This window comes from Parasteatoda tepidariorum, chromosome 2 (genome assembly GCF_043381705.1).
Source record: "Parasteatoda tepidariorum isolate YZ-2023 chromosome 2, CAS_Ptep_4.0, whole genome shotgun sequence".
Classification (NCBI taxonomy): Eukaryota; Metazoa; Arthropoda; class Arachnida; order Araneae; family Theridiidae; genus Parasteatoda; species Parasteatoda tepidariorum.
The window spans coordinates 24,646,665-24,876,743 of record NC_092205.1 but is presented as its reverse complement, the minus strand read 5'-3'; the positions used below and the strand labels follow the sequence as shown (position 1 = coordinate 24,876,743).

The 230,079-nt window shown below is 28.6% G+C and overlaps 10 protein-coding genes across 18 annotated transcripts; 5 read left to right on the top strand and 5 right to left on the bottom strand.

The window, feature by feature from the left end:
- The first annotated feature begins 19,458 nt into the window (after positions 1-19,458).
- On the top strand, positions 19,459-67,013 carry LOC107447872 (uncharacterized). Its single transcript, XM_016062907.4, has 4 exons — positions 19,459-20,762; positions 63,012-63,176; positions 64,526-64,712; positions 66,400-67,013. Exons 1-4 carry the CDS (start codon positions 19,592-19,594, stop codon positions 66,653-66,655), a joined length of 1,779 nt encoding a protein of 592 aa, XP_015918393.1. The 5' UTR covers positions 19,459-19,591; the 3' UTR covers positions 66,656-67,013.
- Positions 67,014-92,989: 25,976 nt separating this feature from the next.
- Positions 92,990-135,471, top strand: LOC107447858 (lysophosphatidylserine lipase ABHD12-like). 2 transcript variants are annotated; one of them, XM_016062889.3, is made up of 4 exons: positions 92,990-93,542; positions 120,313-120,545; positions 129,330-129,601; positions 133,181-135,471. In XM_016062889.3, exons 1-4 carry the CDS (start codon positions 93,428-93,430, stop codon positions 133,815-133,817), a joined length of 1,257 nt encoding a protein of 418 aa, XP_015918375.2. In that variant the 5' UTR covers positions 92,990-93,427; the 3' UTR covers positions 133,818-135,471. The 2 variants fall into 2 exon arrangements, with proteins under 2 accessions (XP_015918375.2, XP_071033422.1); XM_071177321.1 differs by lacking the exon at positions 92,990-93,542 and adding an exon at positions 111,142-111,449.
- Positions 135,472-143,525: 8,054 nt separating this feature from the next.
- On the bottom strand, positions 143,526-149,318 carry LOC107447867 (lysophosphatidylserine lipase ABHD12). The gene is made up of 2 exons (XM_016062902.3): positions 149,216-149,318; positions 143,526-146,979 (listed from the first exon to the last, which is right to left on the bottom strand). The coding sequence occupies exon 2, from the start codon at positions 146,954-146,956 to the stop codon at positions 145,883-145,885; it is 1,074 nt and encodes a 357-aa protein (XP_015918388.2). The 5' UTR covers positions 146,957-146,979; positions 149,216-149,318; the 3' UTR covers positions 143,526-145,882.
- A 183-nt stretch (positions 149,319-149,501) lies between these two features.
- LOC107447868 (28 kDa heat- and acid-stable phosphoprotein) lies at positions 149,502-162,764 on the top strand. The gene is made up of 6 exons (XM_016062903.3): positions 149,502-149,947; positions 151,198-151,304; positions 153,856-153,984; positions 160,863-160,990; positions 161,233-161,384; positions 162,452-162,764. The coding sequence occupies exons 1-6, from the start codon at positions 149,938-149,940 to the stop codon at positions 162,514-162,516; spliced, it is 591 nt and encodes a 196-aa protein (XP_015918389.1). The 5' UTR covers positions 149,502-149,937; the 3' UTR covers positions 162,517-162,764.
- Positions 162,765-169,172: 6,408 nt separating this feature from the next.
- LOC107447866 (histone H3.3A) lies at positions 169,173-177,582 on the bottom strand. 6 transcript variants are annotated; one of them, XM_071177328.1, is made up of 4 exons: positions 177,107-177,233; positions 172,098-172,167; positions 170,420-170,717; positions 169,173-170,336 (listed from the first exon to the last, which is right to left on the bottom strand). In XM_071177328.1, the coding sequence occupies exons 3-4, from the start codon at positions 170,699-170,701 to the stop codon at positions 170,208-170,210; spliced, it is 411 nt and encodes a 136-aa protein (XP_071033429.1). In that variant the 5' UTR covers positions 170,702-170,717; positions 172,098-172,167; positions 177,107-177,233; the 3' UTR covers positions 169,173-170,207. The 6 variants fall into 6 exon arrangements, with proteins under 6 accessions (XP_071033429.1, XP_015918384.1, XP_015918385.1 ...); XM_016062898.4 differs by lacking the exon at positions 172,098-172,167 and having other exon boundaries at positions 177,107-177,582; XM_016062899.4 differs by lacking the exons at positions 172,098-172,167; positions 177,107-177,233 and adding an exon at positions 172,235-172,410.
- Positions 175,639-176,806, bottom strand: LOC107447865 (proton-coupled zinc antiporter SLC30A8-like). Its single transcript, XM_016062896.4, has one exon. The coding sequence runs from the start codon at positions 176,754-176,756 to the stop codon at positions 175,758-175,760; it is 999 nt and encodes a 332-aa protein (XP_015918382.2). The 5' UTR covers positions 176,757-176,806; the 3' UTR covers positions 175,639-175,757.
- An 80-nt stretch (positions 177,583-177,662) lies between the features above and the next one.
- LOC107447850 (ankyrin repeat-containing protein DDB_G0279043-like) lies at positions 177,663-178,629 on the top strand. The gene has a single exon (XM_043046199.2). It carries the CDS (start codon positions 177,663-177,665, stop codon positions 178,488-178,490), a length of 828 nt encoding a protein of 275 aa, XP_042902133.2. The 3' UTR covers positions 178,491-178,629.
- Positions 178,630-181,057: 2,428 nt separating this feature from the next.
- Positions 181,058-198,309, bottom strand: LOC107447874 (18S rRNA aminocarboxypropyltransferase). 2 transcript variants are annotated; one of them, XM_043046205.2, is made up of 6 exons: positions 198,119-198,309; positions 190,624-190,772; positions 189,409-189,619; positions 188,007-188,200; positions 184,323-184,496; positions 181,058-181,231 (listed from the first exon to the last, which is right to left on the bottom strand). In XM_043046205.2, exons 2-6 carry the CDS (start codon positions 190,766-190,768, stop codon positions 181,167-181,169), a joined length of 789 nt encoding a protein of 262 aa, XP_042902139.1. In that variant the 5' UTR covers positions 190,769-190,772; positions 198,119-198,309; the 3' UTR covers positions 181,058-181,166. The 2 variants fall into 2 exon arrangements, with proteins under 2 accessions (XP_042902139.1, XP_042902138.1); XM_043046204.2 differs by lacking the exon at positions 188,007-188,200 and adding an exon at positions 186,420-186,613 and having other exon boundaries at positions 198,119-198,278.
- On the bottom strand, positions 196,980-198,112 carry LOC107447873 (beta-1,4-galactosyltransferase 7-like). The gene has a single exon (XM_016062908.4). The coding sequence runs from the start codon at positions 198,007-198,009 to the stop codon at positions 197,125-197,127; it is 885 nt and encodes a 294-aa protein (XP_015918394.1). The 5' UTR covers positions 198,010-198,112; the 3' UTR covers positions 196,980-197,124.
- Positions 198,310-198,539: 230 nt separating the features above from the next.
- On the top strand, positions 198,540-220,982 carry LOC107447876 (uncharacterized). 2 transcript variants are annotated; one of them, XM_043046202.2, is made up of 18 exons: positions 198,540-198,756; positions 200,808-200,918; positions 203,660-203,744; positions 203,844-203,895; positions 205,157-205,264; positions 206,297-206,345; positions 206,596-206,654; positions 207,164-207,199; positions 207,298-207,350; positions 209,459-209,519; positions 209,663-209,791; positions 210,359-210,498; positions 211,723-211,768; positions 212,665-212,730; positions 213,173-213,232; positions 214,043-214,125; positions 215,152-215,218; positions 218,434-220,982. In XM_043046202.2, the coding sequence occupies exons 1-18, from the start codon at positions 198,720-198,722 to the stop codon at positions 218,491-218,493; spliced, it is 1,302 nt and encodes a 433-aa protein (XP_042902136.1). In that variant the 5' UTR covers positions 198,540-198,719; the 3' UTR covers positions 218,494-220,982. The 2 variants fall into 2 exon arrangements, with proteins under 2 accessions (XP_042902136.1, XP_071033428.1); XM_071177327.1 differs by having other exon boundaries at positions 212,665-212,734; positions 213,177-213,232; positions 218,434-218,643.
- Positions 220,983-230,079: the final 9,097 nt, after the last annotated feature.

Here is a 230,079-nt window from a genome sequence, read left to right as displayed (position 1 = left end):
TTTTTTTCTATTAGTAAACATTTAACCTACCTTGCAAATTTATTTATAAATAATTTCAAAAGATTTACTTTTGACAATGTTAATTTCCTTCACTTAGTTATCATAGTAGTATCATGAAAACTATGAAGCTATTTGTAGTATAAATATTTCTTGTAATTAATCTCACTATCAATTTCACTGTTTTCTTTGCTGGTTTGTTGCTGTATTGTTGACGTGAAGTGTTTACATAGTTATCAATCGAACCAATCATAATGGTATTATCAATATAAACTGCAATATCGGCAGTATGTCGGTATTGCAGATAAAGTTCGATAAACAAATTTGTAAATTAAAATCCATATTAATAAAAATGTTAAAAAAAATATGCAAGAAAATTTTAGCATATATTTTGAAAGAGGGGAGGAGAGGGGAAAGGAGGGGAGAGCCCAAAAATGGCTATGCCTAGGGCCTACGAAAGGTATAATCCGGCTCTGCTTTTGGACCAGGGGTTTCCAACTTACCTGAGGCCGGGGGCCACAATTAAAAACACAAATCAAATGGCGGGCCGCAACTTTATCAAAATTTTTTGTAGGACTCTTTTATGTTTGAAGAAACATTAAATATTACTGTTAGATTTTTATGAAGTTGTACAAAACAAAAGTATTGAATTACAAATTACAAAAAGGAGTAGATTTTTTAAAATATTTAATTGTTATTAATAATATTTTAAAAAATATTAAATAAATAATTAAAATTCGGGCTACAATAACTTTAATGTACACCTAACAATTAATGTGCAACACATATCTAATTGTTAAGATATAAAACTTTAAAAAGGTTGTTATTAAAACCTAGATAGTAACACACAGAGTATTCAATGAGAAAATTGAGGTTTGTCTGCTGCAACCACCAAAGAATAGATATTTACATTTTAAATTTACAGCAATAAATAATTTCGTCCAAAATCAGTGGTTTCAAAGAGTTAAATCGGAGAATTTCTTCTGATACGCACACGCTAATTTATATTCACAAAATATAAAAAAATTAAATAAAAAAGAGCAACATACACAATTATTTTTGTATTTGAATAAATATTTTCTTGGGTGCAAAACCTGAGAAATAAATTTCTTTGTACCGTTGGTATGTTAAATTTCACAGAAACGTAGAAATTACGTTTTTATTAACTTGAAAAGTATTTTAAACCCATACAGAGTTTTGTACAAAAATTGTCAGCAAAAACTGACAACTAATTTGTTTTAGTTCGCGGGCCACAAAAAAAGGCCTCGCGGGCCGGATGCGGCCAGTTGGAAACTCCTGTTTTGGGCGGATGATTTCAGCGTATGAAGGACAATACACAGTCATTTATTTTTATATATTTAGAAAAACTAAATTTTTTAATTGAAACATATGTTTAGTTCCGAATTTTATTTAAGGCAAATATAATTCTGAACAAACATATCATACAACAGCTTCCTATTTTGATAAACATTCAAAATGTTAAAAAATACTTTTCTTGGCTCTTCCTCCACTGAAAAAGAATTTTTCTTAAGACTGCATACATTTTAAGATAAATTTTTTATTATTAATTTGAAAGTGTATGTTGCGTTCAAAATTATGATTGGGTACTTACATTTAATAACATGGTTGTGAATGTAGGGCTGCAAGTTTGTCGCGGGAAAAAAAAAAACCGAAATTCGCAGGAGATTTCGAAAATTAGACAGATTCTAACCATAAAAAAAATTTCTATATAAATGATGCAAACGACAGAAATTGCGCAATATTAATATTTTTATTTAAATGAACAGAATTTTGGTACAAAGTCTTGTACATTGTCAGATTATTCTCATTTATGCTTCGTCTTTCATCACTTAATACATTTTTATACTTCCTAGAAAACGATCTTCCTGCGTTCACAAACATAGAATTGCAACTTTCAGATAGATTTCCGAATCTCGATCAATTTTCCTTCATCAACACGCAATTCCTTGACCGTTGCTTTTTTAGAAATAATTGCTGTGAACCTCAAACATTCTACATTCAAACTACCAATTACAAAAGCCTTATCTCCCTCTCTTCTAAGAAACTGACCCCTATTTAAGAAATCACAACAAGCCGCGCAGGAAAAATTTTCTTGATATTTAGAAAGGCAGTAGAAAATTCATTGCCCAGTGCAATAGCCTGTGTAACAATTTTTATGTCAAAGATGTGATTTATAACATTTTCCTTCTTTCGTGATTCCAATTTCTTTTGTACTCTTACTGACTTCCGGAAGGTAATCCTATCAGTCTATTACCCTACCGTAGAAAGACCACCTTACTTGACAAGATTGTGATTATCTCTTATCCCTGAACTATTTTCTTGTCATTTTGCTATTGAGATTCACTCTCCTAAATATCTAATCAATTTTACATGTTCAATTTAAGGCTCCAGGAAAGTAAAAAATTCTGTTAAATAAAAATAATAAATTAAAAACGGGAAAAAAAATCAAATATTAAGCAATTTTCGTGCAAATCAAAACATATTAAGAGATTCGAGGATTTTAGAAAAAACGAGGACAATTTCGCGGAAATTAAGAATGAAAATGCTGATTGAAATTGTATGAATTGACTCCTTTGATTTTTATGAATGAAATTCAATCGTATAATCGATAAAAATTCAAAATTTGCATTAACTAATTAAGTTTTAAAATAAACTTGGCGAATGTGCAGAATTTAGTATTTAAATTTTTTTCTATCATAAATATTTCAGGAATAGATAAGTAGATGGCGCTTCATGTTGAAGCGAAATAAGTAAAAGGCATGAGGAAGGTAATGGCGCCATCTAGTTTGTAAAAATACTGTAGTTTATTTAAATTTTATAACAATATCACAAATCATAATAACTTTTATAAACTTTTTTTAAATATTTAAGCAGTTCTAAAAAGTACATAACATGTTGTTTCAAAAATAAAAGAGCATGAAAAGCATAATAAAATATTTTCCTCATCNAGCCGCCTAGGAAAAATTAACTGGATATGTAGAAAGGCAGTAGAAATTTCATTGCCCAGTGCAATAGCATGTATAACAATTTTTCTGTCAAAGATTTGACTTATAACATTTTCCTTCTTTTGTGATTCCAATTTCTTTTGTACTCTTACAGACTTCCGGAAGGTAATCCTTTATACCCTCTCGTAGAAAGACCATCTTACTTGACAAGATTGTGATTATCTCTTATCTCTGAACTCTTTTCATGTCATTTTGCTATTGAGATTCACTCTCCTAAATATCTAATCAATTTTACATGTTCAATTTAAGGCTTCAGGAAAGTAAAAAATTCTGTTAAATAAAAATAATAAATTAAAAACGGGGGGGGGGGAATCAAATTTTAAGCAATTTTCGCGCAAATCAAAACATATTAAGAGATTCGAGGATTTTAGAGAAAACGAGGACAATTTCGCGGAAATTTGCGTTACGACAGACCTGCAGTCCTATAGGGTAGACGGAAAAAAAGGTCCCTGGAAAAAAAGGTACGGAAAAAAGGGTCCCTGGAAAAAAAGGTCCCGGAAAAGAAGGTCGCGGTAAAAAAAGATACCTCCATAGGGAAAAATCTGTAGGGATATTTCCCCTCTCGCTTTCTGAGCAGCATGAATGCTTCTCGCTGTTGCAATGAATATTCTTTTTATCTGTAATAATTCAGAATAGATCATTGAGGTAAGGAGAAGGGTAAGGGCGGGGGACTTATGGACTGGTTGTATTACGCTTTTTTTTTTAAATTTTAATTCATTTCTTTATTCTTCTTTGATTATTTTTTAAAGCGGGAGGATACTATTTAAATTTTTCAATAATGTTTCACTTTTTTTTGTAATTTTTTTAAGTGAAAAATGTGTTATTTTCTGTTTTAAATTATATTTTGTGAAGAAGCTGCTAATGTGAGGCTTAAAGTAGCCAATCGGGGAAGTTGGGAGGATTTATGTGTTGGATGTTTATTCGTGATTGGAGGTGAAAGTATTGGTCCTTTTTNAAAAAAAAAAAAAAAAAAAAAAAAAAAGAAACGTGCACGGAACAGCAAAAAGAGCTTTAATCTAATCTTCTCATTTCAAATATTTTCCCCTACAGAATTTTTCCTACAGGTACCTTTTCTACCGGGAACTTTTTTTTCGTACCTTTTTTTCCAGGTACCTTTTTTTCCTAGAATCCCCTATAGCATGGTATATTAATGTTGTTGCAGCTTCAAAGCTAGGGTTTATTATCATTTTCCAAACTTTTAAGTTCGATGATTAGACTGCAGTAAAAAACTGCATATGTATACAACCCATGAAGCTATTAACAATACCTAGCTGTTGTATTTTTATTAAAATAAACTGAAAGCGTATTTTTGCAATGAATAGTAACATTTGGTATTACCTGAGAATCAAATCTTTTTTCTAAACTGTATAATTAAACTCTTTAATAAATTTGATATTCTAATGTAAACAAGAATAGTTACAACTTCCCATACTAGAAAGAGAAGAAAAAAAAGTAGTTTTTTTATTATTTTTTTTTTATTAGGGAGAGGAACTAGAAGGATAAACAATTCTTAAAAGCTGAGAAAAATATTGTTTTGAAAAAATAAATACTTGTCTCATTTGTAAGCAAATTTGCTACTCTATTAAAAGTGCATAAAATATTTTTTATTTCCTAATAGTTTGAAGTTAATTTACTTTGTTTATTTTCATAGTGAAGCAGTTGGAAAACACGCATTATCCCTGCAGGCTGTTGCCACAGTACCCCGATTCTACACTGTAGGGAAAAAATTGTACAGGACCAGACATACCGCAATGCCTGTCCTGCCACATTCTATTGATGAAATTCATCTAACAGAAAAATGGTAAAACACGACATGTGGCTGAAAATTCCTTTTCATTGATGATGGTGAAGGCAAAGAAAGATTTCTGTTAAGCAATAATATCTAAATATATTGTAGAATTAAACAAAAATTATCTGACCACAATATTTTTTTATAAATATGCTCAGTAAGTTCTTATAACTTTCGCTTTTTACTTTGCCTACACAAGATTTTTAAACAGTTTCTTCTATCCCTTGCTGATTTGACAAGAATATAATTTTAAATTTTATTTCATATTCTTGAAGTTTTTCATATTCTAGTATTATTATAATTTTACATTAATGTCTCAATTAACCATGCATGTGATGAAAAATAAAAACTTAACAAACCATTATCGAGGAAGGCGAGATTCAAAATACTATAAGAACTTTCTTGATTGCCGAAAGGTGAAGGGTAAAAAGTGAAGAAACTGCCTAAAAGCAAATAAACTGGATTTTGATCCTTTTAATTCTTTCCTCCTAAATTCTCAAATTCTGATAACGTTCTTCCCCCCCCCTCCTCTGATTCAATATCAATTTGCGTCCTTCAAAGCATTACTCTGATTTTTTTCTTTTCTTTTTTTTTCCACGATTAAGAATGAAAATGCTGATTGAAATTGTATGGATTGACTCCTTTGATTTTTATGAATGAAATTCAATCGTATAATCGTATTAATAGTATGTAATCTTACATAATTAATAGTATATAATAGTATAAAGTATATACTTAATAGTATATAATTAATAGTATATAAATCTAGTTTGTAAAAATACTGTAGTTTATTTAAATTTTATAACAATATCACAAATCATAATAACTTTTATAAAAAAATTTTAAATATTTAAGCAGTTCTAAAAAGTACATAACATGTTATTTCAAAAATAAAAGAGCATGAAAAGCATAATAAAATATTTTCCTCATCATGCGAAACACCAGATACGGTATGTTCACAGTTTTCCGGGAAAAGCACTTAAAATATGTTTTTGCACTGACACTATATTTAATTTCAATTATTTAAATAAAAATTGATAAAAAAAAATTTGCTAGTAAATTACCTTAGCAAAAATAACTCACAATGAATTTTATAGCTCAAAACATTAATATTTTAGCAGTGTAGAGGAACTAGTTTAGCATGGAACAATTAATAAAGCTTAAATAAAAATATGCCAGTTACATAGATTTTTAGCTTTTACTTTTCTTAATTTTTTCCTTTATTTATGTTTACCTCATATTTATTTTCGTTTTTTTACATTATATTTATATTTGTTTATTATTTGTTATTTATCTTTGCTGCATTTTTAATTTAATATTGATTAAAAAAACTACTTTTAAAATCTTATAATCTTTTGCATGCTTAAATTGCAAAAAGTATAAAAGATATGTTCAATAAATTTTACTGTACAAATATGTTTTACTGTATTTACTGTAAAATACATTTTACTTGCTTTTTTTATAAAGAAAAATTTTTCTTTTATTCTGCCATCTGGTGTTTCATATATTCAACGCAAAAAAAAACAACAAATAAAAAAAATTATAAATTTTTTTTTTTTTTTAATGAAAAAAATTACGTTACATAAATATTTTATAAGAATTAAATGCTTAATATCTTTTTACTTATATTTTTCTAATAACATTATACTAAATCGCTAAAATTTATCAAAAAATATATACCTTATATTATTTACAACATCCCTATTTTATTTAAGTAGGTGTTTTAGTTCTGATGCAAGGAATATTCCATGAAAATAAAATATGATAACAATAGAAAGATTTATTTCTTTTATTTTTTTCATGTTTTCGCTTTGTTGTTGGTCTGTATGTTTACATGGAATCAATTTGATATCATTTCAAATGGGAGTTGTTTACAATTAGTATTGGTTATTATCAACATTCCGTCAAAAAAATAAATAAATAATAAATAGATAAATAAACTAAAATAAAATACATGCATACATTTTTTATACGGGTTGAATAGGCCTTCAAACAGACATTAATTTAAAATATTTTAAACTGGCAGTAATTCAAATTAAATAAAATAATTTTATTTATAAGAGATTTTTTCCGTTTCATTTATTTTTCTTCTTTTGATTTTTAAGATTTTTTCTTTTAATTATAATTTATTAATTTTTTCTTAATTATTTCCGTCTCCAATTCTTAATTATTTCATAGTTTCTGAGCACAAACAGGCCAGGGTTCAGTTTTTTTTTTTTTTTTTTTTTTTTTTTTTTTTGCACTTTTTCAAGTTTTCATAATAAATTCCTCCAAAATTAGTAAATAAATAAATAAAATAAAATTTAAAAAAAAGAAAGAAATCATTGGCTAGTGACGTACAAAACATAACAAATATCGAATGCAGACCAAAACATTAAAAAAATTCTTCAAAATGTTTTTAAAAAATTCTTGTAAAAATCAATTGAATAATTCATTTAAACACAATATTCCACAATTTATTACAGAAATAACAGAAGTAATAAAACAAATTATTTCTGCTGAAGACGCTAGCAAGGGGGGGGGGATAAAATAAGCGTCCCCTCTATGCCAGGAGAAAAAAAAAAGCTCCTACTCAATCTCATTACATAAAATGTCCCTCCCAAAGAAATGCCGAGGTCTATTATTGTACGAAAACCTAACTGCATCTGAAAAAAAAATTTCACCTGCTAAAAATTTAACTATAAAACCAGCAGATGTAGAGTTGATACTTGATTCATACTATTGGATGCATTATAGGAGGTAAAAGTGAGATATGAGAAATAGAAAAATTAATCATTACATTCGCATAGTATTCAATATCAAATGTGACAAAAATTCCTTATATTATAAGACAACAAGAACAATAGGAATTATTTCAACCAAAAATATAAACCAAAAAGTAAATAAATGAATAAATTTTTAAAAAAATGAGAGACATAAAAAAAAAATCTCGTTAATGCGTTTTGACTCTATCTAAGTTAAAAATAAATTTATAAATAAATAAACGCCAAATGAACAAATTACAATAAATCTTCCTCCCCCAAGAAATGTAGAGATTAATTAAGATGCAAAAATCAATAAATAAAAAACAACCTCTTCTTATAAATTAAACTAGTATATGGCCAGATATTACTGCAGTTTGCATCGCAGAACGGGAAAAGAAAAAAGGTGTAAAAAGATTCATAACAAAATCATTTAAAATATTATAAAATTCATTAAATTATTATCTTATTTGAAAAAAGAAAAAAGTCATTATCAAAGAGGACAAAATGAGTAAAACAAGTTATTTATACCGAAGTATAAAGAAAGAAAACTTAGAAATTCTCCTCTGAGTATAAAATAAAAGCAAGGTTACCCGACGTGTTGCAACGAGATTTCTATCCCAAAATTTAAAAAAAGGAAGAAAAAAACTCTAAATAAAGAAAACCAGTAAGGCTTCTTCAAAATTAAATTATAAAATCAAATATATATTACTATGGTATGCATTGTAGAATGAAAAGAAAAAGAAAGAAAAAAAAAACGAAGTGAGACAAAATTCAGATCAAAATTATTTAAATCATTATTTAATTCATATAAATTATCCGATTTGGAAAAAGAAAAAAATCATTATCTATGTATAATGGAAGAAAACTTTAAAATCCTCTGAGCATCTCATCTCTGCAGAAAGTAAAGAAGGAGGGAAAAAAAAAGGCAATAAACGAATGGACGTGTTGCAACACGATTTCCATCCCAATGAAAGGCAGAAAACTATGTATTATGCCGAGGGGGGAAAAAATAAGAAGAAAAAAAATCAGTAAAGCTTCTCATTCAAAATTAAACTATAAAACCAGATTGTTACGGCGGGGTATACGATGCACACTATAAAGCCATGCATCGCAGAATGTCCATTTATAAGTTGAAAAACCATACTCTGCTGGTGCACACGTGTTCAATTTCAGATACTCAAAAGATCTCAACTCAATGGATACAACATTGAACTTTTACCTCTCAACCACCTGGATTACCCCCGCCCCTCGCCAAAAAAAATATTATAATGACGTTGGGAGCCAGAGAGGGCATTATGACTCATACCAAATATGTTTGTGAGAATAGAACGGACAAAAGGAATAAAATAAGAATTTTTTTTCTTCCGCTACATTGGTTTCGTCTACTTTTGGCGCCTACTTAGCAATGAATAGGACAGTCTAGATTATTTTATATTTATTTATTTTGTCAAACGATTTGAAATGGTGTTTAATCAAATATACATATTTATAATTTGCTTTATAAAAGTTTAAGAGTCTTACGATTAAGGCTAGGCCATAATTTTGAACTGTATACCGTAAGGACTTGATTATCGCTTAAGGCACACCATTTCTGGGGAGCCTCAGAAATAAGTAAAAAGTTTGCAATATTACTTTTTTTTAATGCAGGAAAGAATTAGTTTTTCTCCAAAGAGGAATTTTTTTATCTCAAATTTTCTTTAGATTGTGATAAGCCAAACTCGTGTAAACATTGCACTTATCAAGTTTGAAAGTGCAGCTGAATTTTAATTGGTGCAATATTTACTCCAACTGCTTAAGCAAATGCAACGAGAATGCATATTCGCAAAGTCTCTTATAAATGATTAGTGTCAACAAGAACTAAAAGCTTGTGTTTAACAAATATGTAAAGCTGTAGAAGGAAGGCCAGAATCTTTAAAATAATTCAGCTAATCAGTGACTTTTAGCAAAAATCACTGATTTCACTTGTTTATGGTCACCAAACTATTTTTATTTTCTAACAAAATTTTATATTTTGCTTTAATATTTAGATACGTAAACGTTATCTTAGAAAAATAATCTTCAATTGTCTGTTTTCAAAATTTTCTAGAATGTTTTTCTCTTGAATCATACAGTTCAATAGATTCGTTTTATTGTTAGGTGTACTGTTCAGAAATTTAATTTCAAAATATTTTGCTAGGGGCCCCGAAAAATTTTGTGGGCCTGAATTTTTTCTGATCTATCCCTGTATACCGAAAAGAATTATCTGGTCCTTAGAATTAATATAATTATACATTCCAAAATGCAGCTTCAGGACTAAGACTCTTTTTATATAAGTATACAGATTGTGATTGCTGAAATCTATTTAATCACCAACAAGTCAAATCGAAGTGCCTACAGTTCTTAATAATAGTAATATTAAAATGCAATTTATTGACTTTTTGAATAAGAAGTCAAGAAATGCCATAAGAAGTTACGAATGAAATGTTTATGCTGTATTTTTTGATATTTAAATGTAGAGATTTAAAAAAATTAAATAAAAGCGAGAGAGACCTGTATTCTAACGAGATAAGGACAGGTTAGTTGGTTTTATTTTTGTTTCATATTTTAATTAATTTTAAGTTAAGATATCTATATCAGAAAAGTATTTGCAACCAATAACATACTAGAGAGTTTCATACCGCATATGGCTGCAATGCAATATTCACGAAATTTTTCTTTCTTTCTGTAACTGCAACCATCCACTTCTGTATCAAATTTAATATACAAGTCGCACAGAAAAAAATGGACCAACCTGAGTAACTTTTGATCTAATGATCATACTTCACGTTTTAGGACTCAATCTTAACGCTTAATGGTTTTGAGGGGTGACCTCAAATATGCTAGTTAATAACACGCAATTAAAAAAAAATCGACTATTCTTAAATGAAATAATAAATAATTAAGTTTTCATGAGAAGACGAAATATGCAAAAAGTAAAATTAACATTAAGGGTACCAAACCATATTTCCCAGATTGCGTTCGAATCCATCGAAAAAAAGGCATGCTTATTCAGAGAAAGAGCATTTTTCTGCCTGTTTTAGTAACTTTATTGATTGCATTAATTAATTAGCATATTTGAAGTCAACTCCTCGAACCATTAACATTGCGTCCTAGAACGCAAAGATCCGAGTATTAGATCACAAGTTATTCAAAGTGGTCCATTTATTTTATTTATTTATTAATTTTTTTTTCCGCATTAAGGCATGTTGCTTTCACTAGCTGTTACTACTGCAACTTACCCCAGATCTTTCGAGAGTGAGTAAATATGTTTTTTGGTTTTAAGTTAGACAATAGACAAAAAAACATAGTAATAGACTTAGAAAACAATGTTCTTAAAAATTTCCATTATATTTTATTAGTTCAATAATTGTCACGATTCCTAAGCAACTTTATTTTAAATAACAAACATTATTGCAAAACCTGTTTATAAAAATAAATCGTTAACATTTTTAACAGCTCAGAAGTTTAAAAAGAAAAACTAATAAAAAAGTTCCGAAAAGAACACGTTTTGATCTTTCGCTTAGACCTCTACATTCCACTCGAAATCAGACGATAACCACTAGAGACAAAACCCTATCGTTCTTCTCTTGTATCTTCCATTTAACAAAACACAGAAGACATCAGAACACAAAAAGAACAATCTTTAAAATGGGAAAGAAAATAAATTTTCTGACATAATGACCGCCGTTTGTAGAAAAATGCATTTATAGAACAAGATAACAGAGACTTTTCCTGCGCCTGACATTACAGCTCAGCGGGAATTACGCTGAAAAATCGCCTCTTTGCTCTGCGCCAATCTTCTAAGTAGTTTCTCTTCTAAACAACTCTGCCATTTTTGGCGTAAATGAAAAATAAAAAAGATAAAAATAAAGCACAAAATAACAAAAATGAGAAGCTTTTGTTGGTCCTTTCATTTCAGGTACACGATTTTCACCTCAAAGGATAAATGAGAAAAATGTAGAATTTTTACTTTGTCTATTGTCTTTTAGAAATGTAAAAAAAGTAGCCGTCCGTTTTCATAGTGTCGCCATCCGTTTTGAGAGTTAGAGAGTTGTTCGTACGTGATGAATGGATTTAAATTTTTAGTGCTTTTAAGCGTCACTTTTTTTCAGATGGTTGTCACATTCTGCGAAAATATTCATTTTTTTATAGTTTTGAATTAGTGCTAAATTTATCAGATACTGAATTTAGAAGCGTTAAAAGCAGTGAATAATTCGCAATGAGATGCGATCGTGTATTTTGTTTTCCTGTTGTTATTTAAATTTTTTTTTTTAAAAGAAAAAATGAATAACTATTGCTTTGTTATTTATAAAGCCAAAAGTTTTTTATTAAAATTTTGTTCATAAAATACGTGCGTTAAATTACGTTTTGTATTTCTGCTTTTTCTTAATAAACAATAGAATTTTGTTTATAGAAGAATTTTTGAATTTTGGGGTTATTTCTACAGAATTTATCTCGAATCCCAGAAAGATATTGATTTTAATACTAAGTAAATGTTTTTGTGTAATTAAAGTAAAACGCATTTAATTCAAAATTATGTTTTTATTATTACACTTAAATAAATAAGTTCTAAAAAATACAGTCGCACAAAATTTGAAGTAAAAAGCATAAAAGTGTTGCAAAACTTTTCCTTCTTTTTTTGAATTGATGAAATAAGTTAACGTACTCAAGTAGATTTCAACATGATTACAAAACTAAAATTTGTGATACATAAATCGTTGTTTTCCACAGTTATTTTAAAATTCTATAATTCATAACCATAATATTAATTTATTTTTATCCACTGTTATTAAAGTTGCTGATGACTGCACGGTAATAGTGTCATTACAAATCTTTCCAAAAACGGACAGTTTAAATCATATTCTTTCATCCTAAAGAAAATGATGACTCCAATTTTCACGACTATTTTTCTCAAGCATATTTTTTCCCTCTATTATAATTTTACTAAAACTTTCACAAAGAAAAAAGTTATTTTGCGGTGAAGGATTTTAAAACGGCAAAAGATCTTTTCACTTTAAATCTGAGGAGGAATTATTATAGAGTAGCAGACGATAAAAGAGAATTCTTGCCACGGTGAAAGCGATAAATATGAAAAGGCTATTATGGGATCGATTTCAATTTCCTTTTCACCTACCAGGTAAAGGACGACAGAGGGAAGGAGAGAGGGGAGGGGGTGAAGGAGGAGATAGCATGTGACAAGAGGAAACATGAATGAAATTGCTTCGTAATAACCAACCTAACATCCTGTCCATCAGCAAGGATTAACTTTTTTCTCTCCCTTCTATGGTAGAACATCATCATTATTTCTTGCATTTGCTAAGTTTCTTAACTTTTATTTTTTGTTATGCGTGGTGAAAAAAACAATCAGAAATCAATGCGTCTATTTTTTATAAATACGCATTAGAATTTTTTTTTCATGAAAATAAGTATTCGAAACTGTATTTTTCTTTCATTGATAAATTATATATCCTTATAAATAGGCAAGCTTCATGAACTTGATGATGCTAAAAAGGAAAGATATTCAAAATAATACTGGGAGATGGTGAAAAAAAGTTTCGGAGTAAAATACAGAAGGAAAAAAAAAACAAATAAAAGGCACTAGCGCCAGAGAACGAGCACCTAAAGAAAGAGCACAGGAAAGAAAAAGAAAAAACTCATACACTATTATTTAAATGTAAGGACGGTTTAATGGTTATATTTATTCGAATGAAATTAGATATTTTTTTAGAAAAAATTAAATTAATATACTTGGAATAAAGTTTACGAAAATCAACCATTCATTCTATTTTACTACTCCTGTGCAGTTGTAAAATTGTTCTTAAGTTCACTAATTACATTAGTTGCATTGTGATACATTAATATAAATCTAAAATATCTCTTATTAGTTTTTTTATGCACTAAATTGAAACGCTACATCATTTTTGTAAAGATTTTTAATTCATCAAAAATTTTAAGTCCTGAGAGACTACTATTAATTGATAAACTATTTGTAACAATGCTCAGCATCATCATAGTTGACCAGACAGTCCAATGTGAGCCAATGTCTTCCTCTGAAGATTTCTCTATGACAACTTCCGATTTATCTTTGATCTCCAATTCTTTTCATTAATTGCAAAAAAATCAGACTCTTCTGAGTCAGTCCACCTCACACGCGGCCTTCCCCTCTTTCTTGTTCTAGTGTTTCTAAAAAGCAGTGAATGGCAATCAAATCAATATTGTATTGTTCCACCTGTTCTAACAGCAAATACAAAGCCTTGGCTTTATAGAGAGACGGAACGTTCCAGCTTCTAAGTCTCATATCCAAATTTCGTTTTCCAAATCGTTTCCATGAAGTCATCCATGAAGCAATTTCCATGAAGTCAGAAAATGAATAAAAATAAAATAATACAAATAAATAAAGTAATAAAAATAAATACAGTAGAGTCCCGATTATCCGAGTTAATGTGGACCTCGACTTACTCGGATAGCTGAAAAACTCGGTTAAAACGAAGAGTACAAAAATGAAAGAAAAAGAGTAAGTATAAATTTAATATATTTAAGAAATACAACATTTATACGAGTATTCCACATACAATTCATATTAAAATGAAAAAGCTTACTTAAAAACATATAAAAAACATACTTTACTAGAATTAAATAGTTTTTAGTTAAAAAAAGTCCTTAATCTTTTTTTTGTTTTACATAATTTTGGTGCTTTTCTGCAGCAATGTTTCGCCATTTTTTAGGAATAACAGGAAGGCTGGTGTCACCTCTTTTTGTTGTTCTATATATTCAATAGCATTTTCGATAGCTCTTAGTTCATCTGTATGAGAGATTTTTATATGTTGATTTTAATCATCACTGTCTTCATCATCTTCGCTAGATTCATTTTCATTATTGACGATATTAACGATAATTTCATCNGTTGTTTTCTGCAGAATATAAACGTGTTACGTGTATAAACGTGAAATAGAATCCATTGTAAGGCAGCATCCGTAATGACGATACTGCTAACGTTAGTGAATCCGATGCAGGTGATGCTTTGGAGTAATTATTTATAACTTAATGGTATGTTTTAAGTTTTCGCAGCTTTATATTTTTTGGAAAATTCTAAAATAAGTTATTTTAACTTTTCTGATTCTTTTTTCTTTTTCTGAACGTAATTTAAGTAATTCGTTCTTAAATAATAATAAAAACAAGTGTTCACTTTATTCCCGCCGTATAAGTCGACCCCTGATTTTCGTAAGATTTTGGGGTTTGAAAAGTCGACTTATACACCAGAATATGCTGAAAAAAATTTCTCCATTTCAAGTCCAATTACAAATTCTTGAATTGTTCTATTATTACACTAAAGACGACTGTCTTGGTTTTATATTTTATTATTACATACAAATATTATTTTATTAAAAAAATGAATATTCATAATTAAATAATATTTGTGGCCATATTTAATTTAGTATATGAAAGTGGTACGTATATTATTTAAAATACCACTTTTGGTAAGTTATTCCTTTCTTTTATACTTTATTACTTTCTTTTACTCTTTTATCTTTCTGTAAATGCACTTTAAATAAAGCGCAGCTTTGTCGCTATGTCCAAATTTTTAAAATTTTACAAAAGGATATTTTTGACAGAAATAAATTACTTGCTTTTCTGCAAATGAAATAAATAACTAATGAATAACGTTTTATTACTTGTGGTACTGATGAAATAAAAGCAAAAACAAATAAAATAAAAAAATAATTTTGCTACGGCTATTTAATTTTGGGAAGAGTGAAAATAATACTTTATTTAAAGTATCATCAATAAATAATGTTGTAAAGTCCAACTTTTTTATATTGCATAGAAGAATATTATTGCTTCAAATAATTAAGGATATAAACCTATAAAATATATTTTTTAAAATTAGCATTGATAAAGCTGGGCAAATTTTATAATTTATTACTTTATTTCTGTTTAACATTAACAGAATTAATTAAACAGAAATCAATATTATAGCCGTAATAATAAGTATGCTTTTGTTTCATAATTCATTATTGCAAAGTTGAAGCAAAGAAATGAAGTATCATTTTCGTGAAGGTGTTTTTTTTTTCTTCTTTTTTCCCCCCTTCTATTTTTAAAGGAAGAAGGATGACTGATTTTAAGGGGGCCTCCTCTTCTCACACGTTTTGAAGGCATACGAAGGTATTATGAAGGTATTAAATACGCGAGACCACGTATTATTATTCCCCCCCCCCAAAAAAAAAGTTTGTCAACTCAGAGTTTAATGCCCATTACGTCGTTACAGCGTAGGTTTTGGTTTCAAAATTCATCACTGCAAACTTGAATTATTATTTTTCAAAAACGTATTTCTCCTTCAACTTTTTTTGTGGGGGGGGGGTGATTTTTAAGGGGCCCCTTGGTCTCAAAGGTTTAGTAACTCAGAATTTTATGCACATGCATTAGGCTGAACATGCAGCTCCCTATAGTTATTTAAATTATGACACACTTACATAGCTTCAGACTTATTCATATAAGTAAATATTTTATTCATAATCCCAAAAATAAACCAAATTCCGACAAAAAAAAATTTTAAATTAAATAATTTTTTTTCAAATGGTTTTTTAGTTCAAAAAAGGCTTAGGGTTCAAGGTCCCCGCCTTCAAGGAAAATCCATTTTCAAGGATCACATTTTCAGGTCTTTGAGGACCGACCCTGATCCACCACTGCAAGAAGCTATTGATAAAGATCGACAGTAACTTTTGCGGACTTCCTGAGATTTGAATTCAGTAGATGTAACATTCTGTTAAGAGTAATTTAATGCTATTTAAGCCTTTCTTGAAGTCAAATTAAAATATTAAATTAAACTGAATGAAATTTAACTTAAAGAATACTGGTTGTGCTGTTTCATAAAGAAGAAAAATAAATGAAAAGTAATTTTACTCGTTGACAAGACTTATAGCATTTCAAATAGAGAACAGTTTTTATCGCTCTTTATTAAGTTTTTATTTTTAGAATTTTCAATATAAATGTTCAAATTTATATCTGCTAAAATATAATCTCTCTCTGAATCTTTCTTTCTTTTTTTATTTTTTATTACTACTTTTGATTAACATCTACACAAGCGTGAATTAATAACATAAAGATCTCGGGGAGGGGTATATTTTTTACGACAGTTAAATAGTCAATATTTAAGGAAGCATAAAAAAGTAAAAAAAAAATATTTAAGTTTGCAGAAACTTTCGGACAAATTCAAATTTTGATGCAAAATTCGAGAAACTTCGCACTTTGAAAATGTCTAGTTTTGACTTCGTAGTGGTAAAAATATTGAACTAAAACAATGTTTTTCTCTTTAAAATTTTTATGAGACGTTTCAAAAAATATAAAGCAATGCAATACTTGTTCTACGTTCATTTAAGTTTGACAAATATGTTTTATATCCTAAAATAACAAAAAAAAAGGAAAATATATTGTCTCCAAAACATTTTCATTTTGTATCGAAACTTTAATGAATATAACAACTTTCATCTCATTATATTACTAAATATCAGAACTACATTGGATTATTAATTTTTTTTTAATATTTTGAAATGTAAACGAGCGTCTTTGTCTTTATACTCTATTCTTTTTATACTAAGAGAAGCTTCTTTCAACGTCTACTGATGTTATTGGTGCGTACTTGAAAAGGACGGTCACACTTACTGACAATTCTTCCTCAATTTGAAAAGATGTTGCTTCACCTGTTAATATCCTAGAGATTTTCTTCATTGTTTGGAAGCCAGTGTAATAATAAAAAATTATAGAAAATAATAAAAATTAGAAAAAATTATCAAAAATTCAAAAAAGTGCTTTAAAATGCAAAATACGCCTCAAAATTTAAAGAAAAATGCCCTATAAATCTAAAAAAATGCTCTAAAGGACAAAAAATGTCCAAAAATCCAAAAAAATGTAAATGTCATCAAAATCCGGGCCTTAATGATAAGAAAATAAAACTTACGAAAGTAAGAAATATCCGGGCTCTTCCTATCATCGTCAAGCGTCAAATTATACTAGACACGTGACAAATTGTACATTAATATGTAATTGCAATATCTTTCTTTTTAAAAAATGTGGAATTTGGAATTCTTTGAATGGAAGTAAAGACGATTCATTTGTGAGACTCACCTTAGGAGAATGAAATAGAATCCATTGCAAGGCAGCATCCGTAATGACGATACTGCTAACGTTAGCGAATCCGATGCAGGTGATGCTTTGGAGCAATTATTTATAACTTTATGGTATGTTTTTAAGTTTTCGCAGCTTTATATTTTTTGGAAAATTCTAAAATAAGTTATTTTAACTTTTCTGACTCTTTTTTCTTTTTCTGAACGTAATTTAAGTAATTCGTTCTTAAATAATAATAAAAACAAATGTTTCACTTTATTCCCGCCGTATAAGTCGACCCCTGATTTTCGTAAGATTTTGGGGTTTGAAAAGTCGACTTATACACCAGAATATGCTGAAAAAAATTTCTCCATTTCAAGTCCAATTACAAATTCTTGAATTGTTCTATTATTACACTAAAGACGACTGTCTTGGTTCTATATTTTATTATTACATACAAATATTATTTTATTAAAAAAATGAATATTCATAATTAAATAATATTTGCTGCAATATTTAATTTAGTATATGAAAGTGGTACGTATATAATTTAAAATACCACTTTTGGTAAGTTATTCCTTTCTTTTATACTTTATTACTTTCTTTTACTCTTTTATATTTCCGTAAATGCACTTAAATAAAGCGCAGCTTAGTCGCTATGTCCAAATTTTTAAGATTTTACAAAAGGATATTTTTGATAGAAATAAATTACTTGCTTTTCTACAAATGAAATAAATAAATAATGAATAACGTTTTATTACTTGTGGTACTGATGAAATAAAAGCAAAAACAAATAAAATAAAAAAATAATTTTGCTACGGCTATTTAATTTTGGGAAGAGTGAAAATAATACTTTATTTAAAGTATCATCAATAAATAATGTTGTAAAGTCCAACTTTTTTATATTGCATAGAAGAATATTATTGCTTCAAATAATTAAGGATATAAACCTATAAAATATATAATAATAAAATATATAAATATTTGAATAGTTTAAATAAAAGTAATTAAATACACTTTTTATATTTGGCTCTTACTATTTAATTTTAAGAAGTATTTAAGTGGTATTTAGTGTAAAGTGCCGTTTTACAATGTATAAATTATTTATCGTTTACAATAGATACGATTTCTTACGTGCATTAAATAAGTAAATAAACTAATAAAATAAATTATGAAATAAATGTACTATAAAAGTTAACAAACAAATTAATTATATTATTTTTTAGAAAGAAATTATTAAATAAAGTTAATTAAAATAATTCATTTCAATAGTTTTGCTGATTTAATTTTAAGAATTATGAAAGCGGTACTCAGTGTAAGAAACCGTTGGTAAATACAAATAAATTAAAAAGCATTGGACAATTTTTTAGGTTTATAGAATAATATTTCTGATTGAAATAAATAAGTAAGTAAATTAAGACAATTCTTAAATAAACAAATAAATTAAATGAAATAAATAATTCAGTAAATAAATAAAATGCGTAAGTAAATATATAGACAACATAAATATATGAAAATAATTATGACAAATAAATAAATACTTCAAAAAATAATTATTTGCATTTTTAAATTTCAATGAAATAAAAAAAAATGTATAATGACGAATTTTTTTTCAATAAATGAATAGAAACAACTTCAAAATTTAATTTTTATTTTCCGTACCAGGAAAGTATACTTTTTTTTCTCTGCAAACACGATTTGCTATCTTTATAATTCCTCAACAGATGGCAGTAGTATAAATCTAGCTTGGATCCCCCTCTCCCTCACCCGTAATGGAAGGAAGAAAACACAACCGTCAACTCTCTGCAGCCAAAACTATTTACGCAGACGCGAGTTGCATATTAGAGGGTGAGGATTGCGGAAGTGCTCCTTGGTGATGCTTAACGATCGATTCTTCTCAGTTTGTTACTATAAAGATGGCGGAGTTTAACCGCTCTCTCAGTATTCCTGTCGAAATTCGCAATCGACCACGAAGTCACGTCACATGCCCCAGGTGTAGAGTGGATCCTAGTCACATATCTCGTCAAATCTGGGAAAATTCGACTCGACCCCAACAACAGTTCGAATTCGGTAGTAACAACAACATCCCCGAATCGAGGAATAACTCCAACGGATACCCGGACTTGTGCAGGAGATCTAATCGTTCATACACATCTCCAGCTTCTGTTCACCACTATCAAAATGTCCGGCCGTTGGTCAATGTCCCGACCGGACATTTAAATTCTGCTAGTAATGTGGGTTCAATGCGATATTCCAGTGATACCCATTCTACTCGGTCTGCTGGCGATACATGGAGAATTAGGGGTATTTTGGAAAACCATCCCCCCGATGTGACTCGTCGTGCTGAGTCAAGCTTAGGTCGCTTACCTGATGTCACTCATCATACGCAAACGAACCTTAGTATACAACATGCCCGAACACGTTCTGTGCCTGTTGGTGGAGTATATGATTCGCGTGTACCATCTAACAGTTCGTATGATATTCATCATCAGCATCAAACGCAGGCTGTATCTCGTAGTTCTACTCAAGGTATCATCTGTGCTAGAACCCATCAAGATGGATTATCACATTCTCCGATGTCCTCATCAGCTACCATAAACAGTAGACAGCATGAGGCTCTAAGGACTCAACAGCAACGGTTAGATTCCTCAAACATAGCCACACCACAACAGTGGAAGAGAGAACATACATCGACCATCAGCAGTTCCACTAGTCCTTGGGTAACCAGAAACGCCCACATCGGGAGACAAACCACCACAGATACCCCTAGCAGTAGTACCCAAAACCCCAGCAACAGCCTGACTTGGTCTAACTCTCAACAAACCAACAATAATTGTTGGAGACCTAGTACTGTGACTTCACCGTCACAGAATGTGTTGACACAGTGTCCACTGCCAGATTTGGTTACACCACGTCGACAAGCTAGGAAGCAATGCTGTGGTCTTCTGGCGACACATAGTGTGGCTATTCGATGGCTTGTTGTGGTGATTGCTTGTTTAGGACTTATGTGCTCTGTTGTTGGAACAATTGTAGGTGTAGTCAAAGCTACTGGAAGAGAACATCTTACTGTTGCACTTCTCCTCATTGGTAAGTTCATATTTTAAATTTTTAATAGTTATTGGTTTTTATCTTCTGATAGTGACAGATCTTGACGCCTCTGCAAAAATGATGAGTCATATCAATTCCTGAACTTCGTGCACAATAATTTAGTTTCTTAAATACATATATATTTAAGGGTATGCAGTCTACATTTTAGATCCTTCCTTGTTCTGTAAAAATTTTAATTTTTAGGCCGTTGACTTTTATTTATTACTATTCTTCGAAAAAAGTTGTTTACTATTCTTTTGAAAAACAAACGGACATTATTGGTATAAATGGATTGCATTTTATTAAAGAAAAGTGCTAACTTTATTATTTAAATCCAAAAAGATGATTTTTTACTTCTTGAAAGTGAAAAGTAAACACTATGTTACGACATAGTAAGGGTGGCGCTGGCGTATCTTATACATGGGGGCATGAAGTGACTTTGCACACAAATATTTTAATAAATTTTGTATGTTTGTGATTTATATCATATAACGATGAAAGTTCACATTACCCGTGATCACAATATATTAAATTAATGATTTCAAACGTAGATGAAATGTTATTTACTTATCATTTTAGTTAAATGGTCTTAAAAGTGAGATTTAATTACTGATTTTGGTAGGTTATGGGTTTGAAATATTTTTATAGTTTTTGTGTAGGAATTTGTGGATGGGAATTATTATTTAATAAAGGTTGGATTTCTAATTAATAATAGAACTTTCCCATTTATATTTTGTGAAGATATTCTTCTATTGTATGGTTTAATTTTTTTCACAAATCCTTAAGTCAACTAAGTTATTTTGTTATTGATATTTATTTAATTTATTCATAAGAATTTTCAGCCCGTATTCTTAGTTTACTATAAGAATCACAAAAAAGAAAGAAAACACCAACTCTTAGTATTTTTGTTTTGCATGCTCAATCAATTTTTTTTTAAAAAAAAGAAGAAACTATTTTGTTTTTCATAGAAAAAGAATTATTTTATTTCAATTATTCACTGCTAAGGTGCTTTAATAATCATGTTTAAGTTTTTGAAATTTAAATATGTCAAGTTTTATTATACCACTTTTTTTTATTTACTTAAATTCAAAAAGAAGAAAAAAAAATTTATTATGTATTTCTTCTACATTTTATACATTTTATTTCTTCTACATTAAAGCTATTACATAAATTACAACTTGAAATTTGCAACGTAGCTTTTTTATTTATTTATTTTATTTTAAATTTTACTATACTTCAAATTTATAATTAACAGAATAGTGAATAAATGTTGATATTTTTAAGATTATTATTCACATTTACGTATACTGTTATATGCGATTTTTTTTTTTTTTTTTACTTTCTTACATTTTACATTTAAATTTATTTTAATTATTTTTCAGTGTCAATATTTTTGGGATTTGTGTTAAATAATAAAACAATGTAGATTGTAACGATTGATGTGCGATCATCAAAAATAAATAGAAAATCAATAATTTCATGCATACATTGCATTTCCTTAGTAAGTTGATACACTTCCTCTCTAAAATGTAGACACTTCATCTGCATATTATAACCCCGTCTTCTTTCCCCCCCTTTGCATGGTTAATCAAAGGAAGGTATAGGTGTGCAGATGTAAAATAAGGGTTACATCTGCCCCGGTCACCTGGCACGCATGCGTCGCGCGCGCCGCGTGTCATGCCCGTCACGCCCCTTGCATGCGCCATATGCAGGATATCCCTTCTACACCGTCGACAGCTGATTTTGTTCTAACTACTTTAATTTAACCTCCGTCCGGGTGGAACATTCGGGTTGAATTACGATTAGGTTCGAAACCCAGGGAAATAATAATAGGCTTCGAAACCTGTAATGAAGCTCTTTTCTTTTGTTACCAGAAAACGATCTGACCCTTTAATTAATGAGCAAAATGAACTCAGTTGTTAAAAGAAGTGAAGTGAAATAACCTTCACCTTTTGTTTATAGAATTCCTCCTATAAATAGGAACTGTCAGCTTTTTGAAGTACTACACTAGCCTTGAAGTTGATGCAATCTATCATATTATTAAATCACATTACAATTAAAGGTTAATTCATGTAAATAAGAATAATGATGGATTATTCGATTATGCAATATTAGTGTAGAATGAAATTCCTTTAGTTGTAGTACAGAAAGTTTAGTTGTATAAAAAATAAGAAAATTTTTTCTTAGATTGTGTGTTATCTTTTGGTTACTAAAACAAGTGAAGCATTTATTGGCTTAGTTGTATGCTTTGTCAATTCAAAGAATGTTTTTAACGACAAATTTAAATTTAATGATTCATAAATAGTTCTAAACAACATTAATGTGCAGTGTGCACTAAAGTGAAGAAAATATTTAAAAAAGATAGTGAAGTCTATAGTTTACTTACTATTTAATACATATTTTTATATAATTATTTGTAGATAACAAAATGTCTCTTTTTTTTATGTTCTATCAATTTTTGTATTTTTAATAGAATTTAAAAGTATTTATATGCATAATTGTAAGAACTAGGTAGCATAAAATTTTAAATATCTTTTTTTTTTTTAAATATATATATATAAACTTAAACATAGTACTTTGTACTTTTGATTGGCTAATTTTAAATAAAGCAAAGGTGAAGAAAATAATTTTTTTTTTTTAAACTCAGACCATTTCACAAAAAATTAAGTTAATATTTCTTATTGTTTTAATTTTCTTAACAATTAATTGGTTTTATTCTTTTTTTTAGATGAATTAGATAAAATTAGTTAATATATCAAATTTAATACTTGCGTAAAAAAACTGTCTTATGCTTTTTAAACTACTTATATTTTACTGCAAACATTATAACGTGTTACATGCTTTTCTAAATTTTAGTTTCAAATACACTGAGATGTGTTATTTCAATTACAAGTATTAATTTAGATCCTTCTAGCTTATGCTTTTCAATTATCATTCAGGTAATTCAAATTCGATATTTAATAAAAATCTCGATACGAACCGCTTTTTAATTATTATATATGTAACTTAGTAAAATTTATTAGATTACTTACATTTTATTTAGATATAGAACTTTTATTTTTGGTGCCAAACTCGTTATAAATACTCCCAACTTTCAGATTTAGTAAAATACATTTTAGTAAGATATGGAACTACTATTTTTGATTTTAATTCGTTATAAATACTCTCAACTTTCGCAACTAAAAGAACGGAACTGACTTTCTCATTACACTAAAAAAGGAAGACAACAATAATTATCCCAATTGCTGCGTGGACGTGAGAGGGTTTCTTATTAACCATTAAATTGCTGGCAGAGTCCTGGCAAGGGGTGTGAGGGGGGTGATAAAGCGTTTTATAGAAGATTCATATCGTTCCAACGCTTATGATGAAACGGGCAGTTTTTGAACTCCTTCCCCGCCGCTGCACATCTCAACTCTTCTCATTTAGTTTTTGGCCTTACGCCCACTTACTTGATGGTCGCCTTGAGATATATATATATGTATAAAAAGAATCATTATCCCAGTCGAAGAAGTGACTGTATGAATATCAAATTAAGGTTGAAAGCTTCTCCACTCCGCTTCCTTTACAGGAAATGGAATGAAAGACTGGACTTGTTGTCTTAGTGATTTTTCTTTGTCTGCCAAAAAGAACGATTTAAATATGAAGAATGTAGTAGCATCTATTCTGAATTCATTGCCCCAGAGATTTCCGGAAATACAATCCTTTTAAGAGGATCGTTTGCTTTGATAATTATTCATAGCAGACGATCAATGTAAAAAAAAAAATCTTGTGTAGTATTACTGTTTTTTGCAGCAGACAATAGATATTATTTTCTATAGTAAATCATTTGTGTAGCTTTAAATAAAGAATCAATTTGCTCTTAGCAAGAATTAAATTAAAAATAAAAGCCATAAATTATGTTAGTGTTTTCACTTTAAAAATTAGTAGAAAGTATGAAAAGTATTTATGTTTAGGAAGTTAAAAACTTCGATCTGCTAGAGCCATGTGTTGTAGTGGAAATGATTACTACTCCGATAAAAGCTGGTAAAAAAAGAAGATAAATTGTTCTTTTTTGAATTAAAATTGTGAATGATAAACTTTGAATATTCGTGTCCGTTATTTTCGATTTCAACGATAAACGTAAAAATCAAAATGTACTAAATAAGACGCACAAAAATAGGCAAGTTTTTGTTCGTTTACTTTATAACCCTTTGAGGAAGACAGTTCTCTTCTCTCTATTGTAATGCTTATTTCTAAGTTTCAAACTGTCTTGTATCCATTTTAAACCGAGCAAAAAGGAGACACTGTAAAACTTGGACCAATTTGGGCATGTAATATATATTACCTTACATATTGCGGTATATATCGATTTTGCATTCTTTGTAAAAATTTAATTGTTTTCTTATAACAGTGCTAAAAAGGAACATATATCTTATAATAACAGTACTGCCACCAGTAGCGATTTAATTTATATAGCAATTTCATATCACCTTAGTAAAATTTTCAAACATACTCAGCTCTATGAAAATAATTTCTATGCATTTGTACAAATTTGACAAAAACGATTTCCTGTTTGCTCGAGAACAGATCTGGTCACACACACAACCAAGCTGTTGTTGCTATTCTCAGGACATAAAAAGGTCACATCAAAGAATAAAAGTTAAAAACGAACTTTCGCGCCAAAAATTCACCTCTTCTTATTCCTTTTGTGAGCAACAGTTTCGCGCCAAAAATTGCCCCAGGGATTAAAAAAAAAAATTGGAGGGTGGTTTGGGCGCGAAATGGAATCCATGGGAAAAAATAGGAATTCGAAGTGGGCGATGTTAGCTGTGGGGGCCAAATACAGGTAGAAAGCTTCACGATTCGCAGTACGGAATGGGAGGACCCTTGAACTATAAAATTTGGTTATTTATTTTTTTCCCCCTCGTGTTCATTCAAGATTTTCGCTGGCAAAATATTTTAGAGAAACTTGTTCTAGCTTGTCGGCACAAAAAGGACAAAGGATACTTTTTTTCTTCGAAAGATTAAATGTGCGGATGTTGTAATCACGACTTTTGCTGCAAGTGCATTAATGTTTGTTAAATGTCGAAAATGTTTTTATTTTTCTTTACAATTTTAAGGAATACAAAGTAATTACAATAAACCTAAAATTGATACACATAGATTGAAGAAAATGATTACTCATCATTTTGTCCTAACCATCGATTACGATGCTCTTGCTTCATTTTAGGGCACATTTTTTTTTCCAAAAATTTAAAATTTTTAATTAAATTTATTTTGTATTCATTTAGTAGATAATTTTTTTAGTATCCTCGATGTGAATCAAAATTTATAATTATTAGTTAAGTTTTAAATATTATAATTTCTATGTTAATTACAACTTACGTTACAATTTTAAGTATTTAAATTCAAAGGAAATTAGTATGGGTAACATTAATGAACTTTGATTAAAAAGGAATGAGTGTATGTTTATTAATATTTTTATTCATTTATCACTTCACTGGGAGCATTTTAATTTTTATCTAAACACAATTCAAATTGATTATTTATTTTCAATAGGGTTTAAATTATTTTTTCAGTTGTAAAGAGTTTTTAAAGATATCAAAATAAGCGTAATTAAAATTTAATGGTTTTAAAAAACTAGCTACTCTTTTATTCTGGATTTATTAAAATTAATTTTATATTGGTTTGTTACGAACTGCATGTTTAAATTTACTAACTCTTTTTGATTTTCGAATACTTTCTTTATCTGGTAGAGGAAATGAATTAGATATCTTTATCTTCAACTGTATGTTTTTTAACCATTTAATTAAGTAATGTTTTTACACCTATCTTTATTTGAATGACTCCAACACTTTATTTGTAAGCACCCATATCCAGCGAAAATTCCATCCAAAATGATTATTGCCAATTAGTATTTAATTTATTTGTTTGTACACATTCGATCATTAATTTTAATGATTAACTTTAATATAATTTTACTTATTATCAACTATAATATGTTTTCGCTTAATTTTTTCTATTTTAATTTGCTAGTTTTTAAGAAATTGCTAATTGTATTTGCAAAATGTATATTATGCATTGAAACTATTTCATGGCCGAAAATTTTTTTTTGAAATTATAATCTTATGCTAAACCGGCGTGACTGATATTTAATCAATTAAATTGATTTATTTATCTTTTAATTTTGTATTAAAATAATAATTTTTTTTTCCTCTTTTTTTTTTAAAAAGGAGTACGCTAGTTATAGGAAACTAGTGGCTATTACTTTTTTGATGAATGTGATGGTCAGTAATTTGTCAGGGGTCTGTCCAGACATTTTGTGAAAGGTCCGTTTTTCGTGAAATTGTGAAAAAATTACTCACATTCTTTCAACCAGGGTCCGCTTTTATGAATTTGTGCAAATAGGGTCCGTTATTGCAAAAAAAAACTTTTTCAAGGAGTTTTTAAATTGTAAAGACATACAAGATTATGCTCAACACTGTAAAATTATAATTAAAAAAATTAAATTTTAAAAAATAAACAACAATTGCTGCTTCTAAATTAGAGATGCAACATACAAATATTTGGTATTTAGCCTATACTGCTGAACGCAGAATATTCATTTCGGACGAATAATGGAAGAATCGTCTGCGGAAGACAAAACTTCATTCGTTTACATCCATCTTTCGTGTTTTCTGCCCTGGGAAGGGTTTATTCGATTAACAAAACAATAATGAAGATAAACAAATTTGAGAAGGGTCCAATTAACAGAAAAATCATTTTGTGAAGGGTCCGTTTTTAAGTTAAAATATTTTGTGAAGGGTCCGTTTTTATGAAAAGATATTTTGTGAAGGGTCCGTTAACGGACCCTAATTTCTTCTAAACAGACCCCTGTTTGTAGTTATTTTTATAATGAAAAATAAAGAATAACATTTCTAATTATAAGTAAGAATATTTAAGTGTATGAGAAATTCTCAAAGCTCAATGCTTGAGTTGCTTTTCCCATAGGCGTATGTTATTTTTTCGTCAGCTTTTTTCCCAACGAAGGAACGCTTCATTTCGCTTCGACCGGAAATGACCATGCGTTAAATTTTCGTCGCCAACCTATGTTTTTTACGGATTTTACAAAAGTACTTCACACCCCTCTCCCCTTACAAGTTAAAATATGCGAATCATAAAATCTCACCCCCCTTAAGGTATTATTTAATATTTAAACGATATCAAATGCGTATTTGAAAGAAAAAAAATAATAATATGGACATAGGTCGAAATTTGCGTTAGAAAAAACAAAACAGATATGGCTAAAATACGCGATGCGCGTTTGTAAAAGTGGACAGAGCTCAAAATGCTAGTTGTTTATAGTTAATTGGACATAGCTGAAAAAAGCGCATGGGAAAAAATTGATATGGTCTTTTTCTTAATCGTGCATTTTAAACTACGCTCAAAATAAAAATTTTGAAATTTTTAAAAAAAAATTTAATTATCTTTTTTGATTTGTTCGAAACATGTCCTTGGTTAATGATAAGTGATTTTTCACATTGAAAATTATTTTCTAATTTATCTGGGTCTATGATGCTTACAAATAATGAGATTTTGTAAAATTGTTTCAGTTTAATCAAAAGTTGCGTTAATGATATTTTTTATTTCATATTTAACGACCGTTTTAAATAGTTTCCATTAATTTTAAACGATCGTAATGATTTGAACTGAATAAATGTATTTGATTAATTAATAAGATGGATTTTGAATAAATTATTACTTTTTTTTTCGCTATGAATTAGAAGAATAATTTTTATTCGGTGTTTATTTTAGTTTTTTGTTAGAAAGAAAAATTTCAAATAGATATAAATATTTGTCGGGATTGTTTTTCTTTTTTATTATTTAACACACTTAAGAATTGCGGATTATATTAATTTTAAGGCAATCTTGTTAAAAAAAAAAAAAACTTTTTTTCTTTTCTTATTTAATAAGTACTTAACTTTTGACCTTATATAAGAAAAAAATTTATATTATTACTATATTTTTTCGAATGGTTATTAAATTTTTTTTTCTTCTCTTCAATTATTTTGATTTTTCGCCTACGTATAATAGTTTTTTTAATTCTTTTCATATGCACCTACGCAGTTAATATCTAAAATCAAATTATTTAATTTAAAAGGAATTAATTGTACTCATAACCAAATTTCAAATGTTTTTAAAAGAGCAAAACTTTTTAATAGTTATAACTGTTTTTGTTGTAAGTTTTTACATCGTTCTATCACAATTAGAATTTAAAAATCGTCAAAGTTTACAGAAACATTTCGAATTTTTAACTCATGATTAAAATAGAAAAACGAATTAAGCTGGAATTAAGTTGTTTTTCTGGTAAAACCTAGCTTTCACCAAGGCTTTGCTGTAAAACGTGGGAGTTACCAAACCTTTTTGGTAAAAGCCTAAATTTTACCTGTAAAATATAGTATTTACCAAATTTCTTAGGATAACTTAGGATTGATTCTACCTGTTTATCTTCTTATAAAATATTAACACAATTTAATTAATTTGTTTTTAGTATGTATAAATTTAATAATCAAATTGTGGTTTTTTTCTTCTTTAATTTTTTTATTAAAATATACTGACGATATAATTTCACCTTTGCTTACACTTGAGAATTAGTTCTTAACATGAAATTGTTCTATTTATTTGGTTTCTATGAATAGAGTCGAAATATTTCAAAGAAATCTTGAGAGCCATGTGTGCTGTCGAGAAAAAAAAAAAAGTCTCGGTAAAAATGGTCCATAGAAGTCACCCCCTCCCCGTTGAGATACCTTTTTACCAGTACCTTTTTTTTTTTGCAGATACCTTTTTTTACCGGACTTTTTTCCCAAGGATTCTTTTTACCGGTACCTTTCCCGGACCCTTTTTTACGGGGACCTTCTTTACCGTCTACCGTTGCACACTTGTGAGGCGCAAGAATTTTAGGGTATCAAATTTTCTTATAATATCTTAACTTCAAAGTTTTAAGTTAATTCCATTGTAGTAAGCCATCAAGTTCTAAATCATTTAAAATTCTAAATTTTTTTTTTTTGTTTAGTAGGAAGTTTCTTTCCTGGAATTTAAATTAGAATAAAATTTTCGCAATGAGCTGAGAGACATGAGAATTTAATCCTTACTCCTATTTCTTGGAAAACGCTATCAAGTTCTTTCCTTTGTCTTACTCTTTATTTGAATAATTAAATTCACTCGGACTCAGTAATTCTTTTCAAAATGTCAGAATTTAATGACTTGTGACACGTATGTTGTGAATTTATTCTTAATTTGCTAAACATGGAAAATTAAAATTAAGAAATGCTGTTAGGGAAGAAGAAAAAAGCTTTTTAACGTGGCATCAAATGTGAATTATTTTTATTCATTTGAATTTGAAAAACACGGGACTTTAATTTCTGTTTGGATGTATTGAAATTATCTATTGATAATTAGGAAATGTGATTATAAAATGTCAAATACATTCTTCTCATCTATATTATTAATGGAAATTTAATACATTTTTTTAAATAAATGTGTACTATTTTATCTTCACAATAATAATCAAGCATTCAAAATGGTTGATATTCTCCATTTTTTTGTTTTAATTGTTATTGTTTTTTAATTGTTTTAAAATAAATCATGTTTTTCGAATTATAATTTCATGTTTGAGTTTTTATTTATTTATTCAGCAGTTGTTTCTTTATTACTTAATAATTTTTTTGTAAGCTGGCAACTTTTATGTTCCTTTTTATTTTATTTTTTTTTAAATTTTGTTTTGTTATTAATGTTGATTGTAAAATAAATTTTTATGCCAAAAGATAAGGAAAAGATAAACTGCTATCGAGTTTGAAATAAAATTATATCAAACTCATTTTTCTACATTAACTAATTTATTATAATTTTTAACTAATCTACGTTAACTAATTTTTCACCGATTACTTTTGTTAAAATTGTTTCTCTGAGCATCTTAATGTTTTTTACTGTACGTTTCAGATCTTGTAAAGGTAATTTTTATCACAGATTGCATCATGTTATAACGTTCTCTTTCTTGAATCAAATTTAATACATGGATAAGCATTATATAATGATTTCATTTATATTCTTATTCGCACGAAAAAGAAACAAAACTTCCATTGTTTCTTCTTAAACCGATGCACCTGAATAAAATATTGCTTCCTGGTGGATTTAGCTTAATTCGTTTAATTATTTGATGCACCAGTCGGGGGAAAGTCGTTTTATACGAACCCAAAATTCGCCTCAATACACCTGTGTGCAAGGTTAATATTCTACTACTAATTAGAAAAATTGTTTTCTTCTTCGGAATTGAATAGAATTTACGACGTAAGACTAACATGCCTCATCCGTTTTTACGACTACCGCTAACTTCTAACTCATGTGAAATGGCGGCCAATGAAAATTTGGAATCCACCAGCAACGCGTAAATCAGAATTAGTTGTTCAGAATTCGAAAGAGGGCAAAACAATGGGTCAAGGAAGAATTCATTCCAATTGGACCGTTGAATTTACCCTTCACGATTTTGTAAAATCTTCTAAGATTCGGTAGGAATGTTATGACTTTGAAGTGCTAAAGCATTATAAATCTGCACGCGTCGACTTCTACCCTACCCCACCTTATAAATAATAACTCGTTCCATAATTTTCATGAGAGAAAAAAAGGTGATATTTTCTTCTGCGAATAATGTCAGTTTCACACGGGAGAAATTCGAAATTCTAATTCAGTTCTCGAAGAGAATGTTTCGTATTTACGCATTGTTGATTTTAAGAAAAAAAAGCTTGAAATTAATTTCGGGAATTATTGTCCGAAATAACAGGTTTTTCTTGTTTTTGTTTGTTGAAACTAATCGGAACAATGCTATCAGATTAACCCATGTATGCTGTAGAAATCAGTTAAAAGAGATTTTTGTCGGTGTTACAAAATTGGTAATCCGATTATCCTTCTAAACATTGACCTTTTAACCCAAGGCATATTTAATACATTATGCATAACGCGTACCAAAATAAATTAAAATGAGAAAATATTAAAGAATTTTCATTAAATTGAGAATAAGAGTATTAACTTTGAAAATGAAGTAACTTTTATTAAAGTGCAGAACAGTGTTTTTTCTAAGCGTTTTTAAAAGGGCGGCCCGCCCTATCTGCTCTGACATCCTTATAAATGGGCCCTCTTTGCCTTTTCGTAAAAATAAGCCGCCATAGCTTAAAAACACAAAATAAATAAATGAATTACTCACTGCTTAAATAATAATTACACAATCATAAAATCATCTTTGTTAATTGGTTTAATTCTGATTACTATTACAAATGTTATCTGATTACTATTACAAATGTTATCTGATTATATTACACTTTGTTAGAATTATTCTCAACTGTTTAATTTTTATGAGTTTCTCTTTTTTCTTCAGGGGTTACATTAATGAGTTTTTTAAGTGATTTTAAGTTCTGAAATTATTATTTTTTTAATAAATACCCTTTCTTTTTCTTCTTTTAATAAGAAAAAAAAGCACAGTTGAATTTTTATTTTTTCATAATTTTCAGTTTAAATTCTAGAAAAAAACTTTCAAATGATTAGGTTTGATAAAATAAATAAAATAGAATAAAAATCGTTGATCAATTAAACATGATTTTTTGTTTACTTGAAAAAAGTTTATGCTCAGAGATATTCTTTTAGCGTGCCTTAAATTATTTTTTATAAACTATGACTTTTTCTCTTTTTTTGATAATGCATCAAAACTACTTTTTGAAATAGTTAAATATAAGAAGGTAATTTAAAAATTGCTGAGGATCGAATTCAGTTATTACATAATATTACGCAATTTGAAAATTTTTTTATATTGTTAATTGAGTACCTACCCTTTTTATTCACTAGGAGAACTCAGGCTGAATATTTTTTTTTCAAACTTGATTGTACGCTTAATTTATAAAGAAATCACACTGTGTTTTGTCGATTTAGTGATAAAATTACTGTTGAACGAATAATTTTTTTTTCTTTCGAAAATAAGAAATGTTATTAAACTGAAAAAATCGTCAATTAGTTGAAGAAAAAAGTTCGCGGGATAAATAGCAGATTTAATTAGATTTTTTTTAAATATAACTTATTTATAAAATCAAGACAGCAATTGCATAAATTTTTAACCGCTAAAAACAATGTCGTGGCATAAAAGTTATGCCATGTTACTTAATAGACGGCCCCAAATTAACGGCACTTAAATTGAGTGTTTTGAATTATTTTATTTTTCATTTTAAGCACTGTACTAAGAATAATAAACAGTTTAATTCCAGAGATATTTTAAAAATGCAACCGACGTGGTACTAAAAACAATGCGAAAATAACATTTTTTTTTTATGGAGCGTTCCGTGATGATGAAAATCGTCTGCCCATCGCAGAGCATTAGCCTGCGTAACGCTGTCATAAATTGCATACGGATTCCTCTTCGTACAATAGGTAGAAAGCTCAAGCTGATGACAAGACTGGTATTCATTAAATCTTCTTTTATTTCTTTTTATCAACAAAGGTTGAGAATAGTTGTGTCCAGTGGACCGTGAAGGACACTCTACCTATCTCGTGATGCCACTAGATGAAATTCCATCTTCATTGTTAAAACGATTCTCGTATAAAAGATTTCTTCAGATTCATTATCGTCTGAAAAAAAGAAAAAATTTAATGAAACATGTCATGATAGCGATGATGGAACACATATGTCAAGTTTTTTAGAAAATTCTTCTCTACTCACTTTTCAATCAAATTATTTAGTAAAAAAATTACGAAAGTAATACGCTTTTCTCTCTAATGATACACTACTCATAAATCCTTGGGCGTGGTGTTCTACCATCTTCGATTTGATGGGACGCTATCATGGATTCTAGACACCTCCAATATTAAACTGTCAAAATCGTGCTAAAATATGAGTTGCGACTGTTTAAAAAATATCTTGAAAGACTATACTTTATATCTTAGATTATATAATATTATAAACATCAAACTTAAAATTAGATTTGCTAATTTATGTTTGTATTATATAAAGTAAATTACCTGTATACAAAATTTACATAAATATGTTCTAGATCGATTGTGTTATTTAAATTTGTGAAATTATTAATAGTACGCGTTATCCATAATTTTAAAATTCAAAACATTTCATGCTTTAGTAAATTATAAGTGGAAAATAATTAGTTTTGTCATTGATTTTTATTACTAATTGTTTAAAATTGCAACTTTCCTATCGAATATTTTTCCGATGAAAATATTGCGTGTTTATATCAAATTGACTGCAGTTTATTTTTGTATTAGAAGTTGACGCTGAGTGTTCCGTAATGACCGCCATTAATATATATCTATTGAATTCTCTTCAATTTTAAGGACAACGTATGCGAATTGCGCATCGCAAATTATTACTAAGATGAATAGAAAACAAAAACACTTTTAAAATCTGACAAATCTTTATGAGGATCCTGTTTGAACAAAACCCGTTTGACTGCCAGACGAAACAAGATTTGTAAGACAAACTTTAAAAACAGCGCCAGTTTTCAACTGACAACCAACCGGATTTTAAAGATTTGTTCACCTGGTAGGGAGATTTGTCATATTTTTAAAATATTCTGTTTTTATTTTGCATCAAAATATTAATTTGCAGCGTCCATTCTGCCTACATTTTTGTGGGTAGTTTAACTAGGATTCAAACAATTCTATTCAGAGTGATATTTCTGGAACACACTGTATACGTTTTATAATATAGAGTTTTAGTTTTTAATGTTAGACATAACTCTTTTTCTAGCTATTAATTTATCTCTTTCTCCACTAAAATAACACACTATTAATCAATAAAGTATTAAAATCATTATTATCGTGGCACTAGTTTATTAAGGGGTGGAAAATATTATTTAATTTACTACAAGTTTCTTGTTTAAAAAATTTTTGATTTTGCGAGCAATGAAGTTCTTTTAATAAAGCTTGTATGAATAAAAAATTCTTATTGTGTGATTTCTAATTTTTTTTAAATATTTTTTTTGTGTGTGTTAAAACAAACCTTCTTCTTCTTTGTCAGCGCAACAGCCCCTTGCAGGCCTTTTCTGCCTCAACAGCTGACAAACGCCAGCGCCTCCTATCCATGGCAGAGTTAAAACAAACCACAATTCCAAAAATTCACTTAAATGATGCCCTATTTCTATTGTTCACCTATCAACAGAGAAGGCAAAAAAAAGGATTACCATTTGACTAGGCGGAGGCTTTTATAATCTATTGTATAGCCATTTGAAAGCAATAGTTCTCACTGCTCCTCCCTACTTGGAGCATGATTTTATGGTCATTTGTAGTTCCATTGACCCCTGATAGAAATTCGTGACTATCCCTAAATGACCCTATTTTGTTGTTATTGTGAACCCCTTTGGTCAAGTTGAGCTTCAAAGACCCCCCACTGCCCCATTGTACAAAAATTTCTAGGGATTGGAAAATATGGGGAAATTTACAAAACACCTGGAATTCCAGAATTTTTTGCTTTGATTTCTTTCTTTTTTTTCTCATTTTATTAATGTTATTTTTTTGTATTCTTCATTGTTATTTAATTGTTTATATACATCTTCACGTTCTTCATTATTGTTATATTTAAATTCTCACTTCTTTATTATTTACATTCTTCATAACATACGTCAAATCAAGTTAACTTTATTTTAAAATACTGAATTGAAGAAGAAATTTTAAAACTTGTTGATAAACTGTTGATTGCTCGGTAGTTAGACTTCCTTTGTAATTTATTTATTTATTAACTTTAAGTTTTATTTATAATGACTAAGTTAATTTTAAAGATATGGAAATGTAACTTTCTGTTCTATTTATTATTATCATTACAAGTTTTGTATTTCATAAAATACTTGAAACACAATCGTCCATTAAAACACAATATAAATTAAATAATGTAGAATGTATTTTTTAAACCCATATTAATTAATTATATGTCCATAAGATTAATAGCACATTGGGAGTCAAATTTTAAATGTAACATCTGATAACTTTCATTGTATTATTTGTTAGAAAAAAATTATGATATTTTAAAGAGAATATTATAAATTTTAATTTCCTTCAAAATAAATTCATTGGAGTTTTTTGATTCTAATCTATCTAATTTTTTCACAAACTTCTTANTTAGGAATAATTTTGTATCAAAAATGTGTTTTTGTCCTCTCATCTTGGAAAATATAGGTTTTTGCCACTTTTTGCCACTTTGCTTGGCAAAAACCTGTTTTTGCCAGGACGGTTTTTACCGGTATTTACCATGGTTTTTTCCACCTGCGGCAAAATCTTGCCAACTCTGATTTATAATGACTTAGTTAATTTTGAAGATATGGAAATGTAACTTTCTGTTCTATTTATTATTATTATTATTATTGTTATTATCATTACAAGTTTTGTATTTCATAAAATACTTGAAACACAATCGTCCATTAAAACACAATATAAATTAAATAATGTAGAATGTATTTTTTAAACCCATATTAATTAATTATATGTCCATAAGATTAATAGCACATTGGGAGTCAAATTTTAAATGTAACATCTGATAACTTTCATTGTATTATTTGTTAGAAAAAAATTATGATATTTTAAAGAGAATATTATAAATTTTAATTTCCTTCAAAATAAATTCATTGGAGTTTTTTGATTCTAATCTATCTAATATTTTCACAAACTTCTTATTTTTTATGATGGTTAGTGATTGTTTAAATTTTATGATTTTAATTAATAATACTTTTAATTTTTAAAAACTATTTTGAAGTTATTTTTTTGAAGGTGCGAAGAATTAAATTTATATTTGGTTCTAGTTGGTTGCTTCAAAATAAATAAATAATTTAAATATTTGATCATATTTATTTTAATTTTCTGGCTTTCAAAATAAAATTNTCCTCCCCCCCCCCCCCCCCCAAAAAAAAAGTCGATTTGATTTTCGACGTTATATTCAAATATGTTTTTACGTTTAAAAATGGAATTGCTTGATTAAAAACAGTGCATTTTCCTTTTTAAATGTAAATTCAAGAAACGCATCGATTTTAAAGAAAAATTTTCGCAGTGTAGAGTTAAATAACATCTGGCAGAAAGAAGATTACGAAATTTTCTCCAAAATGTTTTCTGCACTGTCAAGATGGCTTCGTACCCATCAAATCGCTTCTGAGAAAAAGTTCCAAAGAGATATTTCATTTTATGAATATTTAATTCAAGATGTCAAAAGACTCTTCAACAAAATTAGAAAATATGGCTCAAGCTCTGACATTCTAGCTGTCACCCATTCACTGCAGTTGTCGTATAGTAAAAGAAAAAAGAAGGAAAAAAAAGTGAACATCTCCTTTTGGGAATTTGTTTACTGTTGCCAAACAGAGAAAGAGAAAAAAAATGCCAACAACCCATTTACTGGGAATGCTTCAGTTGCAAGAGGGGGAAAGCCAAGTTATAGGTTACCACGGTAACAGAGGATTTGTAGGCGAGAAGGGGTCATCAGACATTTTGGTTTCCATGACAACGTTCGACGACGTCAAACGTCGACCCTATATGACAGCTGTTTTTTCGTTCTCGGATTTTTATGTAGGATACAAACAATCCACGCCACTTTACTAAACATTGGAAACAAAACTTTTAATTCATATGGAATAAATTCTTTGCCTATTGTTGTTACTGAAACTATTATGTTAATTTTTGAATAATCACGTCTAAAAGATTAGAGTAAAATAAATCCTAAGTAAAGGAATAATCAAATATATAGTAACATATTTTTTTCCGGTTTTTAATTTTTTTTCCCATCCCTTTTCATTAATCTTTATTATGTTTTTATTCCCTGTTTTATCTTTATTTTCAACTTATTTTATGAATTCTATATAGTTGCAGCTTATGCGCTGTAAATAAAACTTATTATTTCTATTCTTCGTTATTCTCTTTCCTTTTTGTCTTTATTGCATATTGATTTATTTTTTAACTGCAAGCATGAGCGAGATGCTGTTGCTACGAAATGCTATTAAAATAAATATTAGCTGGAAAAAAATTTTAAAACTGTAAACAATATTAAATTTTTCAAAATACTTATTTTTAATTTTTTTCTTTTTTTTTCTATCGAGCAGAGAGTGAAAAAGATTCATTAATTTTGATGGAAATCCCGTTACTGTTGAATTTCGTATTAATATCTCTTTCATTAACGCGATTGACATTAGTGTTAAAATCTGTTTTCGTTTCATTATATTATATGAATATAAGTTTGCCATCAATGCTGTCTACAAATGTATGTAGCAAAAACAAAAAATTAATTAACTTTACTTTTAATTTTATATTAGATTTTCGAAGTGTAAAGAAGTTTTATTATTGAATTTTTTTCAAAGATTTTATTATTTTGGTTCTAATCCTATATTTAAAATTGTAATTAGTAGTTGGCTCCAAATTTGTTACTTTTATATGAAATTGGCATCAAATTTCGTTATATTTATGTTAAGTTGGCACTCTACTGCATTATATATTCTGCTGCATTATATATTGTTACTACCATAAGTTTTACTATGGTTGTTCTTCTAAGGCCTTGTTGCCGTCTGAAATAATGCTTTTTTGCGAACAACATGCCATTGTGTGTTTGCCCCAGCTAACAAATGAATGAAGTTTTGTGTCTCTTTTGTCGACGCCTTTTTACCCTATTAATAAAAATGGCGCAACAAAATATCAACATGAAGACGAGTCACAATTTTGTAAAAATGCTACTTCACATCTGCATTGTTAGGGACTGTTTATAAGAATCTAAATAATATTTTATCTGTCAGGAAAAATCTCGTCAGAGCGGTGATTATTTTCTTAAAAATCTATTTTTTATATATTAACTATTCTTCCATTTTAAAGTCGAGGCAATTCTTTAGAGCAAAATCGAATTAATTGTTTTAAACTTTATCTCGAGTTAAAATAGAACTTTAATTTTGAGTTATTTTTTTCGAACTTTTCTTGACAAAACAAGGTTCGAATAACAACCTTAAACAATTACTAATACAGTCATTAATATATTATTAAAGCTCTAGTTTGTAGTTAAGAAAGCGCTTCGGTCCAGACTTGTAAACAGGGTAAACACTAAAAGCGATGACGTGGAAATTCTATCAAGAAAGGAGCAAAAAAAGAAAAACCAAAAGTAAAAACCGAAAATAGTAAAATGGAAGCAAACAGCAAAGAGAAAAAAAATGATGAAGCCGCTTCTCAATGAAAGAGAACCAGTATGCCTTGGCCACTAGACGTGGGAATAGCAGAAGACTCCCGCAGGGATCTTCTTATCCCCTCTGCATACCTTCGATTCACCCTTGACCCCCCTCTCTTTCGGAATCTTTCGCCACCACCCTCTTCCTCCAAGCACCGTTTTTCCATTCACTTCAACAGGTTTTGTTGTACAAAAGAAGAGGTGGGGGGAAGAAATTATATGCTTACAATTTTTGTAATTTTAGCATTGCTCCTCCCACCGGTGATAGTCTATTTTTCCTGTTGCCATAGAGCACTTGTAACAAATATAATTATCGTCCCATAATTGTAGGGTACCTATTTTGCGGGAAAATAGTCTCCACCACAATATCCTTTTGGAATTTTTTTTTATGTATGTATTCTTTCCGCTGAGTCTTCTCAATTATTTTTGTACCTAATCGCAATCTGTGCTTTATTCTAGTATTGATTTACGATTCAACTATCTTTTGCATTTTACTAACATTCGGTAATATATTTTTTTCCAATTAAAAAGAAAATTAATTATCGTTTGGTGAAAAAGGGCAGAAAAAATTTTTGCTTTCAACTCACTTTCATTTCCTTTTTCCTCTCTCAAATATTCCAAATGTGACAGTTATGTATAGGTAATGATAAGTAATTAAGCTTTTCGCTCAATTGTCATTTTAGCTTATGCTTCTTTCTTTGTTAACTCTTTTATCAGTAATTGGAACATTAATTACAACTGACTTAAAGGAAAAGAAAAAATAAATGATTCTTAATTTTTTTTATGTAATGCAGTAACTTAAATTAAATGAAATTTTTCAGTACTACTTAAATAAAAATTTTCTTCGATTCTTCCAATTTACATTCTCAAATCTATCAATTCTTATCTAAATAATAATAATAATTAAAGTAAAAGAAAACTATTTTAAGGGACTTTATTTTGAAGGAATTATATGAAAATGATAGCGATATTAAAAGCTGATTATAATTTATGTCATCCTATTTTCAGTTAGTTATATTATTCTTAATATTTAGTTTAAGAAATACGTGATTCGTAATTTTTCTTCTTCTATACCTATTCTATAATATTTGCCATAGCTTAATGAAATGTAACTTTTCAATTCAACATGAGTGAAAATTTTCATCTTTGATTTCCCCTATTTGGATTTTGCAATCTTGTACGAATAATTATTATCTAAAATTACGGTTAATTATAATAAAGCTCCTTTTGCAGGAATTTTGTTCTTTTTATTTTTCTTTGATATAGTTTCAATTCTTTTTCCCAGTTAGGACTTTTTTTATTCAGTTTTATTTTTAAATTTATTTGATTGTTGTATTGTCTATTATTTTAAAAACTATATTTTTTCAATCATTTTTAACTGTATTAATTATATAATCACGCCACTAATTCAATATTCATTTAGTTATACATTTAGTTTTACATTTTTTAATTAGTTACTAGGATTATATTTGGAGAAATTAGGTTTTGTTTACAGGTCTTTCACAAAATTTCTTATCGTAAAATTTCGTCCCTAACAAAATACTTTATTTTAAAAACGGATCTTTCACGAAATTATTCTTTCGATGAAACAGCATGAAAAATTTTGTTATTTTTTATAAAATTAAAAAAACTAGATCCCTTTTCACAAATTTGCAAAATTATGAGTAGACCTTGTCCAAAAACTCCTAGTTACGTTACTGTTAATTGGAATTACCCCTAGTTTATATATATTGGCTACAATGCAAAATGCTTATCGATGTTTAATTTAAATACGAGACATTAACGCCGAGATTATATTTAAATTGACAAGAAATAATACCAATTGAAAATAATCTGTTTTTCATTTCGTTTAATAGTTATGTTTTCTTAAGTAAAAAACAAACTAATTTCAATTCAGTTGATCACTATTGGTCATTATTAACATAAAAGTAGGAACTGCGTTGATACTAATATCGATAGATGCATAATTAATTATGCTTATAAACTTAGATAATTTAATTTTATTTATTTCTTTTTTGATAACTATCTCTTTTAATCTAAACAATGTTTCGATTTTCATAACTTCGTATTGTCCTGATTTATGAGGCGTTGCTTTTTATTTTATAAATTTGTTGATGTGCCCCGATCATGAAAACAGCAAAACTACATCTCTGCTAGGTCAGAGCGCTTGGCCTGCTGGGAGCAAGTTATGTCAGTTGCTTGCTTGAATCCCCAGTTTTCGTTTCTACGAAATCCAGTTTGCTCCCCATGTGAAGCGGCCAGAGTTCAAAAAGAGTTTTTATCTAATTTTTTTTATTGTTTTTGAATGGACTGTATGGGGGCGCGCCTTCGTGTGAAAGGGGCCCCGCCCTCCCATGAATAATAACATTTCTTTAATCCCAATTACCGCCTTCTCATTAACTGTAACTGCAATTTCAACTTTTATTACTTCTCTCCGTAAATGTGGGAAATCTCAGCGGTGTTATTATTTCCTTATTTGCATGATGGATTTGATGAGAAAGAATCAGAACACTTTTAGAAAACTAAATAAACTAAAATAATCGAAAATTTCAAATTATTTTCAGTAATTAATATTGTTAAAAAAATATAAATAAATCTTTTTTAATGCTAAATCTATTATCTTTTATTGCTAAAAATATAAACCATAATCTAAGAGAGTTTAAATTATTGATTTTAGTATATACTATTTGAAAATGTACGCAAATCGTTTTCTTTGTAATAATGCTTAAAATATTGTTAATAATTTTGATTGCTATGTAACTTTAATTCCAATTGACTTTATTTATTTAGCATCAAATAGAAGCGTTTTAATTTGTTATTAATAATTATGATATCCTAGAGAGCGGTGTTGAAATAATTGTGTAAATATTGCATCGTGGTTTTAACTGATAATAATAATAATAATAATTTTTTTCGAATTATTTTTTATTTATTTTGATGGATTAAATATTGTACATTAATAATGCATTTAATGTACAATATTAATTTGATTATCCATTGTTTTAGGGAAAATTTTATTTAATTGTTTACCTGGTAGGTGTTTTTAATAAATTTTGTAATTTTACATTTTTCGTAAAGGAAAATAACTACTATTTATTGTATATAAAATAATTGGTTCATAATAAATCTATTTACATACATGTTAAAATAAATAAAAACAAAATATGAAATAAATTAAAACATGATGCATAAAAAATAGTAAATATAAAATAAAATGTAATAAAAATAATAACATTGTTTCATTTCCAATAAAATTTTTAAAAAAGTGTAATATTCTACTCATATTAGCACATGACAAATACTAACTAGGCTGGCGAGGACATGAAACACACTGACAGCTCAGCGAAACAGCTTTGCTCTGAGTGTTTTTGTTTCATACCCTTTAATTAATCTGTGTTCATATATGCAGCTGTATGCTTAAATTTCTTTCAGAATTTAAAAACTGTTTGCGAACGATGTCTTAAATAAAATCTAAATATTATTTCACCATTGGCCTGTTTTAATATATTCACAAACAACACATTTTTAAAGTCACAATAATTCGTGTATTAAAACTATTATTCGAATTTGTTATGCATTTGTAATACTTTTTTTACGCAAACGATCGTTTTCTCTAACATTTGGTGTATAAATTACCTAATGGCACCTACAGGAGAAAAAAAGAATTAGTGTTTTTTGTTCCTTCAATTTGTGGCGGTAGATGGTTTATTCATGAAAATTCGATGGCGGATCCTTTTCTCTCTCCCCCCCCCCTCTTAGATTGGCCTACCAGGGATGCTTGATGTTTATGGGTAGTAAAAAGAATTTTATGTTGGCCGCAGCACTTTTTGAAAAGGAAGAAAAGAAAAAAAAAAGTCTTAGCCAACAGTAGATCATTAGCGCTACAACCTCTCAACTGTGGCATTCTATTATCTTTTTTTTTCCGTCTCTAATTTTTTTTAAGCTATCCCTATTCTTTTTGTTATTGTCTTTTTTTGGAAGCTTATTATATGGAAGAGACAGCGGAGGCTTTTGTGGGAAAAACCGTAGTGGAGAGGGGGAGGGAATAAAGGGGTGAAAGTAAATAAATAAATAAATAATAGTTCCGCAGTTTGTCAGTTACATACTGTCATTTAGAAAGTATGAAAGATAGACTTTGTTAAGGGTATTTTAAAAGCCTATGAAAAGAATCACGTTTTCTTTAAAAGCTATCGTTTTTTTAGTCCGTTTTTTTTACGAGCGATAAAAATTAAAACTGCCGCTTGTCATTTGAAAAAATACGGACTAGAAATTGGAAGACGGTAAAAAAAATTGAATTAGTAGCGGGTAAATTGTGCTATGAATGAGGTATTTAAAAAGGCCTCTTTTTTTTCATCTTCAATTTTTTGTTAAAGAAATTCTCTTCTTTGATAATTCATTAATATCAAAATATTTTTCTTTCACTTCAACAAAAGCTAATTCATAAAAGTTTTTTTTTTAAAAATTGTATGATACATCAGTATTTTTAAATCGTTATAAATTTATTCTAAATGACAGCAGGTCTTCTTTTTTTTTATATTTTTTAACGATCGAACTTTTATTACATTTAGTGTTTTTTAGAAATATATTTGCTTGGTTTCCTAATTTAAATGTTTTTGCCTGTGAAAAAGCCCCTTTTTACTTTCATCTTGATAATTCTAAAAAAATAAAGTAAAATAAATAAATTGTTTTTTTTTCAATGAAGTTTTTTTCAAAAGAAAAAAAAAAGATTTAATGGCAATAAAAGAAAAAGAAATATTTCTTTGGATTTTTACTTAGTGAATTAATAAAAATACTGAACTATATTTTTTCAAAGGCTCAAAATCTTATTTTATTTATTAAGCAATTTATTTATTTATTAATTTTTTTATGAAATAGCAAATCATCTTCGAAAAATTGAATTTCCCTCTAAATTATAAACTGAAAATGACAGATGCTATCTTAAATTTCTTTAGTCTTGTTTGAAAAAAAAAAGAGGGAATATTTTATTCATCCATTTTTTAAAATAAAATTATGATGAATTAATTCAATTTTTGAAACTGATTATTAATTATAATTAATACTTTGGTATGGTTATTAATTTGTTTATATTGCTGTACTAGTGCTGCACTGCATTTATCATTTGCATGAAACGGATACTAAATTTTTTTTATTTTTCACTGATAATGCTTAAAAAATATTAATAAATTTTTTTTATTTAAAGAAAAGAAAGTTTTTCCATATATTTTGAATCATAGCTTATAAACTATATGCTAACGCCAAGTTATTTATCATGAGGCCGTCTATTGTTATAATCTATTGTTCATTAATTTATTTTTAATGCTTTCTTTATGACTGTGAGATATAGATTCAAGGTCATCTGCTACCGACCTTAAAATTGGGACACAATGAAACCCGAAAAAAAATTTCTTTGTTGAATTATGGATTATTTTTTAAAGAACGAATTTTTATATACTCGACAAAAAATTTTAAAGTATTGATGCATAAGCTAAGAAAAAATAAAAATACTTCTAATTTTATCAATCACCATTTATTTAAAATGCATGTATTTTAATTTCATAACTTTACAAAAAGCTGATAAATTTAAATGCTTCGTTTTCTGAAATGATGACTTTTTTTAAATTAATTTAAATTTCATTGCTCCCAAATCGTTAATGATGCCTATCGTATATCTATTTATAAATGCATATATATAAAAAAAAAAATGATATTTTCTTAATGTTGTTGTCACTAAAATATTGACTAAACTAAGTGTAGTGGAAATATAGCATCCACATCAGTTATACTTTATTCACTAATTTTTAATTGATATTGTTTTTAGTTTTTATTAATTGGTTTTTTGTTTAATAGTTTTGATGTATTTGAATGGTTTATTATTTTATTTGTAATGGTCTATCAAAATTAATTCATATCTTTGTTCGTCTCTTAAAAATATTATAAACAAAAGAGATTTTTCAAAAATAATTTATTAATTTTTGGGGGGGTAGGGCTAAATATCTCACTAATTTTTACAATTTTATTCCTGTAGATATATTTGGTCAACAACTAAGTTATATCATACTTGATACCGCATATCTTTAGTAGTTTATCATATTTAACTCAGTTTTTCTAGTTAAATATGATAAACTTATCATATTTGAGCCATTAGTTATTTTATAAAATTTGATCCAATATTCTTCAAATGACGTAACATATTTCCTCGATTTTTGCTCTAGTTATTTATCACGTTTGATCTATTCTATAGTATTTTGTTCTATAGTATTTTATATTATATTTGATTCAGTATTTCTCTATTATGTCAAGCACTTTTTTTTTCAAGCTAGATTTTAAAAAATTATGAAATCAAGCTATCAATTCATATTTAACTAAATGAAAAGAAGCTTTTCAAATTTAAAACAAATATGTATATTAAATGTAAAAAATTTGTAAACTTTATTTTTAATTAAAATGTAATTTTTAAATTGAAAATAAAGGTGTATTATTTTATGGTTACGTTACTTATAATGTTGTAGTTCTGAGGAAGAAAGATGTTGCTTTGACTGCTCTAAGAAAAAAAATTTTGGTCAAAACCAGAATATGGTAAACGTTATCTTGTTCCTGGCCCTATGGGAACACCAAAAGCTCGGTAATTTTTGCCGAAGCGCTATGGTTATGAATTTGGTAAAATTAACAATAAAATATGGTTTATAATTTACGTTAATTTGGTAAAAGTGGTAATTATCATGATAGCTTAGAGCACGGCATAAAAACCTTTTTTCCGGTTAAATTTGCTTTTTAGTTATGTATTTAAAACCAAAATTTCCAGTATACCATATGAATGAAGAAATTACCAAATGAATGGTTTAAATACCGTTTTGATTTTGACGCTTTTTTCTGCAACCAAAACTGTTTTTATTATACAGTATAGTAATTTTACAACAATTTTTTTAGTATGTAAATAAAAGTCTTTTGACGTAATATTACGATTACTTTTTTAGTTATTACATTTTGTGGCACATTTTTTATAATTCTCTTGCCCGAAGAAATTTACTCACAAAGGCAGTTGTAATCAATTTCTTGCGGTACATTTACGTTTTCAACTTAATATGTCTTATCCATTCTCTTTTTATCTTTCCCAGAGTTTAAGATGTTAATAATGTTTAACGCTTCAGAACTTTAGAAAGATCATAAAAAAATCGTTTTTTCTTTCCGGCCTGTCAAATCCTTTTTGACGATAAATTTTATCGCCCACTAAAACTACTGTTTTTATAACGATGCCAGATTCTAGTAGTTAAATACAGAGACTTAAGAAAAAGACGGCTTAATATTTATGGTCAGATTACCGTTCCTCTTTATTTCTTTAAATTTATTTTTCCGTTAGAGGCAAATCTTTATTTATTTATCACGCTGACAAACTTACAAAATCAATATTAGTTTTTCTTTTGTGTTAGTTTTTATTATTCCTCAGCTTTTTTTTCTTCTGTCTTTTCGACGACATAGTTTATGAGTTTTGTGTATTCAAGTGTATTTTTTCTCATTTAATTTTTCGTTCAATTTTGTTACTTTTTATGACATGACATTTCTTAAGTTTTATTCTTTGGATTGTAATTTTATAAATCGCTTGCGTTTTTGAAAGCGATTTGTTTTCGTGCCTATTTTAACCACGTGCCAGAGAAATTCATAAATAAACTGTCACGAGTAAGCTATAAAAATGTATCTTATATAGCTCTAAGCTAGTATTATTTTCACAAAAATTGTGTTAAGGTTAGAAAATAATGTATAAAATTTATTATGTGTATTTCGATGTAATTATTAAGTTATAAATAATCAACAACTACAACTTTTACCTTCTTCCCACTTACGAAAACGAAAAGCACTGTTGGCTGTAAAAAATTAGTTTAAAAAAAAATTTTTTTTGATTAATTTTTTCGTTTTGATAAGTTAAGGCTGCTTTTCGAAAGATCCGTCGCCTCATAAAATGATGTTTTTTTTTTTTTTTTTTTTTTTTTTTTTTTTTTTTTTTTNTTTTTTTTTTTTTTTTTTTTTTTTTTTTTTTTTTTTTTTTTTTTTGCGAATAACTTGTATTTATCATAACTGTTGCGCATTTGTAATAGTTATTCACGACTGTTAGATCAAGTTTAGTCCATCTATAGTTAGCACTCTCTATGCTTATTCTGAAAATGACTTGAAACGACATTAGGAAGAAGAGCCACAGTTTTAACAAAATGAAAAACTTTTGTGATCTAATTTTTCAACATTTTAAAACTTACTCCAATGCTATATTACTTAGGCTCATAAAAATGTGCAAATACTGAGAATAAGGCAGTGATCTTCATTCAGATGGGCAAATATCGCCAAGTTGACTATTTTTAAAAATTTTTTAAAGGTTTTTAAAATATTTGAGTCCATTTTAAAAGCCAAATAATTCTTCAAAATGAGATGGTATTAAAGATTATATGTTTCACGTTTAAGGCACTTAACTGCTTTTCTATTTTTCTTGGGAAAAGATCTTCAAAAATCCTTGTTAAATCTTAAAAGATTAATTAAAAAATAAAATAAATATTGTAAAATTTTTATTGTTTTGAGTAACAAAATTCTAAAGTTCCTGCTTCACTTTACATTTTCAATTTTTTGAAGGAAAAAAATATATATATTTGCTGAATACGTACTCCCAACTAATAATTGAAAGTATCCTAAAGAATGAATCTTATAATTTTTTTTTGTTATACCGCATTTTGCGAAATTTCCTGCGATTCTTTAAAAATGTTTTTTACGCTAACTTTATATATTTTCTGTAATTTTCTCATTCTGAAACCAAAGAGAAATAGAGAAAATTTTTCTTTCTATCAATATTATTTATTTTTTCAAAAAAATGATTGAATATAAAAATACATCTTGATTTATGAGTGACACTTCGTAATATTATTTGTATGCTTTACTTAATTAATCAATTAATACCACTCAATGAATAATTTAAATTTTTTACTACAAAGCATTTGTTTGACACCTGTATGCATTGAAAAAAAAAATTTCTCTTACAGTAAATCTTAACACTAATAAATCCAAATATTTTTTTAGCCGTTGAAAAATAAATAATTTATTTAGAAGAATTTATTTATTTATTTAGATAGCTATTTATATTTGTTTCACGGAGTTATTCGATTTGACGAGAAAGGCAGTCATTTGTCAAAACTCTAATTTGTTTTTGTTTTTTTTTACAGACAAATATTTACTGAGCAAACATCTTCAATAAGATTTTTATTTTATATTTCTCTTTTTTTATTCCTAAAGATTCAAAATATTTGTTGCTATTTTTATTTTCTAAATTTTGTTAAATATGTGTCGAAATGCTTAGAAAAAAGGAACATAAATAATATTTAGTTTTCATTTACGACTTTCAACTATTTGAATTGATTTCTCAGGTAACTCATGATTTAATTTATTCAAAATTGCTATTTATTGTTGTGCTTAATTCATTTAAAACGGATGTTTAAAGTAAAGTTTTGTACTTGTATTTATTAATTTCAAAATTTGATAATTACATTTAAAAATTGTCAATATGTAAAGTAATAAACAATGAAAAAATATTAGATTATATTAATATTAATTATATTAGAATTACAAATTATTTGCATAGGTTCTTTTGTATATAGAAAGTAGTAATGACATAAAATTGCATGCAAATTATTTTATTATAAATTATTTATTTCAGTCGAATTATTTTTTATATGAAAATGTCTATGATAAAAATATTTAGATAATGCTAAGAATTAAAATTTAAATAAAATATTTTTAAAGTATTACGTTAAGTAATATCACGGAAAACTACTCGTGAGCCATTGTTTACAATGGCTCTTTTAACTCCTTTTGAAAAAAAGCCATTGGAATTTTTTTTTTTTNTCATCTGAGCTGCAAGTTTTTATCTGAATTAAAAGAAACTTAATTATTCTTATATTTAATAATAACGATATTATTCCGTCTTAATTCAAAAACAAAATACAATGAACTATGCATAAGTATAAAGTTAATGAATAATATTTTAGAAGTAAAAAATAGAAATAAAAAAAATACTCATTTATTCACACTTAGTTTTTTTCAATGAAATTAAAATAGAGTAAGCTTGTAAACTCTTCCTCTTGGAAAAATTATTTTATTATTTTTTTCCTGTATTTAAATTTCTTACATAATTTTTAAATAAATTTTTGATTCATGCACTTTGATTTGGATCGTAAGATTGGGAGCTGCACGTGAACCATTCGGGAACGGTATTTATCCCTCGGGCTACAAGTTGTGCCCAATTCACAATACTTATCAAATTCCGATTTTTTTCTTCTCTTATATTCGAATGTAGTTTTCAGTCATAAATGTTATTTTGTTTATTGCACCAGAGGATGAGAAAAATCTGTTTTCGTTGTTATTTGTAGGATACTTTTTGACATCAAGGGTAAAATGTCACTAACATGTCTGTTTCATTCAAGAAAATATTATATCTGCTTGGTGGGAGTGGGCAAATCGAGAGTATTACGTACACGTCGAATAAAAAAAAATTCCAAAATCCCTAAATTTGGGCCTCTATACTTATCTTTAGAAGACATCACCCCTCATTCAAACCAAAGAATGTTTTATACCCGTCGGCTCTCAGCGAAAGTAGTCTGAATAAAGTGCCCCCCTTTTTTTCGCTTTTATCCCCCCCCCTTGCACAGCATCTACAAAGGCTGAAGCCGAGGAATTCTTCGAATTCGTTATATCTCGCTTTTTTTGTAACTCGGTCTCTATGCTGTCTACAAAAATCACACACAGGCGGGTGGTCTATTACTAAAGGGGGGAGGAGTCCACTTGGAATTGTCCCTTTGTTGTCCCCTTATTTACGAGCCCCCTCTCCCCCCTTTTTTTATATATATTTTCAGCTGGGACTAGGCACCCAAATTTGATCGGGTCATTGGTTACTATGTTTACCAATTTTTTGTGGGATTTTTTTTCTGTGACAGCCTAGCTTATAGCTCCTTTCGCCCGAACAAAGATAAATGGTATCTTCAAGGAATTAACGTTTTCAATAACGGCCTAATCTTCTTAAATCCCTTTTCATTTTATCGTTTGGAAAAAAGAAAATAAGAAAAATAAATCTCGACTTTTTTATTATAAAATTTAGACTTTAGAGTCATAGCTTATTGGCTTATAAATTCTTGGAAGGTTTTGAATAAATTCCGTAAAAATATGCATTTATCTTTTTTTTCTTTCTCCCTAAGATGTTTGATAATGTAGAAAAGGGTTAACTCGTTCATTTTTTTTAATATTAAAAACAAAAAAAGAATGATTTTATAAATTCTGCTTTAGTTAATTATTTTTTATTTTATAATTTTCCCCCATATTTATTTATTAATAGCTATTTCATACGAGCTGGCTTATGTTAAATAACAATATAAAGTACTCGTTAAAAAAAATAATGTTCATCGAAACAATAATCGATGTTGCAGAAAGTTGAAACAGCGGCATTTATTAAGAAATAATCTTCATCAACATTTTCCTCATTGATTACATTATTATTCTAACAAGCATTATTCTCTAAAGGGAAAGTAATTTTGAAGTTTCAGCAAGCGAAAAGATATAATATAATGATTAAAAACAAACAAATAAAATCGCATTTAAGTAATATTTAGAGTTTTTTTTTCTTTCTTTTCTTTTCTGTGTGAATAGATGGGAAAACTTTCCACAATACAGATAAAGTATTTTAAATTTTCGCTGACTTCTCAGAAAATACATTTTATTCAGCTCTTTTTCCTTATATTTTAATGCCCGCTTTAATGTATTTCCCCAAAGGTTGCATTAAAAATTTCTTGCTTGCTGAGCGAAAAGAATATATTCGATTTACATATTATTACGTTTGTGCAAGCTATTATTCGAGGTCTCTATGGAAATTTATACAATTGTTAAAATTTATTTATCCGCATTCTTTAAAAAAAAAAAATCAAATGAATTATGTGTACTATGTTAGATATTTTATTTCAGAAAAAGAAATTTCTTTCTCTTTTTATTGTTGGGTAAATTTTAAGAACTTTTTGATTATATATTTTATTTATAGAATTTAGAGCAAGAACGTATCTTTATTATCATTTCACTCCGTTTACATTATTATTTTTAAAGAAAGCGTGCATAAATCTCTTTTTAAAAAAGTTTTTATTTGCTTTTACTTTAATTTATCCTGTTTAAAATCACTTTAAAAAGGGGGGAGGGTGGAAACGATTTTTAAATTCAAAAATCTTATTTTTCGGCATAGATAATTGGAATTTTATCAACATTTCCCTTTTTTTCGTTTTATTGTGGCTCTTTCTTTAAAACTACTTATCGATTCTCATTTCATTAAATTTCAGGGTATAATTATTGCATATAATTTTTATGTTCTCTAGTTCTTATTTGACTTCCAACTTTTCATTATACACGCCTATTTTATTTAAAGAGAATATTTTATATTTTATTTTATAACCGTTGTTGAACAGCCGACCCAATTTTGCTTTTACGACTATTAATGTTCAACTCCGTAGCCTTGTAATTTTGAGCCCAATCCAGAAGACAAGAGAACTCCTGGATCGAATATTGGAAGAAATTTGTATTCGTGGAGGACATTTTTATGAAGCTAAACCGTATTTGCGTTACATGGAGAGGAAAACCTCCCACGGTTAGCCTGATGGCAAGGGGACTNATTTCACGTCAGCACTGTGCTCAATGCAGGCAGGATACAGAATTCGTATCGACTGGGATTCGAACCCGGTTCGCCTCTTTGGAAGGCGAACGCTCTATCCCCTGAGCCATCGTGGCTCTTAAATAGAATATGATGTGGTTTTGAAAAAGTTAGTTAATTATAATAACAACCATAAAAATTTATAATTTTTAATAGATTAGATAGATAGATAGATAAAAATTTATGATTAAGATAATTATTAAACAATTTAACAAATTATCATACATCCAAATTTCATTTTCTATAAAATAAGAATTCAGTTGATATTATTCGTGATTTTTTTAACTTTAGATTGGTGTTCTCAACTTGTTTATTTAAAGAATCTTTAACAATACGTTTCAACAAATGTGACCCCCCCCCGTTCTTTTAGAATATTTCCAATCCTTATATCAATTCGTGTCAATACAAATCTTTATTCCACGCGGTTTGTCATTGAGTTAAAAATTTCATTCTGTTGCGAAGAAAAACTGAGCATTTCGTGTATGGGATTTTAGAAACCATATACGTATATTTTCTTATCGTCTGCCGCAAATTTTTTTAATTACATTTAGAGGAAAAAAAGCTGCTTAGTGAGGGTGTTCTTAGTCACGTGAACACAGGTGTACCTCATCTATGCGGGGCGTGTTAAGCCACGAATTATCCTTCGGGAAACTCAGAAGGAAAGAGTTTAGAGATGATGATCGTCAGTTTTTCGAACTCCCCTTTTCTATTCCATCTCAACTCTTTCTGGCATTAATAACTCTCTTTTAAAAAGATCCGGTCTGTTCCCAGGCGCTTTTACCTGTTCACCCACACTCCAACCGCCCCCTTACCTACGGTGAAGGCCGGTTATCACGATCTTCTAAACCCGTCCTCCCTCGCCTGATTTTATAGCTTTTCACTTCCGACCCCTTCTCTACGTGACCTGCTGGAATTCTGATAGAAGAGTTCTAGGAAGATGTTAGAAGAGAAGGGGAAGGGGGAGTACTGCCTCATGCAGCCCCTACTAAAAAAAACAATGGATATTAAAGTGTTTTTTTTTAAATATCGTCTGCTTGTAGAAACTAGGTTGATGTATTTCAGATCACGAATTTCAGGGCTGGATTACTGTAAGAACGCATGCATGATTTAATTTGTATCTCAGCGAAAACTCTTAGAAAAGCCAGGGGTCTACTTTATTTTAGTGAAATTTAGTTCCGTTAACAGACGGTTCACAAATTATTTTACCTTAAAACTCACCCTTTACAAAAAAGAAAAGAAAAAAAATTGTACATTGTTGTCTTATATTTGATCCACTAAAAAGAGAGAGCTTGAAAAAATGTAAAAATTAAACATGTTTCTTATTTATCTGCTATTTAAAGAAGACTTAAATTTTATCATGCTAAAAAAAGACTGCTTAAAAGCCTGCAGCTTCGAGTTGCAAACTTCATTATGTGAAGACTAAGAGGAACGAACTCATTGATAAATAACAGTTTTAAATAGATCTTAAGTTTTCACGCTTCCAAATTATTTTATATCATTATAACAAAATTTTATATTATCTATAGAGAAACTCAGAGATTTAAAAATCGAACGTTTAAAATTCATAACAAATATTCTGCGTAACTGATGAGGGATAACACCGAAATAATTTCAATTTGTGGGTTACTAAATTTTGACTAATCGATAATGAGTTCTACCCGATAGTTATTACATAGTACTGTGAAAAAGCTCTTCTTTTCCACGCGCAAAATCATTTTTTATGTGCATATTTTAAAGCTTGTTAAAAAGAAAATAGCACCCCATTTCACTAAATTCGTTTTTTTTTAACTAATAGTGAACATGAAACTGCAATTTTGAGTACACCATTAAGCTTTTTTATTAATATTTTACTCATTATACGTATTTATTTTTTTTTAATTTCATGTCCTCTCAATTTGTCTTCATAAATTTCTTTAATTAATCCCTAAGGTGGCTTCATTAGCTGCATTCGTTAAGTAAAACTAAAAATTACACTCAAATAATTTCAATTTTATCCCATAATTTAAATACATCAACACTCGTTAATAACATTTCGTATTACATGTTCTTTATTGTCGTAATTTTATTTGCTGAAAGAAATTAGCGTTTATCATCAATTAAATCGTTACTTATTTAGTACCAAAAATATGTTCTCATAGCAGTAAATGACGTTTTTAATTACACTTCTCGTAACCTTAATTACCGTGTTGACAGCTAATTTGTTATCTGAATTCTTGAGAAAGATTCTTATTTGAACGTAAAGTAAGAAAAAAGAAATCGCAGCTTCTATTATTGTTTTCAAACTACTATTAGCAAAGTAAATTAAAAGAGATGTTGTACTCACGGTATTCAGGTAATTGTATTGTTCAGTAAAACATGCTCTATTAAGATAGATCGAACTGTAAAACTATTTTTATGGTTTCAGTAGAATTAATTAATCGTGTGTTCTAGAACTTTTATTATTTTTAATTAATTTTGAAAACTCAAAAGTAGAAAAGAAGTGCTTTTATATTTGATCTGAAATCATTATTAATGTATATCAATGCCAAGAATAGTCTTTTTACAGCAACTTAGCTAACGGACAATACCGTTACAATGCTCTTAAATGTCTATTGCATACAATAAAATTGCTGGAGCCTTAGAAATGCATGGAAAATTTACGCTCCAACTCCGATCCCAGCTCCAGAAATAACGTAGCTTCGATACTGTTCAAACTCCAGTCTCCAATAAAACAAATTCTTTTTACCGGCCACAAATTGTTCTTTTTATGAATATTTTTTAAAAATTTTTATTAGGATTTTTTTTAAATCAAAAACTTTTAATGGTTTTTTAAGTTAGGTAAGTTAATAGTTCATCAAAATAAATAATTATGTTATTTTTTGGTAATGAATGCTTTAAGCTATCATATCTGACTGAAAATTTAAATAATTCCATTGTTCTGCTATCTTTTTTTTAACAATAGGTCAAACAATGTTGCGAAGTCACAACCTTTTCGTTGCGTTCTTAGGACTAATTTAATTTTCTTTATAAAGGAGGAAAACTCAATTCAGCTACAGAAAATGAGAAAAACCATGTCTCTTCAGTTAGAGATAAAATTTTCTGTAAAATACATTACAGGATAATGTAACATGGATCCATTTCGTGACACTCATTTCATGAAAACGCAAACGATATCGTCTTCGCTGCCATTCTCAATCTTGAAATTTTTCCTCTCTCGTTCCATTTAGGTAACAGAGAACAAATGCTGTACTGTTCTATTGTTCGTGTCCAATTAATCCTTTCTTCCGTAAATAAAAGAGCTCTTTGTTTCCCTTTATCTATTCCTTTCCCACCGCCCCCGAACTCATGGTTTCTTGAGGTAGGAAAAAAAGAGTTGTAAGCATGGAATCACACGAAGAAGGCTATTCGATCTGCACAAAGGAAGAGCTTGCCTGTTACGGATTAATTCGAAGCGGAATGAATAGGCATTACGGTTGAAGGAAAATGGTGGAATGCATGAAAGTAAAAATATAAAATCTATGGAAGATTAGGATATTGATTTTTTTTTTTATGTATGTTCTAGAATTCTATCGTTTTCAATGTTATTGTCTGCTCAACGCTACACAAATCTATCTACTAGGAACGTTTAAGGGAATATTTTTTGAGTTATACTGAATGTATGTTTGAATAGCCATTGTTGCATAACTACTGAGAATTTTTTTAAACCGGTTTGAATTAGTTTATGAATTGTGTCTAAAAATATATTTGCTGTAAATAAAATAAAAAAATTCATTTGGAAATTAAAAACTGACGCCCATGTTCAAGTATTTATACATAGTTTAAAAATACTAATTGTTTTAAGGTTAAAGTGAAGTTCTAATGGCAAATTCCAAAAACCTAACAAGAAGTTAACACAGTTTATTAGATAGTGCATCTAAATAGATCTGATAATAATTTTATTTTAAATTCATTTTGAAAATCCCGGGAATCATGGATTTTTCAAATAATTCCTGATGTAAACAGAGGAAATTACAAATTTCAAATTAAAATTTAATAGTCTATTAATCAAGTCAAAAACTGTTTCAATTAAAAAGAATGTAAAAGTATATTTTTCACTCAGGATTCCCCCCATGAATAAATTTTTTAAAAGCATTTTTGAACTCCTTATTGGTAAATGAAAAGAAGTGATAATATGAAGCGTATTATCCCTTTCTTTAATATTACCATTTTAATGTTTGAGAAGAAATCTAGGAATTTTTATTTGGATCCCGATCTTTCAGAAGTTAATGGTAAGGAAATGCTATCTGATATATTATGGGCCATAGTAGGGAAAAATTTTGATCTGTTACCGGATCCTTTACAAGAAAATTTTATCTTAGAAACGATACCCTCAGAATTTTTTTTTCATTTTAAAACTGAACCTTTCACAAAATTTTTCTTTTCAAAAACGAAGGCGATGACGTAATTCAATATTTTATAACTACAACTTCTTAAAGATTGGTTTCACAAAATATGATTTTATTTTTACCCATTCACAAAAACAGGATCATAACTGTAACAAATCGATTCTACGCTAATTCTAGATTCATAAAATTAGAGAAGTTTTTTTCGCCAATTGAACTAAAACTGGATATTTTTGAAAATGCCTGGACTTGCCACTTGTTTTTATAATTTTCCACACATTAACTTAAACAGGGCCATTTGCAAAACGTTTAGACATGACACTTGTTTTTATGATTTTTCACAAATAAACTCTGCATGACCATTCGCAAAACGTCTGGACAGGGCCACTTGCTTTTGCGATTTGACACAAATTATCTAAAACAAAGTCTTCTGTAATCTATGATTCAATTAATTATTCTAATTTTCAATGAAAGATGTTGAAGTATCGTTTCGTAATATCATTTGTATCATACCTTAAAATATTATTTGGGCTGCATCGTTTTATACTTCTTTTTGATATGATGATAATTTTTTTTCTTATCCATCTTAAGTTTCATTAAGACCAAAGTTATGTATTTTTTATGGCTCTATACCTTTTTAAACCACGTGTTTCGCATTTGCCACACCCTAACGGATTTTAACTTGGCGATAATATAGTTTGGATATGTTCTAGTATCTCTATCTAAATGTTAGCTGGATGAAACTTCTTTAACAAATCGGCGCGTTTATGGCCTCTTATGAATGATCATTTTTATTCGTGATATCACGTTCATCATCATCATCATGATATTGTATAACATCATTCCCTCCCACAGATTGCCCATAGCCTTTTAGGAAGAGATGGAAGAATATGTTTCCATTCTTACTTCCGCGTTTGTTACCAAACCCATAAGATAACATAACACGATTCGTATTATCTCGATCAGTGAGAGGTTATGGCATTTGAAAATGCTTTGCAGCAAAATATACTCATAATTTTATATCTAAGTTGTAATTTGGATCTGAACTTGTTTACGGATTTGTTTGTTCTTCGTATTTGTATCTCTTTTGAGTTTTCATTTATGCTGATTTGCGCGTAAAGGTTTATACAATAAATATTAGATATTCGTGTGATAAGAAAGAATATTGCGTGAAAGTATACAGGGCAAAGAAGGGGTCAATGGTTAGACAAGGAAACAGTTCTGATCAGTTATACTATACAGCTTTAAATCAATCAATCAATCATAAAGCATTTACTAAAAATAGGACAATGATTTCATTCTTTAATATCCATTGGTCCATCCGCATAACTTGCAAATTTAGTGGAATGCAATGTTTGAAATGCAAATTTAGTACTCATTCCTTATGTTATTCGGATATCAAACATTCGCATCTTTTGCATATAAGTATTTATCATTGGTGAATAGTTTTAAATAAGCAACATTCGCATTTTTTGCATATAGAATAATCATTGCAATAGTCTTAGAATAAGCAGCATTCGCTGTTCTTGTACAAGAATTAATCAATGGAATAATTTTAAATTAAGCAGAACTCGCCTTTCTCGCCCCAAGGGACTAATCACGGAAATAAGTTTAAACATTCGCATATCTCGAATAAAGACCATGGAATAGTTTAGTCGTAGTTCTTGCATAAGGATTAATCATTGGAATAGTTTTAAAATAAGAAAAACTGATCATATTAAGGTTACCGTTTTCAGTTTTAAAATTAAAATTAAAACAAGGTTAACACAACAAAAGGTTAAGTATTTTGCATTATTTTAATAAAACAACTTAAAGTATTAATACAAAAGTAGTAGCTGTTTATGTAATTGGTTATTAAGATAACAATAAAAGAAATATGTTTTTTAAATTCTCAAAAAATTAAAGTACTTATATTTAAAAAAAGTATCTTTTTTTTAAATTCTTTACTTCTTCATTATTTGCATACTTTATTTGTTTATTTAGCTTATTTTGTTTGTGTATCTACATCGAAGTGCAATTATTTTTTTAAACCTATCGTTTTTTTAAATGTCATTTGTTTCTCAAGCCGAAAATTTTTTCGCTACAATCAATAATGGAAGCATTGTTTGCGAAATTGTTTTTTTCCGCCTTGCGGCATTTCTTGATTTAATATTATCTTTTTAATTAAAAACAGTATTTACATTGGCTTCAAACATATCTTCCGCTTCTAATTTAATCGAAGAATATTACTTGTTGCATATTTTTCAGACAAGTTTGCGTTTCATTAAATTTTAATTTAGAATTCTTTCGTTTTATTTTTTTAAAATTAAATATGGAAGTTTAATATTAAACTACCATAAAAATCGAAACTACGCTGAACCATAATATCGTGATAGTTTGCCACAACTTTAAACAGGTGCAGCAACTAGCATAAGCAATCATACAATTATCGATTCTGCGGTGAACTATTATATCGTATTATTAGTTTGTTTCAACCTTATTAAGTACCCATGTTTCATTTTTTTTTTTTTTTAATGTTCAACCATAGTATTGTGCAATCAAGTTTAAAATGATCTAGTTTGCACTATTCTACGGTTCAAATGAGCAACACATTAAGGTTACAACCTTTTTGAACAATATTGTGATTCGTTTCCAACAGTGTAAATTTAAAGGAATTTTATTTCATATTCACTAGAGGCCTGTTTCGATCACAAAATTTATTTTCATAAAAACGGACCCTTCACAAAATATTTTATCTTTTAATCGGACTCTTCACAAATTTGTTTATTTTCATTATTGTTTTGTTAATCGAATGAACCCTTCCCNGGGGGGGGGGGGGGAGAAAGACGGTTCGAGACAAACTAAGTTTCTCTAAGTTTAAATTCCAAATGAAGTATTCTAAGAAAATACTTCTACTTTTACAAACATTGTGTTCGCATTCTTATTAATATTAAATAATATTTTTTTTTGTAAATAAAGAATTGATCAATTTATATTTATTCATAAAATTAATTAATAGAATATTATGTAAATAAAAATTAATTTTTGGCAATATTTTAAATAAAATATTATAAATTTAAGAATTGTTTAAGTTTACTTAATGCGTAACACAATAAAAGTGATACATTACTAAGTTGTGTTATTTAAAATATATCAATTGAAATAATTAAAAATGTGAGTGATTTTGTTTCCATTATTCATCCGAAATTAATGTTCTGTGTCGAGCAGTATAGGCTAAATACCAAATATTTGTATGTTGCTTCTCTAATTTAATAGCAGCAATTGTTGAGCAGAATCTTGTATCTATTTACAATTTAAAAACTTCTTGGAAAGGTTTTTAGCAATTTTTGCAATGACAGGGCCCTATTTGCACAAATTCACAAAAGCAGGACCCTGGTTGAACGAATGTGACGTAACTCTTATTTTATATTCACAAATTATGAATAGTTTTTTCACAATTTTACTAAAACAGAACCTTTCGCAAATTGTCTGGACAGACCCCTGATAATTACATACAATATTAATTTTATTCTAATTAAAAAAAATAAATCAAACTCTACGCATTTTAATTTTTTTCTTTCGTGATAAAATACTACCCCCAATGAGTAACGTATTATAAGTAAAATATAATTTTTTTTACATACAATATGCCATAACTACATTGTTGCTAAACCGGTATGACTTCATGATAATAATAAGGAAGAAACACGAACCTACCTTGACGTAACCGAATGGCTGAAATTGTATGAAACTGCGGATCACGTAATAATAAAAAAAAAATGTAATCATTTCCCCTTCCCACCATCATCGATCCGTTACGGTCGCAGCGAAGGTTGCACAACAATCGTTTGCGAATCTCTTTTGTGCCCTGGACTTAATTCCACGAAGTCGTTATGACCCCTTCCTTTTTAAATAAAGAATGGAACACCATTTGAAAATTCGCGCCACTCACTTTCGTCAATTGTCTCTTTTACAACTCATTGCGTCATAAATTCTGGTTGCTTATTGAAACCATGGAACAATTTGCAATCAAATTTATATTGTCTGCAATTTTCAGGAACTGTATCGAAATTGTTAATAAGTTCAACGTTTTGTTTGATTAAATAACACTATGAATAAGTCATTATTTTGTATTTATTAAATTGTTATCGAAATTATTATATGGTTGTAGAATAAATTTTGATAATTTTCATCTTTCGAAAACGATAATAATGATGTAATAATTAATTGGCATTCACATCAGCGTATTATAAAAATGTATTGGATCTACTAAGTTACAATGGACTTAATTATAATTTTTTCGTAATTTTGCCATAATTTTTTTTATTGACGAAATTTAAATAAAAAACATTTAGCTTGCCTATAATCAAATTTATATATTTAGTTGACGAGTTAGTTATAAAATTAACTATAATCATATTTAAGTATTAATTTTCGGGCAATGCTTAAAATTTGATAAATTTGTAATACATTATTTGATATTCTTGTGTTTTTAACGTAGTTTTTTTATTATCTTTCTATTTATTTTTCTTTATCGGAAGATTAAAATGATATGTGTAACTGGCCATTATAAATCAATGTTTTTAGCTTTCTCCTATTTCTTAACAACACTATAAAAAAATTCTGGATTAAATTATGGTCAAAAATACCGACACTTAGGCTGTCGGTACTTTTTACCGTAAAATCCATTTTTAATGGAACATGTTACGGAACAAAAACATTCACATACTGTAATTTTAAAATAATAATTACCTTAAAATCACTAAATCACTCTTAATTAAATAAATATTACTGTAAAAATTACGATGTAATATTCCACGCTAAAATTAGGTTTTACGAATGATGCACCGAAAGTGCCAGTACTTTATTGCGCAATTTGATCCGGAATTTTTTATAGTGTAAATAATGTGACTAATTAGTGTCTTATAATTAAACATTTGATTTCTGGCTTTGGTTTATTAAAAAGAGAAAAAATTTACTAAAGTATTACTTATAGTAAAATAAAATTACAGTATTACTTATATTAACTTCCCCCCCCCCTTTTTTTTTTTTTATAAATACTAAATTTGGTAATTCTATTGCATTAAATTAACCGAAACTAGGATTTTATAAAATTGTAATCTAAACACCATAAAAGTAAACAAATAAATAAAAAGCTGTTTTCCATAAGCAAAAATTTATTTAATTTCAACCTTTCAAAATATGTGTTAGTATGTTTAATCTGAATGGAAATAAAGTTTGAGAAAACTAAATAATGTATCGTTTGCATGCAACTCTCAGAGAGAGCTAACGATTTTCGTCCAAAATTATTTAATGATATTTATATCGTTAGCGTTTTAGGAGATAATGTTTTGAAAGCATAAATTTGTAACATATTATTTGACTAGATAACATTGTTTATCCTAAAGATCCAATAAAGCTATTATGCAGTTCTATGCATTTATTTTCTTACGGGCGTGGTTTTTTTCAATCCATATTTTTTTCGTGATTGAGTCCATAAAGGCGTAGGAGCTGTAGGTGATTAGTTTTCACGCCAGTTATTTTCTATTCATTCTTTCCAGGGATTTTATAGCATAATTGATATAGGGTGGTTCAAAGAAATGATTACTTCGAACAGAATCGTGCATTTCCTAAACTCAATTCAGTGACAGTTTTTTTTATTAATGCAAAATAAAATAGAATGCAAAAATGAATTTTATTTTTTTTATTTTTTAACGAACAACCTTGATTTTCCTTAACCTTTCAAGGAAAAATAAGCTACGGTATTTCCACCATTGTTTTGTGATAGAATTTTCCCGTAATTTAAATATTTGATGTAACTCGTTTGTTCATGTAAGTTTATAAACATTAAATGCCTTTTTAAATTGAATGAAAAACCCGAGCAATTTATTGTAATAGATGCTATCTTGTTCAATAACTTTCTTTTCATGTAAAATGGAACTCCCTCAGTTATGAATAGTTCCCTTTCTTCTGAGGAAAAAAAAAGTAGAATATCTATATATTTCATTCATGTGTTCATGCATAGGCTATATCACATTTATTTGCATACAAAATAACTGTACCAGCGTATGACCCTTTGGCGAGAAAACCGTTCGAGAGAAAGGAATAAAATTTTATATTAGAGTATTTAAGTTATTATAGTTATATTAGAGTTATTAGAGTATATTATATTAGAGTAGAGTATTAATTTTATATTAGAGTAACGATTTTTCGCGATTATAGTTACGGTAGAAATAATTATTAAATAAAAACACTTGCGTTTTTAATTGCACAATTGGGTATAATATAAAAAAAACACAACTACTTCCACTTAGTAGGAATAACATTTACCATGACGCAATGCTAAATTCTATGCCACTATCCACATAAATCAATTATTAATCAAAAATCGAATATCAATTACTTTTCGTTATAATGCAATAAAATCTGGCATGCAGCTATTTAAACGATCAAACACTTCGTTTGTTTATTTGTGGCTTGAAGTTAGGCTCGCAGAAAATGCCGTTCATGGGTTAAATTTAGCAGGAATAACACAACCTGTGACGTAGGCTATAGTATACCCAATTGAAAGTTATCCCGAGAGCAAAAAAAAAAACTTAAAATACAGTTGGAACAATAGTTTTAATACGAAAAACGGTGGAGTTAGGGGGAAATTAAGAAAACAATATTCAATAAATTTTCGCCATATTAGCGATTCAGCTTCATTGACAGCCTGGGAAATTGATACACCTTGACAGGAGGTTATAGGTTGGCCAGGTTTTTTTTAAAATCATTCTCTATCTGAAATATAAAAAGGAATTTTAAAAAATCATTATTTCTAGAACTCACAACCTGTTTTATTTTCTGATATACTTTATTATAAGACATTTTATCTGATATACTTTAATTTGAGCCATATTTCTATAAACCATTTAATAAAAGCATTATTGATCCTTTTATTTATATGTACTTTATTTTATTTTTTTTAAAAATCGCAGACATTGTTTTTAATTTTTCATAATCTTCCATTTCAGGTCTTGGCATCGTACTAGTGTCGATGAGTGGGGTGGCATGGCGTCTCACATCCAGGGATTCCCCTTCATGTAGAGCTATGTTCGGTCTCAGAAGGACGAGGCATGAGCCACACAGAAGGTTCGTGCCGCGTGTACCTCATTACGGGAGGCCGCATCCTTTTAGTGGTAAGTTTATTGTTATTATACCACTAGGTACACTATTTAAATACCTACAATATTTAAAGAGGGAAAAAAATGTATAGAAAGTGCTTGACTGACGATTCTGCTCATATGCATGATGTTCCGTACTCTCTGCCCTTAATATATTTTTAGAATCTTTGCCTAAAACGAAGTTAAGAATTGCATCCAAATTAGCGCGATTAATAGTTTACGTAATGAAGAACAGTATTATCCACACCATACATTACACATCACACTACAGTTGACAACACACAGAGAGAAACATCCATGCCCTCAGACGGATTCGAACCTGCAACCATTAGCTTCGCAGTCAGGCACGCTAACAGCCTGGCATTGTTATAAGCTAAAATACGTATTACGCGTAGATAAGGTAGATGAGATCCCGTCACATTATGGCTAAACACACCTTAATCCTTCAATTCTCTGGGTTTTAATGGGTATATTTTGTTTAATTTTTTTTAATATATGAGTTACCAGATATTAGTTTTTAACTTGGCATCAAACGTGGCAAGCTTTCTGTATATTTGTGTCACATGAGCACACATAAAACATTAACTCTATCTGTCAATCTATTCGTAGACAAACAGCTGTTCAGAGTTGACGATTCAATCGATTAAAAACGTGGCCGTGATCAAAAGTATTGTCTTGAAAAATTGATACAAGTGGATAACAAGTTAATAGAATAAGTTAACAGATGTACATAAAGAAGAACCATTTGGTAAATAATTTTTAAATGTAATCAAAACTTAAATTTAAACTTGTGTAATTTAGGTGTAAATAGAATAAAAATTGAAAATATTCAGCGTTCCTTCGAAGGCTTTGAAAATATTCAGCGTTCCTTTGAAGGCTTTGTAGTCATATGAAATAAAAAGTTTTAGCCATATGCTATTTTTGTAACTGTTGAGGGTTTGTAACAGTTATTCATGGCTGTTAGGTTAAGTTTAGTTCAATTTTTATTCCTTCTTTTTTTTCTTCTTTAAATACCAATTCAATCTAAGCGTAAAATTATCAGTTTAAAAGATGTGCAGTTAAAATTATAATACATACGGTTTAAAGTTGATACATGGAAATCTTTTAAAGTTGATGCATAAAATTGATTATAAAAATCTTTAAAAAATACTTTTTTTTCTTCTTTTTCATGAACAAAAACAGTTTTCTGTGCAATCGTCACAATAATTTTTTTTTTTCACAACCATGTTTCCGTGTGTATTACGTATTTATTTTATTTTCATACCGTAAATTTCGTAGGAAATTTTTTAATGTTGTTATGTTGCTTTTGTTTACATCTTGAATTTATCATTAATGTATGTTTGTTTTTCCTTAATTTTTTATAGCAATGTTGTATCCAGACATAACGCTGCGACCTCCTCCGCCTTCCTACCAAGCGTCCATGCAAGAATACCGGTTGCGTCTGCTATTGATGGACAGGCAGACACCCCCTATAACTCATCCCCCACCACCTACACAAGCACCCCCACCTCCTCCGCCCATGTACAGGGGACCAGCTACTGTCTATCCAAGGTAATATTTTGCTCTAATTTATTTCCTGCATTAATTTGTTGCAATAAATAATCATGACATAATGGAAACCTTTTACACCTATTTTCTGAAGTGGATGTAAAATTCGGGATTTAATATTTTATTTTTCATTTATCAAATATGATTTAAAATCATTTTCATCACACTGTGAAATGTACCGGAACTCTAGATGCCTGTGTACTTTTTGCCGTAAAATCCATTTTTACCGCAATATGTTGTTGTGCAAAGAAAAAGAAAAAAAAATCTGATATACCGTTATTTTTACAGTAATAATTACCGTAAAGTCACTGAACCACTCTAATTAAATAAATATTGCTGTAAAAATTACGGATAAATCTAATATTTTTCACTTATTTTCTGCATCAATGTAATTCACTTAATGCTGCGTCAATGGCTTATACCGAAATTCGACAAAAATTCTTTTCAGTGCACCACCCCCTATGAGTTAAATAATTCAATCATTTCTATAATAGGTCTGAAAACCACCAGCTGATGTTTTTAAATGTTCGTGAAATTAAAAGGAAAAAAAAACTGGGGACTTCAGGGGCTCATCAATTATCAAACATATAAAGTTATTATTTTTTTTAAAATTTGAGGTGCTAAATTTTTAATTTTGTTTTTTATTTTAAGCCCACTTTAATGAATTATCTTGCCCCCCCCCATTACCAAATCCTCCAATCATGGAGGGTAAAGTCTTCTAATTACAATGATCATCATATCTCTATTAAAATAAGAAAGAAAATTGCAGCAATCTCTTAGGGCTCAGTGGCGCAAAATTAAAAAGTTGCGCCCCTTTAAATACCTATATGTCGACATTTTATATTGCATTGGTTATCACTCTCATTTAGTAGTTACGTGCCAGTCGAGTCATCTAATTTATTGTATATAGTGAATTTTTGCAGCAGAGTGTATAATTTTCTTCATGTGATTTTGTGCATGCGCCGAGTATAAAAACTAAAAACTGTTTTTACAATTTTGGCTCTAAATAAAATCTAATAGCAATATTACAGATAAATCATATTACTTTATTTCCCTGCCGTTCTTTTCTCTTCTTATACTCTGATTTTGCAGGTTAAATTTATAAAACTAAATGAATGAAAGTGGTATGTAACAAAAATAATGAACAATTCACATACGTATTATTTTGTTACGCTATTTTTCTGCCACCCCACCATAACTAATTTGTTTTTAAGGATTTTCGCTTCCACTACCTTACGTTTTCTTACATGCCCTCTTTATCAATATTGCTAGAAGTGAATTATTTCATTATAATCATTTTTATATATATATATAAACTTTTTTTTTTCTTATGTTTTCTCATTGTAACTGCAGAAATATTCAATAAAATGTAACNTATATATATAAACTTTTTTTTTTATATATAGTTTACCAAAAATATTCTGTTAAAATAGTAGTTTACCAAAATCTATAACACTAGTTTGCCAAAAAATATTCTGTTCTGTTATAATATACATATTTAGACTAAAGTAGTGGGGGGAAAAGGTGAGAAGAAAAAGTTCAAATTCTTAATCTAAAACCCTTCATTTTACAATAGTAATCGTTGTATAAAACAACCTTACAATTTCATTTAAGAAAATTAGTTCTTAATTCCTCGTTTAAAATTTTTTACCCCTTTCAATTAATCCATTGTTTTTATTTCCATATCTAGATTCCCGGTGAGTGTTGGAATTTCCGACTACAGTCGACCTCCTAGCTATCGTTCTAGACCTAGTTCAGCTGGTCAACCCAGTCCAGTAGGGCCAGAAGAAGTTGATATAATCAATAATCCCACTACATCTAGCTCACACCTTCCTAGTGACGTCATTTCAACTCGCTCTTCTTCTTCCCCGGCTGCACCACAAAATCGCTCAGCGCCATCTATTGCCACAGCTAGTAACCACGTTGAAGTGGTCGCTCAAGTCTAACGACAGATGGCACCACTATATATATTATACATAAAACACTTTTTCCAGTGACTGAAGATATTTGAGAATTCCATTTTGTAAATACTGAAAAAAAGAAGTATGATTGAAATTGTTAATATGGAGAATAATTATATATTTTCGCCATTTTCGATCCTGATGAAACTATTGTAAATAATTTAAAACTTTATGCACAATGTGTTCGATAAACTAGTTAAATTTCATCATCATTAGAATGTAAACAATGACTGCAACATTTATTCCATTTAAATGTGTTAAGTCATCTGCGATATAAGATATCACATTCATTCATTTCATTTACAGTTCAACTAGTTTATCAGAATATATATATAAAAGAAAATATGTTATTCAAGATTATTAATACCAAACATGATTATTGCTCATCCTGTAAATAAAATAATTCACTTCTTTTTAAAATTAGGTTTATTCAAGTCAAAAGTTTATTAAGCTTATTTTGCTTATAAATAAAAAAAAGTTATTTTTTATTTATCTTCAACAAATTTTGACAAAAAAATTATTTTTACAATTTTTTGCGAATTATTTTCAGTTTTATTTAGGAATAATTTTATGCATTTATAGTAATTAATTTTCCTATCAAATTTTAATTAAGATTTATTTATATTAAAAGAAAATGTGATATAATAATCTTGGCGTTTATTCAGCCAATAAAGCATATCTTTTGGGGTTGATCTTAACATTTTTTCTTTAAACAATGAAATTCATCATTAATAATCATTATAAAAATTTTAATAAGTTTAACAAATTTTATATGTGATTCCTTTCCTAAAATAGTGGCAAATCCTAATAATTTTGCAAACCTAATTATTTTTTAATCAGTTTTTTACTCTGGATTTTTGAGATACCTATATATAAATAATGAATATCCATTACATGTAACAAAAATTTATTGTTTTTTATTACATATACTTCAGTGAATGCATTAGAACTAAAAAGATAATAAATTTATGAACTTACATTATTTATTAAATTCAGTGAAGTGCTTGCTATCCTTAATTTATGAAGTGCTTGAATTTTATGCTATAGGACAAACATATTTTGCAATATTTATTAAAATAACTGAAAATGGTTACTATCATTAACTTTAAGTAGTGATTTAAAAAACTATGTCCGGCAATACGAATCATTCTGATTTATATGATGTTTAACATATAAACTTGATATTTAATTGNTTAACATTTTCTCTTTAAACAATGAAATTCATCATTAATAATCATTATAAAAATTTTAATAAGTTTAACAAATTTTATATGTGATTCCTTTCCTAAAAGTGGCAAATCCTAATAATTTGCAAACCTAATTATTTTTTAATCAGTTTTTTACTCTAGATTTTTGAGATACCTATATATAAATAATGAATATTCATTATATGTAACAAAAATTTATTATTTTTTATAACATACTTCAGTGAATGAATTAGAACTAAAAAGATAATAAATTTATGAACTTACATTATTTATTAAATTCACTGAAATGCTGGCTATCCTTAATTTATGATGTGCTTGAATTTTATGCTATAGGACAAACATAGGTGAGACATTTGCAATATTTATTAAAATAACTGAAAATGGTTACTATCATTAACTTTAAATAGTGATTTAAAAAACTATGTCCGGCAATACGAATCATTCTGATTTATATAATGTTTAACATATAAACTTGATATTTAATTGCCTTAATTTTTTTTTTTTTTTTTTTAATTTTTACAGCTCAGATAAGTTTGTTAAGTTGATAAAAATTAGAAGTTGATAAAGATTAACCCCTTTCAAAATCTATTATCATGGTTAATATATGGGAAACAGTTTCTATTGTAGTCAACTAAATTTTGAGGAATGATACATTTTGATAGCATAATGTCTAATGAATAATAATGAAAATTACTTTTGTAATTAATTTTTCAACTGCATTTACATTTTATAAAAATAAGTATCTTGTTAAAACTTTTTAATTTTTTATACTTGAAGGACTTCAAAATTTGCAGTTTTTTGTATTTCTTTTGAAATTTATCAAATTGCCATATCCTCTTTCATGTGCTGATACTTCATTTTTCTTTTTTTCCTTACCTGTGAATATTTTTGTACAGAACATAGATAAATTGTGCCATATTATGTAATTACGTGTTGATATTGCATTTGAATAAAATTCAAGTAGATTTAATATTTGTCATTCTTTTTGTGTCATTTGTTTTGTGCAAAAATATGAATAATTAGATTAAATATTTTTTTAAAAAAGCACACTTTTTAATATAATTGAAGTTGTCAAGGCTTTTGTCCAATTATGAAAAAGTTGTTGAAATCAATAAATAATTTTCAATTTATTTATGAACTTAAGGCAGAATAGGGGTAAATTTTAAAATATAAAAAAATTAGACCACGAACGCTTTTCATTTTTACAAAGCTGTGACTTTTCTTAATATTGATATTTCCCTCATATTCGTAATTAATGAAAAAAATCGTAATCATTAAAAGAAAAAATTATGAATCATTCATAATTTTATCCATTTTTAGCGCTTGCTCAAGGTATGCGAAACTCAACCTAACAATCATGAATAACAAAAATTTTAAAAATAGTATAAAATATGCATATAATAAAAACTTTGTATATTTTGAAAAAAAAGCTCACTATATGCAGAGATCTAAAAATAGCATAAAACACATTAACATAATTTTAAACACATACACATTTTCGTATGGATATATATATATACATAAGTATATATATATATAATATACAACAAAAAATTTACTTGAAAACGAGAACACCCTATTAACTTAAGATTTATTTATTTAATCAATAAAATTTCTTGATGTTTCGTAATTGTTCCTCATAAATTTCGCAAATTAACTTTTTATTTGAACAAATTTAAAAGAAATAATGTAAAAACATTGTTGTAAAAATGCTGTCTTTGATATGTATTTTGTCAACAAAATTTTTTAAACAATGAATTTAGAATTCGTAATGAGGGAAAAAACAAAATAAGTTTTTTTTCCTGCTAATAACAATTCTTAATGGATATCCGGATTGTAAAAATAAAAATCGGACCTCCCTGAATAACGATTTATCTAATGATCGGATGTTCACGATGTCGGAGTCAATTTAAAGGTTCGAGGAGGTGACCTCAAATATGCAAATTAATTAGTGCAGACGATATTTTAAATTACGAAATCAGACAAAAACGCACTTTTTTTCGACGGAATCGGATTTCTTACCCTGAAAATCTGGGGAATATAATCCCAATAGTTTGGTCAGGAGAGCTGCCAAAGTTTTGATGATGTTAGTTTTACTTTTTGCGTATTTCACCATATCTCGAGAACTTTTTAAGCAAATTGAAAAAAAATTTTTTGCACACAATTATAAAATTCGTTTGTCTAAATATATTGCAAAATTATATGTTTATCATTTCATTTATAAATAGTCGGAAATACTTTTGAATTGTTTTTTTTTTTTTTTGCATCATTTTAAAGAATAGAATACATTTAAAAGAAAAGGCAAAACATAAAATAGTTCTAGGACTTAATTATATAATAAAGAAGATCCTTAAATGTGAAGACCTGATCATTAGATCAAACGTTATTCAGAGTGGTCCGATTAATTTTTTGCGCTCTGAACACATTAAAAAAAATACAGAAATCGGAGGAAAAAAAAGTTCCAAAATTATGAGCTTGTGGATGAGAAGATCGAAACAAAAGCGTTTCACTTCAAAAGATTAATCTGCGGGTGATGTAATAATGTATTTTTTAAGTGATAAAATGGTAGCTTAAATGTTGATTGCAAATTTTAAATATTTCTGCATCAGGAAATGATTGAAACTTCAATTGTCCTTTCCAATTTATAATCCTTTTAAACGAAATGTAACAAAAAAAATTCATTTATTAATAATTTATTTTTAAACGAAACACCTCGTAATATGTTATGCAATAATAAAATGCAATATTAGTTCGCTTAATTCTACTAGTGACAAGAACTAAGTTACAAAATGCTATTCTTTATTTTTCCTGGGAAAAAAAAATGAACAGAGTTTTTAAACCGAAAATTAAAAAGTGTGACTGCGATGTTTCAACAAAGAAATTTAATCTTGAAAAATCAAAAATTACGGCAGAGCCGTTTTCTTACTCTTTTTTTTAAATTGTATTTTTATTAACTTGCTTTTGTGGTAAGAGTGAAAAAAAATAAAAAAGGGTTTCGCTTTATTAGATTCGAATAAATAACATTTGATATTTTATATGGAATTTTTCTTTAAACATTAAAGAAATAAAAAGATGCGATTTTTTTGGTTTGAATCTAAAATTCAAAACTACACATTTTGTCCATCTGTCGTTGAACAGCCGACTCAATTTTGGGTTTACGACTACTAAAGTTCAACTCTAAGCCTTGTAATTTTGAAACAAATCCAGAAGACAAGGAAACTCCACAGATTTATTGATTTGTTATGGAAATATGGAGGACTTGGCGACTCGACAGATTTAACGTGCATCTGTCACCATTTANTTTTGAGTCAGATTGTTTTTCGTTCATTGTTTTACAACCACTCTGAAAATCCATATTCGGAAAGAGTGAAAGTTGGCAGGTATGGATTTTTCTTGAAACATTAAAGAAATAAAAAGATGCGATTTTTTTTGGTTTGAATCTAAAATTCAAAACTACACATTTTATCTTATCTGTCGTTGAACAGACGACTCAATTTTTAGTTTACGACTACTAAAGTTCAACTCCGTAGCCTTGTAGTTTTGAAACAAATCCAGAAGACAAGGAAACTCCAGTACCCCCAGATTTATTGATTTGTTCTGGGAATATGCAGGACTTGGCGACTCGACAGATTTAACGTGCATCAGTCACCATTTAGTACACGGGGAGTCTTCGCCCTGCGGGGATAGAACCCACGAACTCTTGTACATGGGCCCAGTGCCCTACCAACCAGGCTATCCCGGCCTTAAAACTATACATTTGTCAGATTTTAGATTTTTTTCAAAAAATTAATTTAACCTGGTGAAATCCGTGATAATGATAAAGAAAAAATTTCTTATAACGTTAACTACACAAAAAAACGAAGATATTTTTTAAAAAAATCGTCAATTTTGGCGACATTTTTCCACCTAGAGGAAAATTATCAAAACCACTGCATTATTTTCAGTTTTTGCAAATTTTTATGAACCCAGGCAATGCAGCATTGGAGAAAGTTTTTAAATATTAAAAAATTAGACCACAAACGCTTTTCATTTTCACAAAACTGTGGCATTTCTCCATATAATGTTTTGCGCAGGCTAAACTTGACCTAGCAGTTATGAGTAACAGTTGTAAACTCACAGCAGTTACAAAAATAGCATATTATTCGCAAAAAAGCATCATTTCATATTACGACGCAGTCTTCGAAAAACAGCCTTTACTACTACCTTTCTGAAACTGCCGATGACAGAGTTGTATTGGTATAATTTTGCCATCAGAAATCTTAAACACCTCACGCTTTATATTATCTCAAATTCTGAAAGAACGATGGCCTTGTATTTTACACGGATCGAAAAATACTGACAAATTGAGTAAATATCCAGCATCCGTTTATTTGTCCGTTAATAATCTCCGTTTATTAACTTTTGACAGTTTAGTTCAATCGAAAGAAGAGAGATTTCTTAAGAGGGACTCTACCCTAGCTCTTTTGGATTTTAGGTCAAATTTCTGTTCTGTGTTTTCATGTATTTTTTTGTAAATATTTGCCAAATTTTAGATAATATAGTAATATTTTACTGCGCAATATATGTTTTAAAAAAAAGAAGCGATGAAAATAAAGGGGTCGCTTTAAAAAGAGAATCAGAAAATTTATATCTCAAATTAGGTGACAGACTTACATTTTACAAGTATCAAAAGATACTACCCAATAGAGTAAGAGTCCATCATCTGTTTATTAGTAAAAATTAAACTAAATAGGATTAAAGACATATTTAGAATTATTTAACCCTTTGTCAATTGAGTTCAGTCGGGAGAGGAAGGATCTCTTAACCTGATGTCAATTCATATTACAATTGTTTACTAAATTGCATATGCAAAATTTAACACCAATAGAAATTTCGACAGGACCGCTTGTTGACTTGAACTAATCGACACGAAATAAATAAATAAAGAAAGAAAACGGGGAAAAAAGAATGAAATAAAATTTTGAAAACTATGTTTTTTACGTATGCTAAAAATGATTAAACAATTAATTTTTATCAGAATTAAACTTTTGCTTATCCGCTTAATCTGACAAGTGTCAAATAAGCTCCAGAAGTTCGCTGACCTCAAGAAAATCCGCAACAAAGAGGGGATCTGAGGTAAGATTCACCTTAGAAAGTCCAGGCTGAACACGAAATTTTTTGCTAGTAGGGAAGATCTTTCTGCCTCCCTTTAAAGTTAGGCTGTTTAAGGCTGTTTTTCGAAGGATCGTCATAATATGAAATTATGCTTTTTTTACGAATAATATGTTATTTTTATAACTGTTGTGAGTTTGCAACTGTTACTCAGGATGACTGTTCGATCAAATTTAACCTAACTAAGGATGGCCACTGTCAATGCTTATTTTGAAAATGGCGCAGGACGTCAATATGGAAAAAGCCACTGTTTTGGGAAAATGAGAAGTGTTTGTAGTCTTTTTTTTTTTTAATATTTAAAGACTTACTCCAATGCTGCATTACCTGGGCTCATAAAAACGCGAGGGAAAAAAAACAGGAGAAGGCAATGATTTTTATAATTTTCCTCTAGGTCGAAAAATGTCTCTGAATTGACGATTTTTCAAAATATTTACTAACTTTTAAAATATTTAAGTTATTTGTTTGTTCTAAAGCCCAGATAATTCTTCGCGGCGAGATTAGATATATAGTTTAAAATCATGGCATTGATTTCAGTGTAAGGCACTTAAACTATGGCTTTTTTACTTTCCTTGGTGACTGAGCTTACAGCGTTAAAGATGGCCACTTGCAAATCTGGCCAAAGCACTCTGGGTTCCTCGTTCGCATTTATTGTTCACCAGGGTACCTACCAGGGTATGTCCTGTGATACCAGTGGTGTGTACTCCATAATAGACGTAGCTTAGATCTTTCAATGGAACAGAATTTCCTATAAGTAAGTGAGAGCTAGTGGCCAGGGCCGGATTAAGCGAACGCGGGGGTCTAGGCTATTCAAATTTTTGGGGGCTTTAGATTAATTTTTTTCTCTCCTATTTTGTTATTTATTCAAATATAAAAGTATTTACATATCTTTTCATTTAAGAAAGCATATTTAAAATAAAAATAAATAATAATAAATTAAATTTTACTTTATTTAATTAAATTAGAACTAAAAAAATAATCATAACATTTTGAAAAATTTGAAAAATCATTGTTTTTCTTAATTTTTTAAAATTTATTTTTGAAAAATCTTATTAAGGGAGCCCCAGGACATGGCCTCGTCTGGCCTATTGCGTAATCCAGCCCTGCCAGTGGCTGATTTAACTTAATCGAGGTATTATCACAATCAACTTTCATCAGCGCCGAAAAATTCCTATTAAGCTTTTCAAAATTAACGTATACTTTTGGTTTCCGTTTACGTCGTATTAATCCTTTCAAAATTAAGCCTTACGTTTTACTTTTAACAAAAATAAAAGAATTTTTACTTTTTCAGACAACTTGAAAAATATAGTTTTAAAAGTTTTATTTTATATATTAGTAAAGACATCGTATTTACGTTATATCGAATAAAAGTTAATATCTACAGTTTAGTTCTCTTTTCTATAATAAACTACAAATGGCATATTTTAACAATCCCCTTGCTCCCAAAGAGAGTTAAAAATTTAGCCGAGAACAAAGTCACGTGATACTTTATTTTTATAAACAATCTTTAAGACGACGTGTTTAAGTTAGAAAAGAAAGTTTTTGAAGCTAAAATTTTCGATTTCTATCGTTAAAGCGCAATGGAGACGAAATTCCAGAGATGAAATCTTTTCAAACGAAACGAAAGTTTATTTGGAATGCTTCTTGTCTTTTTATTTCTTTTCCTCGGGGAATAAAACTCTTCATTTAAATCCTATTTGAATAAATTTAAATCAATTTTTCGTAACAAAGTGAATAAACAGAAATTTTTAAAGTAAATCAAGATATTTTATAATGAGTGAAAACAAATATTATGTTTCTGTATTTTTATCATCATGATTACTTAGAGAAAAGGCTTATTTTTATTATATTACTTAAATTTTTTTTAAACTTCATGTAAACTTTATGTTTTTTTAAACTTCATTACATTATATATGTTTATTTATTATTATATTTTTTTTTTGTTTAACAATATAAAACAGTAAAATGAAACAGAAATTTCAAAAAGTACGTGTTTTAAGAATAGTACGTGAGAGAATTCTTTTCACTTACTCGTCAACACTAAAATGAAAATTGTAGGACGCATTACATTCGATGGTGATTGATTCGATTCAGATTCATTTTCGGTGATGGTAGAAGTTCATAATGAAAAGATGCACTCATTTTAATTCAGACCGAAACTAAATAATATTTTTTGGTCTACTTGAAGAGATTTACAGCCGGCAACATCCATTTTTTTAAATTGTTTTTTTTTTTTTTTTNTTTTTTTTTGTTTTTTTTTTACATCAAGTCAAGCAAGAACTTATAAAATTAAGATCTCGAGAAAGATAAAAAAAAAATTCTACAACAATAGGATAAGACAATTTGTACAACAATTTATTCATAATTTAAAACAAAAAAAGGTGGAAAAAATGCTTGAAAAAGCACTTTGAATTGAAATAGCAGTAAAAAAAATTGGCATATCGTAAAAAAAATAAATCTCGCGTTAAGCACATAAATGAAAATGGCTCGTTCAGTACATCAAATTCTTCAACATCAGCTCCTCAGTTGCATTTCATCAGACTGCCAGAAGGCCCACGGGGTAAATTTTACAACAAATTTAGCAGTGGATAATTCTCAAACTAATAATCGAATCTTTTTTTTTATGCATACAAAATCGTTCCCTTTGTACATATTCTACCTATCTTCGTGTATTTTACCTTTGAGTAACTACAACTTTTAGATGACGAATACAAAGGAAACTAAAAGATCCAAACAATGTGTAAAACGTGCGAAAATTCTAAATGGAACGATGATGTCGCGATTTATTCGTTCCATTCGAAGTTGAGACGAAAATTGTCCCTTTACAGTTAGAGGATGAGGACTTGCTTAGTTCCCCGATCAAAGCGGTGATTTCGTATTGGGCAATATAAATAAGTTTAGCTTAAAAAATAAATTTTAAATTGTAATTTATAAGCCAAAAATTAAAATGAATGCCAACATAAAATTTAACATTAAAATATTACTTTATTTTTTTAATTGTTAGGCATAATTTTTAAAATTCTTTCTTTTTTTCGAGGATTATCAGTGTTTTAGCCATTATTAAGAATAGTCGTTTAATATTAATAATAATCGTATTAATGAGTATAATACCAAGGCAGAAATTTTTCCCGTTGCTCGGCTGAGACTTCTCCGGCATTCCCAACGCTGAGTTTTATTCTTAAGGTTAATTGCCCGGTATTCCCTACACTGATGTTTTATAAAGATTAATTGTCACTGCCAAGTAGTCCTAACATTGATATTTCATTAAGATTGATTGTTAGTGTCATTGCCTGGTATTTCGTGCTCTGATGTTTTTTAAAGTTAATTACCATTGCTCGGTATCATCTGCAGTGATGTTTTATTAAGATTAATTGCCACTGCATGGTATTTTCTACACTGATGTTTTTTTTTATTTTATTAATTTTTTGAAAGTTAATTGTACCGTACTGTATTCCTTACACTGATGTTTTTATGGTGACTGTCCGGTATTACCAACATTGATATTTTTGTTAAGATTGATCACCACTGACCGGTATTTCCTATACTGATTTTTTTGCGATAAATTACCGAAACTCAATATTATTTGAACGGGTGTTATCTTACTATACCCTAATCCGTTGTTATAATGATTATAAGAAAATAAACCCATTAAAGTGAAGCTTGTGTTTAAAAAATATTGATTCCTTAAATAAGAGAATGTTATTTTTTTTTTAGATCATCAGCTTAGTACCGTTTTTGCAAAGAGAAGACTGCTTGCTTACAAGTCAAATATGGTTAGCTTAAGACTCACCCCTTAAAACAGGACAAAGCAACGAAATTGAATCCTCTGCGCCTGAACTGGGACACTTACTTAATAACTACTCAAATGGGAATGACTCAAACAGTGTTATATAAAATATAGCACTCATATATTTTCAATTTTTTTAAGGTCGACTCAACTTCCTGTCTCATCTTTTGACCAAAGATAAGTAATATATCACTTATATATTCTTTGTTTTGACGAGGCCCGTATCTCTTCCAAGTCATATCGAATGATGAAAACTTATTATTCTGAAACGAAATAAAAGCATTGCTATTATTTAAAAAATCGTCTGCAGATTCTCAACAGAATTTTATGGAATAAAAAGAACTGTAGTTCAAAAGTTATAAAGGCACAACATTTTGCCTCTCTTAACTCTTAATTTTTCTCAGGCATATGGGTCTCATATGTGGACACATATATTTTTGCTAATTTAATTGCTGTATGTTATTCAGATTAACATATGTGTTGTAATTTGCATGTTAGCCTTCATTTGGAGACTCAACAGTTCTTGGATACCACACCAGGTGGCAGAGCATTCAATGTAATTAAAAGAACACGATCTATTGGAAAGTGTACGGAGGATTCACGAAAGAAGTAAAAATCCGATAATTTGCTTATTTATTTGAGAATTTTCTTTTTTGGATGTCACATTACTGGTAAGGTTGGTATTATTTAATATATTTTTATACCTTATAAATGACGCTTCAATATTCAGTTTTTCCCTGATTTAAATTATAATGTTAAAATATACCTCAATAGCATTTGTCTTCACTTGGAGATAAGGATACCAATTTCTCACTACACACGATAAAAATTTCCAAAAATAAATTTTTATACCACAATATGAGATTGTAGCCTACCTAAATATTTGTTATAACTCAAATGAAAGTTTCACGCATGCGAGGGTTAATTGCATAACAATTATATATAATAAGACGTATATGTAAAGTTTGGAATTAAAATTTACCATACACTTTTCTTAGAGAATGTCTGTAGTAGGAATTTTCTGCATAACATAAGGCTATAATAGTGTTGAAGTAGGAGCTTATATTTCACGGCAAATAAAAGGATTCAAACAATGTTTATAAAACGTGCAAAGGGGCTAAAAGAGAATAATCACATATTTTTCTCACTTTTAAAGGTCACGTCAATTCAACTACGTGCCTCGTCTTTTGACATTCCAAATCATATCGAATGATGGAATAAGCATATTGTTCTGAAAGAAAAAAAAAACGTTGTAATAAAAATCGTCTGCAAAGAAAAAATCTCCATCAGCACGTGACTTGGCATTCTTTTTGCGCTTGGGTGGAGATCCGTGTATTGTGTACTTAACGTGTTTCGGTGTTTGGTCGTTCGAAAAAGCTTCCGCGTTGGGTGATGATCCGCGCTGTGATAATGATTCGGCTTTTGCATCCGAAAGAATTTTCTTTTTCTTGTTGCCTGTAACTGTAATCGAATGTGCAATCAAAAACAATCACCGATCACTTACGGCAATGACCTTTGAGTTTTCTCTTTATTTTCAGGATACTGTTTAAAGTCTTTTCTAATTAATTCACGCTTCATTCCTGAATTAATCACAATAGGAGTTAAGCGGTCGGTGAAGTGGTGGCTGCTGTTGTTGCGAAGTTTCATTGTTGTCGCTACAAGATCTTAAACTTTATTTAAATTAATTTGAATTTTTACGAACGACAGACAAGAGACCCTCTTTCGAATGATCTAAAATAATATGTTACAATAATTTAATGACATGCGAAATGTTAAAATTAAAAATGAAAATAATAGAGAAAACGTCTGGAATTTAGTTGCTAATATAGAGCAAACTTACAAACTTTTATTATCGGTCAGTGGTCAATGGTAGCATTTGTAATATGGAACATTTTTGAAAGCATGAGATCAATTTTTCAAAAATTAAAAATTCTGAATTATTAAAAGAATTATAAATATTAAAGTAAAGCATTGCTCAAAATATAGTACATATTACAGAGTTCATTACAAAAATAAGGAAAATTTTTCCTGATCTGTCCTAGTAGGTTTATGTAAAATTTAAGTACTGTATATAACGTTTTCAACTAATAGAACTTAGTCTTTGAAATTATATGAGCCAATGACGTTAACATAAAATTTATACTTATAAACAAACATTAAAAATGTGAAGCTTAAAAGAAAGTACACTTATATATATATAAATATATAACAATACAAGTTAAATAAATTCGGTTAGTTTTTTTTAGTTACTTTTTAATGATTGCCTAAAAAATAATCCATGTTTAGCATTTTTTGAAAGAAGTAGAATATTTCTTTATGTTATGAACATGATACAAATTCCATTAAAGTTATACCATACGTTATTCATAAGTCATGAAAATTTCTCAAAGGTTACTGGTATGGAATTTCGTACCATTCTCATAGTTTTAGAATTTAATTAAAAATTCCAACCAATCAGTGTAACTCTAATTTTATTTTCACATATAAAGGCATTTAAGCAGAAAAAATTAATCTTAAGACATTATTTAGTTGATAAATTGTACCAAATATTGTCTGCGTTAAGTGAAAACATACAAACAGAAAAAGTCATCTTAAAAAATTATTTTTTAAGAGATAAATTATATTACATATTGTCCTCACTTTGTAAAGGAAAAAAAAAAAAAATCTTAATCTTAAAGCATTATTTGTCTAGTAATAAATTGTACCAATATTTAATAATATTTGGTACAATTATTAATATTAATTGATATTAGGCTGAATCAAATAAAAAAGTAATCAGAATTTGGTCATCAAAAAATTGGTTAGATGAAACTTAACAATGTAATACATGACATACTTTTTGTATTATTTTTAATATTTTATATGATAGTGAAATAATAACTACGTAACATGCGTAGCACATTATTTTTAAATGTAATATGTTACGCATGTAATATGTTACATGCGTATGTTACGCGTGTTTGCCTTGACTTAGTAGATTTGAGCCATAATTACAGGTCTTTTATACATGTATAAATTATTTATATATCGTTGTAGTCAAAATAATGTTAAATCAAATATATTAAACCAAAAGTGAAATCTTATAATTTAAATTTTACTATAACTTTAAATATTGGATTAAGATCTGTCGCCAAAAGCTGGCGAGGTACTTATTTGTCATAGGGCATACATGTCCTGGCGACTGCTTTTCTTACACGAACATTGGTTCCAGTAACTGATGTTGTTGTCGTTGACGTAGGCCATTAATGCAATGGGGGTGCGTTTTTTTCTTGTTTTCCAGTGGTGCCATCTATGGCCAGTAATTCGACTTCTGCCCCGCTCATACGTCACATCCGTTTATAGGGCGGATACATTCATACATCCATTCATTCTTACACAGATCTTAATTTTGACTTGAACCAGAGAACGATCAATCTCCAATCCAATGCTCCCAGAGGTATAATTTGTTATGGTATGGTTGCTTGTATTCGATGATGGACTTTGTGACTTGACAGATTTAACGTGCACCAGTCACCATTTACTGCACGGGGAATCTTCGCCCGGTTGGATTCGAACTCCCGTTGTTACGAACATGAATCCAGCCCCCTACCAACCAGGCTGTCCCAGACCCCAGTAACTGATTTGTACAAGTTTTAATACCGTGATGGAAGGTTAAAAAATATCAATATTTAACGACACGTATCGTGATATTTTTTTGAAATTAACTAATTTACATTATTTTCACTTTCATCACTATTTTTGTTATCCAATTTATCAACATCTGCGATGATATCGTATTTAATGTTTATCATGCTGTATAATATTCGTGATATTATCTTTTTTTTATAAGTTATTTTATGAATAATGATTGTTAAATTATCGTATTCGATAATTATAGTTATCAATAACGATCAAGATGTTATCGTATTCGATATGTATGTTATCGTTAATAATCGCGATAGAATCGGATTTTGTACACTTATGTGTATATTATTTAATGACATATATAAAGCAAAATCTGGCATACCACCAAATTAACTTCATGGTCCCCCATAACCGTTACGTACCGTGGGACAACTTAGAAAGTAGGACATAACAAATATAATGTGATGATGTAAATTTGAGATCTCAATAGCAAAATCTCGGTCGAATTTTTTTAAACGTAATATCCAAATTATTCATATTAAATTCTATTATATGATTTCCAATTGTTTCTTAGAAAACTGAAGTATGCTTCACCACTTCTTTCAATTGCACTTAATGTTGGCAAATGTGTCAACCCTTTTCTATCCAATCGTTTTCACTTGATCGTTAACTCTGGAAGATGACCATTACATGCTTTTGATTTCCTGAGTAATTTTCAAAATTGCTTATCTTAATGGAAAATACCAGATGGCGAAGAAGTTTCTTTTTCTTATAACTTTCCTCCAACATTAAATCTGGTTTTGAAGTAGAAAGTTTTCATTTTGCGTTTATTTCTTCTGTACATTATCTGAAATATCGTTCCAGAGGCTAAATACTCACAAAACATAGAGTGGTTTAGTAAAGAGTATTCTTAATGTTTCTTTTTTTCTATTGAAAAGTTTATTGTAGCGGTACCCAAATGGTGTTCCGCGGTACGCTAGGTTTCAGGGGTTCCTTTAATAAGGAATTAAAAGTAAAATTATTTAAATTTTTTTTTTTGAAACCTTTAATTATGTTTAGATCTAATCAATAATCCATTATATACGAAATTATTTCGGTTGCTTTTACGAGATTATTTAAACTGAAATGGCCATGTATTATAACTTTTTAGTGGCGTTTTACTTAAAATAATTTCAAATATTTTTTTAAAAAATATATACAATGAATGACAATATTTTAAAATATATGTAATTTTTTTTAATTACAATGTATTTAATGAGTTATGAAAAGGACATTGAAGAAATAGAGAAAAAAAAAACAATGGAAATAAAATTATGGCCATCGAAGCCGACGTCTTCAGGGGGTACCAGCTCCGGAAGCCATAGAGCAAAACCTTTTCTATTGAGAGAGCCAGACAAATGTCAAAATTAGCTCTCTCAGTACCCCGAAGGTTTTACTAAAGTCCAGGAAGAAATGCAAGAAATACATAAAGTCAAATCGAAAGAGAAATATCAAACAAAATCTTGAGAATATAATACAAAAATGAAAATACAAAAATTCACAGTAAACTGAACAACAGCAATTTCATGAAACTAACTAAATGTAAAAGAAACATTTGAAATAAAAGAAAACAACGCCTTCTATTAAAATGCGCAGTAGGAAGAAATAAAAGGATAGGAAAGGTGAAGATTGCGTAATAAATTAATATAATGCTTTACTGGAGCTGCTCAGTCAAGACTTCAATTTCGTCCTGTTAAAAGAAATAATAAACTAATATTCCTCTATCTTCTTCAATCTTTACTTATGAAAAGAACATGTATTTGTAAAAAAATGCATTATTATTTCTTTTGTTTATCGAATCGAAGTTAATAACTAAATTTGTTCCAAAGGAAATATATTTAAAAAAACATTTTCAATGTTTATAAAAGTTTTTTTTAGTTCTTAAGTGAACGATAATTAAATAATTTAAAATTAAGTAGTATTATATAATTAATTTTTCACAATTGTCTTAGTATACTTAATTTATGAAGTTTGGGGTTCCCCCAAAAGAAGTACGACCATTCGGGGTTCCATAGGCGAAAAAAATTTGGGAACTATTGTCTCATTGTATAATTAGTTAGAGGTAAAACTTCCTGATCACTACCGTTCACCATACCCCATGATTGCTACCCAGTAATATTTGTTTTTTAAATCTTGAACCCCCCAAAAAAAGTTTGTCAAAGTCAAATTATTCACTTAAAATATATAATTACTTATAACTGTAAAATTGTTAATAAGAGTTTTTAATGGCTTTAAGAACCATGAAGCCGAGTTCGCCAACACTCGTAAGAACGAGTCCTGATAGCCAGATTCTGGTTTATATATTTGGCCACCGACCACCGATGATAAATACCAATGATGATCGTGTTATTTTTGTATTTGATACACAGGTGTATCAAATACAAAGATAACGCGATCATTATTAATAACTATAATTACTGAAAACAATAATATCACGATCATTCTCGATAACATAGCATAACAAAAAGATAATATCGCGAAGATAGATCATGACTACAATGAAGGAATACTTTGTGAGTGTTGATAAACTTTGTAATCAAAATTTAAAAAATGTAAATACTTTTAAATTATGGGCAAGATAATATTTTAAAGAGTAACAATGACTTTAAAACTTTTATCAATTTTATTTTAATGATAACAGAAGAAACTGAATCTTCAAGTAGGAAAACTTGGTCATCCTTTCTATTACATTTTCGCTGATAATAAATCACGTGATAAGTGTCTTTTCATTGACTATATGTGATGATGGCATTATGTTTTATATAATATAGTTTAAAAAATGTCAAACTCACTCTCTTTATAAACCTCGAAAATATAAAAATTGCTGTGATAATTCGTCATTTTTAATTACTCCATGGAAGATGTAATAATACCTAAAATTATAGAAACCGCAAAAATAAAAATCGAACACCTAGAAGAACTTTTTAGGTAATGATCGGATTTTTACGTACTAAGACTCTAATTAATTAGTGCTGACGATATATTAACAAAGCAGACAAAAAAAACGTACCTTTTTGAGTATACATATCTTCCTTTTGGCGGATTTGGGACCCTGAAAATATGAGAGTTGTTGTAATTTGAGAAATATGATTTAGTGACGAAATTTTCGGCCCTTTAATATTAATTTTACTTTTTCCGTATTTTGCTATATCTTTAATATAAGGAATGCATTCTGTTTTTCAAGAATTTCGAATATATATCATTTTTAAGGAATTGGTTGGAATTGGTAATAGAAATAAAAATTTGAAAATACGTATTTTCTCAGACAGTGAAATATGCAAAAGAGGAAATAAAGCATTAATGGGCCCAGATTTTCAAACGCTCTTCTACCATAACTATTAGCAATACTTAATCGGGGCTATATTTTTCAGATATTGAAAAATACAAAGCCAAATCTAGTGAAAAAAAAAGTATACTTATTCGTCTGCACTAATTAACTAGCATCAGGGCCGGATTAACCTATAGGCACACTAGGCACGTGCCTAGGGCCTACGAAATTCAGGGGCCTACGAAAAACTTGGGAGAAAAAAATTTGTTGACAAAAATAATTTAGCTCAGGGGTTTCCAACTTACATGAGGCCGGGGGCCACAATTAAACACACAAATCAAATGGCGGGCCGCAACTTTATCAAAATTTTTTGTAGGACTCTTTTATGTTTGATGAAACATTAAATATTACTGTCAGAGTTTTACCAAGTTGTATAAAACAAAAGTATTGAATTACAAATTAAAATAAGTAGATTTTTAAAAATATTTAATTGTTATTAATAATAATTTTAAAGAAATAAATAAATAATAAAAATTCGGGCTACAATAACTTTATTGTGCACCTATGTATTAAACAATTAATATGCAACAGATATCTAATTGTTAAGGTATTAAAACTTACATAGTAGCACACAAAATATTCAATGAGAAAATTGAGGTTTGTCTGCTGCAACCACCANCTGGGAAATTCAGACATCCGGGATAGCGATGGTCCCGAGCATCCCAGATAATTGGTTCTCTACTGTATAAATATTTCTTGTAATTAATCTCACTATCAATTTCACTGTTTTCTTTGCTGGTTTGTTGTTGTATTGTTGACGTGAAGTGTTTACATAGTTATCGATCGAACTAATCATAATGGTATTATCGATATCAACTGCAATATCGGCAGTATGTCGGTATTGCAGATAAAGTTCGATAAACAAATTTGTAAATTAAAATCCATATTAATAAAAATGTAAAAACAAATATGCAAGAAAATTTTAGCATATATTTTGAAAAGAGGGGGGAGGGGAGGTCCCGAAAACGGCTATGCCTAGGGCCTACGAAAGGTATAATCCGGCTCTGACTAGCATGGATAGGCACTAGAATCATTAAGATTTAGTCTTAGTTGTGAAAATCTGATCATTAGCTCAAAAGTTATTCGATCAAAAGGTTTATTACTATTTTTTTTTATTTTGTGCATATTTCGTGGCAAAATAGATCAGAAACATCACGTCTAAGTTTTCTTTTCTTTTTATTTAAGAATGATGTTTTGCAAATTTTCATTAATTTATGGGGATCAAGTACTGAAAGATTTTGTACGCAATTATGTGTATTTATTTTTCAATAAGCTAATATTCCAATAATTCGGAAATTTCAGGGTTTTTACAAGTTAAAAAAGTTTGAATAAGTGAGTGAAAACGAGCATGTTCAATGAAATTTTGATTCCTTCTCAGTGACTTTATTAGTCAAGGAAATTTTAGAGAGGAATACAAATTAAGAGTGGATTAAATGTGTTTTTAATGTGTTCTTAATTTCAGAGTCGGCACAAGTCGTGCTACTCATTACACTTTTCCATCACCTAATTAATCATCAGCTGTGTGAAAAATTCTCACGATTGGATATTTATCTGAGTTCTGCTTAATCAACCAATGACGTAACAAATGCTCACTGAGGTGAAAAAAATCATAAGAATTAACTTGTATTCGATCATTTGGGAAAAATTTTTTCAATAAAGAGAAAACAATCTTAGTGACTGACAGTGGCAATCACTTACGTTTAATTAATTGAAATTTATTTCTACAAAATTATTTGAAACCTGAATACCTCGAGAAGTCGTCAATCTTATCATATGTCTATTCTAAAAATATTTTTTTCTTTTGTAAATATGGTAAAATATGCCTTTTTGAAAAATTGTAACACAATTGCAATTTTACACAATTATTTTGAGCAAGAAAATTAACACCTTATCATGGTATTGAAATCTATGCGTCTCTGTGAAAAACAGTAATTGTATATTTATGTTTGGTTAAAAATATACAAACTTACTTTATACTATTAGTTTGAGTCAAATTGACAACTTATTGTAGTTTGGAATTCAAACAGAATTCCCATATTGTATTGACATCATCTTTTTCAATATGGGAAAATATGTTTTTGTGAAAAACAGTAATAGTGTATTTTCGTTTCCATAAAACTACTCGATTTTATCTCTATACAATTATTTTGACTGAGGAAATTAACATCTTATCAAAGTATAGTTTGTCTACGGTAAGAACTCCCCTTGACACAAAGTCTGGGGCCGTCTGCTGCTATGGAAACAAGAATAGAGCATTTCAGGGAGGGAAGCTTCTCTTCACTATAGGGCTAACACATTAGACCGAAGAAAAATATTCCCTTTTTCTCGCTGACCCGAGACGAAACCTATCCTAAGCAATTACTCCACAACCCTACTTGAAATCGTTATACCTCGTTACCATAGTCACCGCCATGAGTCCAGACGAATGGCTAGAGGAGTTCTTACTTCAGACAAACTATACTCAATTCGATTCAGAAAAGGGAAAGGGTATTTTTGTCAAAAACGGAATAGTATATTTTCGTTTAAGTATAAATCATTTTTTATACAAATATTTTGAGTCAGAAAATTAACATCGTATCGGAGTATTCTTAAACCATTTTTTTTAGTATGGGGAACTGTGTCTTTGTAAAAAAGCTTGTATTTTTAAATAGTATATTTTTGCTTTAATAAAATTTCTCGAGTTTACTATTGTACAATTATTTTGAGTCAGAAAATTAACATTTTATCGAATTATTAGTATTAAGTTCTATTCAGAAAAGGTAAAACGTATTTTTGTCAAAAACGGAATAGTATGTTTTCGTTTAGGTAAAAATTTATTTTTATACAAATATTTTAGAGTCGGAAAATTAACATCTTATCAGAGTTTTAAGTATTAAAATCTTATTTCTTAGTAAGGGAAGATGTGCTTGTGAAAAACTATGGCGATTAAAAATATTTACGTTTAAATGACTGAAATATTTTTTTTTCTTTGAAAGAAATACCCACGAGTTTAAATAATAAAAACGTCATAGATTCCACGTTTACTGGGAGATTTTCCCATATGTACAAAGAAGTATCAAATTCTTACTTAAACGTCTCGCTTGCTTCTTAAAAAATATGAATAAATTATACAAAAAATATAAAAAATCTAATATTAATGCGGTCATATTTTTTAAGTGCTGGTAAAATTTAAAAATTTCACTAGAAATTTAAAAATTTCACTAGAAATTTAAATTTTGGAGGAAGCTAGAATTTAATAACTAACAATGAAATGACAATATTGTTTAGATCCGAATAAAGAAAAACATTTTACTTGATATGTCATGTTTTTTAAGTATTTTAGGATGACGTATAACGACCATACAGATGGAAAACAGTGATCAAACTTAATTTTGATTACAAGGAGTTGACAAAAGTCATAAGATATAGCAAAGTCAAGAAGGCAGATGGCAGTAGTATCGCGTGCAAAAATGCTGAGTAATAGTGTACTGGCAGGCCTTTTATTTGTGTTCAAGTTATTCATCTGAGAATATTTCCGATGTAATCATGACAGCAAGATGAGTATTTATCAGACTCGGCAGTTGGAGCTTGACGCATGGGACATTCCATTTTAGAAATTGTGAGGGAATTCGACATTCCTTGATCTATAGCGTCAAGAGTGTGCCAAGAATATCAAATTTCAGGCATATCATGGGCAACGTTGTGGCCAACCATGGACAACGTTGTGGCCAACCACCTATACTTAGTGACTGAGACCGCCGACTTGTGCATAGAATTGTCTGTGTTATCGGACAAGTAACATTGCCTGAAATAACCGCAAACATTAGTGTGGGACGTAAAATGGACGTGTTCGTTAAGATGGTGGAGCCAAATTGGACTGGAATGGGATATGGTAGCAGAAGACCAACTTGAGTGCTTCTACTAACAGCATGACATCACGTCCAGCGTCTCTCCTGGATTCCTGACCATAGTTGCTGGACCCTGGATGACTAGAAAACTGTAGCTTGGTCAGATGAGTCACGATTTTAGCTGGTCAGAGCTGATGAGAGATTTCGAGGTTTTTACAGACTCCACAAAGTTATGGATCCAAGTTGAGAACTAAGCACTGTGCAATCTAGTGGTGATTTCATAATAGTGTGGACTGCTTTTTCGTGGCATGGACTATGGTCCGATTGTACCGATCATTGACTAAAAAAGTTATGTTCAGTTACTTGGAAATCACTTGCAGTCATTGCATGGGTTTCATGTATCGAAACTAAGATAGAATTTTATGGATGTCAATGCACCATGTCCCCTGCCTTTATAGTTCGCGACTGATTTGAAGAACATTTTGGAGAATTCTAGCGAATAATTTGGCCACCTAGATCACCTGACATGAATGTCATATCGATCCTTTATGGGATTTAATCGAGAGGTCAGTAATCTTGCACAAACTCCAGCACATTTTCGCAATTATGGATATCTATTGAGGCTGTAAGGCTGAATATTCCTGCAAGAGACTTCTAACTACTTGTTGAGTACGTCGAGTCGCTATTTAGAGCTAAAGGAGGTCCGGCAAGATATTAAGAGGTGTTCCCAGACTGTTGTCATCGCAGTGAATTCATAAGGTGATTTTTTTTAAAAATTTTCTCCTAATTTTTAGCATTAAATTTAATTTTTTAACTCCTAATTTAAAACATTTTCGTGCATGTTTCTTTCGAGCATTAAGTCTCCATACTATTAGGAAGGTGTTTTTTTCAATTATTTAAAAACAATCTATATTTATTATAAATTGTAATTAAAACAGTTTAGCCTTCAATAAGGACTAAAACAATTTAAATTAATATTTAAAAACGAAAATTAGGATGGTGTCTCCCTAATTTTAGTTACATTTAAAAGAATACTTTCGTAACTTGTCTATACATCAAATAGATATTTTCACTTCGCGTATTATTTTATAAGGATCTAACATCTTGGATTTGGCCTAACTTCAGGTCCAACTTTCAGAAATGAAACGTCACGACAACCGATATTTCTTCCGTATTAAATACGTAAGGGTGCTTTTGTTGTGACTTACTGATGAACCATATTTTTGATCGTTATGTGTAACCTGAAAAAATAAGAACCTAATTGTTTATTTTTGTTTTTGGCAAACTTAAGACGAAAAATATGCATACGGTAGGATAACTTTAAAGTTTATATTCTTTTAAGAAAACTTTCTTTTAAGAAAACTTTCTCAAATTAAAGTGATAGCTAAAACGAAAAATAATTCAATAGTTTTCGTAAGAAATCAGCTATCACTTTTTCTCTTCATTGTTTTATTTTTGCGCAGCTTATACAAGCGGTTCTAAATTTTTTTTTTGTTACGGAACCCTGAATGATNTTGAGCAAGAAAATTAACACCTTATCATGGTATTGAAATCTATGCGTCTCTGTGAAAAACAGTAATTGTATATTTATGTTTGGTTAAAAATATACAAACTTACTTTATACTATTAGTTTGAGTCAAATTGACAACTTATTGTAGTTTGGAATTCAAACAGAATTCCCATATTGTATTGACATCATCTTTTTCAATATGGGAAAATATGTTTTTGTGAAAAACAGTAATAGTGTATTTTCGTTTCCATAAAACTACTCGATTTTATCTCTATACAATTATTTTGACTGAGGAAATTAACATCTTATCAAAGTATAGTTTGTCTACGGTAAGAACTCCCCTTGACACAAAGTCTGGGGCCGTCTGCTGCTATGGAAACAAGAATAGAGCATTTCAGGGAGGGAAGCTTCTCTTCACTATAGGGCTAACACATTAGACCGAAGAAAAATATTCCCTTTTTCTCGCTGACCCGAGCCGAAACCTATCCTAAGCAATTACTCCACAACCCTACTTGAAATGGTTATACCTCGTTACCATAGTCACCGCCATGAGTCCAGACGAATGGCTAGGGGAGTTCTTAGTTCAGACAAACTATACTAAATTCGATTCAGAAAAGGGTCGTTGTAAAAAAACTTGTCTTTTTAAATAGTATTTTTTTTTTAAATAAAATTTCTGGAGTTAACTATTGTACAAATATTTTGAGTCAGAAAATTAACATTTTACCGAAGTATTAAATTCTATTCAGAAAAGGTAAAACGCATTTTTGTCAAAAACAGAATAGTATATTTTCGTTTAAGTAAAAATTTATTTTCATACAAATATTTTGAGTCAGAAAATTAACATCGTATCGGAGTATTCTAAAACCACCTTTTTCAGTATGGGGAAATATGTCTTTGTAAAAAAACTTCTTTTTAAATGGTATATTTTTTTTAAGTAAAATTTCTCGAGTTAACTATTGTACAAATATTTTGAGTCAAAAAATTAACATTTTACCGAAGTATTAAATTCTTTTCAAAAAAGGTAAACGCATTTTTGTCAAAAACAGAATAGTATATTTTCGTTTAGGTAAAAATGTATTTTTAGGCAAATATTTTGACCCTGAATATTAACATCGTATCAGAGTTCTAAATTCTAAAATTTAAATTCTAAATTTCCCAGTAAAGGAAGATGTGTTTGTAAAAAACTATGGCAATTAAAAATTTTTACGTTTAAATGATTGAAGTATTTTTTTTTTTTAAAGCAATACCCACTTGTTTAAATAATTAAACCGTCATATATTCCACGTTTGTAGGGAGATTTTTACAAAATGTACAAAGCTGTGTCAAATTTTTGCTTTAACGTCTCACTTGCGTTTTAAAAAAATGTGAATAAATTATACAAAAATATGCAAAATCTGATATTAATGTGGTCATATTTTTCAAGTGCTGGTGAAATTTAAAATATTCACTAGACACTAGAAATTTAAATTTTGGAGAAAGCTAGAACTTAGTTACTAACTATGAAATGACAATATTGTTTAGATCCGAATAAAGAAAAACATTTTTACTTGATATGTCATGTTTTTTAAGTATTTTAGAATGACGTATAACGACCATACAGATGGAAAACAGTGATCAAACTTAATTTTGATTACAATGAGTTGACAAAAGTCATAAAATATAGCCAAAGTCAAAGAGGCAGATGGCAGTAGTATAGCGTACAAAATGTATGTATGGGTAGTAGTGCACTGTAAGGCCTTTTATTTGTGTTCAAGTTATTAATCTGAGAATATTTCTGATGTAATTATGACCACAAGATGAGAATTTATCAGACTCGGTAGTTGGAGCTAGACGCATGGGGCATTCCAGTTCAGAAATTGTGATTGAACTCAACATTCCTTGATCTACTGAGTCAAGAGTGTGCCGAGAATGTAAAATTTCTGGCATATCCTCCAATCACGGACAACGTAGTGATCTACCGCCTGCACTTAGTCACTGAGACAGCCGACGCGTGCATAGAATTAACAGTGTTATCGGACAAGTAACATTGCGTGAAATAACAGCAAGCATCAACGTGAGAGGACATGTTCATTAGGACAATGAGGCGAAATTTCGTTGCAACGGTATATGGTAGCAGATGATCAATTTGAGTATCTCCACTAACAGCGTGGTATCATGTCCAGCGCTTCTCCTGAATCATAATGGCTGGACCTGGACGACTGGATAACTTTAGCTTGTTCAGATGAATCACGATTCCAGTGGGTCATAGCTGAAAGGGAGAATACGAGGGTTGCGCAAACTCCACGAAGCCACGAACTGAAGTTGACAACAAAGTCTAGTGTTGGCTTCATAATAGCGTAGGCTGCTTTTTCATTCAGTGACTGGTCTTATGATCCGATAGCACGGATCATTGATTAGAAAAAGTTATGTTCAGCTACTTGGAAACCACTTGTAGCCGTCCAATGGATTTCATGTATTGAAACTAGGATAGAATTTTATGGATGACAATGCACCTTATCACTTGCCTTAATTGTTCGTGACTGGTTTAAAGAACATTCTGGAGAATTCTAGCGAATGATTTGGCCACCTAGATCACCCGCCATGAATGTCAACTTGTAACATATTTCACAAAGCCCAAGGGTCCCCGCGGAACACCATTTTGGAACCGCTATCTCACAACTGGATACATGTAAATGACGTCCACGTAGGCATCGGTCGATTGAGAAGCCATTCAGGTTCGATATACAAGCGTGACGTCGCCTACAAGCATCCAATCAAATCTTTTTTAAATCACGTGGTTACACGCAGTCACTTCACTTCTTCACGAGTTGTAAGTATCCAATTTTACCTATAATTTTAAATTAATATAATTTTGTTTCCTATTTTCACCATAGATTATTGCCGTTCACGGTAGTAGTTAAATGAAATCCGCTTGCAAAAAGGAAAAAAAAAAAAAAAAAAAAAAAAAAAAAAAAAANAAAATGAAAAAAAAAAAACATATAAATATAAAGTCAAAAAAAAATTTGGACTTTGTTTCAAGTTACCGAAATCCTTTTGATCTCAAAAATACATTTTACCGTATTTGAACGAAAAAATAGAGTTATCTGAAATCGAAAAAAAAGTAGCAGAGAGATCCTCTAAATAAGATGTATGTTTCGCCGGAAGGAGACGGAGTAACACTTTCGACTTTTTGAAAAGTTCATTTCTCAAATGTAGGTCGCCATTTCGTCTTGGGTTATACCCCAGTTAAAAAACGACAAAAATTCTATCGAATCTTTTTCTCCGACAGAATACTACTTTCATTACTTCCGCGCGGTTGGATGTCACTTCATTTGACACACAACACAACACGTGAGCAACAATGAATTCCATTCCTTATTTAAAGAAATATTCCAAAATAATTGGCTTATTTCATTAATATCTTCTAGAATTCTTACAAGAATGTAAACTATATCTTTTCTTAGGAATTTAAAGGTGTTTCTGCTACAAGTTAAAGACGAAGAAACCGTCGAATTTAGCCAATTAGTTTGCCATTATTGAACATGACTTTAGAATTATGAGAAAATGACAAAAGTTCGTTTCAGTAGTACGAATTTTAAGAATATCTTGGCTGAACTTATAAAAATAATGTAGTTCTACGAAAAATAAATTGTAATTTTGTGAAAAAATTTAGGTAAAAATTTGTTGAATGGCTTATCTAATTTACATTCTTTTTACTGAATCTTATTTTGTTTGTGGCGATATTGTATAGAACCCATTAACGGAGTATTTAAAAAAAAATTATGATAGAAGAGATGAGAACTTCTAGTCATCAGCAAAACAACAAAAGTACAAATTTCGAGAATTAATTTGCACTTTTAGAATATCATGATTTTTAATCCGTATGATAGTTCTCGAATCCAATTGTGTTGTCAACTTCCGGGCTTGACGAAATGGAAATTCATTCGTAACGGTTCTTGAAACAAACTGTGTTGTTAGCTTCTGGACTTGACGAAATGGAAATTCATTCGTAACGGTTCTTGAAACAAACTGTGTTGTTAACTTCTGGATTTGATGAAATGGAAATTGATGAGTTATAGTTCTCGAATTCAACTCTGTAATTAACTCCTGGACTTAGCGAAATGGTATAAGCAAAAGAATTTGTTTGAAAACTCTTCAATTAACAAATGAGTTCATTAGTTTGATACTCTCCTATTTTTAATCTAGTACTTGATGTGAATGTGTGGCTTCTTTAAACCATGATCATCAATTGATTGGAGACAAGTATTGCTTTTTATCTGAAAGCAATTTCCATCGATTGATTAAAAATGTGTAGCAAGTGTTTGTCCTCGAGTGCTCTTTGCACGGAAACTTTTTTCGAACAAAATGGGAACAAAAAATTTAAACCATTTTTTTACATCAAACTGGAATACTTCCTCTCATGTAAGTACTTTTTCAATGCATTTGCTTTTATCTAATTAACTTCTTTGCACTCCTCTCTCTTTAAACATTAATTAAATGAATACAAACACTAAAAATTTTTTAAATATTAAATTTAATTTTAACTCGCTTTTATAGTATAATAAAGTGGTAACTGAACTAACGGTGGTTACAAAAGTGATTACTAACATCATCATTAATATTTATCTGGGCGCCTGAGGCCAATAGCGGCTCTTTTCTCATTCATCTTGTAACTAGTTACATTTAATTCGAATATTTTGTATTCTAAATAAAGTTCCATTGCTACAAAAGTGAGTAGCCTCTGTCTTGAGTTGATGTTTGCTTTCATGGTTTCAAATGCGAAAATTTTATTAAATCTTGGAGTATCACAATGTAAGTCATTTTTCAAAGAATTTGATATTAAGTTTATGATGGTCAATATGATGATTTAAAATAATTAATGTCGAAATCGCGATGTATATTCTTCTTTCGAAACCATCTTGCTCGTGCCATTTCATTTTGACATCTTTTGAGTTTTTCCAGGAGTGGTGAAGAGATATTGCACCAGATGCTAACCTCAAAATGTGATTAATTGTTGAAATGTAAAGCAATCGTTTAAGTATGAATTTCATGCAGAATTTTGAAGGAGAATTTGTAGTCTAGCATGTGTTTTGATTTATATAGTAAGGTAAAAAATTTTTAAAATTCAAAGTGGTGATTCGTGATGTTCCCGCAGAGGAAATATAGGGAGTGTTAACAAATCTCTTTCCATAAAGGAAGAGCTTATTGGAAGAAAGAGGTATGTGACAATTTCAAAGTAACTATAATCTGGGTAAAAAGTTATTATTATTATTGATTATTTTATTATAGATTATTTTATTATGGATTATTTTATTGTAGATTATTTTATTATAAGATTTATTAAAAATTTATTATTATAGATACCGTGCAATTTTATTATATATTTATTTGAGAGTGAGGCTTATAATTCTTTACCTTACTTTATTTACCACTACTTAATTTGAAATAAAAATTATGCAAGCATACTCAGAACTAAGATTTGTTAGGTTAAAGTTAAAATCACAGCAAAATCAATATCAATCAAAGTCAAATGAAAGCAAATTAATTATCAATCTTAAACATACCCATATTGTTGCTTTATGTTATTTTCCCGAATATGTCGCTTATTTGCTTCTTCCATAAGCTCTTCACATATTGGTTAACTACAGAGGGCTTATGAGAATTATCCACGTAATAAAGCAATGTGTCATATAACAACTGTCAGTGTTTTCTAAATTTACGAGATTTAAAATTGATATTAAGAAACTAATCCTGTGTTTTCATTTAGGCACTTGTGGCTACATGAGTCTCAAAATTATATTTGTGCACACAAGTTTTATATGAGTAAAGAGTGGTAATTTGAGAAAATAAGCAGCATTTAGATGGTAACTGGTAGCTATTTCAGAGTGAAAATTAACTGCAGAAATATTAAGTCTATTGTATAAATAGTTTTATTATTTATAGATCTTGATAGTAATCTCATTATGTGGTTATCGAATTCATTGTCAGTAATGAAAAATGCTTTTTTAAACAACTTTAAAACTTGGTTTAATACTATACATTGGTTCAATCACTTCATATGTTTGGAATACGTACGCGAGTCCTGGTAATGAAAATGGTTTTAAAATTTTTCGAAATCAATAACTAAAACATTCATTTCGGGACTGTTAGAAGAGAATATTCCACAAAAATTTGGCAGTTTAGAACTTGTTATGTACCTACATTATGATATCTATGAATTAGTTTAAGAAGTGAATATGGGTCGTTACTCTTCAATGCACTTGAAAGAAACCAAAACAATTAGAACGTCTCAATAGTCTTCGTTCTTTCTTGGTACACTTGCACTCGGAAGTAAATATCTCTAGGCAAACTCCCACTCCATGTTATGTAATTAAGATTAGGCTTAGCAGAGTTGCAATTTGTTAACTTAACAAGATTTATAATGTATAGTGTTACTACTTATAGTATCCACATAAAGTATTATTAAAATTGATTAATTATTAACTTATACGTTGTTAAGCAAAACTTTTGCTAGTAATAGCAGCATTTATGTTTTAATGAATTCATAATGGATTCTTAATTTAGAAAATTAATAATAAAAATAGTTGTTTTACCTATCATTACAAATCAATAATTCAAACATATGTATCTATTAATTACATAAGTTAGGCAATTATGATCTTAATAAATGTTAGTGAAATAGCTTAATTTTTAGAAAATGTTTCCTACTAGAATCATTATTTTACTGCCTGTAACTAAAATCTTGACCACACTATGGATTTCGCAAAAAGGGATTATCAAAACAAAAAGAAACGAAAAAATGAAGAAAAAAAAGGGAAAAAAAAAACGGGTAAAAGATTAAAAAGAAATGAAAAGTTGTAGTTGATATTTAATATAATTTAAACGTATCTTTGTGAAAGGCAGTACAATCTTCTATACTTACGCTTAAGAGAAATAATAAAAATTTATTTCTTTATCATTATTTAAAACCAGAATACCCAAAGAAGTCATCAGTCTTTTCATTGGAGTATTCTAGTCAAAAACTATTTTTTAAAATACTGTAAAATATGCCTTTTGTGAAAAATAGTAATATTATATTTTCGTTTAAGTTATATTGTATTTTCGTCGACATCACACTATTATTTTGAGTCAGAAAATTAACACCTTATTATCGGTATTGACGTCGAAAATCATCTTTCTCAATAAGAAAAAATGTGTCTTTGTGAAAAACAGTAATTGTATATTTTCGATTGGTTAAAGTTAAGTAAACTTAAAATCATTTTCATTTAATATAACTATAAAGTGGAAAAGTTTGCAACAAAAGCATTTTAATATAAGCATTTTTCTAAGAGATATAAACTTATTCTTAATAATTTACATTTGATCTACCTCTCTACCTGTAATTATTATTACAAGTGCCTTTTCTATGGAAGTAGTAATATATATATNTGAAAAAATACTGTTCTTTATGATCTAACCTCATTCTTTTTTACACGCAAGCTATTATAACTAACAAAAAAAATTATACAGGAAAAAGTTTAAACAAATTACAAAAATTATAATAATAAATAATTTAAAAAAAATTGAACATACGCATTAATCTTGAATATTTTAATTATGCTCAAAGAGGGAGAAAAGAATAGCAAACCATCTAAAAAAAAAAAAAAAAAAAAAAATCCAGTGATACTTATTAATATCTGTATCAAAGATTTCACAATTTTAAAATTTCGGAGCAAAAATAGTGAAAAAAAAAGTGAGTTTCTCAATTTGTTTTGAAAAATAAGAAAAAATCTTGTAAAGAAAAACACACTGTTCATTTTGAAGGAAATGATCTGAATAAATCAATCGGGAAAAATAAAACTAAACTCAGAATTCTAGTCTGAACGTTTCGTTCGTTGATGTGCTTCTAAGTGCAAAAATATTAACATCGTAAAAAAAATAAAAGAAAAATGAAAGAAGGGAAAGAAACGCATCAGCAATAGATCTAAAAAAATAATAATTAGAAATCTAATTAATAATTTGGAAATCGGGCTTTGTAATTTGTTTACAATTGTACCCATTTAGCTTCAAGCTGCAATTCGTATTTTTAGTACCTATGGTGTACTCGAAATCAGACCACACAATTTCTTTATTTTATTATATGTATAGATTAAAAATTTAATAAACTGTAATCATTGCAAATATCAACTGAAAACTATGATGACATTTAAAATTGAAAGAAATTTCAGGGAGTGACTCAAGCGTTTTTTAATTCTTCCGTTTCATTTCAATCTATAAAAGCATTTAAATGTATCTTGATTAGAAATAATAAGTTTTCTGAAAAATGAAGAAACAAAATCAATTCTTTTTTTATATTTTTTATTACAGCCATTTAGTTTTTTCTTTTTAAACGACAGGTAATGAAAATGTGATTTTCTTCACATTAAGAAAAATTTATTCCGTCCAAATAAACACATTAAGTGCAATTAATGTACGTAATGCTTGGACGATTTCTTAAAAGTTCTAAGTACCAACTGAAAAAAAAAATAGTTAGCCAATTCGTTTTTTTATGTTCAAAACTTTAACGTTGCATATTTGGATTATTTTTTTGATTCGTTAATAGTGCCTTTATCACGAAAAAAAAAATCCCTTTTTATCGTTTGAAAGTAAAATGAGTAAATTTATTTTATGATTATAATTTATTCAATTTTTATGTTTTTCATTCGAAAAGTACGTCTTAGAGTCTTTTTAGTTTTTGTACATTAACTTAAGCTTAAAAATTTCATAAAAGCAGATAAAGAAATGAATAAAAAAAATGATAAATACATAAATAACGCTCTATTAATTCGTTTGCTTATCTTTGAAAGTAAAAATGTAACAGGGAAATGTTTCTGAAATTATTAGAAACACATGATTTTTTTTCTAAAGACTACATTTCAGTAATTTTAATGTTTACTCCAATGTAAAGTGCGCAAAAAAAAAAAAAAAGACAAACTACGAAACACCTTGAATAATATTTGATTTAATAATCTGAAACATGCTAACTAATTAGATAAATAATCCCAAGAAATTGAAGTCGTGAGATATTACTTGATTAAAAACTTCGTTCGCTTCAAAAATATACAGAATAGAAATAACAGTCGACATGTGTCAAGCCCTCGAAAACATATGCCCATTTCCAAGAGTAGCCAGACGGTAAAGAGAAGAAACAAAAGTGATTTGAAATATAAAACGTAAAGTTTCATATGGAAAAAGAAAGGTGAGAATCAAAACTAGAAAAGCCAGAGTAGCCGAGAGAGAAAAAATGAAAAACAGAACAAGAAAAACTGCAGGCCGAGAGGGGCAAATCAGTGTGGCATGCATTTCCATACGTTACGAAGAGTTGGGGAGGAACTAATGTCGTTATTCTACTGTGTTTTTTTTGCCCAAGATTCCAACAATGTGCAGAAGTTGATGATATTTCATATTCTTAATAGTGGACACATATATGGCGTTCCTTAAGTCTAAATATTAAAGCGCGTCTTATTTGTCCGATGTGGGTGCACTCACAAGGAATGTGGTAAAGCCTCCAACGATTAGCGAAGACATTAGCTCCTTACCATCTCTCCATAGCGTGCAGAAATGTATTTTACTCTGATTTGCCCCTCTCGGTCACTTTTTTTTTCTTGTTCTGTTTTCCGCCTTTTTTCTCTCTCAGCAAGTGTGGTTTTTTTAGTTTTGATTCTCCCCTTTCTTTTTCCATTTCTCGAAAATGGGCTCCTGTTTTTGAGCGCTTGGAACATGTCAACTGCTATTTCTATTTGCATAGTGTTGAAGCGAATGAAGTTTGTAATCAAGTAATGGTAATTAATTAGAGCAGACGGTCGACAGAATCTGTGAAATATGGTCACATTAGTTTGATCGGGATGGCGGTCGGATCCTTTTAAACTTTTGCTTACGGCGCTTAGTGTGATGAAGCCCACCATTCTAATCCCCCTGTTATACCAGCCGTAAACAAAAAGTTAATATTGTAATTTTACTTTTTGCGTATATCGCCATCTGTCGAGTACTCTTGAAGCGAATCGAAACGTTTTTGCTCATAGAAATTCGTTCATCCGAAGGTAATTCCAAGCAAAAAGTAATTTTTAATAATTATTTATTATTTTTCATATTTTGTAATGATCAAAAAAATTTTGAATTGTGAGGTATAGAAATTTTTAATATTTTAAAGTTTGTAATTTTATATGACGAAATACAAAATTTGGAGAAAATCGGTAGAATAGATTTTATAAAATTCAAATTTTAGATATACTTTTTAAAAATTTGATGGCATGGAAACTATTCCCCGATTGCGCACAAATTTTAATATTTTTTTTTAAATCATGCAATTATTTTTTTTATACCTTACAATTCAAAATTTTTTCGACTATTGTTAAATAAAATAATAAATAATTCTTTTTCTTTCTTTTTTTTTACATAGAATTATTCTAGGACAAACGAGTAATATGATTTGTTAGCAAAAAACATTTTTCGATTCACTTCAAAACATCTTGATATATGACGAAATTCGCATACCATTTAAGATGTCCACAATTTCGACCGTTTTTTTGACCAAACTATTGGAACATAATTTCAAGATTGACCGATATTTTACCTCCGATATTTTAAGGGTCAAGAATCTAAATTCGACGAAAAAAAAGGTATACTTATACAAGAAAAATACGTTTTTGTGTCTTATTTAAATATCGTCTGAACTGACTAACGAACCTNTTTTATTTGGGGGGGGGGCACGCTATTTCTACATGAAATGTCTTCTTTTTTACACCCTACCACTACGTGCCACTTACCCTAAAAAAGCAAGAAAAAATATTGAACATGAAATTTTTTCTTTGTGACATACTTAAAATGACAAAATACCAATTTTAAATTTTTCCCGATTTTTTCAATTTACGAACTTTGATTAAATTTTTTTCTTTTTCCTTTTTATACTAAAATATAATCTTATAGTATGAAATCTCTATAAATACATTTTAGGGAGACATTATAATAATATTATATTTATGTAAAAATCGTTTTACCTGAATAAATGGCTCAGATTTATCTGAGTATATCAGAAAGAGTATGTCACATTTAAAGTATGTCACAAAGAAAAAATTTCATGTTCACGATTTTTTCTAAGCTTTTTAGGGTGTAAAAAAGAAGAAAATTCATGTAGAAATAGTGCGCCCCCCCTCGAAAAAAAAAATTTTTTTTTAGCCGCCTAATTGGCGATTAGTAAAGACATTATCTCCTCACCATCTCTCCAGAGCGTGCGGAAATGCATTTTTCTCTGATTTGCCCCTCTCGGCCACTGTTTTTTTTTCTTTCTTTTTTTCCTTGCTTTCCATGTTTTCTATCTTTTTTCTCTCTCGGCCTGTGTGGCTTTTCTAGTTTTGATTCTCACCTTTCTTTTTCCATTTTTCGTTGGTAAAATTGCGTTTTTTTTTAAAATTTCAAATCACTTTTGTTTTTTTTTTCGTCTGGAAAGTCTTGAAAATGGGCTCCTATTTTTAAGCGCTTGAAACATGTCAACTACTATTTCCGTTTGTATATTTTTGTAGCGTTTGTTTTAAATCAAGTAGTGGTAAAATTAATTAGAGCAGACGGTAGCCGGCATCTGGGAAGAATGGTCACATTAGTTTGGTCGACACGGTGGCCGGATCCCCTTAATATTGAAATTTTATTTTTTGCGTATATCATCATCTCGAGTACTTTTGAAGTGAATCGAAACTTTTTTACACATAAAAATTCGTTCATCCGTAGGTAATTCCAAGAGAAAAGTAATTTTTAATAATTATTTATCATTTTTCATATTTTGTTATATTCTTAATTTTTTTTCCATATTCTCAGACGTAATTATTTTTCATATCAAAAAAATTTTGAATTGTGAGGTATAGAAATTTTTTAATATTTTAAAGTTATATAAAGTTACTATATAATATTTTATATAACAATTCCCAAAATTTGGAGAAAACCGGTCAAATAGATTTTATAAAATTGAAATTTTAGATATACTTTTTAAAAATTTATACTTTTTAAAAATTTTGATAGCATGGAAACTATTCTCCAATTGCGCACAAAAAAAATTTTTTTTTAAAATCATGCAAAATTTTTTTTTATACCTTACAATTCAAAATTTTTTCGACTATTGTTAAATAAAATAATAAATAATTCTTTTTCTTTCTTTTTTTTTACATAGAATTATTCTAGGACAAACGAGTAATATGATTTGTTAGCAAAAAACATTTTTCGATTCACTTCAAAACATCTTGATATATGACGAAATTCGCATACCATTTAAGATGTCCACAATTTCGACCGTTTTTTTGACCAAACTATTGGAACATAATTTCAAGATTGACCGATATTTTACCTCCGATATTTTAAGGGTCAAGAATCTAAATTCGACGAAAAAAAAGGTATACTTATACAAGAAAAATACGTTTTTGTGTCTTATTTAAATATCGTCTGAACTGACTAACGAACCTATTTCAAATTTGGCCCTCGAACTATTAGGATTGAGTCCTGGTATGTGAAAACCGATCATTAGATTAAAAATTATCCGGAATGTTTCATTTTTTTTCTCATAGTTCATTTAGTTTTAAATTTTATAAGCACCTATAACAATGCAAGACTGGCAGGTATTGCGCTATATATTTTGCAAACGTTCTATTATTTTTTTTTATGTTAGATTAATATAGGGAAGTGGGGGCTAATGCAGTTAATTTTTATAAATTTGCTGCAAAAAGTTTACTAGTCAATATTTTGAACACATAGCATAAATTTTTTAAATTTAAATTTGATTACTTCTCTCCATTTTAATGATAAGATAATTTAGATATAAATTACAAAATTACTTTAATTTACAAAAAATTAAATTACAAAATTTAAATTTTTTTTTTTACAAAACATTAAATTTTTTTTTAAACATAATTAGCATAACTACAATACATAATTAAATAGTATATTACCAAATTAGCTTCATATCATGGAATTGTGAGGACATTTCATGGGGACAAGTAATAAAAGCAATAATATTTCCTATTGTTACTCATAAAACAGCAAAATATATCAAAATGGAGCTCCTTTTAACCTTAAGATACTGTCTTAATAAGGTTTATTTTAATTAATGATAAAGCTTAATGTATACATTTCTTAATATATGCACTATACATTCTTGATTTTTCCTAAATATACACAAAGCAGTATCAAATGTTATGTTGATGATTTGGTTTCTGATTTAATTAAAATAACTTCCAATGATTTTAACACACTGCGACTTATAAAAATTTACACAAAAGAAAAATAATTTAAATCTATAGAACCTGATAAAAGCGCGGGGAAGGTTTTAAGCGTTGAAACCATGAATTAACTTATTTTATTCATTTTGAGCTTATACATGAATACAAAGACAAATTCATATCTAGACTCAGGGTTCGTACTGAAAAAGAGAAAGAAAATAAAAAATTTAATTTTAAACCTAAAATAAAAAATTAATATCCGTCAATTCAGGCATTTACAGCGCGATTTTGTTGGCCTCTCTTTCAGGGGCGCCATATTAGGTGGGCCAACGTCGCTCCCACAGTGAGGACAGATAGTACAGGGAAGGAAAGAACATCCATGTCTTGCCCCAGATTCGAACCCAGAACCTTTCTGATGTAAGGACAGTTCCCTGCCCCCTACGCAGGCCGGTCGGCAAATAAAAAATCTTAGAAAATTTAAAAAAGTGATAGCAAAATTAAGAATATAATTTTTTTTTTAATAAGTTGTGTTCAGCACAATGTCATCGAGCACTTGAGGACAAACATGTTAAAAATGTGACAGTGCCTTCACTCGTTAAGGCTAATTTTGATGAAAATAATGGAAAAAGATTTTTGATGAAAACTTTTGATATCCTCTAATTAAAATGGCTTAGGAATCGCAAGAACAAATATAAAAGATATAGTTTGAATTTTATCTACATGGGTAAACGATTTTGAATTGCTCTAATAATAGTTAGCTAAATCTCTAAGGTTATAGCTGCAAGGTGACCAATGATTTTCGAACAATTTAACGAGAAAGAAAAAAAAAGTACTGAGGGCTCATTAGTGGACTCATTATAAGAAAAGGGGGAAAATGATGACCTTATCCTTTTTGTTCGATTTAGAACTTTCTTATCTTTGCGTTCGAACTCCACCCTGGAGGAAATGATCGCTCCGATGAATAATGGATCAAATTACAATCAAAGAGGTGTGACAGTTACAGTTAGCGAAGCACGTCATTCACTAAATCCGGCAACTTGATCGAATGCTTTCTAAAGTGATGTTTCCTCTTGCTACTATGTAACTATAGGGTACGTATGGGGAATATCCGGATTTCCATTTCAAAATTATCCAAGCTGAAAGATGTCGAAAAGATTTATTTCATATTTAATTGATTTTAAACTTCATTATATCATATATTTGTTGTTTATGTTAAAGACTTTTATTGAAAGCTGATTAGTAAATTATTCATAATTCTGTCTGAAGAGTCCTCATCCCCCGCCATTTTGGATTTTAGGGTAAATTTTTGATTTGCGTTTATTTGATTTCTGCCTTCTTTTTTTTCATATTTAATTTTGTTTCTTACTTTTCTTTTCTTTTTTTCGTTGGCAACTTTAAGTTTTATATTTCAAATCACTTTTTCTTCTTAGACAAGTCGTGAGGGGGCCTCCCTGTCCGAGCGGTATCGCCCGTCAAACGCAGTGTGAAGCGTGGAGGTGGCGGGTTCGAATCCCGTCGTAACCCTGGATGTATTCTTTGTGATATTCCTCTAAATTGTTCTACCTGTCTTTCTACATGACAAAGGCTTATAAGCCTAAGTCCCGCAGTGGACTGATCGTTAAACACGGTTCCCAGCAGATCACCGAATTCGAGCATCACTGGCTGCGGTCAGTGCGCGGGTGGGTGACCACTTGGATTAGTCTGCGTAGGGACCGAGGGTGTGCGGTATCAGTCCTCGTTAAACTGTTCTACCGTAAAGTGCTCAACTTCGCGTGCAGGTCGGCTACTGAAGCGGGGGTGCCGTCCCCTCTGCAGAGGATCAAAATTGTGATGCATGTCTTCAGATCATCCTCAGAGATGTTTCCCAGACCATCGTCAATAGCCCATTGTGCAGCTCTAATGCGATGTAAATGAACTACAACTACAACTTATAAGCCTAAATTGAGCAAATAGGCCTACAAATGTATGTAATTTCACTAAAGCAAGTCGTGAGAATGGGCGCCTATTTTTGAGTGCTAGAAACATGTTGACTTTTATTTCCATCTGTATATTTTTGAAGCCAATGAATTTTTTTTTTTAATTTTTTTTTTATAAATCAAGTAATATTTTACCGTTTCGTGAGATTATTTATTTAATAGATATTTATCTGCTTTTAGATTTTGAAAAATTTAATTTGTTATAGCCAACCAATTATAGTCAATAAAAACCAATTTGGCTGACGTTGAAAATTTATTTTCAGCTTAAATTGTGCAAAAATAAATATATTTATTAAATAGCTAAAAACAAACAACTGGGTAATACGAAACTATTTTGCGAAAAATGCTGATTGCAGCAAGGCATAATTTTCTCAGGAATTAAAATAAAGTATCTAAAATACCACACACCTTATTTCTCAAATTGTGATTTAATGATGCTCTTGTAATTTCTATGTTTCGAAAGGTACGGTCAAATATATTAGAAATATCCAACATCACTTCATTTGTGAATCATTTAAAATTTTCTCTCCTCATTTCTACACCTTCGTTAAAAAGGCCTCTTCTTCTCTTTTTAAACAAAAATTATTGATTATGTCCGTTTAAATATCATTTTTTTTTCATTGTCTATGCAAATATTATAATCGATAACTGACACTTAGCCGGAAAAGAGAAAAACTTACCAACTTTTACTTTCGCAGTTAATTATTTTCTAAACGTCAAATGGAATATAAACGCAAGCAAAAATATTAATTTTTATTTTGTCAGTGCTTAAACATACATTCTGTTAGGCCCCTGAGTCAAGCATAGAGTTCGTATGGTCCTTGAAACATTTATAAAATTGTGTTACTATTCCAAATAAAGAATTACAATTTTCTTTTTTTAACTTTCATTTTAAATTTAAAATTCTACGCTATATGTATAATATATAAGGATTTCAAAATATTAGCCAGTAAATTATTAGTTAGTAAATTTTTTTCCATAGAAGAAAGACTATTTTACGGTAGTTTGTTTCAGGATTTTATTATTTGAACCCAATTCTAAATCATTATGAGGCGCGTCTACCGAAAATTACTGAAATCGAATAAAAAATACTGATTTTTGGATCGAGTTTGGATATATGTTTTTCTTCAAGATCATCAATCAAAGAAAAAATCATTCACCAATACTTTCACTAAAACACTGTTTTATTCGCAAAATGTACTATTTTATCGTATTTAGCGAGGTGGCGAATGTGATGATCAAAATTATATTTTTTTTAAAATTAAATTATAAAAAATTTGTCTATACAAAAAAATAAATCAATAAGCTCACATTTGAAATATCAAAATTGAATTATTCGAGAACTCAGTAAAACTTTACTTGTTGTAGTTCATTTACGTCGCACTAGAGCTGCACAATGGGCTATTGGCGACGGTCTGGGAAACATCCCTGAAGATGATCCGAAGACATGCCATCACAATTTTGATCCTCTGCAGAATCGATGGCACCCCCGCTTCGGTAGCCCGACGACCTGCACGCGAAGTCGAGCACTTTACAGTAGAACAGTTTTACGAGGACCAATACCGCACACCCTCGGTCCCTACGCAGACTAATCCAAGTGGTCACCCACCCACACACTGACCGCAAACAGTGATGCTTGACTTCGGTGATCTGCTCGGAACCGTGTCGTAACGATCACCCCACTGCGGGACCAGTAAAACTTTGCAGTTATGCTACATATTTGTTAAACCTTTTATTTTACAATGTTTTCTGTCAATGTTAATATTGATCTTTTTTTCCTTTGTAATTGCTGCACTATATTCTGACTATAGATTTACAAATGAGATTCAATTTAGCTCTACGTTACTTTCAAACATTTTAACTATATTGTTTCAGTATAAAATAGGACTCCGTTATTTTGAAAAGCAGAGTACCAATAGTTTTGCAAAGTTAAAGACTCGATTGCAAAGATAAAGATTGTTGTTTCATACAAATGTAGAATAACACACAGTTTTATATGAAAACTAATTTCTGTTTCACAGAAATGCTAATTTAAATATACTGCAATGTAGTACCAAATTAACAAAACCAATCACTGCAAGAAATTTCTCGGAAAAATAGTTAAATAACAATTTATTTAATTGTTATTTTACCATATTCAAATAAAATAGTCAAATAACCGTGAATAAGATGGTATTCAAACTGTTAACAGCGAGAAAAACGGTTTATTCACTACTTTCACCTAATATGGTTAAACAACCAGAATTTTATCGTGCTAACTATGTACACCTAATGAAACTCCTTAGTTCCTTGCAACTGCGTACATATTAAAATCGAGAGGGCTAATCTGTTAGTCACATGATCGATAGAACTGGGGTTCGAGTCCTAGCGTTGACACTACAATATTTTCTTTAACACACGAAGAGGGAGTTTTTAGTGTCCTGTACTCCCAAATTTGTGACCTTCAGTCTCCAATGCCGATCACCTAACAAAAAGCATAGCTTTTTTGTCCAGTTAAATGTATTTTTTAGGGTTTTGAAGCCATGCTAGTTGTAGATGGTTAAAAAACAATGGTTTTGTATTCATGATAAGTCCTACAAGTAAAAAATGTTCTTTACCGTAAACTTTACGGTTAATCGGAGGGACAGAACACTGCCTGTTATTTTGCCATAATTTTAGAATGAAAATTCTACCACTGATGCGGGTAATGTTACACAAATAGTAGGGCAATATTGTTTTTCCAAAATTAAGAATCGATTGTTTAAAAAATTGAATTACACAATTTCACTGCTTTTCTCAATAGCCTATTATTGCATTTCTTTCGATCTTTTCTGAAAAAGTAGCACCTTTTGCGGAAGTATTCTTCTCCATAAAAATTAAAACATTTTAATTTCCTGTTCGATGATACTTCGGGAAAGTGCCGTAAGATAACGTTATTTGGTTCCTCTTCCTTGAAAATTAAAGTTTGTTCCACTTTGATAGAATTCGAATTAAATTAACCCTTCATCTTCATGACCTTTGAGGATGGGCTGCATATAATCATTTACGAAATATTCCTCATCTATTCCTTAAGTAAATTAATATAAATTTTAAAATCACATCTTCTTCCTTATCTTTGAAAGTATACATGTATCATACCTAACAGCTTTTGCCCTATTTAAAGATTAATTTTCTGAAATAGTAAAAATGTGAGGTGCAAAAATATTTTTATATTTTGTCAGAGACCACTACACACCATTGTCTAACTATCCTGTGTATATGTATATATTCAAAACGAAGATAAAACAAAGGAAAAAATTTCTTTTTTGCGGATATAATCGTGTGAGCTGATGAAAAGATTACATCTTTTATTTTTCGGATTTTTAAAAAAATTTCATCCTTTTTTTTCTTCTTTCCAGTTGTTTGTTATTTTTTTTCATTATTATTTTTCTTTCCCCCCTTTTTTCATATGTCTATAATTTTCCTTTGTTTGATCTTCATTTTGTACTTATCTAAGGGGCCGTTCAAAAAGTACGTACACAAAAATGGAGAAATTTTAAACCCCTCCCCCCCCTTCGTACATTACCGTACATAAGGTCTTACTCCCCCCCCCTTAGAGTACGTACATTTTATTAGTCTACCCCCTTTTTCATAAAAATTAAAATAATTATGTTTTAAATAAAATTAAATATTTACTTAAGGAGTGTGTAGGATGAAGTCAAATTTAAATTTGGTGTATGTTTATAAAGTACGTACTTTGTATAATACCTCCCCCCCTCCCCATCGTACAAAACCGTACATAATAGCAAATCCCCTCCCCCCCCTTCGGGATGTACGTACTTTTTGAACGGCCCCTNTTTCACTGCATAATCGAAATTATGAATCATATATTTTAAAAGCAAAATACGAGCAGAACCCATCATGTATAATTTAGAAAACTACATAATATATGATTCTGAAAACTTCATGCCTGGAGGCATGCTACCAAAAAGAAAAAAAAATGAATAAATAATAAATAAATAAATACATTGAGGGCTACGAAAATTTCCAATTAATTTAAGGTTTCAGACTAGTTTCGATAACTTGTTTTTAAACATTAATATCAAATTTTCAAAAACTTTTTTTTTTTTAATTATGTGTAAAAACTCAGCAAAATCTAGCAAAACGATTATCATTATATCTCATTACATTCTTTTTATATGGCCATTTTTAGGTAAAAATAAGGACTTTTTTTTGTTGAATATACGCTGAACACTGTAAAATATTTCTTTTGCCTGAAACAAACAATCCTTTGAGGATTTCATTTATTAGGCTATCAACAATGTTTTGAATTATTATCTTAATAGCAAGTGCATATACTACTGAGATAGGAATCAATGCAAAAAAACATGCACAAAAAATGAATTTCTTTTTTTTTCTTACAGTCTGCAGTTCAAAATATGTGTGCTATAATCATAAACACTCACGAAAAATTGTAGACAATTATTTTAAAAGCAGCAGGAGATATCGTGTGGTGTAAAATATGAAAAAAATATAAAATTTGAAGAAAAACAACCTTTTTTTGACATTTTAACAAATTTAAAGACTTAAAACCAATAGTCTATCCTCTGTTATCACCCTTGCACAAAAACATTTTTAGAACAGAAGAAGAAGTTTTTAGAAAATATTTTTAGGAACAAAAATATTTTTAGAAAGAGTACAGGAATTTTAAATTTATAATAAACTCAATTTCGATAATTTTGTTCAAAATCATGTTTTTGCATTAGTTAGATACCTTAAAATGATTTACCATGTTTCTAATATAAATACTTTTAATACCCACAGCAATATAAATAAGGCGACATTGATCAGTTAATGTAAATAATACATACAAGAACTAATTGAAATTTAATGTAACGTCGAAATAACACTCTAAAAATCTCTTGTCAACAAATGTTATTAACTTTATTTGGCTTAATCTTATTTACACAGTGGACCTTATTTACTTTAAGCCAATTTATTATGTCATTATTTGAAAAGGGAGGTTGAATAAGATGTTAAATGAATTAATTGTCTTATTAAAACTCATTGTTTACTTCTTCCGACATTTTGACATGTAATTACGATGTCTAAAATGAAAACATAACAATTTCAATTTGTTCATTTATTACGTAGGTCAATAGGTTTTGTAAACGGCTTTAGTAAAGTAAAAAATAATAATAAATAAATAAAACTGACGTAAAAAAGGTTTGATTATTTTACGTGTTAAAATAATTAAATCTAAATGGCATATTCAATGGTTTTATTTAAATTTCTATATTGTTCATAAGATATAGGGTAAACCAACCAGTGAAGGAACACTACCCACGGTAAAGAATTATTTTTTGCATTTACGGTTTTGAAACCGTTTATAACACGTATGGTTAAAAACAATGAGTACAAAACTTTACGGTTTTTCATGCATTTAGAAATAGTATGAAAACAATAGATTTTTGAGATAAGCAGCTTTGTGGTGCTGCCATCTATGCGTAAATGAGAGTATTTTTATAGTCTNCATAATTTGCAATTAGTAACAAATATGTTGACACTGTCATTTAACTGAAATTACGAATTTTGAAATTAATATGATTTTTTAAAAGGCAAGCGAAGCTTAAGTGTTCCTTCACTGGTTAGTTTACCCTATAATGTTTTAACTTTTTTAAATTAAATTAGCTAAACCGAGAATTTAATCTTATTGGTGACATTCTGTTAAAATTCGTTTGAGAACTATTAAAATTTTTTCTGTATATAAATCATCGTATGAGCTTTATGAAAAATGAGAAAATACGATTATTTGGTATTTTGATGTTTCATTAGAAAAAAAAATCTCAAATTTTTAATAAGTTTTTACCCCTTGTCTACACAACTGTAACTATTAATGAAAATGGGAATAAATATGCTATTTAAATTTGAAGCTTAATTCACATGACATTTTAAAATTTGCAAGATGGTTAAAATAAGAAACTAACGAACTACATCTTATCTTGAATACTCCCCCCCCTTTTTTTTTTCCTTTTTGTTGTTCATAGTAGTTTCATGGTAAGAGTAACAAAAACTACATTTTTTGCTACCACTTTTTAAGAATAAAGTTTTAAGTTAAAACAAAGTAAAATTTCTGCAATTTAAATGAAAATTCTAAAAGTGTTGATATTTTCTTTAAAATTTTCTAACTGTTAATTTTAAATTCAATTTGCTCTAGGGACATTTCACAGTGTGACTTTCACATTAAAAAAACATCAATTATTGACTGAAAGATTCTTAATTGCGAGTTATGGAAAGAGTAAATTTTATTATTACATACAAACTGTAAATTCATTTCAAATGAATGTCATTTTATGCACGCAATAAATAATAAAATGAAGTAAATATTTCAAAGAAGCGAAATTTTTAAAAAAAATTGTAAGTAATAAATAAATATGAAGTATTTGAGATTTGCTTTGCCTTCAATTTGCTCTTTGAAATTTTCGCAAACTGACTTTGTTAATATCGTTTTAGAAATACGAATTATCGTTTGAAATATTTATTAACTGTAATGTATGGAAAACGATAATTTAATCATTTCATTTTCGTAATAAGTAGTAAAATGAAATGAGTTTTACAAACAAGTTAAAATTCCTTTTTAATTGAAAAATATGAAACGCTAGAGGTTTATCTTGATTCAATTTGCTTTTCGAACTTTTCACAGCATGACTTATGCAATATTCTTTAGAAATATCAATTACCGTTTGAAAATTTCATTAACCGTAATCTATGGAAAGAGTACAGGAGTTCTCAATGATTTCACTTGTATTCGAATAGGGTTAATGCCAATTAAATGAGAACGAAAGGGCCACTGGGTCTGCAGGATACCGCTGAACTTGGAAGCAGACAAATGATTGACAACTAGTTTTTTTCCCTCTCTTTTTACGAATTATATGTAAAAATCCCTATACATTACTATTGCGTCAGTGGCTATTTAGAATAAACAGGTTTCGCATTAAAGTAGGGCAGCCACGCTTCTTTCCGAAGAAAATAAATAAACTAATTATTAAAAAAGTTCACCCAAAAAGTTTTTTTCTTTCATCTTTTCTTTTAGTTTCTGTTGCCATTTATGAATGTTTCTTAAAATCTATATCAGGTAGTTTTTGAAGTTATGCCTTAAGAAATAGTCTGCATCTATGGTAAGATCGTTTTCGTTGTTTGCAAACTCGTAATGCATTCTGTTTTAAAAGTGATCATATAATAATGAATAATAAATGGAGCAAATAAACGAAGCAAAGTTGAATCTAATAATAACATTTGCGTTTAAAATGAGGTAGAATAAACAAGTTATGTTTAGTTTATTTATTTTTTTCTTTTTTAAATCGATATGCTTATGGTCGATACTTTAATTGCGTATTTTTATTCTTATCGCCTTTAGTTTTGTTTATAATCTATTTGTTTTATTTAGCAAGGGAGTAAGTTTTGCAATCAAAATGGCAATTTTTCTTATTTAGGAGAGCAGACAATCTCGTTTATTGCTAGTACTACTTAATTTAAATACCGTGATTAAAGAGGAAATTTTCCATAAATGACTTGTAATTGCTAAAAATCGTCTTTGTTTGCGGGAGATGGATATGGATGTAATAGTTTTTTTCTCTCCATATTTGTGTCTACAAACAATTCTAATACTAAAAGAATTGTTTTACTATTTAAATCTAATTTACGAAACAAATATCTATCTAACTAAATAAAAAAAAAAACTACTAAAAATACTATAATCATGCATTAAAATTTAAACTTTGTTACCATTCGAAGAAATTTTCCCACAAAACGTATTAAGTTCTGCAGAGTATTACTGCAATGTACTTACTACTTATTGCAATATATACAGACGTTGGATAAAAATATGAAAACACTTCTAACTAAAAAAAAATTCTTCTAACAGCAAATGTCTTGGAAGGTTTTACATAGCAAAACTGTTGGCATAATTTGAAAGATCATGCTTTAGAAGTTTTTAGAAACGGTGTCATTTTTACCCATACAAAATTCAGATCGATCGAAGTAAGGAGACCATCAATTTTGAAATCGATATTTATATTAGATTGCTTTTTTAAATTATAATGGTATAAGGTAAGGGAAAAAACTTTTAACTTCCTACGCTCATTTTGGTCGATGCAAATTTTGCATGGGTAAAAAGGAAACAATTTCTAAAAGTTTCAATCATGATCTTTTAAACTGTGCAAACATCACTTTTTCTACGTAAAATCTTCAAAACATTTACTGTTGAAAGATGAGTGTCTTTTTTAGAGTTACACTGTTAGAATTTTCATGTTGAAATTACGGTAAATTAACCTGCAGCAGTCTGTCCATCCGATTAACCATAAAGTTTATAGTTAGGAACATTTTTTACCTTTAAGGTATTGAAACTGTCTACATCTGGTACGGTTAAAAACCGTGGAAACCAAATTATACGGTTTTGTAACCATTTATGACCAGCATAGTTTCTAATTATTAGTTCAGGGTCATCGATTGAAGAGTGCAGAACAGTGGAAATTCTTAGTGTATTGAAGGAATGAACGAAATATTGTAGTATGAACGCTGGGATTCGAATTCCTATTCAGCCGGTTGCAAGATTAACCGATTATCGTGCTCAACTACAGTAAGTACCAATATGTGCTCGAAAAAAAATGACTTCATATGGTGGGCCTAGTTGGCTCGGTTAGAATTCTGGTTGTTTAACCGTATTAGGATAAAACAATCAATAAACGTTTTTTCTCATACTCAACAGTTTGAATATCATCTTAATAATGGTTATTGATTTATGGTTACTGTTTTGGTTGAATATGGTGAAATAACTATAAAATAAATTGCTATGTACGCATTTTTGCCGAAACATTTCTAACAGTGTAGTATAGAATTGTTTAGTGCTAACAACAAAAACAATTGTTTTACCATTGTTTACTATTTTGAAAAAATAGTCCTTTAAATCAGGGTTCGTTGATTTAAATCAGCTTGATTTAAATCACGATTTAAATCATGATTTAAATCAAATGATTTTTTAAAAAAATCATTGACTTAAATCAACTAATTTTTTTTATCCATATACAGTACAGAACCCGTTATCCGGAAATCAGAAAACCGGAAAACCAAAAAACCGGAANATTAAACATTTTTAATTTTTTTTAATCATAAATTAAAGTTCATACAGTGTATTTGAATAAAAATAAAAAAAACCTGATTTAAATCAAAAAAATCCGATTTAAATCAAAAAAATCTGATTCTTTTGATTTTTTTTAAAAAAATCAAAAAAATCACGAACCCTGCTATAAATGTGAGTGACCGTGGTAGCTGCATGACTAAATCAATAAACGTGCATGTGTCCTGTCCTTTTATTTCTGTATTTTGTACTGTTTACAGAATCTTTAATACTCTTAGCGATGATATGTCTGAATAAATTATTATCTCAAAATACTTTCTGGAATTGGATGCCAGAACTAATTTAACAGTTGTGTCAGCATAATCTACCTCTTTTGAAACTTTTGCAAAATCTCTGAAATATTCATTTAGATGTTTCTACAACGTGTTTGCGAAAATTTCACGATCCGAACTTGTTTTTTATACATACATATATATATAAATATTCTTCCATTTCACGCCGCGATGACTCTACTTTTAGAACATTCGCCATTTTGATGCGTGAACTTTAGTGAAGACTTCTGAAGTAATTCCTTAAAAGGATTTGTCGGCTTTCTTAAAAATGGAAATCACATTTGCTTCCCTGGAAATTGAAACGGAGCGTAACATTCTGAGACAGAATAACTTGTAATAACTTTACATTCCAGGAAACGCTCATTTACTCTAACTATTAAGCCTATTAGCTTCAGTTTCGAAACCGTAAGTCGAAATAGTAATTTCATATGTTTGAGTGATACTAAAATAGAAATAAACAGATTTATACGGAATATTTCAAGATACTAAAAGTGTTCAGATTTAAAATAAGGGTACAGTTAAATTAAAGCATGAAGCAATCGAAGTTATTCCTGCTTATTGAAAAAAACTTTTTTTGATGGGGATGATCACCATTACTTGATCGTGTTGAAAATAATTTTTGTATGAAAGACTGCCGTAACTTGACTATATTGAAAATAACTGTAACGTGAATAATTCGTATAACTTGATATTATCATACCCTCCAACGGGCCGTGATTTATCATGAGTGGCCCGGCCTTAGGCCCCCCCACATACCTGGGGCTCTAAATAATACAAATGTTTAAGAATTGTCTATGAGAATTATGAGTTAAAAAAGAAATGCACACACATTTGTTACTATATCATAATTTACTTATATTATAAAAAGTTTAAAAGCATTTTGAACGTGTACATTTTGGACCATTGGGGCCCGCCACAGTTCTCTGCCTTAAGCATCCGGATTTCTAAAACAAGCCCTGTCTACCTAACACTACCGAACTTTCGTAATTTCAGAAAATAACTTTCCTAGCTGTAGGAAAGATAATGTATTGATATTTTAATAGATTAGAATTAAAAAAATTTCGTTCACCTCAATATATAAATAATTTAAAATGATGAATAAAAGGTTGAATAGATGAAGGATTATTTTATTAGGTTTTAATAAAAGTTTAATAAAAATGATTTATTTGTTTTAAAAAATTTCTGGTTTAGGTCACTTTCAGGAAAAAAATATATCGCAACTATCTCAAATGTAGGTGGGTCTGTAGTATTGAAAATTATTTTTGCAAGAATGATTGCCCTTCGCTAGATTGCATTGAAAATAGTTTTTATTTGAATGATTTCTACAACACAATAGTATTATATTAATTCTTGCCATAACTTGATTGCCTTAAAAATAACTTTTACCAGAAAAACTTGATAATACTGAAAATGGCTTTCGCGTGAATGATTTCCATGCGCTTGATTGCATTGAAAATAGTTTTTACAGGCATGATTCGTAACTTGATAGTATTAAAACAATTTTTACACGAATAGTTGCGTTACTTCATAGTATTGAAAATAGTTTTTACATGAATTATTACCATTACTTGATAGCATTGAAAACAGTTTTTTGCATGAATGATTCCTTAAAGTTGATAGTATAAATCAGTTTCGAAAGGTTTTGTTGTAACTTTATACTAAAAGCAAATCTTACATAAATGATTAGTTAATGACTATTTGTAAATAAAAGTGATTTGCGTAAATTTTATCTTCAATAAACTTTACTCTATGAAATACAAAAATTTTATTTTAGAGCTGTTATTCCATTATAAAAATTATGAGACTTGGGAAATAAGATAGTGATTATGTACGCATTTTATTTTCTAAATCATGCGGGAGGGAATAAAATTATTTTGTTGCTATTTTACCTAGTTTATGAATTTAATATTTCATAGTTTGTCATCACATTTATGTTTAAGTGCTTTAAATGTTTCAAGATATTATAATAAAGTAGATAAATAAAATTTAAAAAAATATTATTACGAGAAGTATACCATCCTTTTCCTATTCTCTTCTATAGTAAATTTCATTATATATCATTAAATTCATATAACTATTTAAAGTTATGAAATTCCATTAAAATAAAACAATCGAACTGAAGATAATTATACAAACAAAAAAGATATTTTATATAATATGGTTTTCTAGATCTGGATCGATTCAAATATATCGAATACAATTTTACGACTGAGATCCCATTTCAATCTTTGTTTTAATCAATATACAGTAGAGCCTCGATTATCAGAAGCAAATAGATCCGAACCTGCTTCGTATAATCGAAATATTCGAATAATGGAAGCAACGCAATTTTTTTAAAAATCTGTTTTCATTAACAACTTTGAAAGTCGAGTCTTTTTTTAAAAATAATAATGCATCATGGTATTTAATTTTGACGTTATTTAATAAAAGCTTTTTCTTTTAGAACTACTTTGCTGTATTTCCTCAGATTGAAGTACTCCATCGCTTTTTTTTAAAAATCCATTTGTACAATTAGCAAAAAAAGGAGGACACGATTGATAATTTTTCACGTACCAAGACTCAATCTTTATGGATCAAGAGCCTAACTTTAAATAAGCTAATTAATTAATGCGAAAGATAATTTAAGCTATGAAATAAGACGCTAAAACGTAGTTTTTCTGAATAAACATACTTCTTTTCTCGCCGGTTTTGGATTAATTAATAACTTAGCCCAAAATATAATGGGGTAGGAGCAATTTAGAAAAAAATTAGTCCTCATAATATGGGCAGGAAGGGCAGTTGGATAGTTTAGAATTCTAAATGTTACTATTCAATTTTTCGCCGTATCTCGAGAACTTTTTAAGCGAATCTAAAATGTTTGGTATGCAATAATAAAATTCGTTTATCCAAAGATAATTCTTGAAATTTGCTTTTAAAAATTATGATATTACTTTTGTATTTAATATGGTAATAGTCGGAAAGACTTTGAATTGTAAGGTATATAAATTTTTGCATCATTTTAAAATATATAACAAAATTCAAAATTTGAACAAAATCGGTCGAATAGTTCTCGAGAAATCAAATTTTGAAAGTCCGACTTTAAAAATGGATTACATAAAAAGTTGCATTGGCTGGCAATAGTTTTATATAGATTTTTTTAAATAAAATTTAAAAGAAAATAATTTTGAGTACAGCACAGCCTCAACGATATTTATTTAATACCACAAAATAATCCTACATCAGAAATCATAGCTATACTTCAAATCGTAAAATTTAATATAGACGGCTATATTATTTTCCTGAATTTATTATAGTGTTTTATTGCATATCAGTAAATATTACATTTATTACTTTGATATTCATGATTTGCGTAACTAAATTCCAATGATATAATTTTGTTAATGTTCAACCTAAAAGTATTTTTTTTAAATAACTGAATACGAAAAAGTAATTAGAATTTTTATTTTTCCTTCCCATAAAAACTCTAATAAAGTATTTTCGAAATTTTTTATGGAAAGTTATTACTTTCTTTTTAATCAGTTCGTACCTTAAATGTCAAAAGGTTGATTACATATGTATTTAATCAAACTATTTTGACCTTTTCGGAAAGATATTTTAAAAGAGAATATTGATTTCTTAATGACTTTGCTTCGTTAGCTATGGAATATAAAATTAATGAATCTCAATAAGTAGTGTATAGTATAGTAATATTCAATCATAGTCACATACGAATAAATTTTTTTTTTGTAGAATTTGCTTTAATTGTTTTACCAACGTTTCAAATTTTTTTATCAGAAAAGAAAGAAAACTGTTTTCTACTGAAAAATAAATAAATAAATAAAACACTACATTTATGGCTAAGTTTTCACGTATGATTGAATTTTCATGCTCGAACTTGCAATCCTATAATGGATTGCGGAATAGTTTTTAATTTAATTAATTGGTGCAGACGGTAACTTATTGGTTTTTAATCTCTTAATGTAAATTTTAGTCCCTTAATGTTGATTTTAGTCCCTTAATGTTAATTTTTGTCCCTTAATGTTGATTTTAGTCCCTTAAGGTTGATTTTAGTCCCTTAATGTTAATTTTTGTCCCTTAATGTTGATTTTAGTCCCTTAAGGTTGATTTTTGTCCCTTAATGTTGATTTTAGTCCCTTAATATTAATTTTAGTCCCTTAATGTTGATTTTAGTCCCTTAATGTTAATTTTTGTCCCTTAATGTTGATTTTAGTCCCTTAATATAGATTTTAGTCCCTCAATGTTATTTTTAATGTTTCCCTTANGATTTTAGTCCCTTAATGTTGATTTTAGTCCCTTAATGTTAATTTTTGTCCCTTAATGTTGATTTTAGTCCCTTGAGGTTGATTTTAGTCCCTTATTGTTGATTTTAGTCCCTTAATGTTGATTTCAGTCCCTTAATATTAATTTTTGTCCCTTAATGTTGATTTTAGTCCCTTAATGTTAATTTTTGTCCCTTAATGTTGATATTTATCCCTTAATGTAGATTTTAGTCCCTCAATGTTATTTTTAATGTTTCCCTTAATGCATTTTGCTATACCTCTAAAACTAGTTACAGGAAATTAAAGCTTTTTGCTCATAAAAAATTCATTTATCCAAAAAAAAAAAAAAATTTTTTTATAATTATTTATTACAAGTCGCCTTTAGTGACCAGCTTGGCCACCTTCTAAAAATTATCTTGTACAACACATAAGTTTTAATGTCAATCCCTTCCTTAATATATTTATCGAGCCATAACTCTTGTTCAAAATGTAGAGAAAACATAGAAAGAAATATAATAAAGATTTATAAAAAAAGAAGAAGAAAAATAAATAAAAATAATAATTGTTAAATTTCTTTTTATTATCATTTAAAAAAATTGAAAAGCAGAAAACAAAATAAGGAAAAGATATACTCTCGTCATCATGAAAAAGGTTTCGTGGAAAACCTTTCATTTGGAACTAACTCGCATTTGCATTACATGGGGAGAAAAACCACGAAAACCCCCCACGGATAGCCTGATGGCAAGGGGACTCAAATCCATGATCCGTCTACCATTGAGAATATTCTATGTCAGCACTGTGGTCAGTGCGAGCCGGGTGCGGAATTCATATCAACCAGCCATCATTTGGATTCGAATCCGGGTCATCTCATTGGGAGGCGAGCATTCTATTCCCTGAGCTACATCTCACTATCATAAGTCAATCAAAAAATCTCCACGGTTATAATAGTTGTAGCAATAGGATCTTCTTATTTTGAGACACCACATTAATGTTTATGAATCTGAAAATTTATATTTCCTATTCCTTTAAGAAATCGTACGTATTTTCTTGAAATAACAATGTTTAAAAAGCTGGTCACACAAGAACAGTTTAGTGGAAGAAGCAAGTAAGTGGCATTTTTAGGATGTAAATCAATCAATAAGTAATATTCTAAAGAATACTTAGCAATCGAGGATATTTATAAATCAACATTGAGTGGCGGTATCAATATGGATATGTTTAATTGACAGAATTGTTTTTGTTTATATGAATGGCATATTCAAATAACGCGATCTGACCAATGTTTAAACTATTACTGCTTAAGTTCCCACTTAGGGTATTCTCCACGATGCTTAGCTTGGTTTTCGGGTCATTTTTCTGTAAAAAAATTAGTTTTGATATTTTTTTGTTTTGGTACTTAGGTCGTTTTCTATTTCTAGTCCTCAGTTATTTCACTGTAAATATTACTTTTATATTCGCAGTACTACAAATGATGTTATACTTGAAGGGAAAGAGTTCTTTGAAATTTGGGCTAGGGGGAATGGGTAAAGCGAAGGATAACTACATACATTTTGTTTAAAATGAAAATACTAAAAAGCAGCAGATTAACCTTTTTTTCCTTTTATTTGTTTGTCTTTCATTAAAATAAGTATACAATCAATCATTATTATTGTTAACCTAAAAATATCATTAAAGCACATAGCCAAAGCTTAAAAACAAAATTAGAAGTTTTGGACAATAATGTAGTGCTTTCTTTCTGAGTATATGTTTATGTAATATAGTGTGGCAAGAGAAAGAAGGAATAGGAGGTATGGTGAAGTGGGAAAATGATTGACAAAGTGGAGGGGACAATTTAGAAACAAAATTAATTTCAGATTTGAAATCTTCACATCCGAATCACAATTCTAATTTTACAGAAGGGAATAAAACTGAATCGATAAGTATCAGCTTGAGAGCTTTTTTTTACTACACAAAATATACTATACCAAGTAGTTATAAATGAATATTTTATAACCTAGCTATGTATCCACGTCAGCTGAACTTAATATTGCAAAAATCTCAGTTTTTAATATAAAGGTGAAATGACTGACTTTCGGATTCATCGATTCAATTAGTTTTTCATAATTTTAGATCCATTTAAAAGTAAATATGCTAAATATTATGATAGTCAGTACTAGCTTGTTTCTGCATGATAAATTCTAAAAATAAAATAAATACGCCTCCACATTTTTTATTATTATAAAAGGAATGTTTCTTAAATGAGGACATTGGCGTCTTAAGCCAACACTTCTTTATGGAACCATTTCTTTCAATGAGTTGGTTGTCACTTTTTCAGGGATGCTGGAATCACCTTTCTTCATGATGGGTCAAGCATTCTCGAAGAGGTTGTTGGATGCAGATATTTTTTCTCACAAGAGGAATTGGAGAATCTTCAGTCAACCCTGGGTGGTCAGAACTCTCTTCACTTTACTGTTCGTATTCTACTTAGGCGTCCCAGCCTGGTTCTATTTCTGTCCTTGGTTTAGAAGAACAGCTGTCTATCTGCACTTTGCTGACTGGCCATTCCAGGTATCGCTTTTATAACAATTACTTATGTATAGTGCGACTTTCAGAAGAACTCCTCCAGACGCCAGTTTCGCTTCGTGGCGGGTACTATGGTTACGAGGAAAAGTCACTTCGAACAGGAGTGAGGGGTGAATAGTATTGTCTTAATCTTGGCATAGGTCGGCGTGAGTAAACTAATCGAATCCTTCATTCTTCCATTGCACCCCCATTAGAAATGTGCTCTCGCTTGTTACCATAGCAGCAGACAGTCCCAGACTTTCAGTTTGGAGGAGTTCTCCTCAAAGCCGCACTATAAAACATAATACTGTAACTGTTTATGAATAGTGGCAGTCAGAAATATTTTTCTTAAAATCAAGCTGGAAACGAAATGCTTTCATTATAAGTTCTTTTTGTCCTCTATTTCCGATCTTTTTAAACCCCGCATTCTGTTCGTTTTTTAATTGATTTTTAAATCATAAGTCATTTTTTGGACATTCCGCTTTACAGTTAAGCGAATTTATTTGGGGTATAGAGTATCATACTTACCAATTTCTTTGTTCTTCGAAAAAGTTTTTTTTTCATTGGTAGTAAAATAACTATGGAAGCAATATTGTTGGCGAATACTTAATTCTTTTTTCGCCATCTTTTAAAACATTATAAGATAAGTATGAGGTGTTCTTCGTGTATGTTGAAACTATTTAAATGTAATGGTAGTTAAAAGTACATTTAATCAAATTTGTTAAAACAAGGAATCAAGCATGAATGCAAAAAAAGTTGCTACCACATTAAATATAAGAATAAAATCTTTCACAAAATCCGAAAGAGTTGTCAAGCTTGAATACTAAAATGAGTAATCAGACCTCAATATAACGAACTCATCAGAACTGATAACGTTAATCATTAAGTTGGTGTTATACATAATACTGTGAAATTTATTAACTTAGCTTATGGAACAGCCTAAAATTGTACACTTTTCATTCAGCGACTGAAATTACAGTGAGTTTTGAATGTTACTAGTTCATTTTACTTGGACACTCAGAAATCCTACTTTTTAAACACACTTTTTCCGAAATTGTCTCATAAAATAAAGAGCATCACAAAAGTTGACTCCATATCTTATCTCCGAACTTATCATAAACTTATTCAAAGATATCAAAATATTTGGAGAAAAAAATCCGTTAAAATTTTTTTTATTTTATCGGAAGAGTTCCAAAGAATTTTTCTTCTATTGTTGAAATAATACGTTAATCCGGGTTATTATTCGTTAAATGGGGTTTTTGCTTTTATTTTAATCGGAAAAATTTGTCAAATCGTGAAATTTGTTAATTAGAAGTTCTTTGAATCGGAGTGTAACTGTATATAATTTATGAGATTCATAATTAGCAGATTACTTTTCATCTCAAATTAAAAATGACTGCACCTGAAGATCATTTTTTTAGCACATTTTTTTAGCAAGCCTAAAATATTACTGAGAGGAGAAACTGGAAAATCGTTTTTAGTAGCTAAACTTATTTTACCGATCTGCAGATATCTTAGCAAAGGTAAAGTAATGACTTTCGATAATTCCAAATAATGTTCTTTAATTAACTGGAATTTTTTTTAAAAAAAAAAAGAATCCAAAGAAATAAGAAAAAAATTAATAAATAAATTCTTAGTTTCTGAAAACTCCTGTTGCTTGTTAATATATACAATAGTTATAGACTCTATAGGAATTTGTCCCATTTTAAATTTCCTAATTCCATTCATTTGAAATGCACGAAAAAATGTAATTGTTTTAACAAAATGTTTTTGCGTTGTTGCGCACATGATAGATTACACCGAATTTTTACAATAATAAGTCTCTGAGAGACGTGGTGGCTCAGGAATTTGAGTGCTCGCCTTCCAATGAGGTGAACCATGTACGAATCCCAGGGATGGCTGATCAATACCAATTTCGCCACCGGCTCACACTGACCACAGTGTTGACGTAAAATATCCTCAGCTGTAAACAGATCATGGGTTAGAGTCCCCTTGTTGTCAGGCTAACCATGGGAGGTCTTCATGTTTTTCTTCACCATGTAACGCAAACGCAGGTTAGTTCCATCAAAAAGTCTTCCACGAAGGCAAATGTATTCCAATACTTGAGCCTGGAATTCCCTTGTCTTCTGGATTGGGTTCAAAATTACAAGGCTACGAAGTTGGACGTTGGTAGTTGTAAACCCTAAATTGGCTCGGCTATTCAACGATGGTTATAAAAATAATAGTCTCTATCTGATTGTGTTAGAGCCGCCGACAAATTAGAATTTATGAAGATTGCGCTGCAGATTGACTTTGTAAATTATGCTACCGTGGTTAGGTTTAAAAGCGTGCCTTTAATAATAATAATAATTATAATAATAAAATAACAATGTAAGTATGTAATTGTCAATTCTTAATTTGCTTTTGTGGAATAAACAGAAAGGTAACAGATAAGATTTAAGTTGATTAAGCATATAATCATTGGTTGATTTTCCCCAGTGAAAATAATCAAATGAGTTTTATTTGATAACATTATACCCGAGAGAGATTTGGATTTCTGATTACGCCATTTGATAAATTTTTATCTTTATAGATATTAAGCAACTCTTTCTCAAATAATAAATTAATGAACATTTCTAATAGTTTTTAAAATCTAATAATCAACGTTAAAAGAACTTATAAAATTTTAGACTTAATAATCTTCAGAGAATCCTAGTATTAGACTTAAAATTATCTAAATTTTAAAAACATGTCTTTTTTTTCACGACCGATTAAGATTTCTGAACCCCAAATAGGGGGTACCAGCAATCAGGGAAATATGGTCCCAATAGTTTGGTCAGGAGAGCGCTCCAAAGTTTGAAACCCTAATAATGTTAATTTTACCCTTTTTGTGTATTTCACTTAATCTCGAGAACTTTTTAAGAAAATTGAAAATTTTTTACAGACAATTATAAAATTCGTTTATCCAAAGATTATTCCATGCAGAAAAAAATACTTTTAGTAAATATTTAAAAAATTTTTTAATGATTTTATTTAATAATGGTTGAAAAATTTTAAATCGCAATGTAGTTTTTTTTTTGCATAATTTTGAAGAACACAATTTTACATGGCAAAATACAAAATTTGAGCAATATCGGTTAAATAAGTCTCCTGAGAAATCGAACTTTATATGACTTCTTTGATCAAAACGGTCATTAGATCAAAAGTCATTCAGGGTGGTCCTTTTTTTTTTGCTTACTATTATCGAAATCAACTTAGTCCAAGTCTTCGTATTCACTTTCAATATTAAACAGGAAAAAAAATTCTGTAAAAAGTTGCTAATTTTAATCTGTTTTAATAAAATTTTGAATTTTATTACTCACCATTTATTGAATCCAAAACTTATTTAGGATGGTCAGTTTTTTTTCTTCCTTTGGTTCGCTGTCCGCGGAGCAGACACACCACATCTTAATATAAGATAATGCCAGTTGTAATAATAGCATTTTACTAATACTTATTATTACAGATGGACAACTGCAATAATAGATGGACAACTGCAATAATAGATGGATAACTGCAATAATAGCAGTATATAGTAAATCAGCGTAAGAGAAAATGCAGACATTAAGTTCATGCTTATTGTTTAGCTGTAAGAAAGTTATAAATATTAAGGGTGGAATACTCGCGAGTTGAAGATCACCCATCTTCAAGAAAACGAAGATTGATTTTGCTTTAAACATAAATAATTTGAAGTCCTAATGGTAGTTACAATTGACTACTTAAAGATATTATAAATAAATAAAAATGAATTGAGTTTCTACATCTTTTTACATTTTTAGTCGCGTGGCATCTCTAATCAACAAGAATTTGTAAAAAAAAAAAAAAAAATTAATAATAATTTTTTTTCAAATTATAATTAACATTTGACTTTTCCTAAGAATACTAAGTGCTAAGGCATGTGTAATTTTATAATAATATTGAAAGGTAATTTAAAATGCAAAAAAATTCGAAGCTGAAAAGACATGAGTTGAAGAAAGCGTTTTTGCAACAAAGGAACCTGAAAAAATGCGTAGTAGAATGGGAATGACGTGAAGAACGTGTCAAAGATGACCTTTAAGGAAAAATTTCCTTTCAATATCACATTACAATGAAGGACAAAAAAAATTAAAAAATGGAAGTTTATATCTGACTTTTTTCAGCATTACACATACAGCAACAAAAAATTATATTTGTGAAAAATAATTATTACTACTTTTTTATTTAAAATATATAATTCAATCAAATTATTTTTTTTAGTTATAGCACTGAGTGCCACGAATGACCAAAAATCTAATAGAAACTCAATTCATTCTTCTTTATTTATAATATCTTTAATTACTTAATCGTAACTACCACTATGACTTATATATCAAATTATTCATATTTTAGACTTGCGGCGACTGAACTTAACTTAATCGTAACCGCGACAGTTACGATCAGTAACTATCTCTGTCATTTTCACACGAAGAAAAAGCATAACCGCCATTGTAGACGCACTGCTCTTATTTTATATTTCTCCTTTTGTACTTTATAATTAAATATTAAAATAACTACTAATTAAAATGTAAGCTCCGTCTATTCATCTCCTGGACACAACCAACCACCACAGACTAAAACATACTTTGTGTCTTCTTATAATAACTAAGCTTCAAAAAAAAACATGCTAGTATAAGGCTAATTTTAATCTTTTTTTAATAAATTTATGATTAGTCGCTCGTGTCAACCCCGTTAATCTATATTTGTATTTTAATCATTGTTATTTTTAACCTGATATTATTACCTGATTAAAAAACTTCACTTGACTCAAGAATAAATAAATAGCAAATAACAGTCGACATGTTTCAAGAGCTCAAAAACAGGCTCCTATTATTAAAAATTACCAAAAGTGAATAACTTCTTGTCTCATTCACGTCTGGCAATTCTTGAAAATGGGCGTCTATTTTTGAAGCGCTTGAAACATGTTGACTATTATTTGCTATTTATTTATTTTTGAAACGAATAAAGTTTTTAATCTGATTATATCTTAACTCTTCAGTTTTTTTGGGGGGATTATTCATTTAATTCTATTTTTAATTGGCAGGGGTATAAAGCTATAAATCACAAGACAATGTTTTTTCCTATCCACTGTTTTATCATAGCTAGCTGTCAACTTATGCCCTTTTTGTAAAGGTACTACAAACCTTACGCTTTACTATTTGCTTGTTAGCTTGATAAATTTTACTTTAAAATGGTTTTGATTTCCATGACATCTAAATAGTTCATAGATTTAGGAAAAACATTTAATAATTTTGTGATTATATTATGCTTTGGCAAATTGTTTTTTAATATTTTTTTTTATAAAATTTTGTATAATAATTTACTGCACTTTAATATTGATTGATGTATTTGAAAAAAATTTTTTTTATCTTACCCCACTCTCTACTACCGTTGCGTTTACGTAACATTTTGTAGTAATGTAAAAAGCATCTTTTTTCGAAAAAAGTGATTAGGAATTAGCGCTAAGAAGACTAAGTAGATAATACATAACGTCACTGCCCACTTACTTTAAAAAAAATATTTCAAATGCATAAATTCTGATTAACTTACAACTACTTATAATATTATTGTATTAACCCAAAAGTCTTTGTTACACAGAAGTAAAGTTAAAAAATGAAATAATGGAGTTACTATAATGGAGCTTTGCCATTATTTATTAGTGGAGATATCATTTATTAGCTATTATTTATTAATGGAGCTATTATTTTAAAATGTTTTTGATTTCTATGACATCTAAATATTTTATAGATTTATGGAAAACATTTGATAATTTTGCGATTATATTGTTTTTGACAAATTATTTTTTTAATAGTTTTACTGACCTTAATATTGATTGATCAGTATTTGAAAATTTTTTTAGCTTACCCCACTCTCTACTACCGTTATGTTTACTCAACACTTTGTAGTAATGTAAAGAATATTTTTTTAAAAAAAAATGTGGTAAGGAGTTAGCGCTGAAAATGAGTTGATAATATCCAATGTGACTGCAACTTATTTATAAAAAAAATATTCGAAATGCATTAATTCTGATTAGCATACAACTACTTATATTATTGATGTATTTTGGTTTACTCGATTGCCTTTGCTTCACAGAAATAAATTTGAAAAATAAAGTACTGAACAACATACTGAAATTTCAGTGGAATTAATTCATAGCATCTTAAAATAGATTCTCTAATTAACGATGTTGAAATCGTCCTTTCACAAAAAGCCATAAAAAATCAAAATTTCAAACAAAAAATTATTCTCTGATCTAATATTTGGAAATATACTCATTAAAGATTTTCAAAAATTCCCTGGAGTCCTTATGGCGCCCTTTGTTAAACCGATTAGAGATGGTTAAATTATCCTTTTTAGATGAAATTCAATTGCGATAAAGAAAATCTTACAGCTAGCTCCCATTCAGAATCTCTAAATAAAACGCGGGACAATCCAAATTCGCATGGCTTTTATATGATGCAACTGCTAGTAAACATACTGTCCTAATGGCATATATATATATAGTACTGGTCAAAAGTTCAAACTCACTATTGAATTTTTAAAAATGAATAAGCAGCAAAGTTTTTAAACTGAAAATCACAACAAATTAACTTTATTTTGACATAGGATATTTATAGATACACTTATGCGATAAGTTATGCTATAATTTTATCCATAACTTATGATTTTCGTCTAATCTTGGATTATTTGATATATACTCCTTTAGCCTTAATCACAGCAGTGAATATTTTTGACATTCTTTCTATTAGCTTTTGCAATGTTGTAGTTGAGATCTGATTCCAACAACTAAGTAAAGATTCCCAAAATTTGGTTTGATTGGTACATCACATTTTTCTAACAATTCATAATTTAGTTCATCCCACAATAGCTCAATAGGATTAATATCGGATTATTGAGGGGACCAATCCTTGTATTTCAGAACTTTTTTCTTTCTGTACTTTTCTTTTGATGCAATGTAGTTAGTTTCTACACAGTTTCGATGAATGCTACAAATCGTTATCTTGCTGAAAAACAAATACTTGACCAACGATTCTCTGTCTACGTGGAAAAGAGTAACGCTGCAATAGTCTGTGATAATATTTTTTTAAATCTATAATTCCCTCTATTCTTACAAGATCCCCAACTTTGTCACCGGTAAAACATCCCCTAACTGTGACTGAACCCAGGGCCTGATTACCGAAAAGGCACAGGAAGCAAGTGCTTCCCCTTTTAAATTCTAGGGGGGCCCCCAAATGACTGAAATTAAGGGCCCAATTTCTTATTTTTTGTAGCCAAAAAAAAATATTAATAATAAAAGAAATAAGAAAAAAAAATGACTCCAACAAAAACTCTCGAAAAGAAAAAAAATGGGATGCTTAATAAATGGGATGCTTTGTGTTGTTTTGCCGCTAGTAAAAAAATTGGCATAAAAAAAGAGACTCATCTTGCAAAGAACCTTTCGTATAACAACAAGTAATTTTATAATTTAATTTAGTGAAATATTTAAATTTTGTCAACATATGTGCTAGCTACTCCCTCATGTTTTTGTTACTATATATAGTTGGCTACTATACATGTTGGACCCTACTTTACGTGCTTTATAAAGCACATAAAGAAGGGTCCAACATGATTGCATAGGATCTCCTTTCTAAGGTTCTAATAGTTTTCACATGGTTCTTCCCTCTTTAAAATGTATTGTTTATGGGCGAAAAATATCAAAAGTTTCTTTTGCTCAAGTTAGGGGGGCCCCAAAATCCTATTATGCTTCCCCTATTTTCAGAGGTTAATCGGGCCCTGCATACAGCCCGAGATTGTTATTGTTTACATTTCTACTGAAAACACCATCCATAGTTTTGGTTGTTTTAAAGCGTAAATGCAATTATCAAANGGATTATTTTACAACTTTCAAATTAATTAGTACATGCGCTTTTTCATACTTAGCAATAAAATTTAAAACTTTCAAAGGCTTCAGGGACCGAAAATTAATTACGAAAGAAACAAGTATTTTTTAAACAACCCATGTCAAAAAATCAAGCAATAAACTTGTAACTTATAACAATTACTTTGGCTGTTATTTACAATAAATGCATAAAATTTCATAAACCAAACTTAAATATTTCTGCTGATATGGGCATTTTTTTGAAAAACTAATTTTTTTCTTTGTTTAATTTTTTTTTCTTTTTGCTACAACTTAAAAAATATTTAATAAAACTAAACAAAATTTTCGAAGCAATTAAAAAATAATTATGAAATAATTATGTTATGAAATTTTTTTAAAAAATTCGTTAAAAATTAGGCAAGATATAATTATTCAAAGTAGTTTTTTTTTACACTGCTCTCAAGTGAGAAAAATGTGAAAAATATTTTTAATAATTTTGTAGTGAATCGTATTTGGCAACTAATGAATAAGTCTGCCTTGAACATCGTAATTTAAAGAGTTTGAAGCTATTTTAAGTAGATTTTGTACTTTTTGAAAAAAAGCTCAAAACAATCAGGGGTTTTCCACTAATTTTATTACATAGTAATATAATATATATATATATATATATAAACATACAAGGATAAAAACTTTGGCTGATAGTAAATCAAGCTTTAATTTATGACACGTAATGTTTCTTATGTGTCAAAATGAAACCTTGCAGTTTTTTTCACGGTAATCTAAGATATTAAATAGTTTTTTAAAACATGTTATGTATTTCTTAATTTTTATACTCAATATTTGCTTGAAATACTTGGTCTAAAACAGATTGATGTTTAATGCCATTAAAAAAATTCCAGGCCCTGTCTGACCCTGAAAAATATGGTTTAAGCAACACAAAACACTTCTTCGTAGAAACTTCAACTGGAGAACTCCTTGGCGTGTGGCACATACTTCCGAATAGTGCGAACTTTACCCTCAACGTTCCTTCATCATTTGATAATGATGACCAACCTGTTATTCTATACCTTCATGGAAGTGCTGAGTCAAGATCTGCTCCATACAGGAGAAGCATGTACGGTGTATTGACGAGAAATCCGCTGTGTGCCCATGTTGTAACTTTTGATTACAGGTAAATTACAGGTTTAATACAATTACAGCATTCTTTTTCAAAAATTCTTTAACCAGGTTCCATGATCCAAAATCATTACTTTTCAGAAAAATGTGAATCCTTTGCATTCCGAGTACTTCAAAATACTACTTGAATCACTAAAATACTACAAATACTAAAATACTAAAATACTCAAAATACTACTTGAAGCACTAAATCATACTAATCAGCACTAACATTAGAACATAGCTCAAATCTCAGTGCGCTGCAGCGATTCGTCGGATTTTCAGACACATACTGGGAGAATGTGTGAAGTGGGAGTCGAATTCTTGAAGAATTGGGAAAAATTGGCAGAATTGGGAAATGTTTTTCCTCAATTCTGCCAAGCACCAAATGGGTGCCAAGCACCAAATAGTAAAGTCATGAGTGGGAAACCAGTCCGTTGAACATGTTATGAAATCGATAGGAAATTAAACGTAATTCAGATTAAACTAGATTAGAATATAATAATATTTACAGGGATCAGAATAATATTAATATTTCCGCAGGTGCAATAAAAATAGAAAATAACAGAGAAAATATATGCAACTATTTACATATTCGACAAAAATCTTGCAACGACAAAGAAAAGATTATATAAGCGATTATTGTTCAAATAATGTGGCTACTAATTATTAAGGTATAAAAAAATTTAACTTGAGTGTGGTGATTGTTGATGGCACCTCAGTGGCGATATCAGTGTGGTAAGGGTTAAGTAATTAAATGTACTAATTCTCGTTTTCTAAATTATATTTTAAATGTTCCTGATCATCACAAAAACTCAATAATTCGAAAACATAAACAGAAATTTGACATGTATATACTTGCTAATTTGTTCCGATTTAGGATTGATTTCGATTCGATTTGAATATTAGGAGTCATAGTAAATGTTATCATTTAACAATTTGTTATTACACATTGGCAAAATGGGTCTTGCTTTGGATTTGATGGCGTCCACCCACTTTTCAACTGTGTTCAAGAGTAATAGTAGAGAGTGAGCATGCGTCGTCATTGCAAGTGCTGCTATGGCGATCGCTGCTGTTTTTCGTTTTATTTTCACTAGCAGGCATTTTTAATGTATTTACATAATAATATTTTAAAGTATTTTAATTAATAACGTACAATTACTGGTTTGAAGGTAATTTTAATATAAATATGAATTGTTAAGAAGGAAAAGTATTTTGTGAAGTCTTGAAACACGTACATAGGCAGGATATGAAAATCAATCTGACGACATACATCAATTGAGACAGTTTTTGCAACTCATGATTTGAAATGTTGTGGAGTTTAACGGAGTCCATCCAGAAAGAAAAAGCATTTGACCAATGGGTAACCAGAGATCGTAATCACAACTTTTCTGTTGATTCTGTATAGTTTTTTTTAAAAATATTTTATTTTACTTTGATCACCACTACAAACAACTACAGCATGTAGATATAAATCTATTAATTGTGCAAGAAACTTTTAAAAAGCAGGTAGAATCAAATAAATTAAGTTTACCTTAAATTGTTGTTTTGGCTGATCACTGGAAATTCTGAAAATCTAAACTTTCCTCATTAGCTACAAAAGTGGTCAATGTAGGGTAAATGAAAATTTTTTTTCTGTCACCTACCATCTTAGCTTTTAAAAAAATATCTGGATTTTGACTTCAGATTAAGATATGCATTGGAGAGCTATCGAGTTCGTGTCTAGTAACACAACCTTCCACTTTACTGACCTCTGAGATTTATCTTGGTATGGACTCTACAAGACATTGCAAAGGGAAGTGCTCTTGAATAATCTGTTAAACAATTAACCAAGATTTGATAGAAGATACTCGAACGTCTCTCTCAGCTGCATCCTTGATTGATGTACAGATCATAAGGAATGTTCATCCAACCATTGGGTACAATTTGGGACCAATGACACGGTACATTGTCTTGTTGACAGACAGTTTCTGTAGTAGGCTCTAGAAAACAAACATAAAGAAATAGATGGTTGTCATGGATAACACAGTAATTTTGACTTGGAGAGCCGACTTCGCACGTATTAAGGATCTTATTTTAGTCCATGTGAGCAGTCTCTGACAAGAATGCCTCTTCCACCAGCTTGAGGAGTCCTCTGGTGACAGGAAGGATGCCTCGCTTCATGCGATTTACGCCGCATGTCTCAAAGCGAATCTGAAAAAAATAATCCCAAGAAACTGAAGCGGTAACACATTACTTCATAACGGATATATCTATCCGTTATCAAGAGTACGAGATATTATTAATTTCTGCATATTGTTGGAATCTTCGGCATAAATTCAATTTCAACAATGCCAAAATTATTTCAACCTCAGTCACATCAGTCTATCTTGATAGCCTGTAATCTTGCTTTATTCGTATGAACACTTATTCTTTGGTTAACGAGATTATTTCTTCCCAACCTCTCCATAGCGTGTGGAAATACATTTTACTTTGATTTGCTCTTCTCAGTCATTGTGGTTTTTCTTGTTCTGTTTCTCATCTTTTTCTCGGCTACTGTGGTTTTCCCAGTTTTGTTTCTCACCTTTATTTTTCCCTTTTTTGTTGGCAACTTTTCGTTTTATATTACAAATCACTTACGTTTCCTCTCTTTGTCGTCTGGTAAGTCTTGATAATGGGTGGGTGTCTGTTTGTGAAATACGTCGACTGTTATTTCCTGCTTATATATTTTTAAAGCGAATGAAGTTTTTAATAAGGCAACATTTTATCATATTTCGATAATTCACTAGCAGTGATCTCATGCCCGTAGTAATTGCTGTGCCTTGTTTTGCGCAGTCAGCAGACCGACTCTCCTACTCCAGTACCCCGGAGATGAATTTGTTTGGTATACACACGCTGATGTCCACGGTAGTTGACCTTGGCAGGGCTGGCAATCGCCGTACGCATGGTTCACTGTTGACAAATGTGTGTGAAAATTCGAGTGTCTGCATTACTTACAAAATGGAGTAACCCGTTCGTCGAACTCTCATCACTTGACCACGATTAAATATGCTTAGATTACCCATTTTGTTTTTCACTATTACTGCCTACGTGAGTAATATTACTTATCTTGTCAAACTGCTTCATTTGTAAGCAACGTCCAGGCTTGCGTTAAGCTTTAAAATTGCATAAACCATCCCTCAATTGTACCTCAGAGTAAAAATTTATTTTATGTTGTTAATACCTTGGGATAGACAACGGTATCTTTTCCCTACAAAACAAATTATAATAAAAGCTTAGCCTTACAACTTTTTTTGTTAAAAAAAAGAAAGAAAAAAAATACCCTTTAAAAAAGACAACAGACGTTAATAAATTTATCTCATCTCAAAAAATAATGCCTCTGGTTGGCTTACCAGCGTTCTGGAAAAACGTTAAAGCTGCTGAAAATCTTTTACCTTGTCAGTTAAGAAAAAAGTTCTATTCTGAGCATTTTGAATTGTTAACGTAAGGCGGCGAGTTTTCAAGCATTCTTTTAGATACATAACTACCTTTATCTTTCCTAGGACACTATATGATTCTCCGCGGTTTGTTACTTTTAATATTTCTTCTTCATTTTGCAATATGTTTTATTTTCCAGGGGATTCGGCGACTCCACTTACATTTCTCCCACGGCCTCAACACTTCAAGAAGATGCCATGGCAATGTTTCTCTGGTTGCAAAAGTATGTGGATGCATCTAGAATCATCATTTGGGGTCACTCCATGGGAACAGGCATCGCAGTCAAACTTGGTGAAGCCTTGTCAAAAAGTAATCAAAGCAATCCTTTCGCTATTGTTTTAGAAGCACCTTTTACAAGCATTGCCGATGCCACACGAACGTTTCCTCTATCCTATTTTCACAGACGTCTACCCTTGTTTGAAACATTTTGTGCTCAACAAACCCGTCACCCAGACACGAATCTGAACAGTGACGAAAGAATTGGAGCTGTCACTGCACCAATACTCATTTTACATGCCGCTGATGACAGTATGGTATGGTCAGAGCAAGGAAAAACGCTATGGAAACGGGCAATAAGAGATCGCCCGTCTAACTTGCATAGACCTGTTTTTGTAGAACTGGACGGTAAACACGGTTGTGGACATAGAAATATCCATAAAGCGCCGAATTTGTCTTCCGAAGTGTTTAAGTTCTTAGAAAGTGTCAAATTATACAACATTGCTCAAAATAGTTGCCAAAGAATTTTAAAATGTGATATAAATGAAGACTACCGGTGAAATTTAGAGCTTATTTTGCATAAATTAAACAATGTGCTTAATGAGCAATAGTTTTGTAGATTGCCGAATGATCTTGGAATCAGAAGGCAAGTCGAGATGTTTCCATTTATCCTCACACTAAACTACGTCTGTAATGAAGGCACACAACACTAAACAGGGCTTTGTCCAAAAAGTAGAGTCAAATAAGAAATATTTACTTCACTAAATTAGTATAAGCCATTAAAAAATTTCCTAAGAGGCCACTCAGCTACGATGCATCACTTTCAGCGAGATTTCCAGATGTTGAAGGCGTTATAGTAGGCCTTTCATGAAATGTCTTGGAACAAGGACTTTTTACGTTGTCAACTATCTAGAAATGATGTTCTTTCATGTGAGCTTAGAAGACAGAAAACAATGATCAGCCTGAGAAAGTCATATAAGCAATGCAGATCGGCGGAAGAACTGTTATTCCCCATTTACACGAGACCTGAAATCAGGTGCGTGACGTCACAACAGGAACGAAAATCTGATTTTTCTCCTACGATTTTTTTTACCCAACTTTCAGGGAAACTTTGTCCGGTAAAGACAACTCCAAGTCAGGTCGGAAATCGGGGGCATGATGATTGGCTTGTTGTGCCACATGATAATTTTTCGCCTTCAGGAATGAGGTAAATTATACAAGCTTTTTTTCAGGCTAGTAACTTTGGAAGATTGTTTTCAGTCCTCGTGTAAATGGGATATTAACTCCTTTAAGTCGTCCTGGAAGCTAGTCAGGAGGAAGTGGGTCTTTTCTTTACACACTTTCCTCAGCTGCAAATTTTCCTTGACAATAACGTGAACGGTACTCTTTGGAATTCTTAATGTCTGAGCCATTAAACTGATACTAAAACGATGGTCTAAAACAAATTGCTCAGATGCACGCATTATATTTTCATCCGTGGTGGTCTTCCAGCCAAGGTTTTATTACCGACCTCTTCACAACCTTAAAAAAATGCCTTGTATCACAGGCAGACTTGGCTTGACACCCATCATTAGAGGCTGTATTTATCATGGAAAATGTTTTCACAGCAGTCTTGCCGTGTTTCACCGAAAATTTGATATCAATCAAACACAACATTACAGCTTGAAATGAAGTTACAGCCATAATGAGATTCACGAAAATGTTTGTTCTTATTACTAATCCCAATTGATCCGAGCAAGTTGCGACGTGTATTCTCTTCTCAGTAAAATCAAAGGACTACTCTTGTATGTTTGATAAGGTGATACAGTGAGAGATTTTTGATACATAAGTTGCGCAAACCTGCATAGCCTATTTGGAAACCCGACACTGATACTACTAGCTATGACTATCTATCCGTTACAATGTGGTGTTCAGTTAGAAACTCATTTTGGCGTTTTTTCATTACTTTAGTCAAGGATCTATAATGGATAAAGATTTGTAAGCAGCAGTATTTTTATGATTCACCACATAATATTCAGTTAGTTAACCGAATGCTTGTAACAATATGACGAGTAGCCTTGTTTTGGAATTTTGAATTTTTAGTCATGAACGTTTGCGTCGCAATATTCAGAGAAACAATTTGTGAAGTGGTTTTTAATTTATTGTACTTAAGAAAAACCATTGTATATTATGTAGATAAATCTGAGCGAAATAAAAAAAAACAATCAAATAGTTGATTTATCGTAAATTAATGATGAGTCAATGCTTTTATCCTAAAATGCTATATCATAATATTTTTACTGAATATTTTACAAATCGTGATGCTAACTGGGAAATATCTAAATAAAAACCTGGTTGAACATTTTTGTATTTACACAAACAAGTTATATAAAAAAAAGAAAAAATCTTTGCTAAAACCCAAGTTAATGTAATAGCAAAAGAACAGGTAAAAAAAAAGCGTTTATTAGGGCTGTACCTTATTAAGTAAACTGGTAATAAAAGCATTTAATTTCTATTTTTTTTTTAAAGTTAAAGCCAATATCCGCGAATACCATGAGTTATTAAGAGTTATAATTTGTATTTACTTGTAAAACAATTTACAACATGTTATAATCAAAGTCTGGTTGCCTTAAATAACTCAGCTCTCACGTAAAAAAGAAAAATTGAAATAGTTCAGTTAGTTGTAATAGTTGAAACTAAAAGTTTTTTCGCTTTACCAGATCTGCTTTATTTAATTACAAATTTATATTAATAGTATTTAAAAGAAAAGAGTTTTCACTTTGCTTAAATTCTTGTATATGGGTGATTCTTTCTAAACATGACAATTCGGACCAAAAAATTTCTTCAAATTTAAAGTCTTCAAAATAATCTATAATTATTTTTGTATACTTCTTTAGTTACACTTATTAATATCTTACAGGCAGCAGTGTAGTTTATTGACATTTTCTCGAGAAAAAAAATAAAATAGAAATTCACCAAATCTTAAATGCCAGGAAAATGATATATTAGCATAGAAGTTTAGAAAAAAAGTCATTTTAAGTTTATAGTAAGTAACTCAACTTAGGCCTTTATGTTAGATGAACCATAAACTGCTTAAATTAATTCTTTTTATCCACTATAGGAAGATTCAAAAATTTTTTTGTTGCTGATATGTATAGAATAAAATTGTGTACAATAATCAATCATTAGATAAATAAATAACTTTGATTACACTCATACATAAACCTGATATTAGGTTAATATTTGCTTTCCCTCCTTACAGTATTAGCAGTTAAAAAAAAATTCTGGTAACACTTCAATGTTATGGCATTCACAAGCCAGGAAAATGACAGCCAGGATAATGACAAATTCGCCATTTTATAGCATATAACTTTACTTTAATTTAATATTTTGGCCTAAGACGTTTATATTATGCAGAAAACAACAGGATTTCTTAAAATAACTCAGATAAATGTAAGTAGTCTATGTTATTAAGGATTTCAAGAAGCCAGGAAAATGACAACACAAAAATCTACTCACCTTGAAAAATTTTTTGAAATAGATTTCGAACCAGAAAATTGGATCTTTATTCATGCAACAAGACATGTTCATATAGGAGGGCATCTAAACAATCTATTAACATAAGATATTGATTTCAGGCTCCATCTATTTTGGTTATAAACCACTAAATAAAAGTAGCCAGGAAAATGACAGGTTTTCTTGGGACAAACAAATTATTGACAGAAAAAATTATTTTAAACGAAGTTTTTGTAAATAATACCTTCTGCATATATTCTAGAAATGCTTACACCGGTTCAAATAAAAAAATTAGGTATTGAAAAATTTATGAGAAGTTTTGAAGCTATAGTTATTATTGGAAACATTGTTTGGGACATACCAGGAAAATGACATTTTGAAGTTCAATTAAATTTTTTAACTATACAAAACAGTCAATGCTAGTGCAAAGTCATTTTAAAACGCTAACAGTAATGCTATTTATTAACTTTTTTTAAAAAAAGTTCTTTTAGTATTAGATATTTATTTCGTCATATTTCGTGAGAATCACCCATATACCAGATTTCATATGCACTCAGTCATTCGATCTTGATTTGTCGTCACCAACTGATTGTCTAATTCAGATGCAGATAAAAAAATACCGCATACAAAAAAAATTACATTAAATTATAATTTCAATAAAGAGGAGAATACTAGAAGAGTAATTAGAATTACATTAAAGAGAAGAGTACATCTTACTTTATTCTATGTATGTTTCGATTAAAGTAATAAATCCGGTTATTAATACAAACCGGTCAATATTAATAATAGCCACTTCTTTTGGTCAAAGTGAGAAATATCGCAAATTATTCACTTTAACCGGTTATTATTAATAGTAATAACCGGTATAATAAACTTCATTGGTTACTATTAATTTATATTTTGGTTATATTATTAAACTTCATTGGTTATTATTAATAATAACCGGTTATTATTAATAAAAAACCGGTATAATAAACTTCATTGGTTATTATTAATAATAACCAATGAAGTTTGGTCAGTATGATTAAGTAAAATGCCAAGTAATTAAGTAATATTTAGATGCAACCAATAATTCATAATTTATTTAATCTTTTCGTTCACCTTAGGAATTGTTTCAAGTAAAATGCCAAAGAAATGGAATTTTTTTCTTAAGGAAAAGGTAATATTTCGAATAACAATAGATTGTTCAAATGTAAGAACAAGCATTTATAAAATATTGCATAAGTATTTTCCATCATATGCCTTTCAAACGGAGATAAAATAATTCTTTAATATGTTTCCTTAATAATCATTTTCAACAGCAGTTTTTTATCTCGAAGGAAACCATAATTGTGCTTATTTTATCCATTTCTGCATCTATAGCAAAAATAAATTCATTATTAAAATAGATATAAAACAAGGACGGCAAATTTAACTCTCGAAAATGAACCCTAATTTAAGATTATTAGTGATAAAACAAAGAAAACTCTTCTTTCCGCTAATCAAATATTTAAAAAATAGTTTTTATAGGTTATAATGTTCATAATTATCTGAAAAAATGTTATCTACGAAGTCGGAGTTCCGCCGAAAAAAGAATGATTGTTTAAGGTTCCGTAGCCGAAAAAAATTGGGAACCGCTGAATTAGACAACAGTAATATTACACGATTCATTTATAAATACATTTCTTCAAATTCCCATTCCATGTCTATGTTTTCAGTTTAAAGGTAGGCTTATAAAAGGAGAACAGCATTTATCAGCTATAAACAGCGTTACTTGTTGTCGTTCTAGCGTTAATCACGCCAACATATCGCAAAGATACATAAAATCTAAAATAAACGCAAGCATGCGCAGTTGCTTCAATTCTTACGTACGGGAGCTACAGTTAAAAGTACGCAATCTCCCTAATAATTCTTTTGAAAAAAGTCGCATCGCAGTAATTTCACTTGATGATTGGTCCCGCAGTGGACTGATCGTTAAGACACGGTTCCCAGCAGATCACCGAAGTCAAGCATCACTGGCTACGGTCAGTGTGCGGGTGGGTGACCACTTGTATCAGTCTGCGTAGGGACCGAGGGTGTGCGGTATTGGTCCTCGTTAAACTGTGCTACCGTAAAGTGCTCGACTTCGCGCGCAGGTCGTCGGGCTACCGAAGCGGGGGTGCCATCCCCTCCGCAGAGGATCAAAATTGTGAGGATTCGTGAGAAGCTCATCATCAGGGATGTTTCCCAGACCGTCGCCAATAGCCCATTGTGCAGCTCTAGTGCGACGTAAATTAACAACAACAATCATCACGTCGCACTAGAGCTGCACAATGGGCTATTGGCGACGGTCTGGGAAACATCCCGGAGGATGATCCGAAGACATGCCATCACAATTTTGATCCTCAGCAGAGTGGATGGCACCCCCGCTTCGGTAGCCCGACGACCTGCACGCGAATTCGAGCACTTTACGGTAGAACAGATTAACGAGGACCAATACCGCACACCATCAGTCCCTACGCACACTGATCCAAGTGGTCACCCACCCGCACACTGACCGCAGCCAGTGATGCTTGACTTCGGTGATCTGCTGAGAACCGTGTCTTAACGATCAGTTCACTGCGGGACCCATTTACAGATGTAATATTGTTGTTGTTGTTAATTTACGTCGCACTAGAGCTGCACAATGGGCTACAGATGTAATATATGCAAACATTATGTAGATAAAAACAGATTTCTCTTTTTTACAAAGGAAAAATAATTGAAATGAATTAATTTATAAAAAATATCTTTTATTTATAAAACGAATGTACTTAAAAAAAAGAAAATATAATTTAAAATAAGACACTGACTAAAAATTACGTCAGCATCTTTTTGGTGATATTGGATTTCCTCTCACCTAGTGAATTAAGTTATAAAGGGGCTTTGAAGATCGAACCCTTGTCCCTCCGGACCGATGCTCTAACCACTGGGCTACCACGGCCCTATAATATAATAAAAAAAAAGAAGAAAAAATGGCGATTGTTTTAGTCAGTGCACAATGTTAAATTACATAGAATTTAATGTTGACCAATTGAAAGAATGAGTTCACAGTGTAGAAAAAATTTTTTTAAAGCTCAGTTATCTAAAATACTGAAAAATAGGGCAAAGTTATGACATTTTGCTATTGGCCAGTTGTAGTATTTTTAACAATGGCCACATTTTTAAACATTGAAAATTTTAAAAGATAAAAAATTTTTTTATATTAACAACGAAAGGCGTTGCTTTTGAAATCCTTCTCAAAATACATTTCTAAAAATTTTATTAATCTAGCGTGAAGTAAAAAAATTTCTAGAATATTATATAATATTCATATATTTATTAAAAAAATATAATAAAACGTCAACGGGGTGCATTTTTGATGGAAAAAAAATGGTGATAGACAATTTTTAATTTTAGTCACTCTGTGACCGGTGATGATCGTCAATTTTGCCCTATATGAAGTGGTAGTAAAATTATTTTTATAAGACATACGGTGTGAGCCACCACCGCTCAAGTTATCTTCAAACTTCTGCTATTTTTTAAAAATTTTGCTGCACACTTCCATGTTTCTTCCTGATGGGTTTCTACTGAAATCAACAAGGTTATCAAAGACTTCAAAAGTTATTGCACGCAAGTCCTTTCTTCCTTTTTTAACATTAAATATGTGTATTTCCTTATAACAAACAATCTCGCTATAACGGCAATTCCACCAGCTGTAACGAAATGTCGTTATAACGGGATTTTTATGGATTAATTCTTAAAGAATATGCTATTCAAATGCTTCCTCTTTCCGTGTAAAGATGAAAGGTATCTGTTTTATCAGAGGAAAGGTGAAGAAACAGAAGATAATAAATATACATGTTTCAGGAAGTGATTCAGAATAATAACACGTGATATTGATCATGTTCTAGTTAAGTCACAGCTTCTCATCACGAAATGTTCAAGGAAAAGAAATTAATTTCATTTTTATAAAATAACTACAAAAAAGCGACTGTTTTAGTTAATACAAAATTACATAGAACTTAACCCTTTAACGCGGAATTTTTATTAAACATATTTTTCATACTTTTTTCTCTCATTATTTTGTATTAATTTAGGTCAATATAAATGAAAGATATTATATTTAGCATTATAATAATTTATGGTTCTGAAATACAATATCGTACCATTTCACTGCAAAATCCATTTTTACCGTAAAATATCGTAATTTTTACAGTAATATTTGCTTGAATAGAATGGTTCAGTAATTTTACAGTAATTATTAATGTAAAAATAATTACGGTATATCAGATTTTTGTTCTATAACATGTTCCGGTAAAAACCCTGAGTGCCGGTACTTTTTACTGCAATTTGATCTGGAATTTTTTATAGTGTACGTAAGAAATAGGAAAACTCTAAAAATATGATTTATAATGGCCAGCATACAAACAGCATTTTAACTCTTTGACGCAAATTTTTTATTAGTTTTTCATATTAGTATTAATTTTTCAAATTATCATTAATTTTTCATACTTCTTTCATTATAATGTATTAATTTAGGTCAAAATAAGGGGAAACTACTATGTTTAACATTTTAAAAACTTATGGTTATAAAATACAGCATAAAACACCAGCGTCTTTTATTGAGTTAAAGGAAAAATGTTCCAAACACGGCTCACTTCCAAAAACCATTGGTGTAACCAATAGCTAAATTTGAATATTTATCTGGAACAGAATAAATATCCTTTTTAAGCATGCATGCATTAAAAAAAAGAAGAATTTTTTTATTTTTTACTAATGAATACTAGTTTTTAATGTATATGATCTATTTGTATTGAAAAAAAAAATGATTAGTAAGATCCTTTGTAATCTCCGCCTTTTGAATATATACTTTTGGAATATACTTATCTACAACGAAGTGAAAAGAAGTATCAAAGCACTACTGAGCGAGGCTGAAAGCAATAAAATTTGTCAACTGCCTGATAAAATTTGAGAGATGTTTTTAATAATAGCTTTGCAACACCTGTTATAGTTTGTCTAAGGTAAGAACTCCCCTAGCCATTCGTCTGGACCCGTTGTGGTGACTACGGTAACGAGGTATAACTATTTTAAGTAGGGGTGTGATGTCATTGCTTAAGAGAGGTTTTGGCTCCGGTTGGCGAGAGAAAGGGAATCTTTTTTTTCTCGGTCTATTATGTTATCCCTAGAGTGAAAAGAATGAAATGCGTTATTCTTGTTTCCATAGCAGAAGGCGGTCTCAGACTTTGTGGCGGGGGGAGTTTTCAATGTAGACAAACTATACTTCCAGTAATCAAAGAGATTTAGATGTTTTCATTTGCGCTCCCCAAATCAGTCGTTTGTTTGATTTGATTAGAGTTTTTTCTACACTAATATAACAATCGCTGATCTACATTTTTTTTAAATGATTCGAAAAATATATATTAAGAACAGTCATTAGGGAATACCTTGTAAATATATTTAAACTACGACATGCCGTGACCACTCTTTGGTCATGGCACTGAACTGCCATTGTGATGAACTAGGGAACGATCCCCAGTGGCGCCTTGAAGCCCATTCAGCTTGAGATCAATGGTTACCAGCTTGTCTGAGAAGTAAAGGCGGCATGTGCACAATGCTGTTGGTCATTAAATTGTGGGCCTTAACCTTCAAGAACCCCATGGCCTACAATAGGCTGTTGCAGGAATGCATTAATTTTACAGACACATGTGAAAATCTCAAAAGACAATATCAAAAAGTGTTTATTTTTTGTTATTTTACCCAGTGAGAGGTTTGATGAGCATGTTACATTATTCATAATTATAATCTTTAACGAATAAAAAAGTAAAGCAATTTTCCTATGCTAATATTAATAGGGAAAACTAATATTTGTTTACGGTAAAATTATAATTTGGCAATTGTTGTGTAAACTAAAGTCAATTAGAATAATGAGTATTTATACCTGAACTTTATACACGGAAAATATAATTAAAATTTGTTAAAAAAGTCTGTTTCTGATATGGTGTACAAATTGATTAGTGCAACTTAAAAATTCCTTTTTCTTTCTTTTTTTAAAAAAAAAAATTTAATTAAAAATAATTTTTTTTTTTAAAAAAAATTTATTTCTCAAGAGTTATTATACCGATTTCGCTCAAATCTCGTATTTTGCCATGTAAAATTACATTCTTTAAATTGAAGTATAAAATCGTTTATTTTACAATTCAAAATGTTTTTTAACTATGATTAAATAAAATAAAAAGTAATTAATATTTACCTAAAGTTATTTTTTACATAGAATTATCTTTTTTAAACGAATTTTAAAATTGTGTGTTCATTTTTTCGAGTAATGGCGAAATACACAAAAAGTAATATTTAATTAGCATTAAAAGGTTCAAACTTTGGACCGCTCACCTGACCAAACTATTGGGACCATATTTCTTAGATTGCGACTATAACGCATATTTTGGGGAGCAGAAATTCGAATTCGTTGAAAAAAAAAGGAATGTTTATTCGAAGAAAGTACGTTTTAGTGCCTGATTTTGTAACTTAAAATATCGACTGCACCAATTGATAAGCATGTTTGAAGTCCCTTCCCTCGAACCATTAAGATAGAGTTCGAGAACGGGAAGATTCGATGATTAGATCAAAAGTTATTCAGGGTTGACCGTTTTTGTTGTGCGTACTATACATCATATAGCCCAAAATAAATACATGGTTTCCAAAACCTGAAAACAACTATAAATTTGAGACAAATTTTTAACAATAATGATCAGTCTATCTAGCAAAATATGACAAATCATAAAGACTTAAAAGCAAAGTAATAAAGAAACATTATTTATTAATACCATTTTGATAAACATTTTCTTATAAAATTTGCAAATCCTAACAGCTTAATATAACCTTTGAAAAGGCTTTAAAAAATTAATGCAACCTATAAATTAGGGTACAATGAGAACACATATTTTAATTATAGTTATAAGTAACACAAAAAAAAATTGTAATAACATAATAATACCATACCATAGCTACCAACTTTCTCAGTTATAGTATTTTTTTCTTCTAAATTCTTTTTCAGAATAATAGTAAAACTTTGGCAATATTAAAGGAAATTTAATTATTTTAAGTTATCCTTTACATTTAGAGATCTAACATGATAAAATTTAAATAAAAATACAACAAAAAGTAAAGTATTTCCGCAACAGCCCAAATGGGCCGTGGGGGGGGGGGGCAAAAGGTTAAGGCTTCCAAATTTCGTGGCCATGACAACAGCATGATTGTGACAATGTGGTCAGCATTGCACACAGGCCGACTTTACTTCCCAGACAAGCTAGTAACCATTAATCTGAAGCAGGGTGGGCTTCTAGCCGCTACTGGGGATCAAACCTAGGGCTTCAGAATGACAGTTCAGTGCGTAACCACTGAGCCGTCACGGTTCCAAATCAAATTATGTTTTCATTAAAAATAATAAAATGCAGATGTGTAACAACAATATTGAAAAATCAATTTCTGTTAGTTTAATTTTTTTAATTTTGTTAAGTTTTTGGTTTGTTTTTTTAATGGTGTTAAATGTGTTAAGATCAGTGGAGCCCAGTTTTCCCCACCACTTGAATACACCATTGCATGTTTATCAGTTCTTTTGTAAATTTGAATAATTTAAAGTCCAAAATTATTTTCAACCGTAGGGAAAACTCTTCCGTAAAAGTTGGCAGCTATGTTAATACAGCACATGACACAAACAGAAAAATAAGAAAAAATGGAATAATATAGAAAATATTCTGTATTTTTATCACAGAGACTGTTTAACAATTGATAGTAAGTTTTCATAAATGAAATTCTAAAAATAAATATAAAAATATAAAATATGCTAAATAATGATCTAAACTAAAGGAAATCAACTTGCATAAGTAACATGATGAGATAATTAATTTGCTTATTGTAATATAATTCATAATATCACTTGTGCTTTAATACCACACAACTTTCTTAGCACACTTAATTTTACACTGAGTTAAATATAAAGTTGGACAGAAAATTTCCCAAAATAAAAGCTATGATAGAAGAAATGTACTAGAATACAAAAATTATACTGAACTAAAAATAAGATTGATATTTTAAATGTTGGATGGCGAATTTCACTTAGAAAAATTATTTACGTGGGGAAACTTAAATTAATAATCAATTTGTAAAACACAGAAACTTGCCAGCTACCAGTTCTTCCCAGTAGACCTGTTTAAGGTCTTTATGAAAGTAAATTGTTCCAATGTAGTGCATGTAGGTAATTCTTTTTTTTTTTTTTTTTTNTTTTTTTTTTTTTTTTTTTATCAATACAGAAAAAAAAAATTGTTTTAGAATACAAAATTGGTTGTCTGTTCTGCACTAGGTGGAAGAAAAGCACACCTGTATAACAATAGAATAATCTATTTCTATAGCAACTGCTAATAACATACCTACAGTTATCTCATAGTGGGCAGACAGTAGTTGTACAAGGTAAATAATACATAGTTTAATGGTACATTGAATAATTAATACGATTTATATAACACAAGCTTTTTAACTAAAATTTTGAAAAATAATTTTTATACTTCATTCTTTGATTTTTTATAAAACTAAAATGTGTTTGAGTTAATTTCAAGTACAATTTAAAGTCTGCATGTATTAGAAAGTATCCATAGCTTCTTGCAATTAGGTTTTAGGAAAACATTCAACATTGTTACAGGCAGACCTAAATTAAAAGGTGGATGCTACATAAATAAAGTTAATTAATTTAAGTATCTAAGACTATACAACAAGCAGTATAAAAACATAAGACCGCACAGCAGCCTATAAACAAATAATATCATTTAACACTAGAATTATGGCAGAGGTTACTTAAACCATAATCAATAAATTTTTATTGCAGATCATTAAATATTTTCAAGTTTTTTTTTATGAAAGTGAAAACATACTTTTATCTTATTAACTTAGTCTTTTAAAAAAATGGCACTTACCTGTGCCACTTTTTTAATTTCTATGAGTCAAAATGATGCTTGCAATAATTCTAAATATTCATAATTATGTAGATTGTTCTACATTAACATAAACTTCTATTGTGTTCATTTATCATATGGAATAAAGTAGAAACATTTATCCCTACCCTATTAATTAATTAAAAATGAACATTAAAATGTTTGAAAATCTATGATTGTACATCCTTTAGAAAATTTTTAATTATATTTGGCAAATCAGGACTCTTATAAATATTTTTGTGCCCCAAATCTAATTCCCCATCAAAACCTACAAATTTAGTAAAATGAGATGGCAACTCTTTTCTTGTTGCCAAAGCACTTTCGTACAATATTTTACCATGATTATAAGGTACAAAACCATCATCCTCTGCATGCAAAATAAGAAGGGGACGAGAAATATGTGGTATCCGGCTCAGACTATCAAATCCTGTATCTTCATCACCAATAGGTTTAGCAATTAGGACATCAAAAAATGGCATGTATCGATGAAAAATGGAAAGAGGGTGATGTTTAGCAGCTTCAACGATCCTTGTGAAGGGAGCTTCTAGAATGAGGGCTGTTGGTTTGTTGGCTGATTTCGACACTTTCTCAAGGAAGGCTGTTCCAACTCCAGTCCCCAAAGAATGTCCCCACACAAAAATATTTGAAGATTTCACTCTTTTCAACAACCAATCATATACCACCGTTGTGTCCTCAACAAGGCCAGCTTCAGTTGGTGAAACATTGGTTGAATCGCCAAAGCCACGATAATCAAATGCCACAACATGAGCATCGATTTCTTCACTCAAAACCTTGTAGAGTGATACTCGATGACCGCCAGCTCGATCCCCGGCGTTACCATGAAGATATAAGAAAACCGGTCTTTGGTCACTAAACTCAATGTCTGGTGAGATTGTGTTTTCTTTACATCTAGAATGCATTGACGCTGGAGGCACATGCCAAACCCCTAGTTTGACCCCTTTGTCAGATGATATGTAGAAGTTTCTGGCACATTTTAGTCCACTTTCGCTTGGAACAGAAAGGTTGGTTGCCCTAGAAAGGCTTACATAATTAAGAAAAACAGCATGGCGTCTAACAGAGGGGCACAAATACACAGAGACAGGAATAACAATATAGAGAATGAAAAGAGCTAGAAAAATCACTTGTAGAAAAATTCTCTTTGACTTCGTAGAATTCTTTTTTTGTTTGGAATGAACAAAAGGCTCATCATTTTCATCACCTTTTTGGACAGAACGTTTACGCATCTTGATAAACTTATTGTTCCAAACTAAAAGAAAATTAAAACATGTTTTATTTACTCATTTAGCAAAAAAGAAAAAAAAAAGTAGATTAAGAAAAGAAAAAATAAATTATTAAGTTAATTAAACATACATATTTCAGATACAAATTAATTTATGGTTTAAGTTAAGGAAGTGTGTGAGATAGAAAAAATCTTGAGGTGATTTAAGAAACTCATTTTAAAAACTATTAAATTGATTTCCATATTTTTCAATTCTCTCCTTGCATACATATTTATCATGGGAATCGAGGGGAGGTGTATGCTCTTACAAATTACATTTTAGAAATCTTAGAATATTTCTAGATTTTTTAAAATATTAGCATAATATAATATATACCATAATAAATAAATACAAAAAACACGAAGAAAATTAAGAAAAACAACAAGTTTTATTTATTGCGCATAAGCTGCAAGTAGATAGAACTCATAAAATAAGGTCAAAATGTAGATAAAACAAGGGAAAAATTACAGAATAATGAAAAAAGGGAAAAAAAAGAATAATAATAATAAAAATAACAAAAAACCAAAAAAAAAAAAAAATTAAAAAAAAAAAAGTACAAAATTTATTTTTTTTAAAAATTCAGAAAGATAAAAATTTTATTTTCCGGATTAAAAAAAAAAATTTTTTTTTGCCTTTTTTTTGGTTTTTGCTATTTTTAATTTTATTATTATTTTTCTTTTTTCATTTTTCTGCAATTTTTTCTTTGTTTTACCTACATTTTAAACTTATATATATATATATAGACTGTATTAAATAGTACTACAGAGTTTGTATTGTAAAATAATAAGAGTACAAATAGAGTTCAAGAACAACTTATCATCATATATCAGTAAATAGAGGTTACAATGCAACTAATAGTTGTGTACAATATTCAAGTCACCACTCAATGTTCAAAAATATTGACAGTGCATGCTCATCAATTATTTTAAAATTATAATAATTTATATGATTATAACACAATTTATGATTTATAAATCATAGATTGTGTACTTTTAAAAATATAATTAAATCTATTTATTTTGCAAATAACATTCTTTAACTCAGCTAACTTGGTGTTACCCTTCATCTCAGACACCATTTGCAAATCTACTAAAGTTATTTAAACATTATCAATTCAAAACACATTAAAAAGTTTATTTCCCTAATTAAGCAATATCAGGAATGGGCAAACTTATTTTGATAGTGGGCCACAAAAACTACAAAATTGCCATGTTTGGACTAACATGAGTAAGGCAAAGCTTTTATGGTAGAAATGCATCAACATCCAAAATGGAAGTAACAAGTTTGTAGTAGCATTAAAAATCTGTAAGAAATTTCATTCTACTACATGTACTGAGCTCAGCCAAAATGGTTACAATTAAGTTTATGTTTGCACTAAGAAAATAAAATGAATAAAAGAGTAAGATGAACAGAGGTAAAAAAAATTAATTAAAATTTTTGAAAATTTTTCATTAAACAGTTTTATTTTTTACATATTTTCTATTAACATTTAAAATAGTTCAGGAACTAATTCATAAACATTGAGCGCCAATTTTGTGCATGCTTGAGCAACGTAGATACCTAAAAATACAACTCTTTAAAAATTGCTGAAAGACATAAATGTTTCCAACTGACAAAACTTAATTGGAGTTTCAACTAGATATTTTGATAATTTAAATTTTTTATATATATAATAAAGCACACTGACTCAAAGAAAAAAAAAACTGATACCAGAAAATTAGGAAATTTTTAATACTTATTCAATAAATATAAACTTTGAAATAAGATAGTTATGCAAGGTATCATAAAAAATACTACAGGTATTGAAATTTAATATATTTTGTAAATTAAACTTAAGATATAATTATGTTTTTTATACAGTTATTTACAAATAATTTGCTAAATAAGTATTATTCAAATAAAATAGCGCAGATGTTGATACAAAAAAAAATTTCTGTAAAAAAATAAGTAATGATAATTCCCCTATGTTTACATTTTTGTTAAAAAATATCTGAGCAAATAAATAACAATTGGTTTTTTTTAGTGAGGAAACACAAAAATGTTGAACATTTTTCATTACACATAGTAATTAAAAAGAAAAACTCGAAAATGTAATGAATTGTTTTTTCTCTCCAAATTATTTTGAAAAATTTCATTATTTTCGAAAAACAGATTCATTATTGANCGTACGTATGATAATCATCCCCTAACGGAAATAGTTTTTAGATCATAGCTTATATTTACCTAAACGATATTTTCGAGAAGTGCCTGCACATATATTCGTAAGTGAACTTTCTGTCTGAAATATATCATTAAATTCTTTTTGCTCCTATCACTCACTCACACCCTGAAGCAAAAAATAAATAAACAAACATAATTTAAAGAATAGGTTGCAGTTATTGACAAAAACTAATAAATTTTATATATTCTTTCAGAGAAAAAAAGATTGAAGGACAATTTTGACATAAAAGTAAAATAGAAAAATTATAGAAGCATTTACTTTTTAAATAAAAAAAGTTATTAATTAATTAACCAAACTGCTTTTTTTTCCTTCCGAAATTGGCAAGCTAATGAGATCAATGATCTGAACTGAAACAATTCGGTTTTTACCATATTTTAAAATTTATCGCTTGAATTGGCATAATTTATTAATTCAACTTATAAATAATTTTTAATTTGTATTTATTGATTTGTTAATAACATGATTTCAGCTAAGATAGTTCGATAAGTTTATCAATATTCGTTAGAAAATTAAATTAATTTAAATAATGATTTATATTTTTTCGACGAAAGCTTTCCTTCAAAAACAAATTTGTGATATTTAAATCATTTGGCAACATATTTATCATAGGGTTGCAAGTGCGTGTCCAACAGCGAGAATTAAGAAATAAAAGTTATTTCATGTTCATCAAACTACATTAATTATTTATTTTTTAGAATTTTGAATTTTAAACCTTCCATACGAGATGCCTAGAGGTAAATTTATATGAACGATTGCTTAATTTATAATAATTTTCAGACACATTGTTAAAATGAGTAGGCTAAATTTGCAGACTGATTTGTAAACATTAAATATTTTTATGTTCAGAAAAATGCATTTGTATTTGATTTAGCTTTCGTAAGAAGTGGGGTTTGCTGAAATTAATATATATTATTTTATATGCTTTACTTGTCTCTATTTTTTTAAATTTATGATAAATATATTTTTAATGCTTTTGTTGTGTTTACATGTAAGTTCAGTAGGCAGTATTGTAGATCCTAAGAACTATAACTGTTTTCTTGCGTGAAAACATTATAATTATTACGTTTGTTTCGGTTTATAATATAAAATTATATTGTAAATGTAAGAAATTAGTTTTTAGATAATATTTAAAATCTTGCCTAAGAACTGTTTACACTCTGTACTTAATAAATATACATGTATACTCTGCCCTACTTATGCTCTGTGCTGCATATAGTTGCTCTCATGTTTCATTTCTGATGATAATATTGAACTGATAATATTTTCTGTGGGTGTTTCTATACTATCATCGTGATTCATACTCACAACATTGAAAATCACACTCAATATTCTTAGTCACAAAATTTAAAAAAAAAAAAAAAATTGCACATTCACACATTGCAATTCATATTCCCACAATTTAAAATCACACTGCATAATTTATCTTTGCATGATTTAAAATGACATATTGTGACCTGTAATCATGCATTTTAAGTAAAATATTAGGCGTTAATATATTTTTTTCTATTTAAATCTTGATAATATTCTATGTATATATGCCTCCTCCAAATTTTTTTTTGTTGCTCAAATTTATGTATTTTTTTCAAATATTTAAATTGTGTTTTGCACATAACATTTGTGGATAACTATTTTCTTTTTTTTGGCTTTTTATTTAACTCACCCTGAGATTAGTATTAAATTGTAGATTTTAAAGTAATGAGCTCTTAGGTGTTTTTAATGTTAATGTGCATAGTTTTCATTTTTTAAGCTTATTTCAATTTCATTCTTTTTACTTCAGACATGCTTATAATTTAAAACCATGTAATATTTTTAATATTCATGATGATTCACAATAATTTATTTTAAAATTTTATGTGGTTTTTTTTTTTACTTTTTATAAAAATAATTATTTTTTTTAATAGGGTATGCTTTATCTTTAATTTTTTTTCTCCAGTTTTTCTTCTTCTTATTTAACTTATAGAAATTAATAATTCTTTTTGATTAGGACGAGGGCGAGGTGGAAGTGGTCATAAGGGTCAGCGTCGACATTTTACAAATCCTGATGAGTTAGCCCAAAATTTAGAGAAGAAAGAAAAAGAAAGGCAATGGAGGGTATAAAAAACTATTTACTTCAGATTGTTTTTTTATTATTTTGACATTTTAACTGGACAAATTCTTTTTTTATTACTTTGCTATTTTATGATGTATAAATATTGTATGTATATCACTTGATTAAAAGTGATTCATCTAGTGTATGGGTCATTTTGTACAGCTTATTTTCCATTTCAGGGCTATTTTCAGGTAATAATAGCAAGAAAATAAATTGTGTCAGAAATTTCTTAATTTTTTAGTAATGAGATACAGAAAAAGGTAACGAGGAGAAAAGCAGCAGTCACACTTTATGTTTAGAAAAACCTTTTTATTAATATGAGTTAATAATAACATAATATGAGAATAATAATTTTAGTTATAATTATGTTTAAAGTAATAATTTTACTGAAAATATTTCAGTATATGTCCATCCTCAACTGCTTTAAAATATTAGTTCCTGGAACAAAGTATCGTTTTTCGACTAGTCTTTAAAAATATTAGAATCAATTTCTAACAAAAGTGTCATTCTCTCATAGTGGGGGAATGAGAAAATATTTATTTGCTTTTGAAATTTTATAAGTGAAATTAATATAACTCTTTAAATATCCCGTAAGAGAAAACAAGTTAACTTCATTCACACATTTTAAAACAAGTTAACTTCTTTAATTACAAAACTGCCATTCTCTCATAATGGGAAAATGCAGCATTATTAATAAATATTATTATTCATTCCCATAAATTAAATAAAAATTACATTTTATCAGGGTTCTTACTGGGCAGCATTTGCGAGGTGGGTTGCCCTGTTTGCCCTCTGTCTGTTGCTCTGCTTTGTCTATTTGCGCTTGTCCTATGAACCTGATTACGGGCTCTGACATCTTAATTTCGCATTGTTTGATGAAAATTTTCCGGAAGCTATAATTTTTCGGCCTTCTCACTGTTTTTCAAATGTAAATTTTTATTTTTTTATTTTAGCGTTGTTACACAGTGTGAATTTTGAATTTGCGTTATCACTTTTTCACTTGTTGGATTTGTGACGATTCTATTGCAAGCCTTTGATGTTAACTTTTTGGAATTTATTCATAAGTTTTTCAATCTTTTTTCAGGGTTTTTTAAACATTGATATGTTTAATAGGATGTTCAAAATTCAAATTTGACCACTATTTGATGTGTTTGATTCGTGACGATTCTTCCCTAATTTCTCGCTGTTATCGTTTTAAAGGCCCCTTTGGCTTGATTTTTTGAAATCAAATATTTTTGATACGATGTTTGGTTTGTGATGATTCTATTGTAATTTCCTGTCATTCTGAAAGTACGATTTTATGATACTAGATAATGTATCAGCATGAACTTTACAAGCAACCTAATAGTTTTTTCGTCAGTTATGTATAATTTTTCACATTTCGACGAGTCTGTCATAATTGGCATTCATTGTTTGGTGATAGTTTTTTTTTGGCTGTTATTTATCATGTTTTCGGTCTGTAACATATGGTTTTTCAAACACTGATGTTATTACATCACATAAATTTCAAATTTGAGTTATCAAAGTGGTTAAGTGGTTTGTTTCACAATGAATACTATAAAGCTATGTTGTTTAAGGCCATTTCCATTTATTTTTTCTTATTCTGATAATTTTTAACATATGGTTTTTCAAACTCGGATATATTTGATACGTTTTTACGACACATGAATTTCGAATTTAAGTTCTACCATTTTTTCACAATAAACTACTAATTTTTTATAGAAAACATTGGAAACTTATTTGTACTATTAATATATTATTTCTCATAATATGATTAATTTAAATATAAATTTTTGTTTATAAATTTCTTGTTAGGTTTTTCCTTATTTAGTTTATACTACCTGGTTTAATTAAAAGTAATTTTAACTTTATATGAACCTGTATGGTTATTGTGTCTAAGTTAATAATCTTTATTTCTGACATTCTTCATTTGTAACTTGGCAACTTTTTCTGTTGGAATACAAAAGATCTGTTAAACATTTATCTAAAGATAAAGGTGAATAATCATCTTTACAAACTCTGCAACCAAAAATATGCTAATGGAACAAGGTTTGAAAATATCAAATTATTTTAGAAAACCTCAACATCAGAAANTTGCCTGTTCCTGAATTATGCACTTAATTTCTGATAGGTAATATGTAAAGTTGAAATTTCATTTTTACACTTTAGAGATTTCATTCTTGACTTAATAAATTTCAGAGCTTTATTTTATGGCTTGCAATTATTTATGATATGTGTGGATGAATTGTAATAATCTTCTGTTATGTAATAAACTACCGTGTGATCTGTTTTTATCCTAACAAAATCATATATTACCCCTAAAATTTTTGAAAAAAGTTCCTAAAATTACCCTAAAATTTTAAAAAACTTTGCTGCTACCCCCTGGGTATGTAATACATATTTTCAGGAGTTATTACATTAGTCCTTGACATTACTAGTTTCATCTTGTCTATTGAAATAATTAAATCCTAATAACCAGTGATTAGATGGGAGTTTTCTTGTGTGAAATAATATAGGGAGTATTTTGTTTATATCTTTGTTTCAATTTTTTAGCAACAACGGGGAGAATTGAGCAGTAGTGAGGATGAAGAAGGTGCAGAAAAAAAAGAATCTTCAGAATCTAGCTCAGAAGAAGAGGAATCTTCTGAAGAAGAAGAAAGTGGAACTGAAGAAGAAAAGGCGGTATGAAATTGTTTATTTTTCACTTATAAATCAAATGTAGAAACAATTTTATAATGCTCTAAGTAATAAAAAATGTAAATGTACTAATTTTTTTAAATAAGTATTAAAGTAGACTATGAAATCTGCTCAGTTAAGGAATGATTTGGATGTTTTTTATATTTTGGAATTTTATAAGCTAAATATTTCTGAATATGAGGAAAAGCTTATCCTTAATTTTTCCGAATGTCATCTACTTAAATTTTTAGGCTATCAGATGTGCCTTTTTTTCCCACGCAATTCCTAATTTTTTCAACTTAATTTTAATTATAAACTTAATAATTTTGAAATTGTAAAAATTTTATATGTTAAATGAGATGAACTATTCACAAATCGTATAAAAGTGGTTAAAATATCTTATCTGTTCTATCTGATATGTTTGTTCTGAATTTTTTTGTTTCTTGAATAATAAATAAAGAAATTTTCTTTAAAAATTTTATAAGAGTGACATCTTTACTGTTATTAGGTTGATTAACTATTTTCTATAGAAGATTACTATTTTCATATCTTTTTTGTTAAATATTAGTTGTTTAAAAAAAATGGAATTGTTTCCTTTTCTTTCTTCATTTTAGTTAAAAGGATTTTAGTCCATTTAACATTTTAATCAGGGTTGCCACTCCACAGGGAAAACGTGGAAAATGCAGGGAATTAAAAAATCATCTAAAATAACAGGGAAAATGCTGGGAATTTCTTTACACACTGATAAAATACTTGGAATTTTTTTTCTTCCTGTCTTTATAAAGAAATAGTCATTACTCAAAGTGCAAATTATTTCATGTACTAATGGCATCATTTAAGTATGTTCAGCTGATCATTTTTTCTCTAGGTTTTTGCAGCAATTAAAACTAGTACAGTTACAGTGTTTTCATTACAGAAAAAAAATGGGAGAGAATTTCTCACTCTTTCTCAAAAACAGGGTGAGATTTCAAAAAGTTAAGTGAGATTTCTAAAAATGAAAGAAACACGAATAGACTTGGAAAAAAAAATTCTTTAATTATAGTACATTTTAAACATCTAATTGCATATTTTTGCTGCATCATCATATGGAAAATATTCTATATCTACTTTTTCATCAGCTATTATATTTATTTGGCTGAAAAAATATCCGTATTTGTTTCGTTTTGACCGTTTCTACTGACATTTGTTTAATTTTCATTTGTCCATGACGGAGTAGAAGGTGTTGCCTTAACAAAGTATTTGTCCATTTTACATTCATGCACAAAAAATGTAAACGTCTTACATGAAGAAACCTTAACTACGGTGAACACGTGGTTGCAGAGAAATGTGTTCTAAAAGGGGTTCAGTTTCGGGGGGTGGTCTGCTGTTCGCACCGGTTCTGAATACTACTGGTAAATAGGGAAGCTAGATAACAAAGACTGATGATCAAAATAAAGAAAGATCAAGGAAGAAAAGTGAAACGGATTTTATTCAAAATGGCAAAAGACTAAATTTTTTCCAAAATGCGAGCATTTTGAAATTGATCAATAGAGTGCACGAACTTCTCGCGTTAATAATTTTTTGTTGCGAGAAAAGAAAAAAATATGCGAGGTTCTCGCGTTGTATTGAAAACACTGCAGTTAGTTCAATATAGCTTATGCAAGAGCACAGTGATTGTGTTTCATGTTAATATATTGTGCATAATGTGTACAGGGAAAGCACAGGGAATTTTTTTTCCAGATTTGAGCAACCTTGTTAATATACCAAATCTTAAAAATGATATACTGAGGACATTCATTAATTGTTTTTTCTTCTTTTTTAATTAAAATCTTCATTTGGATTAAAAGCCCGTGAAATACTTTAATTAATAATAAGCCGTATTCTACTTTCCAAAGGAATATTAAATCTTTAGATTGGCTTTCAGTAAAAAAACTATTCTAATTGTGATAAGTAATGGTATTTTGAAATGACTAACAGAAAAATCTTTTAATTTTGAAGTGAATTAACTCAAAATTTCTGTAAAAAAGCTATTTTCTTTAATAAAATTTATATTTTATTTAATAAAATAATTATTTTAAATTGCAGTTTTTAGTGCAGTTTAATCTGTAACTGTAAAGACCTGTTTCTAATATAATGTTAATACGCAATGTTCAGCTTTTTTTTCTTTTCGAAACTGCCATGGTATATACCCTCAGAACATTTTGTAGTTGTCAGAAGTCTTCTTGCAAAATGTTATATATTATTCTGCTCTTGGTTATTAGTTTTTTTTTACTCTTTCCTTAAATGCATCAACATATTGTAGAAAAAACACTCGGTCATTTTGAAAATGCAAGTGTGAAATCCAAAGAAAAACATTGTTTTTAGTGATTTAGATTGTGGTGGTGTATATTATAGGTGTGTGCCACTATTATCTTCAAATTATTGTCAATAGTGCATTAGTGTAATTCTAGTGCAAAATTATCTACAAAAACCAAACTATCGTTTGAAAATTATTCATAAACCATTATTGCAGTTTGTATTTTTAACTGTATAACCTAACTTTTAGAATGGAGCTATAATCCACAATTGTTTGTGTTCCTAAATTATTGCAGATTTTAAGAATCTATTTGAGTTTACACATATTTATAATAATTTCCTTTTGATGTAAACACATTTAATATTTTATAAACAGGTACAATACGCAAATTAAACTTGGTGTTGGTGATAGGAAAACACATTAGTCCGCAATTTCCCATAGTTCAATAGTACAAACTGACATTCTTTCATGAAAGTCTGTGTTTAATTTTATTAATTTTCATTAGATAATAATTTTCCTTAATGATTATTTAAAACCATTAATTTATTTATGGGTTTTGTTTTGAAATTATTTATTTTTTATTGATTTTAAATTTTTTTAGATTGCTGTATAAGTTTTAATTAGCAAAATTATAATTGTGTACAATAAATAAATTTGTACATTTTGGACTGTTATTTTGAATACTGTTTAATGCCTTCTTATTTTTTGGAATGCAATTATAGAATAAAATGAAATTCTACTGTTTTTTAATTTGTATGTAACTGTAAGTGCATTTATTGTGGAATTGCATTATGATTTGCATTTATTTTTGAGCTCTTTGTTTAAATAGAACAAATATTTCACTATATAATAAAGTCTACCTACCTATGTCTACCTTTTATATTTATGCTAGAATAACCTCATAACTTTTCTTAGTTATATAGAAAGGTTAATTGAAAGGGGTTACTCTTGTTACCTGAAAAAGACATAAGGTATTTGCTAATTTACATTGTTGATTATATTTTCAAAACTATGCAATAAAATCTTATTTTAAATTGTGGGAAGGGAAGCATTACATATTAAATGATAATCATTAAAACATTTTAAATTAAAACACATTATTTTAAACAGGTTACACTTATACAAAATAAATTGGTTACTCTTGTTTCATTCCTCTTTGAATGTTAAAAAAAGCTATAAAAAAAGGTAGTCTAACTAAGTATATAAATGGTACATTTATTGAATTTGATTGTAAGAGGTCCAGAGGGATTTTTTGAAAGAATATATATTAAGACCTTTTTTATTCTGGGCAATTACAACAAAAATTCTGTAACCCACACACTGAAAAGTTTTGTCTTTAAACCTCTTTTTTTCTTAATTCAGAGTTTTTCACATGTAAGACAAGATTGGTATTTAACAGACTTAGCCCCTATGTAGAAAACATCATTGGTGAATACCAGTGCGGTTTTAGGGCAGGTCTACAACTGACCAAATATTTTGCATAAGACAGATTCTGGAAAAGACCAGGGAATTTTGAATTTGTACCCACCACCTATTTGTGGATTTCAAAACTGCTTACGACAGTGTAAACCGGAAGCGACTCATTGAAGCTATGCGAGAATTCAATATTTTGGACAAGCTTGTACGACTCACCACACTTACAATGTGTAAGACCATGCAGAAAGTTAAAATCCAAAATGACTTCTCGGAACCAATGGAGGTAAAAAATGGTGTAAGGCAAGGTGATGCATTGGCATGCCTGCTCTTCAATTTAGCATTAGAAAAAATTATCAGAGATTCAGGAATCAATACCGAGGACATATCTTTCATAAGTCTGTACAAATTTTTGCATTTGCCGATGACATTGACATCATAGCGCGAACAGAATCTGACTTAAAGCAAGCTTTTCTATCCATGGAAAAAGAGGCAGAAAAAATGCATCTCACTATTAACCAGGAGAAAACCAAGTATATGCAATGCACCAAAATAACTGATTCTACAACTCACTTGCAAATTGGTGAATACAAGTTTGAAAAAGTAAACAGTTTTGTCTATCTTGGTTCTGAAGTCAACGTTAATGGCAATATCGCACCCGAAATACAAAGAAGAATCAATAGTGCAAGTAAATGTTTTTATGGATTAAAAAAATATTTAAAATCAAACCTACTAAAAAGAGATACTAAACTGTTAATTTATAAATGCTTAATCAGACCTATCCTAACATATGCCTCAGAAACTTGGACAACAACACAGAAAGATGAGAATTCCTTGGGAATCTTCGAACGTCGGATCCTAAGATCCATTTTTGGGGGCACACAAGTTGATGGTACTTGGTACAGACGTTCAAACTCAGAACTCAATCGTGCTTTTAGAGAGCCTGATGTTAACAAGTATGTAAAAATCCAAAGAATTAAATGGGCTGGTCACATCATTCGAATGAACAGAGCGTTCGACAAGCATAATCTTTTTGGCTCAGCCCATCGGATCAAGGCCCAGAGGTCGACCAAAACTGAGATGTGCCGACTGCGTGGAAAGAGACTTTTCAGTCTTGAAAGTCTCAAACTGGAAGACAACTGCCAGGCGGAGGCAGGCCTGGAGGAAGTTGATTGAGAGGGCCAGGGCCCACCCGGGGCTGTCGTGCCATTGAGGAAGGAAGACAAGATTGGTCAAATTTTAATACATCTATAGAATCAAAACTTTTTAATTGGTTTGGATATGCAATATTGGCACTTATTTTATATAGATTATAGATCAGTTAAAATAAATTTGTTTTTAAAAATCTTTAAAAAATTTTTTTAATTTAAAATATATATTTTTAACTTTTTAATTTCTTTGAACTAGAATGTTTTTGACTGCTTATTAAAAGTTGTTTCAAGTCATTTACATGTTTTTATTATTTTTATCATGTCTGCAGGACATCATAGTATCTGTTTTTCTTCAAATTTTAGTTCTTAAAAAAATTAAATTTTAAAAGTTTTTTTCATTGTTTCACAAAAGGGTTTTACATATAAATAATATCTGCTTACATTGAACTCTATTAAAAAATTCAGAATCCTATGTTAAAATTTAGATAAGAGGTGGATTATAAAATTTTTTTTTAGGTGCCTTGAGGCTTTCTCAATGAGATCAAAAGCACCTAGATACTTTTAAAAAAAAAGAAAAAATGATTTGTAGAAAGCCAATTTAATTTCTTTTATATTAGTATATTTTTCATAGAAACAAATGTGAAATGGATTTTTTTGACCATTTCCAGATTTTACTCGCAGAAACTATAACATTTAGGCAGTAAAAGGTATCCATTTTGTTTCATCTAGACAAAATTTTGCCTAATATTCTCCTCCGACCCATTCTCAAGTACAGTGTTTCCCAAATTTATGACTTTTGTGCACCCTTTCTAAATTTTTCGTAACGCTGTGTAATTTTTCGTAACGCTGCACACTGTTGGGGAACACTGCTCTAATATATTAATCGTCTATCTACAGGAGTGTCATTAGTCGTCACCATAAAGCCTGCGGATTTCCCATTTACTACTAAAGAACAGCGAATTTTGCTTGTGCTTGTAATTGGAAAACTTACATTGAAAATAGATCTACGTTCAAAAAACCTGTTTCTTTCATAAATAATTCAGGCTACTTATTTATTTATTAAATCAATCTTCATTGAATCATTTTCTTTGGTAAAATTAGAATCATAATGGAAAACAGATCACCAGCTCTTCAATTTAATTTAGATTCTGTCCCATTTATTATGTTTGGCACTGTATACTGTAGGAATCTTGAAATGTAAAAATTGTTAGATTTCATATATTTTTGGTGTATAAAAAGTTATTTTGTAACCGTTTTATCCATTCCCTTGCACAAAAAAAAAAAAAAAAAATAGTATTCTATTATGAAAAATCATTTTATTTTTCTTCAGAATTTGTATCTAACATCTATTTGTTATGATTAATTCATTATGTTTTATCTAAAATGTTTGTTTAATTAAAAATATTTGTCTAACTGTTGTGAAAGTAAGTTATCACTTTTGTTTAGCAACACAATTTTATTTTTTTAAAAGTTGAAAAACGAAAAGATTTATTAAATTAACTCGTTTTTCAGTTGTTAATAATGCCAGATGTATTTCTCTTTCATTTGCAGGCATTAATTATGTTTTGTTATAATTTTTTTTTTATTGAACTCTGGTTGTTATTATAAATTGAACATAAATGTGAATTTTAAAATAACTGATTTGAAGAATCAAAAGTTTTACATTTTTAATGTCTTTTTATTTCAATTATTAATCCTTCTGAAGATTGCAAATTCTATAGTTAAGGCTTTGGAACTGTCAAATAATTGCTTTTCCCACAGTATTCCTTGTTTTAAACTTTCAGTCATTTTTATGAAAAAGAAACTCAATTAACAATTTTATGTAAGGCAACGATATAAATATTTTCTAATTACATAAAGTGATCTCGAGCTATTATGAGTTGTTCTGTGCTAAATTAATAAAATTGCATTTAAGATATTATCGGTTCTAAATGAAAGTAATTCTTAAAATTCTGATTTTAAAAAAAATTTCTTGATATTTTCTTTAGCCCACTACGAAGCTTGTTTTCATGTCTTCTCCCTATTAATCATTCTTTTTTTTCTAGGCTAAAGCAAAAGGTGTACAGCATTTAATAGAAGTAGAAAACCCCAATCGTATTGTCAAAAAAGAGAAGAAAGTTGAAACAATTAAGCTTGATGAAACGCCGACTGCACAACTGTCTCGTCGAGAAAGGTAACTAGCCTTCATTAGTTGAATTTAGTCTTGACTCAATTAACAAGAAATTTTGAAATTTTTTCCTTTGCAGCAAATGTTACCCTATTAAAATCTTTAATATTAAACTTCCATAATCAGAGGTATTAATTTCAGATTAATTGCATTTTTAATATATTAAATTGCATTTTTAATATATAAGAGAATGGTTATTCAAAAGCTTCTCAACTCAAAAAGATGATACATAAAATGCTTTATTTTAGGGAAGAGTTGGATAAACAAAGGGCCAAGGTGCATTATCAAAAAATGCATGCTGCAGGAAAGACGAATGAAGCAAAAGCAGATTTGGCGAGATTGGCTATCATCAAAAAGCAAAGGGAAGACGCTGCCAAGCGCCGAGAAGAAGAAGCAAAAGGTTATTAAAAATCATTTGATTGACACTTGTCACACTTTTTTTATTGTATTATTAGATAATTCCTTTTTTAATTTAAGATATTTCATAATTGAACCTGATATTGATTGATTAGTGAGTTGTGCAATTGTCATGATAGTAAAATTTCAAGTTTAATTATTTCCCATTTTATTGATCCATTATAAGTCCTGTTGCAAGAAAAATTTTAATTTGAATTTTTTAGTCTAAATGAAAAAGGAGTTAACTATGAGTGCGTATTAAGCATTTTTCATCTTTTGTTGTTATTTTAATTGAGCTGAAATTCACAGGCAGCTTATAGTTAGAAAAGTCTAAGAAAATTAAAATAGTCCAAAAGAAAGGTCCCTTAAAAAAAAAGGGAATTTTTAAAAAATATATATGTGCTTTACTTATGCATGCATTGTTTTTCTTACTGCTGGATAACTTCGTAATATTTTAATTTATTATTTTACCTGATGCGAATATTTTGTAATATTACTATTGCTGTCTACTTGTAGAATCTTGAAAAAACCCAACCCAGATATTCTTGTGGCCACCAGAGACTCGCATTATTAAAATATTGGTGGGAGAACTTAGCAGAATACGCATCGTACAATAGTACTCATGGCCTGAAAGAGATTTCCCTGTTATTACGTGCGGCAATCGACGTCACGTGTTAAATGATAAAAAAATTAATAAATATATAAGATGTATTGATACACTTAATTTTTCATGATATTAAACATTGAAAATATTTATTTCCTTAATCTTGTTTTATTGCTTACCACAAAGGGAGTTCTTTTTAGGATAGTTAATCATAACTATACACTAGACGAGTGGTGCAATTAACACCCGAAAATAGTAAACTATAATTTAAGCACATTTTATGCAAAAGGTTTGTTATCTCTGATCTAGATTATTTATATTGATAATTAATTTAATTCAAAACTTCACAAAGTTGGATGCCTTCCTGAACATCACCATATTTATATTATTCTTCACCAAGATATCTTCTTTATCTATAGTATGAATATCATAATTAACCTACTATTAAAATTTTTTCCTTTCTTTAGCTAAAGAAGCCGCTGAAGCAGCCAAAGCCTCTTTGACAAAAAAAGCTCTCGGAAAGAAAACATGACATTTCTACTTTATTTACAAATATCTTCCACAAATGATGGGTCAAACAAAAGTGGAAGATTTACACAACTTGAGTTTCATGTAATTTATGTTTCTTTTTTCACATACTGTATTTAAAACTGTTTGTTTGTAGAGTGAGCTGTAAAAATTCATTAAGCTAAATTATCAATGATAAAATGCCTTTTTGTTAACATTGGTAAAGTTGTGAAACTGGAACTATGATGAAATAATAAAATTGTTTGCTTTTAATTCTGTTAAGATTTTCGTTGTATGCAATTTTGAACAAAATACATTTTAATTTAAAGGTTTAGAAGACTTATGATCACCATCTTGAATTTTCTGCTAAGTTGATTTTCGTCTTGATATATTTTTTCTTCTTTTTTAGAGCACAATACTTTTCAAAACAGGTGACATTTATTAGATTTGAAGAAATAGCTTTTGATAATTTTTAGGCCTATAAAATTTTCTCAAAACTATGAAGCAATGAAAACAAGCAATTTGTGAATTTTAAACTACACGCCCTTGGCAGTTTTTTAATTTTAATATAGTGTAAATTGATAAAAACAGATTTAGATGATTCTAAAAAATTACATTAACGTAAATTGCACAGAAACAAAGATAAATTGCACAGTAACAATGTCAATCTAAAAGCAGACAAATGTATACTATTCAACAATCTTTCGAAAATTTCTGATTGTAGAACTTGATTAGCGTAATTTTGTCATGAAAAATTAAAAGATAATCTAAAATACCACATGCTCAAATTCTGATTCGGTTGCAACCTTGTATTTTACATATATAGAAAGGTACTTCCAAATAGAGTAAATATCCAGTGTTTATTTTCTTTATATACGTTGTTGAACAGTTCCTCATCCGTTGTTGCTCCTCAACAGATTTAACGTGCATCAGTTACCATTTTACTGCAGAGGGTCTTTGGTCGGCCTGGGATCGAACCCACAGATTCTTGGACATGGGTCAAATGCCCTACCAACCTGCCACTGTTTAAAAAAAAGCATATATAGGATTTATTTAGGCCTTCACCTTTTCCCAGTTTGGTTGGATAGACGCTTGTTACGAAAATAAGTTGTAAGCCATATTTCTACATCTAACCATCCCTTTGTATTGTTTTCAACAGGTACGTCACATATTCCTAACACACACAAACCTACATGGAAATCTTAGTACTTTTTTTACCAAAAATGTTTTAAATAAATTTAAAATATGGCTTGTTATTATATTGTCACATCCACTTTGATTATAATTGGGACATTATCATTAAAAGTATGAAATTCCACAATGGGCTGCGGATCAAGCTTCTGTTTGATTTTGAGAGATGCGTAGTAATGGCCTTTTTTAAGTAACACATACAAATCTACATTTTTTATAAACCTTGGCGTTTTTATATTAATTACTTATCTTTTTATGATTAGCTCTCTCCTTATAGTACTAAAAACTACTGGTAGCTTAGTTAACATACTCCTGACAACTAAAAATTAATAATTTTGGAAAACATTAAACCTATTAATGCTTGAGTCACAATTCTTTCATTGTTATAAAAATTAAAAAGAACATTGAAACAAATTGACGGACATTTAAAAAAAAATTACTAAAAAGAAAATGTATTAAGTTAAGAAATGTTACGATAATAACACTGGTAACATAAATCCTTGATGTTTCTTTCGATGAAGAGGATTAATACACATCAGATATTGATCGTTTATATTGTAAAAATGCATTTTCTAATTATTTTCTTTAAAAAAAGGTAGATCAAAGGAAGATCTAAAAAAAAAGGTAGATCCAATGCAATGGAATGTGCTTTTGCTGGATTCATAAAAGCTGCAGTATTTTCAATATTTCTATTTTTTTTTTGTAAAATTAAAATGTCTACTTTTTTAAAATTTTTCTGAGTAATTTTTAAGTTTTCCAGTGCATGTGATCCTAACTAGTGAAGACTTTTTCTAGGAAAAAAATAATGCATTGAAAAAGTAATGCATCTATGAACTTCAATGTAAGGTATTCAACTAAACAATCTTAGAAGAAGAAAAAAAAGAGAATGGGGCTGGGAAGCAATAGTTGTAACAAGTTTTAAAAAAATATCAAATCTTTTTTTTTTTAAAAAAAGAGTTTTATTTTAATTAACAGAGGTTGGAACGAATGCAACTGCATAACACCATTTTTCAAAATGCATAAAATATATGCATTTTCAATTCTTATTGGAATATAATGTGCTACAAGTGGAATATAGCTTTTAAAAACAAGCTGCTTAAATAAATTCAAAATATAACGAAAACATCTCTTCTTAGAATATCAATGAAGAAGTGCTTAGTATCTTATTACATCAATAAATGACCTAAGTTTAGTAAGTCAGTTATAACTAAACTGCATTTTTGTGTTATCACTATTAGAATTAGATTTAAAGATGAACAATTATCTTTCATACATAAAATTTGTTTAGGGCAATTAAGTCACAACCAAATACAAAATGATTAAATTTTTCTACAATATTCGATATTTTATCAGCAAAATTTAAAAATTATTTTATGCTGTTTTGATTTCTTTAAGGCATAAACAGACAATTAGTCATTAAACAGGGTTTCCACTTATTCAACAAAGCAAAAATTAAGTACTTTTTTAAATATTAAGGACTTAATAGCATGATTGTTTATCATCGAATATACATATGAAACCAATGCAAATTATTTTAACTTCCTAAAAAAATCAAGAAATAAAAAAAATACTAAAAAACAATTTGATTATAATGTAAGCACTTATATAATTGTATTAATTAGCTGGGCTCACCAAAGAATTATGACGTAATTTTTGCAAACCCAAAACGGCATTTTTTTAAAAAACATTTTCAAATTGTTTAAAGTTAACATCATTCAGATTGTATAAGTTAATGTACGTAACTAATCTGCATTCCATTTTTAATGATTTCATTGAAATTGAATTGTAAAATTAAGTGCAGAAATTAAGATTCACAATTTTTCTCATGTATATTAAAAAAAAAAGTAAATAAAAAAAATTGTCTAAAACATTGAAAAAATTATTTCAATAAACAAATTCATTTCCAGCCAAACCTGTTATTACGGATTAACTTTACATAATGTAATGTAACTAAACATTTTGACGAAAAACATGTACAAAATTTAAAAACAGTACATGACTATCAAAATCTATGGATCTTTTTAGTTGAGTAGACTTAAACTTTTATGTAACAATTTGATTATCCTTAAGAAGTAAAATTAACAGCCTAACAATCTAAAAATTAAAATAGTTACCAAATTTTTAACTTTACAGTACTTTAAATCTAGGTGGGCTGGGATTTTTCAAACCCTGTTTCTTACATATCTGCTTAATTTTTTAATGTAATCATGAATTTTTAAAAATGTTATGCTCTCTATAAATTTACAGTTGCTTATTACATATTGAAATATTGTACAAATTTATTTAATTCTTCAATACTTTTTTCTGATACATACTTCTTCTCTTAGCATTTTACTTAATTCCTATAAGCAGATGCATTACAAGTAGAACTGAATTTCTTGAAATCTGTCAGTTTTGAAGTTTGGTCTTCTACTTAGATATTTTAAAACTTCACCCCTCCCCCCCACAAAAGCACAATCTCTGCCATACGCAGTATCCCCTTTGTCCACTATGTTCTAGAATGCTTCACTCTCCTCATAGAGTATTATTCAAGGGCAAAGAGCAGAATAAACTAAGGAAAGGACATGCTTCCTTTATTTTACCCTCGATGCATGGTTTAATTCTAAGTGATGAAAGAACATTTTGTTTCAAAAAATTGTTCCTATCAACCATAGTGATGCTAAAAAAAAAAAAGGACTTGAAAACCTTGAATCAAAATTAAGTACTTTTATTTTCCAAAATAAAAATTTAGCAGTTTTTAAGGACCATGGGAACCTTGTTAAAATATTTTGTGTTTTCCCTCAAAGTTAAAAAAATGTTTCTTTTCTTTAAAAATATGTGGTTTTTAATATTTTAAAACTGTTTAATACACCCAAAATTATTGCTATTGATCTATTTAATTTTTTTTGTTTTGATATAAAGTTGCATTCAATTAATTTGTTTTTCAAATGATAGAATAGTAAATCACTGAATCATGCTTTGAAATTTCAAGGAAATTGAATTAGATCAAAGATTTAATTTATAGAATCAATATTTAAAACTACTCAAATTTATGTGATCAAACTTACACCTTCTTTCTTTCCCTTTGAAATCTAGTTCAAATTTCTTTTTTATTTGATGGAATATAATCAGGGCCAGATTAACCTATAGGCACGTGCCTAGGGCCTACGAAAAACTTGGGAGAAAAAAATTTAAAAAAAAAAAAAATCTAACGTAGTGGAATCAGAAAAACAGTTTTGTTTTTCTGATTCCACTACGTTTGATTTTTTTTCTTCTTTTCACGATAAATTTCGCACTCAATAAATTCTTTTTATTCAGTAACTTTATCATTAGGTTTTTTTTTTTCAAATTCCGTTGATCTTGCCTTGTACCGGGTTTTAATATTTATGCTAGTGCCTTTTTTAACTAACGTTTCGATAATTTTCAAGTGTTTTTATTTAGTTTTCCTTTTATTTTATTGTTCCCCCCCCGTTTAATTAGGTATGAAATATATTGCGTTATTTAATCATTGGTTTTGTTTATATAAGTTAATTTAGGAATTGTAATTATTTTTAAAAAATAAATATGAGAATTTTGTATTTTTTAAACTTGTTTTTCTTGTNTTGATATAAAGTTGCATTCAATTAATTTGTTTTTCAAATGATAGAATAGTAAATCACTGAATCATGCTTTGAAATTTCAAGGAAATTGAATTAGATCAAAGATTTAATTTATAGAATCAATATTTAAAATTACTCAAATTTATGTGATCAAACTTACACCTTCTTTCTTTCCCTTTGAAATCTAGTTCAAATTTCTTTTTTATTTGATGGAATATAATATTTAAGTTATCAAATTAATATATTTCACCATTGTACCCAATTTGTAATGAAAAAATTCCATGCTTTTAATTATTATAATTCATTATTGTTTCTTTTCTTTGCTTCAAACATGTGCAGATGAAAAGAGACTACAATTTATAATAAAACTGTGGGCCCTTTAAATATATATAAACCAACATTTTAGGATCTATATATAAATCTCAAGATAATAAAAATGAAGCTTTAACTAACATTTAAGGTATCAATTAGAATTGCAATATAGAAATTTACAACACTTTAAAATATTTTTTGTACATTAGTTAAAATTTAAGAAACCTAAAGCAGAGAGTAAATTATAAACAATCCGACCAAAATAGTCAATCAAGGTCAAACCTTGCCAACTAAAGAAGCAATAACACTTCAAGGAAACAAGCCTTGTGAAACACTAAGTTGGAAAGTTCACTGAAGCATGCCTCACCCAGACTTCAATTGGTATTAAACAGGTTTTCCTGCACCTCAACAACAACAGGGACAACTTATTATTCTGGCTTCTATAGCTTAAAAACTCAGATATTAATGTGCAATATCTTGCTTACTAGTATAAACTTTAAACCCATGATAAAATAGAGAAAGCTTGTCATTTCATTAGCCAAATTTGGGTACAATATCTGTAAAGAATTTTTATCTTCAACCCTTACTGAAGAACTTTAACTAAGCATATTATTTAACTAACAGGGACCCAAAGAGAGCTGTATCATTCTTGAAGCTTTAAAATGCTCTATGCCTCTTAGTTTTTAAGTAATAATTTTTTCATTCTAATATATTACAACATACTAATCACACAAATATTTATATTTCTTTATAAATACTGTTTACTTTAAACAAGAATTAATGCTGACTATAACTTTTGCATTTCTACTGGACACTTAACTTGTTAAAACAACTTAAAAATTTGCCAATTACTGGCTTGCTTCAGTTAGAATTTTAAATTGATAAAAAAAAAGAAGAATAATAATTCCGGAATCACATAAGTTTAAAAAATACTTCGCTCTAGAAATGTTTCTTTCATTTTTCAAAACAGAATTTTTAAAGAAAACAATAAAAACTTTTTATATTTTCATAAAATATGACTCAAGAGTGGGGATCTTGTTACAAATTCAGAACACCATACGGATACCCTGTAAATTGTGATTAAAATCTAGATGTCTTTTAAAGCCAGTAGTTTGAACTATATAAATATATATTTAGAGATATGGCATGAAGTCGCATGGCGAAACTACTCTAGTCTTCCCTTTTTTTCCCTCCATAATTAGTAGTATAAGTATTATTTTTAGATTTTCAAAGTAGTAGTCTAACGACTCCCTGCAGGAAATAAAGTCAGTGCAGGAATAAAGAGTGTCATGAACTTTTAAATTATAACATTCCATCAAAACAATATAAATTTATAAAATTTAAATAAATACAGTGAGAAAAGTTACATATTGCTACATCATTGTTGTTTAAAATAAAGTACTTCTGTTTCGTGAGTTAACATAAAAATAAATAAAACTTTATTTCAATCAAATAAAATATTTTCCCTGCTTAGCTTTCAATAAAACTTCACCCCCTTAAGATTTACAGATCATAGTACCTCTAATCAGCAGAAATAAAAATTACTCAATTGATTTTGTTTTTAAAAAAAATAAAAACATACAAAATGAAAAATCTAATGTTCCATTAAAATATAAAATTTATTTCTACAAAGAGATGCATTCTTTCATAATCAACTAACAGTTAATTGTGACCAAATCCACTTCTATATGTAATAAGTGCAAAGAAAACATTTAATCACTGAAACCTTAGCTTAAATAAAACAAAATATAACACTTGTTTACAGCACACACTAGATACATTTCTCACCGGATAAAACAATTATAGACTCAGTGGAAGAAAAGCATAACTTGTTTTTCACGAAAAAAGTCACATAATCACAATACGATAGCAAGATACACAAGTTTATTAATTAGCCTATTTACACAAGCATAGAATAACAAGAAAAAAAAATTTAATAGCTCATTTCCGATATTTTTAAATCCAGTTTAAGAAGTAAAATAATTAAAAATTTAGAGACCTTTTAATTTTAAATCCAGCTGTTAAGAAATGTTTTTTCTTGTGCGTTTAATAAATGACACTGTAACCTGTTAATTAAAAAAAGCAACAACATCGGAATGTAATCATTTATTTGACCACAAACTAATTATGCCTACGAAAAAAAAAACAAATACTGCCATTACATATGAATTTTTAAAAACCACAATGGTAGTTAAGAACATGAGATGGAGTGACTAATGTTGTGAAAATAAATGGGCTATGAACACAAATCATGCTGGCAGTGTATGCAGTAAACATGGACTGTCACAACTCCTTTTGTGGCACACATTCCTTTGTAAAAGAAAAGAAAACAAGCAGCTGAGATTAGGGGACTTAAAAGCCACACACAATATGACGAAGTGAAAATGAAAACGCTGGTTAAAAACAGATTATATGTGACACATCTACACACAATCTAATAATACCAAACTAACACATTGATCCCGCTTTTCGGCTGCTTGTAACAAACAAATAAGTAAATAACTTAAAGATTATCTGAAACATGATTTTGTGATGTTTTAAAATAATAACCAGTCAGTATATATAAAAGGCTATAGTTCATGAAAGTTATACACTTGAGATGAAAGTGGATATATGCAAAATGTCTTTTCAAAGTTTATGCACGTTCACCACGGATTCGCCGAGCCAACTGGATGTCTTTAGGCATGATGGTTACACGTTTGGCATGGATGGCGCACAGATTTGTGTCTTCAAAGAGACCAACCAAGTACGCTTCACTAGCTTCCTATATAAGGACAGAAAAACTGACATTAGATCTGACTTCATATAAGATATACTCTTATCAATGAAATTTGAAAATGAGATTACCTGCAGAGCTCCAATAGCTGCACTCTGGAAACGAAGATCAGTTTTGAAATCCTGAGCAATTTCTCTTACAAGCCTTTGGAAAGGCAACTTCCTGATTAGCAACTCAGTAGATTTCTGATAACGACGAATTTCACGAAGAGCTACAGTACCGGGCCTGTATCTGTGAGGTTTCTTCACACCACCTGTAGAAGGAGCACTTTTCCTAGCGGCTTTGGTTGCCAGCTGCTTACGAGGAGCTTTACCTCCAGTAGATTTACGAGCTGTTTGCTTGGTACGAGCCATCTCACTTAGATTTTATCTAAAATGGACAAATAAAATTATGCTTCAGGAAATCAGTGATTTAAGCAAGAACTAAATAGCTTAAACCTAGTTATAAATCATTGCCAATCTTTTTACAATTAACAAAAAAATAAATTATAGGGACTCCTATAGTCTTACTATCAATAACTGTATCAGATCAGTGTAATATCAATTATTGTTTTCATTCATTCAGGATTTGAAATATAATTAAAAAGATTTGAAGTAATCTAGCATTGAGGGAGGGGAAAAATTTTTTTCTTCTATTTACAATCTATTTCTTCAGTAATGCACAATATACTAATTTTTTTAAAACTTAAAACATAATTTTTGCTTTAAAACCTTTTCAACTTGGAAATTTATTCTTAATCTTCAATACGAACGAATATATGATAAGAAAATATATATATTTTTACATTGTATAAATTTATTCAATGACATTTGCTAACATAAAGTAACAATCAAAAAGTCTATAAAATTTCAAAGCACAAACAGGGGTCTGTCTAGGTTTTTCTGACAGGTACCCATTTTGTGAAAATTTAGACGTAATTTGTGAAAAATTAAAAATTATATTAAGAAATCAACACAAAAATATGGATTTATCGTTTCTTAAGGGATACAAAAATGAAATTTTAAGAAAAAGTATTTTGTGAAACTACCGTTTTTCCAAAATTGAATTTGTGAAACTACCGTTTAGCGGTACCTTCACAAATTCAACTTTAGGAAAAACGGTAGTAAATTCGGCCTGGACAGACCCCTGACAAATTTCATTTTACTAAGTGGCACAACGACATGGTTAATTTTTCCGATTAAACATTTCAGAATAGATCCACTACATTTATAACATCACACTGAAATTACTATTTTAACTAATGCATTATCTTCACACACGTATGTGGATGGCAAACAAATTAGGCACAAAAACAGAAAAATTTCCGAATCCTGAACAGACTAATACATAAAATGCCAAAGGCTTCTTTCTCATTCAGCAAATTTTTCACAGAGACCAATTATAAAGTAAGGTGTAGTTAAAACATATAAGGTCTGAAGGTGGATATATATGTATTGAGTAAATGTTTGGTATTTCCTAGAACTCTAAGACTATTATAGTATAAAAAATACGTATTTAAAATCCAACAAAAATTTAACTCAAAATAAATTTATACTTGATAATTTTTATGCCATAAAAAACTGAAGAAAATTAATCTCCTTCAAAAAAGTATATACACAGGTGAAATCATTAGTGAAACAGGAAATGCAAGGTATTTAATAAAAATCTACTTCGCAGTTGTATTCCGTAATAAAATTATAAACAAATAGCATGCATAGTTTCTAAATAAAGAACAGAAATGCTACACCTGGAATTTACGTGTAACGGTACCTGACAAAGGAAAAAATGGCGGAGTAACGCTTTCCGGGTTCACAAAACTTTTGAGCGTTATAACAAGTACCTACATTTGAACAACAGCAGATTAAAGATTCATTTGTCAAACATAGAAACTTAATAAATCAACTTACTCGGTTTAAAATCAAGAAATCAAATTTCAATAGGTAAAAATAAACCCCAATATTTTAGCAAATTTTTCACGATAAAACAAAATACTGCACTGACCACAAGCGACTCAGAAACCTTGCACATTACGTCACGATGACCCGTTTTAGTATTGGCTCTTTGTCATTTTTCCTTTCTCCCCATTGGATCTCAGAACGAGTTTTCCTATTGGCCAATATTGAGGACATACGCTTTTGTCATTGGTCAACGCACTGTCTTCTGATTGGCTAAAAAATATCTCAGAAAATTCACAACAAACGCACGTTTTTACTTTGATTTCAAAATAAAAACACTAGAAGTGCATTTAGTCTAGAATCCTCAAATGCAAAAATTAAGTGTAAATTTTTAGTTTAAAAAATTAGCAGAAAGGTTCCATTTTCCAATTCTATATCGCCCTTATATAATTATAAAAAATTTTTTGAAGGAAAAAAAAACATTGAAAAGTAAGGTCGTGTATTAATTATATTCATATGCAAAATAATCTGCATTAAATAAAATTTATAACAAAAAGTTTATTTTGATCCAATCTAACTAGTTAAAATACAAAGTTAATTAGAAATTTAAGAACATTGTTTTTAAAAAAAAGATAAAAAAATAATTGGCAATAGCAGTTAAATTTGATATTTTTAAAAACAAACTTAGTTCTCAGTTAAACTAAAGACAAGGTTTAAAACTAACTTCATAAAGAATTTTCTTTTACATAGGAGTGTGTATATCACTGCACTCGTTTAATAAAAAATATAATTAAGTACATTGTACAAACAAACCAGAAAATCTACAGTATATACTTTACTAAGCGCAAAAAATTTACATTTTAATAAAATTTATAGAATTAATACTTACTGACTTTATGAACACTAATTTATGACTGAGATTAAATTTAAAAGAAATTTTAATAACTTTTATTATGAATGAAATAATCTTAAGATGCATTTTTATTTAAATAAACTTAGTCACATATTTTCACTGACATGTAATAAGTAGTGATGCAACGAATAGTGATGGGGCCCGAATATTCGGCCAAATTTTAGGCCGAATACTTACTTTTTAAAAATTTAAATTAAAAATGAAATAAATATTAACAAAATTGCTTTTTTAATCTTTGTATATTTAAAAAATTTTAACTTTATTTTTTGTAATAATTTAAATATCTTGATGCCAATAACAAGGTAATATTGCTTTTATAAATCTAAATAATTAATAGCATATTTTAGTTACAGTTATACTTGTAATTTATATGCTATTTTATTTAAGATAAGAACTCATTACTTACTACTGTTAAATGTATTCTTAACTTTCTTTTTGGTCAGAAAATTTATTAAAACTCAGAAAATTAAGAACTTTTTAAAAAGTTTCACTTTTGAAATTTTAATTTTGTAATTAAATAATTTTCAAATTTGAAATTAAAAATGAAATAAATATTAACAAATTTTCTTTTTTAAACTTTCTATATTTTAAAAAAAGATCTAACAACTAGATGTATTTTTTATAACATTTTAAATATCTTGATGCCAACAATAAGGCTTTCACAAATCTAAATAATTAATAATAGCATATACTTCATTATTCGGCTGAATAACTTCAGTATTCGGCAAAAGGGCCGAATATTCGTTACATCTCTAGTAATAAGTACAACAAAAAAAATAGAAGTGGAGGAGGGGGAGGAAACAGACTCCTGATCACCACCAGTCTGAACTGTCTACTAAAGTGATGCATTGCAAGCTGCAAGTAGTTGTTAACTTACATAGGTTATACTGTATTTTTCAATTTTAAATTCAAAAATTAAATATATTAAGAAATGTTGAAAACATACCAGACTTTAAGTAAAATTGTTTTGCTACAAATTTTGGGCGCTATTTTTAAGACGGAGCGTCATATTTTGATAAAATTACTGTCTTATGAATTTCTCTTAAATTCATTTAAAAATTTGGTTAAGTGTGTCAACTATTGTATTTAGTATTTCTAATATTAAAATTTTATTTTTAATACAGCTAGACTTCTTTTTTTTTAAAAAAAAAAACTAATTAAAAGGTAAATTTTTACATTTGGCATTTAATGTGCCAAACTTAAGATAAAAATAAATATGGTCTACTAGATTTTAAACTAGACGTTGGTTACAAATTCAACATTTAATTAATTCAGTGAATGTAAAGAAAGCAAGGTGCTTTGTTTATTTAAACTCTCAAAGAAAATCTTTCTGATGGTGCTTTCTATTATATATACAGTATAATTTCGATATCTAAAATTTTAAGGGAAGCTAAAAACATTGAGATAATAAGTTCAGAATTAAAATAGTCAACTATAAGTTTAAATACAACAACGATAATTTTATTTTTAAAAGTAAGAAAAAAATAATTATGCATTAAATTGAAAAGAATTTGTTTACAATGAACTTTATTATTGTAATTAGTTGTGATTTTATCAAAAAAACTTATTATCTACTTTGAAAAAAATTTGACATGAAGGTTTAGAGAAGAAACTCTTAGAAATATAAATTTACATTAACATTAAGTAAAAATGTAATGCAAAGGTGAAATTTTTTTTTTTTTTGGCATAACAAGGTTTTAGAGATATCAACTCTTTACATATATTATATATATATACTCTTTACATATACTTTACAATATTTATACTTTAACATATTTATAATGAAAAAAAAAAACTGCATTTGTTCCTTTAAAGAAGCTGCGGAAACAATTGCTGAAACTGATTTTGATAGATGCCCCAAAACAAAATAAGGGTACGGCATACTAAAAATCAATATATAGCTGTGGGTAGTTGAGAAAGTTGACGCCCGGTGGCTGAGCGGTAGCGCTTCGCGCTGTCGTGCCACAGGTCCCTGGTTCGATCCTCGGGCCGGGCAAGGTTAACTCAGCCTTTCTTCCGTCAGTGGGTCTATAAATGAGTACCAAGCATGCTTGGGAACTAAACACTGGGGGCTCCGNGGAAACAATTGCTGAAACTGATTTTGATAGATGCCCCAAAACAAAATAAGGGTACGGCATACTAAGAATCAATATATAGCTGTGGGTAGTTGAGAAAGTTAGTTCAGAGAAAAAGACTTACGATACCCAATGCGAACTTATATGTCAATTAAATTAACAATCAAAGAACAGGAACTTTTAAAGTCTTTTGGCTAGAGCCAGATTTGGTAATTCTTTTGACAAACACGAGTTCTCATTTTGCGGGATTGTCATTTTTAAAACTCAAGAGCAATTTATTCATTAAGTAGTACAAAAACAAATCTTTATCATGAAAATTGGTATAGACCCTGCTTTTGTTTAAACTAGTGCCCTAAATGTAAATTTTAAATCAAAAATTTTAAATACATGCACTTCAGACATTTTACATAAAATGAAAAACTTATAACTTGTTATGTTAGTTACATTATAATTAATTTGCACTTAGAATGAAACAAAGATTCAATTAAAACAAGTTGTTTTTATTTAATTAAATCATGAATTGGGAGAGTCACTAGTCCTTGAAAAGTTAAGTGTCACTGCTTGAACCAACACTCATAAGAACTCCATCTTCTTCAATCTGAAGAGTCATTTCATAAATATCAAATTCTTTAGAAATTTTCTGCACAGATTTTTTTAAGACACAAGTTGGATTTGTACCTTCTCTAATGACGATATGAGCAGCAAGAGCCACTTTATCCATTGTTAATGACCACAATCTCAGATTATGAACTTTGACTATTTCTGGTATAGAAAAAAGCACCTTGCGAATATCATTAAAGCTGATGTGGCTGGGCACGCCTTCCATTAAAACCGTCAAGATGTCTTTTAAAATTTTTAAAGTTGTACAAAGCACAACAAAAGAAAATATAAATGTACAAATTGGATCTGCAATTTTATATTCTGGTTTAAAATAAATAATAAGGCTAGCAATTAAAACACCAATCCCATGCAATAGATCACCAAATACATGAATGACAGCAGATTTCACATTGATGCCAAATTTTCTAGGAGTTACTAGAGATTTTAAGCAATCCTTATGACAAAGTAGAGCAAAAGCTAAAATTAAATTAGCAACTATAGCTAACACAGCTACAATGAGCATTAAAAAAGCATCAATTTCAAAATTCTGATATCTAAGTCTTTCTATAGCTAAATATAGTAATATTCCAGTAATTAACCAAATAGATAGTACTGATATCAATGCACCAATAACTTCAGCACGGTGATATCCAAAATTCATTTTTTGCGTACGGGATTTCGTGGATATCCAGATCGAGAGCAAACTAACCATAAAAGCACCAAAATCTGTAAGCAAGTGTGCAGCATCTGTAATAACTGCAAGACTATTAGAAACAATACCTCCAACCATTTCTGTTATCATAATGGCTAGACATACTATAGATGCAATAATTAATCGATTTTTATCAGAATTTTTTACGGAATCGGATGAATCTTTTTTTCTAGGAGGACAACGTTCACTTAAAATAATCGGCAGATAATTATCATTATTTTGAGTATTTTCCATAGTTCTAACTAAGATTTTCAATTTAATGACACAAATTTCTATGAAACCTTAAAATCATAATTATGTCAGCTTGTTACATTTTAAATGAAGCGATTTTTTTAAAAAAAAGTTTCATGAGCCTTGTATCTATAAAGTGGTATTGGATCACGCTCAATTATTTGAATAATTAGCTGATTATTTAAATAACTTTGATTATTTCTCATAGCACACTTCAATTTTTTGGCAGAAATTAAATTATTAAGAATTTCTAAATAAATCTTTCTTTTGGTAGCTTATGAAAGCTTTTAGTAATACAAAATTTTATGCTATACAATAATTGCAAGGCAAAAAATAAATAGAAGAAAGAATACCTGAATTCCACAAATTGAAGTAATCTGCCGCTCAAATACGAACTCTTTCGCGAGGGCAAAGGCAACAATTCACAAAACGTACAACAATCGTTTGAATGAAAAATTGAAATAAAAATGGCTTTTCTCCTTTTCGCTTTTTATTCGAATTTCAATTTTGTTGCCAAATTAGAAGTCAAAAACGAATTTTTACTTTTAAAAATTTAACTTGCTTTAAACATATCGACTGAATAAGTTATCAAGTTGTTTTATTTTTTTCCTTAATTAAAAATACATCATTTTTAGTAAATTAATTCAATTTAATTCGACAAATTCCAAATTTCAGTAACTACATATAGAAGCGAATCTGGCAATGGGGAAATTACCGTCTGTATTTTGTAGGTAATTTGATGCGCTTTTTGAATCTAAAATTATCACAAAAGGATAGTGTTTCTTATCCTTTTTTTATTGCTTTATTTAATTGTTTCAGCGAAGAAATATTAACAATGACTTAATTTATGGGACGATTCCAGTCTCTTTTCAAAAATTCTTTATATAAAAATAAATTATGTAAAACAATATGACTAGAACTCCTGCTGAATTACATACCGCTATAACTTTTAAAAACTTTCTCTCTGTTTCTCAGATTGTTGAATCAGGCACAAACATGGATAAGCTGTGGAGAGGTAACACAGCTATTAGTTGTGCTGTTTACAAAAGAGCATACGGTATTTTAGATTATTTAGTAAGGAAAGGTGCAAATGTAAACATACGCACTCGAGATGACAGAATGGAACCACCCCTATTTGCAGCTTGTAGGCTTGGACAATTAGAGGCTATAAAAATTTTATTGAAATCAACAAATGTTGATGTGAACCAAAGAGATTTTTTCAACCACACACCTCTTTGGGCAGCAGCAAGAATAAATTCTTATGAAATAGTTGAGCTATTATTAAATAATGGAGCTGATATTTGTGCAGCTCAGCGCCTTGTAGAGTGCCCTCTAATTGTAGCTCTTATTAGAAGATATACGTCTGTTGCTCACCTTTTAATACGTAGAGGATACAGAGTAGATATAGATTTTGATTCTGCTGAATTACACAGGAAGCCACTTTACATAACAGTTCAACATGCTGATTTGGAAACATTTGTTTTGCTCATAAATGCTGGTTGTCAAATAAAAAAAGCAGAGTGGCTTTCACCAAATCAATTACCGCATGACTGGAAAAATGACAAAAAATTGTGTAAATGGATTGATACCTTACAAAATACTCCAAGAACATTGCTCACTTTAACATCCTGTTCCATTCGTCAAATTCTAGTCAAGTGTCACAAGAATATTTTTTCGGAACATGTAGGAGAATTACCGATTCCTAAGGAATTAATTAAATTAATCTTGCTTGTTTAGTAATTTTTCTTATATTTATACTTGTTTTATGTTAAAAAGCCTTTTATATTTAGTTCGTTTTAATTTGTTACATTTATACACAGAATGTTATTTTTCTGTCTTTATGTTTCATGATGAGGAAATATAGAAAATTAATATATTTGCCTCGTTTCTTTATTTGAATGTTTAGTGAATGTCTTAAAATTTTGAGTTAATTGTAAAATGAATGGGTATTTATTTTTCTTTAATCCTAGTTTAAATTAAGCTCTAATGTGACAACTTTCATTTTTCTTATTGAGAATTTTCCAAAAAACGTATAAAACTGTAAAATTTTCTGAAAAAGGGATATTTTTCTAAAAAATTTTCAGTATTCGTAACTGTCCCAATAAAGTGTTTTGTCCTTAATTTAAGCTTTTTGTGCTGCTATTTCAAATTTTTGCTTATTTTCAGAACATTTTTGATTTTTTAAGATTGCAACTACAGATTTTAAAATCGATTTCAAGAATCAAAAGATTTTGAAATCAATTGTTTTAAAAATCAAAGATTTCGATTTTAAAATAATCGATTATCAAAAGAATCTAAGATTCCAAGATTTTGATTTTCATTCCAACAATTTAATTATTGATAGTAAAAATCACAAATTTTGCATATCAGGCATATAGCCTTTCCTGCTGGATTCATTATTTCTAACTTTTTGGTAATTCACTCATTTTATGTCAGAAGCTCAATAATTTTACATTAACAAATTTTTAGTGTGTTGAATTCAGGAGTCCTGCTTTTTTATTAGTATCCAGCAAATTGTGCAACCAAACAAATTGTGCATTGTGGAATTTTGTAGTTTCACAATTATTGAAATATCTCTTTATTTTGATTTAAAAATCACAGATTCCAATCAATATGTTATAGAAATTTTAAATGGGTAAATTGAGGAAATTATATCTTACCTTTTAAATTAATTTTTCTCAAAAATTTTAAGTGGAGCCTATTTACTGTATTTTTGTTCTGAAATTATTGAAACCATATTTTATAATTATTTATTAATTTTATAATTACCCTATTTTGTAACTATGTCTTAAACTTATTTACAAAATTTTAATTATTTATAGGTATGAAGGAATATTAACTAATTATATTTTAATGTAAACTTATTATAAAAATTTTCAAATTTTTGATCTCAAACTATTAAGAGTTGTCCAGTATTACACAAAAAATATTATACTGAAAATTGTTATAACTTTGAAAGAAAGTATGAAATAAAAAAATTTATTAGTCTTTTACTGTAAAATTCACCTTTATGCAGCCAAAGTATAAAAAGTTTTTTTCCCTTCTTTTTGTCTCACCTTTATGCATACGATTTCAAAAAATGTTCCGACTTCTTTGATCCACTATGAAGCCAGAGTTCTTTCTTTTCTTACAACCAAACAATGTATATAATTTTAAAAATAAATTTAATTCCTGTTTGAGCTTGTATTCTACATTCAAAATTAAGTTTGCCATTGAACTAGTGTGGAAAATATCAAATTAATAGATTTGCGATGAAATTAATTTCTTGCTTGAAAATGCATTCTAGATTTTAAGAAAGTATTTATATTTTGTCTCAATATTTGCGTGTGGTAAAATACCATATCTGAGTGAGTATCTGCATGTTAATTCATAGAAGGTTAACCGAGTGTAACAAATAAAAAGATTCTCCAACCGAAATGTGAAAACTTTGTTGTGTATCTCGGCTTATGTTAAAAAAAATGTGTGCTAAGAAGCTTGAGACTGTATTAAAATTTGCATGTAATTTTTACCACTCATAAGGTTCTTCCGCATTTTACAAATTTTTAAGGGTGAAGATTGTGAGCGAGGAAATTATTGAGATTAATTACGTGTAAGGATTGCCATGTTTCGAGTTATCTTTAGTTTGCTATGTTTTTAGTTAGAGTTTATTACATTTACTAATAAAGTCATTGTAAGCATCATAAAAGTAATAAAGGATGGTGAGTTTTCTTAAGCTTAGACAGGAAGATAAAACAGAATTAAAAAACCTAGAATTCTTATTAATAATTTATTCGCAAGTGATTAGCTTTATATGGTTAACCATCCATGGTAGCAGTCATAGCTATGAAATATGATATGAAGGTAAATTTGGTCCTTGAAATTTTGCACCTCATTGTGGCAAATTTTTTACTAGAAACTTTTAATAGTTTTTTTTTTATCACGCGAAGAACATTGTCAGAAACTGAATATTGATATTTTTTATTTAAAATAACACCAGGACAGATAACTTAACTTATGCCATTAACCATTTATTTGTTATTTCATACTGAAATTAGGTACAACTAAGATACTTCAATATTTTTTCCTGCATTGAAAAGAAACAAAGAAAAGCATGTGTAAGAGTTAATAAGTTGAATTTTATAATTGTTTTGATATATTTTGTTCCCCCACAGCAAAATTAAAATCCATAAAGTGTACAGGACATCAACAAAATGGTAACTTTGAAATAAACAAAATTTGTAAATTTAATTACCCCTTTTCAATTGAAAAGTTACTTAAAATTAACTTTTAAAGCAATTTTTGAAAGCATCAAGAATAAAGAAAAATTGGTAGCAATAAAATATTTATTTACAAAAACTTCATGCATTTTTTCATTTCTTTAGTTTGTCAAATATAAAGTCAACACAAATATGTATTTTACAACTCATTTTAGCATCATTGTGCAGTGTTCTCTTCATCTGTTTCAGAATCTTCACCAGAGGAAGGCCAGTCAATTTCTCCTAATAATAAATAAATTTGTATATAAAAATAAAATAACAATAGTTTTGATTTATAATTATTATATATAACTGATAAATAGAAATATTACAACATGTTTAAGTTCGAACTAAAACATATTTAAAATAAAATCTTTAAAAATCTTAAAATAATCTAATTAAAAAAATTAATATAATATACATAAAGTATCACCAAGATGCCCCTACTCCTACTTGTTATGCTCTTCTAACCCCAAAACAGTTCCCAGTTCCCTTCAGATTGTTTCGCAATTCAATCTAGCTTTTTCGCTCATTGGATACTTATTACTTATCTATTTAAATTGAGCTTTGTATGTATGCTGGTACTCCTCTTAAAATGAAGTCCGAAAACTATGCATCACATACATTCAGAGAAATTTTGATTTATATACATTTCATTCAATTTATATAGTTTGCAAATAACATACACACTATCAAATTTGAAACAAAACTACTACTTACAATCAATACTCGGAAATCACGCTTGAAACAAACAAATTTCTCCATATATGCAATTACAAATTTCAGTGTTTAGATATTAGTTTTAAGCCCTTTATTCTAACATAAGCTAATACAGTCAAACCCCGCTATAGTGAACCTTCAAGGGATCTAAATTTCGGTTCACTATAACCGGGAGTTCACTATATCCGCTACGCAGGCAATTTAACTGATGGTTCCCAAACTCCTCCCTTTTATTACACACTATTCAAATAAATGGCTGAAAAATATTATTTAGTAGCAAAATATGTGCTATTTTTCATTACTCTTCGTCTTGCGTACAAANAAAAAAAAAAAAAAAAAAAAAAAAAAAAAAAAAAAAAAAAATAGTAATCTTTAATTGATGAGCAATCCTCAACATCAGGTATGGAAACACTTCCAGACTCTCAGATAATTTTTCCTGAATTTCTGTTATTCCACTTTTTAAACCTGTCTAACCTGCCATTCGAGCACATGAAAGTAGTCTCATAAAATCACGTAGCAAATTCAACGACATTTGTCCAGACACTGGAAGATTGCAGCTTCTTCTATTGGTGAACCACTTCAGTAATGCTTCTTCATCCTTGTGATCTGCTTTTCTCATCTATCTAAATTTTTTTTCATAAGCAGAAATTATTAATTGCCTGTTTTTCCATATGTTACAAACTGCAGATTTGGATAGTTTATATTCCCTGCAAATATCAGCTTGATTGCATCAATTTTTCTGATAATGCCTATATTATTATCAATGGAGAACGTTTTAAGTTTACTGCTCGCCATAGTTAAATTAGAGACACTTGTTAGCAGGATTTTTTTAACTGAATTGAGAGCAAAAAGGAGTTGAAATGAGGGCCTTATCAATACATATTAGTGTACAACCCTTTGACCAATAATGAATAATTACTCATTCCCTCTGACAGAAAATGCATATTGATCTGACACCTTACAGTAGCATTGTCTGCCTGGGTTGGAAACATCTGCTTGGTTTGTTTAGGGATGGGAAAGTGAGATAAAAGAAGCAAACAAGAAAAAATGCTCATCGCTACATTCCCCTCTATAGAGAGTTTTGAAAATTGGTATATGTATTTATTTTGTAGTAGAAATTTAAAAATTCTTACAAATTTTTTTAAAACAAATCAGTTGAAGACAGAAAAAAGTTCATTATATACAACTTACTCACTTTTTTGGTTAACTAAATAAACAAAAAATAACATTATACATGTATAGCAAGGCTCGGGACCGAACATTTCGTTCACTATATCCGGGAGTTCACTATAGCGGGGTTCGACTGTGTATAAAAAATATAAGAACATTCGCCATAATCGAGAGGCATAATTTGTATTGATTTCAACCTTTCATTTTTGCCCAACTTATCATTGAAGCCCAGTTAGTTTCAGGTATTTGTTGTCACCCTGAGAAAATAATTTTTATTCAGACATTTTCAAATATGAGTTCTTAAGAGTTCATGATTATGACTGCTTTCTCACTCAATATTTCAGGTCTCAACACAAAAAAAAANAAAAAAAAAAAAAAAAAAAAAAGTTTCTTTTACATTATATATGCATTAGTATAGTATATCATACAAGGAAGCCCACATCCTGCTTGCCAAGAAAATTGCATCAGAAAAATGGTGTAAAAAATAAATTCATATATAGCATAAAAACTATATTATAGCTCTTATTTCTGTACAGTATAATGCAAAATTAATAAATTTTGATACTGGCCAGATGTAGCATTTTTAACAGAGGCTACTTTTTAAAGCATATGGCCACGTTTTTGAAGATTGAAAATTTTAAAGGATTTTTTTTAAAAAACGAAGAGAGAGTCATGTAAAGCACTTCTCAAAAAGATTCATTCTAAACATTCCTTTTTTAAATTGAAGAAAAATGTTAAACAGTTTAAAAGAAATTTTTTTTAAAAATATTCATACTAATTCCATATTTATTAAAAAAAGTAATAATAACACATAACTTGAGAGCACATAAATTGCATTTATATATATATATATATAAAAAATGGCGATTCGCAGACAATTTTTTTAATCACTATTTGTCATGTTTAGTCGCCCTGTTGTGGCTGGTGTAGCAGCCATTAATTTTGCGCTATACCATATAGTACAATATATATATTTATTAGTTTTAAGACATTGCAACTTTTTATTAACGAAATTTTTACTCATATCAAATTAAATTCACTGAAAGAAAGATTTATCATTTTTTCCATTGAATCTTGTAACATTGCACTGTAGTTGAAGTTCTCAATTTGGTATCAGTTGTGAAGCAGAAAAATTATTTAGTTAACATTTCTAATAGTGATACATAGTTTTGGTTTCAAACTATATGAATCAAAATTTTAGAATTTCAAAAACAGTTGGAAAAAACCAATGAGTTATTGAATTCGTTTATAAGCAAAAGATTTGATTCTGCTGAATTAAAAAAAAAATGCCAGATGAATAATTTTTTATAGGTAGCTAGAGTGGTTTACTGGTTAGCTTTAATGATGTAAAGTTATTTTTAATTTTAGTTGTCACTAAAGCATAAAAACTAAAAAAATATTTTAAAATTTATTTCACCACAATATCTATTCAAAAGATATATACCCTTATCGGCATCTCGTTCGGCTTGGAGAACTTTTAAGTGGTTTTCTTGAACAGCTAGAATTTCATCAGATGATGAGCATGATGAATATGAAGTTAACAATTCTTCATTCAATGATAGAAATGAATGACCCCATTTGAATTGTTTCAAATAGGCTTCTGCTAACTCAGAGTAACCTATAAATAAAAACAAATCCAGTGATTAATTTTTTATTTATGTACAGGGTCTTTATCTTAAACGCACTGATCACTATCCTTAAAATTTTGATTATTAACAAAATGGCAGCTGTTTAAACCTGATATTTAAATCTTTTTCCATTTATAAAATGAGAAAATTCATCACTTAATAAAGTCAAAGAAAGTATTTCATACAAAGTTATTGTTTGATAGATTAAGTAAAAAGAAGATTATTGTATCAGTAATATCAGATTATTGTAAAATTATCGAATTCAAGATTATTGGTAATATGTATTCTGATTATTGAAGTTAAGCAAATATGTTACCAGCAAATTTAGAAATAGTAATGGAAATCCAAAAATTAACTTTTTTCAATGATAAAAATCAATCAGCAAAGTATGAAATTATCAGATATTTCACACACTGCCTATGAATTGAATAGAATAATAAATTTAATCAGTGTGATTATGATTTATTAGTATTAATTTAAAGTAATCTTTTGATGCAACAAGTGAGTTTATATTTAGTTGGAATAAATTTTCAATAATCACCATGTAATAATAATAAACAGGGATAATAACCCTGCAATGATATGCTAGCAATTGCCTGATATTCTCAACATAGATTTTAATTTTAAGAATTAGGAAACAATACATCAAATTAAAAAACAATATGATTTTATGATTATGATTTATTCTCCTTCTTAAAGGCACTACAGCCTGTTACAGGCCAAGTCTACCCCTAGCAGTTTTTGTCATCTGGTCCTATTCACAATAAGGCTCTTCCTATTTTCCTTATTTATTAAAGGCTCTCTTCTCAGAGTCAAGCCACTTAATTAGTGGTCTTCTGTTTCCCATGAGATTAATGAAAATGAGCTTTTTTACTGGGTTTGTATTATCAGATTGGAATAGATGTCTGAACCATTGTAATCTTTTGCATTTTATGACTTTAACAATATCAGGTTGCTTGTAATCTTATGATGTTCTTTGTTTACTTGTAATCTTTTTTAAGTTCATACTTAGTTTTCTTCAGTATGAAAGGTATAAATGTTCACCAATCGCCATATGTTATTAATATCTACCAGATTAATACAGATATTAAACTTGCAGTGATACGTTGGCCAATGCCTGGTATTCTCAATATAGATGTCATTTTAAGAGCCATTTCTTGAAATATATTTACCTAATATTTTATACGCTGGTGAGTTCATTGGATCAGATATTTTCATTAACAACCAAATAACTGGTTAAAGTAAAATTTGTGTTTCATAAAAAATAATAATAATGGTTTACTGAATAAAAGAAAAAAACTTTTTTTCCAAGTTATCTTAACAGCATTTTTTTTTTAAAAAAAAAAGAAAGAAAGGAAAATCATGAAGATTAAATAATGCTCTGTTACCATTCTTTAATTTACATCGATTCATCATGGTTAACCAAAAGAACATTTAAAACTATATACAGTCAAAATAAAAAGGGGAAGTTTTGCACACCATTTTTTATGCCTGTTATTTTTTTAGGATGATGTTCAAAAGTAACACACCAAAAACATCAACATAGTCTATTTCATATGTTCGGAATCATGCTTATTTCTCAACCTACACACCAAATATCAGTACCCAACTATTCGTAATATGTTTAGAGACAGTTTATTTTGAACTATATGTCAGCACTCTTTCATTTCAAGCTAAATTCAATTAACCCAAAAATGAAAACATATAACATACAATTAGTTTTATATAATTTTCTTGAATAAAAAGAAGGCACTCTATTCAGGCAATTTTGGATGGATTCAGCTTTCAGTGAAAATAAAAATTAATTCCTTACAGTCAAAAGCTTAAAACATAATTCATAAAGTGATAGCGTGAGAAAAATATGAGAAAGAAAGAGTATGCTGAATAAAAGGATGTACTTTAAACCAATGTACCTGTTATATGAAAGACTGCTGCTAGTGCCTCAACACACGATAAACTACATGGTTTGCCAAAGTTTACAGGATTGGCAGCCACAAGGTATGGGAGGAGTCTTAAATGATGACCTTTCATCCTTCTAAAAGGGGTTTCTTCAATGCGAGCCCAAGAACAATCAACAACAGCGGCACCCCATTCACTAATAATGTCTCTGAAAGAAAAGAAAAAAAATGTGTATCTATTTTTTATTACTACTAGTTGCCTTGTGGCTTGTTTAGCAATCTCCTGAAATTGAATACAAAAGTTAAACAGAATTAATCATGCAGGTCACCAAATACTCTTCAAATGTAATTTTCTAAAAAATAAAAAAGTTTAATTATTTAATTAAAAAAAAAAAAAACGAAAACTATAAATATACATATATATAAATATATTGTTTGAAACTGTTCGAACATTCTTTCTATTCTACCTTTTTCTCCTTTTGTCTGTAAGAGAGGAAAATTTGTGAGTGGAATCTTTTCCAGCAAACTTCAACTTATGAATCTTGGAATAACCTACTCATTTAAAAAACATTAGACTAAACAACTGGTTAGGCAATCATTTCTTTTTCTTGATTTCAGTAACCTGCAAAAAGATTTTTCTGAACAAAAATAAATGTTCTAGAAGTTCTGAATCTGATTTCTGCAGCTTTGAACAGAGATGACTAAAATATATTACAAATGGGGGTTTAATAAAGCAGACTTCTTAGGATTCAATAGGAGTAATAGCCCTTCAGAATAAAATTGTATGGCTGAAGAAGTTCATGATATGTAGATCGACTGCAACACACATCCAAATACTTTTCAATTCCTTCAATATCTGATTTAATACCTGCCTCCGATGATAGCGAAGAAAACAATGAAGATGAGCATAAAATGTCAGGGGATATACACACAACTAATCAAGAGAGTTTCAAAGCATAATAACTCAAAAACAATATTTATTTGTGAATGCAAAAGTAAAAAGTAAATTTGCAAACAATAGCAAGTACTCAGAGGGATATTGTTGATATTGTATCTAAAAACAAGTATAAATCACATATTTTTTCTAATATTTAATCGTAAATGCCAATTTTTGAACAAAATACATCCATTTTTTTACTCCAATTTTAGTTTCCCGCTTCATGTGATTTTTAAAGCCCGGTTGGATGGAAAGCATAAAATCAGGGTTCCATTGTTTAGATAAATTATACAATTCTGTTAAATAATATTTACCCTGAAGAATTAATATTGNAACCTACACACCAAATATCAGTACCCAACTATTTGTAATATGTTTAGAGACAGTTTATTTTGAACTATATGTCAGCACTCTTTCATTTCAAGCTAAATTCAATTAACCCAAAAATGAAAACATATAACATACAATTAGTTTTATATAATTTTCTTGAATAAAAAGAAGGCACTCTATTCAGGCAATTTTGGATGGATTCAGTTTTCAGTGAAAATAAAAATTAATTCCTTACAGTCAAAAGCTTAAAACATAATTCATAAAGTGATAGCGTGAGAAAAATATGAGAAAGAAAGAGTATGCTGAATAAAAGGATGTACTTTAAACCAATGTACCTGTTATATGAAAGACTGCTGCTAGTGCCTCAACACACGATAAACTACATGGTTTGCCAAAGTTTACAGGATTCGCAGCAACAAGGTATGGGAGGAGTCTTAGATGATGACCTTTCATCCTTCTAAAAGGGGTTTCTTCAATGCGAGCCCAAGAACAATCAACAACAGCGGCCCCCCATTCACTAATAATGTCTCTGAAAGAAAAGAAAAAATGTGTATCTATTTTTTATTACTAATAGTTGCCTTGTGGCTTGTTTAGCAATCTCCTGAAATTGAATACAAAAGTTAAACAGAATTAATCATGCAGGTTACCAAATACTCTTTAAATGTAATTTTTAAAAAAATAAAAAAGTCTAATTATTTAATTAAAAAAAATGAAACTATAGGAGATAAATATATTGTTTGAAACTGTTCGAACATTCCTTCTATTCTGCCTTTTTCTCCTTTTGTCTGTAAGAGAGGACAATTTGCGAGTGGAATCTTTTCCAGCAAACTTCAACTTATGAATCTTGGAATAACCTACTTATTTTAAAAAAAAAAGACTAAATAACTGGTTAGGTAATCATTTCTTTTTCTTGATTTCGGTAACCTGCAAAAAGATTTTTCTGAACAAAAATAAATGTTTTAGAAGTTCTGAATCTGATTTCTGCAGCTTTGCACAGAGATGACTAAAATATATTATAAATGGGGGTTTAATAAAGCAGGCTTCTTAGGATCCAATAAAATTGTATTCGGAATAAAATTGTATGGCTAAAGAAGTCAATGACATGTAGATCGACTGCAACACACATCTCATTACTTTTCAATTCCTTCAACATCTGATTTAATACCTGCTCCCGATGATAGTGAAGAAAACGATGAAGATGAGCAAAAAATGTCAGAGGATATACTCATAACTTATCAAGCAAGTTACAAAGCACAATAACTCTAAAAGAACATTTATTTGTGAAAGTAAATCAAAAAGCAAATTTGTAAACAATAGCAAGTACTGAGAGGGATATTGTATCTAAAAACAAGTAAAAAGTAATAATTTTTTCTAATAGTTAATCTCGTAAATGTCAATTTTTGAACAAAATACATTTATTTTCTTACTCTAATTTTACAGTTTTCCGCTTCATGTGTTTTTTAAAGTCCTGTTGGATGGAAAGCGTAAAATCAGGGTTCTGTTGTTTAGATAAATTATATAAATCTGTTAAATAATATTTACCCTGAAGAATTGATAATGCTGATAATATTATTTTAATCTTTTGACTTTTAATATTAAAAAAGAAAATATCTGCATTGTTTACATATGTGATAAAAGTAATGATTTTAAGTTTAATATAAATAAACTAATGAAATGGAATTCTATTGTTTGTAAACACATTTATTTAAAAGAGAATAAAACACATAAAATTCTTACTTATCTTGAGGACCAATGCATTTTGTAGCAATAGGACTTAATATTATCCCATTGAATCTTTGTCCTAAAGTCAGTGTTTTTACCAAACCTAATCTGGAAAGTTTTCGACCACTACATTTCTTTGGATCACAATGTCCTAAATCCCACATTGCAACCGGAAAAGGCACATCGATTTGATGCCGGAAATCTTCTGGCAGTTGTAAGCGTCCATCTACAACAAATAGTTAAAATGTTTAAACATTTTGATGATAATGAAATACTGTGAGGGTTTATATATATATGTATTTAAACATAGTTTGAAATATTAGGTAATTTGGACTTACAATAATTCTTTCAAATTCAAGCTTTCCATTGACTAAAATTTTATTGTTATTTTGTATATATATATATTTTATATTTAAATGGAGGTAAAACAGAAAATGCAATATTGCTTTTCACTTACCTCATGGTTGCAATACTTGTTGCTATTATCATTTCTATTAATTTATTGGTTGTTATAATCATTTCCATTTGTGCAAGATCCATGTAATCAAAACAAATAAAAAAACAAGAAAAAAAAGTTGTTTAACAAATAATTTTATAGAAAACACGAGAAGTAAGAATTGACAACCTCACATTACCAATGTCTGAGAAGAAGTAAAAGACAGGAAATAAAATGTAGGTGCAATACAATTATAAGTTCAGAAATTATAGCATGCCTACAAGCTGCCTTGAGCACGATTAAATTTATTTTTTATTAATTATTTACAAAATATTAGACAAAATGCAAAAAAAAGGCCTTAAAATGAAATACAGTATACTCACTTTTTCTTAAAAAATAATTTAATTTGAACAAGGGTAATTCAAAGTATTGAAAATTCAAACCTTTCTCTACCATTATCGTTGATCACAACGTTTTATTATTAATTAAAATTTTTTCCTTATTTGTGATTAGGAGTAAGGTTATAATAACATGCAACCTTTGACCTTCTTCATGGCTGCAATACTTAGTAGTTTTATAATATCTCATTATAATGTACTTACCAACATGTAAAAACAAGATAGAAAAATGCAACTAAAAACTAAAAGAAATGCTGTATGAAATTAGTTTCAGAAGCACTTCATCTATTTTTTTAAACATTTTTATAATTATTTACACTGATTAAAAAATAATTTGAAAAGAATGATAAAAAAAAATAGCTTATGGTAGAAAGAATTTACATAAGAGAGTTTTACCTGCTTCTTCATTAATGCTCAATTCATTGAAACTATCTGTTACATCTTCATCTTGAAAGCTATCAGTTTCTTTGCTTTTTCTCAAACTGGATTTTCTATTTGTTTTATTTCTAGGACCAGAGTTTCTGCTTCGTTGTTTGCTCATTTGGCTGAAATAATATTAAAACATTTAGATAAAAGTATTTTCTTCTTCTTTTTATAATTTTACAAAAGCTAAATACATGAAATATAATTTAAAACAGCTAAACTTTGACTTAATTTTAAAATGTTTAATAATGCAACCAAACTAATAATTTCAATACTGTATAGTAAAAACTAATTTAAGAAATTTCATTTTGTATCGAGTATTGCGATTTTAAAATAGTATACTTGAAAATATAAAAGAAAAATATTGTAATCCTAATAGAAAGTAATCATACAGTTGTTAACTATTCATAGCATATAACAAACTAGAACTTTTCTGTTAGCCAGACACAAATAAATTCAATTATTATTTTATATTAATTTATTTTTTTGAGTGGCGAACTTTTTATATTAGAATAAATAAATAAAAAAGTTTAATTAACTTGATCCCCTCTAAGGGAAAAGCACTAAAAACCTTTTGGTGCTGTATAGTCAAAAAGCATTAAAAAATTGTAGAGCTGTATATTAAAACAATAATAAAGTAGTATAATTTCTTAATAAATATATATGCATACTTGTAAATAGTAAAAGTATTAAAACATTATCAATTTTATAACAGTATTGCCTTAGGCAACTAACCTCAGCTAGTACAAGCCTTAAAAATTAATTAGGAATATTAATTTAGGAATAAATGCATTTATATGCAACTAGTAAAATGATAATGAATGATGTAGATCAGGAGTTCCCAATGCTCCATCACATTGAGGTGGTGTGCAAATAAAAAAGGAGTAAAATACACATTAAAATATCATTAGTAAAAATTAATTCTTGAAAAATAATAAGCATACATAAGCTACAGCTGTTCTTAGTTACTTAAAGACTTCTTTATCAGAACAATATTTTCAGCAGTTAATACATGAAAAGAAATCACTAAAAAACTAATGCTAATAAAAAATTATAAAAACTTGCTTTGAGTGTTATCCTGGAATTGCACCTGCATTTATTAAGTAAAATATGACAAATTCTGTACCAATTGAACAGCACAAAAATATGATATGAACAGCATAATAGTACAAATCCCGGGATTCTTATTATTATGCTGTTAGTAGCAGCCTCACTTATCAAACTAAACAGATGCATATCGCCATGATTATATATAAAACAATTTTATTTATATTATACCCATCTTTATTGCATTTTTTAATCTTATAAACTTAGTTCTTTCTAATAAATTACAAATGAATTGTAAGAATTTTAAACTAGAGTAATAAACCAAGATTAAAAAACTACTACATTTAAAGAAATATATGTTGGTATGCATAATAATCAATATAGAGTTTTATAAAATCTTAAAAACACTTTAAAAAAACATAAGTGAATTTCAAACAAATTTTTTCAAAATTAGGTGGAAACGAAAAGGTTGAAACTAGGTATAAGAGTCAATAAATTGCTTGCAGAAAGTTTTTTTAACTGAGATTTTGTATTTGCAGAAAGCTTTTCTCTTTATTTAAGTTCGACCTTCACTTGGATTAATAGATATACATAAAATGGAACAAAACAAAGAAGTAAAGCAGTCATTGTATTAGTCATTATCGAGATAATTATTTAATGTAAAATTATTATAGTACACAAGCAAACTATTTTCTGAATTCTCAGCAAATGTTTTTTTACTTCAAATAAAAATTAAAGATATATATTATCCCTTTATGTTCAAGTATAATGATGTAACTCATATTTTAATACTCTTGGGAAAGAAAATGTTAACCTTATACACATGGACAAAATTTTACTGAAATCTTCCAGCAAGGCACTTCTTTCTCATTTAATAATACGGGGAATTTTTAACTTATTTTATGCCCCTTCCCCCCCAAAAAAACTGCAGCTTAAAGTTTAAAAAGCTGAGATTACAGAGTCATAGGGTGAAGTGTACAAGAACCATTTTAGACAAAGGAAATAATATTGACAAGAAGATAATAAAAATTATTTATTGATTTCTAAACAGATTTAAGTGTTTGAGATTCAAAATAAAACTGAACATGTTGATGCAGTTGAAAAAAAATGCAACAATAAATCACAAATACAGAAAAAATAAGTATTTTACACCAGTAGAAAATTAACAATTAAGTATTAGAGATTTTATAATATGTATACAGTTATGATTAGCTATTAAAATAAACAAACAATTTAAGTAGCATATTTCATATTACAATAATATTAATTGCAAATTAAAAAGATTTCATTGCATAAAAAAAAATCAATTAGCCCATTTCACAATAAATTAAAACAATGGATCAAGAAGTATAATTTTTAAAATTAGATATGTTATGCTTAAAAAAAGATTTTTTGTTTATAATCAAATTTTTTAACATCAATCCTATAACTAAAGTCTATGAGGCAATGCAATCACAAGCCACACTTTTTTCCAAGATTAACATTTTTACCTCAAACTTCTTTTTAATGTGATTTCAATTAATATGTTCTTTACAAATGTCTAGAATTTATACTAGATTGGACAACAATATACTAAATCATCAAATTGACCACAAGGAAAATGTGGTGTTTTAATCGATAACTGTCTTCTGAATAGTTTGAAAAATGTGGCTTATTGCCCAAGCCATTCAATTAAATTCCAAAAGAGAAATGTTCAACCCTTATTTGAGAAATAAAGGCAAATAATTTAATAAAATAATGACTGAATAAAATTTTGATTTAACTTTCACTGACATTTAAAATTTATTTAAATGTATATATACTTCCATTGATAATATTGTATGATTCTATTTAACCAGCATAAAAAATTCACTAATTTTCATTTATTAGCAAATATATTTAACTATATAATTTAAATGATAATAAATACTTTTGATATTAATTGAAATGTATAGTGAATAACACAATAAAGTTCTGAACACCTCCTACAATCAGAAAAACATTCAATTGTTTTTCAGAATAATGAAAGAAGAAATTTAAAAAAAAATCAATAAAAATCCAGGGAAAAAAAAATCTTTTTATCAGCTCACACGATTATGTCCGCAAAAAGGAGTGCTTTTTAATATGGTATCAATATAGCCAAAGCAAAATATATCAATACAATAATGTAAGAAGCACTCAAAAATTTCTTGAAAAATTGATTTTCTTAATTCTCTTTGTTTTTCTCTTTATTATTTTTGTATTTATTTATTGTGCCATACACATAGGATTTTAAATGAAAATAAGTATAAATCTCTTTCAATTTGACCTTTTCCATATTTTGTAACTATTTTCCTTCAAAATTTAGCAAAGATTTTTTGAATCCTATATAATGCAGAGGAAGAAAAACAATTTAAATTAAAATACTGCATTGTTGAAATTTTTTATCTTAAGTATAACTTCATTAAACAAGACATTATTGCATTCTACTTAAATTTCAGAAATAATGAAATAAATAATCAACAATAATGACATCTAATATTAGCTAAAAGGTAAAAATAAATTGATAATTATTCCATAGATTAAGTAGAATTAAAGTAAAAAGTCAGAATAAAATGTGATACATTTTTTAAAGAAAAAAAATTTATAGCTACCATTTCTCAAATCAAAAAAGGGATTAAAAAAAAAAAAGCAACCAAAACAGTGAAAAGTGGTAAAGGAATGGAATGCATTAAAAATCTTCATAGAATTATATTTATATATAATTAGGTTATAAATTAAAATGAAAAAGAAAAAAAATTAGTTGTTTCAAAGTTTCATTATTTATTTAATCATTTATTAATTTTTTTCTTCAAAAATTAAAAAATAAATTGTTAGTTTTAATGTTTCCGAACTACAAATATTGTGAGTGTATATTTAATAAATATGGAAAGCGTTTTTGTATTGTGCAAAATTAATTTCATTTTGTGGATGGTTCCTCAGTTTTCCAATAAAATTTTTTAGTGATTTTTGAAATTTATAATTATGAAATAATTATTTTTTAATACCAAATAAAGAAACAAACCATAAATTTCAAAACTTTAAAGCTTTATCCGACAAAATTTATAACTGAATTAGTTGAAAATTATAAATAAGTCAATAGCTCCTTTAATTCCACACTTTAAACATTTAAGATTATAAAATAGTTTATTTATTTTTCCTGTAAAATCTCTCAAGTCACAAAATTTCTAAAACAGCATATGCTGCAGGTAAAATCAAACATTTAAAAAAATCTGTTTATAATTAAATGACATTTTATGAACTATAATTTGGCAACTTGAGATTATTTAAGATTTTATTATTATATATAATTAATAATAGTAATTCAAATAAATAAACGTTGTATGAACAATTTCAAATTGTTGAAGACACGTATATGATAATTAGTTGTAAAATTCGAAAATGACCTCTTTCCACAATTAAGTTATTAGTTTAATTAAATGTTTTGAAAAAATTAACATATGTTCAACTATGAATTAAAAATTGAGTGTTAAGTGGTATAAATGTTTAATATGTTTTTTGAAAACTTTTACTGAAAATTGAGTTTCTATTTCAAACTACACTTTGGTTCTCCAATACAAAAAATTAATTGAAAACAAATAGAATAGTTACTACTGTTTCTGCAGTGAATTAAAAAGATAGGGAAATAATTCTCTGGAATTTTTATTCAGTTAAATTTAAGGGAAAGAGATTATCTGGTTCATTTATTTTAATTGAAAACTACAGATGATTAAAAATTAACACAAATAATAATAAAAAAAGCTTGAGGAACTAAAAAAACTGGAAAATAAGATCAAAGGGAAAAAAATTTACTTAGGGGTGAAAGTGGACTTATTTTATTTGGGAAAGCTGTTATTGTTTAATAAATAGTAAAATCTACGAGCACAATGTTAAAAATGTAATTGACCATAAGTTTTTTTAATTTAAAACTTATCAAAGAGGCATTAAGATATATTTCTACTTTTTAAATATTATTACTTATCTTATATTACAAGGATTATAAGTAAACATTTTATGTCATAATAAGATTTGATTAGATTATTAATTAACTGTACATCACATTACCATATTACAATTGAATATAAACAACATAATACATTATTTTAACCAAAATATAACATGTTATAAATAAAGGTAAGACAAAAACACACTACAAAGCAGATAAAAAAAAAGAATGCTTGAAAAATGGCACCAAAAAGTTTAATGACTATTTTCAAAATATAATTTGACTAAATGAATTTCTTTAAACATATTATGTTACGTAATTCTAAGGTCAAATATGTTCCAATAATTCACAAAACTCAAATATTTTATGCATCAAATATTAGGTTTTTGTCCAAGATTGAAAAAATTCATTAAATATACAATAAATTCAAACAAATGCCTAAACTTTGTACTTGCTGATGTCATTATTATAGCATTTATCCTCACAAAGATAATTAAAATTAGAAATTTTTCCCCTTAAATGCAGAAAAATGAAAATCATTGTTGAAAAATTGATTTTCATTGTGTATACTCCAATAAGGATTATTGCTATATTTTTGGTGGAAAAAGAAAAAAAAAAACACTTTAGATTTTACAAAAATAAGGTTATGCAAACTTATTACTAAGTATGAGGAGAAAACATTGTTAAAATTTAACAAAATGAAATACAGTAGAAAGCCCCATATCCAAACTTCAGAGAACAAATTTTTCTGAAAAATACTTTGTTTAATGAAACAACAAATTAATTATAAATGATGTCAATATTTATATTATAATGTTTTGTTATTAGTTAAATGACATTTAATTAACAAGAATATTTAATATGATAAAATAAATGTCACGAAAAAAATGTTTAAAAAAACATAATTTGAGGATACACAAATTTAATCTTCTCTTTCATATATAAACAGTTTCTCTACTTGTTGGTTGTTTCAAGTATTATTAATATTAAGCTTCAGTTATATTCATAGTTTAGTTTATTCCTCTCACTGAAGTTTGTTTTTCTGTAATTCATTTTGTCTTTTCAACATTTCTTTTAAGTGAACTCATTAAAGCAGTATAATTGTTGAATCATACTTGATGCTGCTGCAAGAGGATATAATAAAAAATTATTTTTATGCATAGGACTTTAAGACAGACCTGGAAAATGCAGAAAAAAGGGACTCTTTTCTTTTGAAAAAAAAAAAACAAAAGATTTTGATTGTTAAAAAGTGTTTAGAAAATTGATTTTTGCACTAAAGGGCTGTTCGAATATGGGATTTTGCACAGTATTTAATTCTTAGCAAAAATTATATAAAATTCCCAGACAAGTGACAGAGTTCACATTTAGCCAAAAGCAAATCAAAAATTAATTATTGTTACATTTTGCTAATGATATAGAGACTAGAAAAACAATGCATAATTTAAAATATGAATGTTTTTAGTAACTAGGTAGTTTTTAATTTTTCATAATTTTTTAAGACTTGCACCTTTTGGTTCACACCATGGCGTTAAAGTCCGATTACAAATCAGTTTGACATTATGCATTATAACAGGTGCTTGATCAATCATCAATTGATGAGTCTGAATCAACTGATATTGTACATTTGAAAGGCCAGTTACTCGATCTCTTTTTCTTGTAGACTCTTTCTGGTTATATAAGCGGGCTGTGTCGCGGCGGCGTGCAGAAGGATCATGGATATGTTTGAAAGTATTATGAATACCACTGTTCACATTCTGGGGTCGGCTTATGTTCAGTTTGGCTTCACGCATCCTAGCAAAAAATTCATCATCCTCAAGACCCCATCCCCAATATCTATTCGATAAACCATTAACAAGTTCAAACTGTTCATTGGATAACAGTAGAATTCCACCTACAAATGTAGAATAATGGTATTTGGGGTGGAGCTCAGGTGCAGCAACATGAAATGGTCCATTCCTAGGATATTTATAACTTAATTTAGGGTTCAATGGTAGTAAATCAACATCATGCATGGCTATGTAGTCACAATTTTGACGAGCTAATAGATACCCCACATTTATTAAAGACGCTCGATTGAAACGTAGTTTGTCCACTTGATTAATCACATGTATATAGTGTGGAATTTTTTGTTTATTTAAGAATTCATGAATATGAGGAGCGAATCGTAAGAGCTCGTCAAATCTATCGCGAAAAGGCACGATAACAGCAAGACGATGCTCGCTCCAAGATTTTTGGCCAAAATCTACCTTTGAATAAATGTTCGATGAGCAATTAGATGTTAATGAAGACATAATTAGAAATACAGAGAGGGTTATCGAGCATGCTAAAAGCAATAAAAGTCCTATGATTATTTTCTTTGCTGATCTCATGACGACAGGTTTTATATTTATTCATATTAAATTCTATGTATATTTACACTAAACAGCATAATTAGTAGTATTAAAAATTTAACATTTAGAGACTTAACACTATACATACTTAATTTATGTCCAGAAAAATTAAGAGTTTTTTTTTCTTGTTTATCTTGCTGTGATACGACTTTGTCGTTCATCAATGTATCGTTTACGTCCGTTTAAACAGTTTATTCTGTTTTGAAAACGTAAAGTACTGAATCAATATATTTTTTGCACTTTTAACCGACTATCAGTTGAAACTGTACCACGGTTTAAACGTAATAGTTAATATGACTTCTTAAAAGTAAGCTTTAAATATTTTCTGCTTATGCCAGCTTCATTATTTAGTTTGTAATGTTCTGACATTTTTTCGAAAATCGAAGTTTTCTACTGGCGAAAATCGAAGTAAATAGAAAGTAAATACGTAAATATTGCGTGATTTTTTGAAATAAATTAACTTTCTGTTCATAAGCAATTTTAATTCATCTACCGTGTTGGCATCAATATTTCAGGAAACTTGTTTTGGTTTCTCATCAGACTTATTTACTAACAAAAGTGTTCATTGCGGAACTACTTCATAAATTAGGAAATTAGAAACTATAGAGATAATTTTTATTTTGAAATATTTCTTCCGATAATTCAAAAACAAAAGTTTTTGAGGCATTTGTGTAATTTTAATTGATAAAATGTCTGTTAGTCACCCTTTACTCAAACAACTGAAAGGTGAATTTTCTTGTTTTTAACTTAATTTAAATAGTTGTTCCCGTCAAAGACTGTTTATACTTGTAGCATACATCCGAAAGAAACTTTAAAATACCGTTTCCCTATTTTGGAAGCATGGATATAAGTATTCTGTATAAAAATCCTATTGCTAGTTAATTAGCTGATAATTGTACTTACTCTTTGAATAAATTTGGTGTTTTGTTGAATGAATTTTAAATCAAAATGTTCAGTTATTGGAAGCATTCAACATAGTGGAAAAATATAGTCAGTTTTCGAAAAAGTTTTGATCGAATTGTGTCAAATTAAATTTATAAATACATTATTGAATATTAATGTGAAAAGATAACAGAGAATCTCATTTTTCCTAGACTTTTTTGTTCTATTTATTTTCATGAATAAAATTGAATTATGAAAAAAAAATTCAATTTAGTGTCCCTCTTATTTTGGCGATTTTTTTTGTATTCTTACTGAAAACAGAAAATTCCTTGAAAGTGAGATTTAGTGACATGCTAATAATAATAAGTCAAGATAGAAATATGGGAAATTTTATGTGCCTAAGTACAATAACAAAATATCCCCCCTAGGGGAACCCTATTCTACAATCCATGTTACATTGTTTTGTTGGAAAGCTTACTTTCTAGAAGAAATATTTTTAAATGAATTTAGATAATGACCATTAAGCTGTTTTTTATAGAGGGGAAATGGAATTATTCAAAATGTGTGAAACAAGATTCTTTAGAATGCATAAATACACAAAAATTTGTATGGAGTTAATTTAATTAGTAACTAGTATCTTAATATGTTAATGAAAGGAAGGTTAATTTCCAAATTTTTACCATAATTTTTCTAAATTACTTTCTTGACTCTCTGCTTCTGGGGGATTGTTTCTTACTAAATAGTGTTCAAAATTTCAACTGGAGGTCTATACCAGAAGTTATTGTATTCCGGATTTTTCGTGTCATTCTTCGTTGTCTGGAACAAGAAGCAGGACCAGTGATTTTTTGCTCAAAGATTGCATTGTATCTTAAGACCATTGCACTGTGAACTTTTGCGAATTAAAATTTTGAAACTCATTGCTAAATTTTGTTAAAGAGACTCTTATATACATGTGATTCTTCCTCTTATTTGATTCTTTTGGTTTGTCAGATTTTCGCCATTTTGTATATAATATCACGATTTCTTTTCATGCAATTTTAATATAAATTATTGATTTTCATATTTACCTGATTAAAAAGTTACGCGATGCGAATCATATTCACTCAATTTAAAAATCCTACATCAGGATTTCTACTCTCACGAATTTAAAGTCCAACGCTGCGATTTGTATTCACGTGTTTTTAAAATCTAATGTTGCGATTCATAGTCACGCATTATTAATATCAAATCTTGCAATTCGTATTCACACGGTTGTAACATCAAGCATCAATTTTACATATTTATACATGATTTGCTGTACATTATGATTCCTATTCACGCAATTCAAAAATTATGAGCCACAATTCGTATTTGCGCAATTTAAAAATTCGATATTGCAATTTGTTATTTCTCCTTTTCAAAGTCCAATATCTCAATTCCTATTCTCGCGATTTTAAAATGTTATATTGCGATTCTTGTAAGGAGTAATTTTTTTCTTGAAGTAGTTACTATGAAGGTATGATATTCTTCATTAGTAGATAATTTAATTATGTTAAATATGAAACATGTATGGTTGTATCATATATTAATTATTGTCTCAATATAAATTTTTTGCACATAAAATTTTCAGGGTTTTATAATTTGTGTCACAATTACCCTTGCTGTGCATAATGATGGTGTAAGTTTCCATTTCTGGCGACCATTTGCATGGTTTTTTTTCCAATCAAAATTTTACCCAATTTTTCAACCTGAATTATCAGACACAAGACTAAAATAAAATTTTTAAAAAGAAAAGTAATAAATTTATAATAATTTTTAAAACTATAGATGACTTAAATTTTTATTTAAAAAAAAACTTTTTTTCACAATTTTTATTGTAAAAATGGTTTGTTTACTACATGTAAAATTTTTTGCAGGTTATGTTCTTGATATAAGGAATGAGAGTGAAACAGAAATCCGAGATTTTCATCCTACTGTCTTACCTCTCTGTCAAACTTTAGAGGAAATTTTTCAAAAAGGAGTAAAATGTGTGTGTTGTTTTAAACATATTATAATACTGATGTGTATTTTTATACTTTTGTTTAATAAGTACACATTCTTTCAAATTCAATATTTATTTAATTTAATTATGCATTTTGTTCAATTTATGAAATTTTATTTTTGATTATTTTATAAAAGGAATTTGTAATAAAAATCCATAAATGAAAATTAACACCATGTGAATTTTTTTAAAAATCTAATGTATAAATGCTTGCTTAGAAAAGGTTACTGAGTATATTAATGTTTTCTGGAAGTTTAAAAAATATATTCTTTTTTTCAAAAATTAATAAAAGTATATTTTCTACTAAAATGTGGAAAAATATAATTATTTTTATTTTTTTACGTGCCCTTTCAAAATATTAAAATTTTAATTTTTAAAATTAAAACTTTTATTTAGGATAAAATGCTTAAAGGTTTTTTAATTTCACCTTTGTTCTTTATTTTATGTATCTATATTTTACTTTTTCAAAACAGTTTTATTACATTTTAATTAATAAAATAAGTCTCTTTCTCAACAAAGCCATATGTAAGAGGAATTGTACAGTTTCTGTTGAATTGGAGCACCAATGGGCAGAAGATTGTCTTAGTTCCTTTTCTTGTTAGCATTAGCTGAGTGGTCTTCATGCCTTGGGTGCCCCTACCAGAAGAATAATCTCCGCATATTTTGCTCACCCCTTGTCACAGTGACACCGCTAATAGGACTTAAGGGGGGACAGCTATAGGACTTAATTACAGACAAATTATCTTTTAGCCCAACAAAATTAGTTGTGACCTATTTTTTTTAACAACCGAATTGTCTGTATAGTTACAAAAACTGCTCTTAAATGAACATTTACTCATTTATGAACACCATCTTAAGTATCTAGAATTCATTCTAGATTCAGAGGTTGTAATCACCATATTGAACATCTTGTTGTAAAAGCTCGCAAACTGCTTAATATACTTAGATGCATAGCTGGTAGAGGCAGGTACACATATTCTACAAACTACTTATAGTATTATACATATATCAGGTCTATCCTGAAATATTGATTACTAATATACTTCTATGCTTCCGAAACAAATTTTCACGAAAAGGAGCAAGTCCAGCTTAGTGTCGCTCAAAATATCATGGGGCTTAAAAATAGCTGTTCTACCAATATTTCCATATACAAGGCTGATTTTCAGCCTCTGTATATTCAAAGGAAAGTAAATCTTGTCAAGTATTTTAATAAACTTTACATTATGTCTCACAAAATTATACTTTTTATTTGCATGATTGGCAAAACAATCAAAGGCTAAAAAAGTATAGACCTTTTTAATATGGCATGATCCCAAAGTCAGATTTCTCACAAGGTTATGCCTATTTTTTTTAAAATTTTTTTTATAAAGAAATTGCATTGTATTGCAATATTTTTGGAAGTTCTACCTAGAGCATTCTCTCACCTCGATCTTAATACATCTGTAAATAAGAAAACCGACCTTGAAGTTCATTTTGGACATATGGCTTTGGAGATTATTAAAAATTCTCCAGAATATGCTATTCAAGTATTTACAGATGGCAGCTGCACAGCCATTCTTAGTAGAAGTGGTAAATATATTAAGACTCCTTCCTACACATGAATCTATACTACAATGAAATTCAGATACTTGCTATCTATTTCAAAGTGAATTGCTGGTAATTAATAAGGGCTTGCTGCTGTTTTAATCTATGATAAGGACTTAAATGAACTGCGGATTTTTTATTTTTATTTCACTGCAATTCCTGAGTGAGTGGACTTCAGTGAGTGATGATACTAGCATTTCTATTCTGCTCAAATTGAAATCAATTACCCAACATCACAACAAACACCTTCAGTGGATTCCTTGCCACGTAGACGATCATTTTCACCTGATATTACAGATCAGGTGATATCTGATATTATTTATCAGGTGAAAATGATCGTAATCTTGCAATTGCAGACAGATTTGCAAAGGAAGATTCAGAGCACCATCTCTACTTCTCTAAAGTATTAAGTGTCTATTCTAATACAGTACAAAAACTCAATATGTCATGGCGCTTTAAACCTAAGCATCATTAGTATAGCGGAAGTTCTGGTGTGGTGTTGTACATTAAGTGTGACAGGAGTTCACAAACCGCGTCGGCCAGATTGGCAAGAGGACATGTCAAGAGCCTTTCCATTGTAGACGGATCAAAGAACTTTCAGACCCGTAAGAAATGCAATATGTCACAAGCGTTATCTAAATACATCTTGTGGTGTCTTGAACTGACAAGAGAGGATTTAACATCAATTCCTTTGACTGTTATTGATTTCTTAAATATAAACAACCTGATGAAACTTACTTGACTTCTGTCAAAAGAGGATTAGAAGCAACAGTCTCTTTTTTTGTTTTAAATGTACAGCTAATCATTAGTATGGATAGTGCTTTTTAATAAAAAGGTAATTACGGTCGAAGATTGAGTGAAAAGTTGCTTTGTTTAGGATACCATTTATTTTTTTATCTATAGTGCAAGCACTTTTGAGAGATATTTACAAAAATTCAAATTTGGACTTTTTTATGTTTAAGCCACACTTGAAAAAATATCTGCCTATGCCTGGTGGGCTTAGGCCAGATCTTCTAACTAGTTTCAATCAATCTGTATTTTAAACATTTCTTTTAAAATGTGGTTTTTATTTTATATTAAAATTTAGTAATATTTTAATGTTATTTGTTTATTTTAATAATTGGATATCTTCAATTTTTGCAGCTAAAATCAATACACCATTTGGATTAATGCGAAAAGACTACTGGTTTTGGATGTATCTATTGTATGAGCAGAGAGATCAACTTAGGTATTGGTTTTAAAAAAGTTCTCTTTCTTTAATATGTAATATTAAAGAAATATTATATGTATGTAAATATTACAAAGATATTTTATTTTACACCCATAGAATTCCCTTCAGCTTAACAGATGCAATAGAAAATGTACATATCTCTAAAAAGGTAAATATTAATATAATTCAAATAACTTTGCAAGGGTACACAAGCTCTTTTTAAAAAGGGATTGTAAAAAAAAATTTTACATGGTTAAAATAAATGTGTATATATTAATATATTTATATATTTTAATATATTTTTATATTTTAATATATTTTCGTATTTTAATATATTTTTATATATTTTATATATATTTAAATTACTTCTGGACCTGAATAATATATGCAAATGACGTTCGCGCGAATGACACCACCATCGCGGATGAGTTTTTACTATTACTGAAAAAGAAACAAATAATCCGCCTCTTCCGGAAAAGTTTGTCTTTTTCAAATTACCTAGAATAAAAAGATTGGTTTTTGTGCTTTTTTTTTTTTTTACAAATGCAAGCATGATTTAAAATTACATTCACACTCTTTAAAATCTCACATTGAGATTCCTATTAACAAGATTTAAGATTACGCATGGTGTTTTGTATTTTTACAATTTTATATCAAATATCGCATTTCGTATTTACTCGATTTAAAAACCACTTTAATGATTGATGTGCCAGTGACTTAAAAATTTATGCATTGAATTCATATTCACAGTATTTAAAAATTAAACATTGAGATTCATATTTACGCGATAAAATATCGAGATTCAAATTCATGTAATTTAAAAATCACACATTGAGATTTATATTCACACAATTTAAATAAATAAATAAAATCTAGCATAGATTTTTTTAATAAAATGTTAAAAACTTTCCTTGGATGAATATTTCCTGCAAACACTTTTTTCTTGCTTAAATTTCGAGTATTTTTTCAATTTTGTAAAAAGTGTTTTTGCACATAATATTTTTAAATTTTAGCTTTTCTGTTTTTCTTTGTCAAACTCATTCCTATGATATAAATCAATATAGAGTTTTATAAAAATTAAATTTTTTTTAAAAAAAATTTGATTTTTCAAGCGAATTTTCCGAAGTGAGGTGGCGACGAAAGGATTGAAACTAGTTACAAGAACTAATGTGCCCAGAAAGTTTCTTAATTGAGGTTTTGTGCTCGTATAAAGTATTTTATTTTATCTTAGTCTGATTGCTTCCTTTTATTTGATTCTTAAGCATAATTCTATAACTTTAACATCTTATGTCCATATTTATTTTTATGTTCTGATTATCTTTTACATTTTCTTGAGCAGTAAATGTATATTTAAAACATGTGATATTAGTTTGCAATTATTATCATGTATTTTTATTGCAATCTACTGAGCAAATAATATTTTGTGGTAGGTTTTCACAAATGTTGGAAGAGGCAGGCTATTTATTAGAATAGCATTATCCAAGAAACTTCTACAAACTCTTATTCAACTTCTGTGGAAAGATGAAGTGTTTCTATTTGTAAGTATAAAAAATTTTGACTGTAAAAAAGTATTTTATATACTGTTTCATAACTTAAAAAGTCTATTGACAATAAAAATTGTAATTAATACAGGATAAATAAAAAAGTATTTATTGATAATTGTTTATCAAATTAGTTAAATTTAATTCTCGCAGATAATGTTTAAAATGGTATAAAAGCTCTTTTATAATTGGGTAATTTTTATTAAAAAATTAAGGTTAGCTTCAAATAAAAAAATGAAAGCTTGTACATTTTTTTATGGGATTTTACTAAAAGTACTTGTATTTCTAAAATTTTTATCCAGATTGGTTTCAAAACTTTTTAAACATGAAAAACATTAAAATTCATTTGTTTAACATACAATTTATGTTACACATAACTTATATTAATTTAAATTTATGCAAGAATGAGACAGCTGTATGAAAAATAAAGGAAACTAAAATTATATTATCTTGTTATGAAAATCAGCGTCATTTAAGAGGTGATATGGATTCTTTACTTTTAACAAAATTTTTCGCTACGGCTTAAAAAGCCATGTAAGAAATCTTGTTTTTTCAACTTGGAAAAACTAGGTTTTTGTGCCAAAGTGGCAAATATAGAATTTGCATTAACAATTCCACAGCAATTTTGTGCCTCAAAGATAAAAATGTTTTAAAATATTAGATGAATTGGACTTTAATATGTTAAATTGAATTATGTTTTAGCTGAGATTTAAAATCATTGCTATTACAATTACGATTTTTTCTTCAATTTAAAAAAATTAACTTAATTAATAAAAAAACAAAACAAAAGTCTTTATATAGGTGTATTATTTATATCATTGTTATTTCTTAACCAACAGAATTTAGTACAACAATATTTGCTATTAAGATTACTGTTTCTGCTGGTTTTTCCATTTTCTACTGTTACAGCAAAAATACCATTCCTGAATTCAAAACTTAAAAGGAAGTTTTAAAACTCTAAAATTTTAGTAGATAGTGAGTACTTATTTTTGCTTTCAAATTAATAAATATTCTAACCTTTTTTTTTAGTCTGTTTATGATCCAAAGACATCAATTCTAGGAAATGAAATCATGTTTGGTAAGCAGAGTTTGCTTTATGTTATTTTATCTTTTGTAAAATTTTAAGAAAAAATCATTTAATTTATTCAATTTTATATTTGTACTATTATTTGCATAACTCTAAAAATGTAACAAGTTATAAAATAGTGTGAGCGGTTAACAACAAGCTCTTTAAAATATTTCCAAAGCATGCTGTCTTTCTTACGTTCTGTGCATTTTTTTCAACAAAAATGTTTAACTGAAAATTAGTTTTTCCCCTTTATTTCCAGAAATATTTTCTTCTCTTCTGCATGAACTGAATAAAGTTGAATTTAAGTTGGAATTGAAAGTAAGTTAACTTAGTTTCTATGGTAATAGTAGAACTTTAAAATTTTGTTTTGTATAACTGTTTGAAGGTCGGTATGTGTATTATCATTAAGTAGATTAAATTAAACCAAATATTAAAATATGTACAAATTTATATGCAATAAAATAATCTTGGTAAATTTTTAAAATTTTATTAACTACAATTATTCTAAAACTGTTTTTAAAGATAATTACATTTTTATTTGTTTCCCTTATTGCTATATAAAATCATAGATCTATATTTTTATTTGTTTGTTTATTTCTTTATTATTTGTATGTAACAAGATAACATTTTGGTCAATATCAAATATTATGCTCCACTTAATCATGTATCTTGATGGTCAGATTGTTACTTGGTTATGTTGAGTCTTGGATAAATATTTTTTAGAAGTCAAGAGTGAAGTGTGTGAAGTTTTTTTTTTTTTCAAGTTAAGATATAATTTATTTTAAAAATTTTAATGAATTAACATTAATTTCTAACTTTATTTCTAGAATGCCAGTTTTCTAGATGAAACATGGCAATTAGGTGTAAGTATAAGTTTTATTTTTATACTTAATTATTTGTTTTTATCTTTAACATATTTTTAAGTGGTTTATTTTTAGGAATTAATTATGTTATTTTACAGGTTTATAAAAAATATGAATTTGTGCCTTGTAAAGAAATGGGTATAACTTTTGCGTGAGTAGAAAATTTTGGTTACTTTGTAAATGATTTTTATGAAATTATTATGAATAAATTTAAATTCTTTTTAAACATATTTTCACTTTAATAAAATACCAATTTAGCACCCCTTCAAATTTTGATGAAAAGTGTTAAGTCAAGCGGTTTAACTGTAAATATTGTAAAATATGATTATAATATCTGATTACAGAAATAAGTTTCTGAAATATGTTTTAATTTAACTTTTGATAACCACATTATTTATCTATTTATTTTTATATAGAATTTCAGAATGCTTGTTTCACATGTAATCGATTAACAATAAACAAATAAAAAATAAGTTAAATGGAAGATTAATATTAAATTCAATGTATTTGTCACAAATTTACAAGGAAATTTTATCAGAATCAATATCAAAAGCACTTCCTCTTCTAATTTCATGCCTACCTTTTATATAAATAATTATATTAAACAAATATTCCAGCTATTGATCTAACAAACTGATCTTAGAGATATTCTTTTAGAAGTCTCATTAATAATTTTTAAAAATGTCATATTTTTTTTACCTTTGAAAAATTAAGCATGTTTGATTTAATGTTGAACAGTATTTTATGTGCTGGATGTTATAAATTTTAACAAATTTGAAAATAATTTCTAAAATTTTAGGTAGTTAATTACCTATAAATATCTCAATAAAATTATTTAATTATTTTACCTGTATTTTATTGATCAATTAATTCTGTAAAAATAACAGAGTTTGTTTAAGCAGGGATTAAATAAATGGTTAAAAGTTATTATCTACTCTTAGAAGGTTTACGTTTTTACAATGTCATTGATCTGGAAGCACCCTAGTGATCTTTTCTCTCTCTCTCTTTTTATATACTATGCATACTTTACTATTTGATTTATCTATCTTAAATTTGTTTGGTGCTTTTCTTCATCCATTGAACTCTATATTCAACAGTGGTGCCAACCATTACAATTTATCCATAATATTATGAGATTACAATCGTACTGTTATACATTAAAAATTAAAGTTTTTGAGAATATACGTTGTAATCTGTTTAAGATTTTTTTTTTTAAAATTTCCCTATTGTATATAAATTGTTTGTAAATAATCCATGATAATTTTTTTTATTTCTTACACAGTTCTAAAAACAATAAATAAAAAAATAAAAAAAAGCAGTTTGATAGAAATAAGAAATGAAAAAGCAAAGAAATCATATCTTTTCCCTATTCAACAAAGCAAATAATATTTTNACTCTATATTCAACAGTGGTGCCAACCATTACAATTTATCCATAATATTATGAGATTACAATCGTACTGTTATGCATTAAAAATTAAAGTTTTTGAGAATATGCGTTGTAATCTGTTTAAGATTTTTTTTTTTAAATTTCCCTATTGTATATAAATTGTTTGTAAATAATCCATGATAATTTTTTCTATTTCTTACACAATTCTAAAAACAATAAATAAAAAAATAAAAAAAAGCAGTTTGATAGAAATAAGAAATAAAAAAGCAAAGAAATCATATCTTTTCCCTATTCAACAAGTTATTCTTAAAACTTCATCTTCCCTCCTGATGAAAAAGCAAAATAACATAAACTGAATTCTGAAATGCTGTTTGCAAACATTTTTCATGATTCAAATACAGGGTGATAAAAAAGCAATAAGAGCTAGTTATAACTTAATCAAAAACTAGAACATTAATTTCAAAAAATTAGTTTGCTTTTATCAATTTATATTAAAGTTTAAAATGTCAGTGTTGTGTATTTTTTAATTTAGTACCTTTTTCCAAGTGTACTTTTTAAAAAAAATTTTCATGCTTATTTTTATTAATATTATAACCTATATAGAATTATGTAGTATATGCACCTTAAAATTGCCCTAATTTGAATTTCATAAATGCTTACGGTATATATTTGTGGTGTATTGTACTTCTAATTTCTAGTTGCTAGTTCGAAAAGTCACTCCAATAAAATCTTATATTTCAACATAAATTAATATTGCTAAAATCCTAAAGTATGGTAATATCTTTATATTTTAGTTTTAGCTTATCATTTTTATGCTGCATTATAACTATTCTGTGTACAAAAAGAAAATGTTTGTTCATTTGTTTTCAGGTATATTAAGGGAAGAATTGTGGTCGTTAAAGTAGATCCTGGAAGTGTTGCTGCTGAAGAAGTATGTATTTCTGTTTTTTGGTTAATATTCCACATTATGTTAGCTTTTTTTTTATTTTGATAACTTATGCTTAAGTTTGATTGAAATTAATAATTGCTAAATACAATTTGGCATTGAACCAAATTCACTATATTATTTTATAGAACCAAGTTGAGCCTGGTGATGTACTAGATGAGTTATATGGACAAAGTCTCTACAAATGTAACAAAGGTTTAATATCAGCTTTGGCAAACAAATATCGTGGCCTTCCTATTTATCTATCTGTGGTTAAAGTACGTATACTTAGAGCTGTCAGATTTTTTCTTGTTAAGTTTTTAGCAAATACTTTTTTTGCATATTGCTAGTCCTTTCAATAGTTGTAGAGTATTTTTAAGAATTTTCCATAATCAATTTATATTCTGTTATACAAAGAAATTTATTATAGCATATAAGTAGAAATAGGGCTTTAGGGTTTATGAAATGTTGCGCAAATAGCATTTCAGTAACAAGTAACTCTTATTTTGTTTTGTTTTTAAATATCAATTTTTCCAACTGAAAAAAATAAATGTACTACTAAACTAAGAATTGTTAAATGTACTACTAAACTAAACTAAACATAGATCTATAAAAGTTTTTTTTAAAAATAAAATTTAAAAAAAGTAATTTAAACAATTTTATGCTGAATTATTAAAAAATAAATATATGCTGATATTTAAATTACTGAAGTCACTTGTTATATAGTTATCCTATAAAAAGACAAATATTTTATTTTATTTTTAAATTTACTTATATGGATTTTAATATACTCAGTATGTTTTAGACATTAAAAATGGAGGTTAATATGTATTTTTAATTTAAAGGGTTTTTATGTGGGAAGTATTTATTCTCCTTTGAAGCCTATCTTTGAAAAACTTCATATTAAGATAACTCCTGAAAAGAAACAAGTAAATAAACCAGAATTTGTTCAAGAGCTGAGCTCTGACTCATCCCATTCTGGTAGGTAAGTCAAATATTATTTATTATTTTTTTACTGTACACATTTAACATTACTGTACACATTTAACATGTCATTAAATCCAAATTTTATTTTTACATCTTGATGTGAATATTCGATCCATTTTAGTTTTTACCATAATTCAGAAGCAAGGGCATAAAAGCTCCAGATACATTTGTGGATTTATAAAATAATATTTTGTCTTGTTTTTAACTTTTAGTTTAAAAAATAATAAAAAAATTAATTTAAAATAGAAATAAAACTATTGACACAGTTAAAAAGAAATTTTAGAACACTGTAGTTTACTGGTTACAGAATGCATTGAAAATATTTTTGTACTTTCTCTATAAAAGAATGTCAAAATTAGAGCATATGTTCTGTACAAAATAATAATGAATACACTTTTACGGTGATTCCGCTACTCTTCAAAACCTATGGTTTCTTGAGACCCAGGAATTCCATATTTTTTATTCCCTTTTTACTAAAAGCTTGTCCCTATTAAAAATATGAATTCTCTACCTCTTTGTCTATTTATTAATGTTAGCATTCATAATTATTCTATCTATTTATAGACTAAACAACAAATTTCTAAACAAGAGTTATATTTGAATAAGGAGGTCCGTATTGAAAACTGAATTCTTACCCTTTTTATCCATTTATTAATATTGGTGGTCATAATTATTCTATTGATTGATAGATAAAACAAATAATTTCAGAACAGGAGTTATATTTGTATAATTTTAAAAGTTTTTAATTAGGGCTGATCAAACACTTGCATCAAGTAAAATTTAATTAGGGCTGATCAAACACTTGCATCAAGTAAAAGCAAGATGCAATTTGGTATTTAGAATTATTCTAATTGTCTCCTGTTTATTTCTTTGCTATTAATAATAGGGGGAAAAAAGAAATTTTTTCTATAAATTTAAAGTTTGGTTAAAACTTTGTCTGCATAAATTTGCTAGCATGCTATTTTTTTCCCACATTGAAGAATTACGCATCAACAGGTATGAGTAATAAGTTATTTTTAGCATTCCCTCTACATTTTTTGGTATATTTGACGTGTTATAAAATGGAAGGAAAATCAATGCGTTTAATTATAGAGAACACAAATAATATAAAATCACTTACTATGTTGACCTTATTTCCATAATTGTTTCTCTTTCATTGTGTTTTAAATCTTTTAAGCTTTCTTGAAAAATGATAATGCATTTATTTGATTTTTTTTTTCAGAATAAAATTCGATGTCTCACTACTTGGCAGGTTCCAAGTTCATAATGTAAGCTTTTTATTTATTTTGATTTTAACTGTTGCCTAAATATTTTTCTGTAATGGTAATTTTAAATGAATAAAAATTAATAAATATTATAACGATAGATAAATAACATATACCTATAAATAACATAGATAGGTTGTTATAACAGCAAATGATAAAACAAAACATCAAGAACTTTGTGAGTTTGAGATAAATTTAAATGCACTTGTTTACATTAGTTCTGACTATTTTCAAATTTCGATATTTGTTACTAATTTTGTAATGTAATTCTAAAGCTGTATTGTACTGCGCTGTTATGATCTCATTATTAATTTCTTTTATCCTCACAGCATAGCTTATTGTTTTATGTGTGTCAATGTTGTCTATGACCAATATTTATGCAACACTAATATTACATTAAAAATGTGATTTTTATGCATTTTAATTAGTATCATTAGTGATGTGTAGTATAAAAACAGTTTGATTGCTTGTTAGATGTTTTTGTTTTCATATAAGTTATACTTTTTATTGTTTTCTTAACAATTTTAATGTGAGGTAATTACAAAGTTGCCCTTTATTAAAAATTTTTTTAAAAAGTAATTAGATGTTTACTTTTTGCCATAAAAGTAAAATCATATTTTTGTATTACCAAACTCTTGAAAAACAAGAAACAGTTCATAAAAAAATTATTTTCATAGTTTCTGATTTTTAGATTTTATTATTTTTTTTTGCTTATTAAACAATATATCCTAGTTAGGAAAAAAAGCGTTTGTCCATAAAAGGAATTACTACATTTCTTTATTTAAAATATAATCTCTTTAAAAGTCTATTTATCATCATGTACAGTATCAACAGTTAAAATAATTTATGTGCTTTGTTTGTGTCAGATATTGACGATTTGAAATATTATGATATTATAGGATGGCAAAGCTCAATGCATCGATCAAGCTATTAACAAAGCAATTGATTTAAATTTGGAGCCTAAAGCAAGTATATTTTTGCATTTTTTAACTTTCCTTATTTATTTTAAAAAAGATTTCTATTATTTCCTGTTTTAATTTTCTAAATTTTAAAATATTAATAGGTTGTTAAAAGTGCTAAATATAGCTTTTATTACTCAAAAGAAGAAAAAAAAAGCACAAATGAATTGAAATTTGTGACTTTTACTATAAATATAAGATTGAAATCTAAGGAAAAATTGTAATAACCTAAACTTGATGTTAGATTTGGGATTATACAAATTTTTTTTTATTTTTTTATTTTGTGTTTGTAATGTAAAAGGTTTTTTTTTTACACTCCAAATGAGTGTTGCCAAATGAAACAAAGAAATTACATTCTGCATCCTGACATTTTTGAATTATGTTTAAATATTATCTGAAATTGAATATATTTACACAACTTTTAATTATTGAATTTTTTATTTTGCAGGAAGTGATTTTACGGATATCTGAAAGAGATCTTACTATTCATAATAAAGAGGACACAGAAGTAACTTTCAGTTTTTAATATTTGAGAATGGAAATTCAATTAAAAATTTAATGTCTAAACCAATTTTCGTACAAGTAAAACATAATGTTCTGTGAAATATTATATATTTTTTAACTTTGCATGTTGGTAGGTTTTTTAACTGTGAAAGCACGTTTTTAAATTAGATAAACAATTTTTTATTTATTAATCAAATCTCTATATTCTAGTATAACATTATACTAGTATCCAACTTAATACTAGTATATATAGACAATTCTGTTAACACTGCTTGTAATCTACATTTATTTACTTCATTTTTACAATGATTGAAAAAAATATAAATTCAAGGTGGTGATTTCAGAACAGTGTGTATTTATGATCTGATGTAATATTATAAATTTTGTGCAGTGATATATTATAATGTTTAACCACTCTTTAACATTGCGGGATAAAAAATAATTATTCAGAATTTTCAAAATAATTATTCAGAATTTTCAAAATAATTATTCAAATTTAACTAATACACCATCTAACATTCATAACACATTGTTATGAATGTTAGATGGTGTATTAGTTAAAACATATATTGATAATTAATTTTTTAAGCTCTAAAAATTCAAAAATAAAAATACTATTGTTTTTTGTTGTATTTCTTAAAAATATGAATTTTCTTTTTTAATAAATATTAATTAATTTTTTTAATAAATTAAATATTAATTTTTGTTATAAATATTATTTTAATAAATATTAACTTAAAAATATTAAATTTCTTTTTTATTATGAATTATTATTTGTTAATGAATAAATTTTTTTCTTAAAACTTCGTCACAGGTTATTCTTAATAAACATTTCTCTGAAATATCTGCTTGTGGTCGCAAGAAAATTTGCCCAAACATCTTCGCCTTTATTTTTGGGTAAGTTAGTGGAATTTACATATACTGCTTGTAATTATAACCATGTGTATAACTTTTACCTTTTTGCTCTTTCTTAACGACTATTTAACTTAGTGGTATTAAAATACGATTTCACAGATAACTTCAAGCACAATTTTTTAAAATTTTATCAGCGTCTGAAGTCTGAAACCGTATTAAATAATTATCAAGTCTTTTATATTCAATGTTTAAATTAACTAAATACAGTGGTGATCAAAGTCATTTTAAATCAAATTTATGAAATCAGATACACAATATTAAAGCATAAGTTTTGCCATGACTTTAAATGTAATAATAAATTTTTCTGGAAAAAAAGGAAGAGTTAACAGCTATATATTTTTAAGCATTATTATTAATTTTTATTTCGCAAGAAACCTTCATTTTGTGCATCTGTTGAAAGTTGTTTTTGAATTAATTTCAGTTAATTAATTTTAAATTTAACTATGCATAATTAGGCATTATAATTCTGCAATCTGCAATATAGGTATTTACAGTAAAGATATTAATGTTTAATATTGTATAGGACGAAGTTAATGTTTGCCACTGATGACTAAATATAACAAACGTCGATTTAAAAACTGTCCATCAGTCTTCACCTTATTGCCACTTTTTTACTAGAAAGTTTACCCCATAAGTATTTTATTGTTGTGTTTTTAATAAATATTTAATCATTATGACTTTTTTTATAATATTTTGAAAATTACTCTATTTCATGTTTGTTTTTTAAAATATTTCTTCATTTCAAAATAAACCTTGTATTGTTTACCATACTGTAAGAAATTTTTTAAAAGAAATACCTTACATTATTAATACCAGCTTCTTTAATTAATTGAAATTTTCAATGTTTTTCAAAAGTGGCCACTGTTAAAGGTTCTACAACTGGCTAACAAAACAATTTCATAATTTTGCTCCATGTAATATTGCTATAATTCTATAAAATTATATTTTTCTTTTCATATTACTTGTGATAGTATAATATTATTATTTATTTTGCTTGTCTTCCAATAGAAATACAAGCTGTACTATTGCTGATGAATTTCAATGCTATGTAATGAAAGCTTCTTCAGAAACTGCTGTAAGTTTGCTAATGTACATTATAAATTATTTATAATATAATTTCTGTGTTATTTAGATTATCTTTAAAATTGTTAAATGTACCCTGTCAGGTTTTCTTTTTTCTTTCCATTTACTTCTTCAAAAAATTTGATTAAACTGTACTAACTAGCAAAGGTTTAATATTACTCACAGATAATGGTCAGTTTTTTGTTAGTCTAGGCTAAAGGTGCTTATAGTTTTGAAGTTCTCGAATTCCCTCTTAACAACATGTCGTCTCTGAGCTTTTTATTCTGGACCCAGCTCAAAATGTGTGTTTAAAAAAATGAACACAGCTCAAAATGCATGTTTAAGAAAATGGACACAGCTCAAAATGCATGTTTAAGAAAATGGACACAGCTCAAAATGCATGGCTAAGAAAATTGACACAGCTTGAAACGTGTGTTTAAGAAAATGGATGTAGCATTTGATTCCATTTTTTAAACTTCCCTCTGGAAAATTTTTCTTTTTTTGAAGAATAAACTAATGAATTAAACAGATTCCTAATGTCCGAAGTAAATTTTTTAAAATTACGTCTTTTTTGGAAAATATTAAAAGTTAACAGTGTTTTTCAAGGTTGTTATAGGTTATATGTACTTATAATAATGGTATTAAATTAACGTGAACAAATTTAGATTTTTTAAAACCACTTCATTGTTTAGTGTTTTGCATATAAAGAGATGCCCGAAAAGTTTCATCCGTAATATCTTGCCTTCTGAACACCAAAATATCCTAGTGTTTTTGCTTAATGTTTAAAAAAGTAAGGAAAAGTAAGTAAGAAATTCTGTGTGTAGTTGTTAAATTTAGGTTGAACATTAACAAGACTCATTTTTAGCTGTGTGTCTATTTTCTTAAATATGACCTGTGTCCATTTTCTTAAATACATATTGCAATATGTATCAACAAAAAAAATTTCAATTTTATTTTTTTCTTACCCTGTTGCAACTTAAAACTTTTTACCTCATTTTTGGAACTTAATTTCTAGCTAAAAAAAATCTCATTGTTGACTCACTCTTATGCTGACTTCTGGATCTCTGTCTTAAAGGAATATACTGTTTTGCCCCCCCCCCAAAAAAAAAAATCATAATGATTTTGATTACTTTTTGCACAACATTTGAGAGATAGACATAAACTGATTTAAGAATATAATATGAGACTAAAATTGGCAAGAATTGAATCAAAATTTGAATAACCAAAAATATCCCATTAAGAGTTTTTTTCGAATTCAACTTATACTTAATTTAGAGCCAATGGGTTTCTTGAACTAATTTTGATTTCATCTTCGAGCTATCATTTCTAGTTATTAAAAGATGTTTTATAGGTAGATTTTAGCTTTTTATAAACTATTTTATAACCAGCATTGATCAGCTGACATAATTCTTAGCTTAATACTGTCATTGCTCCACTGCATTGGTTTGTAATTTTGAACGTAATCCAGAAGACAAGGAAACTCCAGGATCAAGTATTGTGAAAAATTTGCCTTTGTGAAGGCCTTTTAGATGGAACTAACCTGCATTTGTGTTACATGGAGACGAAAATCTCTCACTGTAATTCTAATGACATGACTCTTACCCATGATTCGTCTACCATTGAGGATATTTTACGTCAACACTATGGTCGATGCAAGACGGGTGTGGAATTCATATCGACCATCCATTGTTGTGATTCGAACCTGAATTACCTTATTGGTAGGTGAGCGCTTTATCCCTCACGGCCCTCATATGAATCATTATGCATCATCAAAAACAAATATTGTATGTCCTACCAAATTTTACTGTTTTCTTTCTCGTAACAACGAAATTTCGCAATGAGATTCGTCATTTTCTTATGGATTTTAGATGAGGTTCACAAGGAGAAAAACGTTTCAGGACCGCTTGTTTAGAGGATGAAAATATATATTCTAGAAAATAAATTTTGTATGTTGTAAATAAGCAAAAATAAATAAATAAAATTTAAATTTAGTTCAATGTTTTTAATTAGTTTCACCATTGGAGAGATCTGTGGAACAACATATTAAATGCTGTTTTTAAAACAGTCAAAAACAATTTTATGTTATGTTTATCTATTTAATGTGCAAAGTCTTTGAATAAGATAATATTTAATTGAATAAAATGTTTTGTTTTCTTAGTATTTATATGCATAATGTTCTGATTTTTTCAAGTGACCACTTTATGTTTTGAAAAGTTTTAAGTTCTTTATTTTTGAATTCTATTATTTTTTTATCACTCTTATACTATGTTTTCTGATCTATTTAATGATTAAGCTAAAAATTGTTGTAGCTAAAAAATTTTTACTGGGGAAGACATGGACAATTTTCTTTTTGTCCAGTTTAAATTCATTAAGGAAAAAAATACTTTTTTTAAAGTTAATCTTTAAAAATATCCAAAAAATCCTTTTTATATATACATTAAATAATAGTATTAACCAATAATCATTTAGTTTTGAGCAGAAATAAGCAATAATCGAACAAGTTGATCATTATATTTCATTTAGTTTGGCAACTCAAGGTGGGCCAAGGCCTTTTCTTGAAAATTCTTTAATATTTTTGTTAGCTTATAAAAATTGATAATCCGATAATAACTGTGTTAACTATGTACTATTTGAAAAAAAGCCTTTTTAAAATATAAAAATAATGCTCTTTTTGATTTAAGATAGAGGCCTACAATAAATTTTGCCCTGGGGGTTATATAGCTTGTATCAGACTATAGCCGACAATTTTTAAAAATAGAGCCCACTAAAAGATAAATAAGGTCAAATAAAGCTCATTGAGTATATTATTCAATAATGAAATTTAAAATTTTTGTTTCATGTACCTATTTTAGGATTCTATGTTATTCTAAAGTTATAATTTTATTTGTTCAATTTATTGCTATTTATTGTTGCAATGCATTTTTCAACTCATGGTTTTGAGAAAATTGATTAAATATAACCTTTATTTTAGTTTTTTAACTAAATGAATTAAAGTATTCTTAAACTGAGACAAACTAAAACAAATTAGAACATTCCACTTATTCTAGTAACAGATTTTAATATACTGTTATATAATTTTGTTTTGTTTAAAGATTTCTTAAACTATTAAATGTTATTTTTATTGACAGATAATTTTGTTAATATAATGTTGTGCCATAGTGTTTTATTTAAACTTTTTTCTATTGTCATAAATATATCATTTACAAATTAGTACATTTTTATTTATAGATATCAACGATACTTTCACTTGTTGCTCATGGATTTGTAAAAACTCATTGGGAAGTATGATTAATCATTTCCTGTGGGAAATAATATATTTTGCATGTGACGTGTCTTAAACATTTCTGAACAAGATTATTCCTTTGATGAACAAAATGACTGTTATACTCGACATTATTCCTTTGATGAACAAAACGACTGTTATACTCGATATTGTTCTTTAAAGTACTTTAATACCTGTTCTTTTAAACATTATTTAAAGTTCAGCTATTCAATAAATAAACATTTTCCTCGTGCAATATATGATAAGTTAAGCAATGAACATGTTAAATCCCAAAATTTATTTGGAAGATATTGTGATTTTAATTTGTCCTTTACATCAATACAGTTCTGTCTAAAAATGTATCTTTATCATATGTATTATGATTATTATAACTATTTTTTTAATATTATTTAATTTCTTTTATTTTTTTAATTGAAAGTCATTTATGAACAGATCACATTAAATTAAAAAAAACAACAACAACTTAAGATTGTATTTTAAGTTTATTTTTAAATTTTTTTCCCCCCAATTTCACTTTTTTCTTTTTATCTTAATATTGATTATTTTTATAATTTTGTGTATATTAAAAACTTCATTTACCTCGTTTACAGTTAATTAACATGAAACCTTTGAGGTTATATCCTTTCTAATATTGATTATGCTCTATTAAAACGTCTAATAATGTTTCGTTCATATTTTATTCTATTTTACTTCAATTCAATGATGAATTCTTACCTTATACAAAAATGTATTTTTGTTGATACTCTGTTTCATAAAATTATTATTCAAATAGCTTATAACACGAACTTTTAAGGTATTGAAATTGACAATTCATGTTTATTTCACTAAATACTTTTACTTTTTTTGATCAGTTAAAGGTATTCCCTAAATAAGAAATAGGCTTAATTGTTTTTTAAATACCTTTCTACTTTATTCTTAACCTTGTAGTTAATTTTTAATAATTAATTTCTTTATTAAAGTTTCTAAATTATTACAATTTTTTCCATTTTGTTTAGTTTTGTATTTATAAATTTTAAAATTTTGTATATTTTGTACTTTCATAAAATTTTTTACCACATAATTTTACAATATTTTAAATTATAGTAAGAAATTTTTATGTATTTTGCTATGTATGGTATTATTTTACTCTATATATTTTCTTTTTTATTATTTATTCTAGAATGTGTTGTTTTTATTATTGAAATTTTTTTTTGCGTGATTAAGTATGTTTTGTAATATTTTGTTAATTTTTAATCAAATCTCCTATATTTTATTCTGAAATGTTTGTTATTTATTTAAAACTATTGCTGGTTTAAAATAGAGTGCATATCATCACTGTCTATCAAGTTTCCTATTTAGGTACTAGAAATGAAGGTTGCCTAAAGTGCACTTTGTTTTCCAATATACTATAAGTTATGGAACAAAAATTATGAATGATGTATTAGTTATCAATGGGAATAATATTTATTTATTTAGCTTTATTATTCATTTTTATGAAGTTAACATTTTTAAACTTACATATATAGTGGTTTATATGAATCTCAGTGACTATACAGTCTGTTACATATATGTTGAAATGTTGTTATATTTCAATATAATTTGTTAACATTGTCAGTAATAAATTTTTTTTTACCAATAAGAAAATCTTTTTTCAGAATTTCTTTGCAATTTTAAAAATTGAGTTTCAAAAAAAAAGAAAAAAAAAAAGAAGAAAAATATGCATGTTCTTGAACTTTCTTATACAACATTTGCTACATTATTAATGTAAATAGAAATATGAGATTTATAAATATCATTACTAATTCACAAAAAATTGTAAATGTTTATACTCTTAAATAGTAATTTTAAAGACTACATTTATCTTGAGTGTATCTTAACTTTCCAAATACCTTTAAAGTAAAAGTGCTCAAACTATTCTCTGAATCAAACTTTTGTGCTGATAACTAAAAATTAATTTATTGTATGATATTTAAATAATATATATATTTTTTCTTTTGTTGTTTACTACAATTGATGTTTCTTAGTCATTTTATATGTATTTTCTAGTCCTTTTTTTAAATGTTAGGTATTATCTTAAGTATATATTTGTTTTGTTTATGAGTTAAAATATATTATACTCTTTCATACATTATTTTTATTTAAATAAAATAATGTTGCATTGCATTTAAAGACTCGATATATTTAAGAATGTTGTTCATTTATTTATGGAGATCTTGTGATGTTTCTTATGATAAACTTTGGTATTACATTTATTTTATTATGCTTCGCTGTTTTTTACTATAAAAATTAAAAGGAGTTTTAATGTAGTAAATAAAACAACGTTTTTTCCCCCACTTTTTATTTTTGCTTGTTTTTATATTTTTTTAATTTTTTGCTTGTGATATTTATAAAAAATATTGTTCAAATTACTATAAAAATGGTATATAGGTTATTTATAATCCTTTTATTCTTCTTTCTATTTTTTATTTTTGTATTACTACTTTCAAAATTAAAATAAAAATCAAACAAATTTCAAGTGTCTTAAATCAGTTTTTCTTCCCTAAAGTTATGGTGCACGTCTACCATACTACCATATATAAATATAACACGTCTACCATATATATNAAAGTAAAATCCGTAAAATGTCTTAATTTAGGGAAAAAGGGAAATCTTAGTAGTTGCTATTGGTTTATGAAATAGACCGAATGTTTCCCTCACAGAGCAAAGGGAAATATGTCCTGCTTTTAATTAAATGCATACTTGAGCCAAAAATAGATTTAAGAACAGGATGTGGCTTTTAAAAGTGTGAGAAAGTATTTCGATTAGAATAATTAATTAGGATGAAATTTTATAAAAGAAACTAACATAAAAAGATTAATTGAAGCTTTTTATGTTACATATATATATATATATATGTTATAATTTTTTTTTAAAAATATTAAACCTAACATTATGAAAAGATTTTTTAGCAGTAATTCAGTAATTATTAAATACAAATATGTAATAACATTAGTTCCTACATAAAATTTATTAATACTGGAAGTACTATCTTTAATAAATCAGTACATATTTTCTCATATGCTGATGATGTAAATATTATTGCAAGATCTGTCTATGCATTGGGTCAAACCATTTTTGAACTGAGGAAATCAGCAATAGAAATGAATGTGGAGTAAAACATTATATGTATTATGGTAAAAAGGAAACGATTCCTAAAATGTTTGAAGTTATTTCTTTTAAATTCGAATGTGTAACTATTTTTATCTGTTTTGGATCAGAAAATCAAAAATAAGAAAAAGGATTAGCCCAAACAATCACTGTTTCTTCGGTGTAAGATCGGTTACTGAAATCCTATTTAGTAAAAAAGACAGAGATCTTGCTGTGTTGGGCATTGATAAAACCTGCCTTGAATTATGTCTTAAAGACATGTATTTGAAGATGACCTTGGCTATCTTTGCAAGGAAGGTTTCAAGATCCATCTTTGGTGCTGCTCTTGATAATAATAATACCCGGGGAAAAAAAAGATATACTTTCTAAATTTTTTAAAGTTAATTCGCAAAAGTAAGTGGAATGAAATGAGCAGGGCACTTAATAAGAATGAGTCCATAGTGAGCAGCAATCCCCTCCAACAAAAGACCACGAGGAGGACCCCAAAAAAAGTGGAAAGACTATGTGGATGAGGGCATTGTCATGCTGAGAGTAGAGTGAAGATCACTTTCTGGGAGAAGAGCTGATTGGGGAAGGATTCTAAGGAAGGCCTAGGCCTTTTAAAATTCTTGTCAAACAAATGTTAGAGTATTCTATAAAAAAAGTTGTTGTAAGTTTATATCTTGTGAAATGCTTGAACTTCAGCTTTCCCTATATCATGCAGGCCAGTTTTAAATCGAGATAAATGTAATTTAAAGTATCAACTTGTGCCGAGAGTCAAAAAATCACATTTCATCCAGTAGTAGATTAATAATACAATAATTTTAATTCTGCTTTTTTATTTTTAACTAGTCACAATGATCACTACAAATAAAAAAATTTTTTTTTCTATTTGTTTATAACTTGAAGCTTTCAAAGACATTTTGCAAGATCACTTGTATGTTTAAAAAAGAAAGAAAAAACTCATTAATTAATTTTTAACTGTTAAACTGTTATTAATTAATTATTAACGGTTAAACTGTTATTAATTAATTATTAACTGTTAAACTGTTATTAAATAATTATTAACTGTAATTATTAACTGTTTAATAAACTGTTATAAATGAAAAAAAAGGTTATACTTTGAAACTTTTCAGGCATTTTGCAAGGTTTTTTTTTTTAAAAGAAAAAAAAAAACTATTATTAATTAACATATTAGAATTATTATTTTACAAATTAACAAAAAATCATATTTTTATAAATAAATGCACTTTATTAAGGTTGAAATAATATACTGTAAAATTAAGTATTAATAGTAGAATTATTAACAGTAAGTAGTAAATTAAGTGTTAACAGTGGAATTAAGTATTCGGTTGAAGCAAAGTAAAAACAACTTAGTTATATTTCGTTGAACCTAATAAAAATTTTCTAAAACTAATTGAAATTTTTTTAATAATCAAGTTTGATAAAGAAAATTTTCAATTGACTTCATTTTATGAAATAAAAATGTTTACATTATTTTAAACTTCAGAAATTTGAAACAGAATCGGTCTCTACTTTTTTGAGAAAAACAAACACTTTGAAATATGCAGAAATTTCTTCAAAGTTGTATTACTCAAAAACTATTCAACCGATTTTTGTTTTTTTAAAAACAAAAAACACTGACTAAGGGATTGTGAAAAATTTTATGCCTTACAATTTAAACATTTTTTTAAAAATCATTATTAAGTAAAATAATAATTATGAAATTTTTCACATGAAATCAACTATAGACTTACAATTTATTCAATTATCAGCAATTTTTTTATTTTGTTGACTAAACTATTTCAGAGATTGGCGAAAGATGCAAAAGAGAAAATTTGTATAAAAATGGTCGAATTTTACATTTCAAGGTTTTAATGTCTAATATGTAAACTATTACAATAGTTTAGATAGGGCCGTGGTGGCTCAGGGGATAGAACGCTCGCTTCGCAATGAGGTGAGCCGGCTTCGAGTCCCAGCGATAGCTGGTTTCGAATTCCGCATCCGGCTCGCACCGACTACAGTGCTGACGTAAAATACCCTCAGTGGTAGGCAGATCATAGGTTAGAGTCCCCTTGCCGTCAGGCTAACCGTGGGAGGTTTCCCTCTCCATGTTACTCAAATGCGGTCTAGTTCCATCAAAAAGTCCTCCACGAAGGCAAATTTCTTACAATACTTGATTCAGGAGTTCCCCTGTTTTCTGGATTAGGTTCAAAATTACAAGGCTACGGTGTTGAACATTGGTAGTCGTAAATTCAAAATTGGGTCGGCTGTTTAACGACGGTTATAAAATAAAATAGTTTTAATTTGGTAAATCTAGATGTACAGGACCATATTTTCCAGATGATCTATTTCTTAGAATTCCATCCAAATTTAATTGTTACTGTCAGAAAATTACGATCCCATGAATAAATTTTTTGAGGGTCAAAAAACTGAAATCGTCTAAGCAAAGGTACGTTTATTTTAAGAATGTGCGCCACTGTGTCTGATTTTGTAAGTTAAAATGTAGCCCGCACTAATTAATCAGCAATATTGAAATCAATTATCCAAACCATTGAAGACTGCACTTGTCATTAAATTAAAAGTTATTCAATTTTAAATTTTTCTTAAAATTTATTTGTTTGCTTTTGCGCACTGCACAATAATATTCTCTATTATAGAAGTTAAAACCCGAATAAATGCAATGCAATTTTTACAGGCGCGTATATCGAAGATACGATGCATTCACCAGCATTAAATGACATTTTCTTATAGTAGTGTTTTTGTAATTGCTGAATTAATAACTTCGTAAGTTTTCACCCGATTTATTTACGAATTTAACAGCTTGCTCTTTACGCTGGACACTCCCGCAAGTCTGATAATGACTCCCCTAATTTCAAAAGAGAGAGAGAAAAAAAAACCCCGCATGAAATGTTAATTTAGATAACAATTTTTTAGTTCTTTGCTTGACATAATGTAAATCTCTGTTATTTAATGGTTCTTAATATTTTGAAAACATTTTCAAAAGATTTATCACACATTTTCCAAAGATTCAATGTAAAAAATTTTCAGAACATTTTCTATCTTTTAATTCAAAACATTGCTAATATTATAAAAAATCTGAATATAAATTTCACGGAATTCTGTAATAAGCTTTTTTAGTAACGTAAGAAATTTTCTCAAAATCAGTTTTCTTCAGCATTTAAAATGCAAGAAAATTCTGAAATGGCAAAAAAAAAAAAATTAATAATTCGGAAATTAATTTCTGAAAATGATATTTATTTGTCTTAAAAATATTATTTATTGAAATAGAAAAAATGTCAAAATACTTAATGCAAAACAAAAACATTTTAATTTCGTTTTCAGGAGTTTACTTCCGGTTTCTTTTGTCAACATACGAAAAAACAACTATAACTTCATTTCTAAATATCGAAGATAAAAAATTCTAAGCATTTTGGAAAGTAATGAACTAAAATTCACTTAAAGATAGTAAAAAAAAATATATATATATATATTTTCGTCGAAATCGCATATTTAACCAGCTGGATACCTTATTACTCCAATTCTTCCAATTCCAATACTCCAATTTCCAATTCTTTTCGGCTACGGAACCCTAAATAATCAACCTTCTTTCGGCAGAACCTCAAATTAATAAATAAAATTTATTTATTATACTACTCGAGCGTTGCGATCGCGAATTTTTAAATAGAACAATGATTTTCATCGTTTTATTATTAGTAATCGTAAATAAGGTTTATTTCCGACAGTTGAATTTACAATTTTTCTTCCATATCTAGTCTAGTTAAGAATTTGTTTTTAGTGTGTTATTGTTGTTTCTAATGCCACTTGCCAATACTAGCAAGCCTTCTTGATAAATTTAAGGCAGAGGTCTCTGGTTTTTTAGTGGCTCCATCTATGGCCAAGAATACGACTTCAGCCACTTTCGTACACGTCACATTCCTTTTTATAGTGCGAACCTATTCATTACTTCATACACGGATCGTAATTTTAGCCAGAACCAGAGAATGATGAATCGCAAATTCAGTACCCTCAGAGGTTTAATTCGTTATGGGAACTAGGAGGCCTTTGTGACCCTAGAGATTTAACGTGCACCAGTCACCATTTACTATACGGGGGAGTCTTTGACCTGACTTAAGACCTCTTGGACATAGGCTCAATGCCGTACAAACAAGGATACCCCGGCCCATTTTTGGTGTATATACATGAATGCTGTTGTTGCTTGTTTATGTAGCACTAGATCTGCTCAATGGGTTATTTTATTTTATTTTATAACCGTCGTTGAACAGCCGACCCAAATTCATGGGTTTACGACTACTTACGTTCAACTCCGTAGCCTTGTAATTTTGAACCAATCCAGAAGACAAGGAAACTCCTGGATCAGTACCCCCAGAGGTATTGATTTGTTGTGGCAAGTGTACGGACTTTGTGACTCGACAGATTTAACGTGCATCAGTCACCATTTACTACACGGGGAGTCTTCGGCCGGCGATGATCGAACCCACGACCTCTTGGATATATGCCCAGCGCCCTACCGACCAGGCTATCCCGGCCCTCAATGGTATATTGACGAAGGTCGGGGAAACATCCCTGAAGATGATCCGAAAACATGCCATTACAATTTTGCTCCTCCTCAGAGGGGATATCTCCCCAGCCCGATTACCTGCGCGCGTAGTCGAGCATTTCACGGTAGAACAGTTTAACAAGAACTGATACCGCACACCCTCGGTCCTTTGCAGGCTGATCAAAGTGGTCACCCACCCGCATACTGACCACAGCCAGTGATGCTTGACTTCGGTGTTCTATTGGAACCGAGTCTCAACCATCAGTCCACGGTGGGACATACTTGAATGAATAAAAAAAGTCGAACTTTGGTATACTTAAATAAAAAAATTGATGTTGTAAATGGTTATCATATATGGCAGTACTTTTACTTTCGTTACTTGTACCGCCGGTACAAGTAAAAGGTACGTAATTTTACTTGTACTTCGTTACTTTTTAAATTTAGTACTTTTACTTGTACTTTCGTTACTTTTTTAAGGAAAAAGTACAAGTATATGTAACGGAAATGTCCAATGAAATCGTTACTTTTTTCTAAAACTCGGTAAGGTTTCTAAAAAAAAAAAAAAGAGATTAAATTAAAAATAAATGCTTAAGTTTTTTTTAATTTATAAAATTAATGTGTAATATATATGTATTCACTGCTAACTTCGTGTTTAAATACCTTGACTTTTGAAAATTGTCACTCCTGAAAGGGAAAAGACGGCTCTTTTGAACTGCCAAAGGTTTCGCGATGTGAAATCGCTGTACGATTTATTGTTTGCTGCAGGTCTGGTACCTTGCATCAAATTTAATTAGTCGGAAGAATAAGCTAGGGAGGAGGCTACAAAAAAAAATTGGAAAGAATTGTCCAAGCTGAACACCCTGCTATAACTAATAACGTAACAGAAAAAAAACCCCGGAATTTAAATTTTCTAAAGCTGAAAACATCATGCCAATCACCAGCGACAGAAGAATTTATGGCATACATGAGCTCAAATGTCGAAACGGAAAGCATATCAATTTTGAATCGATATCCAATCGTAAAAAAATTATATGTGAAATATAATACTGCAGTACCTTCTAGTGCTCCCGTGGAGCGCTTATTCAGCGTGGCTAAGCACGTTCTGAGAAATTCTCGCAGCAGACTCAGTGACACCACTTTCGAAATGCAATTATTTTGCAAAATGAATAAAAATATTAATTAGCAAGTTATTTTCATTCATTTTCGAGTTTTATGCATTTATTTAATACATTTTAAATAAAAAATGTTGGATTTTGTTATTACGTTTTTCAATTTTCTTTTTGAACTCACTAATAATACATTTTTGTCTTAATACATTTTTTACTAAATACATTTTTACCTAGTACATTTTTTACTAAAATTATGTTTATGCCCGACCTTGTCAAACAACGCCCAGTCAAATCTCTAAGAACTTCAGAACTATTTGTGCTATTGAAAACTATTATAATTACTATTTTAACTCTTGAAAACTCGAAGGTATTAATTTAGCCGCTGATACTAAAATTCGTTTACAAATTTTAATTATTCCGTTAGGCAGAAATGTTCGGAAAATGATTTTCTCGCATGACTTCAGCATTAGCCATTGTTACAAATAAAACTGTAGACTGTTCTGTTTCAACTTATACTGCACATTCAATTATTTTTTACTAGCTCAAAGATCACAAAGCTATCTGAAACCCCGTGTTTGCTTTGTTTATGTTTGTGCTTTTAAAACGCGTTTCTATAGAGTAAAACAATTTTAAATCAATGGTAATTTAAATAAATAAAAATAATAAACTAAAAATTAAAATCAATAGATAAAATTTCTTTTTCGTGCAAATCCATAAAAAGTTTGATATTAAAATTATATTTGATTTTAAAATTATATTATACGATTATATTATAAAATTATATTATAATATTCTTCCGAATTTAAAAATAAATTAATGTCCATAACTTTCAAAATTAAAAATAATTAAATAAATAACAACAATTTTGCAAAAACATTAAAGAACATAAGAATATTATTCAATAAAATTTTAGGTTACTTTGAATTTTCGATTTCCTAGAAATGTACTTTTAAATCGTTACTTTTTTTGTTTAGTACTTGTACTTTTACTTGTACTTTTTACTCGTTACTTTTTAAAATAAGAACTTTTTACTTTTTACTCGTTACTTTTTTTAAAAATACTTGTACTTTTACTCGTTACTTTTTAAAAGTAACGTTGCCATATATGATCATAAACCAATAAAATTGGGTCTGCTGTTCAACGACGGTTATAAAATAAACCTTATGTTTCACACAGCTATCGCTATTGTATTTCTGCGATCTTGAAAGGTAAAAAAATATCTGTAGATTTTTTCTGTAGATTATCTGTAGAAATATCTGTAGCAAATGGAGTTTCTCTGAATCTCCTTTTGTAGGCGAAAAAGGAGGAAGTGTTAAGGCGTGCGGCATTCTGATTGTCTACAAAGCGTAATGACATTCTGTTTGGCCATGTCACAAGAAATGAAATCTTAATGAATAACAAACAGTTGTGAAAAAAATATACCCCAGAGGGTTTTATTTACTTATATTATAATACAATACATTCAAATTTACAATACAATATAATACCATCAATACTATACAATATTTACATTACATATGCGTTTTCTTTGTTTGTTTGTTTGTTTTTTGCTGATAAATCCAATAGTGTTTCTGGATTAAATGGATACCCTACAGTGTTTCACAACTACTCGTAAATCCAATGCCTTCAAAGATTCCGAAAAACTGCTTAAAAAGTATCAGATGTATCCCATTCTTGATCCTCCTTTGGTGCAATGAGTGAAAAATCCACGTTAAAACACACGCCTTGGGCTCTTTAGGTTCAACCAACACTTGAGGCATATCAAAGACTATTGATTCAACCAACACTTGAGGCATATCCAACATTTCTGTTTCATCACAAGGCACTTGGACTTCATTCAACACTTGAAGTTCCTCATCCCCTTGAGGTTCGTCACATGAAGGTTCGTCATTCCCTTGAGTTATATCCAACACTTGGGTTTCATAATTCACTTGGGTACTGGGCACTTGTAAAACTTTAAACTCTTCAGGAAGCATTTGCTCAACAGACTTCGCTGTGGATACCAGCGTGATCGGCTTGTACGTTACAATTCTGTAACACCCGTGGTAGAGGTGGTGGATGCTCGACTCAAGCATTACGTAGCCTCGCAAAGACTTCAACAGGCTGAGCAAACAGCAAGCAATCAATGCGAGGCAGCGCAACATTTGAGATTAGCACTCCCCCCCTCCCCCACAGACGCTACAGCGTTGCAGCGTACAAGCCGAGCTTCTTCTCCGGGCGCTACAGTCACCTTAACTTACAGTTACAGACCAGGCTTCAACCGCAATCGATGCGAAACTACGTAACGTTTAGCTGAGCATACACCCCACCTCCACGGATGCTACCGCATTGCAACGCAAAACCCAAGCTTCAGCTATGGAAGCAACAGCCAGCGTAGCCTCGTATCGACTACAGTTGAAGCTCGGCCTGTAACTGTAAGTGAAGGGGGCTGTGGAGCCCGGAGTTGATGATCGGCTTGTACGTTACAATTCTGTAACACCCGTGGTAGAGGTGGTGGATGCTCGACTCAAGCATTACGTAGCCTCGCAAAGACTTCAACAGGCTGAGCAAACAGCAAGCAATCAATGCGAGGCTACGAAACGTTTGAGCTTAGCATTCACCCCCTTCCCCACAGATGCAACAGCGTTGCAACGTACAAGCCGAGCTTCTTTTCCGGGCGCTACAGTCACCGTAGCTTACAGTTACAGACCAGGTATCAACCGCAATCGATGCGAGACTACGTAACGTTTAGCTGAGCATACCCCCCCCCCCCAACGGATGCTGCAGCATTGCAACGTAAAAGCCAAGTTTCAGCTATGGAAGCAACAGCCAGCGTA

What these genes read in the sequence shown, in the direction of transcription:
- LOC107447872 (XM_016062907.4), top strand. Translation starts at nt 19,592, where the DNA reads ATGGCGGAGTTTAACCGCTCTCTCAGTATTCCTGTCGAAATTCGCAAT. An exon ending in TGTTGCACTTCTCCTCATTG is followed by an intron (nt 20,763 to 63,011) that starts GTAAGTTCATAT and finishes CTTCCATTTCAG; the next exon opens with GTCTTGGCATCGTACTAGTG. An exon ending in CCAGCTACTGTCTATCCAAG is followed by an intron (nt 64,713 to 66,399) that starts GTAATATTTTGC and finishes TTCCATATCTAG; the next exon opens with ATTCCCGGTGAGTGTTGGAA.
- LOC107447858 (XM_016062889.3), top strand. Translation starts at nt 93,428, where the DNA reads ATGTGTAGCAAGTGTTTGTCCTCGAGTGCTCTTTGCACGGAAACTTTT. An exon ending in ACTGGAATACTTCCTCTCAT is followed by an intron (nt 93,543 to 120,312) that starts GTAAGTACTTTT and finishes TCACTTTTTCAG; the next exon opens with GGATGCTGGAATCACCTTTC. An exon ending in GTTGTAACTTTTGATTACAG is followed by an intron (nt 129,602 to 133,180) that starts GTAAATTACAGG and finishes TTTATTTTCCAG; the next exon opens with GGGATTCGGCGACTCCACTT.
- LOC107447867 (XM_016062902.3), bottom strand. Translation starts at nt 146,956, where the DNA reads ATGCGTAAACGTTCTGTCCAAAAAGGTGATGAAAATGATGAGCCTTTT.
- LOC107447868 (XM_016062903.3), top strand. An exon ending in CAACTGTCTCGTCGAGAAAG is followed by an intron (nt 160,991 to 161,232) that starts GTAACTAGCCTT and finishes GCTTTATTTTAG; the next exon opens with GGAAGAGTTGGATAAACAAA. An exon ending in CCGAGAAGAAGAAGCAAAAG is followed by an intron (nt 161,385 to 162,451) that starts GTTATTAAAAAT and finishes TCCTTTCTTTAG; the next exon opens with CTAAAGAAGCCGCTGAAGCA.
- LOC107447866 (XM_016062898.4), bottom strand. Translation starts at nt 170,701, where the DNA reads ATGGCTCGTACCAAGCAAACAGCTCGTAAATCTACTGGAGGTAAAGCT. An exon ending in CAGCTATTGGAGCTCTGCAG is followed by an intron (nt 170,337 to 170,419) that starts GTAATCTCATTT and finishes GTCCTTATATAG; the next exon opens with GAAGCTAGTGAAGCGTACTT.
- LOC107447865 (XM_016062896.4), bottom strand. Translation starts at nt 176,756, where the DNA reads ATGGAAAATACTCAAAATAATGATAATTATCTGCCGATTATTTTAAGT.
- LOC107447850 (XM_043046199.2), top strand. Translation starts at nt 177,663, where the DNA reads ATGACTAGAACTCCTGCTGAATTACATACCGCTATAACTTTTAAAAAC.
- LOC107447874 (XM_043046205.2), bottom strand. Translation starts at nt 190,768, where the DNA reads ATGAGCAAACAACGAAGCAGAAACTCTGGTCCTAGAAATAAAACAAAT. An exon ending in GAGCATTAATGAAGAAGCAG is followed by an intron (nt 189,620 to 190,623) that starts GTAAAACTCTCT and finishes TATTTGTTGTAG; the next exon opens with ATGGACGCTTACAACTGCCA. An exon ending in CGAACGAGATGCCGATAAGG is followed by an intron (nt 181,232 to 184,322) that starts GTATATATCTTT and finishes ATTTATTATTAG; the next exon opens with GAGAAATTGACTGGCCTTCC.
- LOC107447873 (XM_016062908.4), bottom strand. Translation starts at nt 198,009, where the DNA reads ATGAGATCAGCAAAGAAAATAATCATAGGACTTTTATTGCTTTTAGCA.
- LOC107447876 (XM_043046202.2), top strand. Translation starts at nt 198,720, where the DNA reads ATGTCTGTTAGTCACCCTTTACTCAAACAACTGAAAG. An exon ending in GAAATGGGTATAACTTTTGC is followed by an intron (nt 207,351 to 209,458) that starts GTGAGTAGAAAA and finishes ATTTGTTTTCAG; the next exon opens with GTATATTAAGGGAAGAATTG. An exon ending in GAAGTGTTGCTGCTGAAGAA is followed by an intron (nt 209,520 to 209,662) that starts GTATGTATTTCT and finishes ATTATTTTATAG; the next exon opens with AACCAAGTTGAGCCTGGTGA.